Source organism: Schistocerca gregaria, chromosome 4 (genome assembly GCF_023897955.1).
Source record: "Schistocerca gregaria isolate iqSchGreg1 chromosome 4, iqSchGreg1.2, whole genome shotgun sequence".
In the NCBI taxonomy this organism is placed as follows: domain Eukaryota; kingdom Metazoa; phylum Arthropoda; class Insecta; order Orthoptera; family Acrididae; genus Schistocerca; species Schistocerca gregaria.
In genome coordinates this window covers 57,061,766-57,321,556 of record NC_064923.1, presented here as the reverse complement: position 1 = coordinate 57,321,556, position 259,791 = coordinate 57,061,766, and the positions used below count along the sequence as shown (strand labels likewise).

Genomic DNA, 259,791 nt, shown 5'->3' with positions numbered 1-259,791 from the left:
ACCTGCTATCAGTCCCAATAAAGAACCTCTCACGAATAATCATAAATAGAATAAAATCATATGTAGACAAGAAGCTAAGAAGAGAACAAGCAAAATGCAGAGAAGGTCGTTCTGGCGTTGACCAGGTAAACATCTTGAGATTAATAGCTAAACATTCATAAAAATACTAACGCAGCTTTACATGCTGTTTGTAAACTTTGAAAAGGCCTTCGGCAGTGTAATTGGAACAAAAACATGGGGCTCACACCAAACTTATGGAATTCGCAAAATATTTATTGCTCTTATCAGGTGAATGTATGAAAACTACGCATACTAGGTTCTACATCTAGGTCTGCTTTCAGATCCAATAGCAGTGAAAACAAGAGTTAAGCAAGGGTGCATGTTGTCATGGGTACTATTTAACACAGTACTGAATCTTGGAATGGCGCGATCAACGGATAAAGTGAGAGGGATAAAATGGACCAACAGAGTACATCTAGAAGATCTACATTTTGCAGATGACGTTTGCCTTCTATCCCACAGCCTCAACGACATGAAAGAGATACTAGAAGATCTGAAATTTGTAGCGAAGGAAGTCTGTTTCAAAATTAATGCCCAAAAGAAAAGACATGCGAGCAAATGATAAAACCGCTGATCTTAAGGTTGGGAGCCAGGTAATCGAAAGGGTCGATGAGTTTTGCTATCTTGGAAGCATGATTACACCATAGGGTGGTGCAACAGAGGTCATAAACAGCCGCATCAACAAAGCCAAATGCGCTTTTACAGCTCTCCGCTCTATCTGGAAATCGAAGGAAATAACATTGAGACCCAAATTTCGGATATTTGAAAGTAATGTAAAATCTGTGCTTCTATAAGGATGTGAAACATGGAGAGTGACAAAGAAGCTAATCCATAAGCTGCAGACATTCAACAACAGATGTCCATCATTGTGATACTGTGGCTAAATGTCATCTCTAACGAAACACTCTGGGAAAGAACCAACCAGAAGCCAATTGAGCTGTAAATAAGAAGCAGGAAGTGGAGACGGTCAGAACATGCACTTAGGAGACCAAATGGACACACTGTGAAGGAAGAACTTTGCTGGATCCCGCAGGCACTACGGAGACGACGCAGGTCCAAAATGACTTGGGAACGATCAGTTGAAGCAGAAGGTCAACAGCAAGAAATAGGATGGAAGACGTGAAAATACTAGCAGAGGACAGAACAAGATGGCGATCCTTTGCTGCAGCCCTATGCTCAACAAAAGGAGTTAAAGAAATTAACAAAAAATAAATAATTGTCTCACAAAAAAGAATGATAAACATAAACTGCAACAGCTATAAGATCTGTTTCCTAATACTCTTTTAATATGCCCTTTTTTCTTGATTTTCACATGAATGGCGTCATTAGTCTAGGAACATGGCGTTATTAACCCAGAACCAAGGATAATGTGCAACTGCGTGAAATGTTAATGCAGCTACTGGAAAACCTCAAAATGTTACAACGTGATCGACGCTTGTTCCAACTTGTTATGATTTTTTATTACGAGTATTTTGATATATAACGAATTCGATGTCAGTGAGAAGAGTCTCCTCATCCAAAAACGGATTCTTTATATAATAATCTACATCTACATAGGTTCTCAGAAAGCCACTGTACATTGCGTGACGAGGGTACCCTGTACCACTATTTGTCATTTTCTTTCGTCTCCCACGCGGAAATAGAGAGAGGGAAAAACGTCTGCCTAAATACCTTCGTACGAGCCCTCATCTCTCGTATCTTATCCTCGTGGTCTCTACGCGCAATGTATGCTGGCGGCAGAAGAATCGTCCAGCAATCAGCTCCAAATGCCGGTTTTCTAAATTTTCTCAGTATTCTTTCTCGAAAAGAAAGTCGCCTTCCCTTCAGAGACTGGCATTTGGTTTCCCGAAATATCTCCGTAATACTTATGCTTTGTGAGAAACTACCAGTAACAACCTAGCAGCCAACCTCTGGCCGGCTGCGATGTCTTCCTTCAATCACACCTGGTGCGGATTCCAAACACTCGAGCAGTACTCAAGAACAGGTAGACCTATACGCGGTCTTCTTTAGAGGTGAACGACTGTTTCATAAAATTATCTCAATAAACCGAAGTCGACCATTCGCATTCCCTACTACAGTTCTCACATGCTCGTTCCAACTCATAACGCCTTACAAAGTAATGCCCAGATATTTAAACGACTTGCCTGTGTCAAATAAGACTGTATACGAACAATACAGGTTCGATCTCCCTACTCATCCGCATTAACTAACATTTTTCCACACTTAGGGCCAACTGCCATTCAGAGCAACAACTGGATATTTTGTCTAAGTCGTCTTGTATCTTCCCACAGACTGTAAACCACGACACCTTACCGTACACCAGAGCATTATCAGCAAGCAACCGCAGATTGCTGGCCACCCTGTCCGTCAAATCATTTATGTATATAGGCAACAACAGTGGTCCCTTCACGCTTCTCTGGGACACTCCTGACGATACCTTTGTCTCTGATGAATACTCGCTGTCGAGGACGACACACTGCGTTATGTTATTTAACAAGTCTTCGAGGCACTCATATATTTGTGAACTTATTCCATATGCTCCTACCATCGATAACAGCGAGAATAATTTCTGATCACACCTTCGTTTCCTCCTCTACTTCAAAACTGATGACCCTGTGTTCGAGAAGTTCTCGTTTCTCGTATAGCCTACGCTTGAGTGCATGAGAATTAATTCGCCATTTCCATATTTTCTCTATAGATTTCTCGTAAATTCTCCGCTTCTAGTTTCGTCGTTGCCATTTCTAATCAGCTGCATTTCCCACAGCAGTTCCACTCTCGTAAAACTTCTACAGGTCAGATTTTGGTAAAAATTTCCCCTGAATTTACGACTATGTGTAGCATATTATTGCCATTGCTCCAAACTTGGCAATGTTTATAATTTGATCGCATAAGCCAATGGCAAAAAAATGAAAAAAACTCAAACTGGCAACAAAGTAATCTAAACACTGACTTGTACCTTACAGAGTTATACAATGATTTGAATAAACGATAAGTGGTCCTGGAAACAACTTTGACGAAACCTGTGCCCTCACCCACCATTAGGAATGATGCTCTTAACCATTCGACTAATCACAGATCAATGAAAGGTAACAATCGGTTTAGTTTCTTACTTGTCACATGGAGGCAACAGAAAACGAACAAAAGCTGGCCAATTACAGACAACAGAGGAAGCATTTCAAGTTAACTAATCATAACTATGGCGATATGATTATTTACGTGGATGAAAATGGAACAATGCTCGAGTGCCATCGCATTAGGCAATATCCGAATAATGTAAGTTAGCAGGAACAGGTGAAATTATGAAAATTTAATGACAGAGACAAAGAACTATTAAATTGGATCTAGTACCTACTTCACCTCAAATCCAGATAACAATACAATGGAATAGATTACCCATGAAAGAACAATAGCAATTTCTCGTAGTTTATATTCGAAAATTACAGACATCTCAGCCGTATAATTACAGAACCGAGATAGTGCAAGGTGACGTTGCTGGCAATAACGGCGAAGGAAGGACGGAACGGACTGCGGGAGGTTATCTTTATAGTCCCGCAGTGTATTCTGATGGGTCCTCTTTAACGTCTGTTGCAATTTAATGGAAGATATTTTCCTTAAATATCACGGCGAAACTGTTAGGAAGAGTGGAATGCAATTTCTCTATGAAATATCACACTCCTATACGCTAATTACTACCAAGAAAGCAAAAAGGTCGAATGAGATATAAACCGTTTGCGCAGTGATTTGTGTAGAAACAACTTTAGTACAAAGGCACGTAATTTAATGTTGTTCGTAGACAACGTATAATGATGCGTACTTTACAAGAAAAGAATCAGCCTTTTACGATATCGCGTGGATATGAATTATCACGACAAGGCAACTCCAATGTGTAAAAAACTGAGCCCTTCAATGATATAGGTTGCATATCGCCGTCTCTTTGTAGGAAATTAGGTTTCTCGCTGTGACGACGAATGACTGGGGCACAGATTCTTACCGACAGGAATCGAAAATAACAACATAATACAAAGACGTGCTAATGTGTAGTGCCATCAGATTTTTTTATGTGAAAGCTCTTGAAGCTTTTTAAACAAAACAACATTGTACATCTTTATTCTTCATGTATACACATGTTTTTCACAACATAGTGACCCTGGCGATGAACACACTCTTCCCAACGAAACACCAGTCTGGTAGTGCCGTCACTGAAAGTTGTCTTGGTTGGCGGAGCCACAAATTTACCTATACCTGCACCGCTTCACTATCAGTGTGATGTCCTAGAAAGTGTTCTTTAGAGTTTTGGAAACACATAAAAAATAGATGGGACCAATTCGGAACTGTATGGAGGATGATTGATGATAGTGAACTCGTGACGATAGATTGTACAAGATGTTGCAACTCTCGTGTGTGGACTGGCGTAGACACGCTGGAGGAGAAGGTACCCCATGTATGAACAATCTCTTGGAATTCGAAACTCGATTGCAGCACGCTGTTTCTCAGGCACCGACGTAGTTACGTTACACACCGCAATATTACACGCTACAATTGGGGGCCCTATAACGTCAGAGAGTTGTAAATATTTAGATATCAGGGATAAATACATAGAATGTTAATAACCTTCGTTTTATTTCAAAAGCTCTTAGAGCTTTCATATAAAAAATTCGCAGGAATTACTTATCAACGCTCCCTCATATTAACCAGAGCATAAAAAAGCGAACATACTCGTATTTAAACGATTCCGAACAGAAAAGCTCAGAACCAGCTGCCTCAATCCTCGATCCGTCTTCCACATAAAAAATTTGAACATGCGATAATATTCGTGCTGTTAGAACACAGAACACTAAATCTTTTCGCACAGCTTCTCTTTGCAGTAAAGGCTTCGTATTCAGCACTTATTTTACACATAACGTGGTTTTTTGTTCTGTTCATGCAGGAAGTGTCGTTACTAACATCTTGGGGAGGGGTACCACCTGCAGCTATGGAGTGTGTACTGCTAGCGTAACAGTCTGTAAACAGTTGGTTACTGTATGTCACTGCACGATATCATGTATTTTACGTCATTTCGACCTGTTTCGCACCATGGCCGTTTGCATAATATTCTGGTTATTTTTCAATATGAGGACCATGGCTCCTTACATTGGAATAAAGAGAACGAAGCTGCACAGCGTGTTCGTTAAGTGACTGTTGTCCCTTACAAACGTTTAAGAACTAAAACGTGCTTTCTACAGCCAAATTTTGAATATCACGTAACTGGTGGACATCAATATACAGCTTTCAGTCGGTTGTTAACAGTATGTCTAACGTGCTTTTTCATTTGATTTGTACCTAATGGGTTAGTGTACGTCAGAGCTTAGTTGATAATGTATTTTAAGTGGTTATAAATAAATTATAATCATTCTCGACGTCAGATGAGTTTGCTTTCCGGCAATTAACATGGCTTTTGGATTTCTATAAGCTATCTTATGAGAAGCTGCTGCAACCGACAACGAACCCAAGGCACCGTCCTCAATTTTACGCAGTAAAAAAATGCGAAACGAGCTGCCTTCTTAGTACTTTTTCGATGTTCTCAGTCAACTCTGATGCGGATCTCACAACATGCAGCTGTACTTGAGAACAGGTCGGACCAACCCATTGAAGGAGACCTTTTCAGTAGATTTGTTGCATCCCCCCAGTGTTTTGCTAATAAAAAGCAATCTCTCGTTCGCTCTCCTCGCAATATCATCTATGTGAACGCTCCAGTTTAAGTTATTCGTTATTCTATTCCGTAAGTATTCAGTTTACAGTATTAATATCTGTGTGATTGATAGTGTATCCAGTATTTAGCTGATATATTTAGTAATCATGTATATGACTTCAAAAGTTTTATTATTTAGCGTTCCCGTTTGTGTTGATCAGGACCAGCAGAGGGACTTCAACACTTTCTTAGGGAATACGGGATAGTGTTTCTGTTCAATTCGATGACCTGTCGTCGGTTACTATGGACTGTGATCTCTACGACAAGAAATCACGAATCCAGTATCACAAATGAGACAATATCCCGTTGGAAATCAGTTTGATTAGAAGTCGCTTGTGAGGAACGACGTCTGGAAATATAAACATTTGCAATAAATTTGAGATCACCTGTCGATATTAACTATTACTTTGTGTGGTTAAAAAGCTATTTCTGCTTCACAATAACGATATTCAAAAATGGCTCTGAGCACTATGGGACTCAACTGCTCTGGTCATTAGTCCCCTAGAACTTAGAACTACTTAAACCTAACTAACCTAAGGACATCACACACATCCATGCCCGAGGCAGGATTCGAACCTGCGACAGTAGCAGTCCCACGGTTCCGGACTGCGCGCCTAGAACCGCGAGACCACCGCGGCCGGCTAACGATATTCTCTGAATCCTGGTTGACTATTTGTCAATAAATCGTTTCCTTCGAGGGAATTCATAATGTTCCCCTCCTGCAGGTACGGGGGTTAGAATGGGCCGAGGTATTCGTGCCTTTCGTACGAGGCGGCTAAAAGGAGTTTCATACGTTTCGGCCTTTATGCGATGGTCCTCTGTAGGGCCTGACCTCTATTCTTCAAAATTTTCCCGAAAAGCAAGTCAGTTGGGGAAGGGCGCCTTACAAGGTGCATATGTCCACCGTGCATTGAGATCTTTAGCCCACTTTCTCGTCGTTGCATTGTAGTCCTGCCCATTGTCCATGTCTTGTGCGAGGGCACCTTCCTGGGTGCGTTTCCCACCATGCACTATGCGGTGTCAATTTCTGCGTCGACGATAACCATGGACTTCTCTACACCTGACATCCAACACGGTACCCAGTCCGTTTTCGTGGGGCCGCCATGTACCCTGTTGGTTGTAATCCCCTGACCACACAGGGATCGCTTTGCTGATGCCTACGCCCTTAACTCCCTGCGTATGCCATGGGGTAGCTGCCCATACCCTGGGGCATCGGGATTCCTGGCAAATGCCATCCTGTCAGGTGGCCTTTGCTGCATCTGGGTGGCGCCCGTGGGGAGGGCCTCTGGTCGGAGTGGGTGGCATCAGGGCGGATGACCGTGATGAAGCATAGTCCATCATCTCAGAAGTATGACCCCAAACCGTTCCCCGCCCTGGCCACACCATGGGAGGGACGTCAGGATAAGGATCGCAGCGGATATTATTCACCCCATTACCTTGTATCTTCGAGAGCTGATGGGGAATCTTTCATGTCGATGAAGCCACAGTTTTTTGTTGAGCATTTAGAGGACAAGTTCGGGGACGTGGAGGGCTTGTCCAAAATGAGATCTGGGTCAGTCTTGATCAAAACAGCATCCTCTGCCCAGTCACGTGAGTTACTCACTTGCAACAAGCTGGGGAATGTTTCTGTAACCATCACGCCCCATAAGAGCTTAAATGTTGTCCAAGGTATCATATTTCACAGAGAACTTCTTCTGCTGTCCGACGGTGACCTGCACGCCAGTTTAGAGTGGCGAGGTGTACATTACGTCTGGCGTGTCCACCAGGGTCCGAAGGATAATCAGGTTGCTACTAGTGCCGTCATCTTGGTCTTTGAGGGTGATACATTGCCCGAGAAGGTCAAGGTGGTGGTCTACCGGGTGTGATGTAAAGTCCTGTATCCCTCTCCCAATTCGGTGCTTTCAGTGCTGGAAGTTCGGCCATATGTCTTCCCATTGTACTTCCAGCGTCATATGCCGAGATTGCTGACGCCCATCAGATCCCAATACTTCATGTGCCCCGCTTCCCATCAGTGTCAACTGTGGAGAACACCATTCGCCTTGCTCGCCTGACTGCAGGATTCTCCGGAAAGAAAGGAAAATCATGGAACACTAGACCCTTGACATATTGACCTCCACTGAGGCTAAGAGAAAATTTGAACGCCTGCATCCTGTGCGTATGACATCGTCTTACGCTGCTGCTACAACAGTTCTGGCACTATCAGCTCCGCCAACACAGGTCACCTCTCAGAGACGGAAGACTACACCTGCCCCCTTGATGGTGGAAGGCATTTCCCTCCATGTAACGCCTGCACCACCTATTTCGGGAGCAACACCCCCACCCCCCCCCCCCCCCTAACTATCGAGGACGTCCGTCCCCACTTCTAGGCCGGAGAACCGTAAGTCTTCTTCGGCTTCTCTTGTTAGGAAGGGGTCCCTTGGGTCACTCTCTTCCCAGGTTTCTTCTAGTGGAAAGATGACACCCGCCAGTGGCTGAAAAGCCCAAAAGCAGCTGGTCGTAGGGCTTCACACTCATCCTCAGTCCCAGAGACTGAGCCAGTGAAGTCCTCCCAGCCTGGGAAACCCGAGGAGCAGTGAGAGAAATCAAAAAAGAGAACCCCTAAGACCAAGGAAATTGCGGTGGCATCCACATCATCGCTACCTATAAACTCTGCGGCTGAGGATAGGGTGGAAATTTCGGCGTCTGCAGAGGACCTAGATGTAGCCAGACCATCAAACACAAAGGCAATAAATCGGTGGCAGCATGTGACTCTGAGGTGTAAACTGAATCATTGAATGATCCACGCCTTCCCAGTCTGACGATGTCATCCTTCAGTGGAATAGCGGCGGATTTTTCTACCGCCTGGCTGATTTATGGTAACTGGTAAGCTGTACACCTGCTATCTGCATTGCCCTCATGGAAACCTGGTTCCCAGCAATGGGGACCCCTGGCCTCCGTGGCTGTAAGGGATATTTCAGGAACTGTAGCGACTATAATCGAGTGTCAGGTGGAGTTTCCGTTTATGTCCTAAACTCGGTCTGCACTGAACCTGTGCCCCTTCAAATCCCTCTTCAAGCTGTGACTGTCAGAATAAGGACGGCACAGGAAATAACTCTCTGCAATGTATATCTTCCTCCAGATGGTGCAGTACCCCTGAATGTATTAGCTGCACTGATTGATCAACTCCCTAAACCTTTCCTACTTCTGGCAGATTTTAATGCCCATAACCCCTTATGGAGTGGTTCCATGCTTACTGGCCGACTCAGAGATGTCGAAACTTTACTGTCGCAATTCGACCTCTGCCTCTTAAATACTGGGTCCGCCTCACATTTCAGTGTGGCTCATGGTAGTTACTCGGCCATTGATTTATCAAGCCCAGGACTTCTCCCATCTATCCACTGGAGCACACATGACGATCTGTGTGGTAGTGACCACTTCCCCATTTTCCTCACTGCCCCAGCGTCAGGCGCAGGGACTCCTGCCCAGATGAGCTTTGAACAATCCTGACTGGGGAACTTCCACCTCTGCTGTCACAGGTGCATCTCCCCCACAAACATCGATGTGATGGTTGAGCAGGTCACTACCACAAATGTTTATGCAGCAGAAAACGTGATCCCTCGCTCTTTAGGGTGACCGAGGCGTAAGGCAGACCCTTGGTGGTCGCCGGAAGTCGCTGAAGCAATTAAGAAGCGTCGGCGAGCTCTACAGCGTCATAAGCGGCACCCTTCCCTGGAGTACCTCATAGCCTTTAAATGGCTCCGTGCCCGTGTTCGCTACCTTATCAAACTATGGAAGAAGGAGTGTTGGGAGAGATACGTCCCCACCATTGGGTGCCATACGGCACCTTCCCAAGTCTGGGCAAAAGTTTGCGTCGGAGAATTAGCCTTTCGCACACTCAAACGGCGGCTGGAATGGAACGTCCTCTCATTCACTACACGCTGCATTGGATCCTATAACGCACCATTTACATAGTTGGAGCTCCTCAGTGCCTTTTCACGTTGCCTCGACACAGCTCCTGGAACTGATCGCATCCACAGCCAATGATTAAATATCTCGCATCTAGCTACAAGCGACATCTTCTCGTTATCTGCAACCGGATCTGGTGCGATGACGTCTTTCCATCGCAATGGCGAAAGAGCACCATCATTCCGGTGCTCAAAGCCGGTAAAAACACGCTTGATATGGATAGCTATCGGCCCATCAGCCTCACCAACGTTCTTTGTAAGCTGGTTGGGTTGAGTCCTGGAGTCACGTGGCTTGCTGGCTTCATGTCAGGGCGGCTTCCGCTGGGGTCGCTCTACCACTGATAATCTTGTGTCCATCGAGTCTGCCATCCGAACAGCCTTTTCCAGATGGCAGCACCTGAAAGCCGTGTTTATTTGCTTTTCCTCACCACATTGTATGAGTGGGGTCTCCAGGGACCACTTCTGATTTTTATCCGTGTCCAAGTTGGTGACTCCCATAGTTCCATCCATATCCAGGAGAATGGAGCTCCACTGAGCTCTGTATTGTCTCTCTATTTTTAGTGGCCATTAACCGTCTAGCAGCAGCTGTCGGGCCCTTCGTCTCACCTTCTCTGTAGGCAGACGACTTCTGCATTTCGTACTGCTGCTCCAGTATTGTTGTTGCTGAGCGGCACCTCCAGGGAGCCATCCACAAGGCGCAGTCAAGGGCTCTAGCCCACAGCTTCCAGTTTTCAGCCGAAAAGTCACGTGTCATGCACTTCTGTCAGCATCGTAACGTTCATCCGGAACCCACACTTTATGTTAATGACGATTTGCTCACTATAGTGGAGATATATTAATTGCTAGGACTTGTTTTCGACGCTCTATTGACTTGGCTCCATCATCTTCGTCAGCTTAACCAGAAGTGCTGGCAGCACCTGAATGTCCTCCGTTGCCTGAGCAACACCAATTGGGGTGCAGGTCGCTCTACGCTGCTGCAGCTCTACAGAGCCCTTGTCCAGTCCCGAACTATGGGAGTGTGTTTTATGGCTCTCTAGCGCCTTCAGCAGTGCACTTACTCGACCCTGTGCACGACTGTGGGGTTCGATTAGCGACAGGACCTTTTAGGATGAGTCCGGTGACCAGCGTACTAGTGGAGGCTGGTTTCCCTCCACTGCAGATCAGACGTATGCAACTGCTAGCAAGTTATGCAGTACACATTCATAGTTTCCCTGAGCATTAGAATTACCGTCTCCTTTCCCCACCCGCGGCAGTCCATCTCTCGCATAGACGGCCCACATCGGCACTAACGATTGCGGTTCGCGCGCGATCCCTTCTCTCCGAACTGGAGTTCTTCCCTTTACAGCCTCTCTTGCGCTCCGTTCATGTACGCCTCCACGGTGTACGCCTCGACCGCAGTTTCTTCTGGACCTTTAGCATGGCCCTAAGGACTCCGTTGGCCCCGCCGCTCTCCGTTGTCACTTCCTCTCGATTCTTGACGTGTTCCGGGGCTCTGAAGTGGTTTACACCGACGGTTCAATGGCTGATCGTGACGTAGGCTTCGCATATGTTCACGGAGGACATATGGAGCAGCACTCCTTGCCAGTTGGCTGCAGTGTTTTCACTGCAGAGCTGACGGCCATATCACTGCTCTTGACCACACCCGCTTATGTCCTGGCGAGTAATTTCTCCTGTGTACTGACTTATTTAGCAGCCTACAAGCTATCGACCGGTGCTACCCTCGCCACCCTCTGGTAGCGTCCATTCAGTAGTCCAGCTATGCCTTGGAAACTTCCGCCGTTCTGTGGTGTTTGTGTGGGCTCCAGGACGCGTCGGAATCCCAGGCAACGAACTTGCCGACAGGCTGGCCAAACAGGCGACGCGGAAACCGCTTTTGGAGATGGGTGTCTCCGAAACTGACCTGCGGTCTGTCGTACACCGCAGGGTTTTCCAGCTTTGGGGGACGAAATGGCATAACAACACGCACAACAAACTGCGTGTCATTAAGGAGAGTATGAATACGTGGAAGTCTTCCATGCAGGCCTCTCGCAGGGAATTAGTTGTCCTCTGCCAGCTCCTCATTGGCCATACGTGGCTAACGCATGGTTACCTACTCCGTCGCGAGGACCCACCTCAGTGTCGCTGTGACTCCCAAAAGACAGTCGTCCACCTCTTGTTGGACTGCCCACTTTTAGCCGCTCTACGGTACTTTTAACTTTCCCAGCACCCTGCCTTCGCTGTTGGGCGCCAATGCCTGCACAGCAGCTTTAGTTTCACGTTTTATCCGTGAGAGTGGGTTTTATGCTTCTATCTAGGTTTTAGCGCATGTCCTTTGTTCCTCTGTGTCCTCCACCGTAGTGCTTTTAGTGTGGAGGTTTTAATGTATTGCAGAGTGGCTACCATTCCCTTTTCATTCTCGTGGTTGGTCAGCCAATGCAATCTGCTTTCATGTTTTACTCTCGTCTGCTTCTAGCGTCTCTCTGTTGTTTTCTTGTCCTCTTTTGTTCCTTTTAGTGTTCGTTATCTTCCATTCATTCTTGTGACTTTCCCTTTCTTTCCGTTTACTGTTATATGTTTCGTCCGTTTTATTCTCACACTTGTGGCATTGTTTTTATTAGTACCAAGAGACCGATGACCTCGTAGTTTGGTCCCTTCTCCCGCCTCTAAACCAACCATAAAGTTCGAACACAGTGTATGTTCCAGAAACCTACTGCAAATCGCGTTAATCACATTGGTCTGTAATTCAGCGGATTTTGAAAAATGGACTCATTACATCAGCATACTCGGAAATGAATTAACTGGCATACAATCTGGACTGGAAACCTTGCCTTCATTAAGTGATTTAAGCTGCTTCACTACAACGAGGATATCTTCATCTCAGTTCCTCGTGTTAGCATTTGTTCTTGATTTGTATTTTCGAATACTTAACTTCATCTTCTATGGTAAAGGAATTTCCGAAAACCGAGTGTAGTATCTCTACTTTAGTGGTACTATCATCACTAGCTTTACCACTGCAATTGCACAGTGAAGGTACTGACTATCTGGTCTCTGGTGTACTTAACGTACGCCCAGAACATATTTGGATTTTCTCCGGTCTTGGAGATTTTGCGTTGTTTTAAATTTGCCATGCTTTTTTCGTTGCTTCCGTAATGGCGTTCTCCCTGTTTCATGTACCATGGATGATAAATTCATATTAATTTTTCTGGTATATATCTCGCAAATGCGATAGACACTATTTCATTGATTTCAAACTACCACTACTGGTCTACGCTTACATAGTCAGATTGTAAGGAGTGGAGACTGTTCTTAGGAAGACATAAAGCGAATTTTGATCTGCTTTCTTAAAGAGAATTGTTTTTCGTTCATTTTTGGTACGTTTGTATGCTACAAGGAACTTGCTATCACTAATACCCGTATCAGTCATGACGCTTTGGATTATTAGTCGTTCTGAAGTGAAGTATATTTTCGGAACCATTTACACTTCGAATGGACTCCTGGACTAATTGATCAAAATTATTTTCTGTGATTTATGCCAAATACCGATTTCAAACATTTATTGTAACCGACATATCGTGAGTAACTGAAGTCAGTGCAAACTATAATTATGGGAGTGGTGCATCTATTTGAAATGAAACTCAAGTTTTCTTCGAACTTTAAATGCGAACATTTTGGGTTAGGCTTTACTGTGACTGTTATTGGCATTAAATGCAACAACAAGTTTACTGTTACCAGTCACCGTTGTATTTACCTCCACGACGCTTTTCAAAGGTTTACACCTACATCATCAGGTGGATTCACATTAGCATATTTGTGTGTGTGTTGTTTTGCGATTTTTTGGAGGAACTTGTGGTAGTGCCTTGTGGAGAAACATGACACTATTTCAGAACATGGTTTTGGATTTCTTCTGAAGAAAAAATTAAACATATATCAACGGTAAACACAAAATAAGTAAAACAGAGTATCTGCAGTGGTCACAGTTCCCTTTCACTGGCATAACACATCACATGTATATTGTCATATTTGTAAACAAATATGACGTCTGGAAACTGTTGGGCGCAATCTTTGTATAAGAGAAGAGAAGACATTATCGCAAAGCACAAAGGATACACATCGTGACAACATTATTACAGAATAATTTTTAAAGGATTTGGAGGTGTTTGTTTTGAAGTGTCGAATACATGTATCGGAATAAATACTTTAGGTGGCATATAAATCCGATTTTGACAAGTTAAAACAGCTTAAACTTCATACTCGTTTATACAATCAGATGAAATGTTACAATGGCTTAAACTTCATACTTGTTTATAACAATCAGGTGAAATGTTGCAGACGTTAAGTACAGTAATCATATTGGCTACAGCTTTAAAATTATACATAAATAACAATTCTGATTGGGATTAATAGATAGATATGAAAAGCTGGAGGCAGAAGAAGAGGAAGAGAAAGAGAAAGTGAGAGGGAGAGAGACGATGGAAAGAGTGATTATATGAGAGAAAAATTTACATGGCAAGGAGTCTTAAGATTGTAAAAATGGTTCAAATGGCTCTGAGCACTATGGGACTCAACATCTATGGTCATCAGTCCCCTAGAAGTTACAATTACTTAAACCTTACTAACCTAAGGACATCACACAACACCCAGCCATCACGAAGCAGAGAAAATCCCTGACCCCGCCGCAATGGAACCCGGGAACCCGGGCGTGGGAAGCGAGAACGCTACCGCACGATCACGAGATGCGGGCTTTAAGATTGTATCTGTTAAATATATTATCTGCCTAAAGGTGTGGGTAATAGATTGGTTAATGCTTTAAAATATGCAGATGGAGGTACAATTTGTACCAGTAATCGATGTACATATAGTTTCAAGCTGACAACGAGCACAAGCTGTTGGTGTGATGAAATATCTGTAAATGAGGTCACTCACTTGTACTCTTGGCAGCTGTCTTCGTAACATGGTTGAATTTTTATGGTAAATATTAAGGTGTGTGTACGTGTGCAATTTTCAAGATTTAGGCAGTTGTTGAAACCAGAGATGATACTATTGTAAATATTGTCATTTTTGTCATTTAAAATGGATTAAGGTTGTTTTGTTTGGTGTTTGTATCTTTGGAGTGTTTCAAAGATGTCTAGTTTTCTGCCTTTTGGTTGGATGTGTAGGGTGCTGACACTTGTGTCGTTCACACACAAGTTTGTTTCGTGCAGGCGGGTGGCTATTGTTGATGTGCGGTATTTTTTTTGTTTTTTAGGGCTGCCATGTGTATTTGAATCTAATCTCAAATGATCTGCCTGTCTGGCCTATGCAGAAGCAGTTACAGTCCAAACATTAGATTTTGTACACACCTGTGCGATGAAGTGGGTTGCGTGTGCTGATGTTATGGGGTAACTTCTGTCCAATCTTGTTGTCTGTTTTAAGGATATGCTTGTGCCTTTTCGTTTGAAGACATTGGCAATCTGATATCTACATCTACATCTACATCCATACTCCGCAAGCCACCTGACGGTGTGTGACAGAAGGTACCTTGAGTACCGCTATCAGTTCTCCCTTCTATTCCAGTCTCGTTTTGTTCGTGGAAAGAAAGATTGTCGGTATGCCTCTGAGTGGGCTCTACTCTCTCTGATTTTATCCTCATGGTATCTTCGCGAGATATACATAGGAGGGAGCAACATACTGCTTGACTCCTCGGTGAAGGTATGTTCTCGAAACTTCAATAAAAGCCCGTACCGAGCTATTCAGTGTCTCTCTTGCAAGGTCATACACTTGAGTTTATCTAACGTCTGCGTAACACTTCCGCGATTACTAAATGATCCTGTAAGGAAGCGCGCTGCTCTCCGTTGGATCTTCTCTATCTATTCTATCAACCCTATGTGGAACAGATCACACTCTGGTGAGCAGTACTCAAGCAGTGGGCGAACAAGGTTCAAAAATGTATCTGAGCAGTATGGGACTTAACATCTATGGTCATCAGTCCCCTAGAACTTAGAACTACTTAAACCTAAGTAACCTAAGAACAGCACACAACACCCAGCCATCACGAGGCAGATAAAATCCCTGCCCCCGCCGGGAATCGAACCCGGGAACCCGGGCGTGAGAAGCGAGAACGCTACCGCACGACCACGAAATGCGGGCGGGCGAACAAGGGTACTGTAACCTAGTTCCATTTGTTTTCGAGCATTTCCTTAGGAGTCTTCCAATGGATCTCAGTCTGTCATTATCTAGAAAGGGGATTGTATGTAAGATGTTATTTTCTTTTTGGTTTTTGTGTTTTGATTGCTTTGCCATTATTGAGTGTTTTAGGGTGTCAACTATTTAGCTGTTATAACCATTTGCTTCATTGTTTCAATTTGTTGATCACATTTGTCTTCAGAGAGTGGTAGTTGAATAGCTCTATTGATCATGTACCGTAATGATGCCATTTTGTGTGCTGTGGGGTGACAAGAGAAGTTTTGGATTGGAGAATGTGTTGTGGTAGGCTTCCGATAAATTTCAAACTCATGTCTGGTATTCTTTATTCTAACAGTAAGGTCTAAGAAATTTATACTGTCATCTGTTTGGTGTTCATCTGTGAATTTTATATTTTCATGGGCGTTGTTGGTCAACTGGTTCAACTCACTGATGTCATCTTCAGTGCCTTTGAATTAAATGATGGTATCATCTACATATCTGTTGTATTAGATGATATTTTTGAAGAGGTGGTGATTGGAATTCAGGATTTTGTCTTTTAGGTTACTTATAAATATTTCTCCTAGCAATCTGGAAAGATTTGAGCCCATTGCCAGACCATCTGTTTGTTTATAGATTTTATTGTTAAATTTAAAATAGTTGTATGAATTTACTTACCGAGTGTTCTCAGAAGTCGCCCATGAACAACTGGAATTTTTATAAGACACCTGAGGCTCGCCCTATACCACACCTAATTAAAAGAACCAACCGATTTGCTCAATTTGCCTGGGCTGGAGGAAGAATTTCTTGTTTACGTTTTAACCCTGTACAGTAGAGCAGCTTCTGTATGCTTGTTCTTCTGTATACAAATGATCTCTGGGCCAAGGGGTAACTAAAACACTTGATCCCTTATCTCAGAGATCAATACAACCCGATATACGACCCCTGAAAAATCGTATTTTCTCTTGTGGATCTTTTGAACATACTGGTGCCATGCACTGTTGTGCATATGTTGTGAACGTGGATCCCTCGCAATCCCAGAGGAAGTTTTCAGGCAGCTCGTTAGAGTGAAATTACAATGAAATGAACACCCTTAACTGCTTACAGGCGTTGCCATACGTCAACGGGGACATGTGAAAATGTATACCCCGATCGGGAGTCGAACCCGGGATCTCCTTCTTATACACGTCATACGCTCTATCCATCTGAGCCACCGAGGACACAGAGGGTAGTGCGACTGCAGGGACTTATCTCTGGCACGCCTCCCGCGAAACCCACATTCTCAACGTATTGTCCCGCACTACATTCGTAGTGCCCCCGCCCATTATACTCATTACTAGCGACGTGTTGCCGATTCCCATAAGAGTTCGGGCACTGTGCATTCGCACAGAAGAAGAAGATGGCCAAGTGGCCGGTGAGCCTTAACTAAATATTTACTAAGACGGTATCTGTTTTTTCGGACGTTTCAAGAGGTATGGAAAGACAGGATCCACGACCAGAAAACATCTGTGAATAGCAGCAGTGCGTAGCACTCAAGACTGCAACGTGTGGAGGCGTCAAGATGATGCCTTTATCCAACAGTGAATATCAAATTATCAGTTAATTAAATAATCAAATAATCAGTTAATTATATTATCAATGTCCTCGACACTTTTGCGTTGTCTGTTCAGTTCGTAGTACACCTATATTCCTAAAAGACTTCACGCAGAAAATGTCAGCGTACAAAATTTGATTCTGGTGTAAGTATGGCAACGAGAAATTTCCTGCGAAAGTCACAGTAGTTCCCTGAGCGCCTCCTTGTGGCAACGGATGCAAAACTATTTCATTTCCAGGAAAAAATAATTGACCTGCAAACATGAACTAAGAAGGAGATCATCGTAAGTCAACATGCAGAGCTATAACAAGCACAACTCCATCACCATTTCATTACTCATCGGTATAAGTGCGCGAAATAATATATCGCTCACAAATGAATTTTTCTTCAGTCACTTATTCTTCATTAACGGTTTTTAATTTAAAGAACTTCTATAGCCATTTACATAATCACATCGATGGTGCTCTATTTGTTTTTTGGTTACTTCTGCACCGCTACAGCGCCCTCTACGAGCGCCACTGTAGACTCTGCCCATTTCATCAAGAGCAGACAGCCGGAACACTTCGCTTCAGCTTCGCACCTACGAACTAAGTTATATATGCCTCAGTTAATATTGTGGTACAGTAAAACCATTTCTTAGAGCAGTACCGAGAGATTTTCACATTTTACTGCTCCTACTCACTTCCTTCATTCGCCCAACCTTTCAGTTTTCAGGAGCAGACTCACGCGCCGCCTTCCAGGCGGGATACAAAAAGTGCAATGAAGTCTGTCATTCATTAAATAGTGGGACCTGCGTGGATCACCTAATTAGTTGATTAACTCGACAGAAAATTAATTTAATGGCTTGAAACCCACAACAAAATAACACGTTGGTGGGCAATAGATTTCGTTTCACTGATAGGTCTCTCAAATCAAAATATAATTAAGCATGCAATGGGCAAAGGGAGTGACTACTGTGAGTAAAATGCTGATATAAAAAAACATGGCCGTGAACAGGCTTCTGAATTTGCTGAAGCTGTGCAACTTTACCGATATAGCCAATGAAAGACAAGAAGCTGCGGGAGCTGTCGAATCTGCCAGGCTCGGTGCCGCATCTTACTGTAGGAGATGACCCCACGTCTGCCGGTGATTGTATCATGTCGGCGAAAATATACAGTTTCACCTGGGTGTCCGTACGTGGTTACACCGAACTGCTCTCTCTGCACAAACGCAAGGCTCTAGCGACTGTACTCTGCGACGATCGGGAAGCAAGTCCCAGCCTCTACCCGTTGCTCAAAACCTTCCGAATAACAGCCACTCCCCCTGACGTTCTTGAATCAACCTATCATGGCCCAGCAATGGTTACTGTGTCGCTCATGTTTTCTTAGCAAGGAGACAGTCTTCCTGAATTAATTACTGCAGTACAGTACACATTCTGTTCTCTGAAAAAACAGCACACAATGCCTGGAGATCCCGCAGCCAAACACCTGACGCAATTCACAAGATGAGGGATGCTTCCCAGTGAAAACAAACTCCGTCTTGTCCATAAAACGATTTAATGGGCGATGGTTTTGGTGATGTGCAGCGGCATCTAAGAAACGCGACATCTGGAGAAATTTGTCATCACGTCACACAATGTAAGCTGTTCTTGTAATAAACACATGAGCCAGGAGACAGCCCGACGCCGCTCTACCTGGATCAGTACACAAGATAAGGAGACCAGAGTGCCACACGATGTCTACTCGTTAATAAAGCCGTTAGGCCGGGGCCAGGACGCCCGGCGCCTCCAGTTTCTAACGAAGAGTCATTTCGCATTCACCCACTGCGTTCCCACACTCTTTCTTCGGCCGCTAGAGCAACACGACCGACAGCAAGAATGGCTGCCCATAAACCACTGCCTGCAGGGCCCACGGCTAGTTTTCGTGACTACAAAGGGAGGCTAGCAATGAGAAGGTGCCGCGAATTCGCTTGCTTCTCGGGGAAAGTTCTAAAGCAATGGTCACATCCAGCGTCCTAAAATCTCTCTCATTAGCCGAATATAATTCTACTACTGTTTCTTAAGTCATACTAGTACTATGAGAGCCATCAGTGGTTTACCCTAACCTTAACAGACAAATAAAAATGACTCTGAGCACTATGGGACTTAACTTCTGAGGTCATCAGTCCCCTAGAACTTAGAACTACTTAAACCTAACTAACCTAAGGACATTACACACATCCATGCCCGAGGCAGGATTCGAGCCTGCAATCGCAGCGGTCGCGCGGTTCCAGACTGTAGCGCCTAGAACCGCTCGGCCACTCCGGCCGGCAACCTTAATAGACCAACATATTAATATCATACAGGGAAAAATTAGATACACCAAAGGAGAATGAAACTGTATGATAATCACCGTAACAAAATGCAAGGGGAAGTGCCTGGCGGGTATTACCATGGCAGTGGCTTGCCCGGAAGGCACTGCCGTCTTTCAAAACTTAAGTTATGTCCAAATTCAAAAGGTAATAGTTGTCTACACAAAACTGCTGCATGATTCCTGGCAGGCCTTCCATTAGAACCACATCCATCTTAAGATTGGCTAATTCCACTTTGTGTGGTGTAGCCACAGGATTTTTTTTAATTTCCTGGAAATGGTTTTCAGTGCTTCTTAACGGACTTTTTCCAATATTCCTCTTGATGTAACACTGCTGTTCCCATCTATGAGAAATGGTTGCTGTGCCCTGACACCATGTCTCACAGCAACGAACATGGGGCATTTGCAATGTAGATAACAATTAAATTACGCTCAGATTTCCTTCTTTAACATTAGAGATCGATCTTTCTCTGATTGTTCCTAAAAGTTCACTTGATGAGAGGTTTTAACTCACATAACGTTATCACAAAACACTTCTATGATGGGTGTAAGCGCATTTAAATTCTTATTGCTAAGAAAGATGTCACTTCCGCTGTAATTTATGTTACGAATCGGCCGCGCGGGCTTAGCGGAGCGGTCTAGGGCGCTGCAGTCATGGGCTGTGCGGCTGGTCCGGGCGGAGGTTCGAGTCCTCCCTCGGGCATGTGTGTGTGTTTGTCCTTAGGATAATTTAGGTTAAGTAGTGTGTAAGCTTAAGGACTGATGACCTTGTCAGTTAAGTCCCATAAGATTTCACAAACATTTGAACTTTTTTTTTATGTTACGAATGTGAGTAACCGGACTGTCCAACCACAAAACGAATTTTTCATAGGTTGGCCTCATCTTCCTCCTTCATAGTTGAGAGCTGTGTATCACTTTGGAGGAAAATATATTGACACTTTCAACTCCAACAAAAGACTGATCGGTTGCAGGTATCAATCCTCCTCCTATCCAAGATGGCGCCACTTTCGCTCTCTTGCTCTTCCGGTCTACCTTCTAAATTTGGTTATAATCGCAAACTGCTAGTTCATTTGCGCTAGTAAGTGTGTAAGATGTCCATGGGAGGGATGGAGACTGTCCCTTGCCACTACTACACTCTCCCATACTGCATAACCTCATTATAGCGGGTAGGTACAATACTACACTACAGTGTCTCGTTCTTGAATTGTACTAACCCATCTGGGTATTGTATTCGAGTACAGCATCATACCACACCATACAGCTAACGTACTGGTAATGTCCTGTGCATAAGGAACCATATCCCATGCCGCATAGTCCCGTTCTCGCGCTCGGATGTAGCAGTATACTGTACTGTCTGGCTCTTGTGTAGTATTAACCTGCCTGGGTTTATCATATGGCTAATGTACTGGTAGTATCCCATATATAACAATAGTAGTCGCAAGGGGCAGTCTCTCTCTCCCTCCCACAGACATCTTGTACACAAAACTGAACAACTGGACTATGAGTTTATAATTGAACGGCAAGTACAACCACGTTTAAAATGTATGACCAGAAAATAACGTGGCTGGAATTGTCTCCATCTTGGATCTTTAGTGTATAAAACGAGACTTAAGAGCTGCAACCGATTATTTTTTACAAATGTAATACAGCTGCACTCTTTCCATGTCTCCTGGTCTTTAGTGTATAAAACGAGGCTTAAGAGCTGCAACCGATTATTTTTTACAAATGTGATACAGCTGCACTCTTTCCATGCCTCCAGGTCTTTTTCAAGTGTAACACCTCTCCTTTTTTTTTAATAGGTTCTGGTATTACTAGGCGAAATTTATTGCCTAACAGAATTAGAGTTTCACCCTATCATTGTTGCTATCATGACCATATCCTCCAGTGACTCTGTCTCCTATTCTCTTCCTAATACTACTTTGCATTACTCCATGAGTATTAAATATTTGTCTGCCTTTTAATACTGACTTATCCTTTCAATGTCCTCATGCTCTTTCTCTATCACTTAATCACATCATACATTGGTATGTACAGTACATATATCTCGGCCGTTCTTGTTGACGTTGATTCATTGTCGTTTCTGATGAAAATTATCCTACCACTGAACTCTTCACACTAGCTCAGTCTCTGCCCTGCTTCTTTATACATAACGAGTCTTTTTTCTCCCGTTATATAGTTTGTGCTGGGGTTGCCATTGCCCTATATTTAACTGACCGTAAGTGCTTGTTTTGCTTTCACTTCACTGATCCCTACTATATCTATTGGCGGCTTTGATTTCGCTCTTCCGATTTTCTAGCTTCCATAGTATATATAAAGCTCCGGACATTCCCCTCACTGATTCATAGAAAGTTGCCCTTTCATTGGTTATTCAATGTTTTTAATGTTGTCCGCCTCCCTCTATGCAGTCCGCTTCTGGAAATCTGAATGGCGATTGAATTCGGAATCTTTTGCCCATCGACTGACCACCTTGCCACTTTTTTTTCAGTCGCACCTACATCTGCATCTATAGACACTCTCTGCAAGCCACAGTGCGGTGCATGGCGGCGGGTACCCTGTACCACTACTAGTCATTTCCTATCCCGTTCCACTTGCAAACAGAGTGAGGAAAACAGGACTATCTGTATGCCTCAGTATAAACTTTAATCTGTCTAATCTTTTCTTAGTGGTCGTTACGCGAAATGTCCATTGGCAGCAGTAGAATCGTTCAGTAGTCAGAGTTAAATTCCAGTCTTTAAATTTCCTCAGTAATGCTCCTGGAAAATAGCGTCCCTTTCCCTCCGGTGACTCTTGTCTGAATTCGGGAATCATCTCCATAATACTTAGGCGTTCTTCGAATCTAGCAGTAACAAGTCCAGCATCACCTCTCTGAATTGCTTCGATGTCTTCCTTTAATCCGACTTGTGTGAATCCCAGACTCTCGAACAGTACTCAACAACGGGTCTCCTCTACGGATGAGCCACAGTTTCCCAGAATTCTCCCACTAACACGAAGTCGACCGTTTGCCTTCCCTACTACTGTCCTTACACGCTCATTCCATTTCATATTACTTTGCAGTATTACACATAGATATTTTTCTTTTTAGTCATGACTGTGTCAAGTAGCACACCACCAATACTGTATTCGAACATTACGGCTTTGAATTTCCTATTCATCTGCAATAATTAGCATTTTTCTACGTTTAGAGCAAGGTACCATACTCATCACACCAAGTAGAAATTTTGCCTAAGTTGTCTTCTATCCTCCTACAGTAACTCAATGACGACACCTTCCCATACACCACATCATCATCAGCAAACAACGCCAGACTGCTGCTTACCCTGTCCGCCAGATGATTTATGTACAAAGAAAATAACAGCGGTCGTGTCACACTTCCCTGACTACTGATAAACATTCGACGCCAGGATAACATACTGTGGTCTGTTACTTGAGAAATATAGGTTGATATCTTGTGGATACGTATTACGTGTCTTTAATGCAGCTGCCTTCTGCATATTGATTGTTGCAATTGTAGGAGAAGTCATTGATAAAAGGGTGGCCTGATCTTCTCTCCACGCCTCCACCCTCTTTGATTTGACCGCTGGCAAAATGGTGTTGATTCCTTATACTGGAAGTCTTTGAACTCTGTTGCCGATGACTTTCATTTTAAGTTTAAACGGTGACTGGAATCCAACCTGCACCCCAGGACGCTATCGCCAGGTAACATTATACACATGTATATACTGTATTAAATGTTCACTTTTTATTCTTGTGTAGCGACCAGAAAGCGACTCGTACCTACAGCAAAACAGCTTTCGCTCCCAGAGGCTGTCACATTGGTAGAGGAATGTGTCTACTTGTGTAGCCTCCGTATCACCTGACCCTGTTATATTGAGATCGTCTGAGACGTAATGGAGCGAAATATGCATACCTTCAACCCCGCTTCGACAACACTCGTAAATTGAGTGCAGCAGCAAGAGGTCATGGATGAGGATGTTAAGCAGCGCTTTCTATGTCTGAATTAGAAGTCAATGAATGCACGTAAGGAAGACTGATGAAGGGAACTAGAAGACGACTTCACTCAGCGGTGAGATAGCAGTTTGTAATAGTAACTACAAAAATGCTTAAAAATGTTTGGATGATTCATAAATAAGATATTACGTAAGCAAAGAAAATTACTTTGGAGAGCACTACATATGGCAAACATAAACCCTTCCTTGATTAAAATAATACAACAGATGTACACTCCTGGAAATTGAAACAAGAACACCGTGATTTCATTGTCCCAGGAAGGGGAAACTTTATTGACACATTCCTGGGGTCAGATACATCACATGATCACACTGACAGAACCACAGGCACATAGACACAGGCAACAGAGCATGCACAATGTCGGCACTAGTACAGTGTATATCCACCTTTCGCAGCAATGCAGGCTTCTATTCTCCCATGGAGACGATCGTAGAGATGCTGGATGTAGTCCTGTGGAACGGCTTGATATGCCATTTCCACCTGGCGCCTCAGTTGGACCAGCGTTCGTGCTGGACGTGCAGACTGCGTGAGACGACGCTTCATCCAGTCCCAAACATGCTCAATGGGGGACAGATCCGGAGATCATGCTGGCCAGGGTAGTTGACTTACACCTTCTAGAGCACGTTGGGTGGCACGGGAAACATGCGGACGTGCATTGTCCTGTTGGAACAGCAAGTTCCCTTGCCGGTCTAGGAATGGTACAACGATGGGTTCGATGACGGTTTGGATGTACCGTGCACTATTCAGTGTCCCCTCGACGATCACCAGAGGTGTACGGCCAGTGTAGGAGATCGCTCCCCACACCATGATGCCGGGTGTTGGCCCTGTGTGCCTCGGTCGTATGCAGTCCTGATTGTGGCGCTCACCTGCACGGCGCCAAACACGCATACGACCATCATTGGCACCAAGGCAGAAGCGGCTCTCATCGCTGAAGACGACACGTCTCCATTCGTCCCTCCATTCACGCCTGTCGCGACACCACTGGAGGCGGGCTGCACGATGTTGGGGCGTGAGCGGAAGACGGCCTAACGGTGTGCGGGACCGTAGCCCAGCTTCATGGAGACGATTGCGAATGGTCCTCGCCGATACCCCAGGAGAAACAGTGTCCCTAATTTGCTGGGAAGTGGCGGTGCGGTCCCCTACGGCACTGCGTAGGATCCTACGGTCTTGGCGTGCATCCGTGCGTCGCTGCGGTCCGGTCCCAGGTCGACGGGCACGTGCACCTTCCGCCGACCACTGGCGACATCATCGATGTACTGTGGAGACCTCACGCCCCACGTGTTGAGCAATTCGGCGGTACGTCCACCCGGCCTCCCGCATGCCCACTATACGCCCTCGCTCAAAGTCCGTCAACTGCACATACGGTTTACGTCCACGCTGTCGCGGCATGCTACCAGTGTTAAAGACTGCGATGGAGCTCCGTATGCCACGGCAAACTGGCTGACACTGACGGCGGCGGTGCACAAATGCTGCGCAGCTAGCGCCATTCGACGGTCAACACCGCGGTTCCTGGTGTGTCCGCTGTTCCGTGCGTGTGATCATTGCTTGTACAGCCCTCTCGCAGTGTCCGGAGCAAGTATGGTGGGTCTGACACATTGGTGTCAATGTGTTCTTTTTTCCATTTCCAGGAGTGTAATATGAAGCTGCTAAACAGTATCCCCTAGAAAATTCTGCTACACAATCACACTAATTTCGAAACGTAATATCGACTTCGCCATCATTGGTCCTCAGCAGATAGTACAGAAGGTGCCCCGCTCCATGCCCACCACTGCGGAAAGCACATTGACAATGTAGTTTTCGTAGTGCTTTTGTAATCTAAACATTTTTTGGATAGTGTATAAATTGCATGTTTCAGTATCAGCTGCTTTTATTTTAAACCCAAATATCGACCGGTGTCAGTCATAGACCATCTTCACGGATAAGGGTTAAAATTGTTTAAGCCACAATATTGCATTTTTCGTTAATTAAATAATCTACAGAGCATGTCCCCCCCCCCCCCCCCCCCCCCCATGAACCATGGACCTTGCTGTTGGTGGGGAAGCTTGCTTGCCTCAGCGATACAGATAGCCGTACCGTAGGTGCAACCACAAAGGAGGGGTATCTGTTGAGAGGCCAGACAAACGTGTTGTTCCTGAAGAGGAGCAGCAGCGTTTTCAGTAGTTGCAGGGGCAACAGTCTGTATGATTGACTGATCTGGCCTTGTAACATTAACCAAAACGGCCTTGCTGTGCTGGTACTACGAACGGCTGAAAGCAAGGGGAAACTACGGCCGTAATTTTTCCCGAGGGCATGCAGCTTTACTGTATGATTAAATGATGATGGCGTCCTCTTGGGTAAAATATTCCGGAGGTAAAATAGTACCCCATTCGGATCTCCGGGCGGGGACTACTCAAGAGGATGTCGTTATCAGCAGAAAGAAAACTGGCGTTCTACGGATCGGAGCGTGGAATGTCAGATCCCTTAATCGGGCAGGTAGGTTAGAAAATTTAAAAAGGGAAATGGATAGGTTAAAGTTAGATACAGTGGGAATTAGTGAAGTTCGGTGGCAGGAGGAACAAGACTTCTGGTCAGGTGACTACAGGGTTATAAACACAAAATCAAATAGGGGTAATGCAGGAGTAGGTTTAATAATGAATAGGGAAATAGGAATGCGGGTAAGCTACTACAAACAGCATTGTGAACGCATTATTGTGGCCAAGATAGATACGAAGACCACACCTATTACACTAGTACAAGTTTATATGCCAACTAGCTCTGCAGATGACGAGGAAATTGAAGAAATGTATGATGAAATAAAAGAAATTATTCAGATAGTGAAGGGAGATGAAAATTTAATAGTCATGGGTGACTGGAATTCAGTAGTAGGAAAAGGGAGAGAAGGAAACGTAATAGGTGATTATGGACTGGGGCAAAGAAATGAAAGAGGAAGCCGCCTGGTAGAATTTTGCACAGAGCACAACTTAATCATAGGTAACACTTGGTTCAAGAATCATAAAAGAAGGTTGTATACATGGAAGAATCCCGGAGGTACTAAAAGGTATCAGATAGATTATATAATGGTAAGACAGAGATTTAGGAACCAGGTTTTAAATTGTAAGACATTTCCAGGGGCAGATGTGGACTCTGACCACAATCTGTTGGTTATGACCTATAGATTAAAACTGAAGAAACTGCAAAAAGGTGGGAATTTAAGGAGATGGGACCTGGATAAACTAAAAGAACCAGAGGTTATACAGAGTTTGAGGGAAAGCATAAGGGAGCAATTGACAGGAATGGGGAAAAGAAATACAGTAGAAGAAGAATGGGTAGCTTTGAGGGATGAATTAGTGAAGGCAGCAGAGGATCAAGTAGGTAAAAAGACGAGGGCTACTAGAAATCCTTGGTTAACGGAAGAAATATTGAATTTAATTGATGAAAGAAGAAAATATAAAAATGCATTAAATGAACAGGCAAAAAGGAATACAGACGTCTCAAAAATGAGATCGACAGGAAGTGCAAGATGGCTAAGCAGGGATGGCTAGAGGACAAATGTAAGGACGTAGAGGCTTATCTCACTAGGGGTAAGATAGATACTGCCTACAGGAAAATTAAAGAGACCTTTGGAGAAAAGAGAACCACTCGTATGAGTATCAAGAGCTCAGATGGAAACAGAGCATGGAAAGACCTGAGCCGAAACAAGGCCCCGGGAGTAGACAACATTCCATTAGAACTACTGACGGCCTTGGCAGAGCCAGTCCTGACAAAACTCTACCATCTGGTGAGCAAGATGTATGAGACAGCAAAGTACCCTCAGACTTCAAAAAGAATATAATAATTCCCATCCCAAAGAAAGCAGGTGTTGACAGATGTGAAAATTACCGAACTATCAGTTTAATAAGTCACAGCTGCAAAATACTAACGCGAATTCTTTACAGACGAATGGAAAAACTAGTAGAAGCCGACCTCGGGGAAGATCAGTTTGGATTTCGTAGAAATGTTGGAACAAGTGAGGCAATACTGACCATACGACTTATCTTAGAAGCTAGATTAAGGAAGGACAAACCTACGTTTCTAGCATTTGTAGACTTAGAGAAAGCTTTTGACAATGTTGACTGGAATACTCTCTTTCAAATTCTGAAGGTGGCATGGGTAAAATATAGAGAGCGACAGGCTATTTGCAATTTGTACAGAAACCAGATGGCAGTTATAAGAGTCGAGGGACATGAAAGGGAAGCAGTGGTTGGGAAGGGAGTGAGACAGGGTTGTAGTCTCTCCCCGATGTTATTCAATCTGTATATTGGGCAAGCAGTAAAGGAAACAAAAGAAAAATTTGGCGTGGGTATTAAAATCCATGGACAAGAAATAAAAACCTTGAGGTTTGCCGATGACATTGTAATTCTGTCAGAGACAGCAAAGGACTTGGAAGAGCAGTTGAACGGAATGGATATAGGATGAACATCAACAAGAGCAAAACGAGGATAATGGAATGTAGTCGAATGAAGTTGGGTGATGCTGAGGGAATTAGATTAGGAAATGAGACACTTAAAGTAGTAAAGGAGTTTTGCTATTTGGGGAGCAAAATAACTGATGATGGTCGAAGTAGAGAGGATATAAAATGTAGACTGGCAATGGCAAGGAAAGCGTTTCTGAAGAAGAGAAATTTGTTAACATCGAGTCTAGATTTAAGGGTCAAGAAGTCATTTCTGAAAGTATTTGTATGGAGTGTAGCCATGTATGGAAGTGAAAGATGGACGATAAATAGTTTGGACAAGAAGAGAATAGAAGCTTTCGAAATGTGGTGCTACAGAAGAATGCTGAAGATTAGATGGGTAGATAACATAACTAATGAGGAGGTATTGAATAGGATTGGGGAGAAGAGAAGTTTGTGGCACAACTTGACCAGAAGAAGGGATCGGTTGGTAGGACATGTTCTAAGGCATCAAGGGATCACCAATTTAGTATTGGAGGGCAGCGTAGAGGGTAAAAATCGTAGAGGGAGACCAAGAGATGACTACACTAAGCAGATTCAGAAGGATGTAGGTTGCAGTGGGTTCTGGGAGATGAAGAAGCTTGCACAGGATAGAGTAGCATGGAGAGCTGCATGTACCCAGTCTCAGGACTGAAGACCACAACAACAACAACAACACAGAGCATGTCATTAATGTCTCATATATGGCACAGGACTTTTAGAAGCAAACATACTAATAACATATGAACACAGAACACTACTAAAGAGAAGATGAGGACATAGGTTATTGGGTTATTAACAACATTTTTGGCGCTTCAAGCATCCGGAGATGTTACTGCGTCCAGTTATATATTTTTGTCCAGTGATGTGCGGTGGGCAAAGCACTTGTGTGGTGGTAGCTAAATTACCCCATAGTAAGACAAACCCTTACCCAGCCATCGGGTTATACTAACTTTCACTGTGACTCATCAATTCAGAGCACATTTACGATGCTTCAAGCATGCGGAGGTGTTTCTGCGTTCAGTTTAATATTTTTGTATAGTGAAGTAAGGTGAGCTTAACACTTCTTTGGCGGAGGTTAAAGTACGCCATAGTTAAGAGATTGTTCTGCTTGATATGGCTGCTCGTAAGTTGTTGTTGTCCTTTATTAAAATTGATAATTTTGCTGTACAGTAGTTCGACTCCCAGCTGTTACAAGTCATCACTGTCGACGGCGCCCTGTGTAATCAACACCTGATGATACTCCACTTACGGGACACGCCGGGTTATTCCAATCGCAGTGACAACTGGAGTGGTGTCTCTCTAAATCAGCAGCTACCTCTGATTGTCCAAGGATATGTTTTATAGTCACCACCCCGTCACATTCGACGTTGAAACCACCTTACAAGCGTCCGATTATAGATAGGGGTACTACATAAATATTTGAGCAGCATGTTTTGGTGCGTTTGATAATTTCTAAATTAGAGTGTAAGATTTAGCAATCCTTTTAACTGTTGCCACATAACCGACACATTGTAACGTGTGTTACAACTTGTTTTAACTTCATTGGACAGCGGAAGTTCTCAACGGTCCATTCTCATAAGACAACTATATTTGGGCTTCACTTGATGAATGATTTAATGGATTACAATGGTGACGTGATCCAACTGTTTTTTGACGCTCCTTTCACCTTAGAATACAGCAACCGAGATTGCGTAAATATCTGTCGGCCTTGTTGAGTAAGCATCTCAGCAGATTCGTGGAATGTACGAGTGGTTGCTGGAAAGTAATGCCTCCGAAGTTTTTAAGAGAAAACTCTATTTATTTCTCATCATAGTCACCTTATCGGCGAACACACTTCTCCCAATGAGAGGCCAGTTCGTTGATACCATCACTGTAAAATATTTGACTTTGTTGGCGAAGACACAACCACCCACCTACTTGCTCCGCTACGTGACTATCAAAGTGAAGTCTTCGAAAGTGTTCTTTAAGCTTTGGAAACAAATAAAAATGGGATAGAACCAAGTCAGGACTGTATGGAGGCTGGTCGAGCGTCGGACAGTTGAAGATATCGCAGCGCTCGTGTGTGACATCGCATTATGATGCGAACGAAGAGCGTACGCCATGTGTGGATGAAGTATTCGACTTCGGAACTCGATTACAGAAGGCTTTTTCTCACTCACCGGCATAGTTACACTACACACCACCATGTTACACGCTACACTTCGATGCCCTCTAGCGGCAGAGGGCAGCAAACACGCTCTCGTAGCTATCAATCGTGGGGACCTCGCAGGAGGGTGATCAGGAAATCTCCACTAAACTATATACGTGACAATGAAAGACCAAAACGGGAAGAATAAACATGAATCAAAGCTGCAATACTTGCCAAAATTCATTCCTTCCTTCGTTACAATAATTTCAGTAACCTGTGTGCATTTTACGTTCGACAAGTGATGCGAAGTGAAGCAGGCTGACATAGAAAGCAAATCTGGTCGACATTACTCGTGACTAGTTTTCTGGCCATTTACAAGCGTACCACAGTCTGTGCAAGGTTGACTGAAAGTTGAATTTCGCCCAGAAGACACTTCGCGGTCGTGAATAACAGTCGGAGTGAAGAGAACACTCAACCGCATTATTGGGCAAACATCTCCTGTGCAACTGTGTATCGTCGGTTATGTACGTACGGTTCTCTGCCGAAACACTTACCTCACCTTAACGTAATGAGTGTCAAAGAGAATGTTCTCTGAGAGTAGTAAGCTGCGTTAGTATACTGTTCATAGAAGAGCCAAAGTCTGGCCTAGAGCTGTTTTTGAACCGTCCATAGTCGCAAACTCGTTTAGAACTGTGCATAATAACCTGTTAAGCGCTTCATAATCTGTCAACAGGCATCATAAAATATTTATGATGGAACGGATGAAGCCATGAAAGCTGTAGTATGTAACAGTCATTAATTGGAACTGGCTCACGAGAGTCATATGTCTGTAATGGTGATGTTGAAGTCCCATGCTCCTTGACAGAGCTTAGGGGAACGATGCAGTAGACCCGCACCGCCATTGTCTTCCTCCGACCGTAACGGGGATGAATGATGATGATAAAGACGACACAACAACACCTAGTCACCTCGAGGCAGGTGAAAATCCCTGACCAGCCGGGAAACGAACCCGGGACCCCGTGCTCGGGAAGCTAGAACGGGACCACGAGCTGAGGACTTGTAATAACGGCTTTCAAATAAGATATAAATGAGTGAAATTTTTAGGCCATTTTATAAGACGTTTCGTGCTGCTGGCAGTCTCGTAGGTGAGTCAACCGCAACAAGACCTTACCTCTCGCAATCTGTAAAATCTTCGGCAACTAAATCTCCAAAAACATTTCAGAACACTAATTTTTAATTTCACTTGGCTGACTAAAGTCTTTTACCACAGGCTGGACAGCGCAGCGTATGGCCTTATAGTTGTGCCGCCACTGCTTTGCTTAGCCTAGTGGAAAAGATCCGTGATGGACTCAGCAGACAGAAGACTTAAGGGGATTTGGAACGCCCTATCTCGACAATGTTTAATTTTGTCATTTGGCTTCCCTGTATTTCAGAAAGACTCAATTAATTGACACTGCATGTTACGTTCCGAGTCTACTGAATTAGAATCATTGCATTTCAGCCACAGCTATTAGAAATACAATCTTTTAATTGCCCAGTTAAAATTTTATGAGTTTTTTTGTATTTTCTCACAAAAAATTTGAATTCTACTTAATATTACGGTTTCATTTTAGTTCAGTGGACTCACGATATGTATGTTACTACTCCCTAAAAATTTTAATACTCTACTCCAAGAGCATTCGGAGATTTAGGGAAAGTGCAACATAAAATGTAAATTTTCAATAACAGCTTATAAAGTGTCAAAAGCCTAAGATTTTCTCAATACATGCTTTATTTTTTTTACTTTTACTCACTCAGAAGCACCCTGCACCGTGCTGTGTACCTTCTTATTGATCTTCTTCCAAAGTTGTTATTGTTTTGTTCTTTCTGGACTCTTTAATGGAAAATTGTGCTGTGTACACTGCTTTATCGATGCGAATCTTGCCCATCCGTTCAAGTTCCCTGATGCAGCTTCCTCCAGGATTATTCCCATGTGCTGTAGTACTTTCACCCTGCCGTTGCTGTCATTACTAAAAGCAACAACACAATTACTAATCCCCAATTTAGTGACTTCATTCCAAGAAAAAAAATTTTTGGTAAGTGAGATTATTGAAAATCTCGTTTGGATTGTGAGACTGATCGTGCAGATGCTTCTTCAGTAATTCAAGATTTGCCAGGTCCCTGTAAACTGGTTTCATGACAGTACATGTTTATCTTATAACCATAAGTATGAGTGGCTAATTAACTGTTATATGCTTTTGAGCCCCAATTATCTAAGAACTAAGTGTAACAGACACCACTTTCAATCATAAATCAACTAATAATTCAATAGCTGCAGAGGTCTCCATATCAGCACTTGTTCCTTCTTAATTCTTGTCACAGATATGATCTTCTTCATTCGCTGATTTACATTTATAATAATTTGTCGACACAATGTAGAAGTCTATTACCTTTCCATTATCCACACTAGTCACTGTAGCTTCAAAAGCTTCATTTTCGGCACCATTCATTGCTTACATGCAATACATCCACAACAGCGCCAATAAATCCCGTATAACAGTCAATTTTACAAGGGGGACATGGCAACGCGTCACAGCAGACATCGTTTCTGCTGCAGTGAGTCCACTGCCAATAGCCATCAATCCGTAAAACCACGTAAAATTGACTTCACAATAATTAGCTTTACGCTTAGCAGAATTCCACAATGAGTGAGTATATTTACAACCAGCCAATCAATTATGTTTCCTGCCTAGTACATTTGACAGTTCACTGTCTTCATGTAAACTAACCGTCCCTCTGCATACTTTATACCAGAATACCACAAAACCACACCAGGACGTTTAAATCTATCAGAATACAACCTAACCTACACTTAACATTACTTTCTTTTTCAGAAAACTATGTTTTACAAGGTTTCATTTTAATCTTCGAATTACTAATGTGTGTTTCTCTAGATACTGCGAAACTGGGTTGTGTAACGTTGTGAGTAACTTCACAAGCCACATGCTCAACACATTGTTTCTCTGGTACTATGAAACCCATGTTTTCTAAGGACTCTTCTTTTTGGCGTCATACTTTATCTTTTGAGGGGTCTACCTGTTTACCGTAGCCCCCAGCACTGATGCTGCTGTCCGCGCTAGCGCCCACGGTTAGATTCGTTGGTGCATTCAATACTGAGTCGTGCTTCTGTCTAACCAACGCAACTGACTTTGTGAAGTCTTTTATAACGGAGTCTCAACTGACTGCCAGGAAGTTGATGTAGTGTTTATCTCCTGGAGTGTTGCCCAGATACCCTTGTCGGCATTAGGACGAGGAGACGCCACACAATGGCCACTTGCTGACGTAGGCAGACTCTTTACTTACCTAGATCAGTCTCGATCTTGGGGGGCGCTGACCTTCGCCTAGCACCATCTCAGTTAATGTTTTCTAACAAGAAGTAGCTGAGCTTATCAGATCGCTGTTTTTATTATTGTACGTCGGACATAAACCTGGTACCAAACCAGCCTACCACTGCAGCCGTGCATAAGGTGGAGAACTGAAAAACGTACTGACCGCTAACAGTCCAGCTCCACCAACCAAAATAGTTTTTTTCTCCCTCTCGTGTTTCATGTTGAATAGTTATGATTGGATGACGTAACCGCGATGGGAACTTCTGGATGGAGTTCTTTTAAGCCTGAGAGAATCTCATAACTTCACAATCTCAAGGTAACACCAGGGAGGATTACAGAGGCGTAACTCCAGTGATGTGCATCCAGCGTAACCTGTTTAGCCTACACCCTATAAAGAGTCAGCACTACTTAATTGTACACGTGCTGAGTTATGACCATTACGCTAAGCAGCGCATCAAATCAAGCTGTGTCTTGGTCAGACGTAAGAATCAGAAGTGATGTTTTAACATTACAGTTGCCTATGTGTTTGTGCTTTCTGTTTTGTTTCTACAGTGTATTTTTGCGTTTTGGATAGAGGTCCCACAATGCCTGATTCAAGGACACAGGGAATTACAATGCAATAGGTGTTGCAATCTTTGCTAGAACAGGCATCTTAGTTGAAAACTAATGATAGAGAACTATGTAGACGTCTGAGTGCTGTAAGAGATGACAGGGCACCGTCCAGTTTGATCGCTCTCTCCTTAGCTGACACGTATCTGTTTATTTTCTTTCAGGGTAGGGCAGTGAAGGACGTATCAGCATTCATACTGTAAATAAACTGTTGTCAGCCAGAAGTTTCGGTTTCCGCACTGATAAGCAATTGCATAAAAAGTTCTCAGTTTACTTGTCGTATCAGATTCGGAAAAAATTCCAAGCTTTTGATGATTGCTTCCATCATCAACGTCAGGGGCTTATTCTGACTGCAAGTTCTGCCGGCTGCAGGTACTGTGCGACTCTAGGTTTAGATTTCCTGTATAAACATCATGCAAAAAGTGATCTGTGGCAACACATGTTTGAACGTACTCGGGCGTTGGGTAAATTGCTGTCAGTAACGTATAGCTATAAGGTTCATCTCTCATTAAATTATTAACACTCGATTCACATGGGAAAGAGCCACAAGATACATGGTAATTACTATGGGATAGTGGGGGAAGAAACTATCTGTGGTAGAATAACTTGAAAAGAATGATGAATTAGATGCATCAGGATGTCAGGCCTAGGCTCCGACGACGATGATTGAGACAGTCATCAAAAGCTTGGGATTTTACACAAAATTTGACGTGGCAGGTAAACCGAGTACTTTTCTTCGAATAACTCCATCGCAAAAGACTTCATAGCCAGATAAGCAGTTATTGCAGATGACCATGTTGCACTTGACGAGGGAAGCAAAGACAGCTTACGTATTATGAAGACTTAAGAAGGGCTTTTACATTCGAGAAACTTGATGAGGGGTCTTCTGTAGCAATGTAAGAGGCAGAATAGCTCCAGATTCTTTCATGGGAAATTAAATAGGACATCGCAGAGGGGTGATTAGTTGGAGAACTTTCTTCAGTGGAATAAGAAATGTTAATTCAAGTTATATGAGTCTACAGGGAATGATGTAGCGATGAAAATTGTTCTGCTGGAAGCATAACCTAGGGTATTAGATGCTTTCCTAAGAGTATTATCACCTGATATGTCGAGAAGGCGCCGGTTGGTCACATCAGATTGTCCACAGAGCTCAAAGAGACAGACGTAGTAACGAAAGTATGGGATAAAAGAAGGGCCTTCTCTATTGACAAGAGTTTTTAAATGTGTGGACGTTTCGGTCATATTTAGAGGTAGCGCCACCAACCACAATTTAAAAAAATGTGGACCGATTGGGCACCGAAGGCAAGATTGCAGAAGTGAGAGGCAATATAGTCAACAACAAAGTATGGGTAATCAGTCCTCAAACACCAGTGGGAACTCCAAATTTGCCAGACAGAAATCCTAGTATGTTTCAGTGCTACAAAGACAAATGTAAGAAGCATAATGCTCCGCAATTGGCGTAGTAGATGTTAGAGTCCATAGATTAATATTAGACCCAGGAGCTAAGGTGTCTGTAGCGAGTCTGAACCACTTGGGGTAGAGGTGGTTAAAGTCTCCGCATGGGGTACTGGTCAATGATGTAGGGTACCTAAATTCAGCAATATTACATTTTCAGGCGGTGACAAAACAGTTCCAAGAAAGTATGGAAGTTTTGCCCAATGTAGGTGAAAGGGAACTTCATGATCCTAGCTTAGATTTCCTGTACAAACAACATGCAAAAATTGATCTTTGGCAGCACATGGCAGAACTCGTTCGTAAGGCATTGTTTCAGGTGGGTGAAACTGTTGGTGGTGATTTACTGCTGCAAGATTCAGCCCTCACGCAGGACAAACCAAATATGTGGGACAAAGTCATTAAGACTCAATTCGTGTGCTAAAGGTTCACAGAAAATACTTTGGGGGAACATGGGAATCGAACTATCTGTAAATGGTTTATGTGTAGTAGAACCACCAGATGAGACTGATGAACTAGAAGTATGACAACGTTTTGTTTACAGGAGTGTCTTTCATACACGAAGTGTAGAGCAAATCATTTGAGTACTGAAAGCAAAATAGAGTAGCCCAGCACTTACAACAAATAATGGCAGAATTTATTAACTAGCAACTGAATGATGGCAGCATTGAGAAAATACTAGTAAATGAAGACAATTATTAAATATAGTATCAAAAAATGATCAAAAGGTACAAAGAATTATTATTTTCGCTGTGACGATCGTTTATTGAACAGCGGGACACTTACATACATGTACGAGCTAACTAATATTATACATATCCTGGATAATATGCCACAGTGTAGACATTTTTCCACTGTGGACCTGAAAAGTGGAAACCATCAGCAAAAGCTGTCAGATGGCCAAAGAAGGATGTTTTGTTTATTAAATGCCGACGAAAGATGTTTTGTTCATTAAATGCACCACCTGTGAGTCAACAGTTGACGGATGAAGTACACTGAGGCGTTTAAAATAATGGGGTAGCACGTATACACATGGCGTTAGTATCGCGTGCAGCAGGTATAAAGGGGCAGTGGATTGGCAGTGATGTCATTTGTACTCAACTGATTCATGTGGAAAGGTTTCCGACGTGATTGTTGGTGTATGACAGAAATTAACAGACTTTGAACGCGAAATGGTAGTTGGAGCTACATGCATGGGACATTCCATTTCGGAAATCATTAATAAATTCAATATTCTAGGATCCACAGTGTCAAGAGTGTGCCAGAGAATACCAAATTTCAGACATTATCTCTCACCATGGACAATACAGTGGGTGACAGCTTTCGTTAATGACTGAAAACAGCAGTTTCTGTACTAACAGACAAGCAACACTGAGTGTCATAACAACAGAAATCAGCGTTGGATATAAGACGAACATATCCGGTTGGAGAGCGCAGTGAAATTTGGCATTAATGGGCTATGTCAGCGGGTGTCCCATACAAGTGCCTTTGCTAACATTATGACATCGCCTGCAGCATCTCTCCTGGCTCATGACCATATCAGTTGGACTGATGAGGTGTGTGCTGTAGCAGTGTAAGAAGCAGAATAGCTCCAAATTCTTTCATGGACAATTAAATTGGGATATTGCAGACTTGTGACCTGATCAGTTGAGTTCTGATTTCAGTTGGTAACGGCTGAAGGTCCCATTAAGCTGTGGACCCATGTTCTCACAAGGCTCTGTGCAAACTGTTGGTGGCTTCATAATGGTGTAGTCTGTGTTTACATGGAATGGACTGCGTCCTCTGGTGGAAATTGTTACGTTCAGTTACTTGGAGACTACCTGCACCCATTAATATACTTCTTGTTCACAAACAATGATGGAATTTTTATGGATGATAATGCGCCAAGCCACTGGGCACAACTGCTCATAGTTGGTTTCAAGAACATTCTGGACAATTTAAGTGTACAATATGGCCAAGTATATCACTCACCATGAATAGCATCAGACATTTATGGGACATAATCAAGAGGTCAGTACTCACACGAAATAATGCATCAGCGATACTTTTGCAATGACTTGTTGAGTCCATGTCGTGTTGAGTTACCGCACTACACCAGGGAAAGGTAGGTCCAACATGATATCCCATGACTTTTATTACCTCAGTGTATTGAGGGGTTTGCCAGTGAGGCAGAAATGGAACAACATGTGTGATGGCTGAATGAACATTTAAAGAGTTATCTATTAGCAAATAGCCCTGTTATGGAAACCGGATTTATTTTATCACATGATGCTAGGAACCAAACAGAAAATTGTGTTCCAAGTCAGGAAGAGCAGCGTAACAAGCATCCAGTTGCTTACACTTCATGACAAATATGGGTGACAATAATTATTCTACTAGTGAGATACAAAGTAACATACTCTTGATGTTTTTGTCCATATACAATGAAATTTAAGTTATTGACAGATCACACAGCATTTAAACAATTGTTGTGTTTGAAGGATTCATCAAATAGACTTGCATGATGGGCAACAAAACCGAATAAGTTTGACTTTGAAGTGATTCACAAAACAAATAAGAGACATGGTAATGTAAATGGTCTTAGCAGAAAGGTTGGTGTAATATGAGCATAGCGTTTTGAGACTGCAGAGACTACAAGCTGCTGATGTGGATATAAAGTATTGGCAACACCAACACAGTTCACAATTCATGATAGTGGCTTATATGGAGCAATGCAATGTGGAGAGCTTATGGCAGTGTCTGTTGCACTGCAGGAAGAAGTATTTAAATAAGTACATGATAATGTATTATCTGAGCATAGAGATCGTAGGACCACAAACCAAAGTGTATAAGAGTGCTACTCGCAGATAACAAGGAAACAGTATGTAGATCAGTATGTAATAAACTGTTTACCAGGTGTACAACATGCAGATTTTAGTCATCAATGAGTGCCACAATAGAGGTTACTAGCGACAACTAACCCAGTTGAGATGATGATATGTATTAGTTAGAACGTAGTGGTTTCCTGATGGAGTCTACCAATAAGGTCCTAAGATATCCATACCTTTTCCTCCTGATGTGTAGCTTTGATCACAACTACAAATCAACAGACAGACATAGCAGTACATGAAATGGTAATTTACTGGCTCTTCTGAGTGTTGGGTGTTCAAAAGGCAATAATGACAGATCATGGCACCAACTTTGTGTTACACTGAATTAAGAACTTAAGTCAGATGTTACATCATCTCAAACTGTGAACTAGCCCATTACATTCACAGGGTACAGAAGGATGGAACACTTTCATCGCACAGTTGGCAAGATGCTAACCTAATATATCAACATCCAACAAATTTTACATTTGTATCTACATACACACTACGCAAACCGTCATACAATGTATGCCACAGGGTACCCTGTAACCCTACTAGCCATTTCGGTTCCTGTTCCATTCACAAATAGAGCGAGGGAAAAACGACTGCCTGTAAGCCTCCATACATGTCTTAATTTCTGGCATCTTATATTTGTGGCCTTCATGCAGAATTCTTGTTGGTGTTGGTGACAACAGAACCGCTCTGCAATCAGTTTCAAATGCCAGTTCTCTAAATTTTCTCGATAGTATTCCCTTAAAAGAATGTACAATACCCTGCAGGGATTCCCATTTGAGTCTCCAAAGCTTCTCCATAACGTTTCTGTGTTGTCGAAACACAAAAGCAACAAATCTACCAGCCTGCTTATGATTTGCATCAAAGCCTTCCTTTAATCCGACCTGATACAGATTCCAAACACTTTAACAGTATTCAGGAGTGGGACATATTACTTTACTACATGCAGTCTGGTTTACAGGTGAACCACATGTTTATAGAATTCTTATGTTAAACGTAAGTTTACCATCCACCTTCCATTATAAATCCTTACGTGCCAGTTCAATTTCATATTGATTTGGAACATTATGCTTAGATATTTAACTGACATGAGTGTGTCAAGCAGTACACTGCTACTGATGTAATCAAACATTACAGTTTCTTTTTCCTACAAATCTGCAATATCTTACATTTTTCTACCTTTAGAGCTAGCTGCCATTCATCTCGCCAACTACAACTTTGGTCTGTCATCTTGTATCCTCCTACAGCCACCTCGATGATGACACCTATTTGAACAGAACACCATCACCATCAAACAGCCACAGATTGCTGCTCACCCTGTCCGCCAGATCATTTGCATATATGGAAAATAATGATGGCCGTGCCACACTTTCCTGTAACACTGCTAACGATAGCCTTGTCTCTGATGAAACCCAGCTATCAACAACAAAGAAGTAAATTCTAAAACTCAAAAAGTCTTAGACCTACTCACGTATCTGGCAAGCTATTCTGTGTGCTATCTGAAGAGTTAGGGAATGGAATCAGTCTGTTGTCCTCCATCACCAGTTCGCAGGGTATCATGTGAGTAAAGGGTAAGCTAAGTTTGGCACAAGCGATGCTTTCTACAACTGTGCTGATTATTTCGTTGTTAAAGCACTTTGGACATTTTTCTGTTCTTTATCCACTTATTCGGTACACAATTCTCGAAGTACAAATTTAGATCCGTTTAACCTTTGCCCAAAATTTATTACAATCGAACTGAGAATGTTTTCGAGACTTCTCTACCACACCAATATTACGGATATTGCTCTGTTATTTTGTGGATCTTTCCCTTCTTATATAGAGAAGCCGCCTACACTTATCTTGAAATTTACGCCGGACGAGAGGTTAGTGATTGATGTAGGCTAAGTAAGGGGCCAGTGCCACAGAGTGCTCTTTGCAAAACCGAACTGGGTTGCCATCTGGACGTGGTGAGTTACTTGTTTTCAACTCTTTCAGTTCTTTCTTTAAGCCAGAGTTGCTATTACAACACCCTCCAAGCGGGAGTGTGTGTGTTGATCAAATGAGATAGTGTTTGTACGATTCCCCTGTGTGAGCAATATCTTAAACGCGACATTTAAAACTTCAGCTTTCCTTTTGCTGTCTTCTACCGCCACAATAAACTGGTCAGCATGTGACTGGATTGAAACCTTAGACAGACTTGGCGATTTTCCGTAGGACTAGAATTTTCTTGGGGTCACGACAAGATCTGTTGTTAAGTACAACGCTAATAGTTGTATACCTCACGCATCGATCTTTTTTACAGGTGAAGGAATTTCTGTTAATTTTTGCCTGTGGTCATTTACAAGTTCTCTTTTGAACCGAGAGTGCAACAGCCTTTGCTGTCTCAGCATTTACCGGATTTCGTTGTTAAAGCACTTTGGGCATTTTTCTGTTCTTTATCCACTTATTCGGTACACAATTCTCGAAAGTACAAATTTAGATCCGTTTAACCTTTGCCCAAAATTCCTCTATGTCCATCACGCTGGTACTAAATGATGTCATTCCATTATCTACGTGCGACGCTAACAAGTGCTTATCGTCCCTTTCTAGGAGAGATTCCTTCCTAGCCTTCCTGAGTGATTTACTAACTTTAGAAACCATAGACGCTATGATGACATCATGGTCTCTTATCCCTGTCTCTGTACTGAAGCTGTTGATTAGGGGAGGTTTGTTTGTAGTAACAAGGTATAAACTATTTCCATTCATGTAGGCTGTCGAACTAGCTGCTTAAGACAGTTTTCAAAAAACGTGTTCAAAAATACTTCATGAGTCCGTCTGTACCTCTGTAATGAATCCATAGACATCCCTATGTCTACTCGGTAAGTTTAAGTCGTCTCCAACTATTATCGCATGATCTGGGTATTTCCAAAAATGGTTCAAATGGCTATGAGCACTATGCGACTAAATTTCTGAGGTCATCAGTCGCCTAGAACTTAGAACTAATTAAACCTAACTAACCTAAGGACAATACACACATTCATGCCCGAGGCAGGATTCGAACCTGCGACCGTAGCGTCGTTCGGCTCCAGACTACAGCGCCTAGAACTGCACGGCCACTCCGGCCGGGGCGTATTTCCATGCTACTTACTACAGACCTTCTTTGAACGACTCTAAGAGTGTCACAAGAAAATGAGGTGACCGGTAAAAACATCGAACAATTAACTCGATTGTTTCTACTCCTGTTATAGGTGACAAGGTAGCTTTAGAACACTTTCGTCTGCTATACCATAACCTTACAGTTGGAGGCAGGTCGCGAAATAAAACTGTCTTGTTAAAGCAATTATGGTATAAAGCAACAGAGTAGTGTTACCCTCTGCGAGGAATTTTGTTATGTTGACCGTGTTGTACATAACGGAGGTGGCTTATCGGAAGTGAAAATCAGAATTACGTAAATATTTGAACAGTACAAACAATATTTTACCTATCTACACTGTTCAAAGAATAAGGAAAACGGTCGTCAGCCAAATTACGCAAGAGAATGATTGACGTTCTTGTTCAAGAAATTAAGTATGAGTAACTTTCACTGACAAACACAACCTATACTTTGACACCTGAATATGTTAGCGGTAAGTTTGGAGCTGACAGAACAAAACAAACTATTTGCATAAATATAATAGATAACAATACACAGTTTTACTTTCAGGGCTTTTTCAAACTGAATGGTCTTTATAACATTACTATTAATGTTCACTGTAGAAACATAAATTGGACATAGGTTCAGTATTACTTTTCAAACATTTTCGTAGCTGACATCAAATTGTAAATGTTGTTCACTGCAAAATTATGAACTGATCACAGGTTAAGTTTCTATCAACTAAATACTTTTCTATTTAGAATGAAAGTTAAATGGAATTCAGTAACAGGTTACTTCTCACTGTCTTTCTATTAATTGTAATTTATCATGACCATAAAGGATAACCTGTGGATTCTATTACACTATTAATATGCAATTTCAATACACAAAAGAAACAAGTGCTTAGCGAGGATGAGTATATAACTTTCCACAATTGCAGTTTTCAACTGTTACTACAGTGAGACACAAAGTTAACATATTTGTAAGATACTGACTCACCTTTTGCGATTTACAACAGGAAGCAATTTGATCATTTACTAAGCAAAACTTTATAAACCTCAGTTTTAAGAACTTTTAATTTTGAAGTTGGCAACAACATATTAATAAGCAGTTTGAATAGAAAAATTATTTTCCGCAAGCATCAATTGCTGTAGTTCACTCTCTTGCCACATTAACTTTAACTTTCTTTTTACTATGTTCAAGAGTCATTAATTAGTTAAAACACTACGCTTTAATGGTCCTTTCAGTAAGAACACTCGGTAATCCCTTTGTCATGGGAAGGACCCTAAGTGGTTGTGTGACTAGGGATAAAAAAATTCAAGGTAAGTACATAAATTCAGTTAAAAATTACCATATATTTGAGCACACTAACACAACCAATAAGCTGATCCTTCACTGTACATTACTATAGTGTTCCATTACAGTGATTGCGCATTGTGGTGGCGATTGCATGTTGGTAGGTGGATTTGCAGGTAGAATTGCTGGACTCTGTGATTTCTTGGTGGCGATGATAGATACCAATTCCAGAATAGTTCCAGCTCTATATACATCCATCCGAGGCATTGGAAAGCGGCACAGAAAAGCCTCTCTCGGAACCAGCACAATATACAACTTTTACATGGGCAGTCCATAGTTTGGTAGCTCGTCCCCGAGTGACTCTTGGTTCCACCTTTTCTACCTAGGCCAACCAGAATTCGCGCGCGCTACACAGTTACAAACAGAATAACTAAGAACACTAAGCGAGGATCAGCAATTACATAACAACAGCCAAACATATTAATTAAAACATAACATTTGCACATATTGGTATTCCTACAAAAAATTATTTAAACAAAATTATTCAATCTCAAAGATAACCAAAGACATTAAGTGAGAAAGACAAACATATCATTTGCTCATATCGTATATATTACATGGTCAAACTTCCCACATTCCAAAAGACATCAAGTTTATAACAGAGAAAAGAATAAACACTCTCATGGTATGGATTCAATCCAACAACATTTACAGAAACTCAACGATGTAATATTAAATAAAACAAAAAGGCGAAATAGATCAGTAAAGCAGTAGAGCTATGGTGTTACAACTACACTGTCACACTCAAATTCTACGTCAGTATGAAGAATGTTTTATCAGCTGCAGTGAAAAGTTAACATGTAAGCTAACTTTTCCATATACTTTCCACGAATCGCTAAATATCTCAGAGCTATCTACTTTCGGTTCCAGCCAGTTGTCGGTCCCAAGTACACTTTCAGTGCGAGAAACTTTCTGGTGGGCAGTAAATTCGAAAACTTTATTACAAAAATTCTAAAATTTATTGATAAAATTTTGATAATTGAACTGTCCTTACTCTTAACGCGGTCTGATTTCGCTTTCTTCATGTCACCTGGCGAGTCTGGGAACAATGTCGCAAATGTCGAGTTCTTCGAGCACAGCGTACGTGATGCCAGCATCCACCATCACTTCCGCCAGCCGCGTATGTGAGCTGACGGTGACCTCAGAACTTAAGTGACAGGTAGGCGTTGTTGATGCTGACGTGAGCTGGAGCATGCAGGTAAGTGCACCCTGCACACTCAATATCCCTAGGCAAGGCCTCCTCCACACCTCAGATGACGCCTCCAGTAGACATACTAAGTAAGCATTGGCTTTCTTTCTCGCAACACTATTTCCCTCAAGAGCTCCTTAATGTGCCTAACACGGGGACTCCTACAACTAGCGAACTGGTTCCACCACGTGCTGCTCAGATCCGGCTGCAAAAACAGTAACGTGTCCAGTCATATGTCCAGATTGCAAGTCTCCATGTTGGCCCCCCGTCTCGAGCGACGCAAACAGGTCCACTGCGTCGGGTACACTAGGAGGTGCCTTGGCAGCAGAGCCTGTAAACGAAACAAATGACGCCTGAAGTGCCCCATGCGACATGACTAGGAACGTTTTAAACATACATGGCAGCAGGTTATAACTCGAAAATAAAATTTGGAAAGAGTGTGTGGAACAGCATGGTGTGCAAGTAAGAAATGTTTTTGCGTATCACTTGTCAAGCAACCGTTTTTAGCTGGACAGGCTGTGTAGGACATACTGCCACAAAAATCGCAAGGCATGGAACAGATTTATTTTGGGCTTCGAAGCTGTTACGAACTCATTACAAAACTAATCCACAGGATTTATCCCAGAGGAAATACTACTGGGAAAGAAAAGTAAAACCCTAAGCGAAGAAGTGCTTGTCATTCCCCTCCAATTCCCCTCTCCCCCCCCCCCCCCCACCTCCAGTGGTTAAGTTGGGATTGGATAGGGCAAAGGAATTAGTGATGGAACGAAGTAAAAAGAAAAGAAAACCAGAGCCAAAGTAAGTAAATTTGCATTGGAGATTTTGTTCCCACACAAGTCTTGAGAAATCCAGCGAGTTGAATCATGACATTTCAAAATTTAAATACATTTACAATGGCTCATCTGAAGTTTCAGAAATCTTCACATAATAATATGCTATCTGATGTGTTCAAAACAGACGGCAATACAATTCATCTTACATCCTTAGAACAGACAGTAAATCCTGTTAAATTATATGTACAAAATAATTTGTAAAATGTCTAATTTTGTGAATACTGTTCTTGTTCTTTCAATTTCGTACTATTATTATTAACTGCTGTTGTTACTAGGTTTTAGAGTCGGAAAAACTTTCCTACATATGCTGATAAAAGGATGTTCTAAAAATGGAATGGAACAGAGATGAACAGGTTAGTACAAGGACTGCACTGACTAAACTTTTGTAGCCTAGTGACAGAAGTGCCTAAGGAAACATAAGATGAATAACAGACTGCCAAACTTAATAATGAGCATCAAATTTTACTGTTAAATGAATATAGTTTGCAAAGGAAAGTGGTTGCTACAACTGCCTGAATTGGTAATGGCAGCAAAAATTTACCTAAAGCAAGTAGCGTGTGTAGTACCGTTTCTTGACAGACCGCATAAAATATTAGCAAACAAAATACCCTTCAGGTGCATGTAATCTTTTTATTGAAACACGTCTCATAAACTGAAATTAATATCTTTCATTTATTTTTCAGCAATTTAAATAATCACAAAAGTAATTGATTGCTCTAACACAAACTGTATGAACTGATTAATCTTACAAGCAAAATTCTCCATATATTATCTGGAGAATATTGTATGGAATGAACTGTTAAAGGTATGCATGTTATACAAAATTTGTGTTATTTCTTGCATATCTGCAAATTTTCTGTGTGTTTCTTACCAGTTGTAACACAAAAAGTATATTTCGCAAAAAACTACTGCTCTATGATTATATGAATGTATTATATGTTAATTATGCTATTCTTTTAAAATTTTACCTTAATAATATTCCATTTGATGTGAAGTATGTAACAACTAACGTAATTGGGTGAAACTAATGAATGACCGTGCCTACCACTCTATTGAATGTTGGGGATGTTTTCACGGATGATTATACCGTTAACATGAAACATCATTGAAACATGGGCCATATATGACACATATGTTACTGCGGATTATATAACATCTATAAACCTTAACATATTTCACTTGGGACGCATCTAAATACTTCTTATCATTCTGTAGATTTATGTAATCCGGAAATAATTTGTAAACGTCTTTTTCAAAGCACTCTTTTGTATCATGTACTAGTAAGGACTTAATTGTAACAAATATTGCTAGTTCATGCTCAGGAAACATACTACTGGATATGCTAGAAAAAAATAGAGGGAGGTCCCTCCACAATGAAAATGCTTATGCACAAATGTAAAAGTTGGACACATGCGAGTCACCGTGCCATGTCTTTGTGTGAACAGAGTGTGTGGCCAGCTCTTGAGGAGCAAAAATCCTGGGTGCTCAGTGAGGCAAGAATTTCTGGAAGAGTAGATAAAAAGAGCCTCGAATGAGAATTGTTATCAGTCACTTGACATTTGCATTCATTGCTTTGTTCTGAAATCTGCAATCCCGGCACCAAGAAGAAATGTACAGAGCCTTTTACGGCAAGTGCTATGTTTGTATTATACAGCATTGTTCAATCCGCACAAAAGACCGTCCCTGCATCCACTTTCAGGTAAAGTAATGTTTAGTTAAGAATCTGTTGCATCGATCAGTGTTTGCTCATGTTTCCACAATGTAAGTGCATAATTTCAACCGTGTGTCACCACCCTTAATTTGTGTAAAATCACTAAACTTGTCAGGCTTCCAGTCCGATTCCACAAACTGACCGAAGTTCAAAACCAAGTGAAATTGTTTCAATTAATATTTGAAATAACTGAAAAAACCTTTCAATTTTGAAAGATTATTTACTCAAACAAATAAAGTTGAAAAATTGCGAAAATCATTTCAAAGAATTTGAAACTGTTGACTATAAATAGTGAATGCAAAGTAGATCTAATATAGTTCAATGGCAAACATCATTTCTGCTTGCGTAACAGGTTCGTAGCTAGTGTTTTTGTGTATTTATTTTATTGGGAGAGAGAACAACCTGAGGGGCACGCTCGGTGTTAGTAGAGCGTGAGCAATTCTATAGTGAAAGTTTGTGTGAATCTCAGTTAATTAATTCTGAAATACTGGTGCTCTTAAAATAGTGATTTATAGTAACTTACCTAAGCTGTAACAGTTTCAAGGTCGCTACAGACAAATATGTGCAATGCAAAGCATCACAAACAGTCATGTTAGAATAATAGTTTGGTAACTACCCTATAACTACAGTTGATCAGCAGTGCAATTTCAGAAGCAATCCGTGTATACTTGGTTAGTATATTTCAGTAATTACTTGGCGTAGTGCAATTTTATAATTTTTCAGTACCCTCTAAAGAAATCAGTAACGCCAGTATGAAGTAGTTTGCTGGCACGATAACGAGAAGGCAGCTTACCAATTCATTATTGAACATATTGCTAATTCATTGTATTCTCCAACTATCTAAAGTTTTTATTGAAGTAAAGCTTAATTCAGTGTATATTTTACTTTCTTCTATACATTTATTTGAAATTATATTTGTCTAATCTAGACTGGCAACCGCTTCCTTTTCCATTACCACATACTAATACTTCATGATAACGGTTCATTGATTCGACTCCCACTCGAATAACTTTTCCTCCTTTCAATACCTAACTCACGCATAAAACGAAATAAAGTCAATTTACTTTTCCGTTAACACATGATCAATTTAATATGGTGGTGAAGGTGTAATCTTTTAGGGGAAATTACTTAGATTAGTATCGAACTTCAGTATTATACGTTGTAGTCCTGAATGTTCTTTGTGTAGCTCCTATATATTTAAGGAGAAAAACCGCCCACCCACCTGAGGCACGTTCATAAAAGTTACCTGCCGGCCGGGTAAACCTTGGGAATTAGGAATTAGATAAGTAAACAGTCAATGAACATTGTGGTTCAAGCTGCTTTAGAATGAGGAGAACATAAATGTGATGTACATATATTTAAGGTAGAAGAAGTGTGTCGATATCTCGTCCCCACTTAAGTATGGCGTTATCACGAAATGTGCCTCACTGTAATTGTGCCAAGGCGCAGGGTATTTATATGGATTGTGTTGAGACAGAATATTATGACAGTTATATACATTCTACTTCAGTAAGGCTAATATACTCGTATGACGGAAATGTTTGTTTGATGCACTGACGTAAAATGTTTTCCTCCTTGAAGATGATTGTAACAGTGCAAAACGGTAGAGTATAAACATCGAATTGTACAGCTGATGGCAAAAATATGCTTTTTTCGAAACCAAGCAACAGTTTTCGTGTACATCGATGAATACAAAATTAACAAGTGGAAGTCACTAGTTGAAGGCAGTGGTCGAGAAACATGCTGATCACACAACATGAAAATGATGGGCTTCGTTGAGACTGCCTTGACGCAAATTTCAACTAAACTTTCAATTCCAAAATGAAATTTTCACTCTGAAGTGGAGTGTGCGCTGATATGAAACTTCCTGGCATATTAAAGCTGTGCGGTGGACCGAGACTCAATCTCGGGATGTTTGCCTTTCGCTGAAAAGAGATCTACCGCCAGAGCTATCCAAGCACTAGTCACGCCCTGACAGGTTTACCTCTGTCAGTATCTTGTCTCATATCTTCCAAACTTCACAGAAGCTCTTCTGAGAACCTTGTAGAACTATTACTCGTGCAAGAAAGGATTTTAGAGTGCTCTTGGAACAGTCTACTCTCACTGTACTACAATAATAATTTGTGCCAAGGCTTGTGACGTCCACAACAACGAAGGCAGAGTCGTCAGCGACGTCGGGGAGACCCAGGGCGTTCTCCGTGGCGGCGACGGCAGTCACCAGCATCGGAGCCGAAGTCGTCGGCTCCGGCTGGATGTCCGAACTGTAGTCCTGGCTCACGGTCAACTACCAACGGCCGGCAGTGCGAAGGCTCGAATACTTGCCGGCGGTAGGATATCTTGGGATCTATTTTGTCACGTGTGTCACGGAAGCAAGTAGGTTCCCGCGACCGACGACCTCTGGCGGCGCTACCAGGGCCGTTTAGTGGAACACCAGAAATCTATTGGTCAGCCATCAGTGGCTGGCTGCCAAGCTGGCAATCCCCTAACCCTGGAACGTTTGATGTGTTGCCAACCATACAGGCGTGGAATCACGCTATTGACACTAGTTTAAAACAGTTAATAACAAAGAACACGAGAACTGTATTAGCTATTCCTAAAACCAGTTATAAAAATTAACATTTTCAGTTTTGTAGGAAGAGCTTTGAAACAACTGAGCAGGTGCATTGGAGAGAAAGTCATTACCAATTGCCAGTTACATTACATTTCTGTATTCGTCATGGCATATTATCCATAAGTTCATCAAGGCAATGTTAGTCCAGATTGTCTCAATCCTCAACGGCGATTCGGCACAGATCCCTCAGAGTGGTTGGTGGGTCACGTCGTCGATAAACAGCCCTTTTCAATCTATCCTAGGCATGTTCGATAGGGTCATGTCTGAAGAACATGCTGGCCACTCTAGTCGAGTAATGTCGTTATCATGAAGGAGGTCATTCACAAGATGTGCGCGATGCTGCCGTGTATTGTCGTCCATCAAGACGAATGTCTCTCTAATGTGCTGCCGATATGGTTGCACTATCGGTCGGAGAATAGCATTCACGTATCGTACAGCCATTACGGCACCTACGATGACCACCAGCGCTCTACGGCGGCCCCACATAATGCCCCCCAAAACATCAGGGAACGTCCACATTGGTGCACTCGCTGAACAGTCCTGAGCGGTCCATTCGGCATGTTGTTGGGCCCATCTGTACCGCGCTGCATGATGTCGTGGTTGCAAAGATGGACCTCGCTGTGGACGTCGGTAGTGAAGTTCCGCATCATGCAGCCTACTGCGCGCAGTTTGAGTCATAACACGGCGTCCTGTGGCTGCACGAAATCATTATTCAACATGGTGGCGAAGCCGTAAGGTTTCCTCCGAGGCATAGTTCGTAAGTAGCGGTCATCCACTGCAGTAGTAGTCCTTCAGCGGCCTGAGCGAGGCATGTCATTGACAGTTCCTGTCTCTCTGTATCTCCTCTATGTCCGAACAACATCGCTTTGGTTCACTCCGAGACACCTGGACACTTCTCTTGTTGAGAGCCCTTCTTGGCACAAAGTAACAATGCGGACGTGACCGAACCGCGGTGTTGGCCGTCTAGGTTCGGTTGAACTACAGACAACACGAGCCGTGTACCTCATTCCTGGTAGAATGACTGGAACTGATCGGGTGTCGGATCCCTTCCGTCTAATAAGCGCTGCTCATCTATCGTTGTTTACATCTTTGGGCGGGTGTAGTGACATCTCTGAACAGTCAAAAGAACTGTGTCTGTGATACCATATCCAAAGTCATCGTCTATCTTCAGGAGTTCTGAGAACCGTTATGATGCATTACTTTTTTGATGTCTGTCCAACGTTCAGGCACCGCTGTTTTGTTGGCCTATAGAAGATGGGCATGTCGTTGTTGTTTTATGCACGTTTGTTGCATAGCACTCATTGTTTGTCCTAAGCTCCTTATACAATTCTGACAAGAAACCTTACATATCTCATCTTTCGTGAAAGCAGATCATCTTTAACAAATCCCACAAGAGACGTCGTCTTTCTCCTTCTTCGGTTGGTCTAGTGTTTTCACTTGTAGACATTTCTTACTTTGATGTTACATAAATATATTTCTGTTACGTTCGTCTTCCAAGTGTAGCACTTCGTCTTTTATGCTGTTACCAACGCACGCTATATGGGCCCTATGTACTCTTAGTTTGCGAATTTTCTTATCAACTAGAGCCTGCAAGAATAAATCGATATGAGAGGGCTTACGATACACGAAATTCTGGTAAAAGCAGTCCTTGTTGCGTGAAACTGATACATCCAATACCGGTGGACAGACATTCATTTCTCATTCCATCGTAAATCTGATATTTTCATGAGTGGAGTAATTTGTTCTCGCAGTGCTCCCAAACAGTCTTTATGGCACTGTTTGCACCGTAACTCCACATATACCGATATATACTTACAGGCGTCTATGAGCATACTTGCTAGTTGAGTGTACATATTTTACATGTAGTGTCCGTCGGTGACAACCAACAAGATGGAATGCTACACTTGGAAGAGGCATTCAGCAAAAATGTATTTATGACACATCGTAGTAAGAGAATTCTACAAACGAAAACGCCAGACGAACCAATGATAGAATAAGAAGCATATATAAAACTTTTATACCGTATCTGGGAAATCTTTCTTCAAAAATTGCAAGAATAATGAAAAAGCATGAAGTGGATGTTATACCAACGCGGCGTCGCTTCTGGGATCTGTGAAAGATCGTCCGCATTTACGAAATGTAAGTATCTATGACTCTCCTTGTCAGTGTACTATAAAATACAAAGGACAAACAAAGTGCTCAGTACAACAATGGTGCATCAAACACCAGTGACAAACCCACCTTTCTTCATTCCAACAAATCTGTAATTCAGTAACACAATAATACGAAAACCTTAGTGCTTGTGCTGTTGCATGGACTAAATAATCGGTTCATCACAGTCTGTGCCTTTCAGCTAGACTTTAGTGGGAGTAATTTATTATCACTGTATTGTAATTATCATTATTATTATTATTAGTCGTAAAACTCCCATGTGGAAGACGCTAAGTAAAGCTGGTTCACTTTCCGTTCTTCTTGGTCTTCTGGTTCTTTTTATTTGCCCACCAGTTTTTCATTGTTTGCGAAAATTTAGTTCTTCTTTCTTCGCTCCATTTTGTTCCGGTTCTCGGTGCTTTTGTCTCTGGTTTAACCTCCCACTTTTCAACTTTTATACTAAAATTGTTCCTTGCAGCTATTTCTTCTTTAGTAATTTTTGCTAATTCCAAATCTTTTTTAACTTTTTGGATCCATTCTCCTCCATTAACAAGAGAATCTACGTATTTTACAATTCTTTTTGTTAATCTGTGTTCAGGAAGTCTCATTATGTGGCCATAGAATTTAAGGCGTCTTTTCCTCATGTCTATCTCTATGTTAGAATATTCTTCAATTTTTGATGTTTTCTGTAATCTATATCCATTCTCGGTCCATCTTGGTCCCAAAATTTTTCTAATTATTTTTCTTTCTTCTTTCTTTAGATTTTCTAGATCAGTTTTCCTGTTTAGTGCCAAGGTTTCGCTGGCATATAACATTGATGGTTTAATGACTGTATTGTAATGCCTAATTTTTGCATTTAAAGATAAACATTTTTTATTATAGAGGTTTTGCACTAATCCTAAACCTTTACGAGCTTTTTGTATTCTTTCTTGTTGTGCAAATTTTTGCGAGATAATTTCTCCAAGATATTTGAAGTATGGTACTCTGTTGATTTCTCCGTATTTTGTTTGTAATTTGGAAATTTCTAAATTTGTTGTTGTAAACACTGTCTTTTCAAATGATATCTGTAGGCCGACTTTTTCTGCACATTCTTTTAGAATTTCTACCTGTTTTATAGCCATCTCACTAGAATCTGCCATTATTGTGAGATCGTCTGCAAAGGCTAAGTAGGGGATTCTTAGGTTATGTTTCTTGGTTCCTAATGAAATTGGTTTCCAGCACTTTTCTTCTTCAAGTTTCTTCTCCCATTCTTCCATGACTCTATCCAGAACTACATTGAACAACAAAGGCGACAACCCATCACCCTGTCTAACCCCAGTTTTTATTTCAAATGGTCTTGAAAGTTTTCCCATAAATTTCACTTTGGATTTTGGATTTGTTAACGTCTGTTGAATGATTTTCTGTATTTTCCGATCCAATCCTTTTTCCTCAAGAATCCTAAATAGTGTGGGTCTATGGATTGAGTCATATGCCTTCTTGAAGTCGACAAAGACATACACTGTAGGCTTGCCTCGCATCTTCCTTATCCTTGTGATTAATTTTAGGTTTAAAATTTGCTCTGGGCATGATCTGTTTGGCCTGAACCCAGCTTGGAAATCTGAGATTTTGGGTTCTAGCATTTCTTGTGCTCTTTCAAGAATACAAGCCGATAAAATCTTATATGTGACAGGAAGTAGAGAAATTCCTCTGTAATTATTTACATCATGTTTATCCCCTTTTTTGTGTAATGGATGTATTAAGGCACACTTCCAATCTTCTGGGATTTCTTCGGTGACCCATATATTTTGAATAATTCCTACTAGCTCCTTTCTTGAATTAGGCCCTAGATTTTTGAGAAATTCAGCTACAATTCCATCCTCTCCGGAGGCTTTGTTATTTTTTAGTTTCTTTATGTGTTTGATAATTTCTTCTTCTGTTGGCGGTGAGGAATCTTTTTGCTGCGGGGCTTTGGTGTTGGATATTGGGAGGGTTTCTGTTGGTTCTGGACAGTTTAGCAGTTTTTCAAAATATTCGGCTAATACTTCACAGTTTTCTTCATCGCTTAGTGCTAAATTCCCATCTGGTTTTCGGAAGCAAACATTTTGAGGGTTATAACCTTTAATTTGGTTTGCGAAAGTTTTGTAGAATCCATGTGTGTTATAGTTTTTAAAATCTGTGTCTATTGATTCTAATTGTTGGATTACATATTTTCTCTTCTCTTGTCTGATAATTTTATTCGAAAGCTTTCGTGTTTCTAGAAAGTTCTGGTGATTCCCCTCATTCTTATTTGAGCTATATTTCTCGAAGGCTTTTTTGCGTAATTCAACGGCATTTTCACATTTTATATTCCACCACGGATGTTTGGGTTTCTTCTGTAACGGTATTTTTTCTTTGGCTATTTCTGTAATTTTTGTCTTGAATTTTTCCCAGTTGTTTGCAGGAGAATTTTCCCATGTTTCTATTGTTTCTGATTCTGTTAGTTTCTGTAGATTAAATTTTGGTACTACCGGTGGTGTTTGCGGTGTTTTTCGTCTTGGAGTGAATTGTACTCGAACCCTGGTGAGGTTGTGATCAGAGTCGATATTTGTGCCTTTCTTAACTTGGATATCTCTGATCTCCTTTTGGAAGTCATAAGAGATGGCTACATGGTCGATCTGAAATTCTCCAAGTTGGTTTATAGGGCATCTCCAGGTTTTTTGTTTGCTAGGTTTCTTGTTGAAGGAGGTTGAGCTGATTTTCATGTTGAACCGTTGGCAGAGTTGGATTAGTCTCATACCGTTTTTGTTGGTCAGTCTGTGTGCTGGATATAAGCCAACTGTCTTCCTAACTTTTTTTCTTTGCCAATCTGTGCATTGAAATCTCCAAGAAGTACTTTGACGTCGTTTCTTGGTATTTTAGAGATTTCAAGTTCTAATCGTTCCCAGAATTTGTCTACAGCTTCTCGGTTCTTCTTATTTTCAATGTTGCACGGTGCATGGAGATTAATTAGGGTGTAGTTTTTATTCTTATTTTTAAACCTAAGAAGCATTAGTCTGTTGTTAATGGTTCTTACAGACTTTATAGATTTAACGGCGGATTTTTCAACAATAAAGGCCATACCAAGCATGTTCGCCCCTCTACCAATTTTCCTATTAGTTCCACTGTTGAAGGTTCTGAAGCCATTGTAATCAGTGGTTTGATCATCGGGGAACCTTGTCTCTTGTACTGCTAGGATTTGGATTTTCAGTTTCTTTAATTCTTCTGTTACAATATGTAATTTTCCTGGTTGTATCAGTGCCTGTATTATTATCAGGAGAAATCAGGTCTACCTCGCATGGGTCGGTTGAGAGTAATTTTATCATATTTGCCTCCACAAGTGACTATCGTTGATTTACAGCCGAAAAAACGCTCAACTGTTGTGAAATATCACCTGCATATCATCGGTACGCAGAGGTGTACCCAAACAGAACGTGTCTATTACGGCAAGTAATCAAATGAGCGAAACTGTAGCAGCTTAACATGAATTCCAAGCTCTGCTCCTTTATAGAGAAAGCCAACATGTTCATTAACTAGGAACAGTGGCGAACTGCAAACATTTCTGTGTCGGGCGACTATGTAACGTTTCCATAACTGATAACAGTGTATTTTATTTCCAGAATTCATTTTTTATCTGCCTGTAATCTCTGTTGCCAAACGACTAAAGAGGTGTATTATAAAGAATTTCAGTTGCACGTTGCCTGTCGAACGTTTTCCAGGGCCAAGAAAATTGTTTTATAGTATTTGATATAATTATTATTGTATGTTTTCAGACAGCGTAATTCACGACCCTCAAATTACCCTGACTATATTTATCCAGTGTTTGAGAATGAGAGCACTTAGCGAAACAAACTTCAGACGTAATTTCCAACTTTTTTTAAAAAATTTCTCGCTGACACCTCTCCAGAATACGAAAAGCAAAAAAGTTGATCACTTACGACTTTTTCCCTCTTCATGCAGCAAAACTTCAGCATCAGGAATGCCATATCAGTTTATTACTTCATTGCTACTGACTCTGAGTGGTTCGTTCTGAGGCTCGTCTGTGTTTTGAAAGCAATATATGAAGACTTTCCTACTGGCTTGCTAGGCCTAACGCAAGAAAGTATTTTCTGTTGGGATTGTCTCCCTTAGCGTTTGGAGTTTCTCCTCCACCACAAGGCAGTGGTTCCCTTCTCACTTACTCCCCAGAAAGGAGAGTTGCCTCATCTGTCAGCTACGCCGTTCCGAAGTCTTTCTTTTCCTCCGTCGCTGCCATTAAGGTCTTCACCCGTAACCCTGGGCATGGGTTTCATGTTATACCCCACGGGATTGGGTCCCTGCCTGCACTCAGCCATCCTAGCACTCCGGCCTACCGAAGTATAGGATGCCCATCCCCGCGACGTAGACGCACCAGGCAGGAATTACCCCAGCGGAGGAATAGGGAACGGCACCCTACCTGCCTGGAGCCGGGTTAATGATTGTGTATGGTTCCACAATTGGCAAAGAGACCCCAAAATTATGGAAGAACTAAAGATGGATGGGAAAAGACCTAGAGGGCGCCCAAGAACACGGTGAAAAATGGGAGAGAGAATATCTGTAGAAAGGAGAGGTGTGACCCGGCAGCAAGTGGAGGAAGAAAAGTGGTGGGAGGACCGAGCCAAATGGAGAGGACTCGTCAACACCCAGACCCGGATGTAGCTGGAGCGGAGTTGCTGGAGCGGGATTCAGATATAGATAGATTGACTACTGACTCTGTTTGTAACACATTTTGGACAGGATCCATACCACTAAATGTACCTGCAGAACTACATTACAGTTCGGGAGATGCCACATATTATACACGGAAATACGATTCCTTACAAAACCAGGTGGTGGGGTGCTTTGCCAGTTAATTCTAAAATACAGAAAGTCGTTCTTTGACACTGGTTGCGATTTTCTGCCACCACTTTCTGTGTTGGCAATTCTAATAATGTAAGATTAAAGAATCGAGAGAAAACTTATCTGCATCACTCCATCACTTTCAAAACGGGCCTCGTGGAGGATTTACGAAGTGTGACTGCAGATGCTGAGTTCCAGGCAAAAGCGATCTTTGTGTGGTGGCGACACCATGGCGAGTCGGTGAGCGCCCTATGGTCTCGGCAGCTGCTGTACGTGGTTGAGACGACCTTGACGTGAACTACAGCAGTCCTTACCAACAAGAATAGGCAGCAGCTCGCAATATCCATTGATACCTAAGTACAAACATTCCTTTGTGTTACGAGTAACGTGCTTGAAGTTTGAAATGAATTACCAGTTTTACCATTTTCTTTATTCGGTTTTATTGTAGACTGATGACCAAAATCGAGGTTTACATTAGTGAACAACAGTTGAAAGCGCACATCCAATTATTTTTAACTGTAAGTAATTTGGGGCACTCAAGGCAGCAGCAATTATTTCTGCGCTATTCAAATATTTACGGCAAGAGGCACTTTCAGTTTTGCCATGTCCTACTCCACTATCGCCGAGGGTTAAAAAGACGACACGGCCGCCCTGTGCTGGGAAGAGACAGCGCAGCCGCTCGCTAGTACGGGGTGAGCTCACACACGACGGGCTGCGTGTCTTCGCACGAGACGTCCACGTAATAGCCGAGGCCGACCAGGATGACGCAGTTGTGGGGCCCGTGCCCGGCGCCGTTATCCGGTTCGCCGAGCCTCCAGAAATGGAACTCCTTCGACTCCAGGGGTTGCCCTGCCAACATGAGAGAATTGCTCGCTCATATACAGTCCGCTGCAAGACTCCAAAGACACATCTTAACGAGTTATACATTCTAAATTAGGAGAGCCAAAAATACATTACCGAAGACTTTCACACAGAGATGGCACAAGCTCCAACGCTGCACATTAGTGGAAAGTAAACATTCAATTATTTTTAACTGAAACTAATTTGGCGCATTTAGATATTGCGTATCAGCTGGCCTCGACACAGCGGGAGCTGACGCTTATACTGTGATAGGCAGCATCTGACCTGGAAAGTATTTTTTGATGAGTTCCAAAATTTAATTAATGCATCGCCACATAAATCTACGTGAATAGCTGCCGCTCCTGTTTTAAGGAACCGGTGTCTGGCTGACTGACGGAATCAGTGAGTCGAACGCCTTTCCTCCCGATGTAAGGAGTAAGCACTCTGAACGCCTGGGTTACTTGCAGAGTGGGTATGAAGATAGGCCAATTAACGAATATATAGAACGGGGGCACTGCATGACATGATTTTGGAAATCTGCTGTTAAAGGACCGTTTTTCAGAACGGACCCACAACAAACGAAAATTCTCCACATTCAAATTAAACACCCACCCACAACTTGCGAAATTTATTGATGTTAAATATACGATTGATTGTTACTTGCAATAATATAAAATGGATTTGCAATGCTATGAGGGTTGTGCAGATACCAATGCACCGCATTTTTTCTTCAATAGTTCTTTATTGAACATAATGAGAATCACACACACGAAAGAATGGTGTTTTACTTACACTCCCTATTTTTCCACGTAATCTTCATCCCATTCTAAGGCCTTCCTCCAGCGCGAAACAAGGACGAGTACGCACTGTCGGTAGCGATCCCTGTCCCGGTGGCGAAGCCAGTGCTTCACTGTTTGAATCACCTCCTCATCGACCTCAAAATGTATTCCACGAATGGCATCCTTTAATGGCCCAAACAGGTGGAAGACTGAGCGGGCTAGGTCGGGTGTGTCAGTTGTGAGAGCTGTGGGTGATCTCCCCGACCGCTGTAAATCGTGGAGCTCCACCGAACCGCCTTCTAATGATCTGACCGTCCGTGCCCAACGACTAACTATACTTCTGTCGACAGCAGATGCTCCATAGACTCTACACAAGCCTCTGTGAATATTCCCCACAGTTCCCTTCTCTGCAGTGACAAATTAAATGACGGCACGTTGCTTGTAACTACATCACCTACAGACGCCACTTTGAAACTGTCCTACAGCTCCACTATTAGTGAGATGTGACGGAAAGTAGGTCCACTCAACCGGGAGACTTCAAATAACACATACGTAACGTTTCGCATTCGCAGCGTTGCTTTTGGCTGGAAAAAATGCGATGAGTAATGCTCTGGGAAACACTCGTATCTGGAAGTAAGCAAATGCTCTGGAAGCAAACTGGAAGACACGGCATCTAGTTGTGCTGCTACTCTCCAGAGTTCGGCGCACGCCGGGTAATGGTCGCGCAGGGGACAGCAGCCGGCTGGGCCTTCCCTCGAGGCCTGCGGCGCCGCCGGGCGAATCCCACAACAGGGAGCCTTCCTGTCACGACAACTTTCATAAACCTTTTTTGTTCATATGGAACCTTTCCCCAGTGTGACTGATAGCACGGCAGTGCTTCAAAGGAAGCTCCCTAATTGGCGGAAGGAAGAGAGAGGATGAGCGAGAAACGTTTTCTCCAGAAACCGATGGAGTCACTGAAGCTTGCAAGGCATAGAATCCAGCCGAACCTGGTTAGCTCGTATCAAAAAAGGCGGTACACCGAGGCTTCCTTTATCGACCCCGTCTCATAATACAAACAGAGATCATCAGGATCTTCTATCCACCTGGTCGCCTGGCAGAGCTTCTCCTTAAGACTCCAACTTAGAAGTGTGGACGCTGGCGCTACCGCACATTCAGGTTAACATCTTCAGATCAACATATTTGCCGGCCAGAGTGGCCGAGCGGTTCTAGGCGCTTCAGTCTGGAACCGCGCGACAGCCACGGTCGCAGGTTCGAATCCTGCCTCGGGCATGGATATGTGTGTGATGTCCTTAGGTTAGTTAGGTTTAAGTAGTTCTAAGTTATAGGGGACAGATGACCTAAGATGTTAAGTCCCATAGTGCTCAGAGCCATTTAAACTAATTAACATATTTGCGTTCGCACAGATTACCTTATCGAGCTGTTTCCACAGCATGCCATTATGAAACGTTGTTGAAAATTAAGCGTTTTTGTCATAACTGTAAATGAATAAAATAAATTATCGTCAGTACAATTTCATTCACTTAAAAGCCACCTACACAGATGGAAAAAATCGCAGTACAAAAAAGTAATGTAATGAAATTTCGGGAACACATTTATATAGGTAACATATTATGTGATTAACAGTGCACGATCATAGGTTACTGCAAGCGCGAGATTAGCCATTGCAAATGTGAAATGCTGGTACATTAACAACCCATGTAACCTTCAGAAGCTGCGCGGGATCGGCTGAGCGGTCTAGGGGGCTGGACTGTGCGGCTGGACTGTGCGGCTGGTCCCGGCAGAGGTTCGAGTCCTCCCTCGGGCGTGTGTGTGTGTGTGTGTGTGTGTGTGTGTGTGTGTGTGTGTGTGTGTGTGTTTGTACTCAGGATAATTTAGGTTCAGTAGTGTGTAAGCTTAGGGTCTGATGACCTTAGCAGTTAAGTCACATAAGATTTCACACACACACACACACACACACACACACACACACACACACACACACACACACACACACACAACCCTCAGAATGTTGAACGCAAGCCCGCAAATGTGCATGCGTTGTGTTGTACAGGAGCCGCATGTCAGTTTGTGGAATGGAGATCAATGCCTGTTGCACCATGTTAGTCAATACAGACATGACTAATGCTGTTTGTGGATGTCGCTGGAAGTGTCGTCCGATGACGTTCCAAATGTCCTCGATTGGAGACAGGTCTGCTGATCGTGCAGGTCAAGGCACTATGTCGACACCCTGTAGACTGTAGAGCACGATGGATCACAGCAGCAATATGTGGGCGGGCGATATCGCGTTGGGAAACACTCTCTAAATACTGTTCACGAATGGCAGCACAACAGATCGAATCTCCAGCTTGATGCACAAATGTGCAGTCAGGGTACCTGCGATATCCCCGATAGTGGACCTGCTGTCATGCGAAATCGCAGCCTAGACTCTAACTCCAGTTGTAAGTCCCTTGTGTCTAACACGCAGACAGGTAGGTTGCAGGCCTTCAACTGGCCCCATCTTCACCAACACAGAGCCACCACTGGGACCGAGGCACGACCAGCTTTCATCAGAAAATGCACCAACCCCAGCCTGCCCTCTTACGAGCTCTCGCTTGACACCACAAAAGCTGCAAGTAGTGGGTGATTCTAGGTCAGTAGAACTCATGCTACAGGGCTTCTGGCGCGGAGTTGTCTTTGAAGAAACCGATCTGTAACAGTGGTATCAACAGCTGCTCAAATTGTTGCTGCAGCTGCAGTACGATGCGCCAGACCCATACACCGAACCCGATGGTCTCCCTTTCGTTGCTGCTACTTGGCTGTCCGGAGCTCAGTGTTCTTGCGACTATACATTCCAGTGACCACCGCAGCGAGAAATCATGTACAGTGGCTACATTCCTGCCAGGACGTCTTGCAATATCGCAGAAGGAACATCAGCCTTCTCGTAGCCCTATTAAACGACCTCGGTCAAACTCAGTGAGGTGATAACGACGACTTCGTCACCATACAGGCGTTCTAGACTAACACCAACTCACCATGTCCCATGTCAAAGGCGACTGACCGTCGCGTCCGTTGCAGCGTGTATTTCAAGCAAACCCGATTTGCATCCTCACAGTGGCGCTACTGTCACCACTCTTTTGCGACCGGCGCGAAATTTGAATATACAACATCTTTGAATTGTAGAAACATGCCTATCAATTTGCGTTTATTGCATATTTTTCCTCCAGTGCACGAAAGGTATTGTTAAAATCTCACTGTTTGTACCAGAAGCACAATGCCTTCAGTAAAAATTTCTTGAACATATACTGTGGTCCACTTTGGTTATGGAGAAGCGTCCATCCTAAAGCCATGAACCTGGAGACGTCATACACTAGGAAGTTATGATTAACCTACAGCTCAACACCCAGATGTGTGGTGACTATTCTCCGAGTATCTGTAGTGTAATAACAATGAATGCTATTCATTCATTGCTGATATGTAGAAACAAACTTTTCCATGTAATAAGTTTTGAGTATGCTGGTGTGCGACTAATTTATGCATATCATTTTCACACAATATTTGGCACTTTGTATGGACAACTGATATGCATTGTGCAGGATAGATTTTTATGATTTTTTTATTAGTGACGTAGGTTGATCGAACCACTTAAGAGAAGGCCTAACTGAAGTCACGACGCTAAATTCTGGGAAGTGCTTATGCCTTAAAATTACGAATGTGACAAAGGGTGACATAGGAACCAAAAATTAATATTACAGCCACAAACGTGCCGAAGATTTAGTTGCCAGTTGTATATGAATGCTGTGCTGAACATATGGCCTATTACGTTATTAAGCAGAACGAAGTACGAGGGCTTGCTGAAACGTAATGCTACTAAACTTGTATCTGAAATCTCTTAAATGTTTTTAAATAAAACTAAAGTTCCTACACTTGAAAGAGGACGAGTCTCTGTCTCACTATTCTCCATATTCAAGGGTACAATTTAATCTTGGTTTTACATCCACGATACGTTTTGTGAGACGACAAGTGGTAATCAGCATGAGCAGGCATTGATGGGAGCGTCTATATTGGTAATACATGACGGATATTTGTGGGGCTCTCCATCAAATAGTATTTTTCTGGAGTTAAGAACAAGCAGGCAGTTTGCTCATTTAACAGTAAAGCTTGCAGTGGACGTTTGGAGCCGTATCAAACTGCCACGTGCGGTTATTAGAGAAAGGAGCACGTCGAAGCAGTTACTGGGACATAATGCTAGGCCGAATAATTCTCACCCCGGTATGCAAACAATGCGTTCGGTCGGAGGAAAGACGGCCTACCTGGACAGCCACAACAGGGCCAGGATGTGCAAGAGAAAACTAGGTTGCCAAGCCGGCATGTTACGACAGTGTCAAGCTGCATTTGTGAACAAGGATGGCGGCCATAAATGTTCGCGATTTTCCACGATCACTGCGGACCGGACTCTTTTGAGGGAGCCATCAACTGGTGGCATTCCTCGGCCTGCAGAATTGTTTAGTGAAGCCTCAGGTCTTCAAAACAATTTTAGAGGGAATACAGCGTTTATGGAGGGCCTGAAATGATATATGTTAGTACACAAAAGCACTTGTATTAGTTTAGGCGGGGCCCCTGATCTGACCCACAGTAACGTTTGGGCCATCCTGACAATAACCTTCATGATAAATGTGTTGCTCAGTTGGAGGTATACTACCCCTTTTGCGGCCCGATTGACGATATCTACCAGGTAGAGTTGGTATCTGTGGGTAATGCCTTTATAAGGTCTTTGCTTGCCGATATATGTACGGGGTTGGCTGGCCCGACAGGAGACACGAAGTTTGTGGATTGGCGGTAGTGTCTCGACACGAGATAATCACGAAGTCCGAGCGGCCGAAGCCAGAAGCTACGCAAGGAGGGCCTGCGCAGAGCGAAGATATCTGAATACTTCGACAACAAACAGCAGGCCGACATCCCCTCGGTTGGTTGGTAACATTCGTGTCGGACGACCGCTTGTGTCCTGGCTGCCCTCTTCCACCTGGCTTCCATCGGCACCACTCAGTAACCGCCGCGATGCGCCGTGTAGCCATGGAACTGCTTGCTGATAAAGGGGAGTAACATTCTGTAGTCCTCGTGGTGATTTTTGTCATTGTCTACCTGCCCTCCAAATTATTTTCTGGTTTGTACCCGACCCTCAGTTTTACTCGGTCGGCTCTTTGGTCGTAAATATAGGCCGAAGTATCGTACTAAGACACCAATTGTCGTTTGAAAATTTGTTCCGCATATATATTGCCTTTCCTTTCTGGTTTGTACCAGATCATTAATGTTCCAATGAATCAGCTGCTGGTCGTAAATACATCCGGAATAATTGTACTAAGGCACAGGCTACCGTCAAACAAACAGGAGTCTTATGATTAGATTTAGATGTTAACCGGAACAATTCTTTGATTGTAATTGCATTAGTTGAAATCTGAACAACCTGTTGTACTAAGTGATGCGTTGCTGTCTTTGAAAGGCCGGGTCATTATTGGTGCATTTTTATCTGCATCTCGTGGTTCCGCCGAGTGACTTCTCTTGTAATAAGTGTTCACAAGTAATGTTCTAAGACGTTCCTTCAGAGTGATCTTAAAAAAATAGCTCTGAGCACTATGGGACTTAACCTCTATGGTCATCAGTCCCCTAGAACTTAGAACTACTTAAACCTAACTAACCTAAGGACATCACACGACACCCAGTCATCACGAGGCAGATAAAATCCCTGACCCAGCCGGGAATCGAACCCGGGAACCCGGCAGAGTGATCTTAATAACTGACAGTCGTCTAACTTGGAAAATATTAACAGTCAACTGTCATCGGGACTTTAGTGAAAATAAGACTGTGAAAAGGGACGGGTTGGAGTCCAGTCGCACCTTGGTTGCATTGAAGTAAGCCTTATCATTGTCTGATTGTTTTCTAATCTGTTTAACGTTTAAGCACTGCTTCAGCGCGGCCGCTGTTTCACCCGATAGCGGGCTGGCTGCAGGTACGGCAGACTTGTAATTATTATAATATTGTTTGCTGTTTTTATTTTTCTTGCAAAAGAAAAGAAATTATGGTTATATATTGATAAATAAACAGGTTGTGTGAAAAGAAAGGTACATGGGTAGATCCTCCCTTCCACGTTTTCCTTAGTTCCAGTAGGTACCACGTCTCACTTTGGGCCAGAGTAAGTAGTTCAATCAGAAAAACCTTATTCTTTGCCAACCAACCGCTACCCAGGGGAGATTTAACTGTTTGTTGCATATCTGTGATGCTATCAGTTCATGTTTTATTTTGTCATCATGCATAACATGTATTTTTATTTTATTTTTTAACCAATAAACTTGTGACATAGCTTTTATAAATGATAATTCCCCTGTCATGCATCAACTATCGACTAAAATAATGACAGGATCACCATTTCATTAATATTGTATCAGCATTCAAGTTCATTTAGATTCAAATAAATATCATCAACTCTAGTGCAGCCTGTTGGCAGCACAGTCAAAGGGCAAATTCAATTTAATAAACGCATGGGACAGGTAGTAAAGGGAATGTTTACTAGTTAACGTTACTGCTATCAGTGCCTTCCAAAACACACGGCAAGTCCATTGTAGTCTTTCACATTCTACATCTTTATTCTCCAGGTCTACATATTTCCAGCTCTTGTTAGTCTGGTGTGAAACATGGCGGTGTGTAACATACCTACGTTGGTATGTGAAAAAAGGCGTGCTGTAATCGAGTTTCGAATTCGAATGGCTCGTCCAACCGTGGGGCACCCTCTCCGTCAGCATCACAGCGCCAGGCGACCGACGCTCGACCGCTGCAGTCCGGCGCCTCGGCTCCACTGCCATCCATCATCCTCCTCAAGACCAGACCTTGACCCCATCCGATTTTCGCTAGTTTCCAGAACTTAAGGCATCTTCGAGGACATCACTTTGATAGTGATGAATCAGTGTAAGCAGAGTTGATTTTGTGACTTCGTCAATAAAAACAGTGGTGGTATCGCAAAACTGGTCTCTCATGCGAAAATGTGTTTGTCGCCAGGGTGAGAATGTTGAGAAATAATATGTGGACATAAGAAAAAAGGCGTAGACTGTTAGCGTATGTTTTATGTAAAAGAGTTTAGGAGTTTTATCATGAAAAATTCGGAGGCTTTATTTATCAGCATGCCCTCGTAACCACCAGAGCAGTGGCGTGATTGACCAATAGGAGCCGTACAGCACGAGCAGTTGTGGGTATGTTGGTTCTATTTCAGAAGTGAATTTTTTGATCGGTACTGCGGCCTCGTGGAGGAACCCTCAAACTGCAGAGCGTGGCAACAAGAGACACTTGAGGGTTCATAAAAGGAGATAAGAAGGGTTGGTGCCTCCCAATGAATGAGAGACTTCAGTGGTGAAGCGTTGAATTTGTCCAAAAAGATCAGAGGTCCATAGTTCAGTGGTCGTCGTGTCTCACAGATATGCAGAGAAACTGTATTTGATCCCCGGTACTGCTACGGATTTTTCCTTGGTGTGAGGACTGGAATGGCGTACATTCAGCCTCGTGCTGTTGACTCAGGAGCTACTTGATTGAAAAGCGGCGGTTCCATCGTAACGAAGCCGACAATAAATGGAAGAGCGGTGTGCTGACCCCATTCCCCTCCACACCAGATCCAAAAAACGTCATTAACAGATGACATGGCAGTTGGTTGATCCAAACTGACCCATCTGTTTCACAATGCTGAATTTTGTTTTGCTTGCTATATAAAAAATAGAAGAGTGGTGAGTTACTTAAATACATTCAGTTTCGACACACCAAGTATCGTGGGCGTCCTAAATTTTCACATGATACCTAAACTCTTCGGAAGGAAAATTTTAATTTTCTTCAGCCGGTTACATCACTGTAATCAAGTAAGAAGTTTTTATTTTTCTGTCTCAACAGACTTCATGGCTGAGTTTATGACTGAGTATTAGTGCATGGCTGTTGATGCAACGCTGTCGAGGGCCATGTTTCAAAGCGAAAAAAGTAACTTTCGTTTAGAATCTTTCCCCAAGTAAAAAGAATGGACTGTTGTTGGTCCCTTCGACCTTTTTATAAAATGCAAATATCCTAAGTGGGTGGCGGAGGTGTTTCTTAGTTGAAATATTTTGGAAGCGGTTGGCATTTCCAACATTCTGCTTACAAACAACGAACCCTTCCAAAAATTGGAACTACATTCAGATGACAAAAGTCATACGACAGTGATATGCATGTACACTGATGGCGGTAGTATCACCTGACTAAGGAATGAAAGGGCAGTGCATTGGCGGAGGTGTCATTTGAACTCGGGTGATACATGTGAACAAGTTGCCGACATGATTATGTGTGCACAATGGTAAGTTACGCATTTTGCACGCGGAATGGTAGTTGGAGGTAAATTCATGGGACATTCCATTTCGGAAATTGTTATGGAATTCATTATTTCACGACTCACGCAGTCAGGAGTGTGGCACTATCTCTCACCACAGACAATGCAGTGGCCAATGGCCTCCACTTGACGAACAAGAGCAGCGGCGTTTGCGTAGCGTTGTCGGTGCTAGCGCATAAGCAACATTACACGAAATTACCTAAACTGGTTCAAATGGCTCTGATCACTATGGGACTCAACTGCTGAGGTCATCAGTCTCCTAGGACTTAGAATTACTTAAACCTAACTAACCTAAGGACATCACACACATCCATGCCCACGGCAGGATTCGAACCTGCGACCCGGTTCCAGACTGTATGGTCTAGAACCGCTCAGCCACTCCGGCCGGCTGAAATTACCTCAGAAAACAATGTGGGACGTACGACGAACGTATCCTTTAGGAGTTGTTTTTGAGTCATCAGTCCTCTGAGTGGTTTGATACTGCTCGCTACGAAATCCTGTGCTGTGCTAACCTTTTCATCTCAGAGTAGTAAGTCCACCTGTGTATTCTAATCTCTGGCTTCCTCTGCAGTTTTTACCCTCTACAGCACCCTCCAGTACCATGAAAGTTATCCCCTGGTGCCTTAACAGATGTCCTGCCATTCTGTCCCTTTTTCTTGTTAGTGTTCTGCATATGCTCCTTTCCTCGCTGATTCTGTGGAGTACCTCCTTATTTCTTACCTTATCGTCCACCTAATTTTCAACATTCTTCTGTAGCACCACAACGCAAAGTCCTCGGGTCTCTTCTGGTCTGGTTTTTGCACAGTCTATGTGTCACTACCATGCAATGTTTTGCTCCAAACGTACATTATCATAAATTTCTTTCTTAAGTTAAGACTAGCAGACTTCTCTTGGCAAGGAATGCCTTTTTCCCAAGTGCTAGCCTGGTTCTTACGTCCTATAATGTAGATAATTCTGCAATAAGGCTTAGGTCTACTACATAGGTACAGACTATTGCAAGTTACAGAAAAAATTAGAGAAATACTTCATAAACTTTAGGTAATATTTGTACCTAAATTCTGAAAAATACGACTTGCAGGAAATTGCGAATGAAGACATGATTCCAATTAAACTGTGCCACAGAGCATTCCTGAAGCATATTCTTCATCCTGCAGCATTTCTTCATCTTCAAGCTTTCTCTTAACATTCCTTTTAGCACTTCTTGCTTCTTTGGTACTTGAAGAGAGAATCTTTCAGCTTCATGTACCCGTTGTGTGTCACACGCAGGAAACTGATCTTCCGTATTAGAGCCACATTTATGCCTAAATTTCTCAGGACTTCTAACCTTCCTATCACTCCATCATCGAAATATCACTGCATCTAGTACACCAACTTTTAGTGTATTTAGTTCTACAAAAACATTCTTTTGTAATCTTTCCCATATGTAATACTTGAAACTTTATTTATATTCTGAGTGGCCTCATGAAGACATTTACTAAGCAAAACAGGGTCACCCAGGTCTCAGGTTTTATTTCATTCATAACAGGCTCAGGGAGAGAATGCTTACGATTGTATATTTGACCACTTTCTTTTGCTTTTTGGCAACCACACCAAGAATCTGCTACTTTAGGGGAAAGTCTGTGGACAGGCTGGTTGTCTGTGGACAACTTATGAAAGTAGGTGGCCCATACAGCTGTTCGCATTGCTGTAACATCGTTCAGAGGTGCAGCTCGTCTAATGGCCAGGACACAATAACTCTGAAGAAGGTCTACTGCAGTTTCTGTTAATTTGCCTGGACCTGACAGATACTTCCCATCAGGTAGCAAATTTCCTTTAATTTCTCTTCATAGCTTCCTCAATCTAGCACGCATCGTCTTTTGCACATGTCCACAACACTCCAGTTTTGTTACCAAGGTATCACCATAAACATTGAAGGCATTAATTTTATTGAAAGCTTTAGAGTCTCCATCGCCTAGGTATTTCGTGTATCTAACGCTATAAACGGGCTCGGATCTCTGAAATATTTTTAGAGCCCCATCACACTCCATAACTCCACTGTAACCAAGATAATTCTTAGATCACTGATGTTCAATATGTCCTTCAGTGTTACCACAGCAGGTGTGGCAGTACTCAGATAACATCAACAACATTTCCATTCTCCAGAGAAGTAGCACTTACAACACCATTCAAGGAACGATGTCCTCGACGTTGCCATGTCCCATCCAGTGCAACAGCAATGTCCCTGGTTCCACCAATATTTACAGTTTCTTCTAATGCAATTTGATGCACTACGCCACGCGAAAGGAGAGCCGATCCGATGTTAGGAGGTATCCCATGCCTTTTGTCACCTCAGAGTATATTCAGTCTGTTTTTGGAACATCACTCAGAGAAACCTAAAAAGGCTCAGGAAGTTCTGTATTTTTATTCCATACACATCAAAATATGTGTATTTATGACACTGAAAAAACGAGAGGTAGGTCATTTGCACTAAAAATTTAGCCTCAAGCCATTGCAGAATGCGCAGAGAACTCAGCGCAGTAAGAATATGGGTTGTCCCTTAGAGTCCCACAGACAATGCTGAGCGGTGCGTGGCTCATGTTCGTGCCATCTCTTATTCAACATCCTGTTTTCACCGTACTGCCGCCTCGTTATGTTAATTTTCAATTACTGATGTCAGTGAGTCGCCGCCTTGCCTGCCCGTGAGCGGCAGCAGCAGCAGCGCTTATCGTTATAAGCCCTGCCGTATTATGATAGCGGGACTGCTATTACTTCCTGGTCGTCGTCTGTCGTCCAAAAGATTGGACCGCGCCAGCAGTGCAGTTCGGACCGGGCAATGAAGTCAGTTGTAACGCGCCAGCAGTGGAGTTCGGACCTGGCAGTCGGACAGTTGGCACGCGGCAGATGTTCGGTCGGGCGGGAGTGGCAATGAGGTTCGGATAGCCACGACTCGCCCGACCGTTGCCGGCACACATGGCTGGGAACGGTCTTGGTTGATCGTCGGCTGGTCGTCTTACCTGACGACGTGTATTTGCTCGCCGATCGCTTATGGGTTGGCGGTGTGTGTCTCAACTCGAGGTTCACCTTGGTGATTGCACAGTCACTGCTTTTAGCATTGGTCGCGTTCTTCGTCCAACTGTTTGTGAAACTGTGTGTAGCCTGTGGTGTTCACTGCCCAGTTACACTCCTGGAAATTGAAATGAGAACACCGTGAATTCATTGTCCCAGGAAGGGGAAACTTTATTGACACATTCCTGGGGTCAGATACATCACATGATCACACTGACAGAACCACAGGCACATAGACACAGGCAACAGAGCATGCACAATGTCGGCACTAGTACAGTGTATATCCACCTTTCACAGCAATGCAGGCTGCTATTCTCCCATGGAGACGATCCTAGAGATGCTGGATGTAGTCCTGTGGAACGGCTTCCCATGCCATTTCCACCTGGCGCCTCAGTTGGACCAGCGTTCGTGCTGAACGTTCAGACCGCGTGAGACGACGCTTCATCCAGTCCCAAACATGCTCAATGGGGGACAGATCCGGAGATCTTGCTGGCCAGGGTAGTTGACTTACACCTTCTAGAGCACGTTGGGTGGCACGGGATACATGCGGACGTGCATTGTCCTGTTGGAACAGCAAGTTAACATGCCGGTCTAGGAATGGTAGAACGACGGGTTTGATGACGGTTTAGATGTACCGTGCACTATTCACGATCACCAGAGGTGTACGGCCATTGTAGGAGATCGCTCCCCACACCATGATGCCGGGTGTTGGCCCTGTGTGCCTCGGTCGTATGAAGTCCTGATTGTGGCGCTCACCTGCACGGCGCCAAACACGCATACGACCATCATTGGCACCAAGGCAGAAGCGACTCTCATCGCTGAAGACGACACGTCTCCATTCGTCCCTCCATTCACGATTGTCGCGACACAACTGGAGGCGGGCTACACGATGTTGGAGCGTGAGCGGAAGACGGCCTAACGGTGTGCGGGACCGTAGCCCAGCTTCATGGAGACGGTTGCGAACTATCCTCGCCGATATCCCAGGAGCAACAGTGTCCGTAATTTGCTGGGAAGTGGCGGTGCGGTCTCCTACGGCACTGCGTAGGATCCTACGTTCTTGGCGTGCATCCGTGCGTAGCTGCGGTCCGGTCCCAGGTAGACGGGCACGTGCACCTTCCGCCGACCACTGGCGACAACATCGATGTACTGTGGAGACCTCACGCCCCACGTGTTGAGGAATTCGGCGGTACGTCCACCCGGCCTCCCGCATGCCCACTATACGCCCTCGCTCAAAGTCCGTCAACTGCACATACGGTTCACGTCCACGCTGTCGCGGCATGCTACCAGTGTTAAAGACTCCGATGGAGCTCCGTATGCCACGGCAAACTGACTGACACTGACGGCGGCGGTGCACAAATGCTGCGCAGCTAGCGCCATTCGACGGCCAACACCGCGGTTCCTGGTGTGTCCGCTGTGCCGTGCGTGTGATCATTACTTGTGCAGCCCTCTCGCAGTGTCCGGAGCAAGTATGGTGGGTCTGACACACCGGTGTCAATGTGTTCTTTTTTCCATTTCCAGGAGTGTATTTTAGTGGTGTCTCCGTGCTGATGTGTAGCACTTGCTCGGTTGGCGTAGTTATGTTGTAGCACCAGTGGGGCATTCACCGACAGGGAGGCGCGGATAGCCATCACTCGCCCGACGATTGCCGACACACACGTTAGAGTGGAAACGATCTTGCTTGGCCATTTTGTCGGTCGTCTGATTAGACGACGTGTATTTGGGTCGTCTACCGCTCTTGGGTTGTCTTTGATCCGTTCTGGTTGTTGTTCCAGTCTCGGCTGTTAGCATCGTTTGAGTTTTGGTTCAAGTGTGGAGAGGAAGTGATCGTGATCATTGGTCTGTTGACTGTCTGTCGGTTGGGTTCCTAGCGGATTGAAAATGGTTGGGCCGACTGCCTGTCTCACCTAAGCGAACGTAAGTGTTTGAATTCCAGGCCGACCCTCGAACATCTGAGCGCCCTTGGGCGACTGTCATTTTTTTCAAATTTGTTGTTGTTGTTTGTACTTGTGTGGCTTCAGCCTAGTTTAAAGTACTGTTTCACATAATCCCTTTGGCATTTTAAAAATGTTTGTGTTGTTCAATTTTAAGTCTTAGCCCTTCAGCCGATTTTGAGTTTGAGTTGTTTGCTCTAAAGGCCTTCACCCTAAATGAAAGAACTGTTTCACGTAAGGCCTTTGGTATTTAAAAAATTAATGTCATGGAGTTTAAAGGGTTAGGCCTTCTGCCGATTTGAACTTAACTTGTCACTTCAGCCTAACTAAAGAACTGTTTTAATACAAGGCTTGCCTCTTAAATTTCTGATTGTGCTTGCGTTTTAAGGTAATGGCCTTTAGCCGTTTTTAAATTAAAGTGGCTTTCAGCTGGTAATTAAATACCAAGTATTAAAGCTGTGTGTTTAAAAAAAATTTATTTGGGCTCTTGTAATGTCTGTTCGAATAATAAAGTTGTATGTTCGAGTGTAACTGACAACGCCTTATTTTGACCCCTTTCCACAATTTATACTATCTGTCCTGTCGTGCAGTGAAAAGTGGGGCGTTTCAACTGCAGCTACAATGATTATCAAAATAAGCAGAAAAGTGATGAGAGAAAATTATCAACCACGCACAGACTTGCTAATGTTAATCGTTGCAATTAGTCATTAAAAATGTTTTGTTACAAACATTATCAGATTTGTTACATTTAAAACTCTTTATGATATCTAAGTGACTCTTCAGACAAGTAATTATATCAAAGGAAAGCCGGAATTTGCTGTATGATCAGCATTTATGATGCTATCGCCTATATAGAGTTGAAGTAGCTTGAAGTAGGTGCTACTTCTGAAGAAACACTACATACGTTTTTCAGCGACATAGAAAGATATTGATTAAAGAAGGTTTTGACATAATATTTATTAATAATGTCAACGAAATCGTTGAGAAAGGAAACTGAGCAGTACCATACATCATGAAAGATATCCCAGTACCAAAACTCAAGTCCAAATTCCTGTGTATTATAGAGGCATTGTGGCGGAGGATTTGGCTTTGTAGTCGGGAAGCAAAGTCCCCTCCTTCGTCTGGACCTAGTTTGGGAGTGGTGGTGGTGATTGCAAGCGAGATGCAGACCACTAAGAAGACATCGATCCTGGTTGAATTAAACGTTTATTCGTGTCACGTACAGGTATGGTCACTGCTGGAGGAGAGGCCGCAGCCCTGGGACGAAGCAGTGAGCCACTGAACTCTGAGAGCTGTCGTCAACAGATAGGCCTACTCAAGGGCATTGGCGTGTGTAGGCTGCTTAAGCCCCTGGAGTCATGGACCGGCCACAGTTGGAAGGGACGGCGCCCCATGTCCGATGCATGACAACGCCATCCAGGCTGCTGGCCAGCCTCGCGCCACAAAACACAGGACAGGAGAGGATGGTACACAAAGTGAAGCCCTTAGCATGATCAATGTCGAAGGCACGTTTCCGCTCTGCGCGATGATCAGTCAATGGATGCCTTCAGGAACTAGTGTACAGCCAGAGAGAAACCGAGCCGCCCCGAGCCTGGGCTCAAACATGTATCCCACTACAGAGATGACCGCCAGAACAAAGTAGCCACTCAAATGAAGACACAGTAGTGCAAAGGCGCCAAGTCATCTGCATATGTGCCGCAGCAAAGGCAGTTGCCCCCTGCTACTGGAGACTAATTCCATGACTTATGACTGAATAGCTTATTAGCTACCGCAGTAGTCCCTATGTGAAAGTCAGAAGATGACGATAACAGTGGTTAGCAAGCACATACACTCCTGGAAATGGAAAAAAGATCGCATTGACACCGGTGTGTCAGACCCACCATACTTGCTCCGGACACTGCGAGAGGGCTGTACAAGTAATGATCACACGCACGGCACAGCGGACACACCAAGAACCGCGGTGTTGGCCGTCGAATGGCGCTAGCTGAGCAGCATTTGTGCACCGCCGCCGTCAGTGTCAGCCAGTTTGCCGTGGCATACGGAGCTCCATCGCAGTCTTTAACACTGGTAGCATGCCGCGACAGCGTGGACGTGAACCGCATGTGCAGTTGACGGACTTTGAGCGAGGGCGTATAGTGGGCATGCGGGAGGCTGGGTGGACGTACCGCCGAATTGCTCAACACGTGGGGCGTGAGGTCTCCACAGTACATCGATGTTGTCGCCAGTGGTCGGCGGAAGGTGCACGTGCCCGTCGACCTGGGACCGGACCGCAGCGACGCACGGATGCACGCCAAGACCGTAGGATCCTACGCAGTGCCGTAGGGGACCGCACCGCCACTTCCCAGCAAATTACGGACACTGTTGCTCCTGGGGTATCGACGAAGACCATTTGCAACCGTCTCCATGAAGCTGGGCTACGGTCCCGCACACCGTTAGGCCGTCTTCCGCTCACGCCCCAACATCGTGCAGCCCGCCTCCAGTAGTGTCGCGACAGGCGTGAATGGAGGGACGAATGGAGACGTGTCGTCTTCAGTGATGAGAGTCGCTTCTGCCTTGGTGCCAATGATGGTCGCATGCGTGTTTCGCGCCGTGCAGGTGAGCGCCACAATCAGGACTGCATACGACCGAGGCACACAGGGCCAACACCCGGCATCATGGTGTGGGGAGCTATCTCCTACACTGGCCGTACACCTCTGGTGATCGTCGAGGGGACACTGAATAGTGCACGGTACATCCAAAACGCCATCGAACCCATCGTTCTACCATTCCTAGACCGGCAAGGGAATTTGCTGTTCCAACAGGACAATGCACGTCCGCATGTATCCCGTGCCACCCAACGTGCTCTAGAAGGTGTAAGTCAACTACCCTGGCCAGCAAGATCTCCGGATCTGTCCCCCATTGAGCATGTTTGGGACTGGATGAAGCGTTGTCTCACGCGGTCTGCACGTCCAGCACGAACGCTGGTCCAACTGAGGCGCCATGTGGAAATGGCATGGCAAGCCGTTCCACAGGACTACATCCAGCATCTCTACGATCGTCTCCATGGGAGAACAGCAGCCTGCATTGCTGCGAAAGGTGGATATACACTGTACTAGTGCCGACATTGTGCATGCTCTGTTGCCTGTGTCTATGTGCCTGTGGTTCTGTCAGTGTGATCATGTGATGTATCTGACCCCAGGAATGTGTCAATAAAGTTTCCCCTTCCTGGGACAATGAATTCACGGTGTTCTTATTTCAATTTCCAGGAGTGTATATACACCCCAGCACTCTGTAAATCCACCTTTGTACAAGATGACTGCGGGATTTCATTTACTCAGCATTAAATGTAAAATTAAAAACTGCTTACTTCAGCCATCTATATGTTGACTGTAATTCATGTGACCAGTTTTAGCATTTCACTACACCATCTTCAGGGCCCCCAACCAACGAGTAAGAGGAATCCAAGACGAATCCAACCTCATGTGTAGCCGAAATAGGGGCCAGCATTATCTGGTATCCATAAACTTTCATTAACTAATACCTTCATTCATCAATTAATGCTGGCCCCTATTTCGACTGTATATCAGGTTGGATTTCTCTTACACGTCAGTCAGAGGGCCTCAAGATGGCGTGGTGAACGCCGAAACTGTTTACGTAATAAATTACACTCAAAAGGGGTTTTTAATTTTACATTTTATACAGCAGTATGGTCATGAGCGAATAACACACGAGTACATCTGAGACTGAGAGCCTGATTCAGGGGAATATTTATGAGAGTGTACTAGCCAATACTTTTCTAACAGTTTCACCCCCATCCTGGAAGAGACAACAGTCGTAACACACGGCCGTTGCCATTGGGTTGCTTTGACTTCATTCAATCTGCTCTTTTTTGTTCACTTAGCTTCAACAGGAGTCTAGCCAGAGATGTACTGCTGCCCAACTTCACCCTTCAGAGATGCTTGCTAACTCTTCCTGCTTTGCTAGTTTCGTGAATGAGTGCTTTTACGCAATGAATACGTCTTCTTAATTCGTACTGCGCCGTAACAACAATGAAAGCACCCCTCCATCGTGTTGCTGTGTTGGCGCAAGATAGTTTAGCGCACCGGCCAGGCCGTGGTGCAATAATTCTCTCTTCTCTGAAGAAATCTGGTATCTACATTTGTACCGCCGTGGTGCAATAATTCTCTCTTCTCTGAAGAAATCTGGTATCTACATTTGTACCGACATGTTTCGATGTGTGGATAAAACCATCTAAACAAATGTTCAGTAGGTTGGTACATTAATACAAAATGAATACAAGTTTTCTCCTGTCCCTCTTATTCTAATGTACCGGTATCTTAGTCCACATGATTACTTGGCGGCTTTTTAACCTACGTTGTTCTGCAAAATACATTAGTACAACAAAATGACTAAAGCTTTTCTGTCCTTTAACAAACCATTTAACTGGAAATAGTTTGTAACATAACAGCTTAAATTTTACCAAAAAATTTGTTAAAATTTTTTGTTTAAACCAAGACTATAAAAATCGACACATAAAAGTAATGATGTTTTCAAATAATGTTGAATGTATCTATGAATTCTACCGATGATAAATGTCTTTAATGATGTGTTAAAGGTAATTGGAGTGATAGATATTGTTTAAAGAGAGAAAAAGCATAATAATGAATGTTGTCCATAATTATAACGACAGTAATATTCACATGTCATTTAAATATGTTTATTACTTTTGACAATGCGAATGAGAAAGTCGGGAATCCACTTCGGGTGCAGTTGTGTGGATGACTTTGGTGATAAGTGGCACAGAAAGTACGGAAAAGTGCAAAAAGACGGCAGTCGCAGGCAGAGTAGCCTAGTTGTGCCATGACTGGTGATGTGAAAATTTTGTGAATGCGAAAATTGTACATAATCAAGTGAAAGCTGGTGTCCCAGCGGTATTTGTGTCGTAAAGTCGTCTCCAGTAATTGTGGTTTTTCAGAAAGCAAGAATATCCAACACTGATCTTAGATGGAAATTGGTGCCAACACAACTTTAAGGAAACTGTCTACCGCAAACAGTGTGGTAGTAATAAACTATTTCCATCTTACTGGAGACATAAAGGGCCTAGCCAGTTATCATTCTGCAATCTTCAACTATAACATCCCAATAACTACGATAAACTAGGCAAGACTTTGTATCAACGTCATATTTTGATTCTGAATACATTCAGTTAGTAAAGTATTTGTGGAAGTTATTAGCCTTAAGTCACGATCTGGATCTTGCTCACAAGACAAGGAAGCGTTCTGTTCTCCCACTTGATTGAGGGTGTGAGTATTTCTCCATGATGGATTAAAAGATCGTTACTGGAACCGAATCTCAAAGAACAGCCAAGACTACGTTAAGGTTTTATGGTGGGACAATCAATATTGACGGATGTTGCCTGTTATTGATAATGCACCAGCCACCTTCCAGAGATAACTGGATGTATAACTCATAGGATGGAAACCGACTGACCTAAGTTCTCTAAAGTCTCCATTAACTTTTGAATTGAATATGCATCTGTGGCTCCTCTTGCGTTTAGATATCGTTAAATGCAACAAAGACAACACTTTTTCATTTTCTAGTGATTTCCTCAGAATGATAATGACAGCTGCTACCAATGGAATCTCATGTTCTTCAGTAGTGCCATCAGCCAAGTGCTGATTGATAAATTTTTCCATTATCGTGTCTTGTATGGCTTATTGTACATTACAATGTTATTGCTCATTAGTATCTATGACGCGTTACCGGTATTGCTGTTAATGGCCCACCAGAGTTTAATAGGTCCACGAATCGTACTAACAAGGCTGCCATAGCTGTCTAGCTGTCTTATCTTTTCACTCCAAATGTTTTAATTATTCATGAACAGCTCATGCATTTGCGGTTTGCTTGTGGCCAAAGACTCAATTCGACCACCGTGCTCGTCTAGGATGTTCAAGCTTCCAATTACGAAGATTGAGAAGTGTTTAAGATGTAGGTGTCAGCACCTCCGAGCAAACAACTTTCCATTTATCCTGCCCACGAGTCACAATATCCACCACTTCGAGTTGCATAGGAACCATCATATCAGTGGCTAAATCCTTTGGATATTTCACTCTTAAACTATTTGGCATATCAGCTGTAACTCCACTCAAAACTACAGCCTAAGACGCTATTTTTATAATTTAATCTTTCATTGGGCTCAGTCAATATCTCAATTTCTTAATGAGCAGTGTACTATTAGTAAATGAGAGGCACAATGTGAGAGAGATCATTCAGGAGAAGCAAGAATCGTCGATTAGTACTACGATCGAATCTTACGAAAGATAACAGTCTGTTATTAATAGATAATTAGACTGATAATAGAACTTCATCTTTTGTTTGCAGTGACGCTCGTTAGACAATCTCTTGTAGAATTTTTTTTTCATTTGAGTAGGCGCAGCGTTTGCCAAAAATATCGGTTCAAACAAATAAAGAGATATTTTAAAATTTTATTATGTACATGTCTTAGAATACGGTTGCCGATGGTATTAAAGTACACATGATGCCTTGGTTATAACTTAGGGAGACCCGTATTAACGTCTCATTTCGAGGAAATATTTCAGTAATGACTCTGAGGTATTCTACGCAAAAGAAAGACATGGTAGATTTCCTTTGATTTACTTTACTTTTTCGACTTCGCAAAAAGGAATAGAAAAAGGCAATAGTCGCCAAATGTGTACACTTCTTTTCATTGTCGTCTGAAAGAGGATATATTTAATGCGGTATTACTCAAGGATTCTTGGTTCGTACTGTGAAAGTAAAGAGTAGTACACAGAAATGCAAGAAAATTCACCATAGCTAGACAACTTGCAGAGTAGCCATCTATTAAACTCTTGAAGGAACTTTAATAAAATAACCGCACAGTATTCAAAGGTAAAACTGTCATCTGCAAAAAGGATAATTTGAACGACAACAAAATTTAATAGTCATTGAACGACAACAAAATTTACTAGTCATAGACCTACAGCAGATGGTATGCCGATGTCCCCTATGGCCATTTGGACTTACCCAATCCGGACAATTTGCGAATAACTTCTCTGTGGTAGCCATAAAATGGTAGAAATTTACAAAGTAGGCCAGAAGATATGGATTCAATACTAAGAGAGGACAGTCCTGTTGTGGCCTTCATTTCGAATACTGGTTTGATGCAAGTGTCCACACTGCTCTGTAAGGTGTCCAAATAAGTACTGCAGCCTACGTCCTTCAGAATCTTCTTATTGTATAAATCTCTCGGCCGCCGTCGACAATACTACCCCACTCCCGTCCCACTCATTCCCTCCAGTACTAAAGTGATGATCCGATGATGTCTCAGAATGTGTCCTATCAACTGATCCCTTCTTTTTGTCAAGTTGTGCTAGAATTCTTTGTCCCCGGATCTATTCAGCACCTCCTTATCAGTTGCGCCATATACCCACCTAACATTCAGCATTCTTCTGAAGCACCACATTTGAAAAGCTTCTATCATCTTCTTGTCTAAACGGTTTATCGTCCATGTTTCTCTTCTATACATGGCTACACTCTAGGCCATTTCCTTCAGAAAAGAGTTTCTAACACTTAAAATTAGATTTGACCTTAGCAAACTTCTTTTCTTCAGAAACCCTTTTCTTATCATTATCAGTCTACATTTTATATCCTCCAACCTTGGCTGTCATAACTTATTTTGCTACCCAAAAAGCAAAGCTCATCTACTACTTTAAGTGTCTCATTTCCTAATCTAATTCCGTCAGCGTCAACTGATTTTACTCAACTACATTCCATTGTCCCTCTTTTGCTTTTGTCAATGTTCATCTTACATACCCTTTCAAAACACTTTCTACTCCGTTCAGCTGATCTTCCAAGTCCATTGCCGTCGCTGACAGAATTAAGTTTTTATTTCTTGTCCGTGAACTTTAACTCCTTTTCAAATTTTTCTTTGGTTTTAATTACTGCTTGCTCCATGTACAGACCGAATAACACCGGAGATAGGTTTCAACCCTGTCTCACTACCTTTCAACCACTACTTCCCTTCCATGCCTCTCGATTCTTTAAATTGCAGTCTGGTTCCTGTACAAGTTGTAAATAACCTTTCGCTCCCTGTATTTTAACCCTGCTGCCTTCAGAATTTCAGAGTATTCCAGTCAACATTGTTAAAAGTTTTCCCTCAGACTATAAACGCTATAAACATAGGTTTACCTTTCCTTGACCTGCCAGTTATTCCATTCTTTTGCAAAGAATTCGTGTTAGGTTCTCGCAACTATGACTTATTAAACTGATAGTTCGGTAATATGCACATCTGTCAGTATTGCTTTCTTTGGAATGAGAATTATTACATTCGTCTTGAAGTCTGAGGATATTTCGCCTGTCTCATACATCTTGCAATCCAGGTGGAATAGTCTTGTCACAGCTGGCTCACCTAAGGAATCTGTAGTTCGGACGAAATTTCTCCTACTCCATGGGCCCTGTTCCGACTTAAATCTTTCACTGCTCTTTCCAATTCTACTATCTGTATCATACCTCCCATGGCATCTACATCTATGCGATCTTCCCTTTCTGTAATATTGCCTTCAAGTTGATCTCCATTGTACAGCTCCTCTATTACTCCTTATACGCCTGAATTTTCCCTTCTTTTTTTAGTACTGGTTTTCCATCTGAGTTCTTGACATTCATAGAGCTGCTTCTCTTTTCTCGAAACGTCTCTTTAAATTTCTTATAGGTGATATCTATCTTTCTGCTAGTCACATACGATTCTATATCCTTGCATTGGGTACTTTAGCAGTTCCTTCTCAGCCATTTTGTACTTCCTGTCAATCTCATTTTTTAGACGTTCGAGCTGTCACTCGCCTATTTCATTTGCTACATTTTTATATTTTCTCCTTTCATCAGCTAAATTCAGTACCTCCTGTGATACCCGAGGATTTCTATTAGACCTTATGTTTCTATCTCTACTGCCTTCACCATTTCATCTCTCAAGGCTACCCATTCCCTTTGTAATGTATTCCTTTTCCCTGTTTCAGCCAATCAGTGCCTAATGTCCCCTTTGAAACTCTCAACAACCTCTGGTCCTTTCAGCTTATCAAAGTTCCATCTGCTTAATTTCGTACCGTTTTGCAAATTCTTCAGTTACGATATTCAGTTTACAAAAGTAAATTTTGATCAGAGTTCACATCTGCCCCTGAAGATGTGAATTTAATATCCTGTACATAAATATCGGTCTTACCATTATATAATGAATGTGAAACCTTCCTTTGTCTCCATGTCTCTTCCACGTATACAACCTTCTTTCATGATTCTTAAACGAAGTGTTAACGGTGACTAAATTATGCTCTGTGCAAAATCGTACCAGGCAGCTCACTCTTTCAGTCCTTCTCACTCAGTCCACATTCATTTTCCATTTTTCCTTATCTTCGTTTTCCTACTGTTGCATTCTGGTCCACCACCACAATTATATTTTTATCTTCCTTAACTATCTGAGTAATTTCTTTTCTCTCGCCACACACTTCTTCAATTCCTCCGTCGTCTGCGGAGCTAGTTGGCATATAAACTGGTACTGTTGTGGTGGGTGAAGGCTTTGTGTCTATCTTAGCTACAATTATGCGTTCACTATGATGTCCTTAGTACTTTACCCACATTCCTATTTTCTTTTTCATTATTAGACGTACTCCTACATTATCCCTAGTTGTATTTATAACCCTGTACTCACCTGACTTGAAGTTCTGTTCCTCTTGCCACCGAACTTCACTAGTAGCCATTTTATCTCCTTTTAAATTCTATAACCTACCTACCCGATTAAGTGATCCAATATTTCATTCTCTGAACACATAGGACGCCAGGTTTGTTTCTTCTAGTGAGACATCCTCTTGAGTAGTCACCGCCCGTAGATCCGAATAGGGGTCTATTTTACCTCCAGAATATTTTTTCCAAAGCAGGCCGTCATCATTTAAAGATGCAGTAGAGATGCATGCTCTAGGAAAAAAATTACTTCTGTGGTTTCCCCTTCCTTTCAGCTGTTGACAGTACCAGTAGAGTAAGGCCGTGTTGACTGATGTTACAACGTCAGATCAGCCAGTCATTCAGACCATTGCTCCTGCAACTAATGGAAAGGCTGTTGCCCCTCTTCAGGAACCTCATGTCCATCTCGCCTCTCCACAGGTAGTCCTCCGTTGTGGTTGCACCGCTATCTGTATCTGTATCCGTATTGTTGAGGCATGTTAGCCTACCCCATCATGGTGCAAGGTTCATGGTTCAAAAAGGGGGGGGAGAGGAATATTAGCTGTAAATTAGTACAAAAGGAAATTAATACAATAAGAACATAAAAATAAAAGTTAGACGATTTGAGGTAAAACAAGAAAAAGCAGATTCTAGAATCTGGCCATGTACGTCTTAAAGTCATATAGTTACATACGATGTCACAAGCTTGATGAGACTATGTGATTCAGTTTAAACGGATTGAAGATACATATTCAAGAGCTGAAATCTAGATCTGCAATAAAAATACAGGTTGCATTTGGGACTGATTACTGAATTCCCTTTCCGGCGAAAATAATTCACCCTCTTTGACCATGATGACGAGTTGTCGCCACGTTCATAACATTTACTACATGTCTCGCTGACTTGTCCTTGTCAGTGTCGTGAAATTCACTAACAGCGCTCAAATTCATTTAGTACGCGATTAATGACGTCCAAGTAACATCAAAATCCATGATCATTTCTGCTAGATTTCTTTAAATATTACACCATTCCTTCCAAAACATTCAACCAATTTAGTAAAATTATTTGTCTGACTGATCATCAGCATTGCAGAGCAAACACTGAAGTACGGTTTTTCAAACATTTCAGGGTCTTATTAACAATAACTTGTTGTAATTTCTGATATAACGAAAACCTCTGCATGTGTTAGTCTTAACCAGTGTTGGTGGGAGGGCTTGCAAGCTGTTACCTGGGTATATCATTATTTGTACACATGAATATGAAAATAATAAAGGCAGATCTGTGAGATGAACCTAGCACTGAGATAAAAGATGCCAAATGAGAAAATAAATACATTTTAGATCAGTTCAACAGCGATACACGGCCTGCTCATTAAATTTTATTGTGATTCAAGTAAAGCAACAACAACAAAATGAAACAGGAGAGGGATTCCCTTACTTTGACTGTTCCGTTCTTTTATCAAAAACTTTTCTGAGTAGTCATTGCATTCTATAAAGACCTTTATACACGCCCAGGATGGCAAAAGTTTTAGAGCGATTTGAATAACATATTCGTTATGAAAATGGTGTGCCTCAGGACGATCGCACAGACCTTTTAGTGACTCCTACATCACACAATACTCCCATTCTAAAAAGAAAGCAAACGTGACATTAGTTAGTGCCACGCTGTCACTTTTATTTCCCATAATACCGAGCTTTTTATCAGAAAAATGCAACAAAAAAACATTCGAAAATTTAGTTTGGAAATTAGCAAGCAGAATAAGTGGTTTCTTGCAACAATTTTGAGTAACTTCTCTTGAGCCAATTAATCATATAACAGAGTTCTATCAAGAATACAACTTGACTACGTATTTCTTTTGTTGATTTAAAAAGTCTTTAGATTCTCCACACCGTAAGAAGGTACTGGACGCCTTAAAAAGTTAAAGCATACTTATACAACATTAAGCTGAAGAAGTACATCAGTACCAATAGAATAGGCCAAATGAAATTGGAAAATTTTTCGAACAATTTAAAATTGAAAGAAGAGAATCAATCTCTTAAAAATTATTCACATCGAGCTTTGACAATATATTCTCTGGTCATTAGGGTGTGACTACAAGCTAATAAAAAATTTACCTGTGACATTGTGGAGCTGATGGATTTCTAGGATGCGCTACAGTATTAATTGAGCGAGGTGAGCTAGGATTCTCTGCTACACATAAATGTTCCGAAATCAAAACTTATCACTAATGACCTGATTCAGCAGGAGGCAAACAATACCCCTTCAGGATACACGTAGCATTTTGTATACTTTACAAAGGTTTCCTGATTCAAAAATTGACAGCACCTGGAAGAAAACACCAGGGGAAAGCACTGAAGCTTCGATTTTATATGTAAGATGACTTTTCGCATGTTTTGAAGAGAATAATCTTTTATTCGTCGATCATTATTACTTTAATGGAGGGAAATGGATTTTAATACACAGAATAGGAAAACAAAAACAGAATAGTACTAAGTGCTATGGGAGCCATGTGCTGAAGGTTAGAGGAAGGGATGGAATTAGATATAAAGACTATGACCTATAAAATAGAACGGATAATGATGTATCTTTACCACAGCAATACTACTGAAATGGTGGCGTGGACTCTAAAGAAACTTCACACCTCATGATCGCTAGTAAAATGTTTATTAGATTTAGATAACCGGTTTCGGCAAGACTATCTTGTCATTTTCCGATCTTATGCTTTATAATGTTACAGCATCTTTCCTCCCAAGAAGAAAAATGACGTAACGATGTAAAGTATAAAGTAAGAAGATGGCAACATCGTTCTGCCGAAACCGGTTATCTAAATCTAATAAAAGCTGTGCTAGAGATCTTGGCGTTTGAAATTTCTTCAGAGTCCACACTACAGCAGATAGCACCCACGGTGATAATATGTCAGTAATACATAAAATGGCAGTAGACAGGCCATGACTTCAGAAGTGCAAATGACAGCTGCCAAAGCGTAACGACAGAATTAATGAATCCGGATGGAAAAAGGAAAAATTAAGATGACAAGGTGAACTTGCGTATTGAGGGCAATCGTAGCCAATGAATGCACGTAAGGAAGACTGATGAAGGGAACTAGAAGACGACTGCACTCAGCGGTGAGATACCAGTTTGTAATAGTAACTACAAAAATGCTTAAAAATGTTTGGATGATTCATAAATAAGATATTACGTAAGCTAAGAAAATTACTTTGGAGAGCACTACATATGGCAAACATAAACCCTTCCTTGATTAAAATAATACAACAGATGTACACTCCTGGAAATTGAAACAAGAACACCGTGATTTCATTGTCCCAGGAAGGGGAAACTTTATTGACACATTCCTGGGGTCAGATACATCACATGATCACACTGACAGAACCACAGGCACATAGACACAGGCAACAGAGCATGCACAATGTCGGCACTACTACAGTGTATATCCACCTTTCGCAGCAATGCAGGCTTCTATTCTCCCTTGGAGACGATCGTAGAGATGCTGGATGTAGTCCTGTGGAACGGCTTGCCATGCCATTTCCACCTGGCGCCTCAGTTGGACCAGCGTTCGTGCTGGACGTGCAGACCACGTGAGACGACGCTTCATCCAGTCCCAAACATGCTCAATGGGGGACAGATCCGGAGATCTTGCTAGCCAGGGTAGTTGACTTACACCTTCAAGAGCACGTTGGGTGGCACGGGATACATGCGGAAGTGCATTGTACTGTTGGAACAGCAAGTTCCCTTGCCGGTCTAGGAATGGTACAACGATGGGTTCGATGACGGTTTGGTTGTACCGTGCACTATTCAGTGTCCCCTCGACGATCACCAGAGGTGTACGGCCAATGTAGGAGATCGCTCCCCACACCATGATGCCGGGTGTTGGCCCTGTGTGCCTCGGTCGTATGCAGTCCTGATTGTGGCGCTCACCTGCACGGCGCCAAACACGCATACGACCAGCATTCGCACCAAGGCAGAAGCGTCTCTCATCACTGAAGACGACACGTCTCCATTCGTCCCTCCATTCACGCCTGTCGCGACACCACTGGAGGCGGGCTGCACGATGTTGGGGCGTGAGCGGAAGACGGCCTAACGGTGTGCGGGACCGTAGCCCAGCTTCATGGAGACGGTTGCAAATGGTCCTCGCCGATACCCCAGGAGCAACAGTGTCCCTAATTTGCTGGGAAGTGGCGGTGCGGTCCCCTACGGCACTGCGTAGGATCCTACGGTCTTGGCGTGCATCCGTGCGTCGCTGCGGTCCGGTCCCAGGTCGACGGGCACGTGCACCTTCCGCGAACCACTGGCGACAACATCGATGTACTGTGGAGACCTCACGCCCCACGTGTTGAGCAATTCGGCGGTACGTCCACCCGGCCCCCCGCATGCCCACTATACGCCCTCGCTCAAAGTCCGTCAACTGCACATCCGGTTCACGTCCACGCTGTCGCGTCATGCTACCAGTGTTAAAGACTGCGATGGAGTTCCGTATGCCACGGCAAACTGGCTGACACTGACGGCGGCGGTGCACAAATGCTGCGCAGCTAGCGCCATTCGACGGCCAACACCGCGGTTCCTGGTTTGTCCGCTGTGCCGTGCGTGTGATCATTACTTGTACAGCCCTCTCGCAGTGTCCGGAGCAAGTATGGTGGGTCTGACACACCGGTGTCAATGTGTTCTTTTTTCCATTTCCAGGAGTGTATAAAGATAACATTTGTCAAGTTAAAGTTGGTAATATACTTTCACAGAAATTTAGAACAAGCAAAGGCCTTTTACAGGGCTACCCCAGGTCACCATCATTAGTTAAAATCTATATCGATGTTAGCGTTAGAACATGGTCTCGTAAATGTAATAGTATGCGATTAGAAATAAGAGATGGAGTGTACCTACATCATTTATTGTTTGCTGATGATCAAGTAGTCGTAGCACAAGATGGAGAGGATGCTAACTATATGTGCAATCAACTAGCAGTAGCATACAAAACTTGGGGTCTGAAGATTAATTACCGAAAAACACAATACTTGACTAATGATTCAAATGAGCTACACATTGAAGGAAAGAAAATCAAGAAGATAAACACTTTCTGTTATTTAGGATCTATTTTAGAAATCGTGGGAAAATCAGAGTCAGAAATCAATAAAACAATTAGTAGCGGACGGAGGGTCACTGGGATGCTTAACTCAGTCTTATGGAGCAGGAATGTAATGAGCAGAACTAAAATATTTATATACAAATCCATATTACAGAGCGTGGTTCTGTATGGAACGGAGACCTGGACAATTAACATGAAGGACATTAAAAAATTACAAGCCCTAGAGATGGACTTCTGGAAAAGATCGGCAAGAATCTCCAGGAAAGAAAAGATAAGGAACACAGAAATAATAAGGAGAATGGAAATAAAAGAAAGAATATATGATGTAATGGATAGGAAGAAATTACAGTGGTACGGGCATGTACGAAGAATGGAGAAAACCAGAATACCAAAATTGATACTGGAGTGGGAACCGGAGGGGAGAAAAAGAAGACGACACCCTTTGACCACCTGGATCCAAAATGTACAGCAGACAATGAGGAGAATGGGCGCAGAGGAAGAGGACACACAAGATCGAAACACCTGGAGAAATATTTTGAGAATATAGTTTAAGAACGGTTATTGTTTGTATTGTAATTTCCAACTAAATTATTATGTTGGAAATAAGCCTCTGTAATGAGGAAAAGTTCACAATAATAAATAAACGTAAGCAAAGGCCACATGATACGTGCTAGATAGGATATATCGAAAAGATAAACAAAATCTTATCCATCTTAATCGACTGCTATCAAACTTTGCCCAGACGTTATTTGGTGCTGCCTGTGCAGAGTGGTTAGGCAATTCCTTGCCAAATTCCTACCGGTGATAAGTACCCCTTTCTATACCACTAAATTCTCTCCGTCAATCAGTTCTGACAAGAAACACGTGTGTGACATTGTCGCTTTCAGGGCTCTGTTAAATACCCTGAGCTGAAATTGCCGATGCGACTGGCGGCTAAGATAAGGTTCTTGTGGGAACGTACCTCTGCTGTCCACAAAAAGGCCTTCGGCCGCGTCGTCGTTGAGGTCCACCCAGGGGTCGAACCGAGTGGCGGGGAACAACCGTAACACATAATGCGCCTCGATGTTCGTATCGATCGACAGCAGGGCGCCGCCGTCTTGTTCGCAGACTCTCCTCGCTTCCAGGAAGGTTTTCTCCTGACTGAGGATCTTGTAGAACTTTTGGGCCTGCCTGCTCCACGTGTACCCGGACGGTACCGGCTTCTGCAAGCGGCGCTCGCACACGAAGGGCCGAAACATCCAGCAGGCTCCGTCGTCCAGAAGGCCGCCATCGGGGTGGATCACACCGCAGTCCTCGTCGACATAGTTGTCGGGCTCGCCCTTCCTCCAAGGCAAGAGCGGCGGTCTGTTACCTTCAACAAAAAATCGAGGGAAGCAATCTGCTTAACAGCAAAAAACTTAAGTCTGGCATTAACGAATAAGAATAAATTTGAAAACCTGCACGGAATGGCGCTATTTTCCTTTCGCTGCAAGATCCGTTCGCGTGAGTTACCACAGCATTTAGTATATATACCTTGTAACATCGCAGGATTTCGGCACGGAAGTCGTTGAAGCCAACATTTACTGAATGCTAAGCCCAGTTTTCGGACTGATCTATTATTCCCTACGGACTTCATCCATGGACTATAATGTTTCTGCTGACTTCCGCCCAGCAGCCATCCCCTCCCCTCCCTTCTTGACCAGTACTCATGGTTTTTTTTTATTAATATGTCACACCACTTGCCATTAGGACCTTCGCCCTTCGTATTATTTTGTAAAAACCACAAACACTTCATCGATCAATTTCTGCAGTCATGGACAAATCATTCTATAGCACACCATTTTCTTTTATTTTGTATTTGTAAATAGGATAACATTTTCGTGAAATGTAGAAACATTATTTTGAAAATATCAGTCAAAATATTAACCTAACAGCAAATCTGAAACTACTTCGTGTTGTATTAAATTTACAGGTTTACTACAAGATTATTGTGAAAAATTATCATAGCTTCGAGATTACAGTAATCTCCTTAATTTCATTGTAGCATTTTTAATCTAAAATTTTCTACAATGAAGTGGATGATCTCACAGATACTGATAGAAAAACATTAAGATATGTTTGTCTGGATTTCAGTTAGAAATCTATCTAAATACGCGCGTACTAGGAGTTATGTAACGAAGCCCTCTCTACGTTGCGTCGGTCTGCGACACAAATCTCTCAACGTCAGTAGATGCACGCAGTTTCTAATACGCAAAATATAATTAAAAGATAGTAGTAAACAGCCAAATTTTATTCACCAATAAGAGTTTCAAAATGAAAGACGGCCTACGAAAGATTTGCCGTAAGTTACATAGTACAACTTACATCATTTTGAATACCGCTAAATGTGCTGTTTCAGGCGATATTTGTCAACCAAAAACTGGCTTTGAAGATGTAACGCCTTAAAGGAATGCATTTCGTCGATAACGAGGTCGTTAGAGACGAAACGCTAGCTCAGCTGTATAAAGGCGAGAGAGGACATCGGACTCCGTCTTGCGGTGGAAATCTGCGGAATTCAGAAAATTCGTGGACAATCTGAACCTGGACTTCAGTCCTCGTCCTGCCACAAACAGTCTCTTTTATAACACTGCTTTTCTGTGACGAGTAGTCCGAATAACCGCACCTTCGCTCTCATCGGTAAATTCACCATAAATCAGTTCGAATAAAACATGTGCGAATATTCGTCTTGCCCGTTGCAGCAAGGCAGTCTGTAGCACGCTTAGTACAACTGTGACTTTGAAGGGACGCTCATAGCAACTCCATTCCCAAGACTTTTTCTGTGTTCGCACTCAAAATGAATGGCTTCCGTGTACTGTTAACATCTTTTTTTCTGAAGTTATGCTACTGTATCTGCAAAGTGAGAGAATTTCAACACCAAAAGATTTCTGTCGGCGATTTTCTCAAATTTCCCTATTTTGTTGTCGGTGTCATATAATGGCCACTGTTTACTAACCACTTCCCCTGTACACGTGAGTAGCAAATAAGCCGAAGTCAAAAGTACTATCATGCTCAAATGCACCCGAATGACCTGAATTGCATTCCACCTTATTTCCACGCAACCCACATCACGTAGCTACCTTGCAGTACAGTCCTTCGGCTATACGAGAAGGTTACAACACATGACAACTAAAAACTAGTTTTCTCTGCAAGAATCAGTCTGTACGTAAATTAATACCATGGTATTGCAAAGTTTGGAAATTCTTTCTTACAGGGGAGACCCTCCGTAACGTTTGTGAACTCAACTTTATTACAATGAGTGACATATGAAAAATATCACACTCATTAGTATCTGATATAACTAATACCCGAAACTCAGTGGCTTACATGATTCAGTAGTCCTTAGTCAAAATTAAATATTTTTATCAATAAGAGATTTTGAATGAATAAAAAAATGGTTCAAATGGCTCTGAGCACTATGGGACTCAACATCTTAGGTCATAAGTCCCCTAGAACTTAGAACTACTTAAACCTAACTAACCTAAGGACATCACACACACCCATGCCCAAGGCAGGATTCGAACCTGTGACCGTAGCAGACCCGCGGTTCCGGACTGCAGCGCCAGAACCGCACGGCAACCGAGGCCGGCTTGAACGAAAATCTGGACTCCCAAAGTTCTATAACGATTCAAAGCATGTTTGCTCTCTTAAAGGTTTTCAAACCGCATATTAACAGTCGTTCGTGCAGCGAGTGCTTTTGCATGAGCTGGTTAATGAAACGAATCAGTGAAAGGAAAAAACACGTGACTGACACAGACAAGTGCGCTATGGAAACCTCAACACTAAGAGATATCACAACTTCATTCACTGTCTCATGATGGCACGTGGATCTATGTGCAGTGCGAATGTCACGGCACCGATCGTCATGGGTGACAAGGCGTAAGGAAAGGTCAAATGTCGAAGTTTCCACTAGTATCAGTGAGAAAGTCTGAACTTATAGCATACAAGCACACTATTAAAGCAAAATAACAGCGCAGTTAGACAAACGTCAGGCAGCCAGCGGCAGTGATGACAATCACATGGAAGCAGAATTACAAACAGCACTATATTGAAACACTATGACAAGCATGCATATGCTCTTAAAATAACAGACAAAACATGAAAGGGCGAACACCATAGATTATGCAATAAGTACAACAGTAGGTGAAGAACAGAACTGCAGATAATGTCATAAGAATGTGAGAACTGTAGCATACAGACAGACGTACTCAAAATGACAGCCGGCCGGAGTGGTCGAGCGGCTCTAGCCGCTTCAGCTACGGTCGCAGGTTCGAATCCTGCCTCGGTCATGGATGATAAACACAATGCAACCAACGGTATGTACAGTAGCGCGATCAGAACAGTGACGTAAAATGCACAAGAGAGCAATAATGAAAATTTAATGTACAAATACAGGACTGTACGCAAAATTAAAAAACAATACTACGCACTTGATTACGAACCAGGTTGATGTCATGTGAAAATTAAATCGTCGGCAACTCATAAATTAAATTTGGATGCCGATGGCTTTCAGATGGTTTGTGAGCAAGTTATATTTATCATAAGGGTGGAGTAAAAGAAAAACATGTTCAAATGTGGGTGCAATCTTATAGGGCTTAATCGCTAAGGTCATCAGTCCCTAAGCTTACACACTACCTAAATTATCCTAAGGACGAACACACACACCCATGCCCGAGGGAGGATTCGAACTTCCGCCGGCACCAGCCGCACAGTCCATGACTGCAGCGCCCGAGACCGCTCGGCTAATCCCGCGCGGCAGGCGGTAACAACAGGGCATGTACACTACTGGCCATTAAACATGCTACACCAAGAAGAAATGCAGATGATAAATGGGTACTCATTGGACAAATATATTATACTAGAACTGACATGTGACTACATTTTCACGCGATTTGGGTGCATAGATCCTGAGAAATCAGTACCCACAACAACCACCTCTGGCCGTAATAACAGTCTTGATACACCTGGGCTTCATCTACATCTACAACTACATCCATAATCCACAAGCCACCTGACGGTGTGTGGCGGAGGGTACCTTGAGTACCTCTATCGCTTCTCCCTTTTATTCCAGTCTCGTATTGTTCGTGGAAAGAAGAATTGTCAGTATGCCTCTGTGTGGGCTCTAGTATCTCTGATTTTATACTCATGGTCTCTTCGCGAGATGTACGTAGGAGGGAGCAATATACTGCTTGACTCCTCGGTGAAGGTATGTACTCGAAACTTTAACAAAGCCCGTACAGAGCTACTGAGCGTGTCTCCTGCAGGGTCTTCCACTGGAGTTTATCTATCATCTCCGTAACGCTTTCGCGATTACTAAATTATCCTGTAACGAAGCGCGCTGCTCTCTGTCGGATCTTCTCTATCTTCTATCACCCCTATCTGGTACGGATCCCTTGAATCAAACAGAGCTTGGATGGCGTGTACAGGTACAGCTGCCCATGCAGCTTCAACACGATACCACAGTTCATCAAGGGTAGTGACTGGTGTAGTGTGACGAGCCAGTTGCTCGGCCACCATTGACCAGAGGTTTTCAGTTGGCGAGAGATCTGGAGAATGTGCTGTGCAGGGCAGCAGTAGAACATTTTCTGTATCCAGAAAGGCCCGTACAGGACCTGCAACATGCGGTCGTGCATTATCCTGCTGAAATGTAGGGTTTTGCAGTGATCTAATGAAGGGTAGAGCCACGGGTCGTAACACATCTGAAATTTAACGTCCACTGTTCAAAGTGCCGTCAATACGAACAAGAGGTGACCGAGACGTATAACCAATGGCACCCCATACCATCACGCCGGGTGCTACGCCAGTACGACGATGACGAATACACGCTTCCAATGTGCGTTCATCGCGATGTCGCCAAACACGGATGCGACCACCATGATGCTGTAAACAGAACCTGGATTCACCCGAAAAAAATGACGTTTTGCCATTCGTGCATCGAGGTTCGTCGTTGAGTACACCATCGCAGGCGTTCCCGTCTGTGATGCAGTATCAAGGGTAACCGCAGCCATGGTCTCCGAGATGATAGTCCATGCTGCTGCAAACGTCGTCGAACTGTTCGTGCAGATGGATGTTGTCTTGCAAACGTCCCCATCTGTTGACTCAGGGATCGAGACGTGGATGCACGATCCGTGACAGCCATGCGGATAAGATGCCGGTCGTCTCGACTGCTAGTGGTACAAAGCCGTTGGGATCCAGCACGGCGTTCCGTATTACCCTCCTGAACCCACCGATTCCATATTCTGCTAACAGTCATTGGATATCGACCAACAATGTCGCGATACGATACGATACGATAAACCACAACCGCAATAGGGCTACAATCCTATGTTTATCGAAGTCGGAAACGCATTTCTCCTTCTCACACGAGGCATCACAACAACGTTTCACCAGGCAGCACCAGTCAAATGCTGTTTGTGTATGAAAAATCGTTTGGAAACTTTCCTCACGTCAGCAGGTAGTAGGTGTCGCCACCGGCGGCAACCTTGTGTGAATGCTCTGAAAAGCTAATCATTTGTATATCACAGTATTTTCTTCCTGTCGGCTATATTTCGCGTCTGTAACACGTCATATTCGTGTTGTAGCAATTTTAATGGCCAGTAGTGTAGTTAGGGACTCAGTATCGTGCCCTGGGCGAGGCCAAGAGACACCAAGCGGGGTCCATGCAACATGTTGTCCTGGTCGCAGATATATACGATACGGCAACCAAGCAAACTGCACGTATATAATCCGTAAAATCAACAGCCGGAGACACAGCAGTTGCAAAGGGTCGATAAGTTCAGCTATCAAGACATTGTCGTACGCCCTCGAAAAGTAAAGAGGCCGTTAAGTACCCTTCTGTAAACGATGTGTTTTCAGTATCCACCACAAGGGAGAAAACATTATCATACGTACTTCTGCTGTTACGGAAGTTGTTTTGTGTCCGTGAGAGCAGGTTCCAACCAGCATTCTAAGTGAAACTTGAAGAGACGTTTGAGAGTCGATATAAGAAGAGCATAGAGATTTGATTCCATAGGGCAGGGAAGGGTAGTCCATGTAAGAAACTGAGAAAGTGGCCCCAAACTCAGAGACAAATCAACGGCTGAGGGTCTCTGTCCAGACAATGGAAGTAATGTAGGGGATACATCATTGAGAAGGATAAGACAGAACTCGTCGAGAATGTCAAGGATACCATCACCCAACCTATCATTATATGCATTGCCCCACAGTCTCGTGTGCGTTAAAATACACATAAAATAAGAAAGGAGGTACCAACTCCCGAAGCGGGTACCACATGTTGCTATTCTGAGGGCACGTAGTCCAGTGGAACCATGCGTCGCTCCAGTTATTCAGTATTGAAATTGATGGCGGTTTCATCAACGGGCAAGCCAATGTAGAGGTCATAATCGTTGCTGCAAGTGTGGTGGTTCACACCCAGTGGGGCTTGGGGGGCTGAGAGACAGAATTTTCGTGACGAACGTATGAGAATCCATGTCGTCACAGTGGCCTAGGAGCACGCTATTTCGACTGACTTCTTCTCGTCTCAGAGACGGCACCCGATTTGTCTGCCGACTGCATTTCATGTTGACGATACGCGGCACCCTGAGAGCCTGACTGGGACGACACTGACGGTAGAGTTGGTCGCGCAGAAGTATCTCAGAAGGCGACTCCTGGTTGCGGGGAATGCCTTGGAAGTAGAGGCGGCAAATCCAGGGGATTTTGGAGACCAGGAGGTTGGCATAGAGCAGCGGAATGTGAGAGCTGCGGGCTACGAACGTTCTGTCACTGGGTCCGGACCACAGCAAATTAAACACGTCGGAAACGGCGCCGCACATGAATCCGGTGGGTATGGCCCAGCACACTTGCTGCAACGAGTATGACTTCTACATTGGCTTGCCCGATGATGAAAATGCCAGCAACTTCGACACTGAGTAACTGGAACGACGTGCGGTTTCACTAGACAACGCGCCCCAGAACGGAAACATGTGAGGGTAGAGTCTAGGAGCGAAACTTCACCAGACATACTGGCATCGGAACCGTTTGTTCAGGATGTGAATGACGTTTCTTAGAATATCATTTGACACTTGCGGCCGGCCGGAGTGGCCGTGCAGTTCTAGGCGCTACAGTCTGGAACCGCAACACCGCTAAGGTCGCAGGTTCGAATCCTGCCTTGGACATGGATGTGTGTGATGTCATTAGGTTAGTTAGGTTTAACTAGTTCTAAGTTCTAGGGGACTGATGACCTCAGAAGTTAAGTCCCATAGTGCTCAGAGCAATTTGAACCCTTTGATACTTGCGACAGGATATATGCTCTCCATTGTGTCAGTAACCTCCTTGTCCGTCAAGCTGATGTCAACAGCACGAATAATGCCATACGTATGAAGTAGAAAGTTGGCAATATAGACATCAAACTTACCACATTTGAAAACAGGGACTTCCATCAAAGCGTTGTGAGCCACAGCAGTTTTCAGTCCTATCTTGAGCCGCGCGGGATTAACCGAGCGGTCTAAGGCGCTGCAGTCATGGACTATGCGGCTGGTCCCGGTGGAGGTTAGAGCCCTCCCTCGGGCATGGATGTGTGTGTTCGTCCTTAGCATAATTTAGGTTAAGTAGTGTGTAACCTTAGGGACTGATGACCTTAGTAGTTAAGTCCCATAAGATTTCACACACATTTAGTTCTATCTTGACTCCGAACTAATGTCAACAACGTTACACTTGAGATGAGAGTTACAGGAAAACAATAACTCGTCTATCGACATAGGGTGGAATTTGCCAGCGTTCTTATCTAAACTGTCCACATAGATAACGTAGGGGCCTGGCATCTGATTGACTGTACCAACTGTTGACACTTGTCCGTACGACCACAGCAGTGGAAGTCAGCAGTTGACTCTGAGAACGTTCTGAGTGTCTGCAATGTAGCAATACTACAAGTGGGATTCGAACCCGGTAACTCACTCATAGTACAGTCTGGGACAGGAGGTGAGTCGACACACAGTCGTTTACTAATGGGACCACCTTCGTGTTGTTGACTTGCAGGAGCATGGATTTCAAGCGTGAGGGTGGATGGATCGCTAGGATACCTAACGTGCTGACTAAACTGATGCAACTGTTGCTGGTGGTGGCCATACTGCTGGAGTTACTTTTATTGTAGCCGCAATAGTTGAAATTGCTGCTGTTGAGCCAGTTGTTGCTTGTGAGACTGCAGTTGCTGATGAGGGTGGTGCAAAAAGTGCTGCTGGTGTTGATGTTGTAGCTCCAGATGCTGGTGGTAGTGTTGGAGAAGTTGTGTATCAGGAAGCGGTAATTCGCCCTGCTGGATCTCACCATGGTTGTCGGACGTCGATAGCAACGGAACATATGTCGGTGCGTCTTGAAGGCTGATTTCTAGTGCCGACTGCATAGTTTGACCCGCATCAGCGGGATCGGCCATTTTACTGTGAAATATGTAGCGCTACCGTCGCGAACATGTGACGGAGAAAACACATACAGTCCGGAGTACGCTGCACTGCACGGAAGCGATTCTCCTCGAAAATTGACAACGTAAGTGGGGAAATTCTATGATAAGCGTGAAGAGTACGAAGCACTACATTCGTTCGCGAAACGTAAACAATGCGGCGCCACGCGGACCGCCCTGACACAAACTGTGTACACTGCTGGAAAGAGGGGAGGGGGAACGGAGAAGAAATATAATCATCTGCTACCGTCACCTAATGCTGTTTGTTTATATATTTGAGTTATTTTAAATCTATTGAACTAGCATTTATTTATAGTTGTTAAATGAGCTGTTATGTAAAATGGTCAACAGTTGAAGCTGTCAGCTGTCTACCGCACTGAAGGGACAACGCCAGGTGTAACATGCTCTCAGTGTGTATTCGACAATGTTGATTTCATTGTCTCCACTATCAACAACGGTAATACTTTACACTGCTTGAGGATATCAAATACATCATCCCCATTTCAGCACTCTCAACATCTGAAGAGGATTTAATTTTGAAAAATGAACAAACCGCACATCGCTTGCTTAACCGCAATCTTTTACATAGCTTTCCTGTTTGTGTTCCCTGTCTCGCAGCACATTGGAACATTTTCTTTATGATGTTTATGTCCTCTTTAGGAATACAAACGTCTCAAAAATGAGATCGACAGGAAGTGGAAAATGGCTAAGCAGGGATGGCTAGAGGACAAATGTAAGGATGTGGAGGCTTATCTCACTAGGAGTAAGAAAGATACTGCCTACATGAAAATTAAAGAGACCTTTGGAGAAAAGAGAACCACTCGTATGAGTATCAAGAGCTCAGATGGAAACCCAGTTCTAACCAAAGAAGGGAAAGCAGAAAGATGGAAGGAGTATATAGAGGGTCTATACAAGGGCGATGTACTTGAAGACAATATTATAGAAACGGAAGAGAATGTAGATGAAGATGAAATGGGAGATACGATACTGCGTGAAGAGTTTGACAGAGCACTGAAAGACCTGAGCCGAAACAAGGCCCCGGGAGTAGACAAAATTCCATTGGAAGTACTGACGGCTTTGGGAGAGCCAGTCCTGACAAAACTCTCCCATCTGGTGGGCAAGATGTATGAGACAGGCAAAGTGCCCTCAGACTTCAAGAAGAATATAATAATTCCAATCCCAAAGAAAGCAGGTGTTAACAGATGTGAAAATTACCTAACTATCAGTTTAATAAGTCACAGCTGCAAAATACTAACACGAATTCTTTACAGACGAATGGAAAAACTGGTAGAAGCCGACATCGGGGAAGATCAGTTTGGATTCCGTAGAAATATTAGAACACGTGAGGCAATACTGACCTTACGACTTATCTTAGAAGCAAGATTAAGGAAGGGCAAACCTACGTTTCTAGCATTTGTAGACTTAGAGAAAGCTTTTGACAATGTTGACTGGAATACTCTCTCCCAAATTCTGAAGGTGGCAGGGGTACAATACAGGGAGCGAAAGGCTATTTACAATATCTACAAAAACCAGATGGCAGTTATAAGAGTCGAGGGGCATGAAAGGGGAGCAGTGGTTGGGAAGGGAGTGAGGTTCGCCAATGACATTGTAATTCTGTCAGAGACAGCAAAGGACTTGGAAGGGCAGTTGAATGGAATGGACAGTGTCTTGAAAGGAGGATATAAGATGAACATCAACAAAAGCAAAACGTGGATAATAGAATGTAGTCGAATTAAATCGGGTGATGCTGAGGGAATTAGATTGGAAATGAGACACTTAAAGTAGTAAAGGAGTTTCGCTATATGGGGAGCAAAATAGCTGATGATTGTCGAAGAAGAGAAGATATAAAATGTAGACTGGCAATGGCAAGGACAGCGTTTCTGAAGAAGAGAAATTTGAAATTTGTTAACATCGAGTATAAGTCTTTTCTGAAAGTATTTGTATGGAGTGTATGGATGTCAAACATGGACGAAAAATAGTATGGACAAGAAGAGAATAGAAGCTTTCGAAATGTGGTGCGACAGAAGAATGCTGAAGATTAGATGGGTAGATCACATAACTGATGAGGAGGTATTGAATAGAATTGGGGCGATGAGAAATTTGTGGCACAACTTGACGAGAAGAAGGGACCGGTTGGTAGGACATGTTCTGAGGCATCAAGGGATCACAAATTTAGCATTGGAGGGCAGCGTGGAGGGTAAAAATCATAGAGGGAGACCAAGAGATGAATACACTAAGCAGATTCAGAAGGATGTAGGTTGCAGTAGGTACTGGGAGATGAAGAAACTTGCACAGGATAGGGTAGCATGGAGAGCTGCATCAAACCAGTCTCAGGACTGAAGAGCACAACAACAACAACGACAACATGCCCCTTTTGTCCCTTTGGCACGAAACCTTTGGTTCCATGACAATATTTGTGTGAGGTTACGTGATTTTATTTTTTACACCAGATGATGGACTCTTAAGTGTTCCGGAACCGGTAGTATACACAATAAAAGACACTGCATTAGGCAACTACTGGGCGGTTTCTTCATTATACAAATTGTACTTACACAGTTGCGGTTGCCCCGTCCGAACAACTCTTTGCTCATAAGTTTAAACTGGCTCCTACTGTAACAGATGTATGTACCTGGGTGTTATGGAATCTCAGATATTTCAACACAAGGTAGACAAGGCATTACAGGAACAGTAATTCCCGATTTAACATGACCAATCTCATTCCGTCAGGCACATTCACATTCTTTTTGCAAGATATGCCGTTGCTCTGTGGTAAGTGCCTCCGCTTAATGCAGGCACTTCCAAAATTCCAGCAGTTCATGAATGGAACAGGTTTATTCATTGTACCAGCAATTAATGCTGAGAGAAGTATAGTAACTTTCTGGTCACATATTAATTCATAATCTTCACTGCCACACAGTTAAGCTGCTATATAATATGTTCACAATGACTTACAGCAGAAGTTTCTACATTCATCAATTCAATCTGTCTCCTCCACCACCACCTACCCAGCACTACGTAAGTCTCCATCTACATCTGCCTTACAGAGGATTCTTCAAATGATCTGTAGACTATTTCTCTATTATTCCATTTTCTAACAGCGCGTGAGAAAAATGAACACTTAAATCTTTGTGTACGATCGCTGATTTTTCTTATTTTATTATGATGATCATTTATCCCTATGTAAGATGGTCGCAATAAAATATTTCACACTCGGAGGATAATGTCGGTGACCGAAATTTCGTGAAAAAAACTTGCTGCAGCGAAAACTGGTTTTTTTTTTAATGACCGCCATCCCAACTCGCTTATCATTTCCGTGACATTGTCTCACCTATTTCGCGATAATACAAAACGAGCTGCCCCTTCTTTGAACTTTTTCGATGTCCTCCGTCATTCATATGGTCAGGCAATGGAAACAACTGCATTAAAGACACATAAGGTCTATCCACAGGACATACGGCCTGTAACTCAGAAAGTATCTAGATGATGTCTCCATTGACAAAAGATTCCGGAATACTCCCCAATTCGGATCTTCGGGAGAGGACTGCGAAGGGCGAGGAGATTACGACAAAAAGAATCAATAATCAATGAAAGGATGAAGATCTACAAGTGGGGGCGTGGAATGTCAGAAGCTTGAACGTGGCAGCGTTGCTAGAACACTGAAAAGGGAACTGCAGAGGCTCAATCTAGATACAGTAGGGGTCAGTGAAGTAAAATGGAAGGAAGACAACGTTTCATGTTTAGATGAGTGCAGGGTAATATAAACACCAGCAGAAAACAATATAACGGGAGTAAGATTCTTTTTGAATAGAAAGGTAGGGGAGAGATTGTGTAACAATGAGCAGTTCACTGACAGGGTTGTTCTTGTCAGAATCAGCAGCAAACCAGATCCGACAACTATAGTTCAGATATACATACCGACGTCGCAAGCTGAAGATGAAGAGTAGAAAAAATGTATAAGGATATTGAAAAGGTAACACAGTATATAAAGGGAGATGAAAGTCTAATAAATATGTGGGACTCGAATGCAGTCTTAGGGGAAGGAGTAGAAGAGAAGGTTACATGAGAATATGGGCGTGGGACAAGGAACGAGAGTGGATAAAGATTGATTGAGTTCTGTAATAAATGTCAGCTAGTAATAGCGAATACTCTGTTCAAGATGCGCAAGAAGAGGAGGCATACTAGGTAAAGACCGGAACTTTCAGTTAGATTACATTATGGTCAGACAGAAATTCAGAAATCAGATATCGGATTGCAAGGCGTACCTAGGAGCAGATATAGACTCAGATCATAATGTAGCAGTATTTAAGAGCCGGCAGAAGTTAAAGAGATTACTCAGGAAAATCAATTCGCAGAGAATTGGGATAGATAAGTACTATGGGATTACGAGACATGCTTTAAGTTATCTAAGGCTATGGATACAGCAACAAGGATTAGCTCAGTAGATAGTACAGTTGAAGAGGAATGGACATGTCTAGAAAGGGCAATCACAGAAGATGAAACGAAAAACATAGCTGTGTTGGGAAAGTACCAGAGCTCCAGAATAGAAAGCACTGATGCTCAAATCGTTGTAGGCACTGAAAGCTGGCTAAAGCCGAATATAAGGTTGGCCGAAATTTTTGCGAAGAACCTAACGGTGTTCCGAAAAGATAGGCTAAACAGGTTGGGGTGTTTGTTGCTGTTAGAAGTAGTTTAACTAGTGAAATTGAAGTAGATACTTCCTGTGAGTTAGTATGGGCAGAGGTCATTGTTGGCAGCGGGAATAAAATAACAATTGGATCATTTTACCGACCACCCAGTTCACATGATACAGTTGCTGAAACGTATAAAGAAAACTTGAGTTTGATTTCAAACATGTACCCGACTCATACGATAATACTTGGTAGTGACTTTAATATACCCTCCATATGTTGGCGAAAATACATGTTTAATTCCGAGGGTACACATAAAAGATCATCCGAAATTTTGCTAAACACATTCTCAAAAATTATTTCGAGCAATTAGTTCATGAGCCCACGCGAATAGTAAACGGTTGTGAAAACACACTTGACCTCTTGGCAGCAAATAATCCTGAGTTAATAACCAGCATCAAAACTGATCTAGGGATTAGTGAACACGGGGTTGTCTTAGCGAAATTGAATATTGTAATCTCCAAATCCTCGAAAAATAAGCGAAAAATATACCTATTCAAAAAAGCAGATAAAAATTCACTTGACGCCTTCCTGAGAGACAATCTCCATTCATTCCAAATTAATAATGTAAGTGTAGACCAGATGTGGTTTAAATTCAAAGAAAAAGTATCGGCAGCAATTGAGAGGTTTACACCAAATAAACGAACAAACGACGGAGCTGATCCTCCTTGGTACACAAAACGGTTTACAACACTTGCAGAAAGAACGAAACAAACATGCATAATTTAAACAGACGAAAAAACCCCAAGATTGGCGGTTTTTTAGAGAAGCTCGAAACTTAGCGCGGAGTTCAATGCGAGACGCCTAGAACAGTTTCCACAACGAAACCTGGCAGAAAATCCAGAGGTGCTGATCGTATGTGAAATATGTTAGCGGCAAGAAACAATCAATGAATTCCCTGCGCGATAACAATGGAAATACTATCGATGTCAACGCTTCCAAAGCAGATTTACTAAACGCAGCCTTCCGAAATGCCTTCACAAAAGACGAAGTAAATATTCCAGAATTCAAATCGAGAACAGCTGCCAACATAAGCAACGTAGAAGTAAATATCCTCGGAGTAGTGAAGCAACTCAAATCACGTAATAAAAGCAAGTCTTTTGGTCCAGACTGTATACCAGTTAGGTTCCTTTCGGAGTATGCCGATGCATTAGCTCCATACTTAACAACAATATACAACGATTCTCTCGACGAAAGATTCGTACCTAAAAACTGGAAAGTTCACAGGCCACACCAATATTCAAGAAAGATAGTAGGAGTAATCCAATAAATTACAGGTTCATATCTTTAACGTCGATAGGCAGCAGAATTTTAGAACATACATTGTGTTCGAACATTATGAGTTACCTCGAAGAAAACTGTCTATTGACACACTGTCAACATGGGTTTAGAAACCATCGTTCCTGTGAAACACAACTTGCTCTTTATACATATGAAGTGCTGAGTGCTATTGGCAAGGGATTTCAGCTCGATTCCTTATCCCTGGATTTCCGGAAGGCTTTTCACACTGTAGCACATAAGCGACTGGTAGTAAAATTGCGTGCTTATGGAATATCGTCTCAGTTATGTGATTGGATTTGCGATTTCCTGTCAGAGAGGTCACAGTTAGCAGTAATTGACGGAAAGTCATCGAGGAAAACAGAAGTGATTTCAGGCGTTCCCCAAGGTAGTGTTATAGGCCTTTTACTGTTCCTTATCTACACTAATAGCCATTACAATTGCTACACCAAGAAGAAATGCAGACGATAAACGGGTATTTATTGGAAAAATATATTATACTAGAACTGACATGTGATTACATTTTCACGTAATTTGGGTGCACAGATCCTATGAAATCAGTACCGAGAACAACCACCACTGGTCGTAATAACGGCCTTGATACGCCTGGGCATTGAGTGAAACAGAGCTTGGATGGCGTGTACAGGTACAGCTGCCCATGCAGCTTCAACACGATACAAGAGCACTGACTGGCGTATTGTGACGAGCCAGTTGCTCGGCCACCATTGACCAGAGGTTTTCAGTTGGTGAGAGACCTGGAGAATTTGCTGTCCAGGGCAGAAAGGCCCGTACAGGACCTGCAACATGCGGTCGTGCATTATCCTGCTGAAATGTAGCGTTTTGCAGTGATCTAATGAAGGTTAGAGCCACGGGCCGTAGCACATCTGAAATGTAGCGTCCACTGTTCGAAGCGCCGTCAATGCGAACAAGAAGTGACAGTGACGTGTAACCAATGGCACCCCATGCCATCATGCCGGGTGATACGACAGTGCAGCTTTGACGAATACATGCTTCCAATGTGCGTTCACAGCGATGTCGCCAAACACGGATGCGAGCACCATGATGCTGTAAACATAACCTGGATTCATCCGAAAAAAATGACGTTTTGCCATTCGTGCACCCAGGTTCGTCGTTGAGTACACCATCGCAGTCGCTCGTGTCTGTGATGCGGTGTCAAGGGTAACCGCAGCTATGGTCTCCGAGCTGACAGTCCATGCTGCTGCAAACGTCATCGAACTGTTCGTGCAGATGGATGTTGTCTTGCGAACGTCCCCATCTGTTGACTCAGGGATCGAGACGTGGCTGCACGATCCGTTACAGCCATGAGGATAAGATGCCTGTCATCTCGACTGCTAGTGATACGACGCCGTTGGGATGCAGCACGGCGTTCCATATTACCCTCCTGAACCAACCGATTCTATATTCTGCTAACAGTCATTGGATCTCGACCAACGCGAGCTGCATGTCCCGATACGATAAACCGCAATCGCGATAGGCTACGATCCTACCTTTATCAAAGTCGGAAACGTGATGGTAAGCATTTCTCCTCCTTACACGAGGCATCACAACAACGTTTCACCAGGCAATGCCGATCAACTGCTGTTTGTGTATGAGAAATCGGTTGGAAACTTTCCTCATGGCAACACGTTGTAGGTGTCGCCACCGGCGCCAACGCTGTGTGAATGCTCTGAAAAGCTAATCATTTGCATATCACAGCATCTTATTCCAGTCGGATAAATTTCGCGTCTGTAGCCCGTCATCTTCGTTGTGTAGCAATTTTAATGGCCAATAATGTATATAAACGATTTGGGAGACAATCTGAGCAGCCGTCTTCTGTTGTTTTCAGATGACGCTGTCGTTTATCGACTAATAAATTCATCAGAAGATAAAAAAAAACTGCAAAACGATTTAGAAAAAGTATCTGACTGGTGCGAAAAGTGGCAGTTGACCCTAAGTAACGAAAAGTGTGAGGTCATCTTCATGAGCGCTAAAAGGAACTCAAACTTCAGTTACACGATAAATCAGTCGAATCTAAAAGCCGTAAATTCAACTAAATACCTAGGTATTACAATTAAGAACGACTTAAATTGGAAAGAACACATTGAAAATGTTGTGGGTAAGGCTAACGAAAGGCTGTGTTTTATTGGCAGGACACTTAGAAAATTTATCAGACCTATTAAGGAGACTGTCTTCACTACATCTGTCCGTCCTCTTTTAGAATACTGCTGCGCGGTGTGGGATCCTTACCAGGTAGGACTGACGGAGTACATCGAAAAAGTTCAAAGAAAGGCAGCACGTTTTGTATCATCGCGAAATGCGGGAGAGAGTGTCACAGTAATGATATAGGATTTGGGCTAGAAATCATTAAAAGAAAGGCGTTTTTCGTTGCGACGGAATCTTCGCACGAAATTCCAATCACCAACTTTCTCCTCCGCATGCGAAAATATTTTGTTGACACCGACCTACATATGGCGGAATGATCACCACGATAAAAAAAAAAAAAAAAAAAGGAAATCAGGGCTCGTACTGAAAGATATAGGTGTTCATTCTTTCCGCGCGCTATACGAAATTGGAATAGTAGATAATTGTGAAGGTGGTTCGATGAAGCCTCTGCCAAGCACTTAAATGTGATTTGCAGAGTGTCCATGTAGGTGTAGATGTAGATGTAGCTGAAGAAGGTAACTGCGAAGAAACCATGGGTAGCGGAAGAAATACTTCAATTTATCGATAAAAGGAGAAAGCACAAAAATGTTCAGGTAAGTTGAGGAATACAGAAGTAAAAGTCGCTAAGGAATGAAATAAATAAGAGGTGGAGAGAAGCTAAGACTATATAGATGCATGAAAAATGTGAAGAAATCGAAAAAGAAACGACTGTCGAAAGGACTGACTCAGCGAACAGGAAAGTCAAAGCAGCCTTCGGTGACATTAAAAGCAAGGGTGGTGACGTTAAGAGTGCAAAAAGAATTTCGCCGTTAAAAGCAGAGTAGAGAGCGGAAAGGTGGAGAGAGTATATTGAAGGCCTCTATGAGGTGGAAGATTTTTCTAACGTGATACAAGAATAAACAGGAGGTGATTTAGAAGAGATAGTGGATACTTTATTAGAATCAGAACTTACGAGCTTTGGAGGTCTTAAAATCAAATAGGGTAGAAGAGATTGAAAACATTCCATCAGAATTTATAAAATCATTGGTTAAGTGGGAACAAAACAGCTATTCACGTCTGTGTGTAGAGTGTATAAAATGTAAACGTCGTGTGACTAGAGCCTCCCTTCGGGTACACCGCCCGCCGGGTGCAAGTCTTTCGATTTGACGCCACTTCAGCGACTTGGGCGTCGATGGGGATGAAATGATAATGATTAGCACAACACGAGACACAATGTCTGAGCCGATAAAATCAGCCGCGAATCGAACCCGGGACCTTAGGATTGACATTCTGTCTCGCTGAACAATTTTTTTTTTATCGCATTCTGTTCTAGATTGTACGTTGAATTTGTTCGTGACGGACGTCCGATGACATCAGTTATCAGTTCGTTGATCCGTTCACTCAGGGTTTTTTTTTTTTTTTTTTTTTTTTTTTTTTTTTTTTTATACAGAGGGTAGCTAAACCGTCTGACCGACCACGCTGAGCTACTGTGCCGACCCCACTCAGCTACCGGGGGCGAACTCTAAAGTGTAAGATCCTGGCGAAATACCATCTGAATTTCGAAAAAATATCATCCACACAGTTCCGAAGACTGCAGGATCTGACAAGTGCGTCAATTATCGCACAATCAGCTTAACAGTTCATGTATCCAAGTTGCCAACAAGAATAATCTACAGAAGAATGGAAAAGGAAACTGAGGACGCGCTGGATGAAGTTCAGTTTGGCTTCAGGAAAGGTAAATGCACCAGACATGCAATTCTTACGTTGCGACTGATAATCAAAGTAAGACTTAAGAAAAATCAAGACAAATTGGTAGTATTTGTTAAACTGGAAAAAGCTTTCGACAATGTAAAATGGTGTAAGATGTACGAAATTCTGAGAAAAATTGAAGTAAACTATAGGGAAAGACGGGTAATATACAATATATACAAGAGCCAGGAGAGAATAATAGGCGTGGACGACCAAGAACGAAACTCTCAGGGTGTAGCCTTTTGCCCCTACTGTTCAATTTGTACATCGAATTACAACATCTGCTGAATGGATTCGCTAGAGAACACGAAGACAGACAGAAGTCAAAAAAGACTATACGTCAGTCTCAACTGACATAATAGAAGGCAGCTAAAACAGGGACGTGGAAAAAGGGCTAAAAAACACCATACAGAAACAGAGGTCCAAAACCAAAAATGAATGACCTTCGCCATATTGCTTTGGCGGATAAAAAGTAAGACGCTGTCGACAGCACGCACGTCATTTGCTAAGACGGCGGATAACTCAGACAGCAAACCCAATCGGCAACGTAAAAGGTTAAACAATGGACATTTCATCAGGAAGTGACGGATAGCTAAAACTTGAGTGCAATGTGTACAAAGTGGTGGGGTAGTGCCACTTAGAAAATGACGATTGCTAAAAAGGCAGTGCCCAATACACCGCTGAGTTAAATAACCTCCTCTCGGTATGGCCGAGAGAAGGTCGTCGAAACCACTGTGAGAGGCTTAATAAGCTGAAACTTATTCCAATGAAGGGAGGAACATTGGCGATGCCAAAGGGACACCACCTCCTGACAGACGGCAACACACAGATCATCGGAGGGAATATACGTACTAGCGGGCTGAGGTACGAGGACTGCAGCCTTGGCAAGAGCGTGAGCAACCTCGTATCCTGGCAGACCGACATTACCAGGAACCCACAGAAACGACAAACTGGCTCCACCAAGAGTTTGCCATTGACAGTTTTGCTGGACCCGCTGCACTAAGAGATGGGGGGTGTACAGCACATATAGACTTTGAAGGGCACTGAGTAAGTCCGAGCAGAGGACAGAATTCGCAAGGCTGTGTCGCCGGATGTACTCCGTGGCCTGATACAAGGCTCTAAATACTGAGGAGTGTGCCGGAAGCCGATATCGAAAGACACGGGTGCCAATGACGAAGGTACACCAGACCCCACGGTCAGACCGAGAGCCATCAGTGTATGCAAAGACACTATCGCGACGTTCCATGCGAAGGTAATGAAACTGAAGGAAATAGACCAAGGTTGGAGCAGTGTCCTTAGCAAGAGAACCAGAGTTAACACTGGCCGTTTCACGAAGCCAAGGTGGTGAAGGGTTCACACCAACCGGGAAAGGTGCAGGTAGTGTTAAGTTAAGCTGCCGTAGCAAGTGACGAAAGCGGACTCCAGGAGGTAACAGAAAAGAAGGACGAGCGCCATACCGACGGTCAAAGAAATCATCAAAGAAGGAGACATAGGATAGGTGGCCACGCTTGGAAGACAAACGGCATGCATGCCTGCTGAGGAGAAAGCCACGGCTGTAGGACAGGGGTAGTTCAGCAACTTCACCATACAGACTCTCAACCTCGCTGGTGTAAAAGGCGTCCGTGGCGAAACGGATGCTATGATGGTGGGTAGTGTTGAGATGGCGTAAGATGGATGGGCGTGTAGACGCATAAACTTGACACCTATAGTCGAGAGGATGACAGGAAGGAAGGAACCCTGAAGCACACCGGTTTCCTGAATATAGGCGCCTGACAATGCAGAATCTACACGCACCTTGAAAACTCAATCTTGTAAAAATGCCTGAAGGAAACAGGGCAGGCGGCCACAGAAGATCCACGTATAAAGAGTATGGAGGATACCAGTTCTCCAGCAGGTGTCTTAGGCCTTCTCCAAATTGTAAAACGTTCATGACATGGTTCAAATGGCTCTGAGCACTATGGAACTTAACATCTGAGGTCATCAGTCCCCTAGAACTTAGAACTACTTAAACCTAACTAACCTAAGGACATCACACACATCCATGCCCGAGGCAGGATTCAAACCTGCGACCATAGTGGTCGCGCGGTTCCAGACTGAAGCGCCTATAACCGCGTGGTCACACTGGCCGGCGTTCATGACATGGGTGGACAAAGTAACGAGATGTTCAGCTGCAGAACGCTGTGCTCGAAATCCACACTGTACATTCGTCAGTAAATTGCGTGACTCCAGCCACCATACCAGCCGGGCATGAATCATACGTTCCATCACCTTGCAAACGCCACTGGTAAGAGAGATGGGGTGGTAGCTGAAAGGAAGGATTTTGTCCTCACCGGGATTAGATATGGGTATGGCGGTGGATTCATGCCAACGTCCGGGAAGTGTGCCCTGTGCCCAGATGCGATAGCATGTGTTAAGCAGAACGTTCTTGCCTGCAAGAGAAAGGTGCTGCAAAATCTGAATGTGGACGGCGTCTGGCTCTGAGGTGGAGGCATTGTAGCACTCACGATTCAGAGAAGATAAGGGTATCGCCCAAGCCTCCTCCGCTCGTATATGATGGAGGAGGGCAGAGTGATAGTGGGAAGAGCTTCAAACTTCCGCAAAATGAAGGCCCAAGCTGTTGGAGATAGCAATAGGGTCCACAATAACATCGCGTGCTACGGTGAGGCCGGAAATGGGGGAAAAACAGGGAGAGCATATCTCCATCCGTGATGTGCATCACGGCATGCCTCAGTTCACTAATGGACTAGGACACGACGTGGCAAAGAGGAAGTACGAGGAATGGAACGTTCTGCAGCAGTAAGGATAAAGTTTGTGAAATAGTCCAGCTGGTCATCACGACTGGGGAAATCTTTTTCTTCAAAGGTCGCCAGGGAGGAGTGAAGTTGTCATTTGGGTGTGCACGCGAATGGGGTAGGAGTCAGGAAATGGAGAGCACACACGAAATGCTCGCTAGAGTAGGTGTCAGAAAGAATGGACCACTCAAAACGATGGGCAAGCTGGGGATTGCAAAAGGATATGTCCAAATGGGAATAGGTGTGGGAGGAGTCAGAAAGGAACAGGGCAGCCGTGGAAAAGCGAGGCAGCGAGCAGTTGTGCTTGAGAATCAGAAGCCGCCTCCAAAAGCTAAGTGCCAGTCCGTAAAAGAGAGCAGGATTTCAAAGGGCCAGCAACTGCAGCAACATTTTTCTGAACAATAAACAGATTTACTGTGGCGAAAGACTTACCATCTTCAGTACGTCAGACCACGAGGAACCGTGGTGCAGTGGGAATGGTTCTTCGAATCATTAGCCTCATTAAGTTTACTTTTCATAGATGTTGATTGGGAAGATGATTGACTCATTGCGAGAAAATCCCCAATGATTGACAGAGTCTCTGATGGAACGTTCCTAATTGGGGGCTCCCTTCACAAGAAGGGTGCATCCGCCTTAGGTGATTGTTCACATCTGGGGGGGGGGGGGGGGCGGGGCTGCTGAATGGAATGAACCACCCAATGAGTACATGGTATGGATTGAGAGTAAATGGAAGAAAGGCGACATAATGAGAAGTAGCAGAAATGAGAACACCGAGAAACTTAACATCAGTATTGATGGTCACGATGTAGATGAGGTTAAGGAATTTTGCTACCTGAGCAGTACAATAACCAATGACGGACGGAGCAAGGAGGACAACAAAGGCAGATTATCACCAGCAAAAAGAGCATTCCTGGCCAAGAGGAGTCTGACACTACGAAAAATAGGCCTTAATTTGAGGGAGAAATTTCTGAGAATGTACGTTTGGAGTACAGCATTGAATGGTAGTGAAACATGGACTGTGCGAAAACCGGAACAGAATAGAATCGAAGCCCTTGAGACGTTGTGCTACAGGCGAATGTTGAAAATTAGGTGGACTGATAAGGTAAGGAATGAGAATGTTCTGCGCAGAATCGGAGAGGAAAGGTATACATGGAAAACACTGACAAGGAGAAGGGACAGGACGATCGGACACCTGTTACGATGTCAGGAAATGACTTTCATAGTGTTAGAGGGACCTGTACAGGGTAATGACTGTAGAGAAAGACAGAAATTGGAATATATCCAGCAATCAATTGAGGAAGTAGGTTGCAAGTCAAGTGCTACTCTGAGATAAACAGGCTGGCACAGGAGAGGAAAACATGGCAGGGCGCATCAAACCAGTCAGAAGACCGATGACAAAAAAAGGATGCCATACACCAAAATGGTACTCTAGTACAGGACACAGGACGCACAAGCGTACTATAGGCAGTCTATTTAGGAGACCTGTTACATGTTTTATTTTTATCACACACAACCAGGCCACTTTGAGTTCTGATAACATCAAGTGAAAGACGTCGGATTGCTCCGTGGTTCAGAATCCACACTGAATATTATGTCCCTCACTAGCGAATGGGGTAGAACTGGTTGAAGTTGCGCCATGGGAGAAGTGGAAATCTCGGCAAACCGAAAGTCTGTCACCACTACACTAGAAATTTTATTTTATATAACGAACCAATCAACATACAATGTTACAGGGCACTTATTTCTTACTTTATTTGTACATGAAACACCGCACACTCAGATGCGAATTCACATCTCCCATTTCTTGGGGGCTTTGATTCCCTAGGAACGTATCGTTCCATAATTCATTTTCCCAAAGATCACATGCGCCTCTAGGATTCCAGGAAATTGCCGTAGTTATGTTCGAATCCTTGTCGGGCACTAAAAGACTAATCATTTATGTTCATCCACTAGTATATGCACATCTGGAGACTTAAGAAAAAACAATCGCTATTTAACTTCTATTCGTGGCTGCAAAACAATGGTGGTAGCTGACAGCATCGAATCACAGTCAGGCAAAGAAAATGTACCGTCAATTCAGGCTCCAAAATCTTGTTTCTGGTTAAAAAATTTCGGCATCTAGTTGAGCCCACTTAACGATCTGATTACGCGCTGGGTTCTAATCCCCGTCCATCACAAAACTTGACATTATGGAATGCGCACAGACTGTTAGTTGTGAATGCCACTTTATTGACAGAAACAATAGGTAGTTAACAGGATTCCAAGATCTGTGAAAAAAGTTTCGCCATTTCTTTTTAAGTTCACACTTGCTAACTGATACTAATAGAAACTTCGATATTTCACCTTTCCTTACGCCTCCAATGACGATCGGTACCGTGGGCGAGTGTCGTCTGGAAAAGAAATTTTTGCTTGATTAGCGATGTCTGTAGGTACTGGGTTTGAGTCAAAACCTGGAGAAAATAAGATCTTCATATCATTGAATGTTCATACATATGCTGAGATAGCTATACATGAATGCTTTAGATACGTACTGTCACTTCGTGCTAGATTAGAAGGACGATAGGTGACATTCGTACTGCACATAGATCCAGGTGCAGACATGAGTACAGTGAAATTACGAGTGATAGCTCTTGCTCTTTAGGTTTCCATAGCGCTCTCGCCGCTATGAATCGCGCTTTAACTGATTCGCTCATTAACCAGTTTGTGCTAAACCACTCGACACACGAAAGACGGTTAGTACGTAGTTGCAATACCGTTTAGAAAGAAAAAATACTTCGCATCGTAATGGAACTATTGGAGTCCTGATATTCTCCCAGAATCGCTTATGCATAAAAAACCTAGTTCTGACTAAGGATTACTGAATTATTTGTGTGACAGAGACATGGGTATTAGTTGTCTCAGACATAAATGAGCGTAGTAAGACATTTGGAATATCACTCGCGGAAATAAAGTGAGTTTACAGGCGTTACAGACAGTCTCATCTCTGAAAAAAGTTTCCTAATACAATGACGGAAAAAATTGAAACGCTCAGGAGGATTGTGCAACACAAACGAAAGTTGCTAAACTCGTTTGTGAAACATGATGTGTGTCCAGATTTTACGCCAGTCACGTGAGAGTGCCGCCAGTAACGCCACCCTGACGATGCAAATCAGGTTTGCTTTAAGTACATGCTGCAAGTGTTGCGAGTGTTGAGTTACCTTTGAGACCGGACATGGTGAGTTGACGTCATCAACTATGCTTTAAGACGACATAGACGTCATTATCAATACCTCACTCAATGTAAAGGAGGTCGTGTAGTGGGACCACGAGCAGCTGGATACTGTAGAAAGACTTGGCAGGAATGGTTGTCACGAGAAAGCACTGTCTCGAGAAGACAGAGCCCTGGACGGCCATGTGGCGCTACCAAGAGGGAAGACCATCTGGTTCGGAGTATGGCTCTGGCGCCTTGTACTGCAGCTGCAGCAGCAATTTGAGCAGATGTTGGTACCATAGTGACAACGAAATGTTACAGATCGGTTTCTTCAAGGACAACTCAGAGCCAGATGCCCTGTAGCATGAATTCTACTCACCCCAAATCACTCACTACTTGCAGCTTTTGTGGAGTCAAGCGAGAGGTCGTAAGAGGGCAAGCTGGAAGTCTGTGGTGTGCGTACTGTGAGACCTTCCATACACACACCACCAGATTATTTGACTTGACGCTCTAACGAAGTAGGCGAGTGTCAGCAATATATCTCGTGGTCTTATCGTGGGGTGTTTATCTTCTGCCGTTAGGTTAGATGACAGAAATGCCACTTGCACGCTTAGAGGAGCGGATTGACGGTGACCAACTTTAAACAGAACTTGATTAATTTTCACACATATTTATTAAAATAATAATAAGCATAAAAATTACTTAACTTGGTTCTGGATGCTATTTGCAATTGACAATCTGAAGTTCCTTTGCTATTGGTACGTTAATCTTATTCTCACATATATCTCTGATACTTGACAAAACTCCCCCATGAACCATGGACCTTGCCGTTGGTGGGAAGCCTTACGTGCCTCAACGATACAGATAGCCGTACCGTAGGTACAACCACAACGGAGGGGTATCTGTTGAGAGGCCAGACAAACGTGTGGTTCCTGAAGAGGGGCAGCAGCCTTTTCAGTAGTTGCAGGGGCAACAGTCTGGATGATTGACTGATCTGGCCTTGTAACACTAACCAAAATGGCCTTGCTGTTATGGTACTGCGAACGGCTGAAAGCAAGGGGAAACTACAGCTGTAATTTTTCCCGAGGGGGCATGCACTTCTACTGTATGATTAAATGATGATGGCGTCCTCTTGGGTGAAATATTGCGGAGGTAAAATAGTCCCCCATTCGGATCTCCGGGCAGGGACTACTCAAGAGTATGTCGTTATCAGGAGAAAGAAAACTGGCGTTCTACGGATCGGAGCGTGGAATGTCAGATCCCTTAATCGGGCAGGTAAGTTAGAAAATATAAAAAGGGAAATGGATAGGTTAAAATTAGACATAGTGGGAATTAGTGAAGTTCGGTGGCAGGAGGAACAAGACTTCTGGTCAGGTGACTACAGGATTATAAACACAAAATCAAATAGGGGTAATGCAGGAGTAGGTTTAATAATGAATAGGAAAATAGGAATGCGGGTAAGCTACTACAAACAGCATAGTGAACGCATTATTGTGGACAAGATAGATACGAAGCCCACACCTACTACAGTAGTACAAGTTTATATACCAACTAGCTCTGCAGATGACGAAGAAATTGAAGAAATGTATGATGAAATAAAAGAAATTAATCAGATAGTGAAGGGAGACGAAAATTTAATAGTCATGGGTGACTGGAATTCGAGTGTAGGAAAAGGGAGAGAAGGAAACGTAGTAGGTGAATATGGATTGGGGCTAAGAAATGAAAGAAGAAGCCGCCTGGTAGAATTTTGCACAGGGCACAACTTAATCATAGCTAACAACTGGTTTAAGAATCATGAAAGAAGGTTGTATACATGGAAGAACCCTGGAGATACTAAAAGGTATCAGATAGATTATATAATGGTAAGACAGAGATTTAGAATCCAGGTTTTAAATTGTAAGCCATTTCCAGGGGCTGATGTAGACTCTGACCACAATCTATTGGTTATGACCTGTAGATTAAAACTGAAGAAACTGCAAAAAGGTGGAAATTTAAGGAGATGGGACCTGGATAAACTGACTAAACCAAAGGTTGTACACAGTTTCAGGGAGAGCATAAGGGAACAATTGACAGGAATGGGGGAAAGAAATACAACAGAAGAAGAATGTGTAGCTTTGAGGGATGAAGTAGTGAAGGCAGCAGAGGATAAAGTAGGTAAAAAGACGAGGGATAGTAGAAATCCTTGGGTAACAGAATAAATATTGAATTTAATTGATGAAAGGAGAAAATATAAAAATGCAGTAAATGAAGCAGGCAAAAAGGAATACAAACGTCTCAAAAATGAGATCGACAGGAAATGCAAAATGGCTAAGCAGGGATGGCTAGAGGACAAATGTAAGGATGTAGAGGCTTATCCCACAAGGGGTAAGATAGATACTGCCTACAGGAAAATTAAAGAGACCTTTGGAGAAAAGAGAATCACTTGTATGAACATCAAGAGCTCAGATGGAAACCCAGTTCTAACCAAAGAAGGGAAAGCAGAAAGGTGGAAGGAGTATATAGAGGGTCTATACATGGGCGATGTACTTGAGGACAATATTATGGAAATGGAAGAGGATGTAGATGAAGATGAAATGGGAGATACGATACTGCGTGAAGAATTTGACAGAGCACTGAAAGACCTGAGTCGAAACAAGGCCCCCGGAGTAGACAACATTCCATTGTAACTACTGACGGCCTTGGGAGCGCCAGTCCTGACAAAACTCTACCATCTGGTGAGCAAGATGTATGAAACAGGCAAAATACCCTCAGACTTCAAGAAGAATATAATAATTCCAATCCCAAAGAAAGCAGGTGTTGACAGATATGAAAATTACCGAACAATCAGTTTAATAAGCCACAGCTGCAAAATACTAACACGAATTCTTTACAGACGAATGGGAAAACTAGTAGAAGCCGACATCGGGGAAGATCAATTTGGATTCTGTGGAAATACTGGAACACGTGAGGCAATACTGACCTTACGCCTTATCTTAGAAGAAAGATTAAGGAAAGGCAAACCTACGTTCCTAGCATTCGTAGACTTAAAGAAAGCTTTTGACAATGTTGACTGGAATACTCTCTTTCAAATTCTAAAGGTGGCAGGGGTAAAATACAGGGAACGAAAGGCTATTTACAATTTGTACAGAAAACAGATGGCAGTTATAAGAGTCGAGGGGCACGAAAGGGAGGCAGTGGTTGGGAAGGGCGTGAGACAGGGTTGTAGCCTATCCCCAATGTTATTCAATCTGTATATTGAGCAAAAAGTAAAGGAAACAAAACAAAATTTCGGAGTAGGTATTAAAGTCCATGGAGAAGAAATAAAAACTTTGACAGAATTACAATGTCATCGGCGAACCTCAGAGACAGCAAAGGACTTGGAAGAGCAGTTGAATGGAATGGACAGTGTCTTGAAAGGAGGATATAAAATGAACATCAACAAAAGCAAAACGAAGATAATGGAATCTAGTCGAATTAAGTCGGGTGATGCTGACGGAATTAGATTAGGAAATGAGACACTGAAAGTAGTAAAGGAGTTTTGCTATTTGGGGAGCAAAATAACTGATGATGGTCGAAGTAGAGAGGATATAAAATGAAGACTGGCAATGGCAAGGAAAGCATTTCTGAAGAAGAGAAATTTGTTAACATCGAGTATTGATTTAAGTGTGAGGAAGTCATTTCTGAAAGCATTTTTATGGAGTGTTGCCATGTATGGGAGTGAAACATGGACGATAAATAGTTTGGACAAGAAGAGAATAGAAGCTTTCGAAATGTGGTGCTACAGAAGAATGCTGAAGATTAGATGGGTAAATCGCATAACTAATGAGGAAGTGCTGAATAGGATTAGGGAGAAGAGAAGTTTCTGGCACAACTTGACCAGAAGAAGGGATCGTTTGGTAGGACATGTTCTGAGGCATCAAGGAATCACCAATTTAGTATTGGAGGGCAGCGTGGAGGGAAAAAATCGTAGAGGGAGACCACGAGATGAATACACTAAGCAGATTCAGAAGGATGTAGGTTGCAGTAGGTACTGGGAGATGAAGAAGCTTGCACAGGATAGAGTAGCATGGAGAGCTACATCAAATCAGTGTCAGGACTGAAGACCACAACAACAACAACTTGACAAAAATGTCTATACATTTATCTTCATGGCTATGTAGAGGGATATGGTAATCTTACTAGGCACAGACTGAAACTTGACTATACACTGATACAGGCTAATGCAGACTAACTAATCGGAATTCTGTACACTCTTTATAATAGCTCTCGCATTCAGGTATCACTGCGCGAGTGTGATCTGCGAGGAGGAAAGGTTCTACGTTAGCAGCAACCTCATTGGCTGCGATACATATTAATACGCAGAAACAGAATTTGGTCCATCTCTATGGCAGCACCATCTCGTAGTGCGGAGACAGACGAGCGCTGCGCCTGCGTTGTTGTGCTTAGCGGGGCGCGCTCTAGTGGGAAAGTTGTGTACGCACTGACTATGCGGAACTATGTACACAAGTGTGTTGTGTTTTCTGATGAAAGATCGTTGTGTCTTGGGGTGTTGGTTAGGACGAGGACAGGTGAGGGTCTGCAGCCTACCTGTCTATGTGCTAGACGCACTGGACCTACACCTGGAGTTATGGGCTAGACTGCGATTTCGTATGAAATAGGTGCACTCTAGTGGTTATCGAAGGTACCCTGACTGCAGATTTGTACATCAATCTGGTGATTCGACCTGTTGTGCTGCCATTCACTAACAGCATTCCATGGGGTGTTTTCTAACAGGATAACGCTCACTCACGTACCGCTATTGTAACCCAACATGCTCCACAGAGCGTCGATGTATTGCCTGGCCCTGCTCGATCACCACACTCGTATCCAATAGAGAACATATGAGACATCATCGGAGGACAACTCCAGCGTCATTCACAGCTTTAACCATCCCGATATTGATTGACTATGTACAATAGGCATGGAGCTCCATCCCATAAACTGATATCCGGCACCTGTACAACGCAATGCATACAAGTTTGCATGCTTGTGTTCAATATTCTGTCCGTCACATAGGTTATTAATGTCCCAGTATTCCACATTTGCAATGACGTAACTCGAACTTACGTTAACCTCCCATCTTTCAATGTTAATCACTTAAATATATTCCTTCACAAATGTAATCCCGAATTTCATTACTCTACATTAATTATTTTTGGCTGTTCCGACTTTTTTTCCTTCAATGTGTTAGCAATATCGTGCTATTAATTTACTCACGGATTGACTGTAGTCATGAGTAGTAGTCTCCAGTGGTCTTATGCGGTGACCATTTTGTACAGCCTAAGGACTGTAGTGCAAACGGACTGAAGGGTCTGAAAGACATCTACATATCGTGGATTGTACCCAAATTAGGTGGATCGCCATTCAGGTCGTTCTGGTACTTTTAAGCATGGCATTACGTTTACGAAGTACGCAAGGACTTCTAGTGAGATGCTAATGAGTCAACGTTTCCTCAGGCAACCTAAAACTTGACTGCCCAATCCCTTCAATATCCAATAAACAGGACAGCCTTGCGAACGACGCTAGCACGTCACACTTGCAATTGCTCGGGATTGGTAGCCAAAGCCGTAAAGCCCACCACAATCAAACAGGGTGCAATGAAGGTATGTATTTCGAGGTTGAATCTGACAAGTGAAGATGGATCTAAAAATCTCATATTCTTACATGGTGTTTCAAAAATAACCGGTGTATTTGAAACGGCAATAAAAACTAAACGAGCAGCGATAGAAACACACCGTTTTTTGCAATATGCTTGGGACAACAGTACATTTTCAGGCGGACAAACTTTCGAAATTACAGTAGTTACAATTTCCAACAACAGATGGCGCTGCAAGTGATGTGAAAGACATAGAAGACAACGCAGTCTGTGGGTGCGCCATTCTCTACGTCGTCTTTCTGCTGTAAGCGTGTGCTGTTCACAACGTGCAAGTGTGCTGTGGACAACATGGTTTATTCCTTAGAACAGAGGATTTTTCTGGTGTTGGAATTCCACCGCCTAGAACACAGTGTTGTTGCAACAAGACGAAGTTTTCAACGGAGGTTTAATGTAACCAAAGGACCGAAAAGCGATACAATAAAGGATCTGTTTGAAAAATTTCAACGGACTGGGAACGTGACGGATGAACGTGCTGGAAAGGTAGGGCGACCGCGTACGGCAACCACAGAGGGAAACGCGCAGCTAGTGCAGCAGGTGATCCAACAGCGGCCTCGGGTTTCCGTTCGCCGTGTTGCACCTGCGGTCTAAATTACGCCAACGTCCACGTATCGTCTCATGCGCCAGAGTTTACACCTCTATCCAAACAAAATTCAAACGCGGCAACCCCTCAGCGCCGCTATCATTGGTGCACGAGAGACATTCGCTAACGATAAAGTGCACAGGATTGATGACGGCGATATGCATGTGGGCAGCATTTGGTTTACTGACGAAGCTTATTTTTACCTGGACGGCTTCGTCAATAAACAGAACTGGCGCATATGGGGAACCGAAAAGCCCCATGTTGCAGTCCCATCTTCGCTGCATCCTCAAAAAGTACTGGTCTGGGCAGCCATTTCTTCCAAAGGAATCATTGGCCGATTTTTCAGATCCGAAACGATTACTGCATCACGCTATCTGGACATTCTTCGTGAATTTCTGGCGGTACAAACTGCCTTAGACGACACTGCGAACACCTCGTGGTTTATGCAAGATGGTGCCCCCCCCCCCCCCCCCCCCCCCCATCGCGCGGCCGACGTCTTTAATTTCCTGAATGAATATTTCGATGATCGTGTGATTGATTTGGGCTATCCGAAACATACAGGAGGCGGCGTGGATTGGCCTCCCTATTCGCCAGACATGAACCCCTGTGACTTCTTTCTGTGGGGACACTTGAAAGACCAGGTGTACCGCCAGAATCCAGAAACAATTGAACAGCTGAAGCAGTACATCTCATCTGCATGTGAAGCCATTCCGCCAGACACGTTGTCAAAGGTTTCGGGTAATTTCATTCAGAGACTACGCCATATTATTGCTACGCATGGTGGATATGTGGAAAATATCGTACTATAGAGTTTCCCAGACCGCAGCGCCATCTGTTGTTGACAATTGTAACTACAGTAATTTCGAAAGTTGTCTGCCTGAAAATGTACTGTTGTTCCAAGCATATTGCAACAAAGGTGTATTTCTATCGCTTCTCGTTTAGTTTGTACTGCCGTTTCAAATATACCGGTCATTTTTGAAACACCCTGTATATAACCAAGGAACAACGTCTATGAGGATAGGAAAATCATCTTGGTAGAATTTAAGCTTGACACCAGAAACCGTTTAAGAGTGATGTGTGTGCAGGCGATGTAGGCGAGCAGCTAATGTCAACTAGAGGTATAGGCTTTCATAGCACGTGCATGGGAGGACCATTTCCAGCCGGCCGTTGTGACCGAGCGGTTCTACGCGCTTCAGTCTAAAACCGCGCGACCGCTACGGTCGCAGGTTTGAATCCTGCCTCGGGCATGGATATGTGTGATGTCCTTAGGTTAGTTAGGTTTAAGTAGTTCTAAGTTCTAGGAGTGGCCTGATGACCTAAGATGTTAAGTCCCACAGTGCTCAGAGCCATTTGTACCATTTCCATCTCTTTCGTATTCCTCAAACCACAGTCCTTGTTATTGTTGTCTGTAAGGCACACGAACCGATTTGTTGATGCGACATACATTCCCAATGGTAAGACGGTTAATCAACGTGCTACGGAACTCTGCAAAGTAATTCGGAGCTGTTTTAAAGAACACCACGGTGCATCATGCAAGAACACCCTTCCATGCACGAGCAGAAGAAAACATTTGACATTTTGAACATTAATTATGTTACGACTTTTCAAAACGTTCTTTCGTTAATAGCTCGAAAACAAAGCACTTTTAGGTCGTTAGTTTATATGGAGCTTTTTATCAAAGACCGGACGTCGTTATCTATCTTCTAACATTTCTTAGCACAGTCCCCGTCTTTAACGTTTATAAGTGCCTCTTCGCAGCAGATTTGAAACTCTGGGTTGGCAGCGTAAAATCAGTCGCAAGAAGTGCGTCAACTTGCCCTCGTATTCGACGTAGCATCAAATAAATTTTCCATCTAAATAACTGTCCTTAGTGAACTGTTATGGACATATTCTCTAAAGGAACTTACGATTCATAAATTTCGATTTATTCGTTTAAGAGTAGCGACATGCAAGATAAAATTTTCGCTTAACGCATCCGAGGTTTCACAGGATGTCAGGAGGTAAAAGTATAACCATCATTACCAGGCAACAGACAAATTCTAAAGAAAATTGCACCTCATAAGCTAAATCATCAGTCGCAAAGGACTTTGAACTTAAAATAGATTTATATCTGAACCAGTAAGTGGTCATTCATCTATGAATTTTCGTTGTAACTGTGGCTTTGAGTGCTACTTCAAAAATGATATTTTGAGATAATCCGTTTGCTTTGTGTTTTACAAATAATTTGAAGCGAGTTACAAGTAAAACTGTTGTATCAACAGAAAACAAATGGTCATATTTTCAATTTGTGTTCATATTCACTGATGGAAATGGTAACGTCACCTCGATTACCGTACATGGAGACTACTTGATTCCTAGTCCCAGGTTACAGAATAAAGAAATGAAATTTTACATTGATACAATTGAGGACTATCAGAAGGTATTTTCTTTCTGCTAGGAACAAAATTCACCTTTCCATACGTACGAAGATATACACAACAGTGACCCGGAGGTGGTCGTTAAACCTTTTTTTTTTTTTTTTTTTGCCGCCATCAGTCATGCTTACTCGACTGTGCGAGACTAGCTCCAGTTGCTTTGTTTAGATTTTTGGTTTAGTTATGTGAACTGTAAGCAACAAGGTGTTAAATTTAAGTTCGAAGGCCTCCACGGTCGGTGTCATTTTGGATAAAATAATTTTGGGCATTGGGCTGCGTTATTGTATGGTCTTCTTCAGCAGTGTACCATCCTGAGGACGACGCAGCAAGTCTGTCGAAACGTTGGCCATTTACTTGCTTCAGTAGTTTAGTGTGTCAGATTCTCATGGATCTGAAGATAGCAGTTTCTATTTCCGACACTGGTAATCCATTAACGTGTTAACATAGCGACCTTGGAAAATAAATAAAAGTTTTCATAAGAAGACGATAGTACGTTCCATAAACAATTTATCCATTGCGAAATAAAAATCTTCTGTACACTGCGAGTTAACCACTCGCGAGAAAATCGTGTCTTTTGAAATGCACAGCGCAATTATTGTAAGAAGCCAGTACATGGATCTGAAGTGCGTAACACCACAAAATCAGGCAGTGAAATAAGGCACTCAGTGATTCAGTATAGAACTTCAAATGATGTTCACAGTGAACAAGTACAAATAAAAAAAAATTTACGATCAAAACATATTGTGTATGCACTCTCCTCACTTCCAGTTGATCAAGTGTCATTACAATTTAAAATTGAGACAGGATCTTCAATTTCCATTATCCACCTACAGCCGTAATTGAAATAAGGATCACCAAAATTAATAAATTTCAGAGTTCGGTATTTAGTTACAGCGATCAACAGAAACTAGTCAAAGACCCAATTATAAGAAATTTTGCTTGCAAGAAATTATCCAAACAGGTCAGATTCACAGTTGTCATTTCCCAGTAATCAATGAACTTGCTGGGCCTTGCAGTACCCTTAGCTCCACTACTCATGTTGGAGCTAATCAGATTCATACTGACGTTCCGAAGGAAAAGTTACATTGTGCCAAAATACGATATATATTTTTTTTTGACGAATACAGAAGTGACATTGAGTATTATAAGGCACACACCACTATGAAGCCGAATGCTGTATCTTTGCGTTAAAGGGTAAAGTCAAATAGAGATTTGATGATAACTGTATTAAAGAATCAATAACAGTATTCAGTGGACAACGCCAATCGTGGTAGTACAGAAGCCGAATGGCGAATTACAAACTTGTGGAGACTTCAAATCAACAATAAATACGTAATTCTTTGCCCATTCGTACCCAATTCAGAAACTAAAACAACTGATGACAAAATTAGATAATAGTATCTCCGTCGTAAAACTTGCCTGTCTACACATACCGTTGGATGACGTCACACAAGAGTACTCTGTTCAGTCTACACCCATACAAGACGTTACCTTCTGATATTACCAGTGCCTCGAGTTTGTTCCATTGATATATACAAAAATTAATGAGCAAGTCTCATCACATCTTGAATAGTGAGAATACATCATCGTCGCAGGGAAAACCCCGAACAAAATGTTACGTCATTTGGATTTGTTTTCAAAACGTTACAAGTGGAAAATGTAAAATGTAACAAAGACAAGTGCATGTTCTTCCAGCTTTAAGTGCAATACGTAGGACACATTACGTCTGTGCACACTATAAAGTGTCAAAAACTGATAAAGACAACTTTCTTTACGAAAATATTACGAAAAATATTAATTAAATGTGTAATGACCTATAAAGACCTGTTACACGGGACAGTAATATCTATGATCATTGTCATTCGTAGAACTTATGTTCTGGAGATTTTTTTTTTTTTTTGTTTGTTGTCAATTCTATTTCTGATGTATCTTGAGCGTGCTGTAAGTGATTGCTGTAAGTGTAATTTGGTAATTTCAAGCAACAGATGAAATTTTACCTAATTTAGTACTCTCTTATTGTAGTATTTGCTAACCCCACCAGCGTACACTTTAAGAAGTGTCTGTGAATATTTTAAATCACGCGAGAGAGGCGCATATGCTCCTCATATTGTAGTCGGCAATCTTAAGACTGATAACGTTATTCCACTGTATTTCTTAAGTGATTAATAACATTTAATTCAGATTTGTTTAAAAAAATACTAATAATAATCCTTTATTGTGGATAGATATTTTGCTTAATTTCAAGGAATTTTATGTAAAAACTTCGTGCTTGGGAGTACTGCTAGAACCTGTGGTAAAGACGACGTTTTATCAACTAAAAAAAATCAAACATTTATCGAGAGAAGCTACAAATATTACGACATGGTACATGCAGTTTTCGTACTGGGTCGTAACCCATGATAGGTGGATATTTTACTGAAGAACTGTATTTGTTCTTTAATAAAAATGTAGCTCTGAGAGCTTTCTAACAGAAACATATAACTCTACTCACGAAAGAGTTTAATACTGTGTGGTTGTAGTTTGTGCGCGTAGATGAGATTTATTTTATGATGAAGGAGATTAACAATTGACAGAAACTTATCACCAAAGACAACTGCTATTACACATGTGCATGCTGCGTAAATTTGAAGGCTGTTTCAGAGGTAAAGCTAGCTACCTGCGTTTTAATACATTCAAGATCCTCGCATACTGCTTTCAGTGTATATTTTGAAAGTTTCACATAACATATTACGCAAACAGTTTTAAACTAAGCTCACATCCAAAGATTTACTGTACGCAAAAAAGCTTTAACAAATCCGTGTGATACATTTAACAGCGTGCACATGTCTTTACAATACATTAAAACAATAACACGATTCACACAGACATTCTACACGACACGACACAGTAAACACCACATGGGTCATAACCATCGAAACTTTTTGAAATTTCCATTTGGGATTAAAATGTCGTAACGTCTATGGAAACCATTTAAGCTTCCTCATGGAATTCTCCATTGAAGAACTGCTGAAAGCATTAGTTACAGGTAGTGACACTATTCTCTACTCTACTGTTCAAACTCTTTTGTGAAAGGAATGATATTTCACACTTACAGTCACACCAGTCCATGCAGAACCCAACAAACCTGCAGATACTGAAGTCGCATACGACGAATCTCAGTCAGCAGTATAATAAGGAAAATGCTTTACTAATATGTCTAAGTACAAGGTCAGGTCACATCAAGCATAGTCTCCAGCTGAAAATTTATGTGAGACACCACATCTAATTGTTGGGATTAATGGAGCGGTGCTCATTACAGTGGAAAGAAATCTTGGTTACCAGGCAATGCCATACAACGTCAATGTCGTGTTTAGTATTCAAACGCCTCACGGTTTCGCGACGTGCACTTACATAGATGGCATGGTAATGATTATCTGTTCTGTAACGTAATCACAGACACATGTATGGTGTGTGTTTATCCTGAAGTGGGTATGATACTTAATTTATTTAATTCTTTTTGTTTGGTTATTGTGCTTAAAGTGCTGAGGGGTGGCTGCATTGTGACTGAATATGCATTGCAAAACGGCTCTGTATACCGCCGTTGCTAACAGTAGTGCTTATTTAAACTACAAACTAGAAGAAAGGTGTTTAACAATATGTTGTGGATCCTTTTCTTTCCACGTTCATGTGTGAATTGTTTTGGAGGGTATGTTCTTGTAATTTGGTTACGAGACAGCGAAATTCAGGTTCCCAAATGCCCCAAATTCTAACTTATTTACATTCAATTTTCGATCTGCTGGCGAGAAATAGAAACAAATATGTGTCGTTAAACCACATGCTTCCAGAGTGCAATTCACAATTAGGTCACATGATACTTCGTACGGCGTCTGGAAGCTATACCTACCACAGCTGGAGCACCTAAAGCCACAACTAACAGCTTTTGTAAGGAATTGCTGGAACCATGCAATGTCTACATTAGAAGAGTAATATTGTACACAGATAGGTTTCAATACACACAGTCACCCGTAGATCTAACCAACAGTCATCCTGTTTAGACAAATGCTTGCAGGAGGGCGCTCATAAATGAAAAAAAAGAAAGAAGATATAAAATTTAATATATCTCCGCAAATTCTATCTTGGATTTCAGCACTCCCGTGATTAATTAACGCCTAGCTTATAAAGTTTAGACCTCATCCATCTTTGTATGAAACCACTCTTTCGTAGTATAGTAATTGAAATACTTATTTTTATTTAATTTGATTTATTTAATGAGTTATGTGAATTTTTGTTAGAAATTTATAAGTTTATTAATGTACTACAATAATTCAGATATTTCAAGGAAGCTAAAGGCTTCAGAATAACAAGTAGGTCTTATTTTTAGTAGTATACGTACAAGTTTTAAACCGTAGCAATATCTTCCGTTCTGTTAGCTCTCTCTCAGTTAAAATCTCTGTTACGTTTATGTTTGTTGCTGAAAAGTGTTATTTGTGAAAGTTTCGTTTCTAACGATTTACGAATAAAACAGCATCGTTATTTATGGATTTTAATATGTGCAATTATTGAAGTGTTACGATTTTACATCTGAGGCTGATTGGTTTAAAAATACTAGACTGCACTTACTATAATCTTTGAAGTCAGTTCCAGTTCAACAGCAGTTTAATAATTTTGACGAAAAAGTTAACTTCCGATCGCAGCGCAGAGCAATCGGCTGACTATCATTTATTTTAAAAATTTCATTGACTAGATTGCGGCAACCTCTCTGACTTTCAGCGTGTTATCTGACGTGAAAACGTTATTACGACGAATGTAAGGTGTCAAGACATTTATTTTCAATTCTGAGTGCTTGAAATTAATTCTGCTTAAGAACAAATAGTATTTGTTCACCGAATTAAACTGAGCTTGCTTAATAAGAGGGCTTGTGAATAAAAAATTTACAACGATATCAACCTACGTTACGTCCGCTATTACTGTTTGTGACTCGTCCTTCCAGCTTCAAATGAAAATAAACTGAACACGATCCTGGGAGTCTAAGACATCGCCTTCCACGAACTTAATGAATTAAAATTTAGCAACCACGGAAGACTATAAAAAGGAGGAGGAGCCAGAGGTAGAAGAGAATATCGGGATGCAACCCACAGAACTATGACACAGAGCTAAACGTCTCGACTCACCAGTTAAGAAATCTTTATCTTCATTGGGTCAACGGGATGCTAACTGGCATATCTGAATGGTTTGAAAACTGAATCCTGTGAATATTCTACAAGAATGCGTTTCAAACGCGACAGATAAATATACTGTGAAAGGTACGCTGTGACTGAACTTAAAATCAATGAGTGGAACGAAAAACAGAATCACAAAAACACCATGAAGTGATCCAGATTACCACTAACATTAATTGAGACAAATAGCTTTCAGTTTCTGGTAATTTTTTGGTTCTTAGTGGCGTGTCTTGGACAACAAACGATTTTTGGGTGAGGTATTTTAACAAAAATTTAAAACAAGTTATCTCTTTTGGCTATGTTTTGGCCAGGATTTTAATAAATCAGTGCAGAACAGAGCAGAACAGTACATGAAGTTGAATCCCAAGCGCCAAAATTAGCTGACACGTAAAGTACGGTTTTGTTAGTTCGAGTCAGGAGGGATGTATTCGGATGTTCGAAGATACACGCAACTGTACGTCAGTGACCCTCTATTTCCAGTGCTTTAATAATACTGCAGAGCTATGCTCACGTACCTCTTAACAGAATTATTGTTTCCGTTTCTAAACTTATTATTTTTTCCCGAAAAAGACGGCCATTTTATAATGTCTACCAAGTTTCTTTTATCTTTATATTTATACGAGTATATACGTTTTGGAAAGTTAAAGCTGTAATTGAAATGTGAGACCAAAATTATGTCCCAAATCCAGTTTCAGGCTCAGAATCATTTGTAAAATCTACAGTGATGCGACAGAGACCGATAAGTTCCCATTTTGTCCAAGAAACAGTAATGGAATGTATGAAGAAGCTTAACAAAGACCTCACATTTTACCAGAGGGTTCTGTTTACAGTTACAATAACAAACGACATTTTTTCTTGTCCTCTCATTTTGTCGTATTTTTATCTCCTGATATTTTCAAAATTCACTTTTTGCATTTTTTTAACTTGTGATCTATTTTATACGTATTTCAACCGAGCCACTTTCCATGTTCACTCTACAGGGAGAGTATTCATAAGTGTAACCACTAATTCTTAACTCCTCTATCGATAAGACTGTATGATATTTAGACAGACAACACATTTACCTCTTCAGACACTGGTAAAGCCTTAAAAACAAATAAAAAGTTAGTCTCTCTTATTCCTTAACCCTATGATTGTGATAGTTTTCAATGGTTTCTTACACAATTGTTGGAGTTGTTTCCCATGTCTATAATTTCTTTAGAATTGTTGTCTGGACCCAAACTGAATGAAAAACATTTGAATCTTCGACAATGCAAATCACATGAATTTTTGTTGAACTTGATTATGATCTGTGAACATTTTCTGCAAGAATTTCAGCTAATTTTTCCTGTCCTCTTTGTCTTGTCGGCGGAACTGTTCAGGACTTGCTACGAACGCAGTTTAACCTAATCGTAACCAGATTTGGTTTGTGTGTAACATTATTTTATTTTCTTCGATTTTAACGAAAAGCTGTTTCTTGAGTAGAGCCTGTATGAAGGCAAGCGTGAAAATTTACTGGCAAAGACAAAGATTATCTGTAATTATTTCTCCTTATATTTTGTTGCGATACTGTTTATACTTTTGGCGTCTGTTTTGTAAACAAAATATACTAAAAGTCTGCAAAGGTTAAAAACTCTACTGCAAACCTGTTGCAATCTTTTATACATTCAACACTTTTAATCTGTCTAATATTTTAATGCATTCTATAACACCCGAGGCTATTCATTAGTTACCAAATGTATAAAGATGACAACGACTACAGATACAAAATATCAAAATGGTTTGCAGCTCTCTGACACAGTTTCCAATACCATTTGCAGGTGGCTGTTTAATGCAATAGTCCTGCTACACTACAACTTTGTATCCCCATATCGCACCAACAATTTGTTGCTTCACTTCACTGTCATTCTCTCGTACCAGAAGCCTAGTTTTGGTATCCAATAGCAGTCTTGAAAGTGAGGTTCCGTTTTTCTATATCTTTTATCTGACGTTTCCTGAGCACTTTGCATTTATAATTTGACAGCCTCTAAATATGTATCATAATGTAGCATAATATCACAATCTTTGTAGGGGAACACCAGAGCACCCCACAAGAAACCACTAACTTGTGTACTCTCTTATACTATAATTTGGATGCACAACGGAAGGTTATGAAAATTCAAATGAAACGTGGAGTACACTACTGCATTTAATTCGCATATCACGAATGAAGCTGCTACAGTAATGATGACACTAGACACTCTTCGGAAACCATTATTTTCACTTATTTGACTTATCAAAAGTTGTTCAAGATGAAGCTGGCACAATTCATCCAGTAATTCCCGATCCTGTATCTCCGAATTCCTAATCCTTGTCTACTTCTCGGTATCCTATGTCCTGGATGTTTAACAGATCCCGGTTCACAATCAGACCTACAGGTTAGTAACTTCTATTTTTCCTTAGATATAAAGTAGCATTTATTTCGGGTAGCAGTCACAATACATAATACTCTGCAGTCCATTTGTTCGCGGGGCTACACCCTAACTGTATATGGATGATCCATGTAAAGTATGTCTAAAAGTGTTACCATACATGCAAAAGACTAAAAAGTGCACAATATCAGTCAGAAATGTATAAACTATCTTACGCCTTAGTGATATGATAAGAAACGGTGTTATACATTTTACATGAGGAATTATCTAAGATAAAGAATTGTGCTGGATGATTGCAGCGTCTCTTGACTAATATGTTTGCTATAAACGTAGGAGGCGGATAATCCATCTACTGTAGATGCAAGCAGATATTCTATGGGTGTTCTGGTCCAAAGTGTGTCACTAATGAAGTCAGTTACCCTATAATAAAATCTAAATCTACATACATACTCCGTAATCCACCATACGGTGCGTGGCGGAGGGTACCTCGTACCACAACTAGCATCTTCTCTCCCTGTTCCACTCCCAAACAGAACGAGGGAAAAATGACTGCCCATATGCCTCCGTACGAGCCCTAATCTCTCATATTTTATCTTTGTGGTCTTTCCGCGAAATGTAAAATTGTACTGCAGTCAGCCTCAAATGTTGGTTCTCTATATTTCCTCAATAGCGATTCCTCTAGAGACTATCACCCGAGATCCTGAAGCATTTCCGTAATACTCGCGTGATGATCAAACCTACCAGTAACAAAACTAGCAGCCCGCCTCTGGACTGCTTCTATGTCCTCCCTCAACCCGACCTGATAGGGATCCCAAACGCTCGAGCAGTATTCAAGAATAGGTCGTATTAGTGTTTTATAAGCAATCTCCTTTACAGATAAACCACATCTTCCCAAAATTCTACCAATGAACCGAAGACGACTATCCACCTTCCCCACAACTGCCATTACATGCTTGTTCCACTTCTGCAATGTTACGCCCAAATATTTAATCGACGTTACTGTGTCAAGCGCTACATTACAGGATTCTTTTTCCTATTCATCTGCATTAATCTACATTTATCTATATTTAGAGTTAGCAGCCATTCTTTACACTAATCACAAATCCTGTCCAAGTCATCTTGTATCCTCCTACAGTCACTCAATGACGATACTTTCCCTTGCACCACAGCATCATTAGCAAAGAGCCGCACATTGCTATCCCCCTATCCAAAAGATCATTTATGCAGATAGAAAACAACAGCAGACCTACAACACTTCACTCCAGATGATATCCTCACCTCCAATGAACACTCACCATCGAGGACAACGTACTGGATTCTATTATTTAAGAAGTCTTCGAGCCCGTCACATACTTCAGAACCAATCCCATATGCTCGTACCTAAGTTAGGAGTCTGCAGTGGGGCAGCGAGTCAAACGCTTTCCGGAAGTCAATGAATATGGCATCCGTCTGATTTCTTTCATCCATGGTTCGCAAGATATCATGTGAAAAAAGGGCGAGTTGCGTTTCGCAGGAGCGATGCTTTCTAAAGCCGTGCTGATGCATGGACAGCAAATTCTCTGTCTCCAGGAAACTCATTATATTAGAACTGAGAATATGTTCGAGAATCCATCACATAAAGGGAGAATTCAGGTTTTGGCAGGAAATTGAAAATTGATGGCATTCCCCAAACAAAGAAAAAAAAACAAATAAATGGCCTGTGTGATTTCCCACTCCTGTGGAAGTAGGGTTGTCGTCCTCAGTACCAATTGGCGGGAAATGCAAGATGGCGTATTGTTACGGTGACTGACTTGGATTGTTGGCCCTTGCTCTATGACGTCGCATTCCAACTCAGACCTGTCGGGCTATTTACAACAGTATGGAATTCAGGTATACGGGCGCAGCTCTGGGGATATAGGCGCAGGTTCTATGACGTCAGAATCCATTTTATGGGATACTGACCCTGGCTCAATGATGTCAGAAACAAAGGATGTTTGTGCAGATCCAGGCATGTCTGCTGAACAAACGATGTCTCACCAGAGGCCAGCGGCCCTTGGCGGCCGCCAGCACCATCCCATGTGAAGGCCTGTAACCTGGCTAACTCCAGCCTCCATAGGATTTCTGAGTGGCGGCAAGTGACAAGCAACCTACATACTGCAGGTCACTAGATTGTCACATCATTTTCGTGGTTAAATCAACGAATAACACACCAAAATCAATGAAAATTCCACAAAATGTCAACTGATCCACAGCGATCTACATGCCTGTATGTTACCACATTTCCTTGTACAAGCACCGTTACAATTCACCGGAAATGATTTAGAAATGTAATGTAAATGTTTGATGCATATGTCAGTCAGGGATTCTCCGCCGTGTCTACAACTATTCGCAACGCCTGTGAGTACTAGACTTTTTGGCTTCTTCTGCTAAGCTAGAAACAAACTTTAGAAAAGTGACTATGAAGATTGCGACTGTTTTAGATTCAATGCAAACCGCTGGAAAACCAATTTCAAAGTAAAGTTCCGTGACTCTGATGCATAACTGTATATTTAGGTTCAAAATGGCTCTGAGCACTATGGGACTCAACTTCTGAGGTCATTAGTCCCCTACAACTTAGAACTAGTTAAACCTAACTAACCTAAGGACATCACACACATCAACGCCCGAGGCAGGATTCGAACCTGCGACCAGACTGCAGCGTCTAGAACCGCACGGCCACTTCGGCCGGCTGTATATTTAGGTTGCATCGCTTCTAGATGATAGAGTTCCTGAAACGAAGATGAATGTGAAGTGGGCCATCTTGGCCACTCGGCTGGCTAGTAAGACATGTACTGCTAACAGAACGTTTTTGTAAATGGAACCGATAGCAAATACTGAAAAACTGCTAGTTTGCCACAGAGAATGGTCTAAACCAAACCATATTTCAAATAACTGTGGAGTGTCATGCTCAAAACTTACAGAGATTTGGAGGATTGTCGTCAACGAATCTGGCACTATCTGTGTGCGTGCGCGCGTACATACACAAAACGTTCACATTTCTTCTATCAAGCTACAAAACTATGACCTTAGATGGCCTGAATCAGAAATAATTTAGAATTCCCTCAGAGACGTTTGAAGTCTATATCTGACGAGATGTGGGACATTGTCTCCTATATAACGAAAAGTGTTCTGTGAAGAGCTGCAGGTAATGCCCTGCTCTGAAAAACTGTGTGAAACTGCTGTATAAGACATGCAACTGGAGTTTTGTGCTTTGTATTTCCTGCAGTACTGCTCTATTGAGTTTACTTTAACATATGGATCTAAGGACTGTTGGATGGCATTAAATCCTGATGAACACGGTCGCACTATGTGCGCTCCTCACTCTCACACTGTGTGTGCAAACTGCTGCCATTGTTAACATCACAGTTAAAGCTGTATCGTTTACTGGTTTCGTAAATTACAGCAGAGGCAGGCGAAAGTCTGATTTCTTGGGAACACTAACAAGCCATTATATCACTAGCATCAGTATTCGTCCAAAATGTGTGTGGAACTATCAGTTCCCTAGTAGTTGCGATTTTTAATCTGGAGCAGCAATGTGAGCTCTGTAACGTCATGTTTCAGTAAATAGTATTACCATATATCAGAAGTACACCTGTTCTGCCAGTCCGAAATTACAGTAGAATTGTAAAATGTTCGGTGCGAATTATTACTAAATGTTTACAACCAAAGGTCCACATTTGGCTTTGCCCTTTGGAGCCACAACAGTAACAAAATGTATCCCATCCTTTTCAACCTATCAGGAGCTTGTCCATTCAATGTAACACAGAATCAAGACACTTCACTTGGTGCGAAAACTGGTGGACCAAAAATGTAAATTTCAGTGACGTTGGTGCAATTTTCGTTCTAAAAGCGTAAGACTACACCTGGAAAGGGAATTGACACTAATACAAACGGAAATATCAATGATTTAGATACGCTATTCGTTGATTTCACCTTAAAATTGACGCCAAAAAGCAACGACTTGCTGAATGTATGTCACCTACTGTCGTTTAAAAGTAGACTGGAGAGATCTGATGTTACGTATGCACTGTAAAACACATAGTGAGGTGGTGCCCGTCGGTACAACTTTCATTGCAGCAACCATAGACTCACACCTGGAGAATGGTATTACGCTTATTTAGGTACACATTTCGTTGGTTTCGGTACTGAATTCAAGTTCTGTGCCTCAATCTGTAAAAATGGAAATGCTAGTGGATCGCTTTGTTATCCACGTCCATGTCTATGGATGTCCGTTTGCCTGTTAATTTGTAATTACGTAACACAGATAAAATATTTTTTGACATTTTTATCCACCTGTCTGTCTGTCCGTATGTTAAGCCCTTTCTCCTCTGTAATAGTTTGGTGAAATTTATGTCACCTTCTCAGGTCTATGGTCCCCTGGTGTTGAACAAGGTGTAAGCTTCTAAGTTAATGCAGTCAAAATATACAGCCACATACGCCACTTTTTTTAATACTCGCAAACTCACTCATCACAATCTATAGGGTACTTCCCACTGACTTAGTATAACGAACTTTGATAAGAAACAACGTTTCAGAGTACAAGTAAAGCAAAAGAATACGAAACCTGTTAAATTTTAATTGTCACATAAAAAATATATTTTGCCATTCGAAGGTAGATTGCATACATCACCTGACAAAAGCGTCATGGAAGTACATTACTGCATGCACACATAAATATAAGTTACAGTCATGTTTTAGTAACAAAATAAAGATGTTTTATTAAATCTTCCTTCTCCACATACATAAACTGAAATCCCCTGCACTTCTCTTTATGTATGTCCGTGCTAGTCTGAGGAAAGGTTGAGATTTTCTTACGGTCATGGAATTCCCAGGAACAAAAATATTTTGCCAGTATCGATGTCGATAATACACAAAAATAATTGACATTCTCGATTTCCATGATGGATGAACTATACATATACACACATAAAAAAGTTTTGCATCACCCCTGTTCCCAGAATTTCTCAAGACAGACGTTGCCTGTGGATACTGTATCACAGACACAGTCCCTTTGACTGTTCAGAGCCGTTACTAAACCCGCCCAAATATATAAACAATCATGCGTGAGCAGCTCCTATTAGACGGAGGGGGTCCGACAGCTGATTAGTTCCAGTCATTTCTCCAGGAAGGAGGTACACGGCTCATGTTGTATATAGTCCAACCATGTCTAGACGGTCAATGCCGCGGTTCGATCGCGTTCGCATTATTGCTTCGTGCCACGAAGGGCTCTCAACAAGAAATGTGTCCAGGCGTCTCGTAGTAAAGCAAAGCGATATTGTTCAGACATGGAGGAGATGCAGAGAGACAGGAACTCTCGATGCCATGCCTCGCTCAGTCCGCCCAAGGGCTACTACTGAAATGGATGGCGCTACCTACGGATTATGCACTCGGAGGAACCCTGAGAGCAACGCCACCATGTTGAATAAACGTCACTCCCGACGTCCATGGCGAGGTCCATCTTTGCAAACACGACTCCATGCAGCGCAGTACGGATGTGTCCAACAATATGCCGAATGAGCCGCTCAGGATTGGCATCACGTTCTCTTCACCAATGAGTGACGCATATGGCTTCAACCAGACAATCGTCGGAAAGGTGTTTGGAGGCAATCCGGTCTGGCTGAAAGCCTTAGACACACTGTCCAGCGAGTGCAGCAAGGTTAGATTCCCTCCTGTTTTGAGGTGGCATTAGTGGGACCGACGTATGCCGCTGGTGGTCATGCCATGTTCCCACCGATAGTGCAACCATATCAGCAACATATTGGAGAGGCATTCGTCTTTATGGACGACAATTAGCGCCGCCATCATGCACATCTTGCGAATGAATTCCTTCAGGATAACGACATCGCTCGACTAGAGTTGCCAGCACCTGCTCCAGACATGAACCCTATCGAACATGCCTGGGATAGATTGAAAAGGGCTGTTTATGGACGACGTGACCCACCAACCACTCTGAGGGATCTACTCCAAACCGCTGTTGAGGTGTGGGACAATATGGACCAATAGTTCGAGTCCTCCCTCGGGCATGAATTAAGTAGTGTGTAAGCTTAGGGACTGATGACCTTAGCAGTTAAGTCCCATAAGATTTCACACACATTTGAACATTTGGACCAACAGTGCCTTGATGAGCTTCTGGATAGTATGCCACGATGATTACAGACATGCTTTAATGCAAGAGGACATGCTACTGAGTATTAGAGGTACCGGTATGTACGGAAGTCTTGGCGACCACCTCTGAAGGTCTCGCTGTATGGTGGAACAGCATGCAATGTTTGGTTTTAATGAGCAATCAAATCGGCAGATGTAATGTTTATGTTGATCTCTATTCGAATTTTCTGTACAGGTTCCAGGACCCTCGGAACCGAGGTGATGTCTAACTTTTTTAATGTTTGTACATAATTAAGTTTGTGCTGTACTCTCAATGCACAAGTCCTGCTCACACTTACCAGATTTTTGCTATTTGCAACACAAAATTCGGCGTTGTCAGTACAATATTCGTTTCAAAAGCATCTGGAGATAGAATGGCTTTACACTTTCGTACTTACAAATTTTCATTGATTTTGATACTATATTCAATGCTCTAAATATGGTTTCGATATCTTCAAATCGATGTCGGTACAGCATTCGTTGTAGCAACTATAAGATCAAACCAGGAGAATGAATTTACAATTGTTTAAGTACAATTTCATTGTTTTCTGTACCATATTCGCTATTTTCAGGGCAAAATTCAGTGTTGCTGGTGCACTATTAGCTCTGAAAACATAGACTGGCACTTTGATAGCAGCAGTAGGTGGAAATTTCATTGATTTCGGTAGGTTATTCGTTGTTTTCACTATGAAATTGATGTGCAAATCCAATTATCCGCTCTACACATGTCGCCTCTCGCCATTTAGAAATCATCAAAATCACTTACTTTTTTTCCTTTATTGTGGTTCATGGTGTGGGTTCCTGTAGTCACGTCCTAAATCATGAACCACGAGCAACGTATGAGTGGCCGAGTAAGTGGTCCCGACAGTCGAGATACCAGTTACTTTGGAATAAGGCAGGGCATCTCAGACATATTCCGAGTTGTGGTCACCTTAGTGCTCATACGGCAAAGACTACCAAATCCACCGGTTAGTCCCTCAACCGTTAGGGGTAAGACTCAATGGGACTCGGGGCAAGTAAGGCTAGCAACCTGCTTCCCTGGTACTTTAAATATGATTCTGGCAACAATCAGAGCAAAATGCCTAGGACCTTTGGAGGTGACGGAGTCCCACCTCTAACTGACAAACCAGGGACTCCTAATATACGACTTGGCAAACAAATGGTAATGAGATGGGGAGCTATTAATATCAGTGGGGGCTACTCTGGGAAGAAGGTAGAGCTGGAAGAGACTGCAAGAGACTGCTGTTAGTGACATTCGGGTAAGGGGTGAGAAAGAAGAGGAAGTGGGAGAATACAAGGTCTACCTGTCAGGAATCAAAGGAGGAATAGCACAATGGGGTGTAGGGCTTTACATCAGGAAAGAAATGGAACCCAGCGTAGTTGCAATAAGGTATGTAAACGAACGACTGATGTGGATAGATTTGACAGTGTCTAGCAAGAAAATTAGGATTGTGTCAGTATATTCGTATTGTGAAGGGACAGATCAAGATAAGATGGATAGTTTTTATGAGGCACTCAGTGATGTAGTTGTTAGAGTAAAGACAAGGACAGTGTTCTGCTCATGGGTGATTTTAACGCCAGGATTGGAAATCGAACAGAAGGGTATGAAAAGGTTATGGGTAAATTTGGAGAGGATATGGAGGCCAATAGGAACGGGAAGCAACCCATGGATTTCTGTGCCAGTATGGGCTTAGTAATTACAAACTCCTTTTTTAAACATAAGAACATTCACCTGTATACTTGGGAAGGCAGGGGAACCAGATCTGTCAATGACTATATAATAATTCAGGAAGGCTGTGAGGGACACACGTGTATTCAGGGGATTCTTTGATGACACTGATCATTGTTTAATCTGTAGTGAAATTGGGAAGTGCAGGAGGTCAAGTCCATATGTAGGAGGATAAGAGTGGAGAAACTTCAGGATAATGGAATCAGGCACAAGTACATAATAGCGATCTCAGAAAGGTACCAGTTAGTTGAATGTAGTCAATTACAGTCATTGGAAAAGGAATGGACAAGCTACAGGGACACAGTACTAGAAGTGGCTAAAGAATGTCTTGGAACAGTAATGTGTAAAAGTAGGATAAAACAAACAACTTGGTGGAATGACACAGTCAAGGCAGCCTGTAAAAGGAAAAAGAAGGCGTATCAAAAATGGCTACATAATAGAACTCAGGTAGACAGAGAAACTTATGTTGAAGAAAGAAACAAAGCCAAACGGATAATTGCAGCATCCAAGAAGAAATCTTGGGAAGACTTTGGAAACAGGTTGGAGACTTTGGGTCAAGCTACTGGAAAAGCATTCTGGAGTGTAATTAGCAGTCTTCGAAAGGGAGGTAAGAAGGAAATGACAAGTATTTTGGACAGGTCATGAAAACTGCTGGTGAATCCTGTGGATGCCTTGGGCAGATGGAGGGAATGTTTTGAAGAGTTGCTCAATGTAGGTGAAAATACGATCAGTAATGTTTCAGATCTCGAGGTAGAATGAGATAGGAATGATGATGGAAATAGGATCACATTTGAGGAAGTGGAGAAAATGGTCAATAGATTGCAGTGCAATAAAGCAGCTGGGGTGGATGAAATTAAGTCGGAACTCATCAAATACAGTGGAATGTCAGGTCTTAAATGGCTACACAGGGTAATGAAATGACCTGGGAGTCGGGACAGGTTCCATCAGACTGGACAAAAGCAGTAATCACACCAATCTTTAAAAATGGAAGCAGAGAAGATTGTAACAACTACAGAGGTATCTCTTTAATCAGCGTTGTGGGTAAGATCTTCTCAGGTATTGTTGAAAGGAAAGTGCGAGTATTAGTTGAGGACCAATTGGATGAAAATCAGTGTGGGTTTAGGCCTCTTAGAGGTTGTCAGGACCAGATCTTTAGCTTACGGCAAATAATGGAAAAGTGTTATGAGTGGAACAGGGAATTGTATCTATGCTTTATAGATCTAGAAAAGGCATATGACCGGTTTCCTAGGAGAAAGTTATTGTCCGTCCTACGAGATTATGGAATAGGAGGCAAACTTTTGCAAGCAATTAAAGGTCTTTAATGGATAGTCAGGCAGCAGTTGAGGGCTGGGGGTGGAGAGGAAGTGGGACACCAGGGGGTGAGTGGGAACGAGTTGGGAGATGATGTACAGGGTGTGGATGTGTTTGAGGAAATAATGGAAGTGGGGAAGGGGATGAGGTCATAGAGGATGCACACAGGGGATGTAAAGTGGATATGGAAAGCTAGGCAGAGTGCATGGCATTCTAGTATTTGGAGGGATTTATAGAACCTGGGAGGGGCGGAAATCCAAGTGACGCTTGCATAACAAAGGATGGGGTGCATCAAGGATTTGTAATTGTGAAGGATGGTGGAAGGATGCAGTCCCCATGTCCAGCCGGACAGGTGTTTCAGGAGGCAGAGTCTATTGTGGGCTTTGTGTTGGATTGTAAGAAGATGGGGAGTCCACTTAAGGTGACTCAAGGGTGAGGCCAAGGTGTTTCAGGGTAGAAGTGAGGTGGATAGGACGACCACAAAGGGTTAGGTAGAAATCATGAAGATTGAAGGAGTGGGTGGTGCGGCCTATCATGATTGCCTGGGTCTTGGAGGGGTTGATATAAAGGTACCACTGGTTGCACCAAGTGGTGAACCGGTCAAGGTGAGTTTGGAGAGTACGTTGGGACCACTGAATTGTCAGATAAAGGGCCAGGAAAGTGGTGTCATCAGCAAAATCACTGACGTTAAGGAAGCACCGTAAAACATCCTTCGACATAAAAGTTCTGGGACATGATGGAAAATCAGACTGGCCGTGGTTGGCTAGGTTGTGGGATGACACTGGTGGCCACCATCAGTGGCAGTTTGCACTAGACATGGCAGCATGTGATTCATATGACTACATCTGCTTACAGAAACACGACTCTTTTCCTCGCACTGTGGAAGTGTGCTGCTTAACTCTTGGATGCATATTATGTAGACAACTACACGGCGTCTGACTGTGTTGTAGATGGTTGTTTAGTTTTCATCCAAGAATCTGTTGTACAAGTATGGTACTGACCATTATTCTCATAGAAAACATCACACATACCCTTCACGTTTTCACCACATTTTGCTGCATACAATTCGATATGTAAATAAGTATAACTACGTTTCATTCTCAAATGCTGTTGCTTCATGCCTGGCACAGATTAGTTCATTCTTATGATGGCTCTGTATTCAGAAAAATCGCACAAGTGTGCACTACCAGGAGGATGAATGCACATCTTTAGATTTTTTAATTTCCTTGCTGTGTGAGTTATGGATTATTTTCGTGCTCCTTGCATCTTTCATGTTTCCCATTTTCTTTCGAGTCATTTGGGTTGTGGCTGTGATTGCAGTGCTCTCACAACAACATGCTGCCATTGGTAATTGGAAGTTGTACACTCTACTGTGCATTAGGTTATCAGATCGGTAGCTCACATGGAGTGCCTCTCTGCATGTAGCTCTCACCGACAGATGGTGGGTTGACTGCCAGCTGTCTGAGTCTTTGTCTTAAGCGACACGGCAAGTGCAGTGGCTGACAGCTCTGCCCAACTTTCTGGTAGTAGCAGCGATACATGATGGCTCACTACTGGACCACAAAGGACAGTTCCCCCTGGAAAGGTATTTGCTTAAATAAAGATTCAAGTAGGGGGATTCAAACTTGGAGTTAAGAGAGGCAGTATGTTGTGACAATGAGTAAATAGTAGCTGGGGTACACGAGTCAAGGAGGACATCTTTTGCCCAGGCGACATGCCTGGACACGCTCAAACTTCGCTCTAACACGCTCTAACTTCGTAGATCCAGGGCTAGGACGTAATAAAACCTGTGCCAGTAGGTCCAGAGCTGCGAATATATACCTGAATTCTACACAGTTCTAAATACTTAGGCAGGTCTGTGCTGGAATGTGGGGATGTGGATAGGCTGTTCTTTTATTCCAGCTCTGGAGCAATATGCCAGAATTCTACACAGTCTGAGGTAGATTGTGACATCATAGAGCCAGGGCCAGTATTCCAGGCCAGCTAGCATGACAATGCGTCATCTTGGATTTCCAGTCAATTTAGACATCAGCTTCCTCATTACAGTGGATGTCAGTGAGGGTAAACACCAATAGGTATTCTGTGGGTGGTTTGGCCCAAAGTGTGTCTGAAGACATTGGTGAACATGGGATACTAGCCCTCTCAGTTTCTTCTGTTTCGTTTCTCTAATTCATTCGCCTTCATAATGTGATTTTTAATATCCTTAAGATTATAAGGCAACACGTGCAGTTTTTAATACTATTCATTTTTCCATGTCTCTGTATCACTTATGGTTGCATTTAAGAAACAATGCCAATGATAATAATAAAATGACTAATTTACTCATGCATTGACATAAAAAAGTTTTTTGAAATATTGCGACAGCTTGAGATTTTACTCTTGTAAACCGACAATTCTGTATTTTCTCTGTAGGATTAAGTAAACATTGGCTAAAAAGAGTAGAAACTCTGCAAGGTAAATGACACAAACCAAAACAATTACTGACCAAAAAGGCGGAAATAAATTTCTAAATGCTATGTGGGCTGTACTCAATTTTTTGCGACGATCTACGAGGCTGATCAAAGACTGATTTTTTCACCGAGGTTTATTATTCCATTTCAATGTTTACATGATCTTTTCCAATGTACTTCCTCCCCCCGACTTCTTGACTGAACTTGTTATAGTGCCTCTGCCAGTTGTCGAACACATGGTGCAGGCCACTTTTTTTCAGGGCCTTGAGAATCGCCTTACTTTCCTTGCGCACTGCTTCAATGTTCTCGCAGTGAATGCCCCAACGTCTGGTCTTTAACGATGGAATAAAAAAGTCGCAGGGTGCGTGATCGTGCCTATAAGATGGACGCTACCCACAAGTAATGTTGAACTGAGCCAGAAAAAGCATTACTTGAATTGTAATATGAGGCCGCAGATTGTCATGATGATGTCACCACTCAGTCCGTGAAAGTTCTGGTCGTTTCTTGCAATGTGCTTCCTCAGTTTAGACAATACTGACGTGTAGCATGCTGGTGTAACTGTAGTGTGAGGGGGATCAGCATTCTGGTAAATCATTCCGTGGAAGTCAAGAAAATAGACTACCATCACTTTCCCTGCAGATGGAACAACTTCAGACATTTTTAGGTTTGACATGCTGGCGATTTCCACACTGTGCTGGCTCGTTTTCCTTCAGCATCATAACGATGCAGCCATGACTCATCAGCTTGATAATAACTTCCACAAACGCATCCTCTCCATCAGCAAAGAGATGCAGCATCTCATGGCTGGCCCCATTTGCACTCCCTTTCGTTCAGCAGTCAACAGATGTTGGACCCAACGGGTCATATGGACATGATCAAGCATAATCCTAACGACACTGCCATATGAAATTCTTAGAGGCCCACTGAAGTTATGTAGTATCGCCTGCCGATGTTCACGGACAATCACAGCAGCTGTGTTGATGTGGACTTCAGTCACTGCAAATGCGGAAAAACCAGGCCCTCCTTGCTTAACAAAGACAAACCTGCCTCCTTTGAAGTTCTTGAACCACCTAAACACAGTTGCAAGAATTAGTGCATCCTCGCCGCACGCTCGCTGCAGCTTTCCGTAAGTTTCAGTGGCTGTTTGGTTTAAAGGAACACAAACAATTTTATTGCACCGTACTGTTCCATTTCCGTCACTTCCAGTTTTTGGTATGCGAAATGTACAGAGCGTCTAGAAAATAGAACATTACTATCAACCTTCTGATACAAGAGCGTGCCACCAGTGAACATTACAGATAAAGACCCTCTCTCTTCAAATACTCATGGTACGGACTGGATATCATCTGAGAACCCATAGGAAAAAATTTGTCTCAGTCTTTGTTGATCAGCCCTCGTGTTATTCTGGGAGAGTTGTTCGTTTCACCACACTCCACAGACGATAAAGAACCTTGAGCGGTAAGTAAAATACGGTGATGTTATTTTCATCAGGGATGACCCGTGTTTCCTTCCATCAAAGAAGAGATTCCTCCTCACAGTTACCTTGGAAAGGGTGAAACAAGAACTAATGAAGTACATACAACTCTTCCGGGCCTTCACGATAAAAGAAATGCATAAGAAGATGCCGAGATCACTAAACAAGATACTCTTCTAGATATTGTGATGAGGCATGGGGAATTGTAGATTTAAATAACAAACTGTTGGAACATGTATACTTTGCGCTCCGTGCTTTACACGTAATCATACATCCAAAGAGACTTGTCGTTCGAAAACATTTTGAATCCTGTAAAGAGTTATAAAACCAGTGGATTTGTGTTAGCTTTTCACGCAACATTGTATGACACCTAGTAAAAGTTTTTATCCTCACCGCGAAAGAAGAAAGTTTTTTAAATAATTCTAGGTGGGTTTTTTTACATACTGAATCTCAGCGATACAGTACCGAACCATGTTCCAGTATCGTGTGTTGACCCGTTTTTTCATTTTGCAATTGAAGAGAAACAATGCTACAGCAATCCATACTGAGTTTATGGAAGTGTATGGTGACAGTGTACTGTCATGTGACTTAAGGTAGGTGGCCCAGACGCTTCCACTATGTAAAACAAGTCTGAATAACGAACACCTAACTCACAGACCATCTCTCTGTGGAGAAACAGAAATTGCAAAATAAAAGTAGCACCTGGTACTCTATGACTGGTGAATCACTCCTAGATGATGGCGTAAATGGATTAATTTCAACATCTTGCATGGCATTCTAAATCAGCGAAAACTTTCCGTCCACTGGATTATGCACCTACTCATACACATTTAAAAAGATTACCGGAACAGGCATCAGCGAAAACATTGCAGAGGTATCACGCCAATCCAAACGACACCACAGTCGAGTAACACTATGACCCCTAGGCAAAGGGGCAGAATGTGCTCGTAAAGGGGAAAAACAGCGCAGGAGCAGCAAAATCTGCTGACAATATTACAATGAAAGGTTAAAACGAAGCGGAGATCTACTATTGTTCCACTTTTCAGTTCCACGACAAAGTCCCAGCTATTTCTGCTCAAGGCACAGTCCCTATGCTACTGAATTTTGTCTCATCCGCTGTACCTTCCTGAGATGGCACCCAATAACTTCTTCGTCTCCCTCTAGGTAAAGAAATCACTGTGTGACAGGAATTTCCGGAATGAAGATGAGTTGATTTTTGGGGTGGAACTCCTCCAGACCAGCCAAATGCAGAGTTCTAGAACCAAGATCTCCCGTAACTCATTCATCGTTAGGAGAAAAGTGTCACATTGAAGAGTAAGTATGTAGAGTATCACTAACATGAACACCAAGTTTCATGGTCCCAGTTTGGGTATTTTGAGTAACTCATTAAGATTTTATGACCACGCCTTTAGCTTCATCTGCAAAGTATACTCACTGGGAAAGTGTTGAACAAACTGCACTAACCGAAAAGAGGTTCTTTCCACTCACAAAAGTATCTCAGAGCAAACACGAGAGTTTTCCATCTGGTCAGCTTTTAAGTTAATGTGTTACTAATCGCCATACCACACACAGTGGGAATCACATACTCACCATCAATGTCCTTCCACGTTCCCTCAGTCTCCATGTCTTGCACACCTATATAAGCAAGCTTATCGACCTCATCTTTTATCAGCTTCTGCAGTTTTTTGTATACATTCATACTCTCTGGCACTGCTAGTCGGCCTCCTTCCTGCTCGCAGTAAATCCTTGCATGGTGGTACCTCCGGTGAAATCGGTAGACGGCGAAAAGTCCTTGTGGCGCGACATAGACGTACGTACGTGGCAAGCGCGGAACCAACTCTGTAAAAGATCAAAACTCAATTCACGGCCCTAGACAAAGATCAAACTATTAAGAAACGCTCTGTATAAACGCCACTTTGCATATAGCGACCCTCCGTAAGCATATTGAGAAAGGAAATAAAGTACTCACCATCTGTGCACGTAGATAGCGCCTTATTTTCCTGAAATTTTACGATAGAAAAATGAGCACTGATATAAATTTATTTATGTATTTTATTGATTTATTTCATATATGGTTAATGGGACTACAAGTGATCACTATTACATCTAATAAGGTGTCATCCTCATTTTATCATAATATTTAATTTGTATATGTTCTGAAGATTTCCACATCTAAACCGTCTGTATTACCTTTAAAAAAAAAACACAATAATCAGCTCATGGCATTACTGCTACAACTTCTAGGTTAGTCAACTAGATTAGTTCATCAGTATCTGTACGACACTTAAAAGGATATAAATTTTGTTCTATAGCATCACAGAACACACACAACCATTACTGTTTATCTAACTTACAGCTTAAAGTGCACTTATCAATGAGAGTAATTCGAACATTGTATTAAAATAAACAATGTTATTCCCATGTCTCAATTTCTGAAAAACTCGTCATCCTTTGGCTAAACCAACATCAAAAGTAGGCTCAACATTACAATGACTCAAATGCTAGGGTATTAACTTCATCTTGCTGTACAAAACATTTGTCGTCTTATGCTGATAATGTTAACATATGATGACACACAATGGAGGCTACATGACAGTTCACCTCACATGTTGTCAATTACAGAAATATTGTAACAAATTTCCCCATACATCGTGAATTTATGGTGGATGTAACTGGGGCAGTAACAGTTAATTGATATGACGACTCCGTCTACCCCATATGCTGTTAGCTAGGACATTGATTGGTAGTTGATATATGGTAACTACTATTATGGTAATGGCAGTTATCTTGTCAACTGATCATCATTATTATAACTGCATTCAGGGTAAACACAACTGAATAGGGCAATGATGGCCTTTTACAGGGTAACTGCCATTACTCCAGATACAATTTGGGAATTATGGTCAGTTAACAGGATCACTGCTATCACCTTCATGATACTTCTGGGTGATGTGACGATAGTCAGTTGATATGGTGACTACTATTACCCTGAAGGTATGATAATGCATGTATCATTACCCGACTGTTGGTGTCTGCTACTGGGTCTCAGCCTGTAATGTAACACCAGAAGCTAACAGTGTATGTACTATAAGCTGAAAGTGGAAGTCAGCTACTGAATCTCCAATAGCATTTTAACACCAGAGGGTCAGTTAACAGGATCACTGCTATCACCTTCATGATACTTCTGGGTGATGTGACGATAGTCAGTTGATATGGTGACTACTATTACCCTGAAGGTATGATAATGCATGTATCATTACCCGACTGTTGGTGTCTGCTACTGGGTCTCAGCCTGTAATGTAACACCAGAAGCTAACAGTGTATGTACTATAAGCTGAAAGTGGAAGTCAGCTACTGAATCTCCAATAGCATTTTAACACCAGAGGGTCTCTGTGTGCATGTGCCATAACTTGGCACTGGGTGTCATCTACTGGATCATCCTCATTTCAGTTATAGATAACTGTGAAATCAAATTGTAACAAATTACCCCATACATCATCATGTCACAGCAAAATTGTTACAAATCACCCTACACATCACCATTGTTGAAATAAATTGTACCATATTATGGCAAAATTGTAATAAATTGCTCCCAACATCAACGTGATACTGCAAAATTGTGACAAATTAGCCCATACATTGCCAGTAGTCAATATTTTTAAACGCTTTGCCAGATTCATGACGTCAAGTCAGCATCCTATCCATGAAATTACAGGCCACACACACCTTTAATATGATATCATAATGATGTTGGTGCGGATCATTTACCTTGACTGCATCCCATGAGATGCATGGCATCACAATGGTGGTATACGGAAGATGAAAATGAAACAGCCATTGACAGGGAAGTATTTTACTGGCCACTAAAGCAAATTCAATCATGATTTCATGAACTCCGCCATCTGGGATTGGGATGAAGTATCATCAAGGCCAGTGTCAGGAATGTGATATTACGTTGTCGTCTTAGTAAAGGCAGGTATGGCTTCTAATATCATGGAGTGGGTACTGAACTGTGCACATGACATCAAGAATCTAATTGTTTTGCTTGTTGCAACAAGTCTTGACTTGCTGGCACCCAATTTATACAATTCAGGTGAAGTTTATGAATTTTTTTGCAAATAATGCTGTGATTCGGTTTGAACATGGTGGACGCATACTGATTCCCTGTTTTGTCTGTATTTTCTTTTAATTTTCCCCCAACGTCACAGCATCATTATTATATCATTGATACGGTGTGTTGATGTCATCGATCATAGGGGTGTGACTTGTGAAATAAGTCGTACTGCATGGTTGAATAACGAATTTACATGCAACGTAGCCTTCATCTTGGGTTGTGAATACAGTATTACCACAGAGTGAGTTGAAGTTCCTATAGCCATACTGTTTAGCACGAATTGTTTATACTGTGGCTGTACACAATTAAGGTGAGTTTACACGTGAGCGCCTTTCCGCTAGTCGTCGTGTGGCTCAACTTAAGCTGCGCGGAAACAGAAGTGTCCATTGTGAACACAGGTGTAAATGGAATGACTCGCCTGCATCTACTAGCGTGTGGGACAAGGTGCGCAGGTGTAAACTCCCCTTTACTAGTCATTCATCAGTCAACACGAATGAGGAAGCTCAAGATGTGTATTACTAGTAATAATGTCACGTACATTTTAGTCGAAATCAGTCGATGCTTTGGGCTCTGCCATACAACCACATACACTATGTGATCAAAATTATCGCGACACCTGGCTGAAAATGGCATACAAGTAGGGGCACACTCCATCGGTAATGCTGGAATTTTAAATGGTGTTGGCCCACCCTTAGCCTTGGCGACAGCTTCTACTCTCGCAGGAATACGTTGAATCAGGTGCAGTAAGGTTTCTTGGCGAAAGGTAGCCAATTCATCACGGAGTGCTGCACTGAGAAGGGGTATCGATGTTGGTCGGTGAGGCCTGGCACGAAGCCGGCGTTTCAAAACATTCTAAAGGTGTTCTGTAGGATTCAGGTCCGGACTCTGTGCAGGCCAGTCTATTACAGGGATGTTATTGTCGTGTACCACTCCGCCACAGGCTGTGCATTATGAACATGTGCTCGATCGTGTTCAAAGATGCAATCGACATCTCCGAATTGCTCTTCAGCAGTGGGTAGTAAGAAAGTTGTTAAAACATCAATGTAGGCCTGTGCTGTGATAGAGCCACGCAAAGCAACAAGAGGTGGAAGCCCCCTCCATGAAAAATACGACCACACCATAATACCACCAGCTCCGAATTTTATTGTTGGCGCTAAACACGCTGGCAGATGACGTTCACCGGGCATTCGCCATACCCACACCCTGCCATCGGATCACCATATCGTGTACCGTGATTTGTCACTCCACCCAATGTTTTACACTGATCAATCGCCCAATGTTTCTGCTCCTTACACCAAGCGAGGCTCGTTTAGCATTTACTGGTGTGATGTGTGGATTATGAGCAGCCGCTCGACCACGAAATCCCAGTTTTCTCACCTCCCGCCTAACTCTCATACTACTTGCAGTGGATCCTGATGCAGTTTTTAATTCCTGTGTGATGGTCCGGATAGATGTCTGCCCATTACACAATACGATCATCTTCAACTGTCGGCGGTCTCTGTCAGTCAACAGACGAGGTCGGCCTGTACGCTTTTGTGCTACACGTGTCCCTTCACGTTTCCACTTCAATGCCACATTGGAAACAGTGGATCTAGGGATGTTTAGGTCTGTGGAAATCTCGCTTATAGCGTTCGAAGTCCGTGAATTCTGCTCTCTCACGATGTCTAATGACTACGGAGGTCGCTGATATGGAGTACCTGGCAGTAGGTGGCAGCTCAAGCCACCTTATATGAAAAACGTATGTTTTTGAGGGGTCCGGATACTTTTGATCACATGGCGTAAAATATGTGGAGATATAACTAGGCCGATGATGGGAACTGGAACAGCGCGCACTACGGCCAAACATCAGTTGAATGTCGCTCAAGAGACTGGGAAAGTCTGTGCTGCGAACTGTGACACTCTAAACATTCATGGTGGTGTCTGATTGTAGTATATCGCGTCTCCCAACCACTTTCGCGCAACGACGCTCTGAGCGTGTTTTTTAGAGAATTAGTTTGAACCTGGGACCTGTTGCTGGTAAGGAGACGCCAGACCACACATGACATGTAGAATTCAGAAGAGTTCAGTGAGACTAGCGATGATATAACCAAATACTTAATGATCTCAGCGTCAGCTCCACTGCATTCCCTGTAAAAGAATCTTAATTCTAACTAAATATAGTGGAAAGGGTTCAAGGCTTTCGTCTTTTTAGTTAGCTGGTAAAATAACGTCGAAAAAGCAGTTACGTTTACCATTGGAAATTTATTCTAATCACAAAACATCGTTTATAAATTGCACTATTGATAAAAGGAAATGTTTTAATACAGGATGGTAAAAACCAACAGCGTTCAACAAAAATGTGAACGAATATTCCCTAAATGGGTTTCCAAGTTCTACAATCGATCGAAGGATGACCTATGCCATATCACATCTATAATCTAGGTTTAATTTAAGTTTCACAAAAGAGAAAACTATCAAAATGGTCTACAGTGACCCTTAATTATCTTTAACTACTTATTTAACTTGTCGTAAATTACAGTGGCTGATGTGGCTTCTCAATAACTATATAACAGAAAAATTATCGCGTTTAAGATTTTTACTTCAAGTGGCAAATGTGAACACCATGAGTTTTAATTAACGATCGACACTAGTATTACAAAAAAAAGGGGTGTAACAGATGAGACTTCTGCAGTTCTGAGTGAAGCCTTATGCGCTCAAAGATGCGGCATCGCGTGCGTTCATTACCTTGTCGGTGTTTAGGCAGCGTCAGGGCGACAGCGGCCGGCGCACCAGCCGTCCAGCTCGCCGTCTCGGAACCAACTCTCGAACTTCTCCTTACTACAATTTACCGAAGTTAGTTTAAAAAAGCTATCTGGCTGTGTTTTCATCTGACCAATCAGGGTCTCAATGTTAACCTTACGCTCCGCCTACAAAAATTCTGTCTATCCAATGGGAAACGTTATACTTTTCGTGGTGGGGCAATGTTTTTAAAGTTTGCAACGTAACAGAGACGCTAAAAAGTCTCACGCTAAAACCTGCAGCTAGTGTGGTCCTTTTAGCGTTATCGTAAGATCTATACTGCTCTTCTGGAGGGCTCTATCTTTTAACATGGGCTGGGGAGTGATCCTAATGTAACAGACACGCGAAAAAGTCTCACGCTAAAACTTGCGGGTGGTAGTGGCCCTTTTTGAGTTATCGTAAGATCTATACTGCTTTTCTGGAGGGCTCTAGCTTTTAACGTGGGCTGGGGGTTGTCCTTGACATACCTGAGACGCGAAAAAGCCTGACGCTAAAACGTGCGGGTTGTATAGTTGTACAGGTATGCTCGTGGCGTGGGTGCCCAGCCCCTCCCCACGGTTCTGCTCTCGGCTTCTGTCCTCGTTTCTCCCCTCGGAACTGCGTCTGCCTCACGGTGGGAAGGTACGACATGCATTTAGGCATTCTTGTGTTAGTCTGTGGTATTCCATTTGCTCACTCGTTACTCGTATTACTTTAGTTAATTTAATGTCACGATTTATTCCGAGCTATGTGATATACTACTGGATTTGCTTATCATGTCAGGGTTTTCATGTAAGGTGTTGGATTTGCCTGACACCTTACATATCACCACCCTTCGAACTTAATTTTTGCACTGAATTTAGGCAATGATTGAATCGTTGTCTAAGTCAGTCAAAAATTTTCTAATTTATCTAAATTTTGTTGCACACTGTTCAGCCACATTATTCTGTTCTATGCTAGTTTGTATTACTAATTTATATTTTTATATTCTTCCACATTATAATTAAAAATGACATCAGAAGAATATGTTTTGTCTATTATTAATTTTTAATTATTTTCTTTCTTTATTTAAGTCTGTAGTTCGTTTTTTAAGAAGTTTGTTATCGAAAGTGAGGAGTCTTTCACATCGATTTTCTTAGAAATATTTTTTTTTTATAAATATAGTAATTGAGTAAAATCTATTCCTAACACATTTTCTAAATATCATGTGCAAGAAAAATGTTTTTGTTTCTAGACACTCATTTCAACATTGTTACACTAACAAATCAGAATTATTTCCTAGAATTGCTTTGACAAAGAAATATACATACACAAGTATCGAGATATTATCCTAACAAATGGTACAAATGTTAAAAAATTTGCTTTGTCAGAGAAATATACATACACACGTATTGAGGTATTATCCTAATAAATGGTACAAATGTTAAAGAAAGGGAAAACATCCAACAAGATAATTTTTTATTCTTTGTTTTTATAAGGAGAAAATAAGTAAAATATAGTTATTCTTTTATTTTTATGAGAAGCAAATAAGTGGCATATTGTTTTTTTTTATATACTGTCCATTTCAGAACTAATGACTTATTTTTATCGATAGTCTATTTTTTACTTAAGTAGTTTATTAGCTGTCTGGTGTGCTTAACTTATTTAGTTTTTCACACGTTTCTTTTGCACAATTCCTACATCATATAATTTGATTTCACACGTTCACACAATCCTATGAATGTTCAAGCATGAGGTTGGCGAATGTTTTTGCACGAAGGTGATGGACTTGAGCGGGATGGATCTGGGCAAGTATTTGCTGTACAGCTTCGTTCGTCGTTCCTTGTTGGCTTTGCAAGTGTGTGTTGCTGTTGTGGAGGTCCCATAATGGAATGGAGCTGTGAGTGCAGAATCTCGTGGTTTACTGGCTTTGTATGCGTGAAAGTCATCGTTGTGTCGCTGAATGCGGTCGTTTTTCGTTGTAATACTTCGCAGACGACTAGTTTACAATAGGATAGGGATTTGGGAAGGTATGTCGTCTATTCTTCACCCATCTTCTTTCTTGGTCTCAGTCTTGCGGATCTTCAACTTCTGTTCTTCCCACTTTTTCTCTGCTTCTTACTTGCTTCTTGGTTCTTCTCTGGGCAGGAAATATTTATTGATAACTAGTCGCTTTGAAGCTCTCCTCCTAGTAACAGTTTGATAAATTGTTTGGGCGCGTCATTTTTACTTTGTGGAAGTTCTTCTTCAGTTTCGTGCATCAGCGTGTTGTTTAATAGCAGTAGTGTGACTTTTACGCATATTTTTTGCCAGTGGTGGCTTGCCCAAGCGGTCTTCTCGTCCGGCCGTTTTTTGCTCGCTCCGCTGAGTGGCGGTCGCCCCGGGGTTTACGAGCGGTGAAAATCCGGTGTCCTGGCGTCCCGTGGCGCCTCTGCAAGGCTGTCACTGTGCGGCTTCCTGTTCCATCCCAGCAAGGTTCTACCTAGCGGGCACATTTATTGCCCACTTTCGCTACAAGGGCCGTCTGTTACTTTCGCTGTCCTTTTCCTTCTCTCGACGCTCCTGCTATGTAGGAATCGTGTGTTGCTAATTACGTCCTTTTCTTTCTTGATACATCTCCCGTTGCAACTTGTGGGTCGTTGCATCTCTTCCTTGCTGGAGTTTTTACAATGGTTCTTACAAAAAGTTTTACTTATAATCATCTAACATATGTCTAGTATCTACTTGTTTTACGCCTTCTTAAAAAGCTTTACAAATTTCGGCGCCCTTTCTATGTTACAATTCTAAGATATTTGGAGTCTTAACGTCTACTCAAGAATCCTCAAATTCGTTTTTTATTTTTGTGTAGTGTCATGGTGTATAGCATTTTAGTATTTCATGCTGTTAGACTATCTACGCTTTATCCCTTCACCTTAATCTATGGTACTCTTGTGTTATTATTGAAACTACTTTCTTTTTCCCACCTTCCTCTCTCTTCATTCTTCTTTCTCCTGACGATCTTATCTGCAACATAATCTTGAAATATTGTGCTGATTATTTACCAGTAATAAAATTAATCTTCAAACTTGTACTGAAAGTGTTTAATACTGCCAGCTTTAGGTAAAAATACCTCTGCTTTATCTCGTAAAATACCCTCTAATTCTCTTTTACTGTGTTCCGAAATACCTTGAACTTCTTGCAATTTTTCGTCTATTTCTTTACGGACTTCTAACATGAGTTGAGGCGATTCCTCCTTTTTGAGCATACCATTCTAATTCTTCGTCCTCCTTATCTCGCATCATTCTTAATTGTTTGTTTATAACTGGTATTTCTTCTAATCTTAGCTTTTGCTCAAAGAGAAGTGTGACATTCCCGAATGTTACGCTACCTTTCCCCATATCTATTATCGCTCGTCTCTCATTTAAAAAATCTGCACCTATAATCAAATCTGCAGTTAATTTAGGTATAATCACGAAGTTGGCTTCGATCTTTTGACCTTGGCACGAAAGAGTTAACCATGTTTGTCTCGTAACTTCCGCAGCATTGTTTCTAATCGGACCTCTTACTTTAATCTTACGTCTTTTCAGAACTGACAATTCCTCATTGGCATTACATTGCATGAACAAATTTTCTGAGATCGCAGTCAGTTCACTTCCGCTATCAATTACAATATTGACTGGGATATTCTTTACCATGGCCTTCACAATTGGTTGAATTTGAAAGGGTTGGCTCTGTTCTTCTTCTTCTTGCATCAACGAATCCTCCACTGAATCATACATGAGTCTTTTTAGGAATTTCCCTTGTGAATTGGAACTTTCTGTAGGATAAGCTTCGACTGCTACTTCTCTCTTTTTTATTTCCTCTTCTCTATTTCTTCCTTCATTTACGCTTTCTTCTGCATCCTCTACTTTTTCCTCATCCTCGTCTATCTTCTCCTTCTTCGTCGCTACTTCCACATAATCGCATCTAAATGCACTAATTATCGGTTCATAACTTCCTTCATTATATACGTTGGGTTGTGTGCCCACTCGTAACTTATTTTCAACTTCTGTCGACTGCGCATTATCCTCATTGAATTCGCTTTCCCTGGTTTCCATCTCAAATAGCTCTGCAATACTCATTACTTCGTCCTTTCGTCCTACATTCGTTGTGCATGCCTCTGGTAATTCATATTCCTCGTCAGTATTCTCCCAATTAATTTCGTCCCAACACGATATTGTTATTTTCCTGTCTTCGTTTTCATCTGGTCCCTGCGGATTTGTTTCTTCCTTCTTCTCTTCTCGTGATAAGATTTTTACTTCTCTGTTCAAGGTGCTGCAATTGTCCTGGGTCGGTGCGTCATTCTCTTTGGCATGGGCGCTTCGCTGTCAACTCGAACTTTTATTGGGGTTTGGTGGTTTTACCTCCACCTCTTCTATCTGTATTCGCTTTTCTTGCTCAGCTTGTTGATAGTGGTTTCTTTGTTTATAATTTGTCGGTCTATTGGTTCTCCAGTACCCGTTCCAGTGGTCGTTATTCCCTCTGTAATTGTTGTTGCCGTTCCTGGTTGAATTATAATTATTGCCATATTCTCTTCTAAATCTATAACCGGTTCTTTGTTGAAATCTATTGTCGTTTCTTGGTGCGAAGTTATCACATGGTTCGTAATTATTTCTTCGTACTGTGTCTTGTGGATTCCACTGCTTTTTGCTTCCGTTTTCACGTGCGCTTCGTCTTTTTCTTGCGTCATCTTCCAAAAATATGAACTCTAGTTCCCTTAGAATACCTTTAAATGCTTCGACGTCATTGCCTCCGCGACCTACTAATGATTGCTGGTATTTCAATGGTAGCTTCATCGCGCATAATTTAATCAACTCTCCGTCACTGTATGGTACATCTAAGCATTGATTTTTGTTTGCCATTACTTCGAAAAATTTCACGGGACTCTTCTCTCCTGAATTTTCAAAATATGGGTTCTGTAATAATTCGTACTTCACTCTGTTCTGTGCTTCGCCGGACCAATATCATGCGAGAAACTTCTCTCTGAAATCTTCATACGATCGGCATGTCGCTGCAACATTCTGCATAGTTTCTACGACTGTTCCTGACATGTGTGCACATATAAAGTCTAATTTATGTGCTAGCGTCCAGTGTTCTGGTAATCCTACTCGGAATTGATCAATAAAAGTTCTTGGATGTAATGAGTTTCCTTCTCGAAAGTGTTGAAATTTTCTGACTGTGAGGAAATGATCGTTGTCGTACTTCGTCATAGTTCCATATGAAATTCGCGATTCTTCGCCACTTTTGTTTCTGATCATTTCTCTCGTCGTTCTTTCCTGTTGTGGTAGATCCATTGGATATTGTCCACTGTAACTTTCGCGTACCCGCGGTGCAGGCTGTCTGATTTCACGTATGTTACTTTCCGCCTGTGATTGGAATCGCAAATGCATAATGTCTTCCTTAATTACTTGTTTTTCCGGTGCTGTTACAGATATGGATGTGGTTGCAGACTCAGTGCTTGTTCGATCTTGTTCACTACGCTCTTCAATGGTTTGCAATAACTCTGTTCGCAATTTCTGAAATTGTCGCTTCGTTTGCGCTTCTATTTTGACTATGCGGTTATCATATCTTTTCAGCGCTGCTTTTGTGATACGTTTGTGCAACACACTTTTTTCAACAATTTCACGCGCTGTACCTGCTGCTTGTGTAGTAATTTCGTTTATCTGTTTCTTTAGTTTCTTGACTTCTCCCTGAGTGTTGTTACGTAATGTTTTGATCTCGTCCTGAATGTCATTACGCAATGTTTGTACGTCCGCTTGTACCTTGTCAATGTCTGTTCTCAATTGATTGTGACCTGTTATTAAGTGTCCTATCACTTCTCGAGATTCTTTTGCCTCGTCTTCAATACGACTTAGGTGTAACTGAATTTTTTTGTTTTGTTCTTTAATCTCACGCATTTGTCTCGTGGTTTCTGCATTCTGAATTTGGTTGGCAATTTCTTTATTTTGTCTTGTCATAGTTTCCGTAATTTGTTGTAATAATTCCGCCAGATTGGTGGGTCCTATTGCCTTTTCTTCCGACGTCCTACGCTCTGTGTTTTCGCCCAAGCGTTGGTTCGCAACCGATTGCATTGTACTGTGCTGTGACACGTTCCTGCTCGCATTCCTTGTACTCTGTGCTGAGGGAGCTCTGACTACTTGTACTGTGGGATCTACGTATTCAAGACGCAAGTTAGATTCCTCATCGACTGTCTCTCTACTTTCCTGCTCCTCTGTCGTACGCTGACCTACGTTTTCTATGCCTTGACGTACATTATCCTCGTTATGGTGCGATATCTGTCCTATTTCTCGCGATACTGCATCGTCTGTTGTACTGTCCTCTATTCTCTGTCGATTTTCATGCTGGGTCTCTACCTCAATTCGGTCAAAGTCACGATATGCCATTGCTAATCTTTCCGAATCCCTTATTTTCTGTTTTAAAAGCAATTCGCGCGCCCTACTTCGCGTCAACACGCGCTCATACGATCTCACGCGTTTCATAAACTTTTTGTTCACGCGACTTGACACTACCAAGACTGACAATCCATTCACTTACTTGTTGGGTCAGGACCAACTTGTCAACGATGTATCCGCCACCTGCGCGCTTGCATAGGAGAGAAAACTTAATTCTAACAATTTTCAAAATTCATAATTATTTATGCTATATGCTCTGTTAGAATGTCTTTCTTGAATACTTTTACTATCTATCGCTGCAGCTACTGTTTTCAACTATATCAGAAGTTGCGTCCGCCTTGATGCAAAACACCTTGTTATATGTTTAATTTCTTTATTTTCCCATACTAGTTTCGGCGACAAATATCACCATCATCAGTGGGCTTTTCTAATCTAGAACATGCAGAGAATAGCATGGTTACACAAACAGTGGCACATTATTACATTTTTACTGATCGTTTTTTGAAATATACTTTTTTATACTACCTTATTTATTGCAAGTTACATAATGGTTTTGAGCATTATTTTTGCTGTCTGCAACATGTTTACTCCGTGCTTATGTCACCGTTTTTATTCACGAACATCATGTCATCTGCAAACTGTATGAGCGGCTGTTAGTAAACAAATACTGAAGGTGAACTGTGTATGTCAGCAATATACTCTTGGGATTGCAGCAGCGTTGTGGAATGCAGTGTAATGAAACTGTTACTTAGCTATTTGTGTACTTAGGTTCGTTGGATGGTGTGGAGACGCTTTTATATACACAAAACAAAACTTTGGCACTTTGTTTTGGCTCGCGGGTATTACGCCATCTTGCCGTTCGCGCGTGTCGCGAGAGGTGTATCGCATGTGGCGAGAGAGGCTATGAAAAACGTAGCGCGAATTACGACGACTCCTGTTCTTTATTTATGTCTGTGTGTGTGATGGGGAAGTGGTTCTATTGCGTGTGTGTGCTTGTCTGTTCTGAGTCCTTGGCCAGTTCTCTCAGAGCAGTGAAGAGTGTGTTATTGCAAAGTGTTGTGTATTCGTTTATTACATTTTTCCCTTCGACTATGGCCTTTTGTATATAGTAATTTTCTTCTATTGTTAATTGTTGGTATAGACTGTTGCTGTTTTTCAGAATGTGTAGATCGTTTTCAATATTAGTGGGGTTATGGTTTTTGTTCATTAGATGATCTGCAAAAGTTGAATGTGTGCTGTCACTCTTTAGAGCTCTCATGTGCTCTGTGTACCTTGTTCGGAAGTTTCTGCTTGTTTGTCCTATGTACTGGGCCTGACAGGAGTTGCAGGTGAGTTGATATATTCCAGCGTTGCTGAATTTGTCTGCGGTTTTTCTGTCTGGTCTTAGTCTTTTCTGAACTGTATTGTTTGTTCTGAATGTTATTGGGATCCCTTGTTTTTTCAATATGTTTCCTATTCTATGTGATATTTTGTTATTGTGTGTAAGTGTGTACCATCTCCCTCTATTTGCTTGAGTGGTGTGGTCTGCTGTGTTGTCTGTGTGTAGTGCATGTTTCCGTTTTATCTTGTTGTTGAGTTTGTTTATGATGTCTGTTTTGTAGTTGTTTTCAACAGCAATTTGTTTGATTATATTTAGTTCCTGTGTGTAGTTTTCTGGTTTAAGAGGTGTTCTGTTTATCCTGTGGAGCATGTGTGTGAAACTGGCATATTTATGTACTGTAGGGTGGTTGGATGTGCTATGGATAACAGTGCTTGTGGATGTGGGTTTTCTGTAGATGGAGAATTCATGTTGGTGGTTGTTTCTTGTGATTGTAAGATCCAAGAAATTTAGTGTCTGGTTTTTTTCTATTTCCATTGTGAAGTGGATTTGTGGGTGTACTGTGTTGATGTTACTGTGTAGCTCTTCTATTCTGTTATGTGTTTCATCTACAAGACAGATTATGTCATCCACATATCGATACCAGTAGATGATTTTGTACCCTCCTTGTTTTACAATGTTATTGAATATTGTGTTCTCTATACGGTCCAAGAAGATGTTGGCTAAGGTTCCACTGATGGGGGATCCCATGGGTAGCCCCTCTTGTTGCGAATAGAAGTTGTTGTTAAAAGTGAAGTAGTTTTGTTCTGTGATCAGCCTCAGAATGGATGAGATTTCATTTATTTGTATGTCTGGGAATTTCTTGCATTTTAGCTGTTGTTCTATAATGTTTATAGTTTCTTCTGTGGGTATGTTTGTGTACATGGATGTGATGTCAAAAGATACCAGTTTTGCTGTTGGGGGGATGTTGACATTCTTAATTTTCTCTATTATGTCTCCTGTGTTTTTGAGGCTTCTGTTGTTTGTGTATGTGTATGTTTTCTGTAGGAATGTGTGCATGTGTCTCCCTAGTAAGTAAGATGGGGCTTTTCTGAAGTCAACCACTTGTCTGACTGGGATGAGAGGTTTGTGGACCTTTGGCAGGCTTGTTAAGAGTGGAGCTTTAGGGTTTTTTTTGTGTCATTCTTTTTGTCTGGTTCTGTGTCAAGGTGTGTGTGATGTTTTTTAAGAGAGTCTTTACATTTCTTTGGTATCTTTGTGTTGGGTCACTGGTTAGCTTGCTTATTTTATTCTCTGTCAGGAATTTTTCTGTTTTTTCAATGTATTCTGCCTTTGTTATTAACACTAGAGCATTCCCTTTGTCTGCCTTGGTGATGAGAGCATTGTGTTGTTTTAGTTTTCTGTGTATACTGTTAATGGTTTTCTCATCAGCTGTTTTTTTATTTGTGTTTATTGATGGTTTGTTCCTTCTGATGATTTGTTTCATTTCCTCTGTCACTAATTCTCTTGTTAGGCCTGGGTTGAAGTCTCGAGTGTTAGTTTTTTCATGTTGTCCTATGATGTATTCAGTCTCAGTAATAAGATTTTCTATGGTCTTATGTGTTATGTGGGTGTTCAAATTGTATTTTGGGCCTTTCTCAAGTAGCTGTTGTTCTTCTTTTGTGAGTGTTATGTCAGTAAAATTAATCAAGCGTTCGTGGAATGTGTGTTGTGTGTGTGTCTCGGTTTTGGAGCAGTTTTTGTTCAAGAGTTTATTTAATTTCTGTTCTTGTTTCTGCCATTTCTTTTGCATTATTGACTGTGAGTGGTGATTTATTCTTTCTATTGTGTCATACAGTACTGATGAGCTGGAGATGTGGTTTCCTAATTCTAGGTGTAATTTGTATAATCTGACATTCAGTTCTTGTTTTTTTGAGTATAGAGAGCTAATTTCATATTTCAGCCAAGCTGTTTCAGCTGTTCGTTTAGCACGCTGTGCTGCAGGTGACATGTTGTTTACATTAATTTTAATATAATTAGGAATGATGTTGTTGGCAGAGCAAATTTTGTTGTACTTGAGGTTCAAGTTTGTTTGGTGTAGTTTCACTGTCGTTTTCTTAAATACCTCTCATCCCAGTCAGACCAGTGGTTGACTTCAGAAAAGCCCCATCTTACTTACTAGGAAGACACATGCACACATTCCTACAGAAAACATACACATACACAAACAACAGAAGCCTCAAAAACACAGGAGACATAATAGAGAAAATTAAGAATGTCAACATCCCCCCAACAGCAAAACTGGTATCTTTTGACATCACATCCATGTACACAAACATACCCACAGAAGAAACTATAAACATTATAGAACAACAGCTAAAATGCAAGAAATTCCCAGACATACAAATAAATGAAATCTCATCCATTCTGAGGCTGATCACAGAACAAAACTACTTCACTTTTAACAACAACTTCTATTCGCAACAAGAGGGGCTACCCATGGGATCCCCCATCAGTGGAACCTTAGCCAACATCTTCTTGGACCGTATAGAGAACACAATATTCAATAACATTGTAAAACAAGGAGGGTACAAAATCATCTACTGGTATCGATATGTGGATGACATAATCTGTCTTGTAGATGAAACACATAACAGAATAGAAGAGCTACACAGTAACATCAACACAGTACACCCACAAATCCACTTCACAATGGAAATAGAAAAAAACCAGACACTAAATTTCTTGGATCTTACAATCACAAGAAACAACCACCAACATGAATTCTCCATCTACAGAAAACCCACATCCACAAGCACTGTTATCCATAGCACATCCAACCACCCTACAGTACATAAATATGCCAGTTTCACACACATGCTCCACAGGATAAACAGAACACCTCTTAAACCAGAAAACTACACACAGGAACTAAATATAATCAAACAAATTGCTGTTGAAAACAACTACAAAACAGACATCATAAACAAACTCAACAACAAGATAAAACGGAAACATGCACTACACACAGACAACACAGCAGACCACACCACTCAAGCAAATAGAGGGAGATGGTACACACTTACACACAATAACAAAATATCACATAGAATAGGAAACATATTGAAAAAACAAGGGATCCCAATAACATTCAGAACAAACAATACAGTTCAGAAAAGACTAAGACCAGACAGAAAAACCGCAGACAAATTCAGCAACGCTGGAATATATCAACTCACCTGCAACTCCTGTCAGGCCCAGTACATAGGACAAACAAGCAGAAACTTCCGAACAAGGTACACAGAGCACATGAGAGCTCTAAAGAGTGACAGCACACATTCAACTTTTGCAGATCATCTAATGAACAAAAACCATAACCCCACTAATATTGAAAACGATCTACACATTCTGAAAAACAGCAACAGTCTATACCAACAATTAACAATAGAAGAAAATTACTATATACAAAAGGCCATAGTCGAAGGGAAAAATGTAATAAACGAATACACAACACTTTGCAATAACACACTCTTCACTGCTCTGAGAGAACTGGCCAAGGACTCAGAACAGACAAGCACACACACGCAATAGAACCACTTCCCCATCACACACACAGACATAAATAAAGAACAGGAGTCGTCGTAATTCGCGCTACGTTTTTCATAGCCTCTCTCGCCACATGCGATACACCTCTCGCGACACGCGCGAACGGCAAGATGGCGTAATACCCGCGAGCCAAAACAAAGTGCCAAAGTTTTGTTTTGTGTATATAAAAGCGTCTCCACACCATCCAACGAACCTAAGTACACAAATAGCTAAGTAACAGTTTCATTACACTGCATTCCACAACGCTGCTGCAATCCCAAGAGTATATTGCTGACATACACAGTTCACCTTCAGTATTTGTTTACTAACAGCCGCTCATACAGTTTGCAGATGACATGATGTTCGTGAATAAAAACGGTGACATAAGCACGGAGTAAACATGTTGCAGACAGCAAAAATAATGCTCAAAACCATTATGTAACTTGCAATAAATAAGGTAGTATAAAAAAGTATATTTCAAAAAACGATCAGTAAAAATGTAATAATGTGCCACTGTTTGTGTAACCATGCTATTCTCTGCATGTTCTAGATTAGAAAAGCCCACTGATGATGGTGATATTTGTCGCCGAAACTAGTATGGGAAAATAAAGAAATTAAACATATAACAAGGTGTTTTGCATCAAGGCGGACGCAACCTCTGATATTGTTGTTTTTCTATGCAAACACGGACCAAATGGAAGAGTTCCAAGATAAAATTATTGTTTTCAACTATGTATAAATTTAGAAAAAAAATTTTTTTTACTACGAAAATTTTTTTTTTAGCAGGATATTCTTCTGACCTAGTTAGGCATGTGGTCGACCTTCAATCATGGTATTTTACCATCCTGGCAGGGTCGCCATTTTCTAAACATTCATGGTGGTGTCTGATTGTACTATATCGTGTCTCCCAACCACTTTCGCGCAACGACGCTCTGAGCGTGTTTTTTAGGGAACTAGTTTGAACCTGGGACCTGTTGCTGGTAAGTAGAAGCCAGACCACACATGACATGTAGAATTCAGAAGAGTTCAGTGAGACTAGCGATGATATAACCAAATACTTAATGATCTCAGCGTCAGCTCCACTGCACTCCCTGTAAAAGAATCTTAATTCTAACTAAATATAGTGGAAAGGGTTCAATGCTTTCCTATTTTTAGTTAGCTGGTAAAATAACGTCGAAAAAGCAGTTACGTTTACCATTGGAAATTTATTCTAATCACAAAACATCGTTTATAAATTGCACTATTGATAAAAGGAAATGTTTTAATACAGGATGGTAAAAACCAACAGCGTTCAAGAAAAATGTGAACGAGTATTCCCTAAATGGGTTTCCAAGTTCTACAATCGATCGAAGGATGACCTATGCCATATCACATCTATAATCTAGGTTTAATTTAAGTTTCACAAAAGAGAAAGCTATCAAAATGGTCTACAGTGACCCTTAATTATCTTTAACTACTTATTTAACTTGTCGTAAATTACAGTGGCTGATGTGGCTTCTCAATAACTATATAACAGAAAAATTATCGCGTTTAAGATTTTTACTTCAAGTGGCAAATGTGAACACCATGAGTTTTAATTAACGATCGACACTAGTATTACAAAAAAAAGGGGTGTAACAGATGAGACTTCTGCAGTTCTGAGTGAAGCCTTATGCGCTCAAAGATGCGGCATCGCGTGCGTTCATTACCTTGTCGGTGTTTAGGCAGCGTCAGGGCGACAGCGGCCGGCGCACCAGCCGTCCAGCTCGCCGTCTCGGAACCAACTCTCGAACTTCTCCTTACTACAATTTACCGAAGTTAGTTTAAAAAAGCTATCTGGCTGTGTTTTCATCTGACCAATCAGGGTCTCAATGTTAACCTTACGCTCCGCCTACAAAAATTCTGTCTATCCAATGGGAAACGTTATACTTTTCGTGGTGGGGCAATGTTTTTAAAGTTTGCAACGTAACAGAGACGCTAAAAAGTCTCACGCTAAAACCTGCAGCTAGTGTGGTCCTTTTAGCGTTATCGTAAGATCTATACTGCTCTTCTGGAGGGCTCTATCTTTTAACATGGGCTGGGGAGTGATCCTAATGTAACAGACACGCGAAAAAGGCTCACGCTAAAACTTGCGGGTGGTAGTGGCCCTTTTTGAGTTATCGTAAGATCTATACTGCTTTTCTGGAGGGCTCTAGCTTTTAACATGGGCTGGGGGTTGTCCTTGACATACCTGAGACGCGAAAAAGCCTGACGCTAAAACGTGCGGGTTGTATAGTTGTACAGGTATGCTCGTGGCGTGGGTGCCCAGCCCCTCCCCACGGTTCTGCTCTCGGCTTCTGTCCTCGTTTCTCCCCTCGGAACTGCGTCTGCCTCACGGTGGGAAGGTACGACATGCATTTAGGCATTCTTGTGTTAGTCTGTGGTATTCCATTTGCTCACTCGTTACTCGTATTACTTTAGTTAAATTATGTCACGATTTATTCCGAGCTATGTGATATACTACAGGATTTACTTATCATGTCACTGTTTTCATGTAAGGTGTTGCATTTGCCTGACACCTTACAACACGATACTCAATTTTTACGTATACAAAGATCCGAGTACATCAGACTTGAAGTGCATGGAGGCCACATCTTAAATGAACGCGATGACCAAGCAGCCAGCACAGCACAGCTGTCTTTCTTGCACACTTCTGGGACAAAGTTTGGAACAGCACATCCCACTAAGAGATCATAGCTTCTACTTCCATGTCTCAATCAAACCGATATTTAAGTGTTTCTGTATTTGAACCGTCGTTCAGCAGCGCTTTAAAGCTGATGTCTATTGAAAATATTTCCATAGCCGAAAGCTCTTGCCAATGTGCGAACATAATTAGTTTACAACGCTGTCCCAACTCAGTTCAGCATTATCAAATAATAACATGGATGGAGAAAATGACAAAATGTTAGAGACAACAGCGTAGAATTCAACCTGTGGGTGGAAATCAGAATGTCTTACGTTGTGTTTATACCAGGTATATTCATGAAATATACGCCAGACAGCCATGCCACTTACTCGCACTTCACTTCATGGTCCATTAGTCGTGTACTCATACCTTGACAACTGTCCACAAGTTGTGATACATGTTCTACCATGTAAAATGTTCCTACACGATGAGGCTACATCCAAGTGATCAGACAGTGTTAACCGTATTTCACATGAGACTGTATACTGCTGCGAATATGGTATACAATGGTTGGTGTGTGGCGGAGGCTCGAGTCCTCCCTCGGACATGGGCGTGTGTGTTTGTCCTTAGGATAATTTAGGTTAAGTAGTGTGTAAGCTCAGGGACTGATGACCTTAGCAGTTAAGTCCCATAAGATTCCACCCACATTTGAACATTTTGATTTGGTTGATGTGTGCGTGCAGAAAATATTTCCAACAAGTGTGTGCAGCTTCATACTGACTTTCGTTACATGGACAGTAAGATGTATAGTTCTAGGATTGATTAACCCGCGACATTTCGCACGCTATTAGTTGCTTGAACTTGTTCACCATCGCTACTCTTGTGAACCTACACTGATGAGCCAAACCACTGACCACATGCTTAACAGTGTGTTGGTCCACCTTCTGAACGCAATGCAGCAGCCACTGTGCGTGGCGTGGATTGGACAAGTTGTCAGTGGACTTCCGGCGGTGTGTGGTAGCGGGTCTCTGCGCGAAGGTCACACAATCACTTGTCGGCGGTTTGTGGGCGTGTCAGATGTCCTCCTTGGGGTTCAGAGCAGACGGATCTTGCGGCCAGAGTATCATGCTCCTCTAACGATTCTGGCATTTGGACACTGACAGTTATCCTACTGGAAGATGCAATCTCCATCCGGGAGGACATCGTGCTGCAAGTGGTCCGAGTGACGTTCACACAGTCCACAACCGTCTTCGTGCCTTCGCCTGGATGACTGCGCACACGAAAACGACCGTAGATTAGTGTAACAAAAGACATGATTCATCCATATTTATAGATTTGCGGAAGCTTTTGACACAGTTCCCCACAAGACATTGCGAATCACATTTCGTACCTATCGAGTACCGGCATCGTTTCAGTTGTGCGACTGGATCCACGGTTTCCTGTCAGAAAGCTCATAGTACGCAGTAATAGACGGAAAGTCACCGAGTACAACAGAAACGATATCTTTCGCTTCATAGGGATGTGTTGTAGGCCCTCTGCTGTGTCTAATCTTTATAAATGTAAGGAAAGATAGATAGCTATTTAGCATACAAATCACACGTTAAGTTGCACACAGGCACAATTGAAAGACGCTTACACATTAGTTTTCGGCCACGGCCTTCGTTAGAAAAAGAAACGTAAACACATACCACTCATTCACACAAGCAAGCTCACCTCACTAACACACAACGACCTACTATGACGGCTCGCACCAGAATTTTGCTCCGCGCTGCGTTGTGTGTGTTTCTCTTTCTTTTTCTGACGAAGGCCGTAGCCGTAAGCTAATTTATAAGTATCTTTTAATTGTATTTCCCTGCAACTTAAGGTGCCATCTTTATGACAGTTAGCAATCTATCTTTCTCTTACATTGCTGACATTCCAGCCTGGAGTTTCCATTGTTTAATCTGCACAAATGATTTACGGAACAATCTGAGCAGCCCTGTCCGACAGTTTGCAGATGATTCTGTCATTTACCGTATAGTAAAGTCGTCTGTAGATCATAATCAACTGAAGAATTATTTAGACAATGTATGCTACGTAAAGCGCAATTAACTCTGAATAAACAAAAAAGTTACGTGATTTACATGATTACTAAAAGAAATCCGCTAATTCCGGTTACACGATATATATCACAAATCTAAAGGCTGTCTGTTCAACTAAACACCTAGAACTTACAATTAAGAACTATTTAAATTAGGAAGAGCACAAGGATAAAGTTGTAGAGAAGGCAAACCAAAGATTGTGTTTCTTTGGAAGAACACTCAGAAGATTTCTTTCACATTATTGCGCTTTGGAGGATAGGGTTGTGGCACTTTTGGCTCCTTTGGCACTCGTCGACTGTGATACTTAGACCCTTCGGGGTATTATTCTAGTTTTGCTCCTCTTGAAACGAAGCAAAATGCAGCCGTATTTTACAACCCAGATAGTAATATTTGTCTACTAACATGGTTAGCGGTACTGGTAACCTGTACATCTCTCGGATTCTCATTATTCCGATTATTTACAGCCTGAGGCGGAGTCCAGTAGTGAACCGATTTTCTAGTATAGTCATCTAGACATTCCTTTGGCTACGATTTTCAGTAGTGGCACAGTCATACCTTTGTTCAATGTTGTAATCCTGTTTACTGGAGGTGCGTATAAACTACACCGTGGTACTGTGTTCTGTATTCGTTGTAGAGCCTGCAGCTACCGTTTACTGACTATCGTCCACGCTGTACACCCATACGTAAGTGATGACGGTATGACCAATTCCTGAAGTTTTAATTCTGTTTCCGGTAGTAGTTGTTTACCAATGAATAAATGCTTTAGTCACATTTCACAGTTTTCGTGCGATGTACTCAGGAAGTTAACGGAAAAAGATTTTTTGTCCGGCCTTATTCCGAGGTATTTCATTTCTGGGCTGATAATGCTAATATTATCTTGCAAGATAAGTCTCCTCTCCGTAAATGATATTAAACTTGCTTTTTCTATGTTCAGTGTGATTTTGCTCGTCCAGCATCACTTGACAGTTCCTTTAATTTGGCGCTTGAGACGGTTTATACAGAGTCTTTCAGAAGCCGTGGTCAATAATCCACGCATGGAAAGTGCAGGCTAAAATTAGCTAAAAAGATCCAATCAACATGGGTCCGGAAATCAACCGATAACGAGGTATCCCATTAATTCGAGTTTGGAACCAACTGTAAACGCCCCTGGGAACCCTGGAAATTTCGTATCTCAATGTTTGGGATCGACAACACGTTTGATTACACTTGCGCCACTACATCCCTTTTCCCTCTCCGTGTACTAAGCCGGCCTCACAATCAGCTACAAAGGTGAAGGCACCGTGGAACAGAGGTTACATCATTGAAGAGACACTGACATGCAGTTCATGTATGGCAAAAGCGAACGGCAACGCCCTTGAAGCTGCACGATTGTATGAAGAAGCTATTCCTCCCCGGAAGGCGTACATTTAGACAGTCACACCAACGCTTTAGAGAAACCAGGAGTTTCGCACACCATGTAAGAAGATGTCGGCCCAGATCCATAACACTCAATGTTGAGGAAATGGTTTTACGCATTGTACATGAACGTCCGAGTACTTCAATAAGGATTGCTACCCAAGAGCGTGTCTTGAGTCATAGCATTGTGTGGCGGAATCTATATCATCAAGTACTCTATCCATACCATCTCTAGTGAGTGCAAGCCCTCAACAATGCAGGCTTCCCTTCTAGAGAGAATTTCTGCCAATTGGTGCAACAACAGTGTACTCTGAACCCCGTGTTTTTAAGCAGTTTTCTGTTCACGGATGAGGCTTCATTTACCAATCACGGTGTTTTTAACTACCATAACTGTCACATTTAGCCCAGTGTCAATCCTAACGCAACACATGGATCACAACATCACCAGCGTTATTCCTGGAACGTCTGGGCACTACTGCTCGGAGAGCGCATAATTGGACCACACTTCCTACCGCACAGACTAATCTGACAGCACTACAAGTGGTTTCTGCGGACTGTACTTCCAGATGTACATGATATGTCCCATTGAACCAACACCCGAACATGTCGTTTATGCATGACGGTGGTCGAGTACATTTTCATTTACGAGTGTGCCAGCTTCTGAGTGGGACGTATGGTCAACTTTGGATAGGTAGAGGAGGGCCAGTGCCGTGGCCTCCAAAGTGTCTGGGTTTAAATCTCATGGATTTCTATGTGTGGGGTCATGTCAAACGCCTGGTCTACTTTACCGAGGTCAACGCTCTTGAGGAATTACGCCTGTGGATTGAAGCAGCCTTCCAACATTTACACAATTCCCCAGGACTGCCTGAGAGGATTCAGAACTCATTTCAGATAGGAGTTCAGTGTTGCACACAGACGCACGGACAACATTTCAAACACCTTCTTTAACGTTTAGAGATGCCATGTATTGCTAGACACTAATAGACACTGATGAACCGCAAAAGAAAATGTACTATATCTCGACAATGGTTGATTTATGGACGCATGTATATTCGATTTTTTTAGCTATTTTGGGCCTGAGCTTTCCATGTGGGTATTACTGACCATCACTTCTGAAACACCCTGTATTTTGTTCGTTGTTACGACCTCAGATAAATACCGCCGTGTTATCTGCGAACTGTGCAAGGCACCAAATATTGAATAAAATAGGAGACAGCACAAAGCATAGTGGTCAGTAAGTGGGTGGGGTGGGAGGGGGTGGAGAGGGGCACTTACCCTCTCTTACAATTTGGATACAGGTGTCTTATTCATTACACAATCCTCACACATCTCTGGTAATGAAAATCAGAGACTCCGATGAACTACAAATTTAACACTGTGATTTTAGCAAGCAGTATACAGGGTGAGTCACTAACTATTGCCACCTAGAATAACTCCGAAAGTATGATAGCAGCCGAAAAGTTGTAGCACAAATGTGGCATAGGACAACGGAGGCCATAATATGACGTTGGTTTTTAGTTGCTAGGTGAGGTCGCGTCAGAGATATGAAGGTCAACTTTGTTTTTTAAATGGGATGGTATAGTTTGGTATCTATTTTCTGGTAGCGGCTATCGAGACGAATCCAATGATGTGCAACAGCAAAGTCTTTGAAGGTCAACGAAGGTCAAAAACGTGGCATCAACGTCCATGAACAGAATGTGTTCGAAGTCACGACCATTGGTATCAATGTAGTACTGCAATCTTCTTATCATGGATTGAGTGGTACTCCTTATCACATCGGCAGCTATCGAAGCACATGCTCTGACAATTCTCTCTCGTATATCGTGCAAATAGTAAATATTCGCCGAATACGGCGTATACATCTAACGTACTATTGACATGTGAACACCATTCGACGGTTTCGCAATACAGCACTAATAAGAACGATAAAAGTAGTATCGTCGAATAAAGCGAAGGTGAATTATCTATTCCTTCGAAGAACAAGTCGATATGCTTCTGATTTACGGAGAATGCCAACGAAATTCAGTGAGAGCTAGAGACTTGAACGCTGAAAGATATTCTCAACGTACTAGCCCTGCACGTCGCACATTTAAATATTTGTATGATAAATTGAGAACAACTGGATCTTTAAAGCATCGGAAACATATCCAGCAAAGGAAAGTTACTAACGAGGAAACGGAAATTGGTACTCTTGCCACTGTGGTTCGAGATCCTTGTGTTAGTTCGCGTCAGATCGCAAGGAAATCTGACATGAGCCAGAGTAGTGTTGTTGGTGTTCTGTATCGCCACAAATATCATCCTCACCATATGAGTCTCCACCAAGAATTAACTGGTACGGATTGTATGCAGCGCATTGAATTCTGCCGATGGGCTCGACTTCAAATTCAGAGGCGTTGCACGTTTATTTAACTTGATTTTATTTACTGACGCAGCTCAATCCACGAACCATGGAAATGCTAATTTGCGCAACATCCATTATTGGGCAACTGAAAATCCATGTTGGCTGCAGCAAGCTGAACACTAAAAACCGTGGTCCTTGAATGTATGGTGTAGGATTCTGGAGGACAGAATTATAGGCGCCAATTGCATCGAAGGAAATCTTAATGGCAGGAAGTACACCACATTCCGACAAGAAACATTAGGTCTTTTATTGGAAGAAATTCCTTTGTTAACAAGGAATAGAATGTGGTATCAACACGATGAGTGTATGGCACATTTTTCGCTGATGGCTAGGAATGAGTTGCAGAGACGATTCCCAAATCGTTGGATTTGACGCGGAGATGTGTCGTGGCCTGCTCGTTCTCCAGACTTGACGCCTCTGGATTTTTTTCTTGTGGGGATTCGTAAAAGACATTGTTTATAAAGACGTTCCAACTACACCTGAAGATATGCGAGAGAGAACTGCCAGAGCATGTGCTTCGATTTGTGCCGATGTACTAAGGAATACCACTCAAACCTTGATAAGAAGATTGCAACACAGCATTGGTACCAACGGTCATCACTTCGAACACCTTCTGTAAATGGACGTTCATGCCACCTTTGAGACCTTGGTTGACCTTCAAAGACCTTACAGTTGCACATCACTGGATTCGTCTCGATAGGCGCTATCAGAAAAAAGTAGCGAATTACAGCATCCTGTCTAAAAAGCAAAGTTGACCTTCATATCTCTGACGCGACCCCACCTAGCAACAAAAAACCAACATCATATTATGTCCCCCGTTGTCCCATGCAACTTTTGCCCGACAAACTATTCAGCTCCTATCATACTTTCGGAGTTATACTTGGTGGCAATAGTTAGTTAGTGACCCACCCTGTATATCTCGGCCTCTTTTGGTTAAGATGCCGTTCACGGGAAATTTTGACGATTCCTAAATGCTGTGGTGATTTGGGCGCAGCTCTGCAATAAAGGTGGATGCGACACTGTAAATTATCGTACCGAAATAGTGCCCTCAATTATTTCTCTGTCACTCATCAGCCTTTACCGAAATAAGTATTACTTTGCGCTCGGACGCCAGTGCCAATCGTAAGAAGAACGTTAACATGGTTGCAATATACGTGTCCGTCATCCGTCCACCAATTCTCTTGATGATGACGCACCTCTACGCTGCACAACGGAATCACAACAGTAGTTCACCGTGCTAAATATACGTCCAACGTTACACGGAACAGTGTCTATCGTGCTCTCTGAACAACAGAGCAATGCTACAATGAAGAATTGTGTAGTAAATATATCAGTTGAAAGAAGATACCGTTTATTGCGGTGTACGATAGGAACAAAGTGTGTAATTTCTAGGTCGAAAAAATGTCCTCTCCAGGAATTGGGATTTTCTCACACTCAGTGCAGTCACAGAACTACGAATTCAGAAGCCCAGTGGTCTGACAGCCCAGTAATGTGACAAACTTAGAGGACGAGGACTGTTTTAGATTGCCAAAAGTTGGTTCTACCGGCCAATTTGAGTGTAGCTTTGGGAGATTTGCCATAGTTACCCAGCCGAAATTATGGGTTACGCTTTGTCAACCAATTAAAAGAAATAAATCTTCTAAGTCAGCATTAACAATAGAAACCATGGATGCAATGCAGAAAATCAATTAACAGGGAAAGAAGTTTCTTGAGCAATGAGAGTGCTATAAATGTCGTCAAGGTTGAATAAGCGTTTTTAAAGTTTATTTCGTGTTTCTCCACTTCGTGAAACATTGACGTGGCATTTTTATTGGTATCCGACTAGATTTTCTCAATCGTTAAGAATTTTTAAATTTAATATTTTTAATTTTTAGTATCAGACTAACATTAAGGGAAACAAATTTTTGCGAGTACTTGCGAGTACTATATTTCGTAATTGCTCTGGATACAATCTTATGATGATATAATTTCGGATTTTTGAACAAAAAAGTGTATTGCCCGTATTTATTTTAATAATATCAGAGACTGAATAACGTATGACTGCATACACTGCTGATTGACGTATATCGTTTAGGTATCAAAATAATCTACCTAAAAAATACTGAGTGACTAATTATCAATCGTTTGAGATAGAACTAAATTTGTACTCTTCGTGTCAAACTTAGTGCTTGGGTTACAACATGTTTTCACACTCGACGGATCAGTTATGTCAAAGATGGAAGATTTTAGAATGTTGCCCGCTATCGGATAATTCGCAGCGTACGCCCATGGCACGGACCCTTGTGGCCTTCCGGCGGACATTAGTTTAAGAGATGATCGTTTCCTCTGTCTGGTCCCATAATTTTGATGTAGATATCTGGTACTAATGTCTGAGTAATCTTTTGTGAATTACGTCTTGCTGACATATTTTGTCACAGCCGTTTTGGATATCAAGGAAGACTGCTTCTGTCAACATGGTAAAGTTTTGAGCTTAGCTGTATCTTTTGTTACACGGAGTACTTGAAGTTCAGAAGAGAGGTGAGAAATGATGACTGTTCTGCCCAGACAGTTCCTTCTGATACCAACAGTACTGATGTTCGTGTAAGTAAAATTGTTTCTAAAATTTTGGACATGTTTATCAGCTTGCTAACTGGGTGGTTGATTCGCGGGTCGTGGCGCGTTTTGAATCCTTGGTTATGGTTATAATCCTTGCTTTAGAATGCACTGATTTAAAACTCTCTTGACTAAGGTCAGTGGCTTACGTGGAAGGTAACAGTAATACCAATCAACCCCGGTGCAGAATTTTCTCTTTTCCCTCGTAAGTGTATTTTTTAATTTCTGGCGGAGTGGTTAGTTGGGATTGTAATGCAGATGGTCTGTTTCCGAAGCTGTCAACAGCCACAATGATTTCGAATTAATCCTGCAGTTAGTCAGGTGTGATGCTTTGAACGATGATTGTTTTGGGCTTCAAATGTTTCAGCCAAAGATTCCACTACTTGCAATGGCCGCTTGAATGGGCTGGTGCGGGCTTGCAGTTGCGTTTAGGAGGACGTGAACGATGGACCGTTCTGATTTGTTCTGAAACAAAGAGTTTTCAACTTCAGCGCTCCATTCCTCTGTTTTTCGCCAATGGCCTTGCCGCAGTGTTTAACACCGGTTCCTGTCAGATCACCGAAGTTAAGCGCTGTCGGGCTGGGCTAGCACTTGGATGGGTGACCATCGGGTCTGCCAAGCGCTGCTGGCCAGCGGGGTGCACTCAGCCCTTGTGAGGAAACCTGAGGAGCTGCTTGCCTGACCTCGCAAACTGGTATGCAGCCGGGAGAGCGGCGTGCTGACCACGTGCCCCGCCATCTCCGCATCCAGTGACGCATGTAGGTTGCGGATGACACTGCGGCCGGTGAGTACCGTTGGGGAGGAGTTAAGTTTTTTTTGTTCTGTTTTTCAATCTACGAGATGTTATTCCCATTTAAGGTTGAGCATTTTTCATTTGTGTCTTAGGAATTCGCCATGGTTGGATCTTTTACCGAGTGATTCTTTTGATGTTTAAATTCTTGTAACAGAGGTGGAAGTCCATTTAGACACTGAAAGTCTTGCTGAATGTTGCTGGTGGAGGTAATTGCAGCTGTTAACTTTGTTAGTGGTTTTGCCTATTGCAGTGAAGAGTTTTTCTGTTGAAGTGAGGTCGAGTCTGAACTTTATCGTGTTACGAAAAGTTCTTGAATATTTGTCCGAGTCATTCTAGTACGATATGTAGTTGTTGTCACTTGACAGTGCTATTTCGTTTAGTCAGCAAAACAAGGCTGTGAATCGAAAGTAGATCATATATGGCATCCAGTCAAAATTTACTGGTGAGTTCTTCAAATGTCTATGTGTAACACTTCTGGCAGGAAATTTGGGTTTCCCAGTATGTGTGTAGTAAAGCGATATCGCGAATGGGTATTTGCGTTAAGTAAATTACTGCCTTTTGGGTCGGTCAGTGGATTTTTGGTATTTATGTCGACTCCAATCACAATTTTCCTGAATATAGTTAATTTCCACAACTCTTCTTCTAGCATGGGTAAATTTGAACTGAGATACGTGCTAGTCAAGGTAATTTGGTTGCTTCCCTGTTTAAAGGTGAAGGATTTCCAAATAGAGCTGGCTGTGCCTCTATCTTGCCAGCGGTCTCTGTTGATCCAATAGACAATTACGTTTCTCAGTCAGAAGTTATCATTGGGTTTAAGGTGGGTTTCTGTAAGTAGCAAGATGTCAACGTTATGTTTTTTATGGAATTACTAAGTCTGTTTTCATACATTCAGCTCCATTTGCAATTAAAAGTAGAAACCATGATATCTCATGGTAGAGGGTGTCATCATAAGGGTTGTTGTTCTATTAAATGAGAATTTGGTTCAGTTCTTATACTTTTCGAGAGGCCAAACTTCGACTGGCGGATTTTTTGAACTATATCCTTGACGATAGTTCTGATGTTTGTTTGGAGAATTTAATTAATGTCGTTGTCACTTTCATTGATAATGTCCCTAACAGGTGATCTCTCCACTACTGGTAAATGTGGCACTCGCCAGCTTTTTCCAAAAACTGTACATAGCTGGTTCAGTATTGCAACATACAAAACTATGAGTAAATCAAGTCAACCCACTACGGCTGTATGAAAACTACAACCAATAATAACTGCTAGTGACTATGAATTTAAGTATTCCTGTATCCCTTTACCTCTTGGTGAGAGGAAGAATTTTTTAATTACAGCAGCCTTGCTGATATTAGTTTGCTAGTCAAAGGAAGACTCAGCAAGCGGAACTGCACTAGCCGTAAACATGTTTTCTGTTGAAAGCCAGTCTTAGGTCGGTACAGCGGAGGAGAAAACCATCTGCCATGTTGGCACAGCAGGAGGGAGGAGTGAATGGCCAGTGTGCCACAAAGTTTCGTCATATGTAAAACGAAAGGTACAAATTTCAGAGGAGATAAAAATCTAACATACTGGAGGAACACAAGGCTACGAAGCATGGCAGCAACCATGAGGCCCAGAGGCGGCTAACTGGAATGTTTCTTCACAATTTAGTAAGGAGATGTAAGATTGGCTCATAGCAATTACTTTGGTAGAAGAGGAGACTTTCTGTGAATGCAAATGTGGACACCTTATTGGCTGTAACTTGAAATCTGATACACAGTGGGGAAAGTTTTTTATCTACTTCACCACATCAGGGGAGAAATATGGTTATCCATGACTAAATCCGTTAGGGTACGGAACTTGTTTACTATGCCTATTAGATTACTATTGTTAGAAACTCGTAAGGTGTACTGCAGTTGTTTAGCGAGAGTCCAACATTGATAGAACAAGCTAAGTTTTATAGAGGAAAGTAAAAGCACAATACTCATCAGGACAGTGTAGCGAGCACTTTTTCTTGGGACATATTCGAGCTGCAGAGCGAGACATTTCTGACTTGCGAGTGTAACAGTGCTCGCACAACAGGGCTGAACTTAGAACTCTCAGCCACTTCTGTAGCCGACCTCTGCTCTCACATGTCCCTCAAGTGGTAAGCATTGGCATAATTTGTATCCACCAAAATGAGGCGATTGCAAAATCAGTTAACTGGTATCAAATTTCATTTTGATGATCTAATTTTCACAGCCAGCTGGTTGCATCCAACATGCGTTTAGGCGAGAGTAGCAACGTTTGCTCAAATTTTTTCCAAAACTTTTCTTTACGTCATTAACTTTTCCTCCACTCATTGATCGTTTTCGTGACACAGTTCTATGTCATTCACCTATGCCAAGGCTGTAGTATATATTTGCAATCCCTTGTCCACTTATTAATCAGTATGCATGTGTTATCTAATACGTTCCAAACTGCAGCGTATCAAAACGGGATTCTTTCAGGTCTCATACATTGGATTCTGATGGTGATAGGCAGGTAGAATGAAGTGCTCTGGATAGCCCTTGAGCTTGGACCCATTTGCATACCCAACAGAAGGATCGTCTTAGAGCCGCTATCCTACAGTACACGGTCAAAGTAAGGATATTACACACTTCCTCCTGCTCAGTCGAATGGATAAAATGGGTTGGTTCATTTCCCATTTAATGTTGTCTACGGTGGGTCTTAAAGAAGTCGTGGAAGCACCATTAGATCATGGATGGTTCCTCAGAAATCGTGAAAAAGGAGTCTTTTAGCTTTTTCGTACCAAAATCTGCCCCTGGACTCCAAGAGGGCTATGCACAGCAAATGGCTGAAATCTTTACGATTTATTCGTAACATTCTGATGTCGAATAACCCTGGAAAACTTCTTGATATATTTATCCGTTTCCGACACAAAGAGGTTCAAATTTATGAGCTCATGGACGCATCCTTAGAGAACCCCATAAAAAGTCTTTCTTTACCATTTCTTTTTACCAAAATCGAACTGCGGGTTCCAAGGCGGCTATGTACAGTATATGGCTGAATTTTTTGAGATATATCTGTAAGATACTGGTCTCGAACAAACTTCAAAATTTCCTTGATGTATTTATCCGTTTCCAGGATACGAAAGTTCAAAGTTAACTTACCTGTCCACTTAAAATACGCACGTAAAACCCTGTGTGAGGCGAAAACGTAGTTTATAATGTGGCGTTTCACGGAGAAATATGCTGCAACGTTATCAACAGATTGGAAACCTCTTGCTATAGTACTAAAGCACATGCAAAATTTTGTAGGAGTAAAATCCGGCATGAGGTTTGAAATTAGTTTTGCGTTATCGTAATTTCATATAAATAAACTATCAAAATTTTACTGACGCACAAAGTTCTTTTCACATGAGTGCTCCGATCAGAGAACAAATAAGACGAATACGTTACTGTTTGAAAGGCGCTTAAAAGTGGGATTCAGCTGCCTCATTCTACCTGCAGCATCTTACAAAAACTTTCCCAAAAATTCTGACATATAAACATTTACGTTTTCTTTGTGCTGAGAGAGATGGAGGGAGTAGCAGTGGGAAAGAGACCGAAAGGTAATAAATGCATACTGGGACGTAGTAGTCAGTGGTTGCGATACTGAAGGGGCGAAGGAGGCAATGCCACTGAGAGAGAAAGAAAAGGACACAGTGGCAGTGGAACATGGGTGACAGTGACAGGAAAAGAGTGAAGGAGACAGTGTCAGTGAGACAGGAATAAAGAGACGGAGTGGAAGAATGTTTGAGCCGGTGATGACGAGAGAGGGAGTCCATGACAATGACAAAGAGGAAGAGATAGTGAGAATTAGAAGAGACAGCAGCAGTGTGAAGTAAAGAACGAAGTGAGAACAGGAGGGAGACAGTGACAGTGAGAGCAGACAGCAGTAGCAGGAAAGAACGAAGGAGACAGAGTCTGTGAGACAGAAGACAGTGACTGAGAGACACAACGAGATAACAGCAACGAGCAGGGCTGAAAGAATGAGTTAGAATGGGCAAAGTGAGAGTGGATGGATATGAGAGACTTACAGCGATGAACTAGTAGGTGTGAGAGGTGACTTATGTGTTACAAAGGGCAAGACTAAGTTTGCGAAGTCAAAATGTTTGGGAAAATTGCCAATGGTGTTGAAGGTAGAATGAGGCAGCTGGTACCCCAATTTTAGGTCAGAGTGTTGTGAAGAGTAGCATCTGCACCTATTTTGTGTGCCGATAGGAACATTTTTTCTCTAGTTGTCTGTACTCTTGTTTCAGTGGATAAAAAAGGTTTTCTCATATCCTTTTGATATACGTCTTATTGTTTCAGTGACCATTAGTTTCGTTTCCTACTTTGATGGATCCTACTATCGATATGTCCATGTGAGATGCGGTAACCATGTTTTCGTGGTTAACTCGGTCATCTCTATTAATTATCATTAAATGTGCCATTATCCATTGCACGACATTATCCTGGTTTTTTTTTACATTATCTTTTCTTTTCATCATCTTACGGAGAGCCTTCTACCACTGTAGAACACAGGGATAGAATGTGCACGTCAACCGACACCTCACAACCGGTAAGTGGTACTTTGCGTTGCTGTGCTAGGTCCGCAACTTTCGGCCTTGCAGCGTTGGCTTCGTTACGTGGTGTAGTCGTTTGCTGTAGTTTCACTAATCTTTAGGTCTTTGTGGTTTGTTGAGTAGCAGTCGGTTGGCCTCTTCAAATGGTTTTAGAGGAAAATGGATTGCCTTCAGATTAGATGTGGTAGTTGATTAGTTCTGTAAGCACGCCTTGGAGATCGAGAGACCCTCCATGGTTTTTGCCTACTGGACATCCAGGTAGCGAGGAGTTTGGAGCGCTCGCACTTCTGGCCCAAGTTGGTTTGTGATAGAGCGATAGATTACAGCGCTCAGAAGGCTGTGAGCCAGTTTATTTAACTCATTTCTGAAATGAGAAACGGAAATTGTTTGTGTGCGTGAGTCTTTTGCATCGGAGACAAACTGCTGCGCCATCTTGCGCAACATATGTCTCCATTCACAATTTTGTGTACAACAGATATCGTACTTTTTTATCCGTTCTACTTCTTCGGGTTTGAAGAGTGAGACACTACGTATGGAAGAGTTACTATTGTTTACTTTCATTGATGGAGGTGTGAGTTTTTGAAGTTTAGGTCTCTGCAGTTCATCCTTGACTTCCGTTAGATTTACTTCCGGTGGGAGGTTTTTTATAACTACTTTTGCCTGGTGAGGGTAAAATATTATTTCATTTGATTTGACAAAGTAAAGCACCGTTAGATTATCTTCCTTGGATACAACCACGCATTTAAAGTGGTCCTTTGGAACGGTTGGTGTAAGGAGGGTAGGCAATTACTTTTTTGTAATTCATTGTTTAGTTCGAAATGGTGGTGTGATAGACCGCAATCGATCCATTTGTTGTGGCCTCCAAAGCGATGATTGATTGGAGGCAACTCTCCATGCTACTCTATCCTGTGCGAGCCTCTTCATCTCCGAAGAATTACTGTAACCTACATGCTTCTGTGCCTGCTTACCGTATTCTTCTCTTGGTCCATCTCTACGATTATCGCCCCCCCCCCCCCCCCCCCCCCAACTTTAAACTGGTGATCCCTTGATGTCTCAGAATGTGTCCTATCAACCGTGCCCTTCTTTTGGTCAAGTATTTTACCAATACCTCCTCTGTAGTTATGTGATCTACCCATACATTCTTAAGCATTCTTCTGCAGCACCACATCAAAAGCTTCTCTTCTCTTCTAGTCTTAAGTGTTTATAGGCCATGTTTCAGTTCCACAAATGGCTACACCACAGACAAATACTTTCAGAAAATACTTCCGGACGCTTAAACCTATATTCGATGTTAACAAATTTCTCTTTTTGAGAAAATCTTTTCTTGCCATTGCCAATCTACATTTTATATCCTCTGTGCTTAAGCCATCATCGGTTATTTTGCTGCCTAAATAGCAAAAGTCGTCTACTAGTTTAAGTGTCGTTTCCAAACATAATTCCCTTAGCATCACCTGGTTTAATTCGACTACATTTAACTATCGTTGTTTAGCTTTTGCTGATGTCCATCTTACATCCTCCTATCAGGACAATGTCCATTCCGTTCAAATGCTCTTGCAAGTCGTTTGTTGTCTCTGACAGAACTACAATATCGTCGGCAAACCTCAAAGCTTTTATTTCTTCTCCATGAACTTAAATTCCAAGTCCAAATTTTTCTCTAGTTTCCTTTGTTGCTTGTTCAGTGTACAGATTGAATAACGTCGGGGATAAGCTATAATCCTGTCTCACTCACTTCTCAACCACTGCTTCCCGTTCATGCCCCTCGACTCTAGCAACTGTCGTCTGGTTTCTGTACAAGTTATAAGTAGCCTTTTGCTTCCTGTATTTTACCTCTTCGAAGACAGTATTGCAGTCAACATTGTCAGTAACTTCCTCTAAGTCTACAAATGCTATAAACGTAGGTTTGCCTTTCCTTAATCTGTCTACTGAGAGAAGAAGCAAGGTAGGTATTGTCTTGCGTTTTCTCACATTTCTCCGAAATCGAAACTGATCTTTACCGACACTGGTTCCTACCAGTTTTTCCAGTCTTGTGTACGGAATTGGTATTGGTATTTTGCAGCCATGCCTTATTAAACTGTTAGTTCGGCAGTTTTCACACCTGTCGGCAACTGCTCTCTTTGGAATTGGAATTATTACAGTCTTTTTGAAGTCTGAGGTCATTACGCCCGTCTCATACATCTTACACACCAGATGGTGCTACGTAAGTCATTCTGTTGGGGCATCTTTCTGAGGCTCGTTCGTCGTGGAGGGTGGCGGATCAATCCCCCGACTTCTGTCGTCAGTTGAAACAGTGGCCGTTTCGTTATAATTTGCAGATTTTAAAACTACTGTATTTGTGGGGTAGTTTTATGTGTGATCTTGGCGCCTGCCTGTTTGTGTTCGGCATTAGACGATCTTGAACGGACGCGGTTGGCGAGGCGGCATCTGAGTGCTCTTCGCTCAATTGATCAGTGGTTGTGTAGAAAGAAGAGTCTGATTCTGACGACCGCTTTCTCGTTTGTTTTCCTGGAAGTTCGTTCTGTGCACTGATGTCGCTAAGCTGAGAAGCAGACGGAACGTCGAACATCTCGGTGCTCTCGCACCGCCTGGTAATGCTGCGGCACCACAACCCGAACTGTGTTTTAGCTTCAATGCTGCTTTGCTTACGTTCAGTACTTACCCTGAGTGATTGACTGTGACATCACGAAGTGGCATTCAGTATCGAGGTTGTAATGTTTTAGCTCATTAGTGTACATTAGGCTTCCTACTCATTTTAACGTGAATAAAAAATGGCTCTGAGCACTATGGGACTCAACTGCTGTGGTCATTAGTCCCCTAGAACTTGGAACTACTTAAACCTAACTAACCTAAGGACATCACACACATCCATGCCCGAGGCAGGATTCGAACCTGCGACCGTAGCAGTCGCACGGTTCCGGACTGCGCGCCTAGAACCGCGAGACCACCGCGGCCGGCTTAACGTGAATAGCTTTATATGATGTATGTGTATTACACATGAAGGCACTGTCATTTTTTCATTCTTCATAATAACTGTTGACAAATACCTTTATGATATATCTTGAGAGGTACTTTTTTCTTTGGTCTAATCAAAAGAATGAGCTAACACGGAAATTCATTTTACACATATTTAGAAGTAACAGTAGTTAATACATTAGACACCGACAGTTTACATTCGTATACAACGAGAAGAAAACACACATATTACTCAGAAAGATTTAGACTGTGGACAATGGCAGATAATTGTGGGAAGAGACTGAATGGAAATAACGAAGAGAGAAGATAAATCAAAAGAGAATGCGTGTCGACAGGTAGGTAGAAGGGTGTACAGAAAGAAGGAAGATTAGTTTCACTGTTTTATAGGCAGAAATGGGCAGTACAATTTCTGACGGGGGAATTTACTAAATACAATACGATGTACTTGAGAACACTTAAGGAATTTTGCTGGCGCTCAAGAATAGCTTCTTCCAGGGGTGAATATCAGACATGTAGGTTGCATTTGAGCACGTTTGCGTTCGGCATCGATAGCAGACACGTCAGATCGACTGTTTGATATGCCCAGCGAGTACTCAAGTAGAGACAACATGTCGCATCTCGTCACAAACAAACAAAAAAATAGTTCAAATGGCCCTGAGGGCTATGGGACTTAACATCTGAGGTCATCAGTCCCCCAGAACTTAGAGCTTCTTAAACCTAACTAACCTAAGGACATCACACCCATGTCCGACTCAAGATTCGAACCTGCGACCACAGCGGTCTCGCGGTTCCAGGCTGAAGCGCCTAGAACCGCTCGAACACAGCGGCCGCCTCGTCACAAACACTCTACATAAACGTGTGAGGTACGGATATGGTTAAACAGCCAAATTATTCAAATGTAAGTTAGACATCAGTAATCGATTCTAGCTATTCAGTATTTCCATCCCTTGTGCCGAGCTATAGTTCAAGACAGCAGTGGCAGTTCCGTACAAACCATGTTTGTGTTCCACACCTAATGTAATCCCGTTTCTAAAATTTCGAGAGAACAGAGGAAGATGTACTGGTGACTGACGCCAGTGTTCTCTGACAAGTCGAGCTGCCCCTCCAAGGCAAAAACTCACTTTGTTCAGCGCTTTGCTTCGGCATCAGCAGAAGAAGTATAAGAGCAGATATTGTGAACATTGGTACTTTAATATGTAAATATTTAATTGTGGTATTTGTTTTTTCCCTGAATCTAATAGTCTTCCTGCAAGTACATCACTCAGTTTACTACACTATGTTTGCTGCACAGTCACACAGTCATAACTGCACCACTAAATGGACTACGCTTGTCGGTATAGGCCGACCACTTTGCCTTCACGCATCCACACTTCCTACACATGACCTACTGCCTAGAGGTAAAATAAGCATTAACGGCTTTCTCTTGCCACACGTATTTGGAGGTACTAATCAACATAAAAAAATACTACTCATTGTAGCTATAATTATTACTCTGCAAATAAGTAAATAAAACACCTGCACTTATACCCCTAACACAATACATCTTATAATAGATTTCATATGCTGTAACTGACATGACGCTGTGGTGATGCCAATAAAGAAATACAAAACAACAATGGGGATTTTGAGTTAAGTATAAGACTTTCACCAGCGATATTTCATTACACTGAGGTGACAAAGGTCATGGGATACTTCCTAATATCCTGCCGAACATCCTTCTGACCAGCACAGTGAGGGAATTCGACGTAGCATGGACTCAACTAGCCGGCGGAAGTCACCTGCAGAAATATTGAGCTATGATGACATCTGTAACTGAGAAAGTGTTGCCACTACGGGATTCTGTGCACGAACAGGCCTGTGGATTATGTATCGTAAATGTTCGATAGGATTTATGTCGGGCGATCTGGATGGCCAAATCATTCGTTCGAACTGTCCACAATGTTGTTCAAAACGAATCGCGAATAGTTATGGTACACTGACATGGAACATTGTTGTTTGGGAACATGAAGTCCACGGATGGTTGCAAAAGGTCTCTGCGTAGCCGAACATAGCCATTTCCAGTCAATGATTTATTGAGTTGGATCAGAGGTTACAGTCCATTAGGTGTCAACACAGTCGCCACCATTATGGATCCGCCACCAGCTTGCACAGTTCTTTGCCGACAACTTGCGTCCATGGCATCATAGGGTCTGCGTCACTTCAACTCTACCATCAGCTCTTACCAACTGAAATCGAGACTCATCTGACCAGGCTACTGTTTTCCAGTTCTCTACGGTCCAACCGATGTGGCCACTACTCCAACTGAGGTGCTGCAAATGATGGATGTCATGCTGATAGCAAAGACTCTGAGGACAGTCGACTGCTGCCGCAGAACATCAGCGCCAAATTTCGCCGCACTGTCCGAACTGATGTGTTCGTCGTACATTCCTCACTGATTTCTACGGTTACTTCACGCAGTGTCGCCTATCTGTTAGCACTGACAACTCTACGCAAACGTCGCTGCTCTCGGTCGTTCCGTGAAAGCCGTCAGCTACTGCCTTGCCCATGGTGACAGGTAACGCATGAAATTTCATATTCTCGGCATGCTATTGACACTGTGGATCTTGGAATATTGATTTTCCTAACGATTTCGGAAATGGAATGCCTCATGCGTCCAGCTCCAGATATCATTCCCGTTCAGTGTCTGTTAATTCTTGTCGTGCAGCCATAATCACGCCGGAATCCATTTTACATGAATCACCTGCGTCAATGCACTGCCTTTTTGTACCTTGCGTAGGCGATACGACCGTTGCCTGTATGAGTGTGTATCGTAGTCAGAACAACGCATCAAAAAAAGATCTCTTTAGACTACATTTTTAAATTTTATCCCATGATCGTCCAATTCAAAATTGTGAAGATGAGTTGTTTTGATCCCGTTAACTGTAAATATCTGACATGAGTTTCAATTATCGATGTGCACTTACATGGCTGCCTGAGAGGGTGGGGCACGAAGAGAACATATATAACGGAAACAATCATTCTCCATATATACATACCTGATGACCTATCTGACACTTGTCTCACGTCATTTACTTAGGGAAAGCACAGAGATAGGAATTTCTCTCACCTAGCGTAACTATTAACGTGAATTGGTACGTGCTGAAGTAGCAACTCGTCCTAAGATCCCTATAACCTGAGCGGAACTGTTCGCCAAGTTTTCCCCAAAGTGTAAGATATTCATACTTGTTTACATATGACAGACGATGCGAGTGGAGATTTCTAATTAAATACATTGAAGAGTTATTCGTAAATATATTTATTTATTTATTTATTTAACCTGATCAGATTAGGGCCAGCAGGTCCTCTCTACATCGGACCAGTGTTCCACACATGCAGCATTTCACACATCAAAGTTACATCATGACCATAGTTTAAATGAGAATATTAGCTTACTCTAGTGACAATATGAATAAAGAGTAGTGACTAAGACCTAATAAAGTAAATGCGGCAGTATTTTTACAACGGGTGCTATACATACAGATTATGATAAAAGCAATAATAATAACACTAAAAAAATGTAATGATAAACATGACTAAGACTTAATAAATTAACTGCTGGCAGTATTTTTACAGGAGGTGCTATACAAACATATTATGATAAAAGCAAAAATAAGCAATAATAATAACAGTAAAAAAATCAAATAATAATGACAAACATGAGAAGGATTGGCAATAGTAATGAAGGTTTGGGCAGATGTACATAATATCTTGGTGTGTAAAGTAGATGTTTACTAGTTTAGCGTGTTTTGGGGAATGGAGATTTAAGGAGGGGGAAAGAGGGAAGTAATGAGGTGAAGTGCATTCATGTACAGAGGAAGGCATTACTGTTGCTTAAGTAGATACGTCATTAACTGTTTTTTGAAGCTGGACATGTTTTTAAGTTCTCTAACATAACGAGGGAGGTTATTCAAGAGGGTTCCCGCTACTGTAAAGGACTTGGAGAAGGTGACTGAGCGATGCAGTGGAACGGAGAGGATTTTATTATAATGGGAACGTGTGTTTCTGTCATGTTGTTCCGACATGAGCGATAGGGACGAGGAGAGATATGAGGGACAGTTTACATTTATAAGGCAGTAGATGAGACAGAGCGTATGGAAATCTCTGCGTTTGTCTGCATGCAGCCAGGACAATTTTGCACATGCTGGTGAAATGTGATCAAAGAGTCGAACGTCACAGATATATCGGACGCAGGCATTCATGATCAGTTCTAGACGTCGGGAATTTTCCTGAGAGAGACCTTGTAGGATAATATCGCTGTAGTCAATGATTGGGAGTATAAGCATTTGTACTAATTTCTTTTTCAGATCGAAAGGGAAGAGTATTTATATTTTTGTAGGACATGAAGGGATGCTGATGCTTTTTTGCACACTGCAGTTACGTGCTCTGTCCAATTTAGATTTTCATCTATTATTACTCACAAAAACTTTGCTGAGGGAGAGAAGTTATATTTGTTCCATTTAGGATAAGAGGTGGTAAGGATTCCCGATGTTTTGGGCTAATGAGCTTAGAGTGACCAACGAGTACCGCTTGGGTTTTAGATGGGTTTAGTTTTAGACCTATGTCCTGGGCCCATTTTGACAGTGCATCGAGGTCAGTATTGAAATTTTCAATAGCTTTCTTGAGATTACTTGGTTTCGCACTTAGATACAACTGAAGGTCATCAGCATGCATATGGTACTTGCAATAGGTCAGAACCGATGACACATCGTTGACATACAGAGAGAAGAGTATAGGACCTAATACTGAGCCTTGGGGAACGCCTGACACTACCTGCCGCCATTGTGATTTTATATTCCCAGGTAGGACGCGTTGCTGACGAGACGTCATGTATGAGCGAAACCATTGCACTGCACTTGGTGAGATATTTAGCCCGCTAAGTTTGGCTAGTAAGATGTCGAAGTCGACAGTATCAAATGCTTTGCTGAAATCTAAGAAGCAAATGATGGTCGCTTCTTGTCTGTCCATGGCAAGTTTCAGGTCATCTGTCACCTTTATCAGAGCAGATGTTGTGCTTCGATTTTTTCAGAATCCTGATTGGTATTCGTCTAGTGGGTTGTTAGTAGTGAGGTAGATGGTGAGCTGGACATGAACTATATATTCTAAGGCCTTTGATAGTGCAGGAAGAAGGCAGATGGGGCGGTAGTCAGAGGATGCTGTGGCTATGTCCTTTTTAGGCAGTGGCTTAATTTGTCCCAGTTTCCAGGCCTCAGGGAAAACACTTGTGATTAATGAATTGTTGAAAATGTCTGTTATAGAGGGCAGTAGTTGGTCAACAATAAGTTTTACCATCTGGATAGTGATACCATCATGTCCAGTAGATGCTGATCTAATCCGCATTATGGCTTTCTTGACAGTACTCCAAGTGACGTGCTGTAGATAGAATTTTTCTTTGCTACAGTCGTTCAACCCCATGAAGTAATCAATGATTCTCTTTTTTTTTTGCGGCACAATTTTGGCTGTAGGTAACGTGAAGAATCGGTTTAGTTCTTCGGCTGGGACCATGTGATTTTCTGCAACTTTTATTTTGCCTAAACCGAGACTAGGAAGATTTTTCCACAGGGTAGCTGGTCTACATCTATTGTCAGCTAATGTACGGGCATGTCTGAGCTTAGCGTTTCTCACCGCTTTACTGACTTTGTTTCGTTTCTGCTTGTATACAGCATGATTTTCAGGTGTAGGGTGTATCTTGTATGCTCGATGTGCAGCATCTCTGAGATTCATAAGCTGTTTTAGTTCATCAGTCAGCCAGGGTGTAGGTTGCCTTTTTACTTTTCTGGTCTTTATTGGAGCATATTTGTCATACAGTTGAGTAATTTTGTTAGTGAAATCCTGGAGTTTGTCGTTTATGTCCATGAGGGGAGTAGAGGTCATCCACCAAACAATTTCTTGTGCCCCAGTTTCGAGTGTAGGCTAATTTATGCGTTTGAGGTCTCGGTATGTAGACAGTTTTTGCTTCTTTCTAGGACTTTCTAGTGAATACGTCATGGAAATGATGTCATGGGCAGACATGCCAGGCGCAGATAGTTGAGAGGTGCGGATTATTCTGTTCAGAGATTTCGTTGCGAATATATCAATGAAAGTGTGACTGGTAGTCGTGCGATGAGTAGGTGCCAGCTGAAGTAGAATCATATTTGAGGAAGAAAGCATCCTCTTAAATTTCTCAGTGGAAGGACTATTGCACAGAAAATTAATGTTAGTGTCACCTGCTATAATTACTTGTTCATATGACGATTCGAGACTAGAGAGGGCAGTTTCGAAGCAGGCGAACCCACCTACTTTAGGAGGTTTGTAAAGGACACATATTAAGCACTTTCTGTTAAGTGATTTGATCTCTATGAACATATATTCCACTTGTTTATCTACATTGTTGTCGGATGTGTGTAGTACTGTAGGTGACAAATCAGAGTGTATGTACGCCTCTTCTCCGCCCCCTCGTCTGTTGCATCTGTCGTGCCTGAGAAAGATATAGCCATCTAGGTTTACGGAAGTTGTAGGAATACTTGGTATGAGCCAAGTCTCTGACAAAAGTATTACGTGTATATCAACAGTTTCAAATATATATTTGAACTCGTCGAATTGAGCTGGCAGATACTGGACATTTGCATCTGCAATATGCAACTTGGTGCGTTCGGGTGTTGATTGCCAGAGGAGGCTGCCGACCGATGTTTGCGGGTCGTGGTTGGCGGTGACAAGAGGGTCTTGCATGTTGTTGTTGTTGTGGTCTTCAGTCCTGAAACTGGTTTGATGCAGCTCTCCATGCTACTCTATCCTGTGCAAGCTTCTTCATCTCCCAGTACCTACTGCAACCTACATCCTTCTGAATCTGCTTAGTGCAGTCATCTCTTGGTCTCCCTCTACGATTTTTACCCTCCACGCTGCCCTCCAATACTAAATTTGTGATCCCTTGATGCCTCAGAACATATCCTACCAACCGATCCCTTCTTCTGGTCAAGTTGTGCCACAAACTTCTCTTCTCCCCAATCTGATTCAGTACTTCCTCATTAGTTATGTGATCTACCCATCTAATCTTCAGCATTCTTCTGTAGCACCACATTTCGAAAGCTTCTATTCTATTCTTGTCCAAACCATTTATGGTCCATGATTCACTTCCATACATGGCTACACTCCATACAAATACTTTCAGAAATGACTTCCTTAGACTTAAATCTATACTCGATGTTAACAAACTTCTCTTCTTCAGAAACGCTTTTCTTGCCATTGCCCGTCTACATTTTATATCCTCTCTACTTCGACCATCATAAGTTATTTTGCTCCCCAAATAGCAAAACTCCTTTACTACTTTAAGTGTCTCACTTCCTAATCTAATTCCCTCAGCATCACCCGACTTAATTCGACTACATTCCATTATCCTCGTTTTGCTTTTGTTGATGGTCATCTTATATCCTCCTTTCAAGACACTATCCATTCCGTTCAACTGCTCTTCCAAGTCCTTTGCTGTCTCTGACAGAATTACGATGTCATCGGCGAACCTCAAAGTTTTTATTTCTTCTCCACGGACTTTAATACCTACACCGAATTTTTCTTTAGTTTCCTTCACTGCTTGCTCAATATACAGATTGAATAACATCGGGGAGAGGCTACAACCCTGTCTCACTCCCTTCCCAACCACTGCTTCCCTTTCATGTCCCTCGACTCTAATAACTGCCATCTGGTTTCTGTACAAATTATAAATAGCCTTTCGCTCCCTGTATTTTACCCCTGCCACCTTTAGAATTTGGAAGAGAGTATTCCAGTCAACATTGTCAAAAGCTTTCTCTAAGTCTACAAATGCTAGAAACGTAGGTTTGCCCTTCCTTAATCTAGCTTCTAAGATAAGTCGTAGGGTCAGTATTGCCTCACGTGTTCCAACATTTCTACGGAATCCAAACTGATCTTCCCCGAGGTCGGCTTCTACTAGTTTTTCCATTCGTCTGTAAAGAACGCGCGTTAGTATTTTGCAGCTGAGACTTATTAAACTGATAGTTCGGTAATTTTCACATCTGTCAACACCTGCTTTCTTTGGGATTTGAATTATTATATTCTTCTTGAAGTCTGAGGGTATTTCGCCTGTCTCATACATCTTGCTCACCAGATGGTAGAGTTTTGTCAGGACTGGCTCTCCCAAGGCCGTCAGTAGTTCCAATGGAATGTTGTCTACTCCAGGGGCCTTGTTTCGACTCAAGTCTTTCATTGCTCTGTCAAACTCTTCACGCAGTATCATATCTCCCATTTCATCTTCATCTACATCCTCTTCCATTTCCATAATATTGTCCTCAAGTACATCGCCCTTGTATAGACCCTCTATATACCCTTCCAAATTTCTGCTTTCCCTTCTTTGCTTAGAACTGGGTTTCCATCTGAGCTCTTAATATTCATACAAGTGGTCCTCTTTTCTCCAAAGGTCTCTTTAATTTTCCTGTAGGCAGTATCTATCTTACCCCTAGTGAGATAAGCCTCTACATCCTTACATTTGTCCTCTAGCCATCCCTGCTTAGCCATTTTGCACTTCCTGTCGATCTCATTTTTGAGACGTTTGTATTTCTTTTTGCCTGCTTCATTTACTGCATTTTTATATTTTCTCCTTTCATCAATTAAATTCAATATTTCTTCTGTTACCCAAGGATTTCTACTAGCCCTCGTCTTTTTACCTACTTGATCCTCTGCTGCCTTCACTACTTCATCCCTCAAAGCTACCCATTCTTCTTCTATTGTATTTCTTTCCCCCATTCCTGTCAATTGCTCCCTTATGCTCTCCTTGAAACTCCGTACAACCTCTGGTTCTTTTAGTTTATCCAGGTCCCATCTCCTTTTTGCAGTTTCTTCAGTTTTAATCTACAGTTCATAACCAACAGATTGTGGTCAGAGTCCACATCTGCCCCTGGAAATGTCTTACAACTTAAAACCTGGTTCCTAAATCTCTGTCTTACCATTATATAATGTATCTGAAACCTGTCAGTATCTCCAGGGTTCTTCCATGTATACAACCTTCTTTTATGATTCTTGAACCAATTGTTAGCTATGATTAAGTTGTGCCCTGTGCAAAATTCTACCAGGCGGCTTCTTCTTTCATTTCTTAGCCCCAATCCATATTCACCTACTACGTTTCCTTCTCTCCCTTTTCCTACTACCAAATTCCAGTCACCCATGACTATTAAATATTCGTCACCCTTCACTATCTGAATAATTTCTTTTATTTGATCATACATTTCTTCAATTTCTTCGTCATCTGCAGAGCTAGTTGGCATATAAACTTGTACTACTGTAGTAGGTGTGGGCTTCATATCTATCTTGGCCACAATAATGCGTTCACTATGTTCTTTGTAGTAGCTTACCCGCATTCCTATTTTCCTATTCATTATTAAACCTACTCCTGCATTACCCCTATTTGATTTTGTGTTTATAACCCTGTAGTCACCTGACCAGAAGTCTTGTCCTTCCTGCCACCGAACTTCACTAATTCCCACTATATCTAACTTTAACCTATCCATTTCCCTTTTTAAATTTTCTAACCTACCTGCCCGATTAAGGGATCTGACATTCCACGCTCCGACCTGTAGAACGCCAGTTTTCTTGGTCTGGCCTGAGGAATGCGGAAAGCGTGTGACGGAGGTGGGTGAGGGAGTGTCCTCCCAGTTCTGTGCAGTGAAAGCGGTCGGGAAGGGGAGCGGGTAGGTCCCCGGGGAGGCTACGGGATCTGCGGCCAAGGTCAGCAAGGTCTGCAACGGTTCTGGAAGCAGCTGTAGGCTGCCAGGGGAAGGAATTTCGCTAAACACAACGGGAGTAATCTGCACGTTACGACAGAGTGTGATATTAATTTCACTTATGAGGATTACAACTAAAGTATGATGGTGGGTTGCTAATTAATCATGGAAGTGAGACTACCTTATGTAATAATTAACAAAATTACATGAGAAAAACAATTAAAGATGAAAATAGTTATGTGCCGAAACGAAAAGTTGATAATACAAATAATAATAAAAATTACACGAGAAAAAATAATTAGAGATAAAAGAAAAATAGTTATGTGGAGAAACGAATAATTTGAAAATACATTAGTTACGATATAGTTGACAGTGTAAACAGTAAAAACATACAGGTTAGTGGCAGCAAGATTAGACATGATTTAGCTTCTAATGCACAGGCTTTCAAGTTCATTAACACTGCAAATTATTTTCTTTCAGTTTTCGGTCTTAACCATTATCCTGCCGTCATTTGTCCATACGTTCTGTAGCCCAAATTTCGAAATCGCGCTCTTCAAAATCTTTAGTCTTTCAGAGGTCAGATCCTCGAGTACTGTCAGACCGGACTTCGCGAGATTCTTCTTTGCTCTGAAGATTTCAGATCTTCCCTATACGACATAAACTTCACTATTATAGGTCTTGGTTTTGTAGATCCTGGCGACTTACGACCCACTCTATGACTTCTGTCAATGTCACTCAGAGTCACCTGCACGCCTAGCTTTTCCTGGACAAGGTTTATCACAAGTTCATCTGTACTCTCTCTGCTGCTCTCTGGAACGCCGAACAGTCTGAGATTATTGCGTCTCTGATATTGTTCGAGCTCGTCTGTCTTCTCGATCAATTTCTGTTCGAGCAGTCGTGCTTTCTCCTCACTTGCTTTTAACGATGTGTCCAGTGCACGGATCTCGCTCGCATTCGCCTCCAGAGTTTTTGGTATTTTGTCCGTCACTGCTGCAGTGACAGCATCAGTGATGGTTTGAACAACGAGCCCGAGCGTCTCCTTAGCCTGCAGCGCAGCACTCACCTCAGCCTTCACGAGTGCGGCGATGTCAGCGATGCCGGGCGGAGCGGCCGCAACTGCCGGTGTAGACTCCACGGCTGCCCTGTCTCCGGCCTGACCGTTGGCTGTACTGCGCGTTGTTCGGCGATTTTCCATTTTAAGTGCGATTCCGTGTAATTGGTGCTCAGTATGTGATGTGAAATACGACACTCGGCAGTAGATATACGGCTTTAGTTTATGTAGATTAGCCTAACTGCTTAAAACACCTCCAGATTTCACGTAAACTTGCGAGCCAAGCTAACGCACGTCACTCACTCGCCGCCATCTTAAGTGGTCGCTCAGCTGTGAACTACACTAAGTATTGGAAAAATAGTTTCCGCATGTTTAAATTTCCAAGTGATCCCAAAACGAAGAAAGAGGTGGGGCATAAATTGTCGGAGGGACAACTCTGAATCAAGACCTGGTACTCAGTTGTGTGTTGTAAATACACGTCGATAAAAGTAGTTATGCACGTGAAAGCAGTTGTATACAATTATATTTCTTCCCCAGTCGAATATTATATTTTAATATTATATTTTTTATTATATTATTAATACTTTAAAGTCAGTACCGCCGTTAGACTGTTGTTTATTTACAGTGTTACATTTACACTTACACTATCATGATTTCGGCTCCAAAGTACCATTATCAAGTGTCTTAAGTGTTATAAATTGCCTAAGATGGCATACTGTCGCATTAAAATACACTATTAGACACACTGTCTAAGAGTCGATATCTCTGGCAGAGCCTACTGCTTTGTTTTATTACTGTGTACACCATATTGACTGAATAATAGTAGCCAACTGTCATTCAGTGAAGACGGTGCGCTCAGTAATGAAACAAATCAGTAGGCTCTGCCAGAAATATCGACGCTTAAACAATGTGTCTACTAGTGTATTTTAGTACGACAGTATGGCATCTTAGGCAATTTATAACACTTATGACACTTGATAGTGGCACCTTGAAGCCGAAATCATGATTGTGTAAGTGTAAATGTAACACTGTACATAAACAACTGTCTAATGGCGGTACTGACTTTAGAGAAATATAGTATGACTGTGGCCCCACATTATGAAAGAATTATTAAATATTATTATTAGTATTATATTTTTTATAATTTTATATATTTAAAATATAATATTATATTCTTTTTCGATTCCTGAGATATTTTCGTAACTGTCATATTGTAGAGAAATATTTGTGATGTATTCATACCTCGTTTTATAAACATACATAAACAAACTGAATAATACTTAACGCCATTCCTTATTTGCGAACGACAGGAGAAGTCCTTAAGATATTTTTATAGTGGGTTGGCCGTTTTTAGGGCAGTTGCACAAGTAACATAACCACCAAAGAATAAAGTTGTACTAAAAAAAAGCACGGCTTTAAATAGTACCTATATATGGACAAAACGGAAAAATAGATAGGCACAGGTCGCTACTGTATTAAAAACCCATATTTGATGATATTGGTACGGAGCCCTTAACTCGTTACATTTAATAAGTACGAACTACTACGCTAGTTTCGAGCCTACATTTCTACTGCCCTGTAATATTAGGTTTCAGTTTTTATGTTACATGAGGACACCTCCATGAACCATGGACCTTGCCGTTGGTGGGGAGGCTTGCGTGCCTCAGCGATACAGATGGCCGTACCGTAGGTGCAACCACAACGGAGGGGTATCTGTTGGGAGGCCAGACAAACGTGTGGTTCCTGAAGAGGGGCAGCAGCCTTTTCAGTAGTTGCAGGGGCAACAGTCTGGATGATTGACTGATCTGGCCTTGCAACATTAACCAAAACGGCGTTGCTGTGCTGGTACTGCGAACGGCTGAAAGCAAGGGGAAACTACAGCCGTAATTTTTCCCGAGGACATGCAGCCTTGCTGTATGATTAAATGATGATGGCATCCTCTTGGGTAAAATATTCTGGAGGTAAAATAGTCCCCCATTCGGATCTCCGGGCGGGGACTACTCAGGAGGATGTCGTTATCAGGAGAAAGAAAACTGGCGTTCTACGGATCGGAGCGTGGAATGTCAGATCCCTTAATCGGGCAGGTAGGTTAGAAAATTTAAAAAGGGAAATGGATAGGTTAAAGTTAGATATAGTGGGAATTAGTGAAGTTCGGTGGCAGGAGGAACAAGACTTATGGTCAGGTGATTACAGGGTTATAAACACAAAATCAAATAGGGGTAATGCAGGAGTAGGTTTAATAATGAATAGGAAAATAGGAATGCGGGTAAGCTACTACAAACAGCATAGTGAACGCATTATTGTGGCCAAGATAGATACGAAGCCCACACCTACTACAGTAGTACAAGTTTATATGCCAACTAGCTCTGCAGATGACGAAGAAATTGAAGAAATGTACGATGAAATAAAAGAAATTATTCAGATAGTGAAGGGAGACGAAAATTTAATAGTAATGGGTGACTGGAATTCGAGTGTAGGAAAAGGGAGAGAAGGAAACATAGTAGGTGAATATGGATTGGGGCTAAGAAATGAAAGAGGAAGCCGCCTAGTAGAATTTTGTACAAAGCACAACTTAGTCATAGGTAACACTTGGTTTAAGAATCATGAAAGAAGGTTGTATACGTGGAAGAACCCTGGAGATACTAAAAGGTATCAGATAGATTATATAATGGTAAGACAGAGATTTAGGAACCAGGTTTTAAGTTGTAAGACATTTCCAGGGGCAGATGTGGACTCTGACCACAATCTATTGGTTATGACCTGTAGATTAAAACTGAAGAAACTGCAAAAATGTGGGAAATTAAGGAGATGGGACCTGGATAAACTGAAAGAACCAGAGGTTGTACAGAGTTTCAGGGAGAGCATAAGGGAACAATTGACAGGAATAGGGGAAAGAAATACAGTAGAAGAAGAATGGGTAGCTCTGAGGGATGAAGTAGTGAAGGCAGCAGAGGATAAAGTAGGTAAAAAGACGAGGGCTGCTAGAAATCCTTGGGTAACAGAAGAAATATTGAATTTAATTGATGAAAGGAGAAAATATAAAAATGCAGTAAATGAAGCAGGCAAAAAGGAATACAAACGTCTCAAAAATGAGATCGACAGGAAGTGCAAAATGGCTAAACAGGGATGGCTAGAGGATAAATGTAAGGATGTAGAGGCTTATCTCACTAGGGGTAAGATAGATACTGCCTACAGGAAAATTAAAGAGACCTTTGGAGAGAAGAGAACCACGTGTATGAATATCAAGAGCTCAGATGGCAACCCAGTTCTAAGCAAAGAAGGGAAGGCAGAAAGGTGGAAGGAGTATATAGAAGGTTTATACAAGGGTGATGTACTTGAGGACAATATTATGGAAATGGAAGAGGATGTAGATGAAGACGAAATGGGTGATACGATATTGCGTGAAGAGTTTGACAGAGCACTGAAAGACCTGAGTCGGAACAAGGCCCCCGGAGTAGACAACATTCCATTAGAACTACTGACGGCCTTGGGAGAGCCAGTCATGACAAAACTCTACCAGCTGGTGAGCAAGATGTATGAGACAGGCCAAATACCCTCAGACTTCAAGAAGAATATAATAATTCCAATCCCAAAGAAAGCAGGTGCTGACAGATGTGAAAATTACCGAACTATCAGTTTAATAAGTCACAGCTGCAAAATACTAACGCGAATTCTTTACAGACGAATGGAAAAACTGGTAGATGCGGACCTCGGGGAGGATCAGTTTGGATTCCGTCGAAATGTTGGAACACGTGAGGCAATACTGACCTTACGACTTATCTTAGAAGAAAGATTAAGAAAAGGCAAACCTACGTTTCTAGCATTTGTAGACTTAGAGAAAGCTTTTGACAATGTTGACTGGAATACTCTTTTTCAAATTCTAAAGGTGGCAGGGGTAAAATACAGGGAGCGAAAGGCTATTTACAATTTGTACAGAAACCAGATGGCAGTCATAAGAGTCGAGGGGCATGAAAGGGAAGCAGTGGTTGGGAAAGGAGTGAGACAGGGTTGTAGCCTCTCACCGATGTTATTCAATCTGTATATTGAGCAAGCAGTAAAGGAAACAAAAGAAAAATTTGGAGTAGGTATTAAAATTCATGGAGACGAAGTAAAAACTTTGAGGTTCGCCGATGACATTGTAATTCTGTCAGAGACGGCAAAGGACTTGGAAGAGCAGTTGAACGGAATGGACAGTGTCTTGAAAGGAGGATATAAGATGACCATCAACAAAAGCAAAACGAGGATAATGGAATGTAGTCAAATTAAATCGGGTGATGCTGAGGGAATTAGATTAGGAAATGAGACACTTAAAGTAGTAAAGGAGTTTTGCTATTTAGGAAGTAAAATAACTGATGATGGTCGAAGTAGAGAGGATATAAAATGTAGACTGGCAATGGCAAGGAAAGCGTTTCTGAAGAAGAGAAATTTGTTAACATCGAATATAGATTTAAGTGTCAGGAAGTCATTTCTGAAAATATTTGTTTGGAGTGTAGCCATGTATGGAAGTGAAACATGGACGATAACTAGTTTGGACAAGAAGAGAATAGAAGCTTTCGAAATGTGGTGCTACAGAAGAATACTGAAGATAAGGTGGATAGATCACATAACTAATGAGGAGGTATTGAATAGGATTGGGGAGAAGAGAAGTTTGTGGCACAACTTGACTAGAAGAAGGGATCGGTTGGTAGGACATGTTTTGAGGCATCAAGGGATCACAAATTTAGCATTGGAGGGCAGTGTGGAGGGTAAAAATCGTAGAGGGAGACCGAGAGATGAGTACACTAAGCAGATTCAGAAGGATGTAGGTTGTAGTAGGTACTGGGAGATGAAGAAGCTTGCACAGGATAGAGTAGCATGGAGAGCTGCATCAAACCAGTCTCAGGACTGAAGACCACAACAACAACAACAACAACAACATGAGGACATTCTAGTAAATATCTCTATACTACTCGGCACGCTTCATACATGCAGTATCAAATATTTTATAGTAAAGATCGTAAAAAGTTACGTGAATGTGGTAATCACCCACAAGGTAAACATTACCGAGTCCTCAGAGTTGGAAAATGGGTAACAGACGATTCAGCCAATTATATAGGAGCTCTACCTCGTCTACAGAGCACAGCCGGCGGTCCGCGTTCACTCGGTTGTCGCGGGAGAAGCAGTGGCACGTCCGGTAAGTGACGTCGCTGGTACCCGGGGACGCCGCCAGGAGCAGCAGCAGCGCCTCCGCCAGCGCCATCGCCCAGAGGTGTGCGCCCCAGCCGGGCCGCCTTCCCCTTATGTAGCGGACGCTGGGCTCACGTGCCGCAGGCGCCTGCAGTCCAGAGATAGCGTTTATCACTGAAACAACCGGCTTTCGGTTATAGCGGTTTTTTCCGCACCGGTTTAAACTGATTACTGTAACCGCTGAAAATAACTGGTTTCCGATATAACCGATTTTCTGTTTTTTGTTCCTGTTATTCCCTGTAATAAACGTAGAAATCGGAAACAGATTGAAAAATTATGGCTCGCTGTTACAAGATACATAGAAACAAAGCATTAAACTAAATAGGCAAATAAATCTAATTTTGTCTATCCACCGTTTCTGCTTTTCTCGGAAAGTGATAAAGTGGTTGAATACTACTGTAAAAAAATCATTGGTATTTTTTACTCACCAGTATTCTCCAATTGATTCTAATTTTTTGAAACCTTGTTCAAAAATCATGTTGTAATCAGGGAACATACCCCTGCTTGGGCATTATGAATAGTCTGTACTAATCAGCGAAAACTAAGGCTGATAAAACTCTATTTTTCTGTTAAACTGTCCTTCCTTCAAAGGCTACAAGCAGATTAAGGCATATTATGAGACGCAGGCAGCAGATCAGTTACTTTCTATTTCTATTGTAGGTGTTGTTCTGTATCTTCAAAATTAGACGAGTAATAATTTAGAATTCTTCGATGTATACTAAATGTCAAGGAATATATTTGTCTTTTTATTCAAATAATTTGCTCGTAAACGTCTGAAAGCAAAGGAAGCGCTGTATGTGAAAATATTTGAACTGTATTATTTTCATTTTTCTGTAGTACCTTTTTCTTACCTCTGTATCGTTGAAGTAAGACGTACTCCTTCATAGCTGCGAATAATTTGTGAAATACACGAATTGTGATTCAAAAGGATATTTATTCGATATACTTTCCAATTGTATGAAATGTATTACTTGGAGATGAAATCCGATGTATCAACAGAAAACTACAACTAAAGGAAGTACCTGTTACACACAACGATTTATAAGTGTTTATCCTAAGTTGGGGCTACAGCATTTGTGACAAAATATCCCAATAGCCTGCTATCATCAAAAGTTTCTTTATACCTTCAGTAGAACAAAATATTTGTCGTAAGCACCTGGGCAACTTCTCCAAAAGCCGTAACTTGTTGTGCTTTACACACATAACCAGTGCAACACTACACAATGAATGAGCTGTTCTCTTAATTTCCTTTCTCTTCTACTATTTCATAGAAACGACAGGCATCTTTTTATCTTTTAAAGTAAATGAAGCATTGTACTTCATTGCTACGTGAATTCGTGAAAACGTTTCCATGACAGTGTTCCTGCCATTCTGCAATACAGCGGATGTCCAACGACGGCAAGGAGGGACTACCCGTATAGACCAGATGGAGGCAAGTTGCGCACACCGTACGTACACGCAAACCTTAACCCACGATACACGCCGATAGGGACCTGTTGTCTCTGCAAAACTGTACCAGTTCTCAAGGCATGTGTTTCTTGCTCGTTTCTGGAAACATTTTTATTAAAAGAGAACTGATACTTTTTCCCGTTTTCTACAATAACGCAATATTTCACAACAATGCCAATTTTACGAATAGAAGTTTCTTCTTTTTTTTAAATGCTTATTTAAAAACGAAAAAATTTAGCAGTGCTGCTGTGGCTAATTAATATTTCTGTTTTTTTTTTCATTCGGTTATTAGTAAAAAATAAAAAACGCATGTTATAAAAGGAAACACACAAATACCGAAAAATACCGTTTATTCAGAACTCAGATACTGGTGTCGGTTTTAACCGGTCGGTTTTCCGATCCCCACTCTACGCTTGTCATGCGGCGAAAAAAGCATTAACTTCGAGCTGCAAGATTATTTCCATGGTCTTAAAACCGTGTGGACACACAAGCGGAATAGTTGCATTCTGCCGTACGGCGTATAGTGTGAAACATCAACGCGTGTCTGGAGATAGTAAATATTACACAAGGTGATTCACGAACTCTGAATCGTTGATCTATGACGTCCTATAAACCATCTCCTCACATGTAGCAGAACACCACTGCTACTCGTTTTTATAACGACAGCCATCTAATTAATAGCTAGTAGCAAGATATTCTGCTACAGTTACTTTCATCAAAGCCTTTGTAACAGATACTAGAGTGTTCGTGAGATTTAATTATCACCTCGTAAGAACCAAACGGTGGCTATGAAACCTAGTTACGCTGTTAGCCTTTTTATATATATCCACCCTTCGTCAGTAGATACCGATATTATCCTCCTGTGACTGCGCTAATAGGAGAATCGAATTTGTTATTCTGGGGGTAACCCTCGAAAACAGCTATGTCTGGTTTTGAACTGTATAATCTCCCTGCATCACACTATGACAGACCCAAAAGAACTCAGCATCACCTTCCCCAATGTTGCCTGGCGGTTCAGCTTTTTGGCAGTGGTGAATACACGTCTTCATAATGTTCCCTTTACTTGGTTGCCGCGGAGTCATAGTGGTGCATCCACCAACCGTCAACCTAGACAGGTCTGAGTTACCCGCAATTTTTTTTTCGTGCCTCGGTACGGCAAGATCTTTGAATGTGTGTGAGCGTTCTCTGAACCTATCGGGTGGCTATCTTTGTCACGATCAAAATGTCGTGAAAAGATGTGGGAAACTGATACGTTACCGACTTTCACTTTTTACCAACCTCACCTTGACTATGATACACAGGTCTGCTATCACCAGAACTTCCACCTCTCTTGCGATTCCCTGTTCTTGATGGAGAGATGGTTTCCCACCTTGTTCGTCATCATTCAGACTGAATTGCCCACATTGCAAGTGTTTGCGTCATCTTACCGCCACCTCATATGATGGTGTATTATTGCTGTATATGAAATGCGTCAGGCGGTAGCCAGCCTCTTGCTTCCTTCTAATCATGCACATTTATTGAATCGAGAAGAGACGACAAGCAGATTTTGTTCTCCAGAATGTAACGCATGAGTAATCTAGCGCTTAATCCTGAAGGAGCATGGGATTGCTGATATTAATTTTAATGCATTTAGGTGTACTGAATCTCTGTGTAATAAAAATGCAGAACACCAGAGATGAGGTTAAGGGATGCCGTTAGCAAGGGGCTGCTGCGTAGCTCAGCGTCCGGGGAGCCGGTCACCCACAACTCATTTACACGTGAGCTCTGCAGGGCGTTTCGCCATCGTCCTGTGCCTGGGCTCGCACAACCCACCAGACAGCCCTTGAGAGGCCGTGGTGTTTCCTACAGAGTGTTCCCAAACTGCTATTGACCATTCGCATAGAGGGCGGTGGCGTGCAGTTGTCAGGTGGAAAAGCGTGCGATTCTGGGCACCTAGGCAAGATACGTTCGCTTCGTACTGTGGGAGGAGCAAAACTCTACCATTGGGACCAGCTTTGTTGCTTGCCGACGCCTCGCTGGGACTACTATTACGAACTCTGTCCACGTCGAGTATAAGTGTGGAAATAAGGCTCAACTTTGATTGGTCAGTGTCCGCAAACTATGGGAATGGTGGCTTACCATTCGTCGGCACTTGCAACTTTCCGAAAAAAAATGACTACTTTACATAATGAGCTCACATTTTTTGAAACGAGATTTCCCGATGGCAGAGTTTGAGACACTTCTTTAGAACAGCTTACCAAAAGTTTTTGGCCACATCAGAGACAGAGGCAGAGAGCAAATTTTTTTGAACTGTCACGCAGGAGTCTTCTCGAGAGGCAGACACGAGACTACCTTCTTCAGAGACAGTTGAGAAGGAGCAGGAGAAGGCATAAGCTGATGCATCACATATTTGGTAGACCATCACCCACTGCACCTTTCACCTCGTCTCTGTTCAACTTGTGTACGTTCACGCATCAATGTGACAAGCAAGTAACACTCGCGAGAGAATATGCACGTTTTGGGTTCGTGATATTAATTTGTCACACTGTGTTCTTGACCTCTTGGCCTTGACTCTGTTGTTCGGTTTTCTCACACACTTATCCAACTTACTTATCAAATCTACGTGATTACCACGATCAGAACGACCGTGCTTATGTTTTCAATTACGTTCTGCGTGAAGTTTTGTTACCAGAGAGTTTCAAATTCTTTACTAGGTTAAAATGATTATTTCATGAACTCAGGTTCAGCACTCATTTCTCCCGAAAGAGAGATAAGATTATTTATTTTTGTGGATTAGTAATTTACATGTGACTACATTGACAATAAATGGTACTGTTTCTGATTCCTGGAGCAATGTTCGTTTGGCTTTGAATATGGGGACAAATTTTGATGAATGATTACATCAATTTCTTGGGGTTAAATTCCTCATTAGCATTCATTTACAAAGTTTCTACTGCCAGGTGAGAATCACCGAAGAATCGAGGAAATACATTGCCAGAAGCTACCACTTTTTTGTACTGCCGTTTGGCTAAAATGTATGTTCAGTGTTATTTACAACTGCGCTGGATACTATATTGGTACGTGTGCCACTTGACGAATTTACTTTGTACGATTATTATACACCAACAGCTACACATACATGAGAAGAACATATACAGTTACCATAAAAGTCACTTCACAAATTATCGGAGAGATGAGTGGAAGCAAATTTGCAGAAGTCTAAATTTTTCATGAAGAAAGTTAAATGTCTTGGTCATATTATCGCCTCTATTGGAATAAAATCAGACTCTGCTAAGTAACAAAAAATTTTCCATGTACTAAAGGGCACTTTCGAGCATTCTTTGGCTTATGCTCATATCTTCGTCTGTTTGTACCCAACCAGCTTTTAATCGGTTCAGACTCGCTTTGCTAAATCTTTTAAAGACAATGCACATGTATCTGGACGAGTGATTGTGAGAATGATTTAAATTCGATAAAACAGTCGTTAGTAAATAGGAATATTCTGCATCATCCTGATATGAATAAAGATTTCTGTTTAGTTTACTGATTCATCATTTTCTGGCTTATGAACTTGCCTATTTCAGAGTCATGAGGAAGAAAAAAAACGAGAAACATGAGTCATAAGTTTTGCTAATCACACCGCACCTGTATTCGGACACTCATGCTGTGCTACTGAGATAGATGCTTTAGCAGTGGTCTGGATATTTAAGAACTGCAACGATTACGAGTATGGAAAGAAAATTATAGTCCATTGTGACCATCAGGCAATGAGTTTTCACATGTTATGCAAGTTACTAGACCCCACCCCACTAAGCATGCCTGTCTTTGTTACTTCAAGACTACTAAATTGAGATCATTTTCATATCTAGAAAAGAGAACATTCTAGCAGGTGCACTGTCAACACAGGGTTTGCCTAGGGTTGCTTAGGGAACAAACAACTAATTATAAAGTACTGTTAATGCAAGATAGTTATTATTATCAGTACTACTTAGACATGTGCAAGAATATGGCTGAGTTACAGAAAGCAGAAAAATGTTGCCTGTAGATAAAAACTTTAGTTTTGCAGGATCCATTAGACAAACAGTATTACACGATACACAACGATGTTCTATTCTATAGAAGAAATCCTAATTCCGGTACTTGGTGTATTTGCATTCCTAGTGCTTATGAAGTAATCTGATATGTGAAAGAAAAACTTAAAAAATGTAAACAAAAGCAGAAAAAAATATTTGTAAACATATTTATTCCAACACAACATATATGTATCTTGTAATTATGTCTATGCACCGTGTGCATCTTGTCGATAGAATAGTATTCAAGTTTTTCCACCTGCCGCTAGCCATCCATGTCATATTAGTTTTTAGGTATATATATATATATATATATATATATATATATATATATATATATATATATATATATAGTCCATCAGAGTTATTGTAAAACCTATGCCTCTGGGGCTGTGGAAGCTAGTTTCTAAGTGTACTCAGTCCATCAGAATTATTGGGGGATGTGGAATTTACTTGGTGTAATATAAAAAGTATGGTCACATTAGTTTTCTTAAGAGTAGATTTACGTATCTGGAAAAATTGTAAAATTTCTCACCTAGCATTACTGGAGGAAAGAATGTAAAAAATATTCCCATCTAGTATTACTGTTGTAGCATGTAAGTTAAAAGTATTCTGCACTGAAATATCAGAGTCAAGCCATACCTCAAGAAGTATATTGTACCTCAAGAACTGTACTGTAATCTCAAGAACTGAATTCTACTTCAAGAACTATACTCTAATCCCAAGAATGGAATTTTAATCTGAAGATCTGAACTGTAATCTCCAGAACAGAACTGCAAACTCAAGAACTATTTTGTATCTCAAGAACTGAAGGGACTCTGTGTGAATTTAATAAACAAAAAAAAATTTTCCCATATATCTTTGTTGTTGTTATTTAGTAAAAGACCTATCTCATATTGCATTATGTGTTTATGTAAAGGATGTACACGATGCAAAAAAAAAAAAGGTTCAAATGGCTCTCAGCACTATAGGACTTAACTGCTGAGGTCATCAGTCCCCTGTAACTCAGAACTTCTTAAACCTAGCTAACCTAAGGACATCGCACACATTCATGCCTGAGGCAGGATTCGAACCTGCGACAGTAGCGGTCGCGCGCTTCCAGACTATAGCGCCTAGAACCGCTCGGCCACACTGGCCGGCTGCGAGACGCAATTTCTGTTAGTTTTTCTAAACATGAGTGTAATGGTTGCATGGGGCTACTCCTACAGTACTGCACATATTGGGTTACGGGAGCAGGAGGGATGTGAACATGTCGACCTCCAAAGACATATAGCAAACATGTCTAAAATCAGAGACATGCTATCTGTGCAATGTTGCATATTGTAAAAGTGTGAAAAAAGGTACACACATTGTGAGGTAAAATTTCATGTTGAAATAATTTTACGTTTTCATGAGCAGACACAACAGCAACACTATTTTCACACCTCTTCTATTTTCACACCTCTTCTTCTTGAGTCGATGGAGAGTAGGGCACCAGTAGGATTCCAGGTTTTGAATAGCAGCATACTTGAAGATTCCATGCATCCATGAAATTTTCTCTACCTCCTTGATGTAGATGACGGTATCTGAGGGTCGATTAATCGAAGCCACGTCGCCACATCATTATAGAGTATACCACGATAATCACAGTGAAGTCGTTGGTATAAATGTGTTAACCACTCTTCACTCTTCTGTGTGTTCACACACTTCACATCCTTGAAAAACCTCAGTGATGCAATGCTTGCTGAGAATATCTCAATTGTATAAGTATCTTCTATGTATGCCGTATCTTTGAATATGACCTGTCTATGCTCATCATCATAGAAACCATAGAGTAAAGAAATAGGTAATTAAAAAAGTAGTAACATCTTACTCCAAACTTCCTGTCAGATTTAAACTTTGTGCCGGACCGAGACTCGAACTCGGGACCTTTGCCTTTCGCGGGCAAGTGCTCTACCATCTTTTTTTTAATCTCATTTTGTTGGCTGTTGTTCATTGCATCTTCTCGGGGCGGACGGCGTAAGACATCCGTTTGAGTTCGTTGTTGATCGATTAGTTCAGTTTTTTTATTACAGAGGGCTGCTAACTCTCTGACCGAACACGCTGAGCCACCGTGCCGGCTACCATCTGAGCTACCCAAGCACGACTCAGAGCCCCACCTCACAGCTTTACTTCTGCCGGTACCTCGTCTTCTACCTTCCAAACTTAATAGAAGCTCTCCTGCGAACCTTGCAGAACTAGCACTCCTGAAAGAAAGGATACTGCGGACACACAGTTTTAATCTGCCAGGAAGTTTCATATCAGCGCACACTCCGCTGCAGAGTGAAAATCTCATTCTGGAAACATCTTACTTGATTACAGAACACACATTATTATTATTGATCTGTTGAGCTATACACTCAATGAAATACATCAATCTGGCATCACACATTCGAGTCATAGTGCTTAAGGCATGGCTCATTCTTCGAAATGAGTTCATGCCTTTTAAACACGTAAGGTAGCAAATAAAATCTGTACAATGGATATTACATAGTAATGGCAGAAGTTGTGTATAGGGAACATGCGGTAATCAAAAGCGTGACGACTCTTAACCATTTTCATATAAATATCCGAAAGCACCTTACCCACATTTCTTGATTTCACCTGCTCAAACACATTGTAAGCAAAAGCATTCTCTTTTAACAGCGAATCCGCAGTCCTCAAGGCTAATTGCCGTAACATATTGAGGAAGTAAGAGCTCTAGAATATTTCTTCTAATGTGTGGGTATAGCTGTGTTCTTGAATAAGCAGAATTGTTCAGTCACTACCCCCCTTTAATAGTGATAACTAAGGCATGACTTTGCACGATACACTCACTACCACTCCTCAAATTCACTATTAAAATTACGGCACTAACTCATTCACAGACATCCTGCACACACTTGAAGTTGAATAACAATAATGGTGCAGTCGCAGTGATTATTCAATTACACACAACTGGAGCACTGAGAGGGACAAACAGAAATCTGTTGTATGCTTCGAAAGAAACATTCTTTGCATTTCAAGCGTATAAAGGTTTCTGAAAATCCAGGGAGGGACATAAGGATTTGATGTGGAAAATTTCAGCACATCGATTGCCATAAAGGTATATGAGAGTTTTTGTGGAAAATTATGTGCACCATTCATATTGGTATTTCAATGTGAGATTAGTTCTAGAACCATAGCCATCAAGAGGAAACCTTCCCAGCATATCGCTCAATGTCAGGCAGCAGCGGCAATGGTGATATTTAGTTCTAGTTGCACTGGTTCCCAATTATTTGTGAGTCTAGATATGGCCTTGGAAAGCATAGCGGCAAGCGAGCAGGTCGGGGCCGGAAGCAGTATCTCGATGACCGTCTTTGTTCCAGGCTGGGGCTTGCCCATCTTTTGTACACCAATTCGGAGAGACCGAGAAAGCTTCTGGTGTGCTGCGGGTTATGACGGTTTGGCTCGCGGCTCCCACTGTACAGGTCAATAGTGAACTAATACCCAGTTTGCATTAAATGGCCTTCCTGACCACCCGTGTTGCAATCCAAACAGTCAAATTGCAAATATCATTTCATACATCACTGCTTCCAATCATGACGTCAAATAACAATAGGTTTGGACTACTTAATGAAAGTTCTCATCAAAAACGTAACACTGTTACCGAGCGAGGTGGCGCAGTAGTTAGCACACTGGACTCGCAGTCGGGAGGACGACGGTTTAATCCCGCGTCCGTCCATCCTGATTTAGGTTTTCCGTGATTTCCCTAAATCGCTCCAGGCAAATGCCGGAATGGTTCCTTTGAAAGGGCACGGACAACCTCCTTCGCCGTCCTTCCCTAATCCGATGATTCCCTAATCCGATGAGACCGATGACCTCGCTGTCTAGTCTCCTCCCCCAAATAACCCAATTCATAACACTATTGTTTATGCACGCAGACTACTATGCAGTGTCTGTCATTTTTATCTTGGGTAGTTTTAAAGTCTGTGTGTATGTGTGTGTGTGTGTGTGCGTGCGTGTTGGTAGCAAATTGTTAAAGTGCTTATATTAACGATTTAATTAATATTTCCTGTGGCACAATTTCTAAAGCAACATTTGTGACACCTTCGAGATATGATATTCCTGATCGCATTTAACCCTTTGAGTACTGCACATTTGATATGCCGCGACGCTCCACCTTGCCACGGGGCCTGCGAACGTTGTTTGCCGCCGAAGTGGGCTTGCCCATGGGCCCTGCAAACAGCATTCGCCGGGCGACCTGGCCGGTACTTGAGTCCTAATGACGGCTTACACCGCAGCGGGTTCCACTGCCTGTGGGCCGGCGGACAGCCTCAGGGCTGTATGGCGGCCCGTCTCAAGTTCTTTCGTCCCGTGCACTCCCTGTGACGGATGTACCCTATTTATTGTTCTGTGCCACTGTCCCTGCTGTCTGGGAAACACTCTGCTACGGATTTCGCTGTTGCTGTTCGACGTTCGTGCTAGCTGGTTCGTGTGACCTTCTGCATTCTGCTTGCGTCGTGCCGTTTAGCTATCTGCTGTTTCATCAGGATTTTTAGAGTGCTGTCACTTTTGAGCACATGGCACATCGGCGTCGTTGCACTGACGAAGAGATACTGGAGATACTGACAAGGAGTGACAGTGACGGTGAGTGTGGCATCTTTGATTAATGTAGTGACAATGAAAATTCATCAGAAGAATCTCATAGTAATACACCTCCACGTACTTCACCCAGTAGAGCTCGCCAGGATAGTTCTTCTTCAGATTCTGAAAGTGAAGACGAACCGATCCGCAAAAGGCCACGCCATAGTGAAAATGAGAAATTTGAGTGGCAAAAACGTGATTTCAGTCCAGCACTTCATGCATTTGATTACTCATCTGCAGGACATAATTGCCAACTAGCGCGTGATTCAAGCGTCCTATCCTTTTTCATGCTATTTTTATCAGAACATTTGTTGAAATTTATAGCACTTGAAACGAACCGATTTTTCACTTTCACCATGGAAAATACGTCGGAATCAGTTCGTTCTCGACTACCCACCTGAAAACATACAGGTTTTGAGGAAATGTATAGCGTCATTGGTATTTGGCTGCTCATGGCTCGTGTTAAAAAGTTGAGAATAAAGCAATATTGGTCCAGAGATGTACTTCTGAGTACTCCAATTTTTGGGAAAGTTATGTTCCGTGACTGTTTTATGTTAATTTTGAGAATGTTGCATTTTAATGAGAACTCGGTTAATCATGGAGATGACAGGTTTTTTTTTAATTAGGAAAATAATTGATACAGTTCGTGTGGCGTTCCGCAGTGAATTTAATCCATACAGTAAACTTTGTGTCGATGAAAACCTATTATTGTTCAAAGATCGCCTATCTTTTAAACAACACATTCCTTCGAAACGAAGTAGATTTGAAAGCAAAACATTCGTGTTGTGCGATGTAAAACTGGATACGTCTTGGATTTCATGGTATACACAGGCAAAACAACAGAAATGAAAGACCATAATTTGGGTCAGCCTTGTTCCTCTGGCTTCACAACCAGAGAACAGAAGCATGCGGTACTGTACGTAGAAATAGGCGCAACTTTCCGAAGCTACAAAAGAAACTGAAACGAGGAGAAGCTGAGTTTATGTCTACTGATGCAATGCTTGCCATCAAGAGATGCAACAAGATACAATTGTTCATGCTGGCTACCTGCAACACTACAGAAGTTCGTGACACGTGTAAGACAAACATGACGACTGGTGAAAATGTAGTGAAGCCGCAATGTGTTGTTGATTACAGTGCAAATATGGGAGCAGTAGACCACTCCGATATGCTATCAAGCCTTGTTGCACCCGTGCGTAACTCTGTTAAATGGTACAAAAAGTTTTTTTTTTCATGTTGTGGACCTTTGTGTTTTGAATGCTTACACTCTTCACAGATTGGTGACAGGGAGCAAAATAACATTAGCAGGTTTTCATTTATGTCTAGTACGAGAACTTGTGGAAAAATTTGCTACAGAACGGAGAAGAGATAGGAAAGGTAGACGCGCTGATGACGAGAATCCTCTTCGCTTTACTGGGAGGCACTTTCCACATGTCATTCCAACTGACCAGTCCAAGAAACGCGGACTATGGCGTAGAAACATGCAATGTACCTTTGTGCGTTGACCCATGTTTTGAAACATACCACACAAAGAAGAACTTTTAGCCAAGTTACTACAGCTGGAAGATGAAATGAAACCCTTACTTCTGAAAAAATTACTTAAAAATTAACAAAAACATAAAAATAATTGCAAAAATTAAAAAAAATATTTTTAATTTCGCCATTGCCGGTCCAAAGCCAGGATGAGAAAGAAGGATGGGAAATGTAAAGGTGCAAAAAAAAATCACGGAATTATCTGAGCCTGAAGAGCCTCTCCAGATGAATAACTTTGCTGAAAACACCGTATGTACGACCATGTGAAGCATCCAGTCTGTGCTGATAAACACAAACTCGATGCTTCAAATGTTCGTTCAGAAGGTGCAAAAATAAAAACTTAGTACAGATTTATGGATTCTTCTATAACGTCTTGGTAGAAGTTAAACCTTAAACTTAGTGCAAATATCATTAAGAAACAAAAAATTCTAGCGTTATTATTACTACAAAATTATAGCCTAGGTTGCGGTAAAAGATATTTATTTAAGCGCCGACAGACATTTTCAAACCACCATGTGAAACTAAGATTGTTACAACCACATTATAGCTCGTAATAAAATCATAGAAGATGGAGAGCTATCGATATTCCATGGTTTTATTAACAGCTATAATATGTTTGTCACATTCCTTTTTGACATGGTTGTTTGAAAATGGGCTTCACCCGAAACTAATCGCCGCTTAAATAAACATCTTTTACCGCAACCCAGGCTACAATTTTCTAGTATTATTCAGTAACGGAATACTGTCCTATCTTTCCAGGACACTGGATTTGTGAAAAAATTCTAGGCCTACACTTGGAAAGGGCGTCTCGGCACACGTTGGTCAGTTCCACACACTCGCCCGTTTCCGAAGCGCAAAAGGTCATTAGGAATTAAAGGTGACATTTAATTACATAGTTTTTAAACTTGAGTATTTTCTTATCTAATTCTTAAACAAAAGTTATAAATCATTGTTTGTTTCTACTGTACAATAACAATTGCGTCCCATGTAAAAAGAATTCAGAAATGTTGAATTTTTGATTTTGAAGTTTCCTCGGGGATAATTTATTGGGTTAATGCTGCTTCAAAAGTGTGTCTCGGCATCCAGACACTTCCCTTGAAGGTATTTTGCCGGCTATTTATTGTGCTAGTACCGAAGAACGTCAAATTTTGGTCGTTACGGATTCTACCGCGTTTACACTGTTAGTTGCGCACAAAAATCTGACAATTAAGTATCAGTATTCCACATAAAGCACAGATGTATACTGAGACCTTATACAAATTCTCAAGAAATAATAGCAAATGAAAAAAAGCCTTTGATGAGAAGTTACATGTTAGCACCTAAAGCAGTTTCAGTGTACATTAGGCCTGTCGAGCAATTCATCTCCTGATTGAAAGCTAAGAAATAAGTATCGAGATATCCTGCGTTTATTGTAACGTCGGCGACCACACAACTGCGAGACTAACACGACCGCCGCGGTTCCAGAGATACGCAGGACAGGGCGAGGACGGCCAATTGGAGAGTTCAGGAACACTCAACAGTCTGCGGAAGTGGCTGCCAGCGCAGGTACACGGATTAGGCAGACCCAAGGGCAACCTTGACATGGCCAGCCGCACGCGCCGGTGCAGTACTCATAGGGTTAATAACTCCTAAAGCAGTTCGTGGACTGCCTCACAAGAAAGGGTACCAGGAAGCCTGGGGCAGTTTAGAGTCCATGGCTGAATGAAAAAGCACTACAGGTGTTTAAATATCCGCTGAAAATTCCTGCATGTTCCGCAAAGCAAACTACAGTTCTATCTCTCTCATTGTATACGACGTTTAGTTGCTTCTTTTTTTTTCTTTTAAGTGTATTTAGAGTGAGCCTGCTACTAGTTTTGTACATTATCAATTTGTAGGTGTGTAAAATTGCTTCCGTGCCTACCTTATATCCTCTACATCATGATCATGTGACCAGAAATTAATTTTATTAACTTCAGCAGTATTTCTGGATCGATTCCCAGTCGGGTATTTGTTTTGGAAGGAGGGAGCATCACGTGCGCTGGTATCCAACAGGTTGGTTCGCACTTACAAACTATTTGAGACAGAAGAGGGCGCCGACAGGATGTGCGCTTTTGCTTCCTGGGATTAGTCCGAGTTGCTCCCCAACGCCAGGCAGCTTGCACAGGTGGCAAGGAGCGAGAAAATTTTTCAGACACGTTGAAGCGACCTTTAACAGGATAATTACATGTTTCCTTATGCGATTGGAATGAAAAAGCGCCACAATTGTTCAAATATTCGACACAATGTGATTAACTTCCTGACAAATTCTTGAAATGAAATATATTCCATACACCACCTTGAATTCCATAAATTGTTTAAAGAATATTCCACACATTGTCTAAATTGTTTAAACAGTAATCCATACACTGCAGTCAATAAATCAATATTTCCAAGGGGAAGGGCAAGGAAAACTGAAGGATATCGACTCATTTAATTAACCAAATTGATACTGTTGTAATGGGGGGAGGGGACTATTCCATTAACCTGAAGCAGCTCGTGAATACCAAAAGTGGCACAATTGATCTACTTCCTGCCAATTTTTTTAATTGGTTGAACTAATTAGTCAATTAATTTGAAACCAGAGGTGGTGCCGGATTTCGGCGGGGACGCAGGGTAGGTGGATGTGTAGGTGTGACACGGAAAACAACTTAACGAAACAACAGGTTTAGGATGAATTATCCCCTGGGGGTCATAGCTGCTTAGCGGAACACTAGGTTGGTTCAAATGGCTCTGAGCACTATGGGACTTAACATCTGAGATCATCAGTCCCCTAGAAGTTAGAACTACTTAAACCTAACTAGCCTAAGGACATGACACGCATCCATGCCCGAGGCAGGATTGGAACCTGCGACCGTATCGGTCGCGCGGTTATAGACTGTAGCGCCTAGAACCGATCGGCCAAAACGACGGTGAGACTTGACATATAATGCGTAAAGATAAAGGCGCGAAACCTTCATCAGCAAAAGAAGAGTTAAGCATTAATGATTACCCAAGAGTTTGTGTTAAATGATAGTAAAGAACCGTCAATGCAATATATAATTTCATCTAAGCAGCACTTGTTTAGACCAGATTTGCTCTGCAAAACATAGTTAACTTTGCTTTTAGTTTGTCTATAAAAATGATTTACGGTATGAAATGTAAGAAAAATTTATAATAAATTTTATATCTAGAGTATTTTAGCTCTGTTTTTCTCATTCCCTCTGCTATATACTACATTGTTCATGCTTCATGCAAGCAAGTATTAGAGACAGAGAGAGAGAGAGAGAGAGAGAGAGAGAGAGATGGTGTTTGACATAGCTTTTGTAGAGTTGACATTCATCGCCTCTTAGCAGCCAGCTGCGCTTACTATCAAACAAGACATTGATGGCTTGAGGAGCCCTCTCTCTCTCTCGCTCTCTCTATCTATCTATCTATCTATCTATCTATCTATCTATCTATCTATCTATCTATCTATCTATCTCTCCCTCTCTATCATTGCAGTCTCTGTTGCGCTACCTTAAGGTCTCTCTCTGTGTCAACCTGCCAACAGCAGAATTGAAGTCCATGTTCAAACTGAGGTTTGATGTGTGTGTGCGTTTTGCTGACTCATTTCAGATCTTGTAATATGACAAGTTACGCCCTTTTTGCAATTTCTGTATGTTAAACGCTTCTGAACAAAACAAAAATTTCAGATCGTTCAGATGATTTTCTTCACAGCCAAGTTGGCTGCTTTTAGGGCTACATTGTGATTTGTTGCTTCGTTTTCGTGGTGTGTAAATTACTGGATGCCTGGCAGTTTCATTTTAATGGCCGGTTAATACTTCGTTGTTATTGGAGGAAAAAGGGGGGAAGCGGTTCATCAGTGTCAGTCTTTCTTGTAACGTCGATGATGTTGACAAAACTGGACTATGCTTAATGGACGTTTATTCAGATAGGGGATAAGGCACTTAGTCTATATCATCTATATTCTTTATTTAAAATACAGTCACAAAATTTTTACATGCATATTGCACGAAGAAATCACCAACTGCGGCAGAGCATAGCCACCAAATCACGGAGGCGCTGTACGTCAGCTGCGTCGGCGCACGGGGTGGTCGTACAGCACGGCCTGCAGGAACTGCGGCGAGCTGAGCGAGGTGCGCACCGTGTGCTGGCGGCCGCCGGGCGACGTGGAGGAGCGCGCGCCCACTCGCACCAGCTTGTGGTCGCCCGTGTGCTCGTACATCAGGCCCTCGCGAGGCTCCGTGATCGCCTGCCGGCAGAGCACGGCCGTGCAGCGCCCCGGCTGCCACCCTCACAACTGCACAGCCACACTCGCTGGTACTTGCACCAGCTCGTGCGGTTGCTTATGCACATGAGTACCAATGGAAAAACGCTCCTATCCGAGCACGGAAAATGTGAATATGTTCCTGTTTATTTGAATTAAAAGACTGGCTGAAAATTGGGGTACCTGTTGCTTCATTCTACCTACCTCAGCATCTTTTCTTTTTAACATGCACTTCACCTCAAACTCCCAAACGCTAACACACACACACACGCACACACACACACACACACACACACACACACACACACACACACACACACTGGTCTGCCGCTGTAAATCACTCACAGCCAGCCACCTACAGTTGCCCTCTCTCACTCAATCATTCACCCAAACTCAATGTCATCGTCTCCTGTGTCACAGCCACAGTCCCCTTTGTTGTATTCCACTATTCCACTACTATAGTCTCCCCTCACTCTCTGTCTACCTCCTGCTTCTTCTTACTGCTAATATCCCATTCCTTCCTTCCTACTGCTGCTGTTTTTTTATCACATACATTATCACGCTATTCCTCATCGTCATTCTCATATACTCTGTCTCTGATTATTACTGGGTCTCACTCACTTCCACTTTCTCTCTACTCCCCCCTCCCTCCCCCCTGGCATTGTCTCCTTAACTCTGTTCCCAGTACTGCTCTGCCTCTCACACTGTCACTGTCTCCGTCGGTCTTTGTATAACACGGCCACTGTCTACCATCTTCCAGTACTTACTACTTTTCTGTCTCTTTGTCACTGCCACTGTCTTCTTCTTTCTCAGCATAAAAAAGAGAGCATATGTTCGTGTACCAAAATTTTTGGGAAAAATTTTAGAGGTGTTGAGGAAGATAGAATTAGGCAGCTGGTACCCCACTTTTCAGTCAGTGTTTTAAATAAATACGAACATAATAGCATTTTTCCTGCTCCGACAGGAGCACTTTTCTTCTGGTTCCCCTCTTTTCCCTCCCACAGCAGGGCATACAACTCATAAGAAAATAAATTTATGTGTCATTAAAATTTAAATAGTTTACTTATATGAAATTAAAATAATGGGTTTCTTCAGACCGGACTTTACGTGAAACAAACTCGATGTGCTTCACTACTACAACATGGGGTTCCCAGATGATAACGGAAACATTTTACAGCACATTTCTCCTGGCAACGTCACTTAATAAACTACGTTTTAACCTCACCGGATTTTACATGCGTATTTTACGTGTACAAGTAGAGTAGCTTTCAACTTCTGTGTCTCGGAAACGGAAAAAGATATGAACAAAATTTTCAAACTTGTTCGAGATCAGGATCTTAGAAATACATTGCAAAAATTACAGCGATGTGCTGTGCATAGCCATCTAGGATCCACGGCTCGGTTTTGGTACCCAAACAATAAATTTTGGGAGTGTTTCCCTATAACGGATAAAGGTTTTTCCAAAGGGAGAGTTGTTTCTTCTGGATAAATGTCTAGAGAATGAATCGTTAAAATTTGAGAGATTTGCTGTGGTCATTTATTATTTGCATTTCGATTCATACCGTATTTTACGTGTAGAAGTTGGATAACTTTGAACCTATATATTTTGGAAACAGATAAAGAAATCATCAAATTTTTCCATGTTGTTCGAGATCGAGATCTTAGGATTCTACTGTAAAAATTTCAGTCATTTGCTGTTTATAGCCGTCCTAGGATCCTCGGCTGGGTTTTGATCTGCTGGTAACGGCAAAAATGCAATTAAAGAAACAGAGCAACTGCCCATCAAATATTGGTGCCTCCGTAACTCTCATCAGCCCCACTGTAGACCATATCAAATACTAAGATAACTAACCGATTTGCTCCATTTGCCTTAGCAGGAGGATCCTTTACTGTAGAATGGTGACACTAAGACGTTCCGTCTGTGGGTATACAGTTCCGTAGACCAAGGGCTATCCAGAGCACATGACCCCACCTTTCTACCACCAGTACCACACTAACTTTTGACTTTAGACACTTCTACCCTGCAGAAGGTGTATTATACCTTCGTCCAAGTAATCCCAGTCAATTTAGATTCTCCTCTCGCACCAGTAAAGGCTCGGCAGATATACTGTAATTCAACCTGTTGCTTCCGTGTCAGTAAACAGTAGCACGTGTTAGTGAGTATCAATGGCAATTTTTGATTTCAGTGCTCGTTGTGAAGTGTAGAGTTCTCGAGTGTAGAAGAGTTTAGCATTTTTAGCTGGGATAGAAATAACATTGTAACACACATGTACGCACTTACAGTTACTACATTACTGGCCATTAAAATTGCTACACCACGAAGATAACGTGCTACAGACGCGAAATTTAACCGACAGGAAGAAGACAAGATGCTGTGATATGCAAATGATTAGCTTTTCACAGCATTCACACAAGGGTGGTGGCGGTGGCGACACCTACAACATGCTGACATGAGGAAAGTTGCCAACCGATTTCTCATACACAAACAGCAGTTGACCGGCGTTGCCTGGTGAACCGTTGCTGTGATGCCTCGTGTAAGGAGGAGAAATGCGTACCATCACGTTTCCGACTATGATAAAGGCCAGATTGTAGCCCATCGCGATTACGGTTTATCGTATCGCGACATTGCTGCTCGCGTTGGTCGAGAACCAATGACTGTTAGCAGAATATGGAATAGGTGGGTTCAGGAGGGTAATACGGAACGTCGTACTGGATCCCAACGACCTCGTATCACTAGCAGTCGAGATGACAGGCATCTTATCCTCATGGCTGTAACGGATCGTGCAGCCACGTCTCGATCCCTGAGTCAACAGATGGGGACGTTTGCAAGAGAACAACCATCTGCACGAACAGAGTCGACGACGTTTGCAGCAGCATGGACTATCAGCTCGGAGACCATAGCTGCGGTTACCCTTGACGCTGCATCACAGACAGGAGCGCCTTCTATGGTGTACCCAACGACGAACCTGGGTGCACGAATGGCAAAACGTCATTTTTTCAGATGAATCCGGGTTCTGTTTACAGCATCATGATGGTCATCTCCGTGTTTGGCGACATCGCGGTGAACGCACATTGGAAGCGTTTATTCGTCATCACCATACTGGCGTATCAGCCGGCGTGATGGTATGGGGTGCCAATGGTTACACGTCTCCTTCACCTCTTGTTCGTATTGACGGCACTTTTATCAGTGGACGTTACATTTCAGATGTGTTACGACCCGTAGCTCTACCCTTCATTCGATCTACATCTACATTTGCATTTATACTGCGAAACCCTACATTTCAGCACGATAATGCACGACCGCACGTTGCAGGTCCTGTACGGGCCTTTCTGGATATAGAAAATGCTCGACTGCTGCCTTGACCAGCACATTCTCCAGATCTCTCACCAACTGAAAACGTCTGGACAATGGTGGCCGAGCAACTGGCTCGTCACAATACGCCAGTCACTACTGCTGATGAACTGTGGTATCGTGTTGAAGCTACATGGGCAGCTGTACCTGTACACGCCATTAAAGCTCTGTTTGACTCAATGTCCAGGCGTATCAAGGCCGTTATTACGGCCAGAGGTGGTTGTTCTGGGTACTGATTTCTCAGGATCTATGTACCCAAATTGCGTGAAAATGTAATCAAATGTCAGTTCTAGTATAATATATTTGTCCAATGAATACCCGTTTATCATCTGCATTTCTTCTTGTTGTACCAATTTTAATGGCCAGTATTGTATATTTACGTATGTTTGATCTCCTTATATCTGTTCTTTAAATATTTTGGAAATACTTGTGCTGTATCTCCCACGGGGAGACACTTGATGAGAATTGATAAGACCCAGGTAAACGAGAACAACGGTTTATTACGACAACAGTAGAGAGTTTTAATGACAAAGAAAAACTCTTCTCAGCAAAAAAATACTTCTTAGACACTAACAGGCATACGCCTGGAACACACAGCGAATAAACGTAGTGGGACGTGAAGACAATGCCACTGATAATCCCTGCTAAGAGCCGACGCATCAATTGGACTAGAGCTCCCGTGAAGCGAACTGTAACGTGTCGGCTGTTCTCTGAAAATAACAAGCCCGTCCTGGGCTTGACTGTGGCGCAGGATAACCTTTGGTACGCTATTGCTGCGGTACGTTGTGTTTTCGATTATGCCTTGCGTCACTTTGTGGATTTTCCTCTTGTGTGGATGGCTAATTGTTTTGGTGGCGGAGTAATGTTTTTCAACCTTACAATGACGCTATCACAATATCATTATACTGCACGTTGAAGGTGTGGTGTTGGGAGACTTGAAGTCCCATGCCACCCTCTGATGGTGTAAGTTCAGAGTTGCTGATAAGGGTGACACAACTGCAAAGGTAGTTAGAGTAAGGGTACCACCAAGGATTGCACAGAATGAGTGATCATATTAAAACACATTCTACTAGTTACCATACTGGGGCTACGGGGCTATTGTTAGCCATGATCGAAGCCGAGTCCTCGAGGATGGTCAGAGGAACAGGGTGGTGTTGCCAGTACCAGGGAGTCGTGGTGCCAATCTGTTGCAACCCATTGACTGTGTCGTGCAGGGCGTGGACATCGTCGTAGAAGCGCCTCGCCTTCTCCGAATGGACGTCTTTAGAGGGATCATGTTGGTTTCCTCGTGTAAAGTAACAGTCCTCGTGAGTGGAGGGGCATGCAGGCTCCACCAAAGCACCTTATTCTGCAGGCACTGGAGGGTCTGCATCCAGAAGGCACTAATCATGGCCAAAGCACAAGACCCATAGGGAAAGACTGGACCTGCCTCTGGAGATGAACAGTGAGCTGGTCAGTGTTGTGGCAGGTGGTATAGAGCGCCGGATCGTCGGCGTATTGCGTCAGGTGGCATTGAGGGATGAGTGGCAAATCATTAACATAAATATTAAAGAGTATGGGAGTTAATACAGAGTCTTGAGGAATACCCATCAACATGTGATGTATGCTCGAGTGTTCCCCTTGCTCAGTAAACAAGAAGATTCCATCAAGGAGAAAATCAGCCACGATCTTGATAGATGTCCAGGATGGTCGTCTGTGTCAGCAGTTTGTACACGAGATTGTCCTCCTAAATCCTGTAGTAAGCATTCTGTAGGCCCAGGAAAATCCCTGGCGACGACATCTTGGAGTGAATTCCCTTGCTGATGTGTTCTGTGATCCTAAGGGCTTTAGTTCACCTGACAGGCGGGATTTGAAACGGAACTGTTCTAGACGGATCGTCACAGCTGCTGCCAGAGGCTAGGGAATTTGGTTCAGGATCAAAGATTGTAGTACCGTCGCCACAGTATTCAGTAGGCTAGTGGGTCTGTTGTAGGTAGGCACTGTAGGATCCTTTGAGGGCTTGGGAATGGTAATGACTTTTCCTGCTTCCACTGTGGAGGGAAAAGGCCAGTTGTGCCACAGCAGTTCATAAGGTTGGTGAATGAGAGTAGTGACTTGTGCAGGAGCCGACAGAGGTGTTCTTTTAAGATTCTGTCCAAACCGAGGGCTGACTACCAATGCTTCCACTGGAGGATCCTTTGGACTTCTGCTGGGGATCTAATGTGAGGGGCAGTAAGAGGTGGTCGATATCTGAAAGTGGTAATGGCCGCCAGAATATGGTGTTCATCCTGGAGTTCACCAAGTGTAAACTCCTGGAACAGCAGTTGATTCTGGGCCTCAAATACATTGGCCAGAGTTTCCGCAACTCAGACGGCATCATAACTGAAACCACCCACTGTGCAGATGGGTGGTTCTCAGTACACGCCTCAGAGCTCAGACAACAGGTCATTCCGACTTATATTGGAGGAAGAAGGCGAACATCTTGACCTCCCATTGTTCTGTTTTCCTATCGGAGGTGGTTGCAGAACTCACACTGCAGACCCCTCACGCAATGCTCAACCCAAGGATCACAAAACTGCTTCCTCTGCTTGTGTAGTGGTTCGTCTGTATTTTAGTTTATTCAATGGTAAGAGGCTAAGCATCCAGTGGGGTTAGAGCCCTAGGTGCAATGGAAGCAGAGGCGTTAATTGCTTTCTGGTTTTCCTTCGTTAGATAATCAACTGCACTAACCAGATTCGCAAGCATTGTCAGCCTGAGATTTTCCCAGGTGGTATTGCTGAGGACCCTGGCAACTTTGTCACAATCAGTGATGTTCAAGGTAGAACACATGTCTAAAGATAGAGCTACATCAGTAAGGTGCAGGAACATCAGGTCATGGTCAGATTCCAGTTCATGGAGTGTTTCCAACGAAAACTGCACCACAATATTCTTGAAAATGGGCACATCCAAGGCCATAGACTGACAGAGCCAGAGTATCCTCCTGTTTGAGGAGTCTGCCCTTGGGATTAGCAATGAGAGAATGGCAAGCTGGAGGTATGGTATTGAGGTATGCCCCACTGATGAGTCTGGAAAACAAGCTCAATAATGGCTCTACCATCTGAGGACATCAGTCCCCTAGACTTAGAACTACTTAAACCTAACTAACCTAAGGATATCACACACATCCGTGCCCGAGGCAGGATTCGAACCTCCGACTGTAGCAGCAGCGCGGTTCTGGACTGAATCACTTAGAACCGCTTGGCCAGAGCGGCCGCTGAAAACGTGCAGAGTGAAGCTTCAAGAAGAGGCACGTTGGGCTCAACTTTGCACAAGTGTGATAGCTCTAAGGTGGGTACAGACAGTTGCCGCCATGACCTCTATATGTTCCAGTGGTTGGAGAGCCTCGTGACTGTGGAAGAGTGCCTTATGGAGGAACACTGCCATGCCCCTATCTCCGTAATGGAGCCGGTCTGTGCGATAGCAGTCCATGTTGCATAGACGAAGATTGTCCACCAGTTTGAGATCTGTTCCCAATACAAGTAAAATTTCCCCATGATGGTCGGAGAGGGAAGTGTTCAGTCCAGTTTTTACCTGTTCACTACCATTAACATTAAAATACAGACAACTACATCCTGAGAGGGCTGGAAGTAGTGTAATGGGTGATTCGCCATTATAACAAAATCTGACTGACCCCTTCAACCAGCACGACGACATTTGTGGACCCATCCTGTGACTAACGTACCTTCTGACCTGTTTTACACATTACTGACCTGATGTGGGCAGTTTTGTTATTCTGTCACCAGAAGCCTGATGAGTGTAGTAATTCATTGCCTTCGACTTCACGAAGTTGAGGACTATGGCCAGTTATCATTTGGGTCAAGCAGGTATTTCACGTGGTATTTCTGATAAACTGTCAGAAATTGGCGTGTAAAAGGCGCTGCAGTTCAGTGTTCAGTTTAATGTAATTCGTGGGATTGTAAATCATGGTAGGAGGGATCTTCTCCTTCTTTGGTGGTGGTGGCGGTGGATTCTGAGCAGTGGGGTCGGTAGGGGGACGCATTGCCTGGTCCATGGCACAAACACATGCGGTTTCTCCTTGGTAGGGAAGCATCCATATCCGAATCACAGCCGCTGCGATGGGCGCGAGCGGATGACCATTCAGATTTTCGGGCACAGGGGGAAACGACAGGGGTGAAGATCCCACAAGACTAGATGGACCGACGAGCTGGTGTAGGGGGCACATGGTCGTGTATGGAGCTTAAAAGGCGTGGCAGACAGTGGATGAGAGGTCTATCACCAGGCAACCAAGACAACAGTCAGATGATAGGTGCCAGATCAGTCGCTCATGCAGTGCTGTGGACAAGACATGTATCGGTATCACTGTCAGTGATTACAGGTGACTTGTGGAGGGGGGTACTTTGTGCACAGTCCTTAGACCATTGGACGGTGTCAGTATTGGCAGCATGTCAGGATGGATGTCTGTCAGCAGACTTCACATTGCCGCGCGAAAGGGTGGCCGAAGTTTCGTCTAGCCGCAGATTCCTGTCCTTGTTCCTGTTCATGTTTTGTCTCGGCCCGACTGACAAAAGACATAAATCCTGTCGCCTATAAATCCCAGGGAGACTAGGACACATACGAATAACAACAGTGCCTTAGAAGGCAAAAGGAAAATCAATGGCGACTCAGACACTACGAATAGCAACGCTGAGTGCAACTTGTGACCTTAACACCAGGAAAAGCACATACTGGCAACTAAACAAAGTCAGGGCTCCAACCTGATTGAACTGTGCCAACATGTGGACTTGCGCCATCCTGTACAGCTGGGGGTCCAGAGGAATTCGTGCCAATCCAGTTCCGCACAAGTGACACAGCGGAGGAAATAGGGCCCTGACACGGAGGACCTCTGGTGACTCTTGCACTACAGTCTTTAGTCCTTATTGTGATCGACGCAATACCTTGTACACATCCAACCACGTGATGCTTCAGTGACTGAAGGGTTGCCGATCGCTTTCTCCACTTTTCGATGTATAAATACAAAAGTGTGAAGATATCAAATGTAACAGAAGATTGTTAAACTAACAAGATTTCTGATCACACGCTGAATAGGAAGTTGAATTCCCTGTTGCAATGCCCTGGCTAAGACTGGCACACACGCCTGAAACATCAGTTCAGAAGTAGCAGTGTCAGTGACTCGACATACCGAAACCACACTTGCAAACAATACAAGAAATCAAAGTGTGAGCAATGGAAGTGGTTGCTAACCTTGTTCATTGCCACTGATTAAGAACTTGGACAGGCGGAAAAATATACAGGGTCTCTCTCTTAAAAGTCGTCAGGCGCATTTTCTCTGAAGTTCCCTAAGATATTTGCAATTTTGTTTCTGCATTGTATAGCTAAGTCAGCCAAAACCATTACTGCTCATCACTTTTCCCATGCGATGCTCAGATCCATCATAATTTAGGCACGTCTCACACTGTGCAAATGTTTCTGAGGCGCGAGATAATAAATCGCGCTCACGATCATCGCGCAGTTGCACTACGCTTTGTTCTCTGCTTTCGAGAGAGCGTGAAGCAGCTGGGCGAACACGCTGCAAACTTAGACGAGATTATCTGCTAATGGAAGCCTGCGAGGCGCAAGACTATGTACGGCACTCACGATCAGCCCTCAGTCAGGACTCTGTTTGGGTAAAAGTTTTCGAGGTTGGAGACAGTGTGTGGCACTCACGATCAGTGAGACAATAGATGGGACAGGGCAGGCAGAGACAGAAGAACAGTGCCAAGTTCGCCCAGACGCTGATCGACATCGACACCAGCTAAGAAGGACGTCAATTTCGTCTAAGAACTCAGAAGAAAATCCAGAAATAATTGTGAGGCATGCTGAAGTTCCTTTGGTTGATAAAAAAAGTGCACTTACAGATAATCGTATGACTGGATCTAAATTGTACATTTTGTGAGGTTCTGAAATGGCAAAAAGAAGCGGTGCGAATGTGTTGCTTGGGTGGAAAAGTGCGTATTGAAATTTTTCGGAGTCCCCTCAGATCTTGAAATCTCTGCTGGGTGGTGGCGATAGTCAAAAGAGTTTTTGGAAACGTTCTTGCGTACAATATGCGTTTCAAACGACGTTTGGCGCAAAACAAATAACGGAAGGAGAATTCATCCTTACAATGAAGGTTCAGAACCTAATTTACCACCTTATTGGTGCTTAGCCGTCTTCCGTTTCTAATTAAGAAGAAGAGGCAAATATTTGGAATCAAAACTTCCCACAGCTTACAAACGATCTGACTACTCTGCTTCGAAACATACATTCATGGTTTTAAAGCTGCACTAGAGTCTCTTCCGCGAGGATAAAATAATTGTTTTAAATTTGTCTTTAATGAAGACAAACAACCATCTGCTCGACGTCGCGGCACTGTTTCGGTTTATCAGGAACGTGAGCGGCGTAACATATTATTGCGCTCCCAAGACGATCGCCTTCATGTAAAACATCAGTCTTACGACGCCCGACGATACCTCTTAATTCATTGCCATGCAGCAGATGGATGTAATTTTGGATTGCATCAAAATCGTTCTGTCTGCCTACAAGGATTTCGTGGATTGTTTAGCCAGTTTATCGTCGATACTTACTGCACGTAAACAACAACCAGAGACGGCTAGGCAATGAAGATTATGTGCACTTGCGGGAGGCTAAATCACATTACTTCAAACGTTGCATACAGATAATTTTTGTAAGCTAAAAGTAAATTCCACGTGTTGGATGTGTCGGGCACACTATAGATAAATACCGGGACAACGTCATCTTTCTCAGATAGTTGAAAAGTAATTTTATACCAGTGTGCATATTCAACACTTCCAAAAGTATTCTATAGTGATTGTGCCGAGCTTCTGTTTAGCAAAAGATTTTAAAAATCAGTAAAATCAAACGCAGTTCTTTTCTAAGACTAGAGAAAACAACAATAAGAGCATTTTGAAAAAAGATTGTCACAAATAGTTATTTACAATCTGTTTATGTGAACTAGGGTTTTCGTGTTAATTTTCTTGTAATAGCAGTGTGATAAATCTTAGCACCATGATCACTGTAAAAGATGCCCTCCGAGAACTCGGTCGTTGGCTTCAAAGAAATCAGGGGTTCGTAGGAGATTTCCAACACGTGGACAAGTTCGCGAATTTGTGTTCTCTATGCCTGAGTTCCTTGAGTTGGAGTGCAATATTTGGGGACCGATTTCGTACCTTCAAAAAGCGATGAACGAATAGTACAGCAGTTAACAGCCACAGATCTATGATAATTAAAATTCGAAAACTGAAGGAAAGGAAGGAAAACTAGAACGATGAAGCATCACCAGGTCATTCTCTCCTGGAAACACTGGCAGGAAAAGAAGGTTACCTGGCGTTTAAGTAACCTAGATGGGCACATTCCAGTAGGATGCAATCTGCAGACACGTGTTTTAGTGTTAGCCAAGCGAGGCGTACCCTATGTTGAACACATTCCTTTACAGCTTCAAAGAAACAAATGTATTTAACGGGAGGAAATCGTCTCATCCAAACTGTCGTCTCCCAAGTTTGTCATCAATAGGGGAGACATAGCGACCAGAATATTCCTGTATCTGCATGCCGTGAGGAGTATTTCGCTGGACGACGTGGACTGATGCGTGTCACACGTTGACGAAAGGGTGAAGAAACCCCACAATCAAGGAACAACAAAAGCACCGATAAGCAAGTGTGGCAGGGTAAGCATATATCACCCTGGCTCTTTAGTGCCCTGGTTGGTGTCGTCGTTTGATTATTACTAAAAAAATTCTTCACGAAAGTCCGGTTAAAAATGCTCTGGAAGTTGGCATCACGTGGCAACAACTCTTACCCTCCAGTCGTAGAACTGTCAAATGTCGCAAGTTGTTCTAAACCCACTTTAAGGTTTTCTGTAGTTTTCTCAAATTATTCGAGGAGAATGCTAGAGCGCTTCCCTGAATAAAGCGACCGTGCTCCGCCTTGTTCTTCGTCTCCAATGTCCTCGACATATCAGGAAATTAAAATTTTTCTTCCCCGAATGCAAATGATATGTAGCGTACCCTATGCTAAAGACTGGTGTTTGGAGCTCCTGTAGACTGCTCCCTTAACTGCCTCGATAAAGTCGCTTCTTAGGTGTTAAGCTACATGTACATCGTACTACGAAAGCCACCTAACGATGTGTGACGGCTGGTACTTCTGAAACCACTAATTGCTGCTTCCCTTCCCTGTTCCACTCTCTAATGGTGTATGGGAAGAATGGTTGTTCATAAGCCTCTGTATTGGCTCTAATTTCTCGAATTTTCTTACGTGGTCATTTCGTGATGTTTATGTTGGGAAGTAATATGTTGTCTGACCCACCCTGGAAACGGCTCTCTCGAAATTTCAACAGTATACCTCTCCGTGAGGCAAACGCGTCAGTTGTAGCGCCTGCCACTGGTGTTTATTAAGCATTTATGTAACGCTCTCTCGCCGACTAAACAATCTCGTGACGAAACAGCTGCTCTTCATTGGATCTTGGCAGTCTCTTCTGTCAGCCGTAGGTGCTCACGTTCATGAGGATGGTTTATCTGGACTTTAATAAAAGATACCTCTACAGGAAATTGGGTTTGCAAACATTAATTGCTGCAGAAAGAACTTGCCACTAATTTGGGTTCGAATTCATCTTCGAAGAGCAAACGTAGCTGCAGCGAAGGATTGTTTTCCTCTGGGTAGAGTAGAATTATTGAACAACCTAATGTGCATTCCCACACATTCATCAGTGTGCGCAAGTATCTGGTAGAACACAACTTAACACAAAGTAGCATCTACAGCACAACAAGGATAATCGTATTCGCTCCGTGAGTCCTTTGCGCCGCACCATTCTGCCCTTCAGAGCTGACAGAATAGCTACTGAGACTCGAGTAGTACTGTTTGCGCTTGTCTGCGTCACTACTCCAGCTGTTATATGTGTTGTAAACTGCAATTCGTTAGTATCCAAGCAGGATGTTGCGGTGTAAATTGCTGTTGTGAGTGTGAACTATAGGCCCAGTCATGACTCATATAGTGACATACTATTCACACGTACCAGTTTGAGAGCCAAAGTAGACTCTTTCAAAGTACGAAACTCAATGGATCTTGGACTTGATAGTTCAATCTGAAACCCATACAGCCTAATTTTCGTGCAACGTATGGCAGAAATCCTGCCAGCAGTCCTGCTCTTTATAGGTGATATAATCTGTATGGAGGCTGGTTGTTTAATACATAGCAACAAACACCCTCGATTATTGGAAGATATCGTTGATCGAGAGAGGAGAAGATATGTCAATAGGTTCAAAAACTCAACTCCACGTACTTCTGTTAAATAGTGCATTTGGTGAATACTTAAGACACATTTGCAAATTATATCTCATCATTTAACACCGGTACACAAACTAAAAGACGCAGATTAAGTGATGTGCAATGAATAAAATGTGACAATTGGAACACTTTCTGGCCTCTAAGTCGTACCGTGAAGTTGGGTGAGGAATTGGTCTTGGTAACGCGCGTGTGCCAGTTGAAGTAGCCCAGGTCGGTGCAGCGCGGCCACAGCTTCTTGGCGCCGCTGAAGATGCGCAGCCAACTCTCTGAGGCGATGCGGTGGGCGAAGTCCACGTAGCCGGAGACTTGGTGGCCCGCGCGGTCCACCAGCCGTATGAAGATGATCGTCTGCAGCACAGTGGAGGCGGTCCCTGATCGTCTGTGGTATGTTGTGCTGGAAACCACATCAGCCAGGCACGTTGCTACGGCCAAAGTGGTGTAGCAACTAGACGGATTACAAGTGCATGACTAAGGAGCTGGAGCCATACCGCCTGCAGTGTTATCCACAGACATCGAGCTGTGCCCAACGGAGCATCCACACAGCGTACATGAGGACCTAGTTAATCCGACAGATATTCCATTCGCTTACTTTTAATGCTTCATGGACGTCTAAAACGATATTAGCACTCTGCACTTGAAATTAGGCAGGCAAATACTATGCATCACAGCCTCTAGCGTTGATAACGGCCTCAATTCACTGAGGAAGAGGGTTCAGAAGTTGCTGCAAGTATCCCATATCCAGCTGAAGCCACTCATTTCCAAATTTGTTGATGTTGACTGCTGTGTTTCACTCGTTGTTACAAATAGTGCGAGACATTACCTGGAGCATTAAGATCGAACGATTTAGCGGGACACTCGAGGTCTGATAAGGTTCCTGAGTGTCCGTAGACCAGGAACCGTGTAAACACAACTGTTGCCATCTTGGACGACGGGACTGTACACAGCATATCCATTGCAATGTGTAGAAGAAAGATCAAAACGTGGTCACCAGGAATGTCCAAACATACATCCTGGTACATATTCACGGTAACCTGAATGACTGAATCCATGTCATGATACGACAAACATCCTCCATACTTTAGGTTAAATGTATCACTGGCTCGTAGGTTCACTCGACAACTTGCATCATTTGAAAAGGATCAAAATCGCCATTCGTCCGAACGCACAACACTCTTGCAGTCATCTAATGTCCAATTTCTGTGTTTCTTTGGGCCATTGAAGACATGCAGCTGCATGCACGGCTCTGAGCAGTGACCTTTCTGGAAGTATCCAGCTCCATATGTAACTGACACCAGCTGTCGTCGACTAGACTTGCCACTCCTCTCAGGTGGTTGTCGGTCAGAACCGTTTTACGACCACTGTTCTTATGCTGTGTTGCTTAGCTGTGAGTGATATGCCTGTCTTTCGTAGACACATTGTACACCTCAAGTTAATACACCTACTAATCAGACAACTAAATTCACTGTGTGATGGTGGGTACGTCCAAAACCGGTAGCACCTTTCTACCAGTCTCCCACATAATTGACAAGAATACAAACATGAATTGACAGGTTTGACTTACATCGATGGTGGAGACGTCACATGAGAGGCGTCACATGACCGCTGCCTGCTACCACTTCTTCGTCATCTGCAGCGCTCCAAGTGACCTGTGTGCTCTTTTAAGGTGGTAGTTTATATTTTATGCGGAGAGCTTATCAACGTACCAGTTATTTCGGACATGGCAGAATGAACTGTCTCAAGGAAGTCTACATCGTGACCAAACACCTGACATTACAGTGATACCAGAATGGGTGTAGTCTTCAGAAGAGGGTAGAGCACCGCTGACTCTGAAAAAGTTACTACAGCACGGAAAGTACATTAACTTGTCCATCCTTCATTGAGTCAACTCCACGGGTCATATTTTATCAAGGTAATCCTTGGTCATGTGTGATGAGGGATGTGAAAGCCTTCGACGAAGAACGACAGATAACTCTGCTTTTCTTGCCCGTACGCTCGCATGATATGTCGCCCATCAAATGATACGTCAAGGATATCGTCGGTCGGCGTCTTGCTCGACACGATTACCCAGTGAAAAATTGTTGTTCGTTATGGACTCTCATACAAATCAAGTAGCGAACTTATCCTGTCCATCTCTGATTATACTACATGGTGTTTATACCGTCTACACGTGTGAACTAAATAACATATTGCAATCATTTGCGTATTACCGTGTAATTAATCCCTAGAACGTAAGTTAATTTCTGTTGCAAACATCCTTCTTAATATTGTAATTTTCAAAAACGGTAGGATATTTATGATCAAATGTTTCGAAATATTTAGAAATACATCACTCACTGTAGAAAGGCACTAAAGAATTACATAATTTATTTACTTCACTGCTCCAGTGATTTACACCAAAAGAGAAACAAGTATATGTTCCTTGAAACAACTCCGCAACAAAATATCCCATTTTAATGACATTTGGCAGTGCAGATGTCAGAAAAGCTATCCGGTACAAGCATACTATACCATTAAGCCAGGAAGTGAAAAGGGACATAATACTTCCGAACCATTCTGATTTCTCTCGGTTTCACCGTATTCGAACATGCTACAGTAAGAAACTCCAGCGTCCGACCGACGTTGACGTTAACGTCGACATCATCAAAGGTAGTGCATCAACGCACTCAAGACAGCTGAAAAAGGAATCCTGTTATAGCTTTGTTGAGGAAATTATAATGACCTGCAGTTGTAGTGGTTTAGACGCGAAAATACTGTCGGCCGAAAGGGGATTTCAAACCACTCCACTCCTTCCTACCTACAAAATCATAATACTATAATATAAGAAAGATCGTACGGAGAAAATGTTTCCTCTGTTTTGGGAACAATTTTATTTTCTAAATTTTACATTTACTAGATCTCTGTAGGTAGCAGAAGCAGTTCGCTGCCTTAAGCAGTGCTGTAGAATACGGCGCAGTAGTCAGTCATGCAAGTGGGGAGAGGTACGCAACCCTCGAGAGCGAATCCTGCTTGACAGTCAATGCGTAGGAGTACTACAACTATTCTGAAGCGAAATTGACAATTTTCTTTATTAAATATTAGTCATTAAGTTCCAAGTTCGATATAGCAAATACTAGGAGGAGGAGCCTACGGGTCATCAGCACTTTAATACCATAATATCGCTATGCAATAAACCAGTTAATTTAGTAGAAACTAAACACTGTTAAATTACTAAAGATGTACGAAGAGCTACAAAGTTTTACAAATTAAGCAGGAGATTTCGACCATGCAACAACGTCGCCAGTTGGTAATAGAATACACTGGGTTGGTACATAAGTTCGTAGAGTTTTTCCGTAACTTAATAAGCACAACACATACATATTACAGAGACTTTAGTCTGCCTATTTTGGGATAACTTTCCGATGCTCCGACTGTAGTAATCACATGGTTTTGAAGCGAAGAACCGTCGAGACTTGTTCAGAGCAACTTTTCATCCAGAAATGAAGTTCCTTGAAGGTTGTTCAATAGAGAAAGGGAAAGGTGAAAATCTGACGGCGCAAGACCACGTGAATATGGTGGGTGTGGAGTGACTTCCCAACCCAATTCATGCATATTGTTTTTTTGTAACTCTAACAGAATGCAGGTGGGCGTTATCGTGGAGTAGCATCATTTCAAGCAGTCTTCCTTTTAGTTGTTCTCCGACTGCGAGTGCAAGACGTCTGAGGTGTTAACAATAAATGTCAGCAGTGATGATTAAACTTGGGGAAGCAGTTCATACTGCACCACATTGTCACTGATCTGCCAGATACATAACGTTATCTTTTGGGAATGCACGTACGTCTTTGTGCGGTGAGTTGCAGCTTTGTTTGGACTCAAAAATTCCTTTCCTCTAGAAAAGACGAAACTATACAGTGGTTAAGGCGAAATAATATACAATTCGATGAAGGAATGAAGAAAGTGGAACTATTGGAACTTGTGTCACAACATAAGCCACGACACCCGACATACGTCGTAGATGAAGCTGCCAACAAACATGGACATTCTGTAATTAGATTACCTCCCTATCATTGTCACTTTAGTGCTACAGAGCTAATATGGGCCCAAATCAAGGGGTACATAGCACGTGAAAACAAGACATTCAGGCTTTCCGAAGTGGAAAGACATTTACATGAAACTGTTTCTAAAGCAACTGTGGAAAAATGGAGTAATGTTGTAGTACATACAAAAGCTGTCATTCAGGAGGCATGGAAGAACGAATCCTTATTGGAAGATAGTGTTTCCGAATTAATTATTGCCGTCGGGGAGTCATCTGAAAGTTCTAGCGACACAGATATAAGCGGCTTTTTCCAGCTGTCGGGCACAGAACACGTCGAGTGATGGTAAGCTGCAAAAAAATTGTACCTTTTCGTGGTGTTCTGAGTTTTCTGATTTGTTGCGAAACTCATGGCACAAGACGAAAATGTAACTAACGGCGGTATATGTGCTGCTTTCTCCCACCCCGCGTAACTTATATCAGCACTTCAACGGTACGCACAATACTTTTCTCGTCTTGGCGAAACTGTAGCACCCACCCACTTCCAACAAGCTCTAAAAATAAATTCAAACCTTTCCGAAACTTTTTCTCGCTTTGACCCCCCACGAAAAATGTAAAGGGAAAATGTTTGTCGCTTACTACATTTCTTATGTTGCTTTGGAAAAAGTTCCCCGTCAGACGTGAGATTTTGATTTATTACCTCACTATTACCGGCTGTACTGCTCAGAAAGTTTGCAAACACAAGTTAAATATTTCTGTATTTCAGCAGCACAAAATTTTCACTAAGTTAAAAAAAAGTGTCAGAAGGTAGCCCTCGTATCACTCTACCATGTACAGTTCCCAAATTATAAAAAACACGCCATTTTTTATAGCGGCAGTTGACAACATTGGACGGCCGCTCAGCGAACTGTCAAGTACAAAGTAGTTATAATCGCACTATAATGAGACTGCCTACACTACACTTGTCCGTCCTCTTTAACGCTCCGCGGTCTGGGATCCTTACCAGATAGGATTAATGGGGTACATCGAGAAAGTTCAACGAAGAGCAGCACGTTTTGTATTATCTCGAAATCATGTCACGGACATGATACAGGATTTGGTATGGACACTATTAAAACGAAAGCGTTTTTCGTTGCGGCGGTGTCTTGACACGAAATTTAGTCACAAACTTTCTCCTCCAAATCCGAAAATATTTTGTTGGCGCTGACCTAAAGAAAAGGAAACGATGATCATAATAAAATAAGGGAAATAAGAGCTGGCACGGAAAGATGGAGGTGTTCGCCTTCTCAGCGCGCTGTTCAAGAGTGGAATAATAAAGAATTATTGCGAAGGTGGTTCGATGAACTCTCTGCCAGGCACTTGAGTGTTACTTCCAGAGTTCCTGTTCCATATGTCAGAGGACTACAACGTTGCGAATGGGGCTTTGAATTAGAAGTTATGAAATACTGGCCTATCCTACCCTCGCAGCTGAAAGTGGGTCCCACGTGCCATTGGATATTCAAGGCCCATTGAGCAGCATGTCGTAAATTACTATTGTGTACCCATTTCTAGTCCTCTGATTACAGCACCAGTTCGGAAGGGTGTACCACAGAACTGCTTAAGCGCCTAAACAAGTCTGTATTTGCAATGAGAATGATATCATATGTAGGAGACATAAATATAAAAAGCTTCCACACTTTGCTAACTTTCATTCTATTATATGATATGGGATCACATTCTGGGCCAATTCATCAAACTGAGCAAATGGTTTTAGGGTGCAAAAGCGCGGTGTAAATTCAAGAACATCATGTAGAAACCTGTTCAAGGAACTTTGTATTCTAACTACTGCTTGTCAGTATATTTATTCCTTAATGAAATTTGTTGCAAGTAATTTATCTGCATTTCCAACCACTAGCTCAATACATAGTGTCAAAACTAGAAATAAGAACAATCTACATAAAGACCTAAAATCACTTACCTTGGTCCAAAAAGGCGTTCAACATTCAGGAACACACATTTTCAATACATTGCCAGCAACCATTAAAAACTTGGTTTCAGGTAAAGCACGGTTTAAACAGAGTTTGAAAGACTTTTTGATAGGCAACTCCTCCTACTAAATAGATGAATATCTTAACAAGGACTGTTAAGCCAGCCTGAGTAAAAATGTCTGTTAGATTTCAGTTTTGACAGCACTTGGTCACAACAGTCAAGATTAGGTTTCGGTGTATGATAAATTTGTTAATAGTGCATAACAATGTTTCTTTCCGACGGCGTGTTAATTCTGTAAATATTGGCTGTTGCAGTTTACCAGATTGTATTCACCTATTTCGACAATCTCCTGACAAATGATCTGAGTAGTAAGTATTATATTCAAATGTTTTATGTCTTTATATTCTACTTTTGACATGTTCCACATCCACGAGAATCATCTCATTTTTTGGGTCTATGGAACGAAAACTGAATCTGAATGTGATCTAATTTAATCTAATCTAGGGATATGTGTCAAATTACTAGTTAACAGTAGACAAAACAACACAAGATTTAATACAAGCGTTGAATTATAAAGTAGGTAGGAGCGAGGAAAATCAGCTGTGACACGGGGAGAACGCTTCAGCCTGCTCCGGAGATATCGTCCCTTGCGTTCGGAGAAATTACCGCGGCAGTAGTTGCTGTTCCAATGGTTATGAATAGGAAGAAGTCGAGTATTCGACTGTATACTGTGCATATTGTGTCTTGACCACTATAGCGCTTAAAATAATAGAAGCTTCCTGATTACGGTAGCATTCAGTAAGTATTCCGCCATCTGTAATGGATAAGCTGAAGAATGTTTCGTCGAAAGTGCAGCGACTGCCAGTCAGTTCGCTAGCGGTTTGGAGCGTGGCGTGTTAACGATTTCTGATTTTTTAAAACATTTTTGTTATTTTCTGTACAAATCTAAGAACATTAATACCTTTCGATTTTATAGTGGGCAGCATTTCATACAAGGGCTGTGAAAGCAGAAATTCGTGGGGCTGCAGCTGGCGATTTTGACTTATTTGTGAAACAATTAGACGTATTTTTATAGTTGTTAATTTGTAAGCTGTATGATGTAACATAATTGCAATTTAGAGGTTTAGAACATGCCCAGTCTGCAGCCACACGTACTTCCGTCATTTTATAATCGATGAACCAAAAGTTCACTGATAAACTTTCAGGGGCTGTTCAGCGATACCTTCTGAGTATTTTGGTATAAGGGACCTTGGTCTCCGGTGACCAGTCACAGACTAATAATAAAAGCACAATTTATTCAGTTCGTTAATGCAGTCAACCTTGTTTCTGTGAAGATACCTTCACAACAGTGCAGACGCCTGAAATAGTAGCCAAACGTGCATCACACGGCGCAGAACACAGAGCAATGCAACAATCCTGTGACGAAACACTGTACTGCGTTGTGATCGCCGTCGCTGCAGGAACAGTTGAGCATAGCGTCTATGTGTCGCTCTTAGAGAGCACTCAGTGAACCAAAACACGAGTTGCATATTGACCGGCCTTTCGTCATTAGTACTGTTGTGTATCACTGAACGTACGATGGGTACTGCAGGAGAAACAAACACAAGACAGAACTGGGTAGCACTGACAGGAAGGTCGAAGACGAAGAATAAAAGGTGTACTACTGTTGCCAAGAGATGGCACCGTGACTGAATGGAAACAAGACTCACAACACATATCGACGACATTTGCACTGTTGTGCACTAATTTCAGTGTAATACAGATACAAAGCTAACTGTGACTCATTAGAGCCATCGGAACCCTCGTTCTGTTATACAATAATGCTCAAGGCGTCCTTCAACAACCTCTGAAAGTTTGTCGGTGGAGTTCTGGTTCGCCGTATACAGGATGATACAAAAAACTAACATGGCACATCGGGCCTACAACAAGGATCAGTGACCACACAGGAACCGTGGGTAGCAAACGCCAGTAGAGGGCGCTATGGTCACTTGTGGGCTGGCATCGCCGGAAGTTGTTTATGGGGCCGTACATTCTCCTGGAACCGACATGATGATCGTGACGGTCTCACGTATCTCGTATTCGTGCGACAGGTTGTGCTGGACATGCTGAATGGTGTTCCCATGTCTGTTCGTCGCCGCATTCGTTTTCCGCACGACGGAGCTATCGCGCGTTTTAGCAGACAAGTAAGGCGACACGTGCATGAACCTATCCCGGCCTTTGGATTGATCGCGGTGGGCGAGTCGCATGGGCTTCACGATCACGCGATCCGGCCCAATCGATTTTTTCCTGCGGGGTTATCTGAAGGACCTTATTTATGAAACACCTGCTACATCGCCGGAGGACCTACTGGGCAGGATTGCTGCAGCAGCAGGATATCTTCGACATACAACAGGTATCTTTGAGAGCGTGCGCCGTTCACAGCACCGTCGATGTCAGCCGTGTCTCGATGCATCTGGACAAAACTTTGAGCTTCTCCTGCAATGGACGTCTATTTGCAGCATGTGGATAAATAACAGCAACGCCATTTAGTAGCCCCCCGATGACCTTTACGGCTCCTGGCTCGTATATGATTATTGATCCTTGCTGTATTCCCGATGCGCCATGTCAGTTTGTAAACTTTTTTTAAATCACCCTGATGGCCACATCGAGATTAATAATCCGCTGTGTAAATATTTGTAGTTAAACTACAAGACTACATAGCTTACAGTTCCTAAGTAAAGCGTTCCAAGACAGGTTTCATAAATTTCAATTCCCGTTTTATTAACTACTTCTGCCAGTATTTATCAACATAGACGGGGGGGGGGGGGGGGCGGGGGATGAGGGGCAAAGGTCGCAGCATACCTCTGAATATCGCGTCGGGCGTCTTTTTGCCCGGCGTAGTGCGTTAACTCGACGTGGCATGGACACAACTAGTCGTTGGAAGTCCGCTGCAGACATACTGGCCACGCTGCCGCTACAGCCGCATATAATCACGAAAGTGTTGTCGGTGCAGGACTTTGTGCACGAACTGATCCCTCGATTATTTCCCATAAATGTTAGATAGCATTCATGTCGGGCGATCTGGGTGGCCAAAGCATTAGCTCTAATTGTTCTGAATGTGCTTCAAACCAATCGCGAACAATTGTGGCTCAGTGACATGGAGCACTGTCATCCGTACAGATTCCATCGTTTGAGAACATGAAGTCCATGAGTGGCTGCAAATGGTTTCCAACCAGCCGAACACAACCATTTCCAGTCAATGATAGGTCCAGTTCGACCAGAGGGCCTAGTCTATTCCTTGTAAACACAACCCACACCATTAGGGAGCCGCCACCAGTTTACAGTGCCTTGCCGCGCGGGATTAGCTGAGCGGTCTAGGGCGGTGCAGTCAGGGACTGTGCGGCTGATCCCGGCAGAGGTTCGAGTCCTCCCTCGGGCGTGGGTGTGTGTGTGTTTGTCCTTAGGATAATTTAGGTTAAGTAGTGTGTAAGCTTAGGGACTGATGACCTTAGCAGTTATGTCCCATAAGTTTTCACACACATTTCTTCACAATGCCTTGTTGACAATTTGGTTTCATGGGGTTTGCGCCACATTCGAATCCCACCATTAGCTCTTACCAACTGAAACTGGGACTAATCTGTTTCTCAGTCGTCTAGGGTCGAACTGGTACGATCACGAGCCCAGGAGACGCGCTACAGGCGATGTCGAGCTGTTAGCAAAGGCACTCGCGTCGGTCGTCTGCTTCCACCGTCCATTAACGCCAAACTTTGGAACATTGTCCTCACAGATATGTTGGTCGTACGTTCTACATTCATCTTTGCGGTTATTTCACGCAGTGTTGCTTGTCTGTGACAACTCTACACAAACGACACTACTCTCTGTCGTTAAGAGGAGGCCTTTGTCCATTGCGTTATCGGTGGTGAGAGGTAATGCCTGTAATTTGGTATTGTCGCCACACTCTCGACATTGTAGATCTCGGAATATTCAATTAATGATCTCCGAAATGGAATGGTCCGTGCATCTAGCTCCAAGTAACATTCTACGTTCAGTGTCTGTTAATTCCCGTCGTACGGCCACGATCACGTCGGACACCTTTTCACTTGAATCACCCGAGTACAAATAATAGCTCCGCCAGTGCACTGCCCTTTTTACACCTTTTGTAGGCGATACTAGCGCCAACTGTATTTGTGCATATCGGTATTCCATGACTTTTGTCTCCTCAGTCTATGGACATTGCATGATATTTCAGCTAAAACAAAATGTCATTTTCAAACTTTACGACAAAATGAAGTTTAAAATACTGTTTGACATTTCTCTGTAAATCGCCCGAGTGTGGCGGGGTCAACGACAAGAAACTATTTCATACAATGTTGCTAGCGTTATCACCAAAGATCCGTCATTCGTCTCCGGTGCCCTTCAATCCCAAGCTCTAGCAGATATTTATCTCCAAAGATAAACTTTATAAAACTGACTACCAGAGAAAAACAAATGTCAGTTGCTATTAACATCCTCAGCATAAGACTCTTACATGACTTTACACATCAAAATAAATTAGAGCAAGAAATTTATATGTCTGCGTTATTTGGAACGATGATATGTAATGGAGGAAGCGCGAGATGTGCTGAAACCTGGCCGCAGACGTAACAAATGAGTAGGTGTCAGTGCGGACTCACAGCGAGGTCCCCTCGACGGTTGGCCCTCTCGCGGTCGGCGAGCGCGACGAGCAGCGGGTCTGAGATGGGCCCGGCCAGCAGGGAGCAGTCCCGCTGCTCCAGCAGCGCCGGCGTCTGGAAGAGCGCGGCCGCGCGCCGCCGGTGCTCGAACTGCTCCCGCGACAGAGTGTTGGGGTTCCTGCGCAGCAGCCAGTGCCGGCCTCACACTCCACCCGCCTCACAGCCCTGCCCTCTTCCGCCACTTACCAGATATTGCTACTCGTTACCTACCACTTCATTTCCATCTTGTGTTAGCTGCACGCACCAGACGAGAATTATCACAGCAGTGGTCGTCAATGTTTTTCACTCGAGAAACAATACTGACACTCTGGGGCGGCGCTTCGGGCCGCACAGGTAACGGTCTTATTACTAAATGCTTACCTACATAAATTAGTATTTTATGACGCCTAATATACCACCTACAGTAAGGGAGCGATAATTTGACAGCTGACAGCCAAGCACCGATCGTTAAAAGTCGGCACCTTTCTAAACATTTCGTGTCGACTGTTCTCTTTTTAACTTTGCTGCCCACCCCACAGCGACGCCAAAGTTGTAATAATGTAGTTGCCTCACGATGTTTTCTTGTGTTTTCTATGTGGGCGGGTGATTACCGGTAGCTGATTAATAACAGTAATTATATTTAAATGCATTATGCAACACGAGAAATAATGACAAATGTTTATTAACTGTTTCAGTACATCGGTAGGAGGCGTCCACGTCAGTGAGTTTTTACTACTGGAAGACAAACAATAAAAAATTCTCCCTCTCAGATCCTCTAATCTCGTAGTTGTAACTCTACTTACTCCTTGAACCCTGACGCAAGCTGTCACTTTTATTCAGCTCACGTCCGAATTCACCAACGTCTGTTAAAACCAAGCACATCTTTACAGTATTACTGTCTCTGTAATTATAATTGTTTGTTACTGACCAGGAAAACTAAACTCGTAAGAACCTTTTAATGTTAGTTGAGGTCTTTGGATTCGGCTGTTTGTTGCTAGAAGCATTTCCTGTTCTTCATACACATAAACTGAGGTTGACTGTTCGCTTTTGCCTGTATATTCGGACCAATCTCGAGAATTAGTGATTTTGATCCGGTTTTGACTACCAGATAGACTGATTCACGAGGAAGATTTGTGTATATAATGTTATAAACATTTCGTTAAATTGGTTTGAAAACGATGTCATTGCCACATAACTGTACAGACATCGCATCTGCAGACAACAGTGCAGCTTCAGCAGAATCTGAGTCGGATCTGGCAGTTTACCGGTAAAGCGCGTGTCTGAAAACCGAAAGCTCGCGGATTATAATCCGGTCGGACCACGGATTTTTCACTGTCTTATAACCTAGCATACATCTCCCAATGAAGTAGAAAATCGCCAGACGCAGAATAAAATTCGGATTCCTTATCAAACAGGAGAGTAGAATCGAAGTTGATGATCTCGTGGTCTGGTGGTAAAGTGTGTGCTTGGTAACGGAAGCGTCGTGGTATGGAATGTTTAAACAATTGATATGAAGGTCATGATAATCAGTTTCTTTTATAATACTGCTGCGCAGGTGTGCCATCCTTACCAGGTAGGGTTGACGAAGTACATCGAAAAAGATCAAAGAAGGCCAGCACGTTTTTTTATCGCGAAATATGGGAGAGAGTGTCACTGAAATGATACATGATTTGGGCTTGACATCATTAAAACAAAGACGTTTTTCGTTGCGACGGAATTTTCTCACGAAATTTCAACCACCAACTTTCTCTTCCGAATGCGAAAATATTTTGTTGACGCCGGCATACATAGGGAGAAACGATCACCATATAAAATAAGGGAAATTAGAGCTCGTAAGGAAAGATATACGTGTTCGTTCTTTCCGCGCGCTATACGAGATTGGAATAACAGAAAATTGTAAAGATGGTTCGATGAACCCTCTGCCAGGCATTTGAATGTGATTTCCAGAGTGTCCACGTAGATGTAGATGTAAATATAGATGAGATCCGCTAGTTGCACGGATATTTGATTTGATTTATTTGAGGCTCATGCTGCCCGCGCGCCACAATTTCGCGTTCACTGATTTAAAGGCTTCTTACATCTGAATCAAATTTTAGCTAATTTCAACAGGCGACACACTCTAGTTTCCAACAAAAACACTCGCTGGAGCAGAGCAATTGGTAAAAATGTGCATCCTGGAGTATTTCGAGATGTATACTGACGGTACCAAAACCACAGCTCAAGGCAGAGTGGGTTCCGCATTCTTATGTCTATGGAGAGGCTGCAAGGAATTGATCCACCTCCCCAGTGAAATACCGGGTGGTTATAATAAAAGTGCAGCAACTCACATAGGTCGTATGGCAGCGAAACTTGGTACACATGGTAATGCGTTAATGTGGAACTGAATTACACTGGAAAAAATTAGTTCTAATTTTAGCCAGCAGCTGAAAATGTGGCGCTGTACACTATTTGTACGACAGTGTGACATAAACACTGTTGTTTGACAAACCATAACATGGGTAATTAGTATGACTATCGAGAATAAAGACTGTACTCCTTCAGGGCGACTGTTTTATCTGAACGGCATTAATTCCAGTGCTGCACTGACAGAGTATCGCCAAATGAAAGGTGTGAGGAGGGGCCCAATTTCATTAAACGGTTTAAAGGAAATCATAATGAAATTCGAAAACACAGGCGACACCTGGAAAAGAAAGGGGTTAATATTGGGGTAAAGCCGATCTACGCCACTTTTGATTTCAAACTGATACGCTAATTAATAAAAATTGACCAATTAAACCACCGCTCCCTTTAGTGTAATATTCTGCTAAATGGTTTTTCATGCAACCCTCACTGCTCCTTGCCCCCAGATGTCATCAAATCTACTGTACTGCTAAATGGTTTCGCCCCATACCTCCTCCCTCCATATTAATCCATTCTTACACTAATTGGTTTATGACCACATGGGGGTTGATTTATAACCCCCGGGGGATAACCCATCCTTCTGAGAAACTGCCCACCCCACACTCTCCACCTCCTCTCCCCCACATATGTAATAGGGATGCCGCTCCTGGGAAACTTTTTTCGTCACCCCTCAACAGGTCAGTTATAAGCCACTTTTCCCACTCTTGGGAAATCCCACCAATCCTCCCATCCTCTCCCCAACTGCACCCTACCATTTCCCTCCCCTCCCCCCCCCCCCCACTTTTGAATTACTGGGAAAAAGACGCAGTCTGTGCTTAGATGCGAAAGTCAAATCAATGTTAGTTACGTTGCAAAAGATATATTGTTTATTTATAAACCTCATTGTACATATTCTTTATTTAATCAATTTGTGAGAGACAAGGTTCCTCCCCTCTCCTCCCTCACTTGTGAACTGGCATAAAAAAGCTGGAGAGAAAGACACTTCCTTCACTTTTGGCAGGAAATGTGTTCAGTTGACAAAATGTTGAGAGAAGAGCTTTATAAGTGTATTTCCTGTAAGTATACAACTGAGGATGTGTCCATAGCCTCCTACATAAAGAATGGAAGAAGTTTATAATGGATGAATGTAGGGAGAATACTTGTCAGCAACTAATGGCGATGCAGTGAGATGTGTTGAGGATGGATTTCGCAGCTCGCACAGGCTATAGCCTGCGCTCCAGCTCTTCGTGTTTTTTGAGATGGCCTCTCAATCCACAGTTCAGAAGATTACTTTGTTCTGTTGCACTACTCCAGACTGAATGAACCAGAGGTGCTTGTCTTGATGCATGGGGCTGGACTTAGGCCACTTAAAATGGGTTTCGTTCCACTGGGAACCAACAGGAACCCTGCGTTCCTCCCTCCCCCCCCCCCCCCCCCCCCCGCCCCCATGAAAATTGGTGGGAGCCAAAAGGAATGCTGAATGCAATAAGGTAATCATGACGTCAGGTATATAAGGCGAATGTGGCAACTTCCCAGGTTCATGTCACAGTCAGTCAGTGGAAGAACCATGAAGCGCCAAAAGCAACCAATATTACCACCAGCCTCGGCCTCACACAAGAAACGTAAAGCTATGTGGTTTAGCTCCATGTCTTTGTTCAACTCCATGCCTTTTGTGTGTGGAATGCATATTGGTCCTACTCTTCTTTGTTCAGTGAGCTCTGATGTCCAGGCCAGCAACAACCACCGCCAGTTCGCCGGGACCTGCAGCGACCTCCGGACCATCAGGACCAGCAGCAGCAGGACCGTCCGATACTGCAGCACACCTGAGCAGCATGCTGAAGCGGGACAATCAGCTGCTATTACTCATCCCGCTCATCGATCTGTGTAATGAAGACATCCATCCAGTCCCTGACTCTCGGAAGAATTGTGCTAGGGACCCTACACCACACATGGTGCAGGTCAATATTGGTCTCTGACACACACATCATCCCAGAACATTCCAGTGTTACTGCAAGGAGAAGTGTTGATGTGGTAGATGAGAAGTTACGATTTATCTCACTGCTCAACTGCTTTTCACATCAACTTACAGCCGGCCGCGGTGGTCTAGCGGTTCAGGCGCTCAGTCCGGAACCGCGCGACTGCTACGGTCGCAGGTTCGAATCCTGCCTCAGGCATGGATGTGTCTGATGTCCTTAGGTTAGTTAGGTTTAAGTTGTTCTAAGTTCTAGGGGACTGATGACCACAGATGTTAAGTCCCGTAGTGCTCAGAGCCATTTGAACCATTTGAACCAACTTACAATTTACAAGTTAGCGGTTCAAAGCGCTTAAATATTGGTATAGAAGCATCAGTGGACAATGACTGGCGTGTTATGTTAGAAATTAAAATTGGATTGAGAGGAGTTAAACTGTGGTTTACAGAGTTGGAATGGAATGAACTGTCGACAGTTTAGAGCACTGCATCAATACGGTGCCAAAAGAGGAAGCTAAAGGAACACCAATCAGTTTGAGATAAATACACGCTGAATTTTGTGAATACAAGAAGGTTTATGTGCTAAAGTCTGTACAGGTGTGAAGATAAAGATGGAACCAGTTGATTTTTTTGATGTAGTGCACCCAATGTATGGCTGTTAAATAAAAATGTCTGCTACCGCAAATCATGTTTATTTTTTTCATACTGCTCTTAATAATGTTATTGCTACCTGTATCTTCACTATAATATCTAGTATATGGCAGCAGCACCAAGCTGCCTGAATCACCTTGTGATCACAGTCAACGTCTTCAGTAATTGTTAAACCAAATGACAGATGGTACTTTCATGGGTATATATACTCTATGAGCATTGCAGCTCTGTTTGTTATATGTATATATATTTATATAAAAACCTATTACCCTCCAAAAACTGACGTAGTCGGTGTCATGACGGGGTGAGTAAAATATCAGGACTGTGTTGTAAGTGACTGGTGCTGTGATGGTGTGGAAGAAGACCAGAAGAAGAATGGGATATTTCTACCTAGTAACACACAGGTGATAACTGTTGCTCAATTCACCTGCAGCAAGACAAATCTTCTCATGTGACGGCTAACACACCTAAATGGAATCTGCTATGACTCGTATGTGTATTTTCAAAAACGCTATTTTGGCCCTAGTACCAGCTCCTGGAAAAGAAACTGCAGGTGTCGATGGTGTAGCGCACATGACATCATAGCCATTAAAAAGGATAATTTGAATTTAAAGCACATTTATCAAGCTCGTGTAGAAACTGATATGTCACTCAATGAATTTGTAAACATATGTGGAGGGAGACTGCTGGAATCACACAAAGTACAGGTTTCTTGTTATTGACAAATCAAGAAATCTGTATAACATTAGGTATAGACGAAACTTCCGGGGGTTTCTTTATGGATAGCTATGAGAAAAAGTTATGAGTTCAAAAATGGTTCAAATGGCTCTAAGCACTGTGGGACTTAACATCTGACGTCATCAGTCCCCTAGACTTAGAACTACTTAAACCTAAATAACCTAAAGACATCACACACGAGGCAAGATTCGAACCTGCGACCATAGCAGAGCGATGTTCTGGACTGAAGCGCCTAGAACCGCTCGGCCAAAGTGGCCGGCTAGGTGAGTTCATTAGTTTACGTCACAACATAGATAAGTCGGCATGTATGTAAGGCATTCATCCCAAGAGACTGGTGTGCACAGACAGAGAGAATGCGTCTGTACATAGATGGAAAATTTGAGCCACTCGAACACATATCGAGACTGAAACTGATCAACGACTTAGATCTAGGGTTGAGGAACTAGAGACATGCAGCCGGATGATTCTGAGAAAGGAGGTAGACGACGTAGCTGTGAAGTTTTATAGAATTTAAACGAATGTACACAACTCAACTGTAAATGTTGATAGAATTGGACGGAATGTGTATAGGGTGCACCTTGCAAAAGAGCCCACTTATTATGCAGGAAGATATCGACTAAATATAAGGACATTGCGGCAAAGAAGGTTGTTCGAGAGAAGTTATGACTGCTAAGGTCAGGACATTTGCATCGAGAGCAGACACAGAGAGAAACGCTTAAACCAGTTACTGAATCTCTCGATGAATCCTTAGAGCAATTACACAATGACGACAGCGTTGCTGATTTCATTAACCGTCACAGTGGTGCTATGATAGACAAAACATTTGGTGTCAGTGGTGAAAGACCGTACATGTTGGGCACCCAGCCTGTAAGTTTAAAAGAAAAAACCATACAGATAGGTGACAGCGAATTTCAGAGAACAACTGGCATAATTAACCTCTTCTAATGAATCCCAGAAAAACAGTAAATTATTCACCCAAAAATATGGTGATATGATGAAATACTGCTGTTGACTGGTGTACATCAGAAAGTGGGAAACTAGTGCAGATTCAGTACGAATTTCGCCGACATTCTCTTCGTGGCCAAATTTTCGGTCACAGTGGAATGTGCCGAAAAAATGGTAATGCCCATCTCTTCCGAAATTTCTCTGATAGTCACACGATGTTCTCGCATTACTATAGTGTTCATTTTGGCAATGACCTGGTCATTATGGCATTTGATGGGCGACTGGAGCGTGGCGCGCTTTCCACCGATGTGCAGTCGTCTTTAAACCAGTTGTACCACTCCTTAACCTGTGTGATGCCTACAGCATCGTCACCGAAAGCCGTTGAATCTTCCGAATACTTTCCACCTGGCTTTCACCCAGTCTGATGCAGTAGCGCTGCTCCAGTAGTTCCGTCATTTCCATTGCAATGAAAAGCCGACACAAGCAGTATACACTACCTCACTCAACTGCTACTTGCCACATTCAAACTCATCAGACGTTCGGAAAAAAAACGTCGTAGATCTTTCTAACAGACCTCATACACTGCGAGCTGTGTGACACGTTACACTATACTGCTGGTAGATCCCATCGTACCGAGGGAAAAACAAACTGCTTGTAGGGGTGAACGCGGTCCCCAAGGATAGATGCATATTTCTGCTTATCCACTGTGCCTTCCAGAATTATGAGGTCACCCAGGGCATTCCACGAAAACATTATTCAGACCATAACGCTCACTCCTCTGGCCTGGACCTTTCCGACGTTTGTTGCAAGGCCGCACACACCAAAGGCGATCTGTCTGTTGGAGCCTAAAACGTGATTCATCTGAAAAGACCAGCTGTCGCCAATCAGTGGATGTCCAGTTGCGATATTTGAGTGCAAATTCCAGCCATTGACAGCAGTGCACAGCAGTCAGCATGGGTGCAGCAGCAGGCACCTCCTGCAGAGGCCCATACGTAGCAATGTTCGCTGAACGGTCGTTGTTAAGACACTGCCGGTAGCTCCTTGGTTCACCTGCACGGTCAGTTGGCCAGCAATTACATTTCTATCCACCAGTAACCATCTCTGCAGGCGACGTTCATCTCTATCATCTATGGCTCCTCGCACACCGTAGTTGCCTAGGGACCGGTTCTGGATAGCGCCATTTTGGCACGCACAGTCTACTATAACCACGGCGGCACACCAACATTTACAAACTTTGCGGTTCGGAAATGTTTCCACCCTTGGCCCGAAACCCAATCAACATGCCCTTTTGGGCGTCAGATAAATCGCTCCCTTTCCGCATTACTACTTTCTGTGCTCCCCCCGACGCGCTTTATGTACCCTCCACTGCTAGTGCTGCCAAGTGCCGTCTCTGAGTGGTTATTGCACGTTGTCGTCGAACATAGGCGGCGGTCACATTGATGTGACTGGAGCTTGTAGTATTTTTATATTAAAACTAACTATGGAATATTTAACTAAATACGTAATCTTTAAGTGCAAAATCCTAGGAAATTCCTGAAACACTGAGAGATGGCTATATGGTCTTCAGGCGTGAACGCCAAAAGTTTTTTATAAAAGAAATCGGTACGTTCACTCCCTAATCACCCACCTGACATTTACGGCACCAATACACATTATTGTCCCTTTACCCGCTATCACAGTGCAGTACCACGCAATATCACATTGTCGGGGCTTGCGTTGTCCTCACATGGTGAAACAAGTTTTATAAGTAGATGTAAGGTGTTTTATTTATTTCTTCCACTATTTTCCGTCACTACTAAACTGGAAGGGAAATTATGATACTTTAAATAAGAGAAAAATGACGGGATATGACGTGAATTAAAAGTTTCCTTTCTTTATTTTTATGCAACCGCATTTTGGCGCAGAGTGCTAAGAGAAACGTTTGTCTGTCAATGGAAGTGCGCTTCATGTGCCCACCTTCCTGCTGTAACACACACTTCCCCCTGTAAATAAGAAACTATCGGCGTGTGGACAGAATATTTAGCTTATCACATAAGGACACTACAACGAGCGAGTCACGAACAGGAGTAACTGCGATTGAGTTGTTGCGTCATACATATTGCAGTGTACAGCTAGCACCCAGTCACTTTATTCTAGGAAATTCCTCTAGTTATTAAAGAAACGTAAGTAACTGTGTCCTGTCCTTTGCGTCTCAAAATAGCAAGACATAGGACTATAAAGACAATGATGCTGCACCACACATTCACAGAAAAGAACTTTGGTGCGTGTTTTCACATTACAACATAGGTTGTACTTCGGAAATCTATAGATAATAATTGTGATATTGACTTCACATCGTGTTATGAGGCTTATAGATTCGTGGAATATCGAGATGTGCACAGAATGATCACTTTTGGTTCTCAGTTGAGGTGAATGATGTTAATGTGTTGTTACTCTTGCATATTTCGTCGAACTCCACGTTCAGGTGAAACACGTACACTCTGCATAGTAACGATCAGATGCAAAGAGTTCATAATTATACGGAATTCGGCGATTCAGAAACTGCCATTAGTGTTCTTCAAAGGCATCATGTGGCCTGTTTTCAAAATACTTAGAACATGTATTTTATCCTGCGGATGAAGCGTGTGCCAGACCGGGACCCTAACCCAGAACCTTAGCTTCTGCAGGCAACTCTTACCTGGTGAGCTATACAGGGTCCGTAAAGCTGTACGGGCGGGTCGTGGCTCGTCCTATGAAGAGTACTGCCCGCTGAAGGTAATGTTCCAGGATGACACCCAGTACGGTACAAAGTTGTAGTCTGGCGTATACGACACACAATATCTGCATATTCAGCATTTTAAAATCGTTAGAAGCCACCTGCACTATGAAATGCGTGATGCTGAAGTCTGACAGTCTCGCAATCATTCACAATAACAAATTTGCAATTAAGTAACAGTCATTTAGGACTTACACGACGCTGTTGAATAACAGCAAAAATTAAGAGGTCAGAGATGCGCGGCGAAAAGGCATATTTCGGCAGCATAGTAAGCGCGAGGTACTAGCGAAAAAAAGGAACATTTAATATGCTTTGTCACTGGAATTCGGAACTGAGTGAATCGCTACGAGAACATTTTTGCTCCTTATAACCATTTCTGTTTCCTCCCACAATATTGACTTTCTTTGGTAGGAAATACTGTGTACAGCCACTGCCGAATTCTCTTTTGAAAATCCACCTGTCCGGTGCTTTATCAGCACTGACAGGAAAAGTAGCGGCATAGTTAAAAGCACTAAGAGAGAGCTTCGCATTTGTCGGTGTGCGAGTACCAGCTATATTCCAATCAACGGTTTAACAACGAAGTAAAAACCTCACGGAGTCCGCCGGCCGCGGTGGCCGTGTGGTTCTGGCGCTGCAGTACGGAACCGCGGGGCTGCTACGGTCGCAGGTTCGAATCCTGCCTCGGGCATGGGCGTGTGTGATGTCCTTAGGTTAGTTAGGTTTAAGTAGTTCTAAGGTCTAGGGACTTATGACCTAAGATGTTGAGTCCCATAGTGCTCAGAGCCATTTGAACCTCACGGAGTCTCCTTCACGCCCTGCCGACTGCAGTCAAGAACGATTACTACGGGACGCTGCGCTGCAGGTTCGCAGCTTACACATCAGCTTACTGGCGCATGTAATCACCATCTGCGCTCCCAGCCACTGGGTCAGCGCAGCTGCAGCATTGATGTATCTTGACACCCCAACAACAAAAAGTCGAATTCCTTGTGCACGTGATTGTTAATAACGATGAACAGCTTGCAGACAGTATAAATTCAAATTTCATTTAGCACTATTTTCAATGTCAGTTAAATAAAATACAGCCAAACTGCGCAATACTCTGCAAAAAGGATCAAGAGGAAAGCTCAAGAAATGAGAGAGAACTAGCAGCAGGAAAACATGTCGCAAAAAAAGCGTATTTTATGTTTGTGAATACATGTCATGTATAAGCGTATAGTCGATATTTCAAGAGAAGATAGCTAAGTTGTGATCTGTTTATCATTCCGTGCACCTCATAAACGCGGCACAGAAACTCGGGCAGACTCAGGCTAAGATAGTCCCAAAATCTGCCGCATCAGTAGCGACAGATTTTTTTTTCCCAAAACTATCCCGAAGATAGTAAGAACAATCTATCTTTCGCTGCTTTTTCACGGTTTTACGCGTCCATGTTTCTCTACAGAAAGCATGGTAACTAAAAATATTTTCACAGAGCATACGAACGACAAGAGCACGACTGGCAGAACAAAGGCAGAAGGGAGGAAAATGATCAGTGGTTATTAGAGACGGAGCACGGATTAGGAAAGCATAGGGAAGGAAAACCATTCCGAAATTTGCCTTAAGCGATTTAGGGAAATCACGGGAAACCTGTATCTGGATACCCGAATGGAAATTTAAACTGTCGTATTCCGATGTGCTAACCACTGCACCATCTCCCACAGTTCGGGACAAAGAAAGTGACTGTCCAATTCTATTTTAAACACGAACTACACGAGTGTAGCACTTAATATGGCGACTGACACGAACAATGAAGTTTTTAAGTGCTTTACCGCGCCTCGCTGTGCCACGCTAAAATAACGGCGAAATAACTGGTAGAGCCTTTACAGTGACGTCATATCTGGCGTAGCGCACTGCGCACGACGAAGAATCGTTAGGCATGCAAAGCGGGCGTTTGTTTACATTGTGTTTCAAGCTACGATGAGCACACTGTTGCAGACGGTGCTCAGACTCTCAGCAACTGGTGATCGGAGCTCACCTGTATCCCAGTTCCGCGATGGTGCGGGCCGCCTCCCTGGAGCGCAGGTACAGCAGGTCGTGTGCCGTCACCAGCGAGTCCAAGTAGTCCTCGTACGTGAGGAACTGCAGCAGCCACTGGTCCGTCGCCGGCTGCTTAGACATGGCGCTGCTCTAAGCCACGCTTCTGCACACACCAACAGAGGCGCTACAGTGCTCAAGGCGAAAAATCGGTTAATATTAAACACTACTGTGTTCCTGTCGAGGTACTGTGTCATTTCACTTTTGTTTCTCTTTCTATGCGAAACTAAATCTGTTTATCGAAAAAGATTTCGCTTCTCAGACGAACAAATATAGTAAGACAAAATATTATGATCAATGCCCACCGCGAAGTTTAATGCCGGCTGGGGCGCAGCGGATAAGTGAAGGGGTAAGGAGAGTATTCAGGTGTTTTACAGAAAAGGCTTAATCGATAAAACTTTGATATGGAACGGTCTGGAAATGTACCACTTGTATGTGAATAAGTTTGAAAATCGGATCACAATTAAATCTCCGGATCACATCTAGTGTCTGATTCTACCCGTTGGCTCTTTGCAAAGACGTCATACCTAAGGCAAAGACGCTACATAGAGACAATCTTTGAAAGCAACTGGTCATAATCGTATACAAACGAATGTAGCATATGACAAAAACACCATCACAGTTCACATGATTAATTAGTCTTGCGAAAGATATTCGTAAACAGAGGAATGTAGCGTTCGATAAAATTACAATTCAAAGATTATTTATTAGGCACGAAATATATCGAAACGAACTGAAGATAACGGGAATAAATACGAACAAAACAAAACCGAAACGTATATGTGCGAAATAAATTACTGTCGTAATTTATACGAGCAAAGTGCGCACAACCCTTAAATTCAGTTATGTGGTGCAGTCACAATATTATAAAATAGTGTCAATTTTTAATAATTATTATTGAACCAAATGGGACTACGGCGAGAAAGTGGGAGTTTTGTGCGGGAAGGAACTAAAATTTAACACAACAACGGAAAAATGAAATAGATAGAAACGTATATAAAGCAGTAGGATGAAATGTGAAAAAAATCCTAAAAAAAAGCCAGTTCGCAAATAACAAAAATTTAGAAAAAGTAGGAAAAAATTGAATCGACAACTAGAACTGACCTATATACGTCAATTCTACTTACCGATTTTAATATTTGTTACTTTTTCGTAGCAGTTCAGAGAGAAATTACAAGTGCAGAAAACCTATTACACTGAAATGCTCACACCTCCTGGGAAAACTAACTAAATAATTAAACACGCAATCGGTGACTAGAATTGACCTATATAGGAGCTCAATTTTAGTTACCGAATCCAAATATTCGATGGTTCCTAATTTTGGACGTGTTTGCAGTAAGTGTGTAAACTCTGTTTTTGTAGGATTTGTAGAGTTCTTATTGATCTCTGAACTACTGCGAAAAAGTAACAAATATCGTAGGTACCGATTCTAAGTTGTTTTTTTTTCCTTTGTTTTTGAAAGTAGTGAAGATCAAATGTAGAAAACCTGTAACGCTGTAGTGCCCATTCCTATTGCAAAAACGGCCTGAATACCAAACCGTGGAATGGCTGGAATCGGAACCTATATAGGTCAGTTCTAGTTATCAGCGGTTCAGGCGCTCATTCCGGAACCGCGCGACTGCTACGTCGCAGGTTCGAATCCTGCCTCGGGCATGGATGTGTGTGATGTCCTTAGGTTAGTTAGGTTTAAGTAGTTCTAAGTTCTAGGGGACTGATGACCACAGATGTTAAGTCCCATAGTGCTCAGAGCCATTTGAACCATCTAGTTATCAATTCCATTATTAGTTACTTTTTCCCGTGAGTTCAGAGAGCAATTACAAGTGCATAAATCCTATTACGTTGCAGCGCACACACGTACAGCAAAAACTATCTAAATAATGAACCATGAAATGTTTGGAAACTGTAATTAGGTAGAGCCTATATGGCTTAAATCTACTTACTGATTTCAATATTTGTTACTTTTTGTGAATTTTCATTGCTTCAGTACTTTTCTGTTAGTATTTCTGTGTCAGTTACTCCACATTTCATGTTACTTTTTGTATTACACGTATGTTATTATTTATTTCATCTTCGTGTAGTTGTGTTACATTTTAGTTTCTCCTGTCCACAGCCACCGCTTTCCGGCGGTAGTCCCGTAAGATTCAATATTTATTATTATAAATTAAAACTATTTTACAATATTACGATTTCACCACACATCATACTGAAATGGAATTTAAAGATTTTCGGTGCCTTTCTTACTCGCATAACTTACGACAATAATGTATTTCAAACATATTTGTTTCCCTTTTGTTTTGTTTTTGTTTATTTACATTTCCCTCAATTCTTTTCGACATGATTCGTTGCTAAGCAAATAATTGTGTGAATTGTGACTTCAATTTTGTCGTGTGCTACTTTCCTTTGATTCCAAATATCATTCGCTGCTTTCAAGGGAATGCCTTTATGTAGCGTCCTTCCCTCTTATATGACGCCATTGCTCAAGTCCGCAAATGAACCGTTTCGACGTGAGGTAAGTTTAAAAAATGACTCTGAGCACTATGGGACTTAACAGCTGTTGTCATCAGTCCCCTAGAACTTAGAACTACTTAAACCTAACTACTAACCTAAGGACATCACATACATCCATGCCCGAGACAGGATTCGAACCTGCGACCATAGCAGTCGCGCGGTTCCAGACTGCGCGCCTAGAACCGCGAGACCACCGCGGCCGGCAGATAAGTTTAAAGATCGGATCACTGTGAAATCTTACGCTTCAGGTTAGGCACAGAGCGGAGTCATTCAGCTGTGACCTGTAGGCTCTACAGGAGCTGTTCCACGTGGCTGTCCTACTGTGTCTTGCGCCAGGTGTATTTCCCAAGCATGCTTTCATACACAAGGTCCACAAGTCATGGCAGAAAAACGTTCTCGGTCATACGCATTGAACAGCTCTACCATTACCACATACAGTGAAGCGTGATATTACGATCTTCAAAGTCATCTTATATCCAAACGAACATTCCTGGATTCCAAAATAAAATGTTCAGATGTGTGTGAAATCTTATGGGACAACTGCTAAGGTCATCAGTCCCTAAGCTTACACACTACTTAACTTAAACACACACACACACACACACACACACACGCCCGAGGGAGGACTCGAGCCCGGATTCCATTTCAAAGCTTTATCTGCTATCGGAGCAGAACAAAGTGAAATGGGGAATCAATCTAGCGGTGATGTGCGCAACAAATAGGGAAATCCACCGACATACATATCTTTGACAACGAGGAGACTGTTATGGCCCAGGACCTGGGGACGATCATCTCAGAAACGGTGAAGCTAGATAGCTGTTCTCGTGCTGCTAGCGTGAAATTCTGTGGAAAGTGCTTGAAAGGTGATGAAACTACGAGTAAGCGGAAAGGCTTTGGAAGTCCACCTTTCATCAGAGAACGTGGAGGTAGCAGGCTTGCCCGTTCTATAAGGGAGGATAGGCGGCGATCTGTGGCAGATCTGATCACAGAGTGCAATGCTGGTGCAGGCACAAATCTTTCAGGTCGTCGGTAATGAATCGTGAAGCAATGGCAGCATGTAGCCTAGTCGTAAGAAGCACGTTTCTTGTTATACCAGGTCGTTACGCAAGCAAAGGGCTGTGCGAAACATGCGCTGCGCCACAGCGCAGGTCTGCAGGGCCAGTCTTATCCTATGGGGGAAGTTCACCTCGGCTTCTATGAGATCTCTAGTGCTAATCGAAGGCACCATGACAGTGGCAGACTATGAGAACATTATTGCGGACTATCTGCGTCCCTTCATATTTAATGGCTTCCTCAATGGCAAAGGTGTCTAATAGCAGAAGAAGGGTTCGTGTAACAAAGCCAGAATCGTGTTACAGTAGTTTGAGGAGCGTAACAGTGAACTTTCTTTGATATCCTGGGTACCAAATTCGCCGGATCTAAACTCGATGGAACACATGTGGGACCCTATAGCGTGCCAGCACCGCTGCCACCAACCACCGACCATAATTTATGGGAACTGCGAAACACAATCGTAGACATCTGGCGCCACACATCTCCGAAAACGTACCAACTACCTCTTGAATCGATGCCACGCAGCATCCGTAATATATTGTGTTCCAAAGGTGGACCAAAAGACTATTAAACAGATGGTCATAATGTTTTGGCTCATCATTGTATATCTGGTTTCTGTAGGCACATCACCCAGACAGAACCAAGTAAACAACAGATGCTATTGTTGCTAGGACTGTGCGGCTGGTCCCGGCGGAGGTTCGAATCCTCCCTCGGGATGGATGTGTATTTGTCCTTAGGATAATTTGGGTTAAGCAGTGCGTAAGCTTAGGGACTGATGACCTTAGCAGTTAAGTCCCACAAGATTTCACACACATTTGAACTTTTTTTTTTTTTGCTTTGTTACCGGTTATGTTTGGATACTGCACAGTCGGTAAAGTATGTGTTGAAAAGAGTTCATTTGTGTTAAAATCGTTTCATGTTTTTTTTTTTTTTTTTTTTTTTTTTCAAAGATGACTACTATAAACAACTTCCTTACGCGCAGAAATCGAGTCGGAAGGAGACACCGATTCGCTTAAAACAGGGCGGAGTTGCTTAAGGTCTAAAACGGAATTTTTAAAACCATTTCATATTGCAGTCTCTACAGTGTCGAGGATAATTAAAAACTGAGAACAAATAGCGCAATGTTTGATTCAATCAGGAAATGCATGAGAACGGCTAAACGTCAAGTTGCGGAGACTGCATTACTGGTTTGGATCCACAAGCTCTGTGTCAGAATGCTCCCTATGAGGAGTTCCGGTGCTGGAATGAGCTGTTGGGCTGGCAAAGCAGACCGCTGCTGAGTTTTCTGCAAATCCTGGCTCGTTGGAACGTTCAAGAAAAAAAAATGGCATAGCGTTAGAATATGTCTGCGTTGAAAGTAACGTAATGTTTCTGACTGTGACTACAGATTGACTGCAGTCTACATTGCCTTCAGAATGTGAATAATACGACGCGAAAAATTTCGTTCATCGCCGACGAAACTGGAAAGTCTTATCACTGCTTTTTCAATAAAACTTCTTGTTTAAAGGAAAGTCGATTTCAGGTGAGGGGAGGGGGAGCGAAAATCTTTAAGGAAATAATTACCGTATTGCTAGAATGTAGTTGGATGGATCTAAAAAACTACTTTGTCGTTGGGAAAAGCTATTACTACACTGTAATCAAATTTGACGCGATGGAAAAACAGTAAATTTTTCCGTATATGTTGTTCAGAATTAAATTCTTTTATCACAAATATTCCAGTCGCTTAAGTGTCGTACTAAACATTTATCACTGTATTTTGTGTTTATTGTTATTTTGTTGTTCATAGCGTTGTCAAGGATCTTATCGTACAAAACTGTTGAGATCATCGGTCCCTAAGCTTAATCACTACTTAATCTAAGTTAAACTAACTTACGCTACGGATGACACACACACCCATGCCCGAGGGATGACTCGAACCTCCGACGGAGGGAGCCACGTGGACCGTGGCAAGACCCCCCCTAGACCGCGCGGCTACCCCGAGCGGCCAAACACGTTTCGACAACACAACACCGTAGATAAATTAAACACATTAACTAACGTGAAATCTGCTTCATCCAGGAAATAGGGAGGATGTGTTAATCGGAATGCCAACAAAAAATGTAAAGCCTGCAAAGTTGTGGCGTAAATGTAGGCTCAGAAGCGCCCGCTCTCGTTTTAGCGGTAATGTCAGGATATGCCAAACTCATTCAGATGCTCAAACTAAGTGCAAATGTGCAAAAAAAATGCCATTTCACCTGTCTCGTTAATGTGACAAGTAGCAATAGGCGATGGCGTGACGAATGGCCAAATATACTGTTTCCGATCCAGTCTCGATTCAATCTATCTTTAACTGATGGAGTGATGCGGGACAGATGATAGACTCAAATCTGACTTACCAATTTTGTTATTCATCCTGGCTATTGAATCATTTTTGGTAGAGCGAAAGAAGGATCTCTCAGATATAAATTTCCTGCGCAGGCAGAAAATCTATTTCCAGGCGTGGTGGGTGTTTAATCACGGAGGTTGATCAAATAAAAAAATTAGGAAGATCATCGAAAAATTTTCCAGTCGTTCTGCAGCAGAAATAAATATAGTGCCAGATCTGTCACTAATTAGCAAGAAGATTAATGTAGTAGTGGGGTGGTTCTTGTCTAGAGGATAAATTTTCGGGATTTGTTTAAAGAGGCAAACCCTCCCAGAAAACAAAGGTGTCCTAAGTTAATAGATATATCGACAAAGTAAAAGGCTTTACTCATAAAGAACGTGTTACGTGATTTGGGAACACGTCCAGATAGTTTGACGCCGTTTGGTTCAAATGGCTCTGAGCACTATGGGACTTAACTTCTGAGGTCATCAGTCCCCTAGAACTTAGAACTACTTAAACCTAACTAACCTAAGGACATCACACACATCCATGCCCAAGGCAGGATTCGAACCTGCGACCGTAGCGGTCGCGCGGTTCCAGACTGCAGCGCATGGAACCGCTCGACCAATCTGGCCGGCGACGGCGTTTACCTCAGGCTATAAAAGCAGAGAGACATGACTATCTGAGACCCCCTATTCACATGAATAATATAAATTAAATAATTTTAGACGCTCTTATTAAGTAAAGCTCTCGGAAAAAGTAATATAAAAACAAGAACCTACAACAATGCACTAGATATGTGGGCGTACTCTGAAGTCAAGGAACATGCACTAATCAGCTTCTAGGTCATTTTGTAGAGTATACATGTGAATAAAAATAAAAATAACTGTAATTTTAAGACTTCAGTACATACAGACAAACAAAATTCGACAACTAAAACAAGTTACATAATCCAAAGAGCGCAGTGATATATTGTGTTGGTATATTGTGAAATGGATAACAATGTACATACATCGTACTGATAAATGGAACTCCAGATTGTTATTTTCTTTTACTTGTTTCTCAGAGTAGAACGCGAACTCTACCGACAAAAGTCTATAGGCTACTCCGGATCATTATCTTAGTTTTTTGGCATAAAATACTCATAGTGTACTATGGCTCATTTCACTGTAATTTCTTACCACAATTTATGTTTTTCTCTTTATTGTACTGAAAATATCTGCATAACAGTGCACACGTCGATGACATGCGCTTTATTTTATTCATTCACGATACTTGCTGCTGATAACGGTAAATCCCACTTTCTGGCCCGACCTCAGTGTTGCATTCAATACTGTCTCGGTTTTGTTTTCCAGGCAGTGATAGTAGTACATTAACTATTATATATAGCGGTAGGGATAGATTTATTTACTTAGTTTTCTTGACAAGATTAGGACCATCAGATCCTATCTTATCATGCAGTCTAAAACAAAAAAAGGAAAAAAGATGCATCATGAAGGAATTATCCGAATTGGACGGAAATCGGAAGAAATGATGAACATGTATAGACAAACAAATTGTTAGTTAAGAAAAATTGGATGATTTATTCAACAGAAAGAGCTTCACAAATTGAGCAAATCAATAAGACATTGGTCCACATCTGGCCCTTATGCAAGCAGTTATTCGGCTTGACACTGATTGATAGAGTTGTCGGTTATCGTAGACGTACAGCTGTGCTGTAAGGTTGCCATGGATGACAACCAAAGGGTTCTGCCGTGGAAAGAAATGCAACCGAAGACCATGACTACTTGTCGATGGGTCGTATGGCTACACTCACTTTGGTATGCTACAACCGCCCGGTGCGTCTCCAAACAGGCCTCTGGCCAAGAATCTGATTGACTGGAATGGAATTGTCTTCAGTGATGAGCCCCCGCTTCAAACGGAGCCCCGATGAGCAGCGAAGACGTGTCTGGAGACACAACAGACAGCGCTGGGAAACCTACCAAGCTGTCACCTGCCATACGGTGTATCTTTGTTCTTCTATTTTTTTTCTTGTGTTAGAATGTGTAACAAGGTGTTCTACATATTTTATCTTACGTTCACATAACGACACAAGTGTTAGGAAATGACTTACACTTAACACGGGACGCAGCAATTAGAAATATTTTGTTAAGCAGTAGAAAGCAGTGGTAGCTATATAGTAAAAAGCAGAGCTTACAAAAAAGAACTCGTAACTGGGAGATGGATGCATTTGCTACTGTGCTTCACTTAGAAAAAGTTGGAAAATCTATTTTACATGTGTAGTTCTTGATGACTGCATGAAAGTCCTCACTCTATTAATGCTACACTTGGCATTTCCTTTTTTGTAGTATAAAATATGCTTAGCCTATTTATGACCCTAACTACCAATGGTTGAACAGATACTCAACAATTAAATTACGCCTATATGAAAAACGAGATACTTCGTGCAAACTCTAGAAAAACTGACGAGTAAGATGAAAATATTGGTTGAAGTGACTGCTCGTGAAAAAGAAATCTGGGATTTAGACTCGGTGTGCATAAATTTTCAATAGTCACGACATAACGTCACCATTTGATTGACATGCGTTAATGTTTGTATACAACATGCCAATTATTCACTTCAAAAGGAAGGGCATGACCTTTCACGTATGGAATGTAACTGCAGAACAAAAATAATTTTTGCAAGAAATGTCTAGAAACTTTGATTTCATTAGAGAGATTTTTGTAGATTTATTCAACTCTTCCACTTCTGTCTTGCTATATTTTTCTGTAGTATATTGGAGGCTTGTGTATGAACTGCCTCAAATAAATGTTGAAAATGGGTGTGAGATTATACATAAAAAGGAGAAAAAAATACGCAATGCAAAACTAAAAAATATATTGAATTCGGTAAAAATCCCTAATTCGTTCCACTTTCAGTTATTTTGGGGTGCTATGACACCATTTCGAAATTTCGCTGCAGCATAATTTATTAGAACAGTCTTGGCAATCCGTCAATTATAGCACTGTATTAAAAAATTTTTAAAAAATAGCTGCTTATCCCTTCTTTTTTCTATAGTGAAAAAGTAGCATTATCTGAACCGTGAGTCTTGTTGGAAACGAGTGAAATACCATTCCAGTTTGCTCTTCACAGGTTTAAGATAAGTTGTTACCAGACATCAAATACAAATTGCTAAGGTGGCATCGAGACGAGTAGGCAGAATCTACAGTACTACTTAACGGAATCTTACATTCAAAAACCTACTCCGTATCCAAGTCTCGTGACCAGCAAGGCAATGTACAAAAATTCTAGTTCTGAACAGCTGAATACTCAGTCCAGAGATACTTCCACCCTATGGTTTGAAAGTACAAATTCGTAAATTACACTGTTGAAATGCATATATATTCGATATCGCGAATGCCCTCAGTCATTCCAACAGCTAATGCTCACACAGATGCTGCTTATATTTAACAGCAACTTCCTTACCTTGAAAGAATCAATGGTTTCTACTGAAGGGGCTGGGTGTAATAAAATCGCAGAGGAGAGTTAGCGACTTAGATCCGATTCTTCGTTTCTTATCGCGAACATTGAAAAAGAAAAAAACACCGTAGCGGAGCAATAGTATCGTAAAACGTATATTCCATGTCACCAAAACAACCCCATGTTGTCATTGTCTCACCCAGAGATTAAAAAAAAACACTGATGTCGAAGATCCAGAGATTAAGTTTACAAAAAGGAAAAGAAATATGATGAAAACATTATTCTAAATTGAGTAAGTATGGGTCAGTATTACATTTATACAACGCGCTGTGCCCATGTATCCAGAACAAGTCGAAAAATAAAGATAGTTCAAAAGTTTATGGTTAAATGTGTAAAAGCTAATCTTAACTGAACAACAATATGGCGATCATTATTCATCTGCAGTCAACTCTACATGACATGTCACCACTTCTAGAATATTGATGGTATATTTTCTTTTCAATTTGGCTTTCTAGTAGCTGCCGTTCGGCAAATCGATTTGTGAACTTTCGGTATCGGCGGATTTTCGTTGCTTGCAGCTGTTGACAATTCGTTATCTTGGTCGTAGCAAGTCAGGTGATGGTATACGGAAGCAAATTAGAATCCCTCAGTTTTATGATTTTTGCTATCACAAAAATCTGACTCGTTTTCTTTTCTTTTTTTTTCTCTCGAAGATATTATGATTTCCGAACTTGTTATTAGGTCGTCACGTAATAGCACAACTTGAATTCCTACGAGTGGAGCGAGCTGCAATTAGTTTCATAGTCTCGCTTATCACAAATATGTGGCTATTTTTTTCTGATTGCATGAATATTTCCAAGGCTGTAGTTATGAAGGAACCCAAGAGCACAGCTTGCTGCAAGAGAAATAAAATATCAACTCATTCAACTTCAGCGAGTGAAACAAAATATAAATTAATTTCATTTACTAAGCAAACCAAATTTCGGACGAGAATATTATTGGCTATCTAGCAATCTGACTGGTGACTCGTCATGTTGACTTCCCACCATTCAATGCGCTAGCCATGTAGTTCTTAACGGTGAGAAGACGGCAGAGCTGCAGCAGAACAGAGCCTCACGTATGTCTTATAGCTTCTGAGAAGCTAAAGACTCACCAAAAAAGAGACATCGTGCCTTTACACGGGAGCCTTGTAGTGAGGCTACATTTCGTTGTGATCCATTAACTGCATATGTTAATCATCGATAAGTCGTCTTAGGGAGAAAGAGTACAAAATACGGGCACTGTAACCAGTTGAAATGGAAGGATGAAACGGTTGGTACGTGTTGCTCTGGTGGCAAAGTCTCACTACCAGTGACTACCAGGAAAGCTAGAATAACACCCAAACCCTCTACTTCTGTACTAATGTAATGAATAGATGTTTTCCTTTTAATATAAAAAGGCAATACAATGTATGCTTTCAAATGACTTCATTGGGTTTGTGTACAAAAGTCAAAATGTAGGGTTCTCCACCTACTTTTACGGTTCAAGGTAAAATTTACCATACAACTGGCTCTTTGCTTCTATCGTCAGCAAAAGTTTCTACAGATTTTCTTCATGTGGTATGAAACCAATGAAGCAGTCTGCAGAAGTTATGATATCCAAAGCGTGGAAAAAAGGGATGGTTTTGAATATTCATAGATTGTCGTAGAGAGACTCTAATAACCACTTTTAAGACGCTGGAGAGAAAATACCAGAAGAAGGTTACAGATCAAGACCATACACCAAATGAGGAACACGAGTGATGGTATAAATCTCCATTCATAAATGAAGTAGCAGTCTTCGTCACAGGTGAACAGTTCGCAAGTCGCGACATCGTTTTCTATGCCTGTGACAACAGATTGACCACGCTGTCTGTTACAGATAAATTTTACGATGCATTACAGAGTCCACTAATTTTTAAGGCAGGATAGAAAGTTATCATTTTCAAATAGCGCAATTGAACCCTATATCGGATTATTCTTGAGAAACAAAAAAAGTGTCATGTATGAAAAAATGCATGATTTTAGTATTATATCACGATACAAGCAACTCACCATCCAGTTTTATGTCTCATGTATGTAAAGATAGAAAGCGAGTGACTGCGATACACACCATTAAATCATGTTAAGCTGATGACAAAGCGTTATATTCATCTTGAAGATGCTGTGGCAGTTGATCCAAATGTAAATCATAACAATATGGACAAGTCGGAAATTCTGCCCTCTTAATTTGTAAACAGTCCATGATGCTGTCTTGAGTATACTCAAGACGCATTCGCCTACGTGCGCAAGTATGCTTGTCCTGATTTACTCACAACCTTCACAAACTAGCGTCCAGGGAATTATTACCAAGACACTGCTACTGACAGACGTGGTATGCTTTTAGTCTTAACTAAGGGACAAAAGAAAAAAAAGACACGCACCAAAAAAGGAATTATTCGAATGTGATGGAAATCGGTAGATGTGACGTTATGTACAGAGAAATAAATTATTACAGTTTCAGAAAAATTGGATGATTTATTCAAGACAAAGAGATTCACAAATTGAGCAAATCACTAACGCGGCCGTCCATCTCTGGCCCTTATTCAAGCAGTTATTCCATCACGGCTTTGACTGACAGAGTTGTTGGTTGTCCTCCTGGTGGGCAACGTACCAAATTCTGTCCAACTGGTGCCAAGATAGTTGAAGGTTCCTGACCACTATGTTTCAAACTTGCTCAGTTGGGGAGAGATTCGGTGACCTTCATTGCCAAGGTAAGGTTTGGCAAGCATGAGGACAAGCAGTAAAATATCTCACCGTGTGCGGGCAGGCGTTATATTGCTGAAATGTAAGTCCCAGATGGCTTGCCATAATGGGGAGCAAAACAAGGCGTAGAACATCATCATCGACGTACCGCTGTGCTATAGGGGTGCAGCGAATGACATCCAAAGGGGTCCTGCTATGAAAAGAAGTGGAATTCCAGATCATCACTCCTGGTTGTGGGGCCGTATTGTGGGCGACCGTCAGGCTGACACGCCACCGCAGTCCGGGACCTTTCCAGACACGTCTTTTTTTTATCTCATTTTGTTCGCTTTTGTTCGTTGCATCTGCTCGGGGCGGACGTTGTAAGACATCCGTTTTAAGTTCGTTGTTGATCGATTAGCTCAGTTTTTTTTTTTATTACAGAGGGCTGCTAACCCTCTGACAGAACACGCTGAGCTACCGTGCCGGCTGACTTCGACGGTCACAGGGGCTCAGTTCGAAGCGGAACTCATCACTGAAGACAATTCTACCCCAGTCAATGAGATTCCTGGAAGAGGATTACCAGAACAGATTATACGGGAGTTTTAAGATAAAGTTGACAGGTATAGTATTTCTCACAATCAAGAACTATCAGAAGAAAATTTATTGGAGACTTTCAAGACAAAGCTGATTGCTCTGTTGTCAGAAAAAATTATCAGAAGGTTTTATTGAACAATTCGAAGGTAAGTTTAACTGGGAAGGTATTTCAAGGTGCCAAAATTACAAGAAGACATACAGTAAAATGCTGCGCTTCGCTCCGCCGGCTCTCGTCATGAAACAACACATTACACTTTATGAGTCACAACTTCTTCTCGTAAACACTCTGCGGCCACTCGCACGTGTGACATCACCTAACAAGTGTCGCAAATCCAAATTTAACGCAACAGTTAAATAAGAGGATGCGTAACTGAATACGCTCAAAGCACCCTTAATTAGCAAAAGCAGAAGTGTACACGTATAACATTTTTTAACATTCTTCATTAACACAGTCAAGATAAACACAGCACTGTTCTTAAGAGAAGAATTTCTAAGTGTAACTATATCTTGGTGACACTGTTCATTCCTGACAGTCACATCTTCTTAAGAGAAGCATTTCTAAGTCTAATTAGCTATACCTTGCTGACACTGTTCATTCCTGACAGATGCAAATAGTACAATTAGGTCTTATTTTTCGCTTTGTTCGCTTGCCGTGAGTCCAGTACAAGCCTCTCATTTCTACTTTTCATTGTAACAATGATTAAAAAGCTACTGCACTGACATCAAGCCCTCTTTAATACTCCTATATTCAGCATTTTTTGTAATTAATTATTTTTCTATAGCTTCTTTTCTGCCCTGTGGAGCTTGATAAGGCGGTTTAAAATGTAGTTTATGGCATTTTATTTGTGTATGGTATAGTGGGCCTATTATTAATTATTAATTACGATAGCTGTTCAGCTGATACACATCCTGTATTAGAAATTCCATTTATTTTGCTTTTCTTTCCGAATAAGCTCATTTGCTTCTTCCTCACTAATAGTAGATATACCACTTCAGTTAGGATTTACTAAATTTTCTTCTTCTGCTTCTTCTTCGCAAGCTGTCAATCGTTATTTGTGGGGGAAAAACATTGCAGTCTAACCACCGTCGTTTCGTGATTAATTTTCTATTTTTTCTCCCTTTCCGTGTCGTAAGACTTGATTTTATTTCTCCCATAACCTGTATCTGCATTGTACTCTGTCAACCTATCTGAGCCTATAATAACTTCTTCTCTCAAATTATATACGAATACAGCGTCCATTCGATATGATTCTCCTTCTGTTTCAATTTGCAGCATTACTTGACAGTCAATTTTTTCCTGTACTCATCTACAGCTCCTTTTATTTTGAACCCACTGGTTGATAAACTCGGTATTTCATCTCCTGATTCCAGTAATTCGTTATACACGTTGTTTACTCTCGCAAACATCTGGCTTCCCTAGTCGGCCAATTATTTAGTCACACACCCACATTTTTAACATCAATTATAGGGGTATGTACTGCCTCAGCTATCAATATAGTATCCTCTTCTAACAGGTCTTCCGTTTGCCACCAATTTTTCCGGTTTTATTACATAAATATTTCTCTCTTGTTGTTCGAGGCTTCTCCATGCACATTTCAAGTCGGAATAATCCTGAAACCCCTGTATGTTTCCCGTGTTCTTATTCCCTACCAGATCCGCTTCACTTCTTATACTCTAACCTCCATATCTATGTTCAGGCTTGGCAGGCTCTTCTTCCTCTTGACCTTCTGTATCACACCTTAATTTGTGTCTCCGTCGGCCTTTTTATGCGCTTCTGCTGAATGACCATCACTCTTGTTTGTGCCGATCGAGACGTACTACTATCTCTGGTGTATCTTCCTTGAATTCGTCGTTTA

At 42.3% G+C, this 259,791-nt stretch overlaps 1 protein-coding gene across 1 annotated transcript; it reads right to left on the bottom strand.

Moving 5' to 3' along the window:
* Positions 1–56,878: 56,878 nt before the first annotated feature.
* Positions 56,879–254,807, bottom strand: LOC126267590 (macrophage mannose receptor 1-like). The gene is made up of 8 exons (XM_049972891.1): positions 254,607–254,807; positions 245,177–245,341; positions 233,690–233,867; positions 194,373–194,582; positions 142,862–142,892; positions 142,483–142,731; positions 87,188–87,577; positions 56,879–57,312 (listed from the first exon to the last, which is right to left on the bottom strand). Exons 2-8 carry the CDS (start codon positions 245,317–245,319, stop codon positions 57,146–57,148), a joined length of 1,368 nt encoding a protein of 455 aa, XP_049828848.1. The 5' UTR covers positions 245,320–245,341; positions 254,607–254,807; the 3' UTR covers positions 56,879–57,145.
* Between the last annotated feature and the right edge of the window lie 4,984 nt (positions 254,808–259,791).

Excerpts from the sequence above, each read along its gene's own strand:
- LOC126267590 (XM_049972891.1), bottom strand. The coding sequence starts at position 245,319 with ATGTCTAAGCAGCCGGCGACGGACCAGTGGCTGCTGCAGTTCCTCACG. Across the intron at positions 233,868-245,176 it reads ATCGCGGAACTGGGATACAG|GAACCCCAACACTCTGTCGC; the intron begins GTGAGCTCCGAT and ends GCTGCTGCGCAG. Across the intron at positions 194,583-233,689 it reads ACCGTCGAGGGGACCTCGCT|GCGCCTGCGGCACGTGAGCC; the intron begins GTGAGTCCGCAC and ends TCTGGACTGCAG.